Source organism: Carassius carassius, chromosome 27, assembly GCF_963082965.1.
Source record: "Carassius carassius chromosome 27, fCarCar2.1, whole genome shotgun sequence".
In the NCBI taxonomy this organism is placed as follows: Eukaryota; Metazoa; Chordata; class Actinopteri; order Cypriniformes; family Cyprinidae; genus Carassius; species Carassius carassius.
Window position 1 is genome coordinate 19929583 of NC_081781.1, and position 267454 is coordinate 20197036.

Here is a 267454-nt window from a genome sequence, read left to right on the forward strand (position 1 = left end):
ATACGTTTTTATAATAGCAATTTGCATATACTCCAGAATGTTATGAAGAGTGATCAGATGAATAGCATAGTCCTTCTTTGCCATGAAAATTAACTTAATCCCCAAAAAACCTTTCCACTGCATTTCATTGCTGTCATTAAAGGACCTGCTGAGATCATTTCAGTAATCGTCTTGTTAACTAAGGTGAGAATGTGGACGAGCACAAGGCTGGAGATCATTATGTCAGGCTGATTGGGTTAGAATGGCAGACTTGACATGTTAAAAGGAGGGTGATGCTTGAAATCATTGTTCTTCCATTGTTAACCATGGTGACCTGCAAAGAAACGTGTGCAGCCATCATTGCGTTGCATAAAAATGGCTTTACAGGCAAGGATATTGTGGCTACTAAGATTGCACCTAAATCAACAATTTATAGGATCATCAAGAACTTCAAGGAAAGAGGTTCAATTCTTGTAAAGAAGGCTTCAGGGCGTCCAAGAAAGTCCAGCAAGCGCCAGGATCGTCTCCTAAAGAGGATTCAGCTGCGGGATCGGAGTGCCACCAGTGCAGAGCTTGCTCAGGAATGGCAGCAGGCAGGTGTGAGCGCATCCGCACGCACAGTGAGGGTAAGACTTTTGGAAGATGGCCTGGTGTCAAGAAGGGTAGCAAAGAAGCCACTTCTCTCCAAAAAAAACATCAGGGACAGATTGATCTTCTGCAGAAAGTATAGTGAATGGACTGCTGAGGACTGGGTCAAAGTCATATTCTCCGATGAAGCCCCTTTCCGATTGTTTGGGGCATCTGGAAAAAGGCTTGTCCGGAGAAGAAAAGGTGAGCGCTACCATCAGTCCTGTGTCATGCCAACAGTAAAGCATCCTGACACCATTCATGTGTGGGGTTGCTTCTCATCCAAGGGAGTGGGCTCACTCACAATTCTGCCCAAAAACACAGCCATGAATAAAGAATGGTACCAAAACACCCTCCAACAGCAACTTCTTCCAACAATCCAACAACAGTTTGGTGAAGAACAATGCATTTTCCAGCACGATGGAGCACCGTGCCATAAGGCAAAAGTGATAACTAAGTGGCTCGGGGGCCAGAATGTTGAAATTTTGGTTCCATGGCCTGGAAACTCCCCAGATCTTAATCCCATTGAGAACTTGTGGTCCATCCTCAAGAGGCAGGTGGACAAACAAAAACCCACTAATTCTGACAAACTCCAAGAAGTGATTATGAAAGAATGGGTTGCTATCAGTCAGGATTTGGCCCAGAAGTTAATTGAGAGCATGCCCAGTCGAATTGCAGAGGTCCTGAAAAAGAAGGGCCAACACTGCAAATACTGACTCTGAATAAATGTCATGTAATTGTAGATAAAAGCCTTTGAAACGTATGAAGTTTTTGCAATTATATTTCAGTACATCACAGAAACAACTGAAACAAAGATCTAAAAGCAGCTTAGCAGCAAACTTTTTGAAAACTAATATTTATGTAATTCTCAAAACTTTTGGCCACGACTGTACAGAGGCTTAAATGGAGCAGAAAGGTTGTGGTTGTGGTTTTGATTTTGATTTTTTTTTGGTTTTGTGGTCAATTTTTAGATTGTCCATTTCACATTACTTCAGCGTTGTCCTAAAGTGATGGGTTTTTAGTTTATTACCATTTGTCTGTTATTATTTAGTTAGTTAGGGACTGGAATCACATTAAATCTAAAGGATATGAAATCTAAAGGACAGGGAAAAGGCTGCAAAAGAAGCAGTCATTAAATATGGAAGCATGGTAGAAGTTAATCTTTTTTTGCAGGACAATGATCCCACCCATAAAGATTAAATTAACATTTGACTAGCAACAGAATAATGAGACGAAAATGGCATACATCCCATCTAACATAAGCCACACATGTATCTTCTAATACAACATGTAAAATCCAATGAACTATAATTTTTTTTTTTTTTTGGATACGGATGCCGATATGTAAGAGATAACTGGAACGAGGCATAACTTCAGCACCGATGAAGCACTTCCATCTAGTGGGGAAGAGCATGTAATACACTTGAACTAGACTAATAATTTCCAACCAAATTGGTCTCCTTAATCGCACAGCTGATTCAGGTCAGCAGCTCATTAGTAGAGACCAGAAATAAGTGTGTCAGACCAAGGAGACATGCAAAATGTGCAGTATTGTTTATTATATAGTGCAGATGCAAAAGCCTCTTAAGTGCCTTCTGAAATTCTCTTCTAAAATGAGTGTTTTTTTTTAATCTGCTCCTATTTTTTAGTTAATGAACTTTAATGGCAAAGAAAAGAACCCCTTCATTGCCATTAAAGCGAAATTACTAAATAGGAGCCTGATAAAAATGCTCATTTTAGAAGAAAATTGCAAACAGCACTTAGAGGCTTTTGCATCAATTTGTGATGACTTTTATTTTTATATTAATTTTGGTCTGTGAAGTGGCTTCCTGTTTTAAGGGAATACTTTCAGATGAATCTGTTCAATTGATTTTGATTCAACACGTTTTCTTACTAATAGCTATTAACTAACTAATAAAACACGAATAAAATGAATACTGGTATTACCTATATTAACTCAAGATGAAGACTGACCTTGATTTTGTCTGATTTTATGAAGGTTTTCATAAATGTATTACAACGAAATGTAACATTCCCTTCTGTCATTACGGTATATGTTTTTTGTTAAGACATATATCATATTTTTATTTTTAAAGGCATATATTATATTATTTTACTCAATGAAGTAATGTGTTCTTGTGGTTATAAATGGTCATAAATTTCCAGTAAATGTAATGTCATTATTTTTATAAAATAAAAATAAAATGAAATGGTATGTTGTTTCCTATGTGTTTTATAAAATGTTTAGTTAGGGTTATCACATTTAAAAAGAAGAAGAAGAAAAAGGTTTTAGTTACTTGGCATTAACTCAAATTAAACAAAGGAATGAATAAAATATATATATATATAAAAAGAATACAAGCTAAGTAGCTGATATAAAATTTTATATATATATATATATATATATATATATATATATATATATATATATATATATATATATATCTTATGTCATTACTGCTAGTGCTAACTGCCAAATAAACATTTCTCAATTTCATTTAACTTTAACTAAAATAACTACATTAAATTAACAAACATGACGAGAAAACGCAAAACAAATAAAAAATAAAAGAAAATAATTGAAAACATCAATAAAACAGTAAGCTAAAAAAACAGCGATAATGTGGATATGTTGCTATATTTAGTAGGCTCGTATGTGAGGTCTCGTGCTTATTCACCACAGTCTATGTTATCCACTCGCTATAGTGCTTAGAAGCAGTGAGGGGAATAGGCTGCCTACTTGTTTACCTAAACCGCCCCTTTGCCACCAGTTAACGCCTTATCAGAGAGCTGTCTGTTTGTGTACAGTTTACAGAGTCCCCTGAAGCTGAATTCAGATCAGCACTTAGAGGGGTTTAAAGCTCTCTCTGCCTCATGTGTTCAATCCCGCCTCCTGTAAGGATCTCACATAGTAAAATGGCTGAAAAGCAGAAACACGAAGGCAGGGTAAAGATAGGACACTACATCCTCGGAGACACGCTGGGAGTCGGGACATTTGGAAAAGTGAAGAGTTAAGTCTATTCTTTTAATATACGTGTTTGAATGTTGCGTGGAATGGAAGCACGATCGTATGTTATCGGGGTTGTTAGTGCTGAACTTGCCGGCGGACGTTGTGCGCAATTTACGTAGCATAGATTGCGTACGAAGCTCATCTGCTAACGTCCTCCAGCCGCACAGAGTGCGTATGCTGTTAGTGAATACGACGCAGAGCTGAAAATTATTTCAGCACCACAGTAGACGCTACACTTGCAGTCTTGTTTGTGTAAATGTTTAGTATAACAGCATTAGGGAAACAATGTCGTATTTTGGTATTATTTAGGGCTCATGTACTTACGCCTTCTCAATATTTGGTATTTTACCAATTTTTATGCATTGTCATCCTCCATGAAGTGCGATCAGTCATTGAGCTGCGCTCTAGCTTTAACGTGTTATTTGCATACATTTCCAGCACCCAATCTTTAAAACGATGTTCAAACATATATTGTTCTGATTATTGTAAAAGCAGTACAGTGATACATGTTGTTGTTAGTATATTTTACCTGCAGTGCCGCTTTGACCTTGCAGTCATTTTCTATTCTAAGCGCGTGTGGGAATGACCTTTCGCGGGTAAAACCCGGTGTTTGAGCTTTTCTGGGCATTATTAAAGTAAAACTTTATTTTATAAAACGTTACGTGTCGCTTTAAAATACATACTGGCGTTAATAATGTATTATAGTCTGTACACATAAAACTACTGATACCTTGTGTGCATCGGTGCTATGTTTTCAACCCTACTAAGATGCCTAACGTTAAGCTACTTATACCAATGTTTCTCAACCACCGTGTGACATGGTGGAAAATTGTCAAAAACACACACACACACACACACACACACACACACACACACACACACACACACACACACACACACACACACATATATATATATATATATATATATATATATATATATATATATATATATAGCATTATCGTAATAATGCAATTGCAAAATTGTCTCGATATTATCGTAGTCACACATATGAAACGATAGGTCTAAATTAATAGCAAAATAATTTACCTATGAAATATTAATTTTCATTTATTTTTGAGTGAAATTGTTTTACAATACAGTATATAGCTATTATTGCCATTGCTGTTATTATTATTAGTCTACTATATTTTTACTTTAAAATGTAAATTGTGATGACAAAAATGTAAAAAAAAAAAATTCAAATTCTTCATTTAACTTTTTTAAATATTGCAATAAATATTGTATCGTGGACTTCATATTTTTTATGTTTATTTTTGCAAAAATATTGTAATATTTCGTCATTTGCAGTGCATCATGGGAGTTGGTAGCCACTATTTTTTTATTATTTGTAATTTTTTGGTGCAGTTTGTCTTCAATTGTCTTTTTTTAAATAGTACAATAAATATTGTATCGTGGACTTCATATTGTGATATTATTGTATCGTGTGATGTTGATATCGCTACACCCCTAATATAATTGTTTTATTAGTTTTTTTTTTTTGCAAAAATATTGTAAAAGTTCTTCATTTGCAGTGCATCATGGGAGTTGGTGGGCACAAATTTGTATTTATTTTTTTAGCGCAGTTTGTCTTGATTCGTCTTTTTTTATATTGCAATAAATATTGTATCATCGATTTCTTATTGTGATATTATTATATCATGAGATGTTGATATCATTACACCCCTGATATAATTGTTTTATTATTTTTTTTTGGCAAAAATATTGTAAAAGTTTGTCATGTGAGTTAGTGGGCACTAACTATTATTATTTATTTATTTATTTATTAGTTTGCTTGTTACACTTCTCTGATTGGTGAAAAATTCTCTGCAGAATCATCATGGGTAATGCAGATTTTCACCAGACATGGACCCTTTTTACATGTTTCATGACTCTCAGAAGCAAAAGTTATCTTGAGTAATTTTCTATAGTGATAAATGGAAACTATAAAATATATTTTTTTATTTTGCCATTTGCTCCAGTTGCAACAGAATAAAAAAAAAACTGTCACTCCCTCATTAGAAATACTATAAGGCACACTAGTTTTCTGTACTATAATGCCAAAGTAATAAAACGGAAAAAAATAGAATAGTGTTATAAATGTACATTAATACAAAAAAGTTACTAACAGGACAAGTGCTATCAAAGTCTGAAAAGGGTATATTCAGCTGTTAAACATTTAAAAAATACGTTTAGATATGCGGCCTAAAGAACTCTCAGTTGGCACTTTCTGTGTTTTATTGGAAATCCTGTCACATTTGTTTATATGGCATTTTACTATGGAAACATGTATTTTAAAACATGTTACATCATATTATATTCAGCTATAAATGATCAAATTTGCATTCATTATTTTTCAGTTAGCTTAAAACTAACCTATTAGCATTATATCTTGCTTGTGGGTGTCCAACCCTGCTCCTGAAGGGCCAGCGTCCTGCTCAGTTTAGCTCCAACAAACTTGTCTGGAAGTTTCTGCTAATCCTTAAGTCTTTGATTAGCTGGTTCAAGTGTGTTTAATTAGGATGGGAGCTAAACATCGCAGGATAGCTGCCATCCATGAGCAGGATTGGACACCCCTGCTTCTAACTGATTAACCTTCCTAGGATAGTAAATGCTTAAGTGCTTACACTACCTCTATATGCAATATCTGTACTATATATTGAGGGAACTATCGAGGTCTCTTTTGATTAAGGAGAAAAATATATCATAAAAAAACAATGCATTCTTGAACAGGTATAATAAACAGCAAGATAACCTTTTTAAGACCAAGTTGAGAGGTCAGCTTTTTTCTTTCAAATACACAGATGTTTTTGTATGGCTAGCTACCAATGGAGAAAGATGCTCCTTGCATTCAGGTAATTAAGATACAATGTCTAGTACTGTTGTCTAGGTAGACAGCACGCTTTTTGAATTTTGAGACAAATCCAAAATCTAACGTTTGCAAAAACAGATTGATCAGTTTGCATTATTCATCAAGCACCAGTGAAGCAAGTGCTCTTGAAGAGAATAAAACAGTTTCTTCCATGTCCTTAAAGACTGAGGGCCCTGCAGCTATGAATATAGCCACCTAAACTCCCTCCATACTGCATGCTTAGGGTGTCAGTGTACTTAAATATCCACAGGGGAAGCAGATTTGTTTGCAAGAGACCCTCCAACTGTTAGTAGACGTAGACTGTGGGTGCAAGTCTATCAACTGACTTCTCATTCATTATTTTATTCATGCAGTTAAGGCAGGGAATGTAGTATCTGAAATGACACCTAAAACATCTTAACCTAAAATTATAGTTGTTAATAAGGTGTGGCATATTATTTAATATGATAGAATCAACCGGACTACATAAGGTTATACCAATCACAGTCATTTTAAAGGTCAGAATATGGAAAAATATCTCCTACAAACCTGTAGGCTATTTGTACTTTAAAAATTTTTTTTTTTTTCTTCAATAAATATGACTATATATAATAATGATTATTTAAAAAAAGGCATATTCACACAACACCTATTAATGTCTGACAATAATGACATGTACTTCTATTTCAAATAAATTATGTTCTTTTGAATTTTCTACTCATCAATGAAACCTAAAAAAAATGCAAATGCTTCCACAAAAATTTTAAGCAGCACAACTGTTTTAACATTGATAATTATCAAAAAAAACTTCTTAAGCACTGATATTATATGGATGCATATTTTATTCATATTCGAACAGTTTTTGAAGGATGTGCCACTGATGACTGGACTTGGCTGCTGAAAATTACATTTTAAATATAATAGATATTTTAAATTACTTTAGATATAAGAAACAGTTGTTTTAAATTGTAGCACTTTTTCCACATTACTGTTTTAACTGTATTTAATATCAAATAAATCCGGTCTTTGTAAGCATAAAATAATTAGTTTAAAGACATAAAAAAAAGAAAATCTACCAATCTCAAACTTTTAAGTTTAGTGTAATTTTTAAGTTAACTTTTAAGTAAAATATATCTACAAATGTTTATTAAATATTAAATATATTAAAGGTTATTAAATATATTAAACCAGCAATTATTTTTAACAAATATATGTAGCTTTGTGAGCATATAGAGAGAAGTTGTAAGGTGTTGGTCAGAGTGTAGTTATTATAATTAAAGAAAAATAAAAGTTTATGGGAGGTCTTCACAATTATGTTGACAAGTGTGTGTGTGTGTGTGTGTGTGTTTGTTTTGGATCCCCACCTTTTGCATTTTGTAAAAATATATTGGTTGTTACAATAATGTGCAGGACTGATAATATATCATATCAAACAAATGTGGGGATTTGTTTTCATAATGTTCACTGAGCAGTATCTAATACAATAAAAACAATTGTCTTAAGGCCTGTATAGGAACGTCCAAACTCCGAGTAGATCAGGTTTTGTTTGTTTGAATGGATGGCTCAGACCTGAAATGAAAGTCTCCTCTCTTTCTTTGTTTTCTTAGAAGGTTTGTGTTGGAGGTCGCAGGCCCACAGCGCTGATGCTTGCTTTCTTTGGAATAAAACTTATCTTTCATCGGCTGTGTTTACAACACTGAACTGCTGGTGATGGTATTTCAGCTGAGTCTTCACTGATGTGTGTATGTTTGGCCAACAGTTGGAGAGCACCAGCTAACAGGACATAAAGTTGCCGTGAAGATCCTCAACAGGCAGAGGATCCGCAGTCTCGATGTCGTGGGGAAAATCAAAAGAGAGATTCAGAACCTTAAGCTCTTCAGACATCCACACATCATCAAGCTGTGAGTCAATCACACATAAACGCAATCAATAGAAACACAATCAACTAATGAGTAGGTTTGAAAGAAAAATAATTGTTTACACCAAGGTAACTGACGATTTTAAGAAGCTTTGTGTTTTATAACTGCAATTTCAGGAGACTTTGTTCCAGTGCAGTTACAACTTTAGGAGTATTACAAGAATCATTACACACACTGACATTATGTACTTGATGTGTGTCACTTTAATCTGCGTCATCTTATTGAGAAGTCACAGAACAGTGTTGACAATACATTTCTGTGCTGAATGATTCTGTGTGTTCGCTATTGCTTAATAGCGATAATAATAATAGCGATGTGTGAGCTATCATCTGTAGCCAACTGTATGTGTTTGCGTTACTGTGGAGCAGCGCATTAGATTAGAACGGCGATTAAAATGGTTTAAAACGTGCATTCTCCCACTCAATTTCAAGCATCCCATAATATAATCACACATGACTTGTAGAGCGCTTTCAGAGTATGTATTTATTTGTCATTTTAACTGTTAGGAAACTGTGAATGTGGAAGTCCTTCAAAGATTTCTTATCCTGTTGCGCCCTCTATAGGACCAGCGACTTGTCGACATGGCATAGTAGTCATGGCAGAGCATTGAAGTCGACTAGTGCAAACCCTATTTAGCCTATATATACATAATACATATACACAGTACACACACATATATTATGTCAACAAAAAAATATTTTGGATGTGATTAATAAAAAAAAACTAATTAAAATAGGAAACAGTAATTTTAAATTGTACAATATTACTGTATTTTATCAAGTAAATTCAGTCATGGTGAGCATAAGATCTAAGAAAAGGAGAGCATTCAAAAAAAGTATATATATACTGTGTGTGTATATATATATATATATATATATATATATATATATATATATATATGTGTGTGTATATATAAAATTATCAATTCCAAACTGTATATGTATGTATGTATGTATATGCAAATAACACTGAACATGAAACTATGGGTTGTGAAAATGTCACTCTTTAAGAGAGGGTGGAAAACGGCTATATAAAAAGTAAAATATATGTTCTACATCCAGTAGTGTTACTAATATTAGTGCATGTCTGCACAAACTCAAGTAAAAATGTATAACCTCTTTTAAGTATTGATGGGCATATTTTAAATTATAGCATTTTTGTCCACAATATTGCTGTTTTTACTTTTATTTTTGATCAAATAAATAGAAGTTTTGGTGAGCATAAAATACTTATTTTAAAACATTAATAAATCTTATTAGATATAGTGTGTAGTCAGATTTTGGATTGCATAAAATAAGAAATGTAGTAGTTAATTGCCTCTTATTTGTCAGATTAGGATTGAATTGATTATACATTTAAGAAAGGATCTGTAATTGGTTTGTAAAAAGTGTGTTTTATGCATGTTTGAGCAGAGTTAATCATTTCCGCCAAGCAGTTGGTTCAGACTACTCAGAATTTTTCAAAAAGCTCTTTTCTCCCATCACTACTTTAAAGATTGTTTTTTGAGTCCAGCAAGATACTGACATAGAGCTAGAAAGACACAAGAGCAAATTGGATAATAAGGCACAGGTGAATGCAGAGGAAACAGGAACAAGACAGAACTACAAACTAAAAGTCACAACAAAGTGTAAAGACAATCAAATACATTAAAATTTTACAATGTACAATTAAATGTATAGAATGACTCAGCTACATTTTATGTGTTACATTTCTTGTTCAGCACATTGGCTCATTTCAGGGCTGTTCTGATCAGGAGTTAAGGAGATAGTGACAGAATAATCCTTTTTATCTACTCCGTCTCAGTCTCTCACTCTACTTCTTCTCCACTCTCACTTATTCCCCCAGTTTCTAATCATAATGCAATCAGTGTGTTATAGACTAGTGTATTATAGACACATTCCACGTCGAGCCCCTGTTGTGCTTCTGTGCTGTGTGTCTCTGTGTATTTGCTCTGTTTTATTGCAACACGTTCTGTTCTCTCCTTTTATCATTCTAATTCGATGATTGGATTCTGTAAAATGAAATTATGTTTATTTAAAATCACATCAGGTATCCCAGACTCTTTGAGTATTCTCCATATTAAACCCCTCTGAGGAATACAGGCCCTGTCCTTCTCTACTGCTGGTTGAAAGGCTGTCTCTGATTATAAGGGCTCTTCTGTTGAATATAAACAGGAACAACAACAAAGCAGACTCCCTGCTGAAATTATGATCAACATTTCTGACCTTTATCACCATTTCTGTTTCTAAGAGATGCAGCGTAATACTCCTGCTGATAGTAATGCTTATGGTCTTGTGCTGTTATCCAGTATATTTGAGTCATAAAGAGATGTTTTCATAGAGTAAGCCTGGTCTTATTATTATTATTATTATTATTATTATTATTATTACAAATGCTGTTAAATATATACACATAATTTTACAGATTTTCAAAATTATAATTTTGATTATAAGCAACATATTGGAACTTATTTGTTTCGTGTCAACATTAAATGAAATGAATTATTAATTATTGAAATAATTATAACTTAAAAATGTATTATATATATATATATATATGTGTGTGTGTATGTATATAGAATTGTTTTATTATTATTATTAGCAACAAATTTGTCGTATGCCAGTAAATTAAATTAAATTAAATTAAATTAAATTAAATTAAATTAAATTAAATTAAATTAAATTAAATTAAATTAAATTAAATTAAATTAAATTAACAAATAAGTTATTAGGTTTTTAAATAATAGCTGGAAATTATATTGACTATAATGTTCAACTCCATGACAGCTTTAAAATGTACAATAAAAACATAAAAAATTAAATAAAGAAGTGCATATGATCAAGACAGTGTCCTTTCAGCTTATTGTTGAGCTCGATTACTGCTGTAAGTTGAAAGCACCAGCATTAAAGCCTCTTGTTGAGTCTCTGTGGATCTTTTCTCTGGTGTGTTGCAGGTATCAGGTGATCAGCACTCCCACAGACTTCTTCATGGTGATGGAGTATGTGTCTGGAGGGGAACTCTTTGACTATATTTGTAAGCATGGAAGGGTAAGAATCATTTGTCAAGCTTTTACAGATAAAGTCAGCTGCAGGCTAACAGGCTCTTAGATTCAGGGAAAGGACAGTCACTTTTTCACATTGTGTACAACGTTACATGCCATAATTCCTTTAGAAAATGACTGAACATCACAGTTCTCAAACTTGCATTCTAACATCATATTCAATTATGCAAACATGACAAAATATGGCTTATTATTTTTGTGTTAGTCACCTAATAGCCCAAAGCTGCTTTATGAGCCTCGGGACTTTTTACTTGCTTTTGTGGCTCTGGTCTGGATTTGAGCATGGATTAACCTTTAAGTCTTCCAAACCTGTTGGGGCTATGGGGATCCAGCTTATCCAAACAGCAGCTGATCCAGTGAAGTGTTTGTGGGAAGGGTCAGGGAGTTCATCCATAGGGCTCAGTCTTTCTGTTGTCTGGGTTGACGGTTCATATAGCAGGACTTGTTTAGTGTACACACACAAACACACTGCTGACTATGGTGAAATTTGATCGGAGGCTTTTTATTTTTAGAGTATTCATCAACACGTAACAAACATTTTGAAATATGTTTTGATGACACGATGTTCTTGGATATAGGAATAATTCAGGTAAATTGGGTCAGTTTTTTTACTGCCTTATAAAAAGCAATCCAGTTTACCTGAATGTGACTGAAGAATATGAGTTATGCATATTTTAGCATCATCACGTGAAAATTAAAGGGTTAGTTTACCCAAATATTAAAATAACCCTCATGTTGTTCCAAACCAGTTGACCTCCGTTCATCTCCGGAACACAGTTTAAGATATTTTAGATTTAGTTTGAGAGCTGTCTGTCCCTCCATTGAAAATGTATCTGTGGTATACTGTCCAGAAAGGTGATAAATACATCATCAAAGTAGTCCATGTGACATCAGAGGGTCAGTTAGAATTTTTTGAAGCATCGAAAATACATTTTGGTCCAAAAATAGCAAAAACTACGAATTTATTCATCATTGTCTTCTCTTCCGTGTCTGTTGTGTGAGAGAGTTCAAAACAAAGCAGTTTGTGATATCCGGTTCGCGAATGAATCGTTCGATGTAACCGGATCCTTTTGAACCAGTTCGTTTGATATCTGGCTCGGCTCGGCTTCTTCAGTTCTCTCTTCACAGCAGTTCAGTCAGTGTACTGTTGGAGTACATGAATTACTCCGGGATATTGGTTTGTTTGAACTCAGAGGGAGTGTCAGCCACATTAAAAAAGTTAACAGCTTAAGTCATTTGTGGATTAATGCGTATTGGAGACGCGAACTGTTTAAAACGATTCAGTTCGATTTGGTGAACTGGTTCAAGAAGATCCGATTACATCGAATGATTCGTTCGCGAACCGGATATCATACACTGCAGTGAACGCACTCACAACAGACACGGACGAGAAGACAATGCTGAATAAAGTCGTAGTTTTTGCTATTTTTGGACCAAAATGTATTTTCGATGCTTCAAAAAATTCTAACTGACCCTCTGATGTCACATGGACTACTTTGATGATGTTTTTCTTACCTTTCTGGACATGGACAGTATACCGTACACACAGCTTCAATGGAGGGACTGAGAGCTCTCGGACTAAATCTAAAATATCTTAAACTGTGTTCCAAAGATAAACGGAGGTCAACGGGTTTGGAACGACATGAGGGTGAGTTATTAATGAAATAATTTTAATATTTGGGTGAACTAACCCTTTAAATATGAATAGTGATAAGTAGTATTTTAACAATTCAAGTTATTTATAACGAGTTACAAACCGGACATATGAAATAATAAAATATTTTGTTAAGATCAAAATGTCTACCTGTATTGAGATATTTATAGAGTATTTATATATATATACACACACACATGTATTTTGTATTTATGAAAATATGTGACATTTAAAAAATTATACAGGCTGTGTATTTAATATAAATATCCCACTCTAAGTACATCAAGAATGTAATTTTTACTTTTATTATTTTACAAATATATTTAATTTATTTTAATTTAATTGCTGCTACAGTATATCATATTCAACAGATTTTCAACATAATAGTTGTAGACATAATATATGAATTATTAAGTGAGCACAAGTTCAGTAGATTGTCATTTTGAAATATTATTAACAATATAAGTGTTATTCTTGCTATTACTTTAAGAAAGTTATCAGGAAAGTACTGCTCTAGACCCTTGCCATGTTTCAAATAGAATACATACAGCTTGTGTTTTTAGGATAATGTTTTATATTGTAATCTCTCTGTTGTGTCTCTCATGTGCAGGTGGAGGACACAGAGGTCAGACGTCTTTTCCAGCAGATCATCTCAGCGGTAGATTACTGCCACAGACACATGGTGGTGCACAGAGACCTCAAGCCTGAAAATGTTCTGCTGGATGGCAACATGAATGCCAAGATTGCTGACTTTGGTACACACACACACACACACACACACACACACACACACACACACGGAAAGCCAATGTTGTGCAGACTGTGAGGGATAGTTGCCAAGCAACCGGCTGCAGTTTTGCTGCACGTCCACTCATGTGGTTTTTATGAGGCATGGTGTTTGATTGTCCACAGAAGAGCACAGACAGAAAAGAGGCAAAAAGTAAGATACATTAATCCGCCCTGCAGCCAAATGTGTTGGGCTATATACAGTAAGGTCCAAATATTTGAGACCACTAGTGAAAATGCTTCAATTTTGAAATCTCCATCCAATGTAATGCATTTTTATTCAATTACTTTTTATTACGATTCCCAGATTGTCAAATATTGTTTGGGTTTTACTGAATTTATACCCGCCTTGAAATACATCTTATTTACGTGTATGAGTAGTTTTGGCCAATCAAACTGTCTGTGTTAAGTATGTTTGTGTGGCATTGCTTGTCAGGTCTGTCAAACATGATGTCAGATGGAGAGTTCCTGAGAACGAGCTGCGGATCACCAAACTACGCTGCACCAGAGGTCATCTCAGGAAGGTGAGATTTCATTAGAGATTTCATTTTTGTACATACAAAAAGTGTTGAGATGTGCTATACTTAAAGGAACAGCCCACCCATAAAAGAAAAACAGATTTGGGCCATATCTTTTTAATTACTTGGATGACTTGCTCACAAAATGGATCATCTGCAGTGAACGATTGCTGTCAGAATAAGGTGATAAAAAACAATTCGCAACTCACAAGTAATTCACACGGCTCCAGTCCATCAATGTATGTGTTATGAAGTAAAAAGCTGTGTGTTTGTGATAATCGATCAACTATTTAACTTTAAACCGTTGCTTCCGGCCTAACTACATATCCTCTATCCATAATATTGGTTTCTCGTCTGAGTCAGGAGAGAAATATGCACAGATCAAGAACTGTTTACAAGCAAAAACAGTCCAAAACACTTCTAAACACATATGTTTGTGGATTTTGATGTGAGAGAACAACAGGGGATGGAATTTTCACCAGTGAAGTGTTATTATGGATTAGTATTTTGACCAGAAGCGAAGGTGTCAAGTTTAAACACCATGATAATGGATTTGTTTCTCACAAAAGCTTTTCGCTTCACAAGATGTTAATTGATGGACTGGAGTGGTGTGGAATATTGTGATGTTTTTATCAGCTGTTTGGACTGTTTCGGCACCCATTCACTGCGGAGGATCTAGTGTTGAGAAAGTGATATAATGCTTAAAATTCTCCAAATCTGTTAAGATGAAGAAAAAAACTCCTCTACTTATTAGATGGCCTGCTGTTAGGTCAGTTTTAATAAATGTACATTCTTTATACTATTCTTTTAATTCTGATATTCAGTGGTCTGGCTTGTAGGACCAGCAGTCAAGCAACCATAGCTAGCTGTGTGCTTTGTAGTATGAGCTGCATGGATACACTGCACATAAATATTATATCAGGCCTTCATTATTTTTTTATGTAATACTGATTATCGTCTTGTTCTTTTCATTGCTGGAAACATCAGCTTGTTTTTTCGACGGATAGACATGTAGAGACAATGTAGAAGCAAACATACTCATTCAGTAACGTATATGTCGTGTTTTAGGCTGTATGCTGGTCCAGAGGTGGACATCTGGAGCTGTGGTGTCATTCTCTATGCACTGCTCTGTGGGACTCTGCCGTTTGATGACGAGCACGTGCCCACACTCTTCAAAAAGATCCGTGGAGGGGTCTTCTACATCCCAGAATACCTCAATCGCTCCGTGGCCAGTCTACTTATGCTCATGTTGCAAGTGGACCCACTAAAGAGAGCTACTATCAAAGACATCAGGTTGTTAGTTATTATTTTTTAAGGTGTCATAAGCTGCTTTTTTTATTATTTTGTACTTTTCTTGGAGGTCTCCTTATAATGTTATCGAGATTTTTACATCAAAAAAACAAAGTGAAGTGACATACAGCCAAGTATGGTGACCCATACTCAGAATTGATGCTCTGCATTTAACCTGTCCAAAGTGCACACACACAGCAGTGAACACACACACACACCCAGAGCAGTGGGCAGCCATTTTTGCTGCGGCACCCAGGGAGCAGTTGGGGGTTCAGTGCCTTGCTCAAGGGCACCTCATGCGTGGTACTGACAGCCCAAGACTCGAACCCAAAACCTTAGGATAAGGAGTTAAACTCTTTAACCATTATGCCATGACTTCCCAGCAATTTAGAAGTAATAGGCTTTATTACTGCAATATGTGCAGTAAATTAATGCAAGTAAATACAAAATGCTGTGATCTAAAGAAATTCAAGAACACATGAGAAATAAAATAGTTGACATGTATCAGTCTGAAAAGGGTTATAAAGTAATTTCTAAGGCTTTGGGACTCAAACCACGGTCAGAGCCATTATACACAAATGGAGAAAACTAGGAACAGTGGTGAACCTTCCCAGGAGTGACCGGCCTACCGAAATTACTCCAAGAGCACAACGACGAATCATCCAGGAGGTCATAAAAGAACCCAGAACAACATCTAGAGAACTACAACCCTCACTTTCCTCAACTAAGGTCAGTGTTCATGATTCAACAATAAGAAAGAGACTGGGCAAAAACAGCATCCATGGAAGAGATCCAAGACAAAAGCCACTGCTGACCAAAAAGAACACAAAGTCTCGTCTCACATTTGCCAAAAGATATTTTGATCTTTGAGTTTTGGGCAAATATTCTGTAGACTGATGAGACAAAACTTTTTGGAAGGTGTGTGTCCCGTTACATCTGGAATAAAACCAACACAGCATTTCATAAAAAGAAGATCATAGCAACAGTCAAACGTGGTGGTGGTAGTGTGACGGTCTGGGGCTGCTTTACAGCTTCAGGACCTGGACGTCTTGCCATAATCGAAGGAAGCATGAATTCTGCAGTCTATCAGAAAATCCTGGAGGAGAATGTCCAGACGTCAGTTTGTGACCTCAAGCTCAAGCGCACTTGGGTTACGCAGCAGGACAATGATCCCAAACACACCAGCAAGTCCAGCTCTGAATGGCTCAAGAAATACTAAATGAAGGTTTTGGAGTGGCCAAGTCAAAGTCCAGACTTAAATCTGATTGAGATGCTGTGGCATGACCTTAAACAGTCCTTTCATGCTCGAAAACCCCCCAATGTGGCTGAATTAAACCAATTCTGAGAAGAAGAGTGGGACAAAATTAATTCACAGCGATGTGAAAGACTCATTGCCAGTTATCTCAAACGCTTGAATTAGACAGCTTTTCCCCTTAATTAATGAAATAATTATTTCAAAACTGCATTTTGTATTTACACAGGCTATCTTTATTAATATTATTAATATGTAATATTATTATTATTTTTTTTTGATGATCTGAATCTTTTAAGTGCAACAAATAAAAATAAAAAACAGGAAGGGGACAAAAATGAAATAAAAATATGTATTTTAAGTTTAATTGCAGTCTTGACTTGAACTAACCCTTAAAAATGATATAAAAATTATAACCAATATAAAACAAAAATAATACTTAATAAATGTTGTGCGAAAAATAGTGTAATAAAAACAGTACTATTTTATAGTATTTTACAGTTCTTTTGTTTTCTTCCCTCCTGTAAAACAGAGAGCATGAGTGGTTTAAGCAGGACCTTCCTTGCTACCTCTTCCCTGAGGACTCCTCGTACGACGCCACAGTGGTGGACGAGGAGGCCGTGCGCGAGGTGTGTGAGAAGTTTGAGTGCACTGAAGCTGAAGTAATGAGCAGCCTCTACAGCGGAGACCCTCAGGACCAGCTGGCCGTGGCGTACCACCTCATCATCGACAACCGCCGCATCATGAACCAGGCCAGCGAGTTCTACCTGGCCTCCAGTCCCCCAACCAGCTCCTTCATGGAGGAGGGCATGCCTCTGCCGCCAGGGGTCAAAGCTCACCCCGAACGGATGCCCCCGCTCCTGGCCGACAGCCCAAAGGCACGGTGTCCTCTGGACGCCCTCAACACCACCCGACCCAAACCTCTGGCGGTAAAGAAAGCAAAATGGCACTTGGGCATTCGGAGCCAGAGCAAACCCTACGACATCATGGCTGAGGTTTATCGTGCCATGAAACAGCTGGAGTACGAATGGAAAGTGAGTGGCTCAGAAACACACAGGCACACACATGTTTTCTTGTTGGACTAGTGAGAATATAGATGTGTTATTGTATCGGTTGTGGTGGGATTTAGGTGGTGAACCCCTATCACCTGAGATTGCGCCAGAAGAATCCTGTCACTGGGAATTTTGTGAAGATGAGTCTGCAGCTGTACCAGGTGGACAATCGGAGCTACCTGCTCGACTTCAAGAGCATTGATGGTGAGCATCAATCAGACTTTTTAATGCCAAGAACCCGCCAAAATGATGACGAACTTGCTGAAATAAAATTGCAGCTATTTTTTTTTCCTGTACAGAGATCTAATTTTACTGTACAAGAAAAATAGTATGATATTATAAAAGTATAGTTGTATTGAATAATAATATTGTTAAGTTATGCTCCAAAATAATAGACTTTTAGTAAAACAGTAATATTGTGAAATATGAATACAATTTAAATCAACTGTTTAAATACATTCCCAGTAATGACATTGTGTAATGACTCCATCAGTCATTTACATTGTCTATCAGAAATCATTCTAATATAATGATTTTCTGCTCAAGAAACTTTTCCTTATTATTTTCAATATTGAAAACAGTAGTGCTGAGTAATATTTTTGTGTAAACAGAGATGAAGAGATTATTTCATTTTAATGATTAGAAAGAAAAGAATAGCATTAATACTCTTTAATTGCAACATTATAAATGTCTTTGCTAGTACTTATTGGCGATTGAATGTGTCCTTGCTGAATAAAAGTACTGATTTCTTTCAATAAACATCATTTTGCTGACACCAAGCTTTAGAAAGACAGTAGATTTTACAAAGAAACATAAATAATACTCCTATTTTGTAAAAATAGACTTGTTGTTGTAATGCGAACAAATGCTTCCATTATTTGACAATTTCACACATAAAAAAAAAAACCTACAAAAAAACATTTGCATTATATATATCCATATTAAAATGCACTAGAGACAAATCATTGGCATTTGGTATTTCAGTAAAAGATCTGCTTATTGTCTCTTTTGTCGCCTGTATAAAACTCTTAGTTGCTCCTCTATCCTAGATGCATTGAACTCATGTGGGCGATGTAGGGTTAATCCAGCCTGTTATTCCCCACAATATCACTCTCTAATAAAATTGAAAAAGTCTTTTGCTCACTTTCAGATGATGTGATCGAGCACAAGTCAGGGTCGTCGACTCCCCAGCGCTCTGGCTCTACGGCTGGCCTCCATCGACCGCGCCTCAGCATCGACTCTGCGAGCGTTTCTGTTGAGATGCCCCAGCTGAGCAGCTCTCTGCCGGGCTCTCTGACCGGGAGCACACCTCTGCTGGCTCCACGGCAGGGCAGCCACACCATGGACTTCTTCGAAATGTGTGCCAGTCTCATCACTACGCTGGCTCGCTGAGACCCTCGCACACCATCATCTGATGGTCTTCACCTCTTTACAGTCAAAAGGTCAAGGGTTAAGGGTTGTGATTTTTTTGGAGTTGGGGTGCTTTTAGGTCAGTCCTACAGTAGCGACACAAACATATGGTACCTAAAGAGTTTTTGGACTGACCTACAAATGTATGAAAGTCATTGCATTAGTTAACCTATGATAATATCAAAGTTATCAGCAAACAAGTAATCACTTAAATGGTTAGTTCACCCAAAAATGAAAATAGGCTCTTCCAAGCTTTATAATGGCAGTGGGCGGGAGTTTCTGTTCAACAGTCCACAAGATGTCAAATAAAGCGTGTGCATCCGTACTAAAACATGCCTCACATGGCTCTACGGGGTGAATAGCGAATCCATGCGTCTTTGTGAGAATTTACTAAATATCTTTATGGAATATGATCAACTTATGACATATTTAAAAATAATGTAAGACATTGCTTAGGTTTTCAGTGAAATAATGACAAATTATTAATTTTATTATTAATTTGAATGATTAATAAGTTATAAATGATAAATTCTGATTATATTCGATTGATGTTTGATGATCAGATACATTTTTTTTTTTTTTTTTAACAGTGCATTGTTTTGTGATTTTAAACCCTCTTTGGATTTTTTTTTTTTTTTAATCTAATGCAATGACATTAATTTGTTCCAAAACCTTTTTAGGGCCGCTTTAACCAGAAGTTCTCCTCAACATCATTAGTTTAAATAATTGGAAATCTATAAACATACTGCTGATTTTATATACACTTTTTTTTGTTTGTTTTTACAATATGTATTTTACAGTATATTTGTATTCTCATATCAATCACTTGAGCTGTATAGTTTAGTTGAATAGCTATTGATTGCAATGACATACCAAAAATAGGTTTATGCATAAAGCGCAAAGATCATTATTTAATTATATTAGAGATTCTTGCTTATTTTACAAAGAATTCATATCTATCATTTTATTTAAGTGGTAATTTATGGAGTGAAGAACTTGAGTGTTCTGGGTTTGGCTTGCAGTCTCCAGAGAGCGTTTATCAAAGAGCAGTGTAACTGCTGTTGCTGTATGTCACAGTGGATCTCTAATGATACACGCCATCTGCAGTGGAAAAGCCTGACCTCGACCTATCTGTGTCTGTCTCAGAGGCCTTGCTTACATCATGTGCTGTACTGCTGCCATAGAAAGACAGATATGCTGGATGAAGGCAGACCGACCAGCCAAAAAGCTTCAATGTTGTGCCTTGATATGGCTAAAATGCAAACAGAGAAGAATAGAGACAGATGAAGCAGAGAATGTGCCAGTCATTTTGTTGATACGAGTGAGCCTTTAATTAGACAGCCTTAAAATATTCCCAATGCTTGAGATTACAGACAGCCAGGAAGACCTTATTGAAGCATTCATCCTGAATGACACATTCAGCTTTATTCAATTAATTTATGCTTTTAGAACCTAGATTTTAATACTATATTTAAAATTATTTTATGAATCATCAGACAAAATTGTTTATGTATTAAAATACATATTTTAGCAATCAAAATGTAATATATGCATTATGCATTATTAAAGGATTTCGCTGTTTATATCAATTTCATTCATATAGCTGATACACAAAAAAATATATAAAATTTGGGGTAGGTAGGAAAGATTTTTTTTAATGTTTTGAAAGTTTCTCCTGCTTATCAAGGCTGCATTTATTTGATCAAAAATACGGTAAAAATTGTGAAATATTATTACAAATTAAAATAACTGTTGTCTATGTGAATATATATATAGAATTTTTTAGTTTTTAGGATGCATTAAATTGATCAAAAGTGACATTTATCATCTTACTAAAGATTTCTATTTCCAATAAATACTGCTCTTTTGAACTTTATATCCATCAAAGAATCCTGCAAAATAAAATATCAGTTTCTCTAAAATAAACATAAAGATTTCTGAAGGATCATGTGACACTAGAGACTGGATCATCACAGAAATAAATGACATTTTACACTATATTCTCATAGAAAATAATATTTTACAATTTGTACTGTATTTAGGATCAAATAAATGCAGCCATTCTAAGAGAAGAGACATTGAAAAACATTAATCAATCTGTATCAATCCCAAACCTTTGACTGGTAGCATACTGAAGCAGACTTGCTCAAACACAATATAAAGGTGGTGTGTATCTGATGAGGACATATAAAGTGACCCCAGCCAAGATCGTTTAGATTAGTGACCCCCTTCCCTGGGATGCCTTAAATAGGTTCAGAACTTTATTGTTTCTAATTGAATATGCTTTAACATATGTTAATGCGTGCGGTTGTTTGTATGGAGTAGATACAATGTATTTATTAGTTACACATATTTATTCTTTATTTAAGCTCACCTCTGAAGTGTTACTTGTGAACAAACAACATAACAGAAAGTGTATTTGTTGAAGTTGTCTTTGTGCCAACGTGTATTAATGGACAGCTACAACCCAGCCAGGCAGAAAATAGCACTGGAAGATGACTGAATATGAGAGGAATGAACACTATATGCAGATTATACACTATGAGAAATCATTCAATCAAACACAGCAGCCAAAAAAAGCTAGAAACAAGCTAGATCTCACTCCTTTTCATATTCAGTCCTGCTGGTTCATAATTCATATGGACAAACTTGATCACAAATTGTGTTTGAATAGATGTGGTGGTCTTGCTGAATCAACCCCTCTGTCTTGTACTGTAAAGAATGGTTGAACGGCTCACGTTGTGTGCATGAGAAGAGCGTTTATGTGTTTTGTATAAGTATGCTGGATTTTTATTATACACTGCTGCTGTTGTACCATTTTAACTGAATGTAAACCAGAAAGATAGAAAGTTCTCGCAGAAATCGCTTCATATAATTTAGAAGAAGTGCAATAAATGTGATGCCTCTAAATAGTTTAACGGTTAAGCGGAAACCACACTGCTGGGGGACGGGTTTTTTCTGATTTCCGGAGAAGATTAGACTGGATTATGGGGTTGTTTTCTGAAGTGTCTGAAATTCCTCAGAGAAGTTAAAGCCTTTACGCATTCTTCATATTTTCCACACAAATCCCAAGTTCACTCCAGGTCATTTTGAGGATCAGTGCGACTTTTTGGAGCGGAGGGTGGGGGATGTAAAGCTGGAGAAAATGGGCTGGTTTAGGGAGTTTATTGCCTCCTGCTGCTGGACTTTGCTTTTTACATTAAAGGAATAGATAACCCCAAAATCGTTTAACTCATTCATGTCGGTCTAAACGTGTAGGAATTTCTTTCTTCTGTTGAACACAAAAGAAGATATTTTGAATAATGCTGCTGGTAACTACACAGTTGGTGGTAGCCATCAACTTCTATATTATTTTTAACCATACAATGGAAGTTAATGGCTACCGGCAACTATTTGGTAGCCAGCATTCTTCTTTTGTGTTCAACAGAAAGAAGGAAACTCATACAGGTTTGGAAAAAGTGAAGAGTGAGTAAAGTTTGGATGGGAATGGCAGGAATGTGTGCTTCATGCAGGTGTGGTTAGTATTTGTCATATTTAGAGGTCAGATACTAAAAGTCTCTCATGACAGTTTAATGTCTGTTATATCAGCATTATTGCTGTGTTTTGTGGAAACTGGTCAGAAACTTTACGGCCCCCAGTAGAGTGACAGTCACAGGGCCATGGCTTCAGCTCATGTTCAGTGTTTTTGTCTGTGTTGAGGCGTTTGTGCTGGATATTATACCCTCCCTCTCTCTCTCCAGTGTAGTGTTGAGAATTGTGTGTCTTCTGCCTGTTCCCGAGCCCTGCTGGGAGATGACCTCTGTCTGTCAGTGTCTACATATCTGTTCTGTACATGTGTGCGTGTCACTTCCTGTCTGTTTGTGCGGTTTGAATTTTAAAAGTTATGCACTGCATGGTGTTCCTGTTCTGATTTGCACTTTAATTTTTATTGTTAAAAAGAAAAAATGGGAAAATAAAGCGGTATATGCAATTTGTAGTTTGTGTCGTTATTCTGATTTAATAAAAAAAAGTATATATATATATAAATATGCACACATACACACACACACACATATAACTGTTAAACAACAGCAGATGAACAACTTGTGTATGATAACTTTTTTTTTTTTTTAATATTTGCACAACTATTTAAACATAAATATTAAGTTAATAGTATATTAGTGACACTGACGACACTACTCTGCTGAAAATTCAGCTTTGCCATCACAAACATTTTGAGATATATTAAAACAGCAAAGCTATTTACTTATATTATATCAAAATATTACTGCTTTTACTGTATTTTTATTAAATAAACGAAACTTTTGGTGAGTAAAATAGCATTTCAAAAACAAAAAATCCTGCTGATCAACACTTCTGAATGACTAGCTTTTATAATTATTTAAAACATTTTAAAATACTTAATAATTTATTATTAAGCACTATATTTTTTTATTGATTATTAATATTTATTTTTCTTCCTTAACATAAACAGAACAACAACTTTGTGAATATATGAATATGAACGTTAAATGCATGTGTAATTATCTATATTTTCATTATATACTTATTCATTTAATTATTTTTACATTACTGTTTAAAAGTTTGAGGTCAGTAAGACTTTTTTTAAAGAATTTTATACTTTTATGTGGCTAGTATCCAATAAATTGATTAAAAGTTATAGTAAAGATATTTATAATAATAATAAATAAAAAAAACAAGATACACATCTGTGTCATTTATTGTCTTCACCAGAAAACTTAGTATGTGCAGTAGAATTACAAAAGAAACAACACTTAAACTTGCACTACAAGCATCAGCATATTTTCCCTCATGTAGAGTAACCCTGAAGACTGGGAATACTTAAACATGCTTATCAAATATAAAACTAATAATATAATACTAATTAATCTAATACAAATACATGGTTATAAAAACCTTTAAATTGCAATTCTAAACTTCTAAGTAAATGATACCACAAAAATAATGATGACTCAGGAACTGCATTTTAATGCTGACGTTGCGATAAACTGTTAAAACCGAACCCAGATGTGAAGCTGTTTTCACCTGCACAAGCTGTCACTTTGATCTGTCAGCTTTTAAACTCAATTTCTTAATTATAGATTTTAAAATGATCAGACAACCTCAGACTAGATAGACTGTCTTTGCCATAGAACTCACAGCTAACACTTAGATGAAATGGCTTAAATAACCTGAAGAGCTTCTCACCACACCATACATTTGACTTTTTTTTTTTTTTTTTTACAGAATGAACATATTATACATGAATATAGAAGAACTCGCCCGCAGCCACTTACAGACTGATGCACAATCACAAACATAATTCTCCCCACTTGACAGACACATCTCCGCTTGAGCTTGTGTGGGTGACATTTACTGTGGTGCTCATCAAAACACAGCCCACAGGAGGGTTATGAACTCAGCAACAGTGAAGATCCAGTGCAGTCCGTCTTTCCCTCTCGCAGCCGGAGTCATTCGACTATTTTAAGACGGGTTTGATTGGCCTAGAATATAGACAAACATGTTCTCTAAAAATGTCAGTAAACATCATCATAGCCTAAAAAGGTCAGAGGTTAGGAATGACGGGGGTAAAATTTAAAGCCAGCACTGAATGTTAAAAGTCGAGGAGGAAGTAAAAATAGATTGAGAATAATCTTTGAGTATGAGAAATGTTTCTTGAGCAGAAAATTAGAATGATTTCTGAAGGATCATGTGACGCTGAATGTCTGAAGTAATGATGCTGAAAATTCTGCTTTGCATCAGGGGAATAAATTACATGTTAAAATATATTAAAATAGAGAACAGTTTTATGAAATTGTAATAATATTTCACAACATTAACGTTTTTACTGAATTTTTTATCAAATAAATGCAGCCTTGGTGAGTATAAGATACTTTTTTCAAAAACAAAAATGTGAACCCTAGTGTATATTTTTCACATTTCTGATTCAAAACAGTAGTTTTTTAATTTTATTTTTATTTCATTTTATTTTTCCTGTTCTGTTTGATGAATAGAAACATTTCAGAAATGTTGCCTATACTTCAATAATAAGCTGTTTAATGTCTGGATCCCTGTGACAACTTACCCCATACAGTGCAACAACATGATCTGCTATTGGGGCATGTTGTCACAGAAGCTCAAAATGTTTAATGTACGTACGTAGTTGCTGTAAATAGGCATGTGGTCTCCAACTATGATGTCGGCGTACAGGTCCGGAGGAGGAAGAATCTGGAGGTCTGAGATTTCTAAATCTTCTTCCTCTTTATTTCTGAAGGAAATATACAATGACAACCCAATCTAGTTAGCAGTTAGCCACCGACTGCACAGGTTGAAGGAATGAGACATGGTTTCGGAAAAACCATCACGGACATTCACGTAAAACCAGTCTGACCACATACTCCCACGGGGAAAAGAGATCTCATGAATTATTATACACATAGTGTTATCTGTGAGAACATGCACATATTTTGTGAGCACTTACAAGCTGTTAGGATCCTCTTCAAGTGCTAACAGATGAAACCAGAAGTGGAAAGAAGGAAAAAATGAGCGTGGGTAGATGCGACTGTTTATGTAATTTAGGTTTAGAAAGTCGAAACATACCTGGTGTGAGCTCTGGCATTCTTGCACACAAACAGACAAATAAGGAAACAGGAAGTAGAGATTAGTTGCTATCCTGTAATGCTATCGTTTACAGTAAGCGATCTTTAGTGAATTCAAAGGAAGTAGACGGTAACTAAAGCGATGGCCTACATTGGGCTGTTGTTTCGTGGTAGATACTGAGAGGACGTCTTGGGTTGCATAAAGAATGAGGAGAGTTTTTGAATCGCTTCCTGATTTCTTCTGCAACACAGTAAACAAATGCTTATTCTTGGGTTCTTAATGTGAAACGGTTTATTACAGAGCAAAGTTAGTATAGAAGTATGTGTCATTTTAGTGAATAGAACAGAATAGAACTTACGGCACATGCATATTACTTGAATCACTGTGAACTGGAACTGAAAAAAGGAAATTTATGCAGGGACAAAAAACAAACAAACAAACAAAAAACAACAACATCAATCAACAAGTTAATAATAATAATAATAATAATAATGTATTATTATTATTATTATAATTAGAATCTCATAATTTTGATTATGTCATAATTAAGAGTTTCCTTAGCTCATAATTTAGAATTAATGTTATAATTTGGACTTTTATGTCATTATAATGACTGTTTATGTAAATTTTAACTGTATGTCAATTTAGACTTTTCATCTCATAATTAGGACTGTTCATGTCATAATTACAACTTTTGATGTCATAATTATGAATGTTCATGTCAGAATTATGACTGATCATGTCATAATTTCCATTTATGGCATAATTTAGACGTTTTATGTCAGAATTCAAAATTTTATGTCAGAATTCTGACATTTTTCATAATTTCAACCTTTAATGTCAGAATTGTTTTGGTCATAATTCTGATTATGTCATGATTTCAACAAAATTTTAACTTTTTATGTCATAACTATGTTTTTGTTATGTTTGTGTGTGTGTGTGTGTGTGTCATAACAGTTTTTATTACCTCATGACTTTAGCTTATGTCATTTCTGACTTTTAATGTAACAATAATCATTTACATAGACTTTTTTGCTTATGTGCTGGAAATAGGCCAATAAGTGTATGATATATTTTAGCTATAATGACTCATATAGTAAATATAGTCTTAGATGTTCCCAGTTGGTAGTGTTCCTGTGAACATTTTTGAACATCAGTGACTCACCTTGTGCTGGTGTGGCTTGTGATTGATTCAGCGCTCTGAAAGATTGAACATACACCCCTCATAAACAATACAACAGCTTAACAGCCAAGCTTTGTAACAAAAGAAGGCGAATGTACACACAAGGTAACACTCACATGTGTGCTGTTTCATCAGCAGAGCAAAACACAGGGTCGTCCTCATCACATGTCCACTCGTCACTGTCTTCTGAGACTGATAGAATAAATCAATAAATTAGTGCTGTCAAACGATTAATCGTGATTAATCGCATTCAAATGAAAAGTTTTTGTTTAATTAATATATTTGTGTGTACTGTGTATATTTATTATGTATACATAAATACACACATATACAGTATATATTTTGAAAATACATGTATATATTTATATTCATATAATTTATATTATATATAAATATATTCCAAATATAAACATAACATATTTTTTCTTAAATATATACCTGCACGTGTGTGTATTTATATACACATAATAAATATACACAGTACACACATATACTGTATATTTTGTAATCAAAAACTTTTATTTGGTATGCGATTATTCGCCATTAATCGTTTGACAGCAATGAAATAAATAAATAAATAAAAACGTCATCACATTTCTATAGCTTAAATATTTCGATATACTAAAAAAGAGTTTATGTCTTGAGTAGGATTTGTATTCTGTATTATAAAACACCAAATACCGCAAAGACATTACCCTCATGAAAATATGCTGTACTGATACCATGGTTTACTTAAAGGGTTATTTCACCCAAAAATCTAAATTATGTTATTAATGACTCATGTTGTTCCAAACCCGTAAGACCTCCATTTATCTTCGGAACACAGTTTAAGATATTTTAGATTTAGTCCTAAAGCTCTCAGTCCCTCCATTGAAGCTGTGTGTACGGTATACTGTCCATGTCCAGAAAGATAAGAAAAACATCATAAAAATTAGTCCATGTGACATCAGAGGGTCAGTTAGAATTTGTTGAAGCATCAAAAATGTATTTTGGTCCAAAAATAGCAAAAACAACAACTTTATCCCGGAATAATTCATTTACTCAAACAGTACACTGACTGAACTGCTCTGAAGAGAGAACTGAAGATGAACACCGAGCCGAGCAAGATAACGAACAAAAGATTGACTCTTTCACGAGTCAAGAACCGTTTCTGTCAGACGGGTCCGATTCTTGAACCGAGGAGCTGATGATACCGCGCATGTGTGATTCAGCGTGAAGCAGACCGACACACAGAGCGTCTGAACTGAACTGATTCTTTTGGTGATTGATTCTGAACTGATTCTGTGCTAATGTTATGAGCGCGGGTAAACCGAAGGCTTGAATCAAGGGCAATCATCGCAAATTATGTCATAGCGTCGAGCACAAAAGAACCGGTGGACCGTTTTCTTCAACTGGTTTATTGAATCGAACTGTCCGGAAGAACCGGTTCGCAGAAAAGAGCCGAACTTCCCATCACTACTGGTGATCTGAAAACCGATGCAACCGGTTCTTGACTCGAGAACGAGTCAGTCTTTTGTTCGATATCTGGCTCGGCTCGGTGTTCTTCTTCAGTTCTCTCTTCACAGCAGTTCAGTCAGTGTACTGTTTGAGTAAATGAATTACTCCGGAATATTGGTTTATTTTAACTCAGAGGGAGTGTCAGCCACATTAAAAAAGTTAACAGCTTAAGTCATTTGTGGATTAATGCGTATTGGAGACGCGAACCATTTCAAACGATTCAGTTCGATTTGGTGAACTGGTTCAAGAAGATCCGGTTACATCAAATGATTCGTTCGCAAACTGGATATCATACACTGCAGTGAACGCACTCACAACAGACACGGACGAGAAGACAATGCTGAATAAAGCATTCGTAGTTTTTGCTATTTTTGGAACAAAATGTATTTCCGATGCCTCAAAAAATTCTAACTGACCCTCTGATGTCACATGGACTACTTTGATGATGTTTTTCTTACCTTTCTGTACATGGACAGTATACCGTACACACAGCTTCAATGGAAGGACTGAGAGCTCTCAGACTAAATCTAAAATATCTTAAACTGTGTTCCAAAGATAAACGGAGGTCTCATAGGTTTGGAACGACATGAGGGTGAGTTATTAATGACATAATTTTGAATTTTGGCTGAACTAACTCTTTAAGGTACTGTATCAGATAAAATACAATAGTATTTTTACTATGGTATTTACCTGAAATATATACAATGGTAATTCATGATGGTATTCCAAAGTATTTCAATAATAGAATATTTGTAGCATAATGTTGGGTTGGGATTTTGAACCAAGTGAGATTTCACAGTGGGCAGGGCTAGTTAGTGCAATGCAGCAGAAAAGTAATCAACAAAATATTCTGTTGCATTTTGTGATCATTGCTGGATAACACCATTTAAAAAAAAAAAAAATAAAAAAAAAAAAAATAAAATAAATAAATAAATAAATAAAAAAAAGTGAAAAAAAAAAAAAAAAAAAAGTGTGAAGTGACATTCAGCCAAGTATGGTGACCCATACTCAGAATTTGTGCTCTGCATTTAACCCATCCGAAATGCACACACACAGAGCAGTGAACACACACACACACTGTGAGCACACACCTGGAGCAGTGGGCAGCCATTTATGCTGCGGCGCCCGGGGAGCAGTTGGGGGTTCGATGCCTTGCTCAAGGGTACCTAAGTCGTGGTATTGAAGGTGGAGAGAGAACTGTACATGCACTCCCCCCACCTACAATTCCTGCCGGCCCGAGACTCGAACTCACAACCTTTCGATTGGGAGTCCGACTCTCTAACCATTAGGCCACGAAAAATTATAAATTTTTCTTCCCCACGACTTTAAAACACGCAAAACATATTATAAATAAATATTAGAAGTAAAATAAATGAAAATGAGTAAAAGAAGGTCCTTACAGCTATCATGGTTCATGCCGTAATGCTCAGAGGTCCTAAAACACACACATGGAAAAAAAGAACAATTCCATATGTAAACTATAGATCAAGATTATTTTTGACCCTGGAACACAAATCCAGTCTTTAGTCATTGGAGTATATTTGTAGCAGTAGCCAAAAAAAAAAAACCATTGTATTGGTCAAAATTATAAATTTTTCTTTTATGCCAAAAATCTGTAGGATATTAAGTAAAGATCATGTTCCATGAAGATATTTTGTAAATTTGCTTCTGTAAATATATACAAACTTAATTTTAGATTATAAATATACATGGCTAAGAACTTCATTTGGACATCTTTAAAGGTGATTTTCTAATTTTTTTTTTTTTTTTGCACCCTCAGATTCCAGATTTTCAAATAGGTGTATCTCGGCCAGATATTGTCCTATCCTAAAAAAAAACATACATCAATGGAAATCTTATTTATTCAGCTTTCATATGATGTGTAAATCTCAATTTCGAAAAAAAAAAAAATACAAAAAATTTACAGTTAAGACTGGTTTTGTGGTCCATGGTCACATTTTAGCATGTAATGCTAACATGAGCCTGATCATTTCTATGGCTACCTGCTGCCTGTACTGGTGACCTCTGGGTCTCTGAGTCCATTGCTGTTGGGTCTGTTAGATGCCGTTGTCATCTTCCCCAGCTCCATAATGCCACTGATGTTCAAATCAACACTTTCCACCGGGACGTAGCCATCTGAAAAACAACACACAGCACATTGCCAATCTGCATTCCAGCAGAAGCATCTGAAAAATGAGATAAGCACTTACATACACAGTCTAACAGATAAGTCAGAGCTCAAGGACTCCTTCAGGTCCTTGCTCAGGAACAGATCTATTTAGGCATTTAGTCCTTATCAGGGTAAATTCATAACAATGCTCATTTTCCGCACCTCATTTATCAGTAAACTAATTTAGCGTGATGCTAAGTATTTGCGACTTGCGAAAGATAATGGCGCTAAATTAATTTGTGTGTGTGTGTGTGTGTAAATTGTGTATTTGTTGTGTTGAGCTCACATTTGTTGTTGCTGTCCTTTGCCAGCCATTTTCCTTTAGGGCAGTTGTTGGTACGGATGATGCTCACGGTGTCTCCAACCTTCACCGGCAGGTCGTGTTTACGGCCCTTACAGTCCTCGATCACTTTAACATGATAAATGGGCTCTTCCTGGCCTGTGATCTACATTCAACATCAATACACACACAGACAGTTACATTACCACGCGCTCATCACTTAACTGACCTAAAAATGAATTCTTGCTGTTAGCGAGAAATTGAAATATACGGCTCATTTCACGTTTGATTAAAACTATTGGGTTTTAGTGATGGTAAGTGCACCTTTTGATTTTCTTGAGGAGTGGGATGTGGATTGTAATACGTAATGGATTTTGAGAATGTAATAAGCAATAGTTATTCACAATTATTGGTGCATACACACCAATACTGACTTGTAAAAGAAATTCAAAAAATTAAAATAAAATAATAATAATTACCTTAAATTTTTTCCTCATTTCATTTTCTTTCTTTTCCTTTTCTTTCTGCTCCTTCTTTTCCCTCTCCTTCTCTTTCTCTTTTTCCTTTTCTCGCTGTTTCTCTTTTTTCTTTAGTTCTTTGTCATCTGCTGCTTTTCCTGAGTTCTTCCTGTGGATGGAATGCTTTCATCATTACATTCAAATAGGATGTTTTGGGAATGTAGACGTACTGTAGTTTACATTAATAGCACGAATTAAGAATTAAAAAAAATATGCTGCTACAAACCTGGAGAACATGCTTTTCTTGGGAGCCTCCACCTAATAAGGTTGGGTGATTAAAGGCAACATGTTTCAACAAATCATTACAAAAACAGAACATGCAATAAGAAGACATAAAAATAGGTTATGATGCTCCAAATGCTGCAATCATAATTTACTGACATTAACCTTAAGACTTTAACTAGTTATTCTAAAACAATTTTAAACAATAACTGTAAAACTTACCGCAGCCAGAGCATCAGCATATGGATCTAAGTTTCAAATAATAGGAAACATACATCAGTGAGATAAAAGAGAATCTAAAATAAACTAATGACATGACTATTTCCTGTGTGTTTATCGTTTTTGTGGATCAGAAGGCCATCAGAGATGAGATTACTGGGAACATAAATAACTAGACTGCAAAAAAAAAAAAAAAAACCAACAAAAAATAGTTTGTGTCCTGGTTTCCAGTTAAACATCCATACATTCCTAAAAATAGGAATTTTTCTTGAGAAGCAAAATTATGTTAGAACATAAGAGTTGATTTTTTAAGAACCTAATGAAAACTAGAAAAAAAGTAGTTTAGTGAAGACTTCTCGCACTTACTCTTTGGAGGTCCTTTCTGTTTCTTAGTCTTTGTTGTTTTGCTTTTTTTACTGTCTACTTGATCATCAAAGACATTGTCACCTCTTTCAAGAGTCCTGGAGGCAAGTCAGAAACAAAAATGTCATTCAGTGTCCAAATCTGATAACGTATACTTTTTAAACACTCTTAAAAATAAAGGTGTTCTTCACAGCGATGCCATAGAAGAACCATTTTTGGTTCCACAAAGAACCATTCAGTCAAAGATTCTTTAAAGAACCATCTCTTCCTTACCTTTTTAGAATCTGAAGAACCTTCTTTTTCCACAAAGAGAATTTTGTGAAACAGAAAGGTTCTTCAGATGTTAAAGGTTCTTAATGGAACATTTTAGACAAAAAGGTTATTCTATGGCATCGTGAAGCACCTTTATTTTTTTAAAGTGTAGTCACAGTAAAAGATCATAAATTTAATGGCTAACCCTGATGGAGTCAAGGCAGGAGAGCTTCGTACTGAGTCCTGATTTACAGCAGCTTGAGTTTCTGGATATGGAGAGCTTATAGATCCACAATCCACATCTCTATCATCCATGTTTGGAAACATGTCCTCTTTCAACTGCTGTTTTGGGCTCAACTGTCTCGGGAAGGCTCCCTCATGAACTGAAACTGGCCTTTTGGTACTAGAAACTGATGGCCTAAAGGTTGAAAGTGCTGGAGCCTTAGGTTCCTCAACATCTTCATAAAACTCAAATGAGTTGTCATATAGTGACTCTTCTGTTGAAGAAAAAAAAAGGTCATTTATCACTTAGGTAGACAAACACTTAGCATAGAGTTTCAGAATTTTGGGGTAATTTTGTCACCATGTGTTTCTAGAGGTTCTGATGGTGTTGTGGGAATCTGGAGGTCTCTGGCAGGAGACTGAGTTCGTTTCTCAAGTGGGGGATCCACAGTGGGTGTGGATGGCAGAGCCTTCCTAGCCGGTGGGGGAGGAGGATTCACTGATTTGACCACTGTCACCACCCCTGCAGAAACAAGACAATACAGATTAGAATGGATAACCAATGGACCACCACCACCAAGCCATGCATACACTTTTTAAAGAAAAGTTTACATTTTACCTGCATTAATTGCATTCTGAAACTAACAAGAAAAAAGACTAAATTCATGCGCCTCAAGAAGAAGCATGAGGATTAGATAGGGAACTGAGAAAGTTATGTCTGCAAAGCCGATTGAAATGGTGTGGCCAAGGAAACACAGCAGGTAGAACAGGATTATGGAATGAAAATGGAGGAAGCATGATGTTTATACTCAAGCCTAATCAAATACACAAAACTAAAGTGTATTTACCAAGCAGATTGAATTATCTCTTTTCACAATTTGAAGTGATGAAATCACGTTTAATACCACACAATTGACAGTAGAGGTTATTTTAATTTCAGGCTGTAATGAAAACAATTATTTTCTCGGTAAAGATGTTTCTAAACTATCAGCAATATGGTCTAATTACAGCAACTGCTTATGAGCATACACTGTATGTAAGCCTAATTAGCATTTAGTTCAACTGAAAACTGAAATGTCTGTTTTAGATATTTCCTTCAGACAGAATATTCTTTGTCATTCATTTTATGAAAGATATGTTGCAAAACATAGCTACAATAGACTTACATATCTTGCATACCGACACTCCCTGAAACAAGAAACTCCTGTCACACAGTTATTTAAACACTGCTTTCCAAAGCTAAAAGATATTTATAATGGTGAAGAATTGGCAAAAATGATTTGTTTTGACTAACTTTTGGACTCTCAGGAACAGCAACACTCTTAAAAAATTTCTGAAACTACCAGAACTTCATCTGAGGCTTTTTTTGCAAAGTCATTTAAGCATCCATCTGTGCAAATGTCAAACTTATTCATACATGACTGGCCTACAACAAGAGAAGCCTTTTACAATGGATGAAATTTTTCTCAGACCACAAAACCGTGGATATAAGATTGTACAGTGTGAACCCTGCTTTAAACATATACTTACTGTGATCAAAGCCATTGACTTCGGCAGTTTCAGGTGGGTAAGTTTTAGGTGGCAACCGAGCATGATCCACATAGTCAACAGGAGGGAGTTTAGGGATATCAAACACTTCAGGTACAGGTTGGGCTTCCCCAGGCAGTGTTTCTACAGTTGTGACGAGCTGTGGTAAAGTTTTTTCAGGTGGAGCTAGATAAGGTTGGGTCACCTGAGCTGTGGCAGTCTTAGGCAGAGGTGTGGGAGTTTCAGGCAGAGGTATCTTGGGTGTAACTGTCTCAACTAGGGTTGTATTTTCAGGTATAGATGTATTTTCAGGTGTGGTAGCCAGTGGACTCACTGTTGACTTTCTCTTGGCCTTTTCCAGAAGGTTAAATACACGGCTATCATTTGGTGACCGTTTTACAGAGGCCATCTCCTCTGCTCTCGCCAAGGCTGAGAGGGCTGAAAGCGGCCTGGTTGAGGGCTGGTCCTCATTAGACCTCTCTGGGTTAATAGTTGCCTTGTCAGTTAGAGCTTTTACATTCTCCAGTAACACGTCTAGAGGTGCAGCAGGAGTATAAACTTCTGGAGGAGGGCTTGAGACAGGAGCAGGTGTATATTCTTTGGGATTCACCAAAGGCTCTGGAGATTCCACTGGAGGGGTGGATGGGGCAGGGGATCTGGAGACAACTTGACTCCTAGGAACTGGGGCAATAGATGTACGTATTGGTGGAGTGGATATGGTTTGCTCAGAAAAACCTCCATCTGAAAAGTCTTCATCAAAAACAGGGGGAGGAATATCAGTGAATTCTGAAGGTGGACTTCCTTCAGGAGGAGGAAATACTTCTGATAAACTGAGCATATGTATATTTGGTTTAGAAGGTTCAGTGTAAGGAGGAGATGAAATATAGGTTTCTGGTTTTGATTTAGGAATAGCTTGAGACAGTGTTGGAATCGCTGGTTCAGGAATCTTTGGCTCAGGGCTGGTAAAGGTTGAACTGCCTTGAGCTGGAATACTTGGGGTAGGAATGTTGGGGACAGAAGGTATTCCAGTTGAAGTCTGAGAATGTACAACAGCCTTAGGAACAACAGGTACACTTTGAGTAGGGGGAGTAGCTGTTACATTTGTGCCAGCAGGAGCAGGGTGACTTGGAGCAGGGGTACGACAAGCTGGTTTTGGTCTTTCCACTGTGTTTGCCTCATTCTCATCTTTTCTAGTTTGTTGAGTGGGAAACACAAAATTATTGGGTGTGGAATTCCAGGATGTATAGGGGCTGGATTCAGGCTCTGGGGTATCAGCTTTTATTGGAGCCACTGGCAGAACCAGTGGAAGATTACAGTCTTCCAGAGACTTTTTGGCAGTGGCAACCTCTTTTACTGTGTCTGCTTTCTCATTCTCACCTTGACTCGTTTTTTGAGGAGTAAATACAAAACTCTTGGGTGTGGACATTTTGGCTGGAGGAACAGATGCAGGCGTAAGTGGGCTGGGTTCAGGTTCTGGGCTTTCAGCTTTTTTTGGAGCCACTGGCAGAACCAATGGAAGATTCCTGTCCTTCAGAGACTTTTTGGTAGTGTTCACCTCCTTCACAGGGTCTTTTTTCTCATATTCATCTTTGTTAGTTTTTTGAGGGGTAAATACAAACGTTTTGGGTGTTGTCACTCTGAATGGTGAAGCAGACACAGGAGTATGTGGACTAGAACTGGGCTCTGGAGTTTTGGTTCTTGGAGCCACAGGCAGAACCAGTGGAAGATTCTTGTCTTTCAGATTTTGCTTAAAAGTGTTGACCTGCTTATTATCCAGCAGTTCATCATCATTTATCGGTTGATTCTCTCTGGTCTTTAATCCCCAAGGTGGAGAGAGCTGGCGATTGAGATTTTTGTCCTCTTTGAAGACTACACGTGGTGCGTAAATTGACCTTTTTTGCACAGCAGCATTGATGGATGAGATAAAAGGATTGCTGACTTTTGTCGATGGAGAAACGATTTGGGGTTTCTCTGGGAGGGAAGGCTTAGTCTGGATCTTCAGACCATTTTCACCCTGGAACCGTGCCTTCAGGCTTTTAAAGTCTCTTGATTCATCCTGAGTATAAAATGTAGTAGATATTAAACATTGCTAAGCATTAAACTATGGAATGCATATGAAAGGTTAGTATTTTCAGCAAAATCTTAGAACTTAATAAATAAACAACGCAACAATTTTAATGTGTTTACAAGAATCAGAATGCCATGTGATGACACACTACTATTGTTAGATCAAATTCCATACATTTTCATAGTCAAAACCACACCAGTTGATGTCAAAATGCACAGTAATATTCACAAAAAAATTAACAAGCTGAGGTGAAAGAGTCATGTTAAGAAAATTTTGGTTAGCAATAGTATGACATCTGAATTGGCAATAAGCTAGTTTCAGTAAATCAATAAATAGATTTTTGGTATAGGAAACTCTTACAAAATAGATCACAATACCATGGTACTTAACAAGAACCATATTTATTGTATTTAAATGATATTTCAAAGAATAGCATGGTACTACCCAAATGAGGTATTTACAAAAACATTATTGTTGTAAATGTACTTCAACTCAACTTTCTTCACAATAGCCCAATATTACATTTAAATTGATGCATTAATTTGTGTTTGTGAACCCATACAGTATAGTAAAAATTAAGCCTAGCTCATACTCAGAAGTTGCCAAAAGAATAAAATTCATGTCAAGGTTTCTCACCTGTTCCATCATTCTGAATCAAGTCTTTCAGCAGTTCGTCAAAATAAAAAAAGGCTACTTCGCTCTCCTCAGCCCCTCATAATTAATAATCCATTGAGTTATTCCTTTATGATTCGAAGAGATCCAGCATGTACAACTAAAATGGTGTTGTGTCGCAGTTGTTAGAGGATAAATAGCACGTAGAGTGAGAACTTGCCCAATGGCCCTGAAACTGGAATGAGGTTGGATGAGTGTGTTCATGTGTTAATGACGAGATAAAGGAATGTATCGTCAAATGAGCCACTTCACTGAATGCCAAAACTGTTTTCATTCTTAAAGAATGCAGTCAGTCAAGAACAACAGAAATCCATGAAGGCAAAGCTTCTATTGTCAAACAGCTGCAATCAAACTCTCATTACGTCTTTACTCTAGGTATCCTAGAAATAACACAAAAAACACTGGTCAATATTGTTCACACCTCTTGTGATTACGTTCACAGAGCATGTGTTTTAGTCTCAGGAGGAGATGTGTCTCTCCCAAAAAAGCTTAGTTTAAATTGCATTTAAAGACATGTTCCTTATCCTTACCTCTAAGGAAATTAAGTTCTATAGTATGCTCCTTTTTCATTTAACCCATATATAAAGACCGGGGCTAGTTGTCACACTTTTCACTGAAGTGAAAATTTCTTCTGGTGGCTTTATTTTTGAAAGCCAATTTCTGAATAGATATCTTCTAGTTTTCACAGGGGGAAAATTACTAATTGAACCTATATTGGTGCAATATTATCACACTATAAGAGCTAGAATTTCAATGTGGGATTATTAACACTTCTTTGAGAAAAATAAAATAAATTACAGACAAAACAATTCAACCTCATTTTGGCCAATGGAATTTACAATGAAAGCACTCTTGACTCAGGTCCTTGTGAAAACATTCCCACATGACAGTTTTTGACTTCCTTATACATGCAGTCAAAACAGTCAGTGCTCAGGATAAGTAATTTACTCAAAGAGAAAGTAGTTACTAACCTAGGTAGTAAATCGCTTTCATTCCTGCAAAATGAGGGTATCTGAAAACTCTAAGAACGAAAATATGCATTTGACCTCTGACCCACAAATTTTCAGTGATATTTATTGATAACAACACATTTGCAGTTATGATTGACACAGGGGTTAGTAATATGTTAAAAATGATCATAAAACTGCTCTTGAAACAAGTTTCTGTGGAACAAAGCAGGCCTAATGTAGAAATTTCCCTTTGAAGCGTGTGAGAGTGAATTTAAATATGTTGTGTTGAATGAAATGTGCTTATTTATCTGGCAAAGTTCCAGTTCAGTGATTCAATTCACATACTGAATCTAATTTAGATTGTGTGGTAAGATAATTCAACCTCTAAAACAGCATTTCAACTTTTCTCTTTCAAATCTAGTAGGCCTATGATTGTAGGTAGAAAAATGTACACTCAGTAAAATAGTTTGTCCTTCACTGGTAGATACAACCGTTGTACTGAACTTTGTCCTGCCACCTAGTGGTATGGATGCAATACTGCGTAAAAGCAAAAGTTATTAATGCCATTCTAGACACATCCTGTCCTTGCACATTTTTTTCCCCTTTAACCTATAATGTGGGATACGAAGCATGACATTGGGTCATGTGATCTCAATAAGCATGAACCACCCTTGTGTAGAGTAAAACAGCTTTTTTTACTGCACCCGTTCAAATATAAGACATTGCTAAGGCAATGAGGCAGAGCAACATTTTGGGATGTGTTTATTGGTAACAGTATTACATGGTGGGATACATAAATCAAGAGAAAAAAAAATGCTCTAAAAATCCACTGTAGAATATCATTATCATCAAGATAAAAATAACGTGTCATTTTAAATTACCAAACCATTAGCTGAGGTAAAGGCAAAATAGAAACATACTGAAATTGGACTCCCATTCACCTTGATTTTCACCTTCATAATCTTAATCCTCAAAATGTCGATCTTGACGGTCCAATACGGCTTTTATTTGAAATTAAAATGGGACTCTGGCCATAAAATAGGAGGAAGTTGTCGTCACAGTAATGGAATGCTCTGGGCTTTTCAGATGCAATGAAAACAGATGTAATTCATGCTGATTTTCTCTGATTGGAGGTTGGATTACAGACAGATATTCTGGTGTGTTTTAATGCGATCAGATGGCCCAAAAGTCAACATGAAATGGCCTTCGCAACCCATTTTAGTCTTAATGTGACATATTCAACTGGATACATCAGGGCAGGACTTCACATTGGGAGTGAATTGTGAAAAGTGGGCGTTACATATCAGATTGGAGCTAGATTTCTCACATTTCAGGTTATGTTAATCAAAATGGAAGTTTCTTTGGACTAGAAAGGTGTATTAAAAAGGAAACCGGTCCCATTTTGATATCATATTGACTGTGTGTCTGCATGAATATGTATGTGTATGTGATCATGTAGATGCGTAATTGTGATCGCTGCATTAACACACACACACACACACACACACACACACACACACACACACACACACACACACACACACACACACACACACACACACACGTTGAGAAGCTCTGGTCTTCCTCCATCACAGTTACCACCTTCATCATCTTGACAACAAACCAAAAGAGATCACACAAATTTGACACCAACTATTTACCAATGGACCCTCTCAGCCATTAAAAAACATAATAACAGTCTCTCGGGTTTGTTTCAGGCCACTTAAAAACACACATCCTGCTGAAATCAAAAGACTGACGACAAGCTTTGACTGCGCTGGGAGTTTGGGGACACATGTTAATATTGCTTGGGTTTCATGAGATGTTTGCATCACTAAGGCCAGCCTATTTTATGGCACGGAAGTCCACAGGATGGAATGAACACTGTTATAACTGGAACCTTTATTATTATCATCATTATTATTTGTCATCATCATCGTCATTGTCGTCATTATTATTATGAATAATAATAATAATTATTATTATTTACAAAATGAGTTTGGCAAACCAGCGATCAGATTTTAAAGCCATGTTTACCCCTAAAACACATCTAAAGTTGATTTCGAGGGACCACTTGACTTATAAAATAAAAATCCCATCTCAACGTCATGTTGTTGTTGTTTTTTTCTCATTAGTATTGTACAAAAGCTATAGAGAAGGAACTGTTTGATCACATGTTTCTGCAACGTTCGTACCCTCGAGTCCTCCAGTCAGATTCAGCTGCTCCGAAATCTTAAGATTTGGCAAAAGTCGCTCCTCGTGTCAGTTCTCCATGTGTCCACGGAGAGAGAAAGTGTTGTTTTTTTAGCTCTGCATAGCTTTCTAGCAGCAGAATCTCAAATACGTGGGAGAGGAAAAACCAAACGAACCCAAATGGATGAATCGCATGAGTCACAGATTGATCTGGCAGTCTGATGGTGCTCGGTCGGATGCGTGATCGGGGGTCCGACAGTTTCCTGTAATGTGGTCTCTATAGAGAGTCAGAAACTGGAAGTAGGAAGAAGAGAATGAATGAAGCTGCAGAGCTGGGCTCATAAGGCTTGATATCACTCACAATGCCCCGCTGTCATGTGCAGAAAACACAGTGAGAAAGAAACAAAATGGTATGGAGAGAGTCTGTCTTTCTCGTTTCTTGAGGAGGGGAGTAACAGAGGAAGTTGTGAGGGCGACGGGACTGACTCTTGAGGGATGGCTGCTTGGAGAAGTGGACCATTGAGGCTGGAGTGACCGCATTCATACAATCACACAGGCACACAATCTCACTACGCATACACATGGATGAATGCACACTCACTCACACACTCACACACACACACACACACCCACACACACAGGGCAGGAAAATTGATCTCCAGTATTTTGGTCTCCTGCTCCCCCCAGCGCTGATCACATCTGTGCAGAGTTCCCATGATCCTTCACTTCTTCCCCTTGTTGATCTGGGCATAAAGAGGGTCTTTCCCCTGAACACAAACAGAGAGAGGTTATTTAGATATTTCGAAATAACAAAACTTTATGTCTGTTTCAGATGGAAGGTTTGACCTGTTTGCTCCTCCGTGTAGAAGCTAGTTGTATTTATTCGTAATTGTAGTAGTAATTTGTAAATGTTGTCATAATTATTTATTGCTAATAGTCAATTAAATTAAAATTGTTGCCAGTGACCGTTTTTTGAGGGCTTTTTCAAAATTGTACATTTTATTATTCACAGATCCATATTTTAATGGGTTCTGGCATCTGAAACACAAATAACAATAAACTGGATACTTATCATATTTGAAAACTTATATATGGATTTTATATAGATTTTTTTGAACATATATATATATATATATATATATATATTATATATATATAAGTAAACCAGATCACAATTGAAAATTTCAGTCACTATTATACACCAGCTGGACACAAAAAGCATAGGTCTATTTTTGTGCATTTTGACTATGTATATATATATATATATATATATATTCCAACTACATATTTAGCAGTAATCTTTAATTATATTAATTGTTATTTATTACATTTATTTAACCTTTTGCAGGGGTTTTTATTATTATTCTTTTATTGTTCATAGGTCATTTGTTAAAAAGCTATTATATTTTATGTAAACATATCCTATATATTTATAAACTGGATACTTATCAGAGGGTTTAATACATACATATATATTTGAAAATGTGATTTGTACTGGTCACAGTGTCACCTAAAAAGCAGATCTGTCTCACATGCGAGGGAGGAAAAATAATATTTGGGCCACATAGATGTGATTTGTCAAATATGCCATTCCTCCTAATCAGCAGCAGGTGGCAACAGAGGCCTTTCTGAGCAATACTACTGTTCGCATTCACAAACTTGCTCCATTAAACCAAAGGCTACATCCTAAACCTCTTCCCCTATCTCAAATATTTGTAATCTTATATTCAATAATAGCAGACTAGCTGCATCAGAACTACCCACTTCATGGGCCTGAAATCTTGTCAATCCTCTTTTCGTTAAAAAAACAACAACAAAAATAACCCTCTAAACAATCTGAGCAGCAAGAAGCAGAGGAAGTCGTAGATAAGGTACCATAGAGCTGCCAGTCAGTGTGTGTGTCCAGCCTGCGGCCTGAAGAACCCTACAGTCTAAAATCAGAAGCTGTGAATCAGAATGCATTGCAATTATCACTCACTTACAGACCTTTCTGCTCACCGCGGGCGCTCGAACGGACACACGGAGCGAGAGATGACAGGATAAGTGTTTTAGAGAGCAGGAATGAGATTGAGAGAAACAGTCAGAGGATAAAATGAATGGACCGGAGGAAAAAAAGAGGAAAGTGAAAAGGAGTGGTGGGAGGAGGTATAAAGAGGGGACGGAAGAAATGGATGACTAAGCAGGTGAGAGGTAGAGAAAGGGAAATAGATTAGTCAACCCTGCTGAGTGAAAGTGGTAGAGGAAATGAAAGAAATTGAAGAGAGGCTATTGCCATGTCCACTTTTTATAAGCAATGCCTCTGTAAGGTAAGTTATCTCACTCGGCGGCCATTTTGGTTACGTCTCACCCTGTTGAAAAAAACAGCATATGCTGGTTAGGTATGTTTTGAAGCAGGGAAGCTCAATTGTGCTGGTTTAAGCTGGTCCTTTGCTGGTTTATGATGGTCCTTTGCTGGTTTATGCTGGTCCTTAGTTGGTCATGTGTTGGTCTTAAACTGGTCCGACCAGCTAAGGACCAGCAAAAACAAGCAAAGGACCAGCTCAAACCAGCATCCCAGCTTCAAAACACACCTAACCAGCATATGCTTTTTTTTCAACAGGCAGGCAGCTATTTCCAGTCATGCCAGCATAACTGCTATCTCTAAACACATAGGCTACATATCTAAACCAAATTTTTAAATGGCAGCATATACATCTCCCATATTGCATATCCCCCTCATAAAGTCATAAGTTGAACTTTTTCAATTTACTTCCAGTTTGTCTATTTCAGCTACAGCACAACAAAGTTTGATGGACAACTAATTGCAGTTGTCAAATCCCTCCACATACCTGCACAGTTCAAAGCACGCTTGTTTTCTGACATAATGTCATTAATAATCGCTGTAATAGGGTTCACTTTTAATTATTATTTTTTTCCATAGATGTATGTGCGTGAGAGCACGAGAGTTTTATTCATTGACATTTTACTTATTTTTTTAAAGGTATAATTATTAAAAACACTATCTTTGTAGAAAAATGCAATTTCAACTGGTCTACTGTATATTTTAAGCCATTATTTTCAGGTTGTTTGTTGTTTTAGTAGGATCTGGCAACACTGCTATTGGCTCATATGCCAACAGAAGGTCACTGTCAGTGAGCATGCATATGTTCCTGAACACCAGCATACAGACAGCATAGACCATGGCAACAACATCCTCAGTCAACCTGTATTACAATCCTACAGTGGCAATGACGGCCAACCGCACAGTATACATACAGCCATACTGCTTCAAGCACAGTAAACACACTATTCTTATGGACAACTGAGACATCATCTTAACAGGACCATACGCAGGACAAATCAAAACTATTTATTATATGGAAGTCTGAAAACATACCGACTATGTTTACATACACATCATAGATTTCTGTTCTGAAAAAGACATTTATATCTTTTACAACTATTGGAATATTCCTATATACATGTGATCAATGTATTCCAAACTCTTTTTCTTTTCTGGGAATAATAGAGAAGCTCTTGCCAATTATTATGCTGCATTTGAGAATTTTTGGACAATAATTAAATCAACTCATTAGTTCTAATTCATGCCTTTTCAGTGGCACAATGATTTGCAAAATGTTGGGAATGAGACTCTTGTAATGTAAGCCATGATATTTATTTTATTGTTTGTAAAATGTTAGTCAAAAAAAAAAAAAAAAAAAAAAAACACAGGCAAGCAGCCAGACATAAATTAATATTCAGTTGAGGTGGATATTCTAAATCTAAATGATGATTTATATAGGAATATGCCAGCTGCCTTATTCAGATTATTAAAGCCAGAATATTGGCTTAATGTTGTTATAGCACTCAGGTAAATGCATTTTTTAACACAACTGGATTATGAATAACATGAGAATATTCTTGTGCATGTAAATTCAAATATACAGTAAATGTTCAGTTATGGTGGACATTCTGAATAAGGTGTTTGCATGACCTACAAATTCTGATTAAGGAATATGCCAGCTATTTTATTCAGATTACTTTAAACCTGAATACTGGCTTTATATTGTTAACAATCAGGTTAATAAGTTTAATTGACGCTTGCACAACCGGAATATGATTAGCATCAGCAACGTCTGTTACTTTCTACATGTTTTGGTTGTAAAAAAATTAATAAAAAAGTGCACTCACAAAGTCACAACGACAGGTTCCCCTGAGAAAACTTCTGTAAGATCTCCTAAATCACCTCCAAATTGATAAGTTGCTAAAATGTTACCCCATACACAAACCTACGAAGCTGTTTTTCTTTATTCTAGTAACGTACAGCCACATCTGCCGTACAGTCTGTGTGTCTATAGGGCTGTATGTAGGTGTGTTAATATTTCAGTGGGGATCAGAGCTTCATTCATCATTAGGCAGGTACAGATGAGGCTGCTCCATCAGTCAGAGAAACAAGCCTCTGGCTCCCAGAGCCCTTCATTAATGATTTATCCTGATGAGCTCATGTCTCCTCCAGACAGGTACCATAGAGCCATCACTTTCTTTCCCTCAACCGCGCAGAGGCCTTTTTGATTTTGGATGTCCAAATCTAAAAAGAAATCATGGTGCCACTTTGTTTCATTCTATGGTATCCTTAAAAAGTACATAGACACTGCACTGTAAAAATACACTGTTTTTTAAAAAGCTTGGGGTAATTAAGTAATTAATCAATAAATAATATTTATACTTTTATTCAGCAAGAATGCATTCAATAATAAAAATAAATAAAAACTGACAGTAAAGACATCTATAATGGTACAAAATATTTCTGCTTCAAATAAATGCGTTTTTTTTTTTTATTATTATTCATCAAATAATCCTGATTCTTAAGCAGCACAGCTGTTTCTAATATTGATAATAATAATAAATGTGTCCTGAGTAGCAAATCAATATTGTAGAATGAGTTCGGAAGGATCTTGTGACACTGAAGGAATAAATGACACTTTAAAATATATATTTAAAAATAAAACAGGTAAAATATTTCATAATATTACTGTTTTGTATCATTATCAAATAAATGCAGCTTTGGTGAAAATAAGAGACTTTTTAAATTATTACTATTATTTTTATTTTACATTTCCATACACTTTAGAGAGAACACATCTTATTTTATTTTAGTATTCTTGTCTTTTATTTGAATATCTTTTTTTAATGCAAGTTGCTTATGTTATCATCATTGGACTATCATTTGTAGTTTAATTTAATGAATGTATTATGTTGCATTTCCCAGTAAAGTCATCGGCCAACTGGCTTAGTGGTAATTTAGGCTTGTATAACCTGTAGACAGACGAACACAAATAGAAAAGGGTGTGTGATTTTTGCAGTGACAGACGTCAGAGATAAAAAAAAGACCCTATTTGTAGCAGTTTGCAGATCAGTTCATTATGTTGTGTGCTTTGTTGTGATGAGTGACAATATGAAAAACATTCATGACCTCATTTTGTATATCAGAAAATGACACGCCACAGATACTTAGATGAAGAGCATTCATGCTGTTCATGGGTATATCATGCTACACTCCTGTGTAAAAAATCAGTTCAAAAGCACTGATACTCACACACATCAGGAGGCTTTATGGGATTAAAGGGACACACGCACACACTCACTCATTCTCTGTCATAAACAAAACAAAATTACACCATAAAGCATATAAACCATATTCCCATGAGATGCATACCAGCATAAGAGTGATTGCAGCAGCAGGCAGGGACGGCAAGATGAGATACGGAGAGAGAGAGAGAGAGAGAGAGAGAGAGAGAGAGAGAGAGAGAGAGAGAGCAGAGAATAAGGTCATGTTCACACAGTAGCACAATATAGTTGTCAGTTTAGTTTGGAGTATTAAATACAGTTATGCTGATAAGATAATTTGACAGAAAAAATGATTATTTTTAGGGCTGTCAATGTTACCATTTTAATTTAATGCCAATTTTCGTTTTGTTCTGATTTCTAAAGTACAGAAGAGGGTTGGGGCCAAGCAATAAAAAATTATAATAATAAATTCTCGTTAATAAACATTTTAAATTATATGAAAAATTTTGAAATACAATTTTGAGAAAAAAAAAAACATTACATTTTGACAAAATAGCGGTTTCGAGAATTATAAAAATAAAATAAATGTTGAGGATAAATGTATTAAATTACGAATAAAAGTTGTTTCAAGAAAAACTAACACTATTTTGAGAAAATTAAACTAAATGTAAAGATTTATTCTCAAAATTTTATTTCACCATTGTTGTCTTGAAATTTAACAAGTTTAATCTCACATTATAATGGCTTTAATCTCGAGATGCTTTTATTTATTTATTTTCTAAATATTGCCTGGCCCTTATCCTCTTCCGTATGTAACAGAAACAAAAACAGACATTTCCATGGTCAAAAATCTTTTTTTTTCTACTGACAGTTATATTTTTTCAAATTTAAGAAAAATTAAATAAAATAAATAAATAAAAAATATAATATATTTGAGTATATTATTATTTTTTTAAGTTGTCTTATCCTCTTGATTGTAACAATGCTAAAGTCTTTTTAAAATGCATTTGATGCATTCATGTTTAACAAAATTATTCATTTATTTAAAAAAATAAAACACTACAAAAAGGCACTATTATCCGTAACAATTTTTGTGATTATTAGTGATTACTGTTCACATGAAATAAACTATATAGATAATATTTTAATCATTTGATTTGACTTTATAAAAGACTGTTATTAATTATTTGGAAATATTTTTAATATCGTTTGTGTTACTTCCCTTTATATGCATCATCATTCTCATAAAATGGTAGAATTCATAAAAAAAAGAATAAAAATAAACAAAACTAAAAAACACTAAAGACACAATACAAAGTCCTAATGTTTACTCTCGTTGCACTATGGTTATCATATCATTACATGCATTAATCAAGATCTCTCAGGTAACAGAGTATTGATTTCAGATCTATGATTATATTAACAGGACATATCAGGAGTCACACCTGTTAGTGCACTGACTGTGTGAATGCAGCCTAAGAGAGTTAGAGAGCAGAACAAGTACAGATGTATAAGATAAAAGAGAGAAAGAAGAAAGAAAGAGCACCACGACACACGACCACAATGTGTGGGTCTATGTAATGGTGGTGAGGACGGGTGAAGGCGTGCTGATGTGACGTCATGGTGGTTGGAGCAGGCTGACACGCAGAAGAGAAGAAAAAAGAGGACAGATACCTACCCTGACCTGCCGCTATCTAGCTACCGACCTGAGGACTGTCCGTCTCTGAGCTCTCAGGTTCTGCTTGAGGCTCACTCGCACCCGGAGACTGCTGGGAGTCCCCAGCCTGGACAAAGAAAGAGAGCGGAGAAGAATGGGGCGGGAAAGGAAAAAGAAATAGAGAGAGGAAAAGAAGAAAAGGACAAGAAAATAAACGGCAGGAAAAGGAAATCCAATAGTTTACAAGCTTTTTCCTGCAACGGTAAGAATACAGAAGCATAGGCAATGCTGTAAATACACAAAAAAGAGAAAGCATCCATCCATCTATTCATTCATACATTTATTAATCTACCTTCGTCCACCCACACTCTGATGTATTCATAAGCTCCCGCAAACACACCGTCATTACCGGAGCTGTGAAAACCCCTCGGTTAGAAAAGGCTCCTGTATTGTGCTCCTGCATGAAAGGCTTTGGACTAAAGCATTTTGGATTTTTATGAATATTCCCTCAGGAGCTGCACTCGTAACACCTCATCACAGTCTGTGTGGGTGTGCAGTGACTGACTGAGTGAGTGAGTGTGGAGCCCAATGCCATTACAATTAAAGTGGGGAGACACACACACACACACACACACACACACACACACACACAAGGGACTAATTCATCACTACTGAACATTTTGGTCAGTTTAAAACACAAATCTAACATATAGTTTTTAAAGACCAAGAATACTAACCATATAACCACTTTTATGTGATTTTGAATGCTTTTTGAACCTTAAAATCTGTAGCCCGTATTCATTGTACTGAAAAGATTAACTGAACTGTTTTCCCTTTGCATTCTAGAGAAGAAAGTAAGTTGTTCAAAGTTGAAACAACATGAGAGTGACTTAATCATGTCAGATTTTTTTTTTCTCTTATGCATTTCGTCTAAAAACTAGTGAATAATATATATTTAAGTGCTACATTCTTTATGATGTGATAATTCATATGATGAAATATAAATATTAAAAGCACTAGGTAAGAATCAGGTTCACTTTTAATACTTCAGTTTTCAGCAGGTTATGTAATATGTATTTATATTTGAACAATATTAATCAAGTAAGTCTGCAATCTCTATGATCTTTGAGAAGTATCTCTGTGATTAATAAGGTCGTAATGATTGTCTTGAGTTATGCAAGTTCATTTAACACCTTCATGGGCCAACAGTGGCTCAGACAGGATAGAGAATCCAGCCTCTCATTTTTATGGTGATACATCAGAAGGCATTTTATGCTCTTTTTTTGTGCTGTACTCTCAAAAAAGCCAGTGATGTTGAAAGAAACTAATCTTAAACCTCAAGTTTTTTATTCTGACAGTATGGTGTGTAATAATAAAGCATATGTGGGATCAGAAATGTGTATATTGGGGATTTTGGAAATTGGAATTTTGATACCCACAACAATACTTTAAAAATAGTGATCTAAAATATTAATTTTGCCATAAACAGTACATGCATATAAATCCTAATTTAAATTTTTGAAAATTCATGTACATACAGTAGTCTATGTCAAGTACTCAAGTTAAAATGGATGTTGAAACCTTTAAAACTACATTTCCCACAATCCCATTCAATGGCACTTACAGCATCCTCCTCTCCGCTCCGACTAGGGCTGCCCTCGACCTCACCAAAAGAGTCATCGGTTGGCGGGTCACTGGCGTGGGATGAGGACTTTGATGGAGAACTCTGCCGGGGGGCCGGGGTGGGTGCTGTACAGAAGCAGAATTATGGTTAGCACTGGGCCAAACAGAGTCAATCTTACACTTGTTTATTGCAGTATCTGATTTAGGCTTCTGCTATGTTATCGGGTGACGCTAAGAATGTACAAACAAATGGGAAATATCTGTTACTGTCTTATAGGAAGTGCACTGATATTTTCACACTTACATTAAAGACGAGGCTCGATTTTGATCAATTATACATGAAAACAATGTTCCTTGTTCCTGGGCTCATGCAACCTTAAACTGCTTCAGGAAACCATTTGCTGTCAGCACAGCATTAAGTCAAGGAAACAGCTGTTGACAATGAGTCTTTTTCTGGGTCTCAAGGGCCCATGTTGAGGCAGGTTTATGGTTAAAAGCTGAAATACAATACTTTTAAAACTGATTTTAAGGTTTAGGTTTTAAAACACCAGCCATCAAACACATGCTGACTTTGTAAATGGAATGGGCATCACAGACTAAACGACTGTGGATTGCACACTTTCAAGTCATTTTAGGCTTTCAAGTCATTCTGAAGACAAGAAACTCAAGCAGAAACAAACACAAACATGAATAATATTCTCTGATTCAGTGGAGTCTGTTCGCAACATAAAATTTCTATGAGTAAAAGTTACTTTCTGTTGGTTTGGATTAGTTGATGTGATTAAAATCACAATAAAAATTTAAATAAGACAATTATTATTTTTTAAAGCAATACTGAATTGTTTCATATAAATGATTCATCCGTAAACAATCATATATCACTTCCCAGTGTACAAAATCCAGTCCTGCTCTACATGTTTGTCTCATTCAAGAAGCAGATTTTCTCAGATAAACATCACAATAGGGAAAAAAGGGCTGTCGCAACTTCCGTTTTATGCCAAATCTAAACCTCTTCAAATAAAAAAAATCACTTCTATCACCATTCAGTAGCTATTTTGTCACAAATCTGGAGCGAGCTTTACTCGCTGTACTCCTAGGGGAATATATTTTGGGTTTTTTGTACACTAGTCATGATCAGTGTAAACTTACGCATTTAAGCCCAAAACCTGTTAGAAAGTGTCTTGTGTGGACCGAAATCCCTTATTGACACCTAATAAATGAGTATGTCTGTCACTGAGCGACTGCTTGTATGCAAACGTGCGACGGTGTGGCGTTCCGTCGCAGCAATAATTAGCACCACAGGAGCGAGAGGATCCAAACAGGCCCAACACACAGCACAGGACTCCCTAGAGATCAGTGATAATTACACCGCTCGCCAGAAGCACAGCTGGGCCTGGGACTGACTCTCTCTTTCCCCCCGTAACTGTTCCCCACCGCAGTACTAATTGTCATTTTCACGCTGACTAAAGACAATGCCTTCTGGGCAACAGCATCAAAGCCCACCTTTCAACCTCTGAGTGAAAACGGATGTGTTGATGAAAGATGGGATGAGGTGCGAGTTTGAAGTTCTGTAGTGGGAAACGGATAAAGCCTGGCTAGCTGTGTCAGCACTCTTAAAGGCTTGCGATGCCAGAGGCGAAAGAAAGAAAGGCATGCGGTGGGATACTAAGTTCTTCTATGTGGGATTTGTTTTCTTTGTTGTTGTACTGTATTTAAGGTCTATGGAGCTTTAGGGTAATGTGATTCTGTTGGTCCTGAACAACATTTCGTAGATAAAACTACATTCCTAAACTGATCCCTGAGCCTAACTTGACCATTACCAACCTCTAAAATCATTTTATAAACATATATTCTGGTCATCTTGCAAAATCTAACGTGTGTATCTCTGACCTGAAAATTGCAGCTTTCTAAAGATAATTATGTTTCCAAACCTAGATATAATCATTTAAATGTTGGCTGTTATAAACTCTAGCTGATGAAAGAAATAAATGGAAGTCGCCAACCATTTCAGACATTATCTGATAGATTTATTCAAACATGTATTAAATAATTAAGACATCAGTGAAAGGTTAATAGAGGTTCCCATGGCCGCGGAGGCATTCCTGTAGCTAACAATGCTAAAAGACATATGTTTAAGGCATGCATGAAGTAACAAAATGTAACTGAATGCAGTGAAACACATTTTTGATAAACTACCAAATGCATATAAAATATAAAAATGTAAAATATAGTTAATGCACACACACACACACACACACACACACACACACACACACACACACACACACACACACACACACACACACACAGTATATATATAAGGTGTGTGTGTGTATACTGTATGCATATAGGTGATTTTTTTTAAATGTAATCAATATGGTAATGAAAACAAAAGGTATCATTAGAAGAAGTAGACACCCACAGACCACCATAAATACGCAGGGAAAAAAACATTGTTATCATACAGCCCTCATAATTATGTGTCAAGATCCTTTTATGACAAGGCAAAGAAGTCCAGGTTGTAAAATATCATGTGGTGCAGCTCTTCAAAATTATAATATTAATTTATTGATTGATTGAAAAATAATGATCATGCTAATATGTTCACTCATGTGTATTCAAGAAAAAATGACTTTTTAGTTGACGGTTAAACCACATGCAATTTTGAACTGACCAGAACTGACCTGAAACTTTTCCTGAAAATGGTTTAAAAGTTTCACAAAACCATATGAAACCAACATAAATATGAGGATTTTATTTCTTAAGAACTTCAAAATGTTTTAAAATCAGGTTATTTAAACTCCAAACCCCCATTTCTACATAAACAGCCACAACTTCTGCGTCAAAATCATAGAATGCATTCCATTTCATATGTCTGAAACATCCTACTCACGTGAGTTGGTGGAGGGCGTGGTGGAAGTGACGGGCGTGAGGTTCATCTGCGAGATGTCAAAGTCGTCGCAGTCATCCATATCCTGTGCCATTCCCACTTTGCTGAAGTAGCTGGTGAAAGCGTCTGTGGTGCAGGACAGGCTAGGCTGCTCACTCTTCCTGGCAGGCATGGTGGGCGGCTTTGCCATCTGGAAGTCCTTAAACATCTCCTTGCTCATCTTTGCCTGTCTCTGCAGCGTGCGTTCTCCGTGCTGTGGACTGGAGGCTGTGGAGGCTGAGGTTCCCGCCACGGCTCCACCCATGGCCGCCGCTGGCGTCTCACAGGACGAGGGCATTGCCATGGGAGCCAGTGTCTGAAACATGGCAGCAGGAAGCGGCCCTACTGTCTGGGCAGGCATGAAAGCGGCAGGCGAAAAGTGAGCCCCTGCCATCGCAGCCCACTGTTGCTGGGTGGCAGAGAAAAGGTTGGCTTGACCCCAGATCAGAGGCTGAGCGCCCGGTAAGACCTGAGCGACGGGGACTGGGGATTGGACGCCAAACGCTAATGGAGCCTGAGCGGCGAACTGTTGCTGCGCCCAAGCAGGCGGCACGGCTCCCATCGTCACGTAACCTAAAGGACAGAGACAGGGAAACTTTTAGGGTGTGTTAACACAACAACAATTGTACTAAAACTGAAAAAGTTTTGCTTTCATTAACATGGATCCACAAAAATGACTGGGCATAAAATGCTGTATTATGCATGCCAGGCCAGTAGTGGGCGATGTTACTTTGAAAAGAAGCACTAAGTCTGAGCACATACGCATTAACACTGACTTTGAAACCCATTTTAAAAAAAATTGTGTTTTCACGATTATGTGTCAATGTCTTTTTATGACCCTTTTTCGACAAGGCAAAGAAGTCCAGGTTTTAAAATGTCATGTGGTGCGACTCTTCAAAAACATAATATTTATAAGGGTGACAATACGGGTCATTTTTACAGGACGTACCCTTGCCAGGATTTCTGTATTGCCTTAAATATCTAGGTTTTGGATATTTGCACTTTATGACATTATTTCATGAGAGCTATTAGAGCAGACGGCTTCTTATGCTTTCAGATCGCTCTTGCGGTACTTTGGTTGTCATACAATGATCGCTGAGCAGCTCCAAGTAGAGCGAATGACGAAAAAACTAACAAACATGTGCATGTAATTGCATCACTTTGATCGCTCTCACCTTCTCATGTGCAACGATTGGTCGATTTTGTACAACACCTGCATGTTATTAGTCACTACTTTGGAAATTTTAGGCAATATAAAAATCATTGCCAGGACATGTCCTGTGTAAATGGCACATATGTCCACCATAATTTATTTATTGATCGATTGAAAATAATGATCCTGCTGATATGTTCACTTATGTGTATTCAAGATGTAAGGAAAATTACTTTTTTTTGATGATTAAACCAATTAAAAGCAATTTTAAAAAAACAGAAAAGCATTTGCTTTTATTCACATGGATCCACAAAAATGACTTAAACGCTGTATTATGCATGCCAGACCAGTAGTTGGTGATGTCTCTTTGTAAAAAAGCACTACGTCTAGGCACATATGCTTTCCTATAGACTGAATGCATAATGCACATGCACACGACTTAACAGTTTTTGCATTTTCGTAGTTTACGCAGAGACGATAATGGTAATGTTTTTGAAACCTGTTCATAAACACCCACTTTGAAACCCGTTTTCAAAAGTTAGCATTTTCAGGTTCTCAAAACGCCATGGTTGTTAAAATGAACAGCCATAAAAAGTTTTTCGTTTTTAGTTGAAAATGGCGTTACGTAAACACCCCCTTAGTTCACAAAGCTCCATCAAATGAGATTTTCCACCAAAATGCTCTGGAAATGATGTACACCCCATTAAAAGTTGTGCTATAACCTTTAGCATTCACTAAATGACTTTCAGGCTGCCGCCACAGATCTCTCGATGACTGGGGTAAGATGACCTAGATTTTCATAATGAAAAAGGTCTTTATGGCTCAGATGAACTATTGTAATTACTGCTCACAATAGGCCCGGGCTTAATGAATAGCAACGCCCTTTAAAAGAGGCCATTACGACAGTCTCACTCATTTCACATTGAGGCTTATTTCATTACACATCTTGCTCTTTCTTTGCAATGAGTAACGCTGATTCAAATAATAAAACCCCAAATCGTATCTTATCTCTATGACATGCCACACGTACTGCGGGAGCGTGTCCGGAATATTCCACTGTGTGGCAGAGAGGTGTAATATCAACTGCAGCTGGGCTTTTCAAACAATGGGACATTGTGATGTTCTTTTATTGTTAAATGATCCGGAAATGGTCACAGATTCTCTGTGTACTGTAGGTGTTGCCATTAGCAAGTTAAGAGAAGAATCTGCTCTATTTTCCAGAATACAATGCAAATCACAGTTTTTAGCATCTGAAACGTGCTGTTACTTATATTCTAAAGGGTTTTATACAATGCATTAACGTCAAACATGCAAAAAAAGGGCGAGACACATTTCCCAGACTATTTGAATAAATTTGTTTAGGCTTGCTGTTTATAATAAATGTTGTTTATATAATTGATGTTGCTTTTATACTTATATTTCTCATGCTCTGTTTGTTGAAAATACATGTGTATAGTGTGCGATGTTTGTAAATGTATGGTATTTCAAACAATTTCTGAAGTTAATAATACAATTTGACAGGTTTATTTACACTAAATATCATTTAATTAGAAAAATAATATTGAACTAAACATGACATTATTTTCTAAATAAATGTAATAAATAGTGCAACTCTCACGTTTTCATTATATGTTTGGACTATTTATGCTGTAGTTCTTTCCTCTGACTTTACCATCTCCTGTGTGGGTTTGTAGCTCTTTTTAGTTTCTATGATCATCGGTTCCTCTGATTGTTTCCCCAGGTGGGTTTTATTTCCTCATTAGCCCCTGTCTGTAGGCTATATACAGCCCTACAGTATGTATGTTTTTGAAGTATATGTGTTTTTTGTTCTCATGGATTCTGTTCCTGGTTTGGTTTCATTGAAACTGCTGCATTTAGGTCCATGTTTCCTCTTGCTTGTCTGGATCTCCTTGTTACAATAATAAAATTTTGAGCATGATTATTTCTGCACATGCAGTACATACAAGAAACAGCTATTTAGCATTTTCTTGCTACTCCACTAATAGTGCAGCTTGTTATCGTCACTAAAGTTAACAGCATTTTTACTTTTTTACTCTTCAATTGATGATGCTAACACCATGTCACTGAGCTGTGCACCTCATGTAGGGATGGGAACAGTTGACACAAGGTAACATGATGGATCTGATGGCTTCTGGTTGAAGGAGACAGACCAGCACTGGATCCACCCTGTCAACTGTGAAGTGTTCCCATGGAATTGCAGTAACGGTTTTTGGGTTTCTCAAGGACCAGAGTGTGGGATGCCTGGATAAGTACTATATGTGAATTTAAGAAATGCCATCATTCACTCAGGTAGCAATGGACCGTCTCATCATAGCAGCACATCCCCGTGATGGCCCTTGGCTGTCATTTTGAGCTATGGATCCACCATTTACAAATAGGATGGAAATATGGACTGCCAATCAGGATGCATGGACAGCAAATCCTGGAGCACATCTCTGGAATCCCGTGGATATGTGAGGATTGGACTACACTAAATGAATTCTTATTAATAAATACATTTCTAATAAAATAAAAACTTTTTTAAAAGTTTAAATTCATACCCTATTGTAAATATTGAATAGAAATAGTCACTATATAGTGATTATGTTCACATACAGCACAGCTTCTTATACAGTAGGTTTTTAAATAATATCATAATTAAGCAGTGTGCATTCGTTCAGATGATTTATGTTCCATTAGACATGCCATTTAACACACACGTTTCATCCAAAGTGACTTAAAATATACTGCCAGCAGGGCCAGACCTTCTAAAACACTCTGGGGGAAAACTCTGACTTGAAAAAATCCAGAATGATTCCACGAGGGTGAAGAATATGCTCATGCTATCATAACTGAACTGTGAGAATCCCATCAGGACAGGTGTGGTAGAGTCAAGCCTGGTGTTTATGAATTTACAACACAGAGGGGAGTTTGACTGAGGGAAGGAATTGAAGACAGATGGGACAGATGATACACTACTTGATTCCAAACAAATCAATGTTGTAGTGTTAACTGTTTCAGAGGAAGTCAATCTGGCTGGAACAGATGTCCCAGGAAGAGCAAAATCACTGCACAGGGGCTATTTGTTTTTTTAATAACTGGTTCAAATATCGTGACGTGAGTGTTCTTGTCGAATTTAAAGTGGTTGCACCTGATCAGATCAGAATTTTACCAGTAAGTGATTGTAAAAATGCTTTGGTAAAAACTTGTTAAGATTTAAATAAATGTCTTAGATTTAACTGAATCCAAATTTAGTGTAATGTAAAAAATATTGTAAAATGTACACTTTTTGAAAGTGAAAAGGATTTAGTGGCATTTTACGTTGATAAATTTAAATTTATTGCAGTATTTTATGTTTGTTAGCATGATGGTGTTTTGTATTTGTGTGCATATTGAAAAAATAAATAAAATAAATGAATTAAAAACATATACATATATATATATATATATATATATATTTTATATATTTATTATTTCAGTAAACTCACCATTATGTTCCAAACCTGTATAAACTTCTTTCTTCTGCAAATCACGTGTAAAAGAAGATATTTTGAAGCTGTTTTCGTTCATGTAATTAAAATCAGTGTCGCCTCAAACAACATTTGGCACCAATTCGGACAAAATCATTTAGACACAAAAAGGAAGTCATACAACTTTGAAAAGACATGGGGGTGAGTAAATAAGATAAATACAATTTCCCCTTACATAATGTACTGTATATAGATTAAAAAAGTTTAATTCAATTATGCTATATATATATATATATATATATATATATATATATATATATATATATATATATATATATAATTATTTTTTTTTATAAAAAGTTATGCTTAATAAATTGATAGAAGCATACATACTAATTTTATCATGTAGCCCTATCCAAACTGAACCAACACTGCACTGATGTTTGTAAAATACACAATCTGTATTGTACAAAGCAGAATAAAGTTAAAGGTGACTTAATATGTAATTTAATTCAAAAGTGAAATTGGTGATGAAAAACTAAACTCTGTCCATTTGTGGTGCAAAAAACCTTGACTAAGTGGACATAAGGGAAAATATAGCATAATAAAAATGTATGATATGACCCCAGAACAGATGTGAGTGTTAAAAAGACATCATGCACTTACAAATACACACACAAACACAGGTTGGGTAATGCTGTGTCCTCTACAAGGCATTTATCATGCAGATCAGTACAGCAGCCAGTAATGAGAGCATTCATATTCTACAGCAGGAGGACAGGACACCTTATTTACCCAGAACTAGACAGACACATTATTTCATTTGCATTCGCCCCGTTCCATGTCTCCTTTATTTGTTTTCTTGGTATTATTTTCTCCTGTACACAAACCCATTGTCTGAAAGAGAAATCTGTCCTACCTGAGGGCACAGAGGTGGGGTTGAAGGGGGTGAACAGTTCGGATGGAGTCTGGTGGGCCAGCGTGGGGTCCAGAGTATTAGCCGGAGATGCTGGGGTCTGTAGAAGAGGAAAACCATAGCAGTCTAAAGGGAAGCTTTAAAAGAAACTACATTTCCTCAATAACTTGCTTAACTGTAAAGTCAAAGTATGTTTGAAAGGGCTTAAAATTCTGTCATCATTTACTCAACCTCAAGTAGTTCCAACCCAGTATGAGTTTCTTTCTTCTGTTCAACACAAAAGAAGATATTTTGAATAATATGGGTAACCAAGCAGTTGATGGTGCCCACTGGCTTCCACAATATGGAAGAACATTTTTAAAATACTATCAAAGTAAATGGGGACCATCAACTGTTTGGTAACACACAGTCTTCAAAATATCTTCTTTTGTGCTCGGCAGAATAAAGATGTCCATACAGGCTTGGAATGATGGGAGAAGTTATGTTTCTGAAAATATTTTAGCATCTAGAGTCACTCACCGAGGGAGACGTGATATCAGGAGGGGTGGACATGTCTCCAAAAAGCTCTAACTGGTTGATATTCTGCAGATGAAAAAGAGGAACATTTAACAGCTTAAAATGAGATGTGCTTCCCCTCAGCACTCATTGCCATGTCAGTCTAACCTTTACCACAGAATAGTGGACCTACCTTGGGCAAACAGTGGTTTGAACAGACAGGTGACTTGAATAATAAATCATAGTGAGTTGTGAAATAAATGACAGCAGTTACATAAATGATAGTGGGTTGCTATAAAATGACGCAAAAACACAAAGGATGATAATGATGATTCCTGTACCTACCACAAACCATTTCAGGTGATTTTATTCACGTACAATCATAATCATTCAATATTTTATGTTATTTGTTGCTGCTTTCTTGGCCAGGAAGCTCTTGTAAAAGAGATTTTAATCTCAATGAGTTTTATTTTTACTTTTAACCTGGTTAAATAAAGAAATTAAATGAAATTTCATGCCTTTCCATACAAGACCATGGATTTGCATAAAATCACATGATGAGCTTATTTCTAGAAAGCTAATGAATTAATTTCCTTGGGATATATTCTGTATTCAGGGTTATTTCTGAACAGGGGCATATCAATCCCACCAGGATTTCACAGGACAATTTCAGATTTGTGTGGCCCAAAATGTCAGAATTTGCTGCACCCGCAAAGATTGTGGTAATATTTGCACATTATTTACAGTATTTTGCAGCAAAAAACTAAACTAATCATGATATATACTGATGTAACCAGTGGGCAGAGGATTCTTCTTGTTCTTAAAGGCGGTCATTTCAAACAAAATCAGGCCAAAACAAAGTCAGTTAGTAGTTTGTTCCTGTTGTTACGGTAACACTTTATAATAACTTTCATTAATAAATCATTAACAAACTAGCTAGCTAGAAACATGAGATAATATGCTTATTAATTTATTATCATTTATTTCTTATGTATCATTATTAAAAAAAATACCAGATCATTATTTAATGTAAATTGAAATGATTACAAATGTCATTCAAGTTTTGATTCAAATGATGCACTTAAAAAAAACAAAAAAAAAAACAATGGCCAGTAAACCTGTTTCTGAACATTTGTGGTTACTGTGTACTTGTTGAGTGTGCCTATCAGAAAACAGAAGAGAAATTTTGATGCTAGCGGGGAGCAGCTGAGCATTTTCTGAGCTGTTTAAAGTGACTGGCGCATGACAGAAAAGCTTTTCTACACTGCTTCTAAAAAGCATTTCGTACATCCATTCGCTTGAGGCCAGACCACAGGGATCTTTCCTAAAATGCAGCACTCTTTTTTCACACCCACATCTACAAAAGGGGTAAAGCACATTCTTTATGAAAGAATAATTGCGCTTTCTCCTTTGACGTTATGCTGGCATTTACAGTCTCGGCTTGTCTGTCTCTAATGATCTAAAAATTAAAAAACAGCACACGCAAGATCACGACTATGTGCGTGACCTTTCAAAGCACTGTAAAGTTGTGCGCACATGGTCACACGGGGAGAAGGGCAAGAGGACGTTTTACCGGTTTATTTATGAACCGCACGGTTACCATGAGAACACAATACCCGACCTATTCAACAGGGTCAGACTGGGGTCACCTCATAAGAGCTCTGTCATTTGACTATGAAAAAGAAAGGTCAGGTATGAGTAAGTAGACTACTTCCAGGAGACTAGCAGAAAAGGTACAAAGCATGAGATGAGGGATTTAGCAGGGCTATAAACTGTTCTTAGCGGGTAGTATGACATTTAATTTCCTGTACTGGGACTCTACTGGAGTCTAGAATGGGCCACAGTGCATTACGTATTACTTTATAGCTAGATTACAGCTAGAGGAGTTTTTTAGGACATGTATAATCAAAACAGCAGATCATGACTAGGCCGAGGGCGGGAGTGGAGAAACTTCAGCCAATCATTGTCCACCTTACCTGGGTGACCAGCAACAGGTCAGTGTCTAAATCCAAGAGATCGACTTGTTCTTTATGTTTGTTCTGCAATGATAACATGGTGTTAGATGAAAGATGAGACGGCACACAGAAAATACGTTGAAATGAGGTCTGTTTTGGGACGGTGAATGTGAGTAGATGGGATGGATGGTACTTTACCTGTGCAAGTGAGGTTATACCTCACTATTAATTCATGGTTTTTTGCATTTTACCAAATTATCTTTCAAGCGTGCAACAGGTTTGAGCCAAACGCAATGCAAAAACTAACTGTATTTATCTTTGCCAACTCGCATCCCACCCCATAGTCCCAAACTGTAATTGGTGCAAGGCGGAATGAAACTAAAAAATATTTTTAACCAGCTGCCAGCAGGCTTTAATGGGAAAATAATGTGCTCAAATGGGCGTCTCTTGAGATAACATGGGAAGAGCAAAAGACCATGAACAACAGCTGCTCCCGTCTTATTCTGTGGTGCCGAAAAAGCAACACAGGTGAGGATAGGATCTTATATGAAAGGAGAGGATGGGTAGACCATGAAATTGAAAAGAAAACCAAGACCCCTTTGTTCGAACTTGGTTTACTTGGTTAACCGGATAAAGTGGTTTCATGCATTTCGACAATTATACTTTCGACTCAGTTTTTCTTATAAATTTGTATTGTTTATTGATCAATCACAATGAACACAATAGTTAATGCATTAACTAACATTAACTAATGGGATCTTGTGTTCTTTTTTTAAGGTGCAAAACATTATACAATATAAATGTCATTAATGGGGGCGCATTTTAAAATCCCAATTAAATATAATAATAGTATAGTAAATAATAAGTACTGTAAGAAATATTACAACCCTAATAATAAATAAATAAAAATAAACAAATAATATCATTTTCAGTTTAAAGTGCATGATCTGCAGAAGGTTTGACTTGAATGGCAGACATTCACATTGATTTATGCCACAAAAGATATCACTCAGGCTTCTCATGTTATGCAAAAGTTATCCGGCTAACCAATTATACCAGAATTAACACTGACAACAAGATATACACAGACAATAACTAGACTAACAGAAAAACAAACACATACATGAAAAACATGCAATACAATCAAGCAAAAGTTGACTCCAGGTTAGTGCATTCGGTTGCAGAAGCAGGTTACACCTGAGATGGTTAAGTCTGAAAGCCTCTCTGAGTTAGCGCTTGCTGTTCTGTGTTAGCACTTAGCTTTAAGAATGAAAGGATGAAACAGGAGTCATCTGAGAAAGTTAAGCAGAAATAATCCACTGCTAGTGACAAGTTATATCTGCTTATGTTGTGGGAATGACTGAATGGACAAACATTAAGGACAGCAGATGTGATGTAAAAGAGAGAGAGACCAGTTTTGGATTGTGTAGCGTTCTTCACTTAAAGACCACGACGATCAGTTCAGCTGAAAAACTATTAAATACCTCATGCTTAAAACATGAGCAGAACTAATTTCAGTTTTCAGAATTATGCAACTATCTACATTTACAAACAATTTGGACTCAAATTCGTTCTGCTTGTGTTTCATGAATAAAGGGAACAAAACTAAAATTTTGATTTGCTCCCATCATATTTTCAGGGTGATGGTGTTTGTCTCACTCTGTTTGATTTTGAAGGTTATTGAGCTGGAACAGCCGTTCTACGTATTCTGCGGCCACTAGCTGAATTAAACGGCTGTTATATTACTGGCCCAAGAGATGCCATCAAATCAATCTCTTTACACACCCTTGGGGATCACCATTGAGGATTATGGGAAAGATGACAGTGATGAACTGTGTCAGTCAAAGCACCCTGCATGCTGCTGACACCTTATTACTGATGGATATCATGAGTGCTGATAACCACCTTCGTATCTGTTATTATAACAAGCTGCCTCTCCTGTGGAAGTGTGACTCACATGATGTATTGCAATTCCATAACTGAAATTACAGTATTTACATTAAACTGTCTCCATGGTAACATTTAGAACAGTGCTGAGGGTAAACATTAGTATTTTATGCAACCGTATGAGTATCTCGCTGATTTTGCCACAATCCATCAGCCTACTTTTCTATCATCGTTATAACTTCAAATGACTATCAATTAACCGTCCCCTCAGAGATAATAATTATCTTCACAGTGTCCTGTGCACTTTTAGTGCTGCCCATTTCATTATGGACAGAGTGTTAATGTCTTGCGCTCTGACTGATCATATAGCCACAGGCATGAGACCAACTGGGAAGCACAGCTATGAAATTAAATAATACATGGAGAGGTAGAAGAAAAAAGAACAGCACTAATGAGTTATTTAAAGCAATGCTTCAGCATAAATATCATCAACAAATCACATCTTAAGTATCCAGAAATGTAATTGGGGAATTCAATAAGAATAAATTGCTTCCACTGATAATGTTGTTTATTTGCACATGCTTTGTTTCAGTGCAAAGGAAATATACAAATTAATGAGCAAACATGGCCAAAATTTATTCTTAATGTAGTCTGCATGATAGTTTTGCAAATTTCTGTTGTGTAGGATGCAAAACAAAACAAAACAAAACAAAACAAAAAAAACAACAACAACAAAGACAACCTAGAAGACAACAAAAGATATCAAACGGATAAAACAGAATAATAAAAAAAACTCAACATTATCAAAAACCAAACAGTATAAAAACTGAATAAAACAAAACAACACAAAAAACACGACAAGACAAAACAAAACAAAACAAAACAAAACATCGAAAACAAACAGAATAAGACAAAAAAAACAACAACAGAAAAACACGACATAAACCAAACAGAACAAAACAAAACAAAAAACAAGACAAAACAAAGAAATCAAGCAGAATAAAATAAACCAAAAAACAAACAAAAAACCAACACAAAACAAGACAAAACAGAATAAAACAAAAATCACAAAACAAAACATAATTAAAACAAACTAACAAAAAATTCTATGCAAAACATATGCAGAAAATTTAATTCAAATGTTTGTGCAGATGCACAATACAAAACACATTTACAACGGTTCAAAAGCCAATTCTGTAGAGCTGAGGGTGTTATTTTATGAGTTGAAGCTGCGTAGATTTTGCTTAAGACAGGAATGAAAAAGCTAGGAAAGGCAGGATCAAGAGGCCAGACGACTTCGATTGAAATAGGAGAGAGGAAGGCGGCTGAAAATGTGAGCGAGGAAGAGAGAAAAGATTGAGTAGGTGTTTAAAAACATGATGGAAGAGGCCAGAGGAAGAGATGCCAGACAATGGCACAAGGTGATATGAGGGCTGAGATGAGGAAAATCCAACTGAAACATTGTTTTCCAGGCCTGGAGAGACCTAAACAACTGAATACTGTGGACAGACTCAACCGACTTCAGGGACTTTACCAGGGTTGTATGTGTTGTGATGGTGGCTGTGGGGGGTTTTGGCATTTAGCTAAGACTGAATGAACAGAGCAGCTATAACACAAGAGAGGTACAGAAAGCAGAAACACTGGCCAGCACATGAAAAGATCAGCCATTATTACATATCAGAGTGTAAATACTGAGCACTAAAGGCCTGACAAAGAAACATCCACCATTTAAAGAGAGAGAGCTAAATTCCATGCATGAGATTCATAAGAATTTTTTTGCCATCTCTTCATTTAAATGACTTTATCAGTCAACCCATTTAAACTACACAGACTTAAAATTAAAAAAAAAAAAAAACATTGTAGATCATGCATGATTAATATGCATTCATGGTATGGCATTGAAGGAAAAGTTCACCAAAAAAAGTTATAAAGCTCTGTCCAGTTTTCTCAAACTTCTATGACTTTAATTCTTCAATGGGACAATATATATATATATATATATATATATATATATATATATATATATATATATATATATATATATATATATATATATATGAGGCTGTTCTAGTAGCTCTTTTCAATATAAATATCTTATTGAAGTACATATTGCAAGAAAATACTATTCTAGTTTTTCTACTTCAAAATACTTCTATTTGCAGTTTCTTTTTAATTCTTGTTTACAAGCAATTTCTGAGGGAAAATTGATTCTGTACAATTTTTTTTTTCACTGTTTGCCTTGTGTTTCATATCCAGGGCTTTTAGTAAATAATGACTTACATTATTGCCTGTTTGCCACATAAAACTATCATGTGATATTGAGTGTGAATCATATGAACCATTTCAGGGTGCTTTTATGTTGTTTTCAATGCTTGAAAGCATCAGACTCATTGACAGTCATTGCTATTGCATGAAAAAGAGTGAGTATATTCTTTAAAATCTCAGTATTTCATGGAAGAAATACCATTATACAGTTCTAGAATAATATAAAGGTAAGTATGAGTTTTCAGTTTAGGTGAACTATCCCTATCCCCTCATGAATGCACCAGTTGTCCTTATCATGGGGTGAAGACAAGCGTACATCATGCAAAACTGACCAATCACGTAATATCCACCACCCAAACTATATTCACAAAGAAAAAGATCAGCCATAAAGAATCAAACAAACATATACACAACCAGCCAAAAACACACAAACACCAGAAGAAAATTAAGAGTGCACAGTCTATGTGATTTACTGTAAGCTGGGGTATGAGTGCTGCTGAACTCCTCACAAGACTCGAGACAGGGAGAGGGACATGCTTAATGCGTGTGGTTTACATACTGTATTGAAAGGTTTGCCAGACAGAGGCACAGGAGAGTCACATAAACAAACACACACAGTTCCACTCACTGGATGTCGCTTTGGGACGTCATAAACTCCCTCCTTTTGTTGGCTGGTAGGGACCTGGTGTGGACAGGGAGCCCAGCCAAATGCATAGTTAACATGACAAGTTACCATTAGTTCAGATTTCAGCAGGATATTTAACAAGGTCAGTGCAGAATGTAAATTTTATGCTTCCTGGGGAGCAAAATGAGTCAATGTCTATGTTCGATATAATGCATTTTAATTACTGTAATAATGACATGGAAGATGCAGAATAATAGAGTTTGAATTTTGCTTGAATAATTTATTAATAATAAATATTTTATTTATAACAAAAAATATTAATTATAATAAATATTTTAGATGGTAAAAAAAACTATATTTTATTTTATTTTATTTTATTTTATTTTATGATTTCTCAATGTATATAACATAAGATACATTGAGAAATATAAGAATGTACCATAATCTTCATCTTCACAATACACGGTTAGTAAAGATGCAGATCCTTTCATTCTCTGTTATTTCCATGTCTTCTCTTTCTCTAATTTGCCTTTGTTCTTAATTTCCTTCTTGCTGAGAGACTGATTGCCGCTGTGTTTTTATTTGATCGTACACTTGAAGTGATCTTTCCATTTCTTTTATTCAAAGATCACACAGTGACAGCAATGATTAATCATTCTCACTCTTTCATTTGGAGAAAGGGCAGAGAAGAGACCTGCTGCTTCCTTTCACAGCAGCATACTTTCTCTATGCAGACCTTGGAAAGCTCCCTACACCCAGCATCAATCCCTCAGTCATGCTATGCAAACTTTGCTAGAGCCAAAACCACTCGGGATCCAAGGGACCCGCTGGAGGTCAAGGTTACTTTCGCTGCATACTGTTAGCTTTGGTTAAGGAACTTATCTAGCTAAAATATGCTGTATTGTGTTGTTTTATGAGGTTGGATAGAGATTATTATTATAATTTTTTTTTACCCTATATCTTCTAATCCATAATTTATTGCTTCAATTTATGCTATTTATATACATTTAGTCTTAAGTGTGGAAATCTACAGAACACACATCTTCTTGTGTTCATTTAGGTTTTCCTATTCCTATCTTTTCTGTTAGCAAAGATCAGAAGTGATGTTCACGCAGATTCAATCTGACTGGGCCAATCTGTTTTTTGATGCGATCAGGTGTTACCTGATCCTTTTTTTAATGATGTGACAGCAAGCAGATGTCTCTTTCATGCTCGCGAGTTTCCAATGTCTGTCCTGATGTCAGCAACAAGTGCAGGAGTTAGTGAAGTGTCAGGTTAGTGCTCGAGAGCCGTGCACGCATTTGAATAGTTAGAAGGTATAATCGATCCCTAATGGTGTTTCAAGCTTTCAAAGAGCTCCTAAACTGACAGTGACGTTAAGTCAGATATGTATAAAGTTGTGGAGGAGACAGACTGGCAAAGTGTTGGGGGCACTGATGTGTTTATTGTTTTGCTTGGCAGTGTTTCTTTTTGACTCAAGCCACAGGTGACAAAACAAAGCAGCACCTGAGGATATGACACCTGCTGTTGTCTTGGTCATGGCGCTCGGAGCACGAAACATTGCTGGGTGTAAATCTTTGAAAGGGCCGTCACGCTGAATTAGTGTGGCTTGGCGTAGCACTCTGTTCTAATTCACAGGTGGGACTCTGGCAGCTACACAGTGGAGCTGTCAGCAGCTGCACCATCAAAACCTGGGATTCTTCTAAAGAAGAATGGCGGTTTATTTAGAGGCTCCCTATTGGCTGTTTGGCACAAAAACCTCGTTTGATCCTTGAGAGCTTTTAATGATAAGTCTATGCTTGATGTAGTAGGTTTATCAAATTGATAGATTGTATTGTGTAGTGGACAACAACAAATTTCAATGCTCTCTAAATAAATTAAAACTATTTCAGTCTTTCTGCCTCAAAATTTGAAGTTAAATTCAATGTGTTGCTTGCTTGGTTTATTTGTTTATTTATTTTTTTTATATATTTTCTAGCTATCTCTGTGTTAAAGTTGTCCAAGAAAATCCTACACCTGCACTTTTATATATATATATATATATATATATATGTTCCTTTCAAGGAAGGGACTGATCTGAAAAACACAATTGACACAATTTAACACAATTTAAAATATTAATAAGATGACAATCCTTTTTTTAGAATAATAATAAAAAAGTATTTATGAGTTTAATTTGAGAGTGAACTTCTTGAATGAAATTTCATTCATTCATCCATTCATTCTTTGTTTCTTTCTTTATTTAGTTTTGTTTGTTTACTTGCTTGCTTGTTTGTTTATGCAGTTTGGGCAGAACTTTTAAAATAAATATTTGACTATATTAATATATTATATTACCATATATTATATTGAAATATTATATACTATATTATAACATCATTATAACATTATAGTAGTTTATTAATTTATTGTTATCTTTTTTTATTTAATTAGACAATTTCCATACATACTTCTTTTCAACATTTTTTATGTATATTTCAAACCTGAAAATAATAAATCGCTCTTTTAGAGCTTAGAAACTTCCAGAAATGCTGTCACATTTTGAAATACCCCATTCTAAATACTTTTATCTAGACATTTGCTACTCTGAACTGTTTATTTTGTTCTCTACTATATTAATAAAAAGCAAAATAGCTTTTAGTGTTGAATGTGTATTGTAGTTTTCATTACACATGAATATTGAAATGTCCGATTAAGTGATTATCAGTTAAAAGGCACCATTTTTCAGAACATTATTATGATTTGGTAGTGTACCTGATATATGCTCTCCTCTGATTGGTCACGGATGGGCTCGTGTCCCGCCTCAAATACAATGTACTACAACATCGGCAGCAGAGGAAGATAAAAAGGCAAAGGGACAGGGAAAAGGTGAGTGTGAAAAGAGAAAAGGAAGAAGACTGATTGATCACACAGAATCAACAGCGGCCCCAGGAGCAGCGCAGTGACCCTCGCAACAATGAGGGACTAAACCAAGCTGTGACATGCTTACCATCTTGACCTTTAGCAACATGCACTGGCCTAGCAAAGCGTTCCGATCGCTTTAGTTTATCTTTCACTGCAACTACAACTTCAGTGCAGTGAATAGCATTCGCTCTCCACAGCTTAGTATCAAATAAGAATCTTTTCGGAGAGAAGAATTACAAGATGTTCTTTCTGACCTACGCCTCATGCATATATACTAGCCTTTAAAATTTTGATCATCCAAATTTTTTTCCCTCTAAATCCGTACCCGTTTCTGTACCTGCAAACGAGGTGATGCGATGGATTTTACAACATTAAAGTGAAATAAATCACAGTGTATAACACAATGCTGCATGCCTCTTTAATGAGGCGTGCTAATGTTAGCTTAGCACGGGAAAAACAAAACTTTCCCAGCTGAGCCACTGAGCTTTCAAGGCTATTTTTGAATCTATTCTGGAAACCTATATCTGTGATTTATTCCTCAGTAACCTATTGACAAAAGGGATTTTGTTGAGTAGCATTCAAGCTATTCGCTAACTCCTGTCCTTTCAAGACCGCATCTATGTTAATGGGAGAATTGTGTCCATTTTCTGTGACATTAGATCTAATGGCTTAGCCATTCCCATTTACAAGCTACTGTCGCCATTGGCTAATTCATTTTGTTACACAGTTAGCCACTGGCTAATTCTTCTCCTCTCTAGCCCTCTTAACAGCAAATTGATAATGCTTATCAGGTCTGCACTCCTCCTAGTAATGATTTAATCTTAAGTTAACTGCTAGGCCTAGGAGCAACGTTTCTCATTTCTCTGCTACTAATGGCTAATGGACATCCAGTCTTGCTATTTAAAGATACACTCCAATCATACACATTGTCTTCCATAGGATACAAGGCTATTTCATTCACATTATGATGCACAACGGACAATATGGAAAGGCAATTTAATGCATGTAAACACACACACACACACACACACACACACACACACACACACACACACACACACACACACACACACACACAGACACACACACACAGCCCAGATGTGTTAAAGCTGTCTGTTTTCAGTGCAAGATTAAAGAGGCTCCCAGAAATGCTACTCCTTCACCCAGTTTATGAAAAGCAAAAGTTAACAACACATTACAGCAATGATTCACAGTTTTTTACTATATCCAAATGATGAAATCCCAGTCTTATTAATACAGGAGGAGTGAGAGAAGAGCAGAGAAAATGGAGTGGAATTATTTATTTCTGTAAATGAGATTAAACGTATACTACTGAGCAATGAGTAACGATTTATTTCAATTGATTTATTACCTGATACACAGGATCCTCCACATCTTCCTCCAAAATGGTCTGCAGGAGCGATTGCACAGAGAGGGGGTGATTGGAGGAAGGAGAGTAGAGATAGAGGGAAACAGGACAGAATATGACGGCGAGAAAAAGCGGCCAATTTTTGGTCATTCATGTAAAAACAGATCAAAAGCATTTTTGACATCAGGCAGTGAAAATAGGAACAGAAGTGTAGCCAGCACAGGCCAAAAGCTATGATTTTGTCTGTATTGAAAAAGCAGTGTGAAGGAAATCACCCCGCAGATATGTACCTGAGATTCAATGGACAGAAAAGGAAGGGGAAAGAGCTGCCAAGCACTTGGTGCGCAATGTACAATTTTGCCTTAGTTTTTCTCTCTGAAATAAATTTCGGCAATCTGAAAAGATTTGTTGCATTGTTACTGGTCCTACAATGCCTATTAAATGTATGTATGTATATATATATATATATATATATATATATATATATATATATATATTAATGTTTGTTCTGAATAAATAAATCAGTGTTTAGATTTTTTTAAATAACAAAATTCATAAATACAGGCAAAAACAAATGAATAAATACACAATATAATACATACGTTAACACAAACTAATATAATACAATTAAACATTTATAATATAATATAATACTACTTGATCTAACAAATTATACATATATTTTATATATATATATATATAATATATATATATATATATATATATATTAAATTAAAATTAAAATTAAAATTAAAATTAAAATTAAATTAAATTTATGCATTTATGCACAGACGCACGACTTACAGTGCATTCAGACTATCAATTTTTACCTATCATGTGTTCCCGGGGAATCGAACCCCCAACCTTGCGCTTGATAGTGCGGTGCTCTACCAATTGAGCTACAGGAACACTATATATATATATAGCAACAGCTGTAAAAAAAAAAAAAAAAAAAAAAAAAAAAAAAAAAAAGAAAAAAAGGAAAGAAAAAACACCTTCCTACATCAGGCCTCATATAAATGTAATTACGCTATTCTCTGAGATAAATAATAAATAAGCCCTCACAGAAATGTGTTGTTTTCGCATATTTCATCATTCCCTTTTGAGCTTGTTGTTGTTTTCTTTTACACCGCTCTCATTCGCCCGATGACGTATATGCGGTCGTATTTATGACCGAGTATTAGAAACTGTAAATTCTCTTTGGGGTTTTGAGTATATCTGAGTGTGAAGGTTTTGTGCGTGTGTGTTACCTGATAAACAGCTTGTTCGCACTGCTTGTCCTTCTGAGCTTTCTTCTCGATTTCTTCCCTCTGCTTTATCTCATAAATCAACTGGAAAAGGTCACGGAGGTCAAGGATCACAGGCTCAGCCTGGGAACACATGCAGAAACACAGGCAGAGAGACACAGATTTATAGAGATAAAGAGGAAGAAGTGACATGATCTTCTCAATAAGGGTCCATTCTGAAGAGCCACTGCATTGTCTGCACATTTCTTCAAGCAATTCAGAGCAAAAGTATCTTGGAAAAGACATAACGAGGACCTCTTAACCTCTGCTTCGGCTGCTCTTAAATCTGCCAAATGAGAGGTGACAGAACAAAGTGCTTTCCATTTGAAAGGGCTTGGTCAGATCAAACCTTACTCTTTGTAGTTAGCATCAAAGCTCCATGTTAGCATTAAAAATGCATCTCCTGCCTAGCACAGTCTAAATGTCAATAATATCTCAATAAATACATGGATGACAATCTGAAGCTAATGAAAAGCATTGTAAGCAGAAAGAAAGAAAGAAAGAAAGAAAGAAAGAAAGAAAGAAAGATTGTGGAAATAACTCAATAAATAAATTTTATTTATTTTTTTTATTATTATTTAAATTTATATTTTATTCAATAAAATAAAATAAAATAAAATAAAATAAAATAATCTGTTAGTTTGAATTAACCCCTGTAACATAAACCATTAATTGAGGGACAACAGAAATAAAATAAAATAAAATAATAAAATAAAATAAAATAAAATAAAATAAAATAAAATAAAATAAAATAAAATAAAATAAAATAAAATAAAATAAAATAAAATAATCTGTTTGTTTGAATTAACCCCTGTAACATAAACCATTAATTGATGGACAACAGAAATAAAATAAAATAAAATAATCAGTTTGTTTTAATTAGCCCCTGTAACCTAAAACATTCATTGCGGAACAGCAGAAAAGAACAAAAAAAAGTGAAAGCAATTTTTTTGGTGGGATGGAGCACAAGCGCAGGAGCATGCTCCCATTCCTTTATCTTTATGTGTTTACTGAGTCACTTGAAGTTCAGAGCAAGACAGCGATGGATGTGGGCAGAGTGGACAGCAGATACTCATCGACCCGGTATGGAAATCGATTGAGCAACTGCCACAGGCCTGCAGCACTGCAGACTAGAGCAATGCAACAACAAAGAACAGCAGCAGAAACAAATACAGAAACATACTCAAGACAGAGACACAGAGATCAAGCCTTTCCAGAGGAGCAGAATCTGTCATAGTAAAAAATCTACTCGCAGTTCTGAAATATACTTGTGGATGTATAGTGTACAATCAACAGACACATACACAGTTTAATTTTAAGGTGTGAGTACTTACAGACTGAGCCGTTTTGATGGCCACAAACCGATGGTTTCCCTCTTTCCCACATACATAACCAAAGGCTCGATGGTCTGTGATATCCTTTGCAATGTAGGAAATCTCATGAACTGCATGGTGGTGCTGAAGAACCTGTGGATAAAAACAAAGCACATGTGAGTAACTCTTCACTACACAAGAAAGTCAGATTGCTTGGTGGCAATCTTGGAAACACAACCAGGCTGTTGTTTTCTTTGTAGGCAACTGGCATGTAAGTATAGCTCCTATGTACTTCAATGAGGAGAGACTGTAATAAAGAAAAGGGCAACAAAATACAGTAAGCCAATCTGAAAATAATAGCATTTTTACTAAAACATATGGAGGAAAAAACCTGCAAAAACAGTAAATTAGTAAATACACATTATAAATAAATAAATGTGTGTATAAATACACTTAATCTTGTTTAAATGCGTATATAAAAGATTAAACATGATGAAAGTAGCCAAATAAATGAAATTAATTGGTTGGCAAATTCAAAATGTTTATGGAAATCTTTTAATCACTAATTTATTTCTGAATGTAGTTTCACATTTACTTTTGCTATGCACAATATGCTAATGAGAGGGTGTCAATCATGGACTTGGTCGGTCATGTCATAGCTAGGGGCATAGCCTTCCCTCTGACAGGAAATGCATGTAAATCCATATAAAAACATATATATGTATATACGTGTGTGTGTATGTATGGGAGGTCATATATATATATATATATATATATATATATATATATATATATATATATATATATATATATATATAATTTAAAGCAATTGGCTATTTAAACTGCATGGTGAGACTTACATTCAATCACACTTAATTTAGTCATTTTTGCCCTTTTATTTTACATTTACATTACATTTAATCATTTAGCAGACGCTTTTATCCACAGTGACTTACAAATGAGAACAATAGAAGCAATCAGACCAACAAGAGAACAGCAACAGTATACAAGTGCCATGACAAGTCTCAGTTAGTCTAGTACAGAACGCATAGCCAGGTTTTTTTTTTTTATTATATATGAAAGACAAGAAAAGAAAGAAAATTGCTAGTATTTGTTGGTTAAGTGCTGGTGAAAAGGTGAGTCTTTAGATGTTTATTGAAAATGAGTAAAGATTCAGCTGTACGAATTGAGATTGGGAGATCATTCCACCAGCTAGGCACAGTCCAGGAAAAGGTCCATGAGAGTGATTTTGAACTTCTTTGGGATGGCACCACAAGGCGTCATTCACTTGCAGAGCGCAAACTTCTGGAGGGCACATAAGATTGAACTGGTGAGTTAAGGTATGTTGGTGCCGTGCCAGTGGTCGTCTTGTAGGCAAGCATCAGTACCTTGAATTTGATGCGAGCGGCAACTGGTAACCAGTGTAACCTGATGAGGAGAGGAGTAACGTGAGCTTTTTTTTTGGCTCATTGAAGACAGCCCTCACTGCTGCATTCTGGACCAGATGCAGAGGCTTGATAGTACATGCAGGAAGGCCCGCCAAGAGAGCATTACAATAGTCCAGTCTAGAGAGAACGAGAGCTTGGACAAGAAGTTGGGTGGCTTGCTCTGACAGGAAGGATTTAATCTTCCTAATATTGTATAAGGCAAATCTGCAGGACCGGGTCGTTGTAGCAATATGGTCTGTGAAGCTTAACTGATGATCCATCACAACTCCTAGGTTTCTGGCTGTCCTGGAAGGAGTTATTGTTGACGAACCCAGCTGTATAGAGAAGTTGTGATGAAACGATGGATTAGCTGGAACCACCAGGAGTTCTGTCTTAGTAAGGTTGAGCTGAAGGTGATGGTCATTCATCCAGCTAGAAATGTCAATCAGAAAGGCTGAAATGCGAGCAGCTACTGTCGGGTCATCTGGTTGGAATGAGAATTAGAAGTGGGTGTCATCAGCGTAAGAAAAAGCCATGCTTCTGAATGACAGATCCTAATGATGTCATGTAGATGGAGAAGAGAAGTGGTCCAAGTACTGAGCCTTGAGGAACCCCAGTAGCAAGTTGTTGTGACTAAGAAACATCACCCCCCCAAGACACACTGAAGGATATATCGGAGAGGTAGGACTTAAACCACAGGAGTGCGGTTCCAGAGATGCCCATCTTTCGGAGGGTGGACAGGAGAATCTGGTGATTAATGGTGTCAAAAGCAGCAGACAGGTCCAGTAAGATGAGTAATGAGGATTTTGAAGCTGCTCTTGCCAGTCGCAGGGCTTCAGTAAACGAGAGCAGGGCAGTCTCAGTTGAGTGGCCACTTTTGAAGCCAGATTGGTTCCTGTTCAGGAGGTTGTTCTGTACAAGGAACATAGAGAGCTGGTTGAACACAGCTCGCTCAAGTGTCTTTGCAATGAAAGAAAGTATGGAAGTAATTGTATGGAATGGAAGAAGGGATACCGGTCTGTAGTTTTCTAGAAGCGCTAGATTTAGAGATGGTTTCTTAAGCAGTGGGCTTACCCGAGCCTGCTTAAATGCTCAGGAAAATGTTCCAGAGTGAAGAGAGGAATTGATAATGTGAGTAAGTTTATTTTAGCTTACATTTTTATTTTATTCTATTCCATCTTGCGCTTACATTTTATTTTACTTTTAATTTATTTTATTCTGTTTTCATTATTTTATTTAATATTTGATTTTATCTTACGGTTTAAAAATTATTTTAGCTTACATTAAAAAAAATTATTTATATAATTGTATGGAATGGAAGAAGGGATACCGGTCTGTAGTTTTCTAGAAGCGCTAGATTTAGAGATGGTTTCTTAAGCAGTGGGCTTACCCGAGCCTGCTTAAATGCTCAGGAAAATGTTCCAGAGTGAAGAGAGGAATTGATAATGTGAGTAAGTGAAGGTATGACTGAAGAAGAGATCGCTTGAAGGAGGTGAGTGAGGATCAGATCAAGTGGACAAGTAGTAGGATGATTTGACAGGATACGTTTAGAAACGTCCATCTCTGAGAGTGGAGAGAAGGAGGACAGAGAGTGTGCATTGGTCATTGTGAAGTTATCCTCAGTCTGTGGTGTGGAGAATTGGTCACTGATGGTTCTTGTCTTATTTGTGAAGAAAACTGCAATGTCGTCAGCTGTAAGAGTCGATGGAGGAGGAGGTGGAGACGGATTAAGAAGAGAAGTGAAAGTTTTGAAGAGTGTCCGAGCATCACAACAGCTGTTAATTTTGTTGTGGTAGCAGGATGTTTTAGCAGTGAAAACATTTGCAGAGAAGGAAGAGAGGAGAGACTGATACACACTGAGGTCGGTAGAGTTTCTTGATTTATGCCATTTCCTCTCTGCAGCCCTGAGTTTAGAGTGATGTTCACGGACAACCTCGGACAGCCAGGGGGCAGATGGGGTGGTGCGTGCTGGTCTAGACGACATTGGGCAAAAGTTGTCCAAGCAAGAGTTTAGAGTGGAGCAAAGAGTGTCCGTAGCACTGTTCGTGTCCAGAGCTGAAAACAGAGAGTGAAGGAAGTGAGGATGAAACCACAGAAGATAGGCGAGATGGAGAGAGTGAGCGTAGGTTCCGTCGAAAGGTGACCTGCGTTGGAGTGTGTGCCGCTTCAGGAGTAAGTGCTAGGTTAGCAGTAATGAGGAAGTGGTCTGAGGTGTGCAGTGGAACAACTGAAGAGTTGTCCACGGAGCAACAGCGCGTGTAGATGAGGTCCAGTTGGTTGCCTGATTTGTGAGTCGCTGTAGTATACACTCGCTTGAGATCAAATGAGGCGAGCAGAGTGTTGAAGTCAGCAGCCTGGGGTTTATCTAGGTGGATGTTGAATCCACCATGCAGTACCAGAGGAGTACCATCTTCAGGAAAGTTTTATAGCAGCACATCCAACTCCTCCAAGAAAATTCCCAATTGACCTGGGGGATGATAAATGACCCCAAAGTGGATTTTAACAGGGTGGGTTACAGTAATGGAATGTGATTCAAATGAACTGTTACCTGTAGGTGATGGTTGAAGATCAAATTTCCATTCTTTTGATATAAGGAGACCAGTACCTCCACCCCTCCCAGTCATACAAGGAGTGTGGGAACAAGTGAAATTAGTGAAGAGGGCTGCGGGAGTGGTAGTGTCTTCAGGTTTATTACAAATGGACCTATTTTTCTTTGTTTTGTATTTTATTTTATCTTACTGTTTAAAATTTATTTTAGCTTACATTTTTATTTTATTCTATTCCATCTTGCGCTTACATTTTATTTTACTTTTAATTTATTTTATTCTGTTTTCTTTATTTTATTTAATATTCAATTTTATCTTACGGTTTAAAAATAATTTTATCTTACATAAAAAAAAATATATAATTGTATTTTTTATTTTCGAGTATTTACATTTAAACTCCACACACCCCTTTACTCAAGCACAATTTGTTTTGGAGTTTTGCAACTGACATTAATCAAACAAACTTAACTTTATGGTCAACTGGAACCCAGGTGTGTCCAAAACCTCTAGTGTGACAGCAACAAAGTTATGTTTAGAGACTGATTTTTGTAATTTTTAGTTCAAACTCCATGCCAACCCTTTTTTAAAAAGTCTCAAGCTTGATTTTTGGTGCCTACCTGAGTTTTGCAGCTGACATCAATCAAACCAACCAAACAGTCAACTGAACCCAGCTGTGTACCAAAACCTCTAGTTTGAAAGCAGTTACATCCAAACCAATTTAAACCTCCAAATCCAAGCACAGGTACAAAGACCTTCAAAAATGGCATTCAAACACTGAACAGACATTTAAATGAAGGGGGACATTTACCCAGAGAGGGGACCGGAGGACAGAAAATAGGTCAAAAGCTCAGAGCAATTCGTCCTCCAGGATGATGGCTGAAACACTGGGGTCTCGGCACTAGTGTCAGCCTCCTGCCGCTGAAGAGCAATCATCTGCTGAAATCTACTGCAAGTGGCAATCTTCCCCTCACCACCACTTCATCTAGAGTCATTAAAACATCACTAACACAATACACACGCCGCTCGCACAGGGAGAAGGAGAGATGCACCCCCATGGGTTCAGCAGTTAACTCCAGAGTTGCAACAGTGGATGACATCTTATGACAACCCGTCTGACTGTGAGGTGCTATTTTCCCTGCTGAAATATCAAGCGTTGTCAGTGACGTGTTAAACAAACTTTGAGAAGGAGGGTTCCTTTGTTAAAAACTTCTGAATGAGGTTAATGTGCAGCTTTCATTATCAAACTAATCATGTCATGTGCCCACGCAAAACTGAATGATGTCACACTTACAAGATGATTTTCATTTCAGAGGTGTGACATCCCTTGTGAAAACGAAGTACAGTATACTTTTAAAAAAGAGCATTTACTGCAGAAAGAATATACGGAATGAAATATTTCTGGACCCTTAATTGACCCTTCGCAAAAAACATAATTGGTCGGATTGCCTGTCAGTCAAACTCCCGGTGAAGGGTCGATTGCATGTTACATAAAATCACAGCAAATGAAAATGCATTATAATTTAAATTTATAATAAATGTAATTTGTTGAAATTAAGTAGGATCTAATTACATGTGTGATTTCATAATTACTCTTATTGATATATACTGTCCAATGTACCACAAGCATTTATGGTAAAGTAAAATATATTTATTGCAATTTTTTGGTTACAATTAGGTATTTACATATATTTGTAATTACACAACTGTAATGAAGTTGCAATTTAAATATCACATAACACTAGCGTTAAAATAATAAAGTATTAGTCAACACATAAAAGTATGTGTACTATAAAGTATGACAAAAGATGATAAAAACAATGATTTAAAATATATTTAAGGGTAAAACTTTAATTGGACAGTGTAATGTACGTGTTTGTGTTGAGAAACAGACGTAAAAGTGTACTCTCTTTACATAGTGGCCTTTTATTTACATATTATTATATGATCTGCAAATGCAGGTTTTTAAATATGTTTTAAAATTTGAAGTACACTAAAAGTGCACATTCAATCATTTAAGTTAGCTACTTCTTTCACAGGGGAGTAGCTTAGCTTTTTTAAAGTAGCATAGCTTCTTATTTCCTAGCAGCATTTCGTTGATTTTAGAAGATTTGTTTGCACGCTGGAATGAATTGGCTGGAAAAAAAAAAAAAAAAACCCTGCTAGACTATCTGACTTTATTTATTTATTTATTTTGCTGTATCTCCATCTCTGGTTTCATCAACACCGTCTCACACTTTTTAGCTTTTTGATTTCAGATACACTTATTTTACACAAAAAGATATTCCCTTTCATTCATAATGTAACTTGAAAGAAAATTTCCTGCTTCCCAGTGAATAAATTGCTTGTTTTCCAAGAATCCTGCTTGTAATAGAAAATGAAACAGTCCCACTAACTGCAGACGTTAATCTTTCAAGTGCTTTTCTGGGTTTTAGAGGCAAAATCTTCAGCACATAAATGCATTTTCATTCCTTCTGGGCAGTTTAAAATTGGAAGCATAGCAAATCCTTGAAAGATTAATTACTTGTGTGCCTGTTCAATGCCAGCCTTCCTCTAACTAGTTCACAGAATGGAATGTTTGCCGCGAGCTGGCGTAGCGAGTCCTGTGTTATCGCAGCACACGAGCCGCTTTTCATCATAATGACCCATAATCTGCAGGTCATTCGCACACGTAAGAACTGGCGCTCAATAATACACGCGGCACCGCACGGTGAAGCTTAATCAGACCTGCATGTTTCAGATTGGTTCCTTTTGTGGCTTCCATTCATTCCTTTTCTTTCATTCAAATCATCACAGCGGCCCAATGACCTCTGAAGGCACGCCGGTGCACTGATAATAACACTGTTACCACGGTGATGATACACTGAGCATCACACTTCAAGACCTTTGAGCTACCGAGGTCAGAAAGAGGACACTGTTCTAAAACCTAATGAGCTGTCTACTTAGTTATTAGCATTTTAAGACATCATGTACATGCTCTTTATGTGAAGGCTGTTAGCTGTTATGTTGCCTTTCAAGGTACAACATTCTGGACAAAGCATTAGCTCTAATAAAGTACATTAGTGGCCACTCACTTTTTTAGTGGCAATGGTTCTGGATAAATTTATGTTTTTTCTTTTTAATTATTATTGTTTTTCCCCAAAGGTGACTTTTTAAAAATCTTTGTTAAAAGCCATGAACAAAGCCAACATTACTGTAAAACATTACTGTATTAACGTGTCACTTTTATGAAAAAAAAAAAAAAAAAAAAACCTATTTAATAATAAAATACTATTGCGTTACTTCATTGGAGTGAGCGGAGCTAAAGAGCTAATTTGGGGCACTTTGCGAATGATTGGTGGAAATTTCTGTACATTATCATGGTTAATGTAGTTTTTCTCCAAAAATGTTGCTGTTAAACATCTATTTTAAAAAATAAATATAGTTATTTTGAAATGATGGCTTTAAAAAAGCATATAAAATTGATTAAGAACCTCAGAGATCACAGAAGTTCTGTCTTAAAAGCGTTAAACATGATGACAGTTTCAACAAAAGCACATTGTCAATTAATAACCTTACAGCTTACAAGTCTGTCCTTAAGAGTTGTTAGCTTAGCAACATGCTAAAGCCACTGACTTAATAAAACCTTCCAGTGCTATTTATGTGGCCTAAATGAGCTGCTGTTCATGTAGAGTGTTCCAATGCTACCTCTGTCAGTTTTGGAAAAAACCAGCCTATGACCAATACGATTTAAAGGCACAGAGTTCAGGTTATTCACGGCTGTCAAAGAATTATAAACACAAAGGCCTAAAACAAAAGCCCTGCCCTGTTTAATCGCTCCCCAAGGGAACACACACACAACTTAATGACAATACACAAACAGAGCTCATAATGAGGTTTTAGCGACTGGGGACATGTCCAACACTGGTGATGAGTGTGTGTGTGTGTGTGTTTGTTTGCTTATCTCTGGTTGCTGCTGAATAACACGGGTATGAGGAGAGGGGAGACAGCGGAAAGGGAACGCTGGTGTTACAGAGATAATGAGGATCTGGAGTCCGACGCTAAGCCCTTCAAAACCACACATTCACTGCTAATTAACCAGCCGCTTGACTCCCGTACACATTCGCACACACACGCGTACACACATTAGCCACGGCTTTATTAGGTCCTTGTGTAGCTACGGGCCAATAGTTAGAGATAAAGTGCACGTTTTAGCCCTTATTTCATATCGTTTTAGAGCCTCAACGCGTAAGCTTTGCCGTTGGCCTACGCCGACTGAACTTATAGATGTGAAGTCAAGGGAAAAAAAGGGATAACGTGTCCCAAAACGGGACAGTTTTTTCTAAATCGGCACAGATGAGGGACAGCAGGCCCAGAATCCCTTCAGAGCTTGGTGCCAACCATTGTTTGCCATACAACGAGGGAGGATTACAAAAGGACTATCTGGGTTTTGCAAATGAGTCTGCCTAGTAGAACAATTCTTTCAATTTCCTATCCCGTTCTTGTTCGACATGCTATGCCATTATCTACTTGCAGAGCTCCTCAAATGGAGGCTCTTTCTGTTCAGTAGTATCTTCTCCCGGAGCGCAGGAGATCATGACTGTGTGTTAGTGTGTGTGTGTGTGTGTGTGCAGGTGTTAACAGGGAGGACTATCGATACACCATCCTGCCAGAGGGAAGCCAGCCAGTGCAACTGTAACAATCCTCCACCGTGAGGAACAGACTCTGTTTGAGGATGATAAGAGCCTCTTAATGACATCACTTCAAAATGATAGGCCACTTCAGATCCACATCTAAGCACACATCTGAACAAAATGCATTCTTTTGAATGGTTTTCTGGGGTTTTGTACTGCTCTGTGCATGACACTGGTTCGTCCCTGACCTCCAGTTACTATGCTGAATGAAATCAAAAACATAGTTAGAGGCATTAACATTGATAAATTGTGTTGAAGAATATTGCTTCTAAAAATACTACTATTACATTTTTTTATTTAAATTTTTTTTTTAATGAAAAATAAATTTTCTATTTTATTTTATATACAGTATATATATATATATATTAGTGCTGTGAAAATATTAATCGTGACTTATCACATCCAAAATAAAAGTTTATGTTTACATTATGTATGTGTACTGAGTATATTTACTATGTATATATAAATACACACACATATTTTGAAAATATTTACGTTTATACATTCATATATTCATATAAACATAACATATGAAGAGTTTGGTTCAAAAACGCTATAAATTCATTTAGAATAATTTGAGTAAAAATGTGTTTTCTTTACCAAGTAAGTGGCAAAATGAAAAACCACTATTTTCTGTTTCAAACTTTCACATAGCATCTTTAGGTTATAATAACATAAAAAATTCTTGTTTTTTTCCAAAATGAAATAAATCTATGTTTTTTTTAATTTTTTTTAATTTTTTAAATGCAATAAATCCATTGAATCAATATGAAAGTTATTTTTCATATTGAAACTGTGGAAAATGCACAACATAAACTTGGTCAATACTAATCTTATATACAGGCACTGGACTTAATCAGTCATCGCAACAGGTCATCTTGTTAATGCTATAAATTAATTACAACCATAAAAGTAAATTTTATCATGAACAAGAACACGAACAACATCACATTAGACAACAGAAATTCCAAAATGACTTTTCCCTTACATTCAACCAGTGTTTGGAATAACGCCGTTTAAAAGAACAGCGTTAGGTAACAACATTATTTTTTCAGTAGCGGGGTAATCTAACTAATTACTTTTCCCATCGTTACAACGCCGTTAACATTACTGGACGTTAAATGCGGTGCGTTACTATGCATTGATTTAATAAACTATGCAATCCGAACGGACCCCTGTCTGTTCTACTCATTTCAAATGACTTGTGAAAACTGCTAAAAAAAAAAAAAACAAAAAAAACAAATTCTTTGACATATAGCAATTTTTTTTACAGTAATGCAAATAGTTACTTTCCCTGGTAACGAGTTACTTTTATTATAGAGTAATTCAGTTACTAACTCAGTTACTTTTTTGAACAAGTAGTGAGTAACTAACTAATTACTTTTTAAAGTAACGTTCCCAACAGTGCATTCAACTTCCAAAAGTGCATTCATCTTTGCCATGTTACATTCAATTAGTTGACTAGTGCTATATTCTGTATTAACAAAAATATAAATTACATTAATAAAAACACTAACAATGACAAGCTACGCAATATAGCATTCATAATCTAATGTGATTCATTTAATGAACACGATATTGCGTAGCTTGAAAGGAGACTGTCGCGGTTTGTAAAAAAAGGGAGAAAACATGGCAGAAAAACTAGAAAAGTAAGTATTGCATTTTGCGTAAAATTCACTGACTTTTCAATACCAACTAGATACAATACTGATTTTGGCATAAATTTATCTTAAACATTTTTTTTTTGCCTTTATCGTGTTTTGGAATCTTCATATTTCATTTTTTTTTTTTTAAATATGCACATGCTGTTACGGATCACTCGGGAAGCTGAGGAGTAACAGATGAAGATGTTTATTTTTAAAGACACACACACGCACATGCACACTTCGGGGAACTGGGTCCTTCGGAGAGAATCTCTGGAGAGAGTAGAAGAGGAGTTAGTCCTAATAGTAAGCATACAGGAATGATCTTGTCGCGAACGTGACCGGACAAAGACTGGGTGCGTGTGTGGCTTTTGTAGTGCAGCGTTGATGAGTGGGTGATGAGGAACAGGTGGAGGTGATCTAATACTCAGGTGGGGGTGTGCGCTGAGATTGTGTGGAGGTGGAATCTGGTGTGTTTGTAACACATGCATGTGTTTGACAAAAACAAAAATCTTTATTTTGGATGCAATATATATATATATATATATATATATATATATACAGTATACAGCAATCAAAATTATTCAACCCCCTTGACCTGCAAGACATTTTGCTGTGGAGAACGACATTTTATGAATTCAGTTCAACAAAGGCATCAGTTAAGTATTAGAGAAAGTTTGTTAATACACTTTTGAGTGATTCTGAGAATGGAACACTGATGAATCATGATGAAATTCAAATTGGCTCTAAACATTCATGTTCAAAATTATTCAACCCCCCTTTTGCAGAATCTTTTATTCTTTAAAATCACCAATAAACACTGTCTGTAAGTGCTTAGAAGCTTCTGTCACCTCTCTACTACAGTCTTCGCCCATTCCTCGCCTGAAAGAGCTTCCAGATCACTGATAATCTTTGGTTTTCACATTGCCACTGCTTTCTTTAAATTCAACCAGATATTTGCAATGGGAATTAAGCCTGGAGACTGAACAGGTCACTCAAGTACATTCTATGACTGATCCCTGAACCAAGCAGAAGTAGATTTGGATGTGTACTTTGGGATGACTGTCCTGCAGGAAAGTCCACTGATCATCAACGTCTTTGCACCAAAGGCACCAAAATTTTGTCAAAATGGCCTGATACTTCAAAGAATCCATGATGTCCTTCATACAGTCATGATTTCCACTTCCTTCTACAGTAAAGAAACCCCATAACAAGACTGATCCACCTCCAAGTTTGATGATGGAGATGGTATTCTTCTGCTTATGAGCTTTGCCTTTTTTGCAGCAGACATACCGCTGATCCATGGGTCCAAAAAGTTCCAGTTTGGTCACATCACTCCATAAAACATTCCTCCAGAGCTCCACAGGTCTACACAAATGATCATAAATCAAGTTCAAGTCTGTCTTTTGTTCTTCTTGATCAAGAGTGGTATTCTGCAAGATGTCTCAACATGAAGGCCATACTTGTCTAATATATTAAATATATATAAATATAAATATATTACATTATATATTGACAATATCACTTTTAATATGCCAGTGAACTGTTATAGATGCAATTTTTATTTTATCCTGGATCTTCAGAAAAGCTTGTATTTGTAAAGTGCTGCAGTCTCTGAGGGGTTGAGTAATTTTGATTGCAACTGTATGTTAAAATTAAAGTTTATTTTGTACTCTGCATGTAATGAGTTATGAGAGAGAAGAGAGAAAGGTGAGAAGAACCTGAGCGCACTTACAAAGTGACAGCGGTTGGATTAGAAATGTAGCGATGCACTAATTATTCAATATTTCATTCTCTAAACACAAACTCACATCTGTTGCCTTGAAGCCTGTCCAAAAAGTCAAACCGGAGAAAAGCGGCTCATCATCCATTTATCATAAATGAGGGGAGGGAAGGAGGAGGAAAAACACATTTTTCTGTCTCCTTTACTTGTTTAGAGGTGAAAACAGACATAAGTCAGAGAAGAAGTATTACAGATTGAATAACCAACCTTGCAATGTCTCTTGTGACTTGTGAAGGTAATTTTTCAGAGACAGAAATTATAGAATATGCCATAAAGAAATGTATGATCATCCCTCCACCCTCATGGCCTTATAAGTCAAAGATTTTTTTATTTAGGAGAATCTATAAGCAGCCTGTTTTTATCTAAACTGCTTTCCTGTGATGTAATATGAAGTTTCATAATCTATCTCTTTACTGTGAAGTTTCTTGCTTTTTGACTGTTTGATCCAAAATCTCCACCCTTCAAATCTGGAAAGCACTTCCTGGATCTGGCAAGCTTAATTCTTGTTGGCTGACTCGACACAACCACCAGCAATAAGGGCACACAGGTGTTTTATCAGTCCACCTAGAAATCAAGTCGTGTTTACAGAAGTACCAGAGTTTTCGAGCATAAAATAATCAAGAGATAATGGGAAATCTCTGCAGGATATTTATAGTTTGTTTGAAGAACTTGTTTGAGTAGCTAGTAACCAGATGTCTATGAGAAAAAACTGTGCATTTTTGTTTTCTGTTAAATATATTCTACTCATGACAGCCCCACAGATGTGGTGTCATTTTCATCACACCAGACTATCTTGACTATGAGAAGAATATGTGAAGTGATGTGTGGCAAAAACAAAAATCAAGGTAAATTTCATTGTCACTTCCAATCAATCAATCAATAAGAAACAACAAATAGATAACTACAAAATAATCTGTAATAATCTGTTTTTATCTGTAATAATTTTGACAATATTACGGTTTTACTGTATTTTTAATCAATGCAATGAAAAAAAATGATGAGAGTCTGGACAATTTACAGTAAAAATGGCTAAAATGTGTGAAATCTAGAAAGATTAAAACTCAGCAAAGCACAAAACAGTAAAGGACGCTAGAGAACAAAGGACACAACTGCCCAACCAACACTGTCACTGAATGGAAGCTGAATCGAGTGTAAATTTAAAGAGAGATCAGTTTATAGCTTTACTGCAGTAAAATACCCCACTGCTTTTGAAGTCTACAGATCTGTTCTTTCAAGCCAGCCACAAGCACATCCTTTACAGTATCTTAAGTTAATACTCAACCATATGAACCTGAACCATGAGAGAATTTGTAAGTTAATGTGTCTGTGTTTTGTTGTAAATCACATAGAGCTCCATTTCTAGTGTGTCACCATGAGGTGGATTGATGTCAAAAGAGCAGAGAAGCAGCTGAACTCAACATCAGACACACACACAGTAAATCATAAATGCAGACTGGACCGATCCTCAACAATTCTGATCGACAAACCGTCCATTGGTCACTTCCGTTGTGCTGTGCATGTCTGAATAGATGCATGTGTGAATGACTGCAGTGGCCATGGCAGGAAATAACTCTCAACCCTTTAACCTTCATATTCCTCAGCCACCGTTATCTCATTAATGAGTTTAGCATGATTTATCACCCTTCCTCCACACATCTCTCTCTGTCTTTCTCCTTTCAACACTCTCATCTCATGCATCCTGTCCACCTCTCAACCATGCTATCATGTTCTCTCTTTTTAGCTTTTCTGTTCCATAATCTCTCATTTAGTCTTTGTGATTCCCATTCGTTTACTTCCTCTACATAGAAGTAGAGATGCATTTCAAAATAAAATACTCGGTGAGTTGTATGAATGACTATAGTCAAATGATCAGAAAGAAAGAAAAAAATTAAACATTTAAGTAAAAATGTTTTATTGTTACACATTTATTCATATTATTTTATACATGTGTGTATATGTTTGTGGTCTTTCAATATTATGCAGAGAGAGGGGGGAAAACAGTAATGCTTTGAAATTTGCATATTACAATGGTTTCTGAAGGATCACGTGACACCGAAGACTGAAGTAATGATGCTGAAAATTCAGTTATGCCATAATAGGAATAAACTACATTTTCAAATATATTTAAAAAAGCTAATAAAATATAAATTACTATTTTAAATTGTGATAATATTTTATGATATTACTGTTTCGACTGTGTTTTTGTTCAAATAAATTCAGCAATGGTAAACATAAGAGACTTCTTCCAGAAAAACAAAACAAAAACTGAATGATCAATTATTAAAAATCTTGATTTATTTACTATCCTCACACATGCTTAAAACACACCTGCTAAAATGATATAATTTATTTATTATATTAATACATAGCGCATTTACTGCAACAAGCAATTATTTATAACAATCTACCACCATCAAGGTTTTTTTTTTTTGCTTTTCATCTAGGCAATATGTTTGGGTTATTTGCAGTGCTAATGTGCCAGACAAACAGTGCTGTGGGACTTTCTAGTCAGAGCATTCCTAAAAACCTTCAGGTAGTTCCACACTCACGCAGATACTCACACACTCACATAACTCTACAACAAATGTCATACTCGCTAATAGTCACAAGTACTAATTACGCTAACAGGTCAATTAAGTTAGTACCCCATACTACCAGTACTATAGATAAAATGGTAGCACTTTATTTTACAGTCCTGGGGCCGGTTGCACCAGCTGTGCGTAAGTTATAACTTAGCCTAGTTTTGACGTAAATGGACACTAAGTTACGACTTACGGACTACTAAATATTTTTGCGTTGCACCATTAAACTTAGTTTAAACGTAACTATACGTTGTAACTAAATATTTACGGAAGCCTCTGTCCATGAATAACGGTCGGAATAAGATGTCAGCCAGATTAGATCACATTGATGAGCTCGTAATTGATCATGAAGAGCCGCAAGTTCGTCAACGAGTTTTACGAGACAGACATCATCCATTGGATATTTATGATGATGTCGACATATATGCTCGTTTGCGCTTTAAAAGAGAGGGCATAATGCGGATAACGGACATGATAGAGTCTGATATTCAGCACGAGACAGACAGAAACGGCGCTCTCTCCCCAAGCCTTCAAGTGTGTGCCGCCTTACGTTTTTTTGCAACTGGATCAATGCAAAATGTAATCGGCGATTGCATACAGATTCATAAATCTACAGTATGTAGAGTGATCCGAATTTCTTCATGACTGAAATTTTTCTTCCTGTTTCTTTTCTCCTCCATGTGTGGGATAAATATTTTCAATTAAAAGTGTAATGTTTTGAGTTCGATAACGTGTGCTTTAATGTCTTTTTTAACTTTCAGTTTAGGCCAGTCAAGAATGAGTTTCAAATTACGCGCTGTTCAGACTATTTCCTATTTACCTATTAGAAGGCTTGTGATTGGGTTAAGAAAAATAGACGTCATTCTTACGACCTACTAGCTACGTTCTGCCTTAAGAATAAATGGTGCAACCGAATAAAGTACAGCGTTAGTTATAAACTAGCTAGTAGTTACTAAGCCTCTAGTTTGGACTTTACGTTCCAGTTTAAGTAAGAACTTACGAACGGCTGGTGCAACCCTACCCTGTTCCTCATGTACATACTATGCACTTATTATAGTAATTACAATAACTATGTAATAACTACATACTAACCCTGAACCCACCCCTAAACCTAACCCTACACCATGTAGTTACCATGTATTACCAGAACTTTCTTAGATAAATACACTGTAAGTACACTATAAATACATGTAATTACACGTACTGTAAAATAAAGTGCAACCGATAAAATGATATTGTTGTAATTTTAGTATTAATACAGTTATACAACATGAAATAGCATGATTAAAGATATTATACATGTTCCATGTCACCACGTTCCATGTGTAGTCCAATCGAGTCCAATCGTTACATTAAAACACACACTTGGCGGTGGAGTGTTTGTCCGTATTTAATCATCTCAGTGTGGGAACTAGACAAGGAGACGAGGTGTCATTATTCCCATCAACCAGCCCTGACTCGCCACCCCCACCAACAACCTGCTGTTGCCACGGCGCCAGGTATCCACTAATTAGCAGCTGCCATAGCAATGATGAGTGTTCCAGGTCTTTGATTAGACAGAAAGTGCGAGAGAAACTACACAACTATATAGCAACTGGCCCTGAGAGAGGGGTAATTAGTAAGGAGAGAACTGAGTTTAATCAAAAATGCCACCGGTGCCAGCACACACACATACAAACCCACACAGACAGTCGATCAAGGGTGGACAAGCTAGCGGGTGGGCAGCCAAAACGACTCCTCTGAGAGCGGGATTGGAAAGGAACTTCAGAAATGAGCCGCCCATAGACGCCTCTGGGAAAACGTAGCATATGGGCAGGAAAAGAGAGAGAGAGAGAGAGAGAGAGAGAAAGAGAGAGAGAGAGAGAGAGAGAGAGAGAGAGAGAGAGAGACAGTAGGTGCAGAGACTAATAACTCTTGACAGCGCGAAACGGAATTGAAATGCCATGCGGATAAAGAATTTTATCGCATGCTATTAGTACCAACTTACTGTACTTTAACAGCAGGAGATCTGGGACTCTTCTTAGTGAAATATATTATCAAAATATAACAAATGTGTATCTTTTAGTCTGTTAATCCATTCAAACAAATTACAAATAGTATGATTGCTAAATTAATTTCATTATTCTAATTAACTAATTAATCATGTATATATCTACACTGCAGATACATATATAAATTATTTTAACAAGACTAATGTATTGTGTGTGTGTGTGTGTGTGTGTGTGTCTGTGTGTGTGTCATATATATTAGGGATGCACCGATACTGATATTGATACTGGTATCGGTATCGGGCCAGATACTGTGCTTCTGTATTGGACTCGTACTCATACACGTAAAAATGCCCCGATACCAAAAGCCGATACCCACACAGCGTGTGAACAGAGCTGTGTCCAGAAAAAGAAACACTAACAACAGAACAACAGAGTAGAATGGAGTTATTGGAGATTAAGGATGTCTATGAAGTACATGCAAGTAATTAATATAATGTTAAACATTAAATACCCACGCCTGTATAGCAGATGTGTGTGAGCTGATAAACAGAGCGTGCTGAGTGGATTGAGCGTGCGGCTGCACAGACACAAAATCTTGTTGAATATCTCACAGACATCACTGGAAAGTTTGTAGTTTGGTCGCATATGTAAAAAGCAAGCAAGCAAAACACTAGTTACTAAGTTATTTGATGGTGAGGAGAGTGAAAGATGCATAAGAAAGTGAGTGAGAGAGAGAGAGAGAGAGAGAGAGAGAGAGAGAGAGAGAGAGAGAGAGAGAGAGAGAGAGAGAGAGAGAGATAGAGTCAGAGAGTGCTCACTTCTGTTGCATGATTGTGATTGCTGTTCACTCCATTAGCGCATGCATTTGGATTAAATTTCGTAAATATAAAACAAACAAAAATTATAAGGGCATTCACTGTAAACAACATTTATTTTAAACGTCAAGAATACACAATTAAAGCAAAAGTTAAACTAGCAGACTGTGTGAAATGCACTAGGCTAGAAGTGTCTCTCTCATTCTGCACCAATTCAAACGTGTTTAGCTTTCTTTAAAATTATGGTTTTTATTTGTACGCGAGGGTCCGTGTGCAGTGAGCGTGACACAAATTAAATCACCAAAATAGTACTATGTACTCATATAATGTAATTTCTGCTAAATGCATACATTTTATTTAAATTTTATTTAATTTTTAAAATTTAAACAGTTAAAACATTTTAAACAATTTAATATAAATTTAATTTACTCATATAATGTATAACGAGTGGTTGCCTGCATTATTTTAGGAAAATGATTTGTGATTACAGTATCATTGAGCTTCTGCAATGGAGCAGCTCTAATGCAGCTCTAATGCACCATTAAAATGAACAGTGAAAGTAACAAAAGCTTATACAATACATTTTAACAGGTATTATTAAGTGTGGAAATAACTGAAGGAAACACTGTTTGCTAAATGAAACCAACTAACATGATTCGTTCTTCTTCTTCTTAGTATTATTATTTTCTCTTAGGCCAACCTTTGTAAAAAAATGGCAAATGCTGTGAAAATACAGGTATCGGTATCAATAAGTACCAAAAATGAAAGTATCGGTATCAGACTTGTTCTGAAAAAAGCTTATATATGCATATATTGTATAACTCAGAAAACACAGGATATTGTTTTAATTTAACTTAATTTAATTTAATTTAATTTAATTTAATTTAATTTAATTTAATTTAATTTATTTAATTTAATTTAATTTAATTTAATTTAATTTAATTTAATTTAATTTAATTTAATTTAATTATTTTATGAGCCACTCCAGATTAATGCTTTTATGTCACCTGGCCCTACTTTTTTATTATTATTCTTTTGATAAAGAACACTTAGCTCATTTTACTAACCCTCACTTTAAGTTCTCTCTCTCTCCACACACACACATAAGCTCACTTATTTTGTCTAATGATATTCGAGTAAGTGGAACAGATATAGTCATTTACATCACCACTTTATTGGATGGGTCAGATCTCATCTCCATGCAAATCAGTGGCACAGAAATCAAAGATGACTCTCCCTGCATACTATTTGTGACTAATGAAACTATATATGAAGACTGAATCTGGAAACCAAATTGGATATCTTAGGCACATTAGATACGAGAGAGGCTGGAGTCATTCAGCAAAATCAGTGTTCTGTGGATTCGCAAATCATACAGTATATAAGTATATTCGCAAAATTAGTTTTGAGGGTAAGAGGACATACAGCAGGCATGTTATTTCTAGAATACATTCACTCACTGAAAGTATTAGCCAGCATTACGTGTTTCATTTGTGAAGAAAACAATCTTAAAAAGCATAGTGACATGATCTGTGGGAAAAAAAAAATCCATAAATCTTTCCAAGATGGTATATGAAGCTGGAAAGATGTTGAAAATATAGACTACTTGCAATTCATTTAACACTGAAAAAAGCTAAATGGCAAAAAATTGTTTGTAATGGTTAACAAGTGGGAAGTACGCATATTAGGATGCAGCCAATCAAATCAAATGTTGAGTTGTTTGCTAAAGTAGGGCATACCAAATATTTCACTAAGGAATTTCCAGTTCAGTCAGGACACTTCCTCTGCAGGTGGTTGCTCATGTAGGCAGTAGATAGCAAGACGGCTCACTTGGTTTTGAAACCGAGCCGAGCAACTGTCACTGATATGAATGGGAATGCTAATGAATAGATTTCTTTAGGTATTATAGGCTTTCCTGGTGTAAACAGGCCTGCATTTCTAACTGAGGAGGAGTTTGGAGGTGGCAGTGGGCTGGAGGCCTCCCTGTTTTCTGCTTCCGCTCTGGTCTCCATCTTTGTGGGAAAGTTAATAATACGAGTGGCTGGTCTTGGCAGGCCTTCAGACAGCAGGACAAGAATACGATTAGCCGAGTCACAGTACTGCACACAGCCGTCCACTGAGTGACCATAATGAAATCAGGAAGCAGCTCCTCTTCATCAGAGGAGGGCCTGGAGGGGAGAGCCAATGCCAAGCAGGAAAGAGTGAAGGAGGGAGCGGAGGACAGGCAGATGAAGCTGGAACAACCACAGAAAGAGGACAGCGGAATCCTAAAGAGGCTGTCCAGTGCTTTCTGTCTCACTTTCTTCTTCTGTCCCTATCTTTCAATTTCTGGTTTGCGCATCCTTTTGTCTTTAAAGTAAAATTTTCTGTTGTACATTCACAGTCTTCACTTATAAGGTATAAGCATGCAATCAAATATATACAGCCAGGCCCATATATATTTGGACACAGAGGTGTCAAGTAACGAAGTACAAATACTTCGCTACATTACTTAAGTATAAATTTTGGGTATCTATACTTTACTTGAGTAATTATTTTTCAGCCGACTTTTTACTTCTACTCCTTACATTTTCACGCAAGTATCTGTACTTTCTACTCCTTACATTTTAAAAATAGGTTCGTTACTGCTATTGTTACTGCAAAAGTCTTAGGCACGTTAGTATTTTCACTTAAAAGAATGGTGTTCGGCCAGTTATTTATATATTTTGCTGTAGTGTGTCAGTATAAAATATCAGTTTACATTAACAAACATTCATTTTGCCATTGTCAGACTGATTGTGCATTGAAAATCGCACTAGATTATTATTAAAATTAATGGCAAAATTTTTCCAAATTAATGGCAAAAAAAATATTTCCTACTGACACACTACAGCAAAAGATATAAATAACTGGCTTAAAACCCTTTTTTGGGGTGAAAATACTAATGTGCCTAAGACTTTTGCACAGTACTGAATTTTAAAAACGACATTGTTGCTACTTTATAAAGACTGAGCATACAGTAATTCACAGAACTGATTAAAGACAGTGACAGACAGCACTCATCTTAACTAAATATCAGAGTGAGTGACAGAGATGCAGTAGAAACATTATGTGTGGTTTTGTGTTAAATAATGACCCAGATTGTGAAATACATTTATTAACCTTAGATTAAGGGAAGCACAACTTGGGAAATGAGAGCATCCAAGGGAAAAGCTATGGATTTATTTTAAATATCTGTAATGTTCTTTAATATTATCCATAGTTTTTTTTTGTGGACCTTTTTTTTAAAGTATCGGTTCAGCTACTGTTTAGGCGCCGGTACCATTTTAAAAGTGTCGAAAAGGCACTGGACCCTACTTAAAAGTTATTATTTCTCAATGGCTCATTTACCAAATGGGTGCTTTCTCTTCATCCTCCACAAATTAAGCTACTGTAGGTAGTTCCGTAGCGAGACGTTTCAATAAATTATCGTTTGCGATTGACGACGCGATTGACAATCTTGTGATAAGTAGGCTATACCAACTTTGTAACTAGTTACTCCCCGAACACTGGACATAGCAGACGTATGTAGCGAATACAGGAAGCTATCAATCAAGAAGGTATCAGGATTATGAGTTATTTTTCATTTTTAGTTTTTTATTAATCACTTGTATTAATCATTCATTTTGAAAGCACTATAATGTTTATTGTATATAGACAACCATACAAGGCTTATTGTTACTAAGCCTGCCCTGGGTACACCAATGTTCTTGTCCATTGCCCTCGCAGATTCCTGCAGCTAAGCTTGGATGTACATTTACATTCCATTAAAGGTTATTGATGACATGCCTCTGAAGTTTGACCTTTTGCACCATAACAATACTTATAGGCAACTAGTCATCATATCTAGTTCTTTAATATATCTGCATTATACTAAAGTGCGTTCATTTTCAATGGGCATATATGCGGCTGAAAGAGGTAGCCTAGTGCATCCCATATGTTTCAACATGAACATTTGAATATAACATTATAGTCATTATGGCCTATGGCCTTTAGAAAAATGTTTTTTTTGAGGAGGTGGGTAGAGCACAATTGGCCCCTGTGGCGCGGCCTAAGCTTTTGTTCTAAATTGAATTTTTTTTCCTTACATTACTTTTACTTTTATACTTTAAGTAGTTTTTTAAACCAGTACTTTTACACTTTTACTTGAGTAAAAAGCTTGAGTTGAAACTTCAACTTCTACAAAAGTCTTTTTAAACCCTAGTATCTATACTTCTACTTGAGTAATGAATGCCAATACTTTTGACACCACTATTTGGTCACTGACACTGACAATTTTCATAATATTCTGTATGCCACCAGAATATAATTAAAATGAAACAATCAAGGTGAAATTAATGTGCAGACTTTAAACTTTAATTCAAGGGGTTGAACAAAAATCTAACATAAAAACCTAGGAGTTATAGCCATTTTAACACAGTCCCACCATTTTCAGGGGCTCAAAAGTCATTAGACAAATAAATACAGTATAATCATAAATCAAATGTTTATCTTTGATATTTTGTTTAGAATCCTTTGCAGGCAATGACTGCTTTAAGTCTGGAACTCATCACCAGAGACTTTCTTCCTTTGTGATGCTTTACCAGGCCTTTACTGCAGCTGACTTCAGTTGTTGTTTGTTTGTGGGTCTTTCTGTCTTTAGTTTTGTCTTCAGTGAGTGAAATGCATGCTCAACTGGGTTGAGATCTGGAGATTGACTTGGTCATTTTAGAATAATCAACTTTTTTTATTTTCAAAAACTCCTGGGTTGCTTTTGCTGTATGTTTTGGGTCATTGTCCATTTATAAAGCACCGTCCAATCAACTTTGCTGCATTTTATTAACCGAGATTATTAGCTGTATTATTAACTGTAATTATATAACTGTAACTTGAATATGTTTTGGTCAACAGCTAAAATAAAAAAAAAAAATTGTGCATGTGTCCAAATATATATGGACTTAACTTCATATAGGTAGGTCCATATGTACCTATTCAGTATACAGTGTTAAAGAGAGAAAACGTCCAGGCCCTGATGGTATTGGAGACCATGGTACAGGAAAATTTAGATCCATTTCAGTTTGCCTATAGGTCTGGTAGGGGTGTTGATGATGCGATAAGTACTCTATTAAACATGATTTTAGCACATGACGGTGCAAATACTTTTGTGCGACTAGTTTTTATAGATTTTTAAATATAAAAATATAAAAAAAGCCCCATATCTGAGTAGAAAGGTTAAATAGGGTTTATAATATTGATTCTGGGCTGATATGTTGGCTGATACATTTTTTAACTGATAAGTCTCAATGTGTGAAAGTAAACAGGGTTTTATCTGATGTACTTTTTTCTTTGACTGTCACCACAAAGATGTGTTCTCTCACCTCTTTTATTTGTGATTTATACTAATCAGTGTCAAACACAACTAGAGAGGCGTCATATTATCAAGTTAGTGGATGATGCATTGATCGTTTCCCTTTTAAATAGTGAGGATGTTGATCATGGTCCTGTACTGACAGATTTTATTGACTGGTTTAAATTGTCCTTTCTAGACATTAATGTACTAAAGACATGATTATAGATTTGAGGAAGAATCGTGCAGTCATCTCTTTTGTGGCCATTAATGATCAGGTTGTTGCGGTTGTACATCAATTAAATACTGTAATAGATGAAAAATAGACATTTGAGGCTCATGTGGATGCTGTGTGTAAGAAATCCCGCCAATGTGTTTTAATTATGAATGATCCCAGCCATCCCTTGCGTAAATGTTTTTAAGTTGCTTCCTTCTACTCGCAGATATTATTTGCCTTTACCTGTATGTAGGATCAATAGATTAAAAAAATATTTTATACCAGCTGCCACTGTTTTTATTTTATTATTATTTACAAATAATTTTATGTATATTATTAATGGAAGTCATTGTTTTTGTGTGTTCTGGAGCTTGTTGTTGGCATATGATTTACTGCTGGCTGTAAAACAAATTGCCCTTCTGGGATAATAAAGTTGACTTTGACCTTGACCTATATTAGGTCATATTATATATAATAATAATAATAATAATAATAAAACATGTTTTAAAAATATTTATACTCAAATTGTTATTTCAAAACTATTGATCCCTGCACATAACAAAGAAATAAATGTCATTGCCACAAACTAAGAATATAGTACCACAAATAATTGGTTTGTGGCTACGTTTTATTTATTCATTCTCTCTCTCATTTTATACAAGTTAAATTGTGGCCTTTTTTTCCTGCCTACATGTCATGTGTCATAGATATGCGAATGAAAACGTAAAAATAGTTTATAAAAAATGCAAAACAGATGCACTTCCACAGGAGCTCATTTGTACCGCATTATATGTCTTATGTAAATGAGATGAAGATAGAGAGATAAAGGAAGGCAAAAATAAATAAATAATAATAATCTTTTTGAAGTCCTTTCCACCCCATCACACTGTAATGATCTATGATTTTATTACTGTTGTTTTATTTGGAGGTTAGGCTGACTTTTTAAATTGCTCTGATGGCATCCAAACTTTTATTTGCGCAATTGCTGAAAGATCAGCTTTGGCCAGAATAAAAGAAGACAGAAAAGTGGAAGTGGAATAAAATCAGCTACAGAAAGAAAGAGAGAAAAAGAAAGAGGTAAGGATATGAAGTATAGCTTTGTCTGAAGCAGTAGACAGCACATCTAATGACTTCCAGCACAGGCACTATATGACATGGTCAAGTCATCTTACCTTATAAACCATCAATGTGATCAACAACCAAGAGTGCAGTCTCTCTCTCTCTCTCTCTCTCTCTCTCTCACACACACACACACACACACACACACACACACACACACACACACACACACACACACACACACACACACACACACACACACACACACACACACAACCCTCTATTACTCCATAACATCTCTAAACCCTGTGAGAACCACTGCAAACAGTAGTGGAGAGTACAGAGCATCAATCCGACTTACTGCATTGGTTCAGTCTCAGGGTATAAATAAAACACCAGAGTAAGAATTAAAGAATGATAGTGTGACCCTCAGATTTAAAGGGACAGTTCACTCAAAATGTAAAGTTCTGTCACCATTTACCCTTATGTTTTACCTTTTCATCATTTACCCTTATTCTGAAACTGTAGGAATTTTTCTCTTCTTTAGACTATAAAAGATTGAGAAATGCTAAAGGTGTTTAAAAGTTCTTCACAGCGATGCCATAAAAGAACCATTTTTGGTTCCACAAAGAACCATTCAGTCAAAGGTTCTTTAAAGAACCATCTCTTTCTTACCTTTCTATAATTTGATGTATACCTTTATAATTGGAATTCAAAGTTATTTGGTTACTAGTCTCAGCCTCAGATGTCATGCCTACGGACCATTGGCTAAACGTCTGATGCAGATGGGACACAAAAGTGGAAAAACTTCAGGAATGTTGAAGTCGTTATTGGATTGGTTGAATTCTACAGGATTTCCGCGAGATGTCTGTGTTGCATTCATTAACATTGGAAACAAAAATATCGTGGCGCCAATCCCCCTCACGAAAGTAGAAAGCCGTCGTGCTTACAACTGTGATGAACAGCGCTTATCAGGATCAATTAAATGCTGGATTTTCAAAAGTATGTGAAATATTTAAAGTTTGCAGCATAGAATCTTTCAAATACGTCTGAGAGTTTTACACACTGTTATTGTGGCGACGTTTCCACTCTGTGAAACGTGACGATGAACGAAACAATCTGTGATTGGTTGTTGGACATGTCAGTCAAACGACCTCGTGGGTGGGCCTTGGCCAACGAAAGCTGCCATGAAATCCAGACCTTTAGCCTGGAGGTCTGGCTACGCGAGACTATTTGGTTACCAACATCATTCAAAAAAACAAAACAAAAAAAAAACAATTATATATTTATATATATATATTTTTTTTTTTCTCTGAAGAAAACAACAAAAGGATGAGTAAATGATTATTTTTTTTTTTGTGAACTATTCCATTAACCCTATTATTAAAATCCTGAAAATTAAGGAAAATGAATTAACCATCTAAGAGCTCATTTGCAACCAAAATTAAATTCAGTTTCACAGCTGGTAACAAATATACAGTACAGACTAGGGCTAGGCGATATAGCCTCAAAATTATATAATATTTGTGATAACGATATAGAAAAAAAAATATGGAACAATGATTTATTGGTGACTGCAGATGGCAGGCAGCAACATTTATTAGTGCAAACAAAATGAAGACCATTTTCCATCCTTTTCCAAAGAGCTACTGTCATCGTTGACAGACTACCTAATTCAAAGTGTAAATCTATTTTCATTAGGTGGCAACAGCAGCTGTATGTTCGACTTATATCAGTATATAACATAAAAATACCACGTGAGTGACCACTTATTTACGTCCGTCAAAAATAGGCCTTCTGAAATATGGCGCGGCTGGTGTAAACACAAGCATCGATTACAGAAGCCATGATCAGGAGCACTAACGCACCACTTTTATTTTTATTTTATTTAACCTTTATTTAACCAGGAGAGTCCCATTGAGATTAAAAACCTCTTTTTCAAGGGAGTCCTGGCCAAGAAGCAACAACATTTACACAATTATAAACATACAAAGAAACATTAAAATAACACAGGTTATGAAAAACAATTGCACATTATTGAGGCAGCCTCCATTGCTTTCATCTTAGTTTTAAAAGTGTTTAAGGACAAGAGCTCAGTCAGTTTCCAGTCCTTCTGCAGCATATTCCAAGCAAAAGGAGCCGAGTGGACAAAAGCTTACTTCCTCAACTCAGTGCGGGCAAAAGGAACATAGAGCAACAGCTGATCATTTGATCGCAGGGTGTAAGAGTCAACACTTCTCTGTGTGATTAAAGTACAAATGTATGGAGGCAGTAATCCAAGCATAGCTTTGAAAATAAAAGTGTACCAATGTCCCTGCCTCCTAGTGGCCAGAGAGGGCCATCCCACTCGTGAATACAATTCACAGTGATGCGTCATGGCTCTACAGTTAGTAATGAACCTCAAAGAAGCATGATAAACCGTGTCCACCATTTGAAGACATGAAGAAGAAGCATTCATATAAAAAAGATCACCATAATCTAGCACAGATAAAAAAGTTGCAGTGACAAGGCGCTTTTTTACTTCAAAAGAAAAACACAATTTATTACGGAAGAAAAACCCCAGTTTGAGTTTTAATTTCTAAGTTGTTCTATGTGTGGTTTAAAAGTAAGGGAGTTATCAATCAACACACCAAGGTATTTATACTGTATCATCAGCATAAAAATGCATATTAGCATCAGAAACATTTTGACCCAAATCATTGATATACAAGATAAATAAGAGGGGCCCCAAAACTGAGCCCTGTGGCACCCCCTTATGTACAACAATAAAATCAGAACAGTGTCCCTCATATTTAATGCATTGAGTCCTGCTATTCAGATAATTTGAGAACCATGCAACTGCATGCTCTGACAGTCCTGAGCAAATTAATCTGTTCTTTAAAACAGCATGGTCGACAGTGTCAAAAGCTTTTGACAGATCTAAAAAAAGTGAAGTACAGAACTGTTTCTTATCAAGTGCCACAATAATATCATTTATCACCTTCATAGTAGCGGTGATAGTACTGTGCTTTTTTCTGAAGCCTGATTAAAATTGAGAGAGGATGTCATTTGAATACAGGAACGCTTTCAGCTGATCACAAACAAGAGATTCCAGAATTTTCGATAAAAAACATAAGTTTGATATTGGCCTATAATCACCTCCTTTTAATGAAGGTAGAACAAAAGCTGATTTCCAAACTGATGGAATTTCTTTGGTTTTGATTGAAAGATTAAAAAGAACTCAAAGTGGCTCTGCTATAAAATTTGCTGCCAACTTCAAAAAGTAAGGCTCCATCATGTCTGGTCCAGGGGGTTTTCTGTGATCAGATGTGATGTTTTTAGAGCCTTATGCACTTCAAGGACAGTAAAAGGTGCAAATTTAAAAGGGTCTCCAGAAAACATTGGGGATTCTGTGCAAGGATTCATCAAGGAAGTTCCTGCAGTATCAAACAAGGAACCAGATGATATAAAGTGTTCATTAAAACAACTGAAGCGTGCAGTGTAAATAAGGGGTAAAAGTGTGCGCTCAAACATGCTCTAGAACCACTCTTGCGATACTATGAGGTCACATACCTCATAGTATCGCTATGGTTCAAACCGAACACAGTGTGTGGTGCTGTTGTTGTGTGCTCTAGGGAACGTAAACGCACCATACGTCATAGTGTTGCTATATCACTGATATCACAATATGACACTTTTTTATCATGTAAAAATCTATACCAGTATTATCGTGGATGGTATGATATGGCACACCCCTAGTACAGATGTCTGATATGTGATAAAATGTCACTGCTGTAGTATATTCAGAGCTAAACCAACAGCAGCACAACATGATAAATGTTGTAGTGATGCCATTGTTGTCTGATAATTAAACATACACACTCAGACAGATACACACACATAAAAGAGAGTAAAAGGTCATGGTGCTAATAGATCAGACGCATCAATGACAGATTAAAACCTTGTCATGTAGGTCACCTCCTGGGGCCATGACAACACAGCACACTGTGGTCACATAGTAACCTCTCATTTATCACCGGCACTCATCAGTAAAACACAGAACCCTGAACAGAGACTGAGCAACCACACTGGCAACATGTATTTGCTTCTATATAATCAGCTGAAATGTCACACCTGGGACTCGTTGCATAAACTGTTTAACTGTCATCTATTTTTTCTCTTTAAAGGTCCCCTTTTTTGCGCTTTTTTGAAGCTTTGATTGTGTTTACAGTGTGCAATATAACGTATTCATGTTTCGCGTGTAAAAAAAAACAGTATTTTTGACACAATTCACCTATCTGTATACCGCTGTTTTCACTGTCATAAAAACGGGCTGATGACTTCCTTGTTCTATGAAGTCCCTCCTTCAGAAATACGTTACGAATTCTGATTGTGCCAGGGGTTCCTGTGTTGTGATTCGACAGCAGCTGAGCGCACGATGCCCAGCGTTGCTAAACAGTGTTGCCCTTTGTGTAATAAGTTACAGAAACTGTTAAACGCACCAACTTAAATAATAAAAAACCTAAACAGTCTCAATTATAAAGCCATTTTGATTTGATTTTCTTGTTTTCTCCACACTTGAGCGCCTATAGCAACAAAAATGGCAATGCAGGTGTTTTGTAGTTGGATGTAAAGGTGAACATAAGATTCTTCAATTTCTCTTGACATCAGAACCACTGAGGATGCAGTGGATTCATTTAGTTTTTAATGATAATGCGCCACCGAATATACTTAAATTGGTTTATTTCTGTGCAAAACATTTTACTCCAGACTGCTTTCTAAGTGAGGGCCAATTTAAGGCAGGTTTTGGTAAAATGTTCAAACTCAAGGATGGATCAGTACCCACTGCTCCTTAAAAAACAAATCTCACACAGTAGAGAGAGGTGGGGTATTTAAAAAGACATGCACCAAAACGGCTCGCTGTGTACAGAGCTGTTTTTGACAAGGTTTAACATGACCATTGTAGAATTTTAACCAAAGAATGATGCAGACATTTCATAAAGACCCTAAAGAATCATACCAACTTGTGGAAAATGGACAGCCGATGTCCCATTAAGTAAGTGTAAAAAAGGACAAAAACATGACAATATCATCAAAAAGAAATAATTACAACTGAATTAAAATGATACATTATGCTATTTACATTTCTGTGAAATGCTGTATATATAAAAAAATAATAATAAAAAACACAGTGGGATTTGCTTCATCTTTTTTAAAAATAAGGTCCAAGCTGGTTTCAAACCAAAAGAGCTCAATGGCACTTCACAACAAGAAAGAAGCAAATCAATAACTCAAAAAGTGAACTCCTCTTTCAAACTCTCCTTCTGCGGAACAGCACTTAGGCGTACGTGATCTGGTCTGATACTTCATAAATAAGCATCATTCCCTACGTTTATAACCAGCTCAGGTATATTTCACTAGCTGTTATTGCCATTTACTCTCCATCAAGTTGGTGCAAGGCCCTGCAGATGGGTCTTGTAAAGCTACGGTCGTTCTATTCTAAGAAGTCTGTTCAATTAGGCTTCTCTGATTTCCCCGGAGATCGCTCCTCTCTTTAAAACGCATCATTAACACAGGCTTACCTCTCCCAAAGGATGGCCGCACCCCCACCCGATGCAGAGCAGACTCAAGGCTGCTTACAGCAACCGCACGCTAAAACACACAAACCATCTTTTGCCATCGACCCAAACTTTTCAGACCTAGAGGATAAGGTCCTCTTGAAGAGAATATAAACTAGATATCCACAAACAGAATTGTATATTCCACTTTGATTTCTGAGTTATGTCTGTGAAATAACTGATACTTATTATTTTTGTGCAGACAGAAATATTAAGGCCTGTACACATTTCATCCACTCCCAAACAGATGATGTGGTGCAATTACATAAAAGCTTTTTTAACATTGGTTTATTGTGGTATATATTACTATATTTCACACTGATGTACAGTCTAGTAATTCTAACTGTATTTTTTGCCATATAAATATTTTTCAATATTTTAAAAAAGAATATGCCTGTTTAGTTCCAAACAAACTTGAAATGAAATGAAAGGTCAATATTTTGGTTTTAAGAATTCCCAACAAGAGACTGACATGCAAGCTAGGTCAAAAAACACTTCCATTCTCTTATAATGTGCATTTATTTCTACCTTACTTGCTCAACGACTCCTGATCGATTCGCTTAACAATTCCTTTTCCAAACCTTTCCTTTGCCTGATGCTAATCTGTGGTGATTGGTCTGATTGGTTTCATTTTTATTTCATCATGAGCCTGTAATGCCTGATAAAGCAGCGTTTGTGAGCGCAGTGCTGAATTGTGTACAGCGTTACCGGGGAAACCGCTATTTTTATTGCTCCAAAAGCATCACCTAGTGGCAAAGAATGGATTTGCATTTTCATGACCAACAGGTGGGTGGGCAATATGCTATCTTTCATTTTGACCTCAACATTAAACGGCTTGGGATTCGTTTTAGAAACTAATCGTTTCAATGATTCAGAGTCAATTCTTTCTTTTGAGCGACAATAACTTTATACACAGTGCACTTTCAGATTTAAAACTTTGCAGGATGTTTTTCATTCACTTAGAGCTGCGTTACACACTGCATGGAAGGCAATTTTCTAAAATTCATAGTAGGGACACTTTAAAACTGTACTTCTTACCCTAAACAATAAGCAATAATATTTTTTTGCAATATATTTGAATGCTTAGCTAGAATACCATTTATCATTGAGAATATGCATTTTTAATAACACATTGTGTTGGGAAATTACACACCACAATAACGATACAGATGAACAATATTGTCGGAATCTCTTTCAAAATAATTTTTCCATCTTATAAACAATACAAACATTGACATCCAATCAGAATCTAACTTTTTTAATGCTGCTAGAGCATTTAAAGCGACAGTACAACATGAGTTTTTAATAAACTGAATGTTAGCATCCATTTGGTGTGAACGCTAATATCATTAGTTATAATTTTAGATGATATCTCATAGTTATAGTTATTAGTTTGAAAAGGCCTTTAGTCTGATTCCCATCACTAACTCACAAGCTAATTCAAGATCATCATGTATAATGAATCCTTTAGACTGACTCATTAAAAATATATTTTTTTTTTAAAGAATCACCTGTGTTAGTTGTAGCAATTAGCTCTCCCACTGAAGTTTTTACTTATGCCAACTGCTTTATAGAACTTGCCGCTGATCATTGATGAAAGAAAAAGTGAAAAATGTCAACTAGGTATTAGCTACAACATATCTCCAAAGTAATGAAAAACCCAAAATGTCCTTTTTGTAGATAAAACAAACAGAAACCAGGTTAGGCATCTGAGGATTTGTATTTGTGGCTCAGACACTTGCTTCAAAGGATCATGGGTAGTGACAGGACACAATTCCCCGCCCACCCCCGACTCTCAAACACTCCCCCGACTCACCCCTGACTTCTCATCGAAGATCTTGATCCCTCCAAAGGACACAGTGAGAAAAACTTTCTGTTTGTGTTCTCCTTTAGACCGCGCAGAGGCTGCGATTCCCTGCAGACAAGAAGATGAAAGCAGAAACATGAAGAAAAAAAAAAAGAAATGAAATGAAGATAAAACAGAAACAGAGCAGAGAACGTCAGCTTTCGCTGCTTGCTGCAATCCTTGGGGAGAATTAGCTGTTATGTAAAGAAATTGATTCATTTTCTCTCTGTTTTCAACAATTTCGGGCTTGGAGGTTCTGATATGAGCTGGTTCGAAGTGACTTAATAATTAATTTATTTAGCCTGTTACATACACATCATCCAAAACATTGCTTCAAATAATGTATCCCCATTGTTTTGAGAACAAAGAGCAAGAAAACAGCAAATTAAACTTGCTTCACCGTTTTAACCACACACATAAAAAATTGCTCAACACTCCAAAGTTTTGTCCTTGTTTTGGAGTGTCTGGCTTTGTAATAGGATGCAGTAGATGCAAGGAATATAAAACACATAAATAATATTCATTTCTTTGGTATTATCGCTCACATGCCAGCCAATAACTTTAAGTTGTTATGTACAGTTGTCAAATAAAATACAAATTAAAAAAAGGTCACTCAAAACAAAATAAAATTAAAAAATGAATAAAGATCCCATATGTGCTTTTGTTTTTTACACTTTTCAAAATGCCACATATTAGAGGAAAAGTATGAATTGTTTGACAATGTAAATGCACCTTATTCATCTGTGCAAGAGAAAGACAAACGAGAGAGAATAATAGAAAGAAATTATTTTCTCTTGAACATTTAAATCTATTGAATTATCAGCCAGAGACTGAAATGCTGACTGTTTACTTTTTAATTTAACACTTAAAAGCCCAATGTGGACACAGCCCTTGAAACACGAAAACAAAAGATCATTATTAAACTACAAATGAATGAAGGTGACTTTTAGTTCTTAGTATATTCACACATTTTTCAATGTATGAGTACATTTTGCACTTTTAATAAACCAAATAGCAATGCATTTTATTGTGTAATACACAGACATGCTTTATCTGTACTGTTCACCCACACACAATTCACACGGGACACAGTTCATTTTCAACAAGAGGGGTAGAATGAATGGAAAGCACCATCCTTTTTTGAAAAACTGCTGCGAATGAGTGATAGAGAAGCTGAGAGCGGTATGGAGAAAAAGTGCCACCCCAGATGGTGGTGCACCGCCTTTGCCAGAATCAGTCACTGTGATGAGAAGATATCACACTTCGGACCAAAATCAACTTAAAAAATGTTCTCACTTGTTTTGTACATTTTCATAAAACACTTGTCAAGTCATATTTGCAAAATGCAAAACTGCAATTAAGATCAATCAAAAGCCAAAACTTGTTCTTATATAAAGCTTGCTTTGTACTGTATATCCAAACCATTCCAAGGTGTGTGTTTGGGCATTTCTCCAAACAGCTGGAGCCCTCAAGTCTTCCAGGACCAATCAGATGAGCCTATTTCTTGATCTTCCTTCCGACTGCGCAGGGAGCATCATCCGTCAGTCATATGATGTATGTTAGCACACCATTAGCACATCCATATGTGCTGGCGGGATGATGAATGAGCCGTTCTAATGCCGGTAGCTGGAAGATCACAGCGAAAAGAGCACCAGCTCTGACATTTCAAACTCAGAAGAGGAAGTTTGTGTATAAGTGGTGCTGAAGTGAAGAAAGATGCAGACGTGAAATATAAGGTGTGAATCTCCTTTTGCAGTCCGGCGCGCCTAGGGAAGGCCAGAGCAGAGCTTCCTCTGTAGGAGAAGCTGGACAGATGCTTAAGGAAGTTTTTATAGTGCTACGTGGGCTGATTATCAAGGGAGGATGGGGATTACAAGAAAAGACTCAAGTCTAACTGTTGTTTAAAATCCTCTTACCTTCAACTGATGAAAAGAGAGACATAAAAAGTGTTAGAGAGGAATACGAGATTAAAAATGACACTATGGGACTCATTTGTTTGATAAGGAGTGGACGACTGTGGGAATATGAGTATAGATTATGTGTCTGGATGAGTGAGGGGTAAACAGCTTTGATCAATAACAGTCTGAACATTCCAATCAGACCAACATGCAAATCAGATGGCAAAATCACCCTATCTATCCAACACATTAAGAAACCAATATAAACGCTGGTGAAAAGGGTGCGATTTATAGCGAACATACAATAAGACACTCTTTTTCGGAGGCATCACAACGATGTGTATCAATGTCTACTTATGTGTATCAGGGGCATACATGTATGCACAAACAGAGGAACCCACGTACACATGGTAGTGTGACCCCTGGTGTTCACATGGCTCATTACCCAATCTAATGGATGTGGCTTATTCATTCATTATGTAGATAATTAAATAAGGATTGTCAAAAAATCTTTATCACATTGTTTTTAAATAAAGTTAATTATAAATATATCTGGAATTTAAACCCTAAAACTAAATCTAAAAGAAAAAAAACATTAGCATTTTAAAAATATGAATTATTTTATGTTTATATTTTTTTCCTGCATTTTTTCCAAAGATGTGCCTTGACTTCCCAGAAGGAAAGATTTAATATTGATCTAAACCAATATTTTCAATCAAAGTGTGAAATGCATAAACAATTAAGCAATAAATAACTAAATATACACCCTGCCATATATTCATCATAATTATTTCAATCATAATATTTTTTTTTTTTTTTTTTTTTTTTTTTATAATTACAATCTGGAGTACGTAATCAGATTACAAAAACTACTACAGTTAAAGTTTTATTGATTACATAATTACCTATTCAAAAAATAACAGTAACATATTGTAAAAAAAATTCAATAAAAAGAGAAATAGATTATCCCTAATTCTTCTTTCCCCTTTTACATTTCCCTTCTTTAAATTCACATTTTATTTTCATTTGTAATGCAGGAATTCCCAAACTCTTCTTTTTCAGCCAAACCTCTTTCACATAATATATTTACTTGAAGTATCCTTATGATTTTAAGGCAATAAGTTAAGTAACGCATTTGCATGTATGCAGTTGTCTGAAATTAATTAATTGTCACATTATGCAGTTAAAATTAATATTACATTTGTTTGATTTAATGAATTATTAGCTTTTCATTAAACTCATGAACCTCAGTTTGGAAAGCCTTGACATAATGTTTAATGCACCTTATGTTGTTAATAACCCTGAATGGAATATATTTTCTTTATCTTGGTATTTTTATATCAATATGGTACAATATGATTCTATTTAAGTCAATGCTTTAAACAACTTAGTAACCTAAAAGTAATCAATAAGTAGTTTGATTATATTACTGAAAATATGTAATGCAATGGATTACGTTACTAAAAATTTTTCATGTAATCTGGAATAATTAACAGTAACCATATAAAAAAGCAACCAACGCACACACACCTTGAGTTTCATCATTGAGTCCTGACAGAGTTTGTCCCCTCTTGCGGCAGTGACCTCATCTATCCCGATGAGCTTGGCCTTATAGCGAACACCATCCCCCTTAAAACGCTTTATCAGAGCTGCTTCACTGCGGTCCTGCCCTGAAGAAAGAAAAAAAGAGAGGGAGACAGATGAAGCATACAGTCATTTGATGAATTTTGCATATCTGCAGCACATCTCCTCCTCCCTCTATCCACTATCATCTCAAAATGCCATTACTTTTCCCACGATCAGCACAATCTGGACCTTGCAGCTGACAAAAATACCAAGCTATATTCTAATAACCTGTATTTATCCCAGCCCACATCCTCATATTTCTAACACTGTGTTATGTTTGAGCAGTTAGCTCTTTAATCTCAGTCTCAGTCCAGCTGGAGTTTGTCTGTAGGATCCTGTGAGGTTGTGCAAAGCCAGGGGGTTTAAAATCAACCTGGAGCTTTGAAAACCCTCCCTAACCCCCAGCTGCCTTACATTTGGTGCCATATTCACAGCTCAGAATGAAGGTCAAGACTGCTGCATGTGTGTGGCTGTAATTGCAGGTATGTCAGGCCCGAGGCATGATGGGGAATGGTTGGTTTCTATGTAACAACGCTGTGTCCAAGTCTGGTGTGAGGTGATAGGAGGGATGAAAGCTGAATATTTTTTTGAGCTCTCACATCAAAGTGGATGTCTATCAGCCAATCATGGCTTAGAAAGTTCAAGTGGTTCCTCCCACACCTTCACTACAAAGCCTATAACTGGATAACTGGACTGACCAATCGATGAGCCTCCAAGGATGTAGACCAATTAACTGGCTAACGCTCAGTGAAGCAGAGACAAGGAGACCCAATTAGGTTTGAGCCTTCAGTTTGATCACTGGACAAATGCAAACAGACACTTGCCAGAAAACACATACACTTACTTAGGCTTAATTGATAGCATATAAAAGATGAAGGGTGAAAGAGTGTTTCTGAGCTGCAAAAGCGATATTTCAGTTAAGCAATATATTGTGAGAGGGCCGTGAGTCACCATGTCCCAAATGACTCAAAATAATAAACCACAAAGTTAGCAATATGAACGAGAACACTTGGTTACTTAAAAACAGTCACATCATAATTCATAATAACTTATGCTGGCTTCACATGCTATTGGAAACTTCCTATTCCCCACTTCGAGTTTGTCGCATTTAAGTGATTTGTTGTTGAAATTTTGATTTTGAAATTTCAGACAAATACATGATTATTTCACTCTTTATAATACATACAATATGCTCAAAATGACAATTGCACTCGGGCTCGGTACAATGCAACTGTGCCTAGTGTGAGTACACCCCAAGATGTGAGCATTCTGAACCTGATTCATTGCACTTTAATGTCTTTGTTAGCACACCCACCTCCAATGCCAGATTATGCTGATTCTAAAGGCCTCTTGAAGCTGAGAGAGTAGGACCAGTTACACATGTGCCGTGACCTGAATGGGGGATGGTTTAGGTGGGTGAGTGTAACAGAGGCCAAATGAGACTTTTGCAGGTAAACCTTACTCTCAGGACCTCAAGAGGCACACTAGAAATTGATGCTGTGGCCTTTAACATCCTTGTTAGCGCGCCAGCCTCCAATACCAGTTGACATTGGTTTAAATCGTGCTTGGAGTGATGAGAGTAGGTCCCTTTACATTGGTGTTGTGATACGAATGAATGTGATCTTTAAGGGGGCAATTGTAATAGAGGCCAGACAAGACCTGTGCAGGTAAACCTCAAGTTTGGGTCCTAAAGCAGAGCACTAGAACCTGATACCCTGGTTTTTAACATCCTTGTTAGTGCACACACCTCCCATGCCAAGTGATGCTGATTCAAATACTCCTTGGAGCAGAAAGAGTAGGACCAGTTATGTTGGTGCCATGACCCGGATGGGGGAAAGGTTCAGGTAGGTGAGTGAAGTGGAGGCCGGATGAGACATCTGCAGGCTAACCTTGCTGTCACAGTATCAAGAAGTACACTAAAAACTGTCACTGGAGGCTTTGGTCTTTTGTGTCCTTGTTTGCACATCTGCCTCCCATGCCATATGATGCTAATTTGAAGCCTGTTTGGTGGTGCGAAGATCTCTTCCACAAGGCTTGTAGCAACGTAGAGACATTTGAGATTTTAAGAGACAACTCTGGCCAAAACCTGAGGTAATTTAGACAAGACAAACATGTGGTGAGGGACTCAGCAATTTGTGTATAACATACCAAATATGCACATACAGTATGAGATGCCCTAGATTCCTCCAATATGTGGTATACTATGGGCTGTCCTGCTAGTCACCAAGCAACTGCACAATCATTAATCTATAGGAGTGGTGAAGAAAATTGCTCTGGGCTTCTAGTGCAACATATATCAATAACACTGACACAATGTGACATGCTAAAGTAAGAGATGAGCTATAATGAATATCAGTCTATGTCCTTAACATGCATAACACATACATTAGGCAGCTGATGAACAGGAGAGTGTGATTCATGAAAGATGATGAATTAACAACTCCTTGAAGGTCACCGCACACATGTTGGGTGGAACTAACTCATCTATTTTTTAATTCAACGAACAGCCTCCAGAGTTGTTCTGAAGCCCACTAACTTTCATTATATGGTTAAAAACATTCTTCAAAAATATTATCTTTTGTGCTCTACAAAATAAAGAATGTTATATGGGTTTGGATCAACATGAAGTGGACTAGTACTTTAGCCCATGCTCTGACAGCTTGTGGAGAGCTCTGGAAAGCTGATAACTTTCAGCTGTCCCTCAGCAGCAGGAATGGAAAGAATAAACACTCATTTATTTCCCCCAGTTCAGACCGCTGCACCTGCAATGCCGCTTATTATTACTGCCTACCTCAGGGACTGAACTTTGGCAGTAAAGAACTGACCATATGAGTGTGTGGGTGGGGTATATCTGTGTCCGAAGGCTGACAACTAAACTGTCCAAGAAGAGATGTCTTCAAATGAGCTCCAGCTCTCTACCCTGCAGGGCTCCAAAGTCCTCATTCATGCTGAGGACAGCTCGTGGTTTCTTGGAGAGAAGTCTGGATATCACCCACTTCCATGGCTCTTCAAACTGAGGGAACTCTGACTGCTACAGTGAGCTGTTGACATTAGGTCTAATGGAAGGATGGCACAGGAGCTTTGACTGCTATCTGCAGTTGCAACTGTAATCCCCACAACTAGGAATCCCAGAACTAGGAATTCCAGAGTCTGCACAATTTCAAAGAGAATAATTTCTGGAAACACATCAAATTCGAAAAGAAGCATCAATGATTAGAAAATAAATTAATAAGAATATATAAGATAAGAAATAAAAGTAATGTAATATGTGTGTGTGTGTGTGTGTGTGTGTGTGTGTGTGTGTGTGTGTGTGTGTGTGTGTGTGTGTGTGTGTGCGTGCGTGTGTGCGTGCGTGTGTGGTCAAGCGATTAATCGCATCCAAAATAAAAGTTCTTCATATAGGATAATGAAGATGTTTTTTATTATTATTATTTTCTGTACATATTTTATTGTGTATGCTTTTTTCACTGAAATGGTCTATACACTGACAAAGGGTCACCAGGGGAGGCGAGGGGAAGGGAAGGGAAGGGAAGGGAGGGGAGGGGAGGGGAGGGGAGGGGAGGGGAGGGGAGGGGAGGGAAGGGAAGGGAAGGGAAGGGAAGGGAAGGGAAGGGAAGGGAAGGGAAGGGAAGGGAAGGGAAGGGAAGGGAAGGGAAGGGAAGGGAAGGGAAGGGAAGGGAAGGGAAGGGAAGGGAAGGGAAGGGAGTACATGTGTACATACACAGCAGTGAGTAGCAAAAACAACACACACACACACACACACACACACACACACACACACACACACACTAAACCAAATCCAATAAGCTAAGATATAATAAATAAGCTTAATGTATATATATATTCTGATTTGTTATAAGGTTAAACTAATGTAAAACTAATTTTACCAAACAAATCTGAAATGATACAAAGAAAAAAAAATGGTTTAATTTCAGAAAGAGATAGAAAGATATCCCCCCTCCCCCACCCATACACACACACACACACACTTTATTACTACTGGGCTGGCATCTCCCTGTGGCATTGTGTCAATGCCAGAATCCACACATTGCCTAATGACTCCCTACAAGACTTTTCATTTTCTCACAACACAGCTCCAGTCTATATTGAATTAAAGCTGCTGCTGCCGACTTTAAAGTCCCTCTCTGTCTTCTCTCTCTCTCTCCGCATCTTCCTATTATTTTCTTCATGCTCTCTGTTTCTCAAGCCTTTTATCTCTCTGTTTTCTTTCTCCGTTTCATTTCTTCTGCGTCAAACAGAGATCAATATAAATTCATACAAAGTACTGGTTCTTCAGGACTTAAGTCAATGCTAAAACAAAATTAAATATAAATATTGTAACTTTACCACTTTCCATGATATTGTTAGAATTGAGTAAGAAATTAAGTTGATAAGAAGTAACTTGAAGAAGTAAGTTGATTAGAAAAACATATATAAAATAATAAGCCCTCCATGGCTAAATATGCACACAAATTTAGGCCTGAATATATAAATGATGTACAAAAATGATTAATATATTTATGCAGTGACAATATAATTTAAATTTAAAGCTAAATTTTATTGCTTTTTTATTTCCATGTATTTTAAATAATGGATTTTTTTAATGCATTAATTGATGTATTTATTTGAACCCTGCACTGTAATTAATAAGTATAGCTTCTGTCAAATCAGGTTTTATCACATTGGGATAAATGCTATGGTGCTAGTAGGATTCAGTCTGTTTGGTGTTGGTGTTGTAAACCTCTTTTTGTGTGATTTATTTATCCTTCAAGATGAAAATGGAAATTAATTGAGGTTCCTTCTGAGACCAGAAGCTATAGTCCCATTGTCGTTTGAAGTTGCTTAAAAATGTTGAGTTCATTAGACTTCAAAGAATCGCACAGTTTCAAGTCTCAGTCGAATTTAAATCTGATAGATCTTAAATCCCCTCAAGTGAGATGCAGTCAAGAGACAACACCAGAAGCTGTGTGTGTGGATACACACGTGCACTTACAACATGTCTAAAAATGTTGTTGATGTAGGTCACTGCTGACAAAAGCACTAAAACAGACACTTTAAGCACACAGAGTTAATTTACTGTTCTCTCAACACACATGACATACATCTGACTTAACCGAACATAAAACTGACTGCAGCTTCATCTACAGATCCACCCTAAAGACGAAGTTCATTCGCTGTCTTCTTAAGAGTGAGAAGAAAGGCAGAAATAAAGGCAGAAGCTTCTGCTAATCTCATTAGATTGATGGGTAAGAAAACATCAAAGTGTGTGAGATATCCATCAGCGAGCATGTGAGTGCATCTAATCAGCCTTCTGTAGAATGGACAAAATGGGCCAGTTCTCCACAGGGCGCACAGACAAGCACCAAATTTAGAGGTTCAGTGTGCATGCGTGTGCTTGTTTGTGCTATACATGTGGCAGCCTGGTTTCTGAAAATATCACCAAGATATAAACTGTTTTATAAGTCGCTGTTAAGATATAACTAGATATAACTAAATTAAGAGACTAAAAAAATGCCACATAATGTCTTAATTTAAACAAGCCCTGTACTGTAATGATCAAATTATTCAAATTTTAAATGCAGGGCGCAAGAATATCATTTTCATTTACCATGGTATTTACACACGTATGTAATCTTGAATATTATTTAATTAATGCAGAATGTATTGAATAATACATATATTTATTCATTTATTTTCTCACAAATTTTTCACTTCAATGTATGGCAACGTGGTCTGGTAAAACTTGAGAAATATATGTAGAATACCAAATTATTCTGTAATTGACCATTTTTAAAATGTTCTTCATTCAAAATGTAGAGAAGTACTATCATTATCCCCTTTGTGCCCCGAACATACATTAGCTTTATATGGTAACTTTAACAGGCAAAAATATTTGCAATTACACAAATGTCAAAATCAAGTAAACCTGGGGCGTTTTGCATCAGCATTACAATCTAACCACGTTCCCCAAGTATCCAATTCCTTGACATGCCACATATTTATTTCAGCAGGGAACATATAATGTAGTCCTTACATTGTTTTGTTTATTATTTTTCTTTTGTTAATGCAAATACAACTAATTCGAATTTTGCCAGGTGTACAAGTTTGCGTGTGTGAGATTATATGGCAGTCTGATTCATTTGTCATTTTATTCAGTCATATGTTTCTTTGCAGTGTTCCTGACCCCTGTGGGGAGAATCCACACAAATCAATTGAGAAGGACAGACGGGAGAAACAGAGAGGCCTCATAAACCCCAGATTGTCAGATCACATCCACTGAAAACTATCATCAGTCCTGAACGATAAACGTTTCATCGTACATCTCTAAAAGACAACTAACAGCAAATATCAGGCCTTGACCTGAGCTAACTTAATACACATCAGCAGTACAGAGATATATGCTCACTGCACACAGAGACATAAAGTAAAAGACAGATAGGACAGAGAGAGAAAATTATTTTTTAAGCCTTTTTTCTTTTACTGTTCTTTCACAATCTTCTTTATTTATGCCCTAGCAATTTATTATTATTACTTTTTTTCTTAAACAGGATGCAAGTAATTTACCTGTGATGTTAGACTAGTGATCTTACGTCCATGAAGGAATCATTATTTAAAGTGCACCTATTATGGATTTTTGAAACTGACCTTTCATGCAGTGTGTCACACGGCACTAAGTGAATGAAAACATCCTGCAAAGTTTTAAATCTGAAAGTGCAACGTGTAAAAAGTTATTGTCTCTCAAATAAAAGAATCGACTCTGAATCATTGAAACGGGTCGTTTCTAAAACTAATCACAAGCCTTACTGTATGTTGACATCATGCATCATATGACATCATACGTCAACATGAAACATTAGCATATTGCCCGCCCACTTGGTCTGAAGGAAAATGCAGATTCATTCTTTGCAACTAGGTGCCACTTTTGGAGCGGTTAAAAAAGCGGTTTCTCTAGAAAAACTGTACACAAAGCGGCACTGCACTCACTAATGCTGCTTTATCAGGCATTACAGGCATGATGAAATGAAACCAATCTGACCAAATTACTGCAGATTAGCGTCACGCAATGGAGGGGTTTAGAAAAATTAATCATTGAGCGAATAGTTTGGGAGTCACTGAGCAAGTAAGGTAAAAATAAATGCATATTATTAAAGTGTTTTTTGACCTTGCATGCATGTCAACTTTTTGTTGGGGACTCCCAAAACTAAAATATTAACCTTTCATTACCCATAATAGGGGCACTTTAAAGCCAGTTATTTTAGTAAACTGGATAAACTAGTTCATTAAAACTGACTGAAATCTCTGAAATAGCTCATGGCTCAGATCTACAAACTACTCAATTGACGTATCTGCAGTTACTCCAACTCGAAAGGAGTATGTGCTTCCACAAAGCTAGTTTTTGCCATCTCATTTAGCGCTCCAGTTACTCCAACAGAACACTGAACTGAGAACAGTAGTTTTTCTGCAGTTTGCGTAAAATAATCACTTTCCATTACTACTACTGACCTCAATCAGCAGAATCTAAAAGTACTGTTTTCAAACAGGTTTCCTGAACATTCTCCTCATCTGCTGTTGGTCAGACAAACAGAAAGCCATGCCCCTAACTCATCTTATTAAAGTTTTTTTTAAAGGATTAATTCACTTCCAGAAGGAAAAATACAATCCTGATAATTTACTCACCACCATGTCATCCAAGAAATTATGGTTTTTGAGAAAACCTTCCATGATTTTTCTCCATATAGTGGATTTCATTGGGAAACTTGAATTGGGAAACTTGGGTTGAATGCAGTAAGGAATAAGGGTCTTTTCTAATATATATATATATATATATATATATATATATATATATATATATATATATATATATATATATATATACACACTTTTTAACCACAAATGTTTGTCTTGCACTAGCTTGACCTTACACATTACGTAATCACACACACATTAGATAGGCAGAAGTACCGAATATTTACAAAAAAATTCAAAAGCCCTTTACAAATAGGTAAAACAACAATCAAAATGTTGGACAATTTTGAAGTTGAAGGGGAAAATAGGACTTTTTCACCCTGCCCTAGCTTTTTGAAATGGACGAAGAACTAACCATGTTTACTTTTCCAATGTGATTACGCAATACTCAATCATAAAGTTCAAAAGTTCATTTTTTTTTAAATGAACAATCGTTTCACTAGATAAGACCCTTATTCCTCAGCTAGGACAGTGAAGAGCTCTTTGAAGATGCATTGTAACTTCAAATTGGATCTTCAACCCATTGGCCGCCATCGAATTGGAATGTTCTCCTCAAAAACCTTAATTTCGTTTCACCTGAGGAAAGAGAGACATGAACATTTTGGATGCCATGGGGGTGAGTGAATTATCAGGAAATCTTTATCCTTAAAGTGAACTAATCCTTTAAGAAAATCTATCAATCCATCAGTGTGTAAGGAGGAAAAATAAGACAGAACGAAAATAAAATTTCTGTGTACATTATTATTTGCTTTTCCTTCTATGCAACTAAACTGCAAACATTTTAGCTATATAATTATCCAAATCATTTGTCATCCCAATAAGGCACATTAAACCAGAAGCTGAGAGTCTGAATGAGATGTTGCTGTGAGCCTGAAGGAATTAAATGACAATTATGCAAGCTCTGCTAGATACTGAGCTTTATATGCATCATTTCAAAGCCCCCATCCCTCATACACATTCACAGTTCAGTGTTCAGCCGAGGATGGGAAGGCAAATTCCCACTGAGTGTTTAATGTTACTTCTCTGTTTGGGATCAAGTTCACATTTATATGCCTCATCAAATGGCTTCTCTGTCTCAGGCAAAATTCAGAAGTGTGAGAGAAACATTCATCCTTCAGTAATTAGAACCCTGCTGTTACCATAACCCTACTCACACACGTCATATTTGCAGTCAACATTAACTATTTTATTAGCTAATTTGATGTATTTTGGAATGAAAATTATATCTAATAAAAGAAATGTTGGGGAGGACTTGATTTTATCCTCATATATGAGGATTGTGCAAAGTGGGTTTTAGAGTACATACTGTAACAGCGTAACTAAACAGCTACTATTTAGCACTAATGCTAAAAGAATCAAATGTTAATAAGCATTACTCTGTGTGTGTGTTCATGGAGTTGACTAAAACATGTACGTAACAGGTGATCCGTCAATGACTGTGGCAACCCTGAGGCATCGCCTGTGGCAGCCATGACCCCTGTGCTCCCACAATGCCCTGTTCTTCTGTTCCCTCCAAATCCCCTTTACCTCCCTCCCTGCTGTCACTTTCAATTGAAGCAGTCATTCAGTAAGACATCATGCCCTATACCTCAGTCTCTCGGCTACCTGATCCAGCTATTCCGCCTATAGATGACTGACTCTCCTCTGATATCTGAGTACAGTTATTTTAACTCTTGATTTCCTCTCATAAACTGTGCTTAGATTAAATCTGATTAGCAAACTGATTTAGAATTTATGAAATGGCTTGGCATTTTCCTACTTGTTAAATATTTCAGAATATTTAAATAAACTGCTCATTGTAATGACTTAATGCCTTGTAAACATGGCATCTGATACATAATCTGTGCACTTAAATATTGTTTGTAATATATATATATATATATATATATTCTTTACATCTTTTCTTAGTGAGTATACGAATCTTAGTCTTTTTTTTCTCAGAGGTAAAAAAGTACTGTGTGTAAATTTAATGTTATTATATAATATAATTAATGTTAAATTGTCACTTTGATCTGTCAGAAAAGGGAAAAGAAAATTGTCAAAAAACAATAATACCATTTTTTCCACTTTAAAAATATATAATTATTTATACAATTAAAAAATTAATTATACAAATAATTGATTGTTTGTGTAGAATGCATTTGTAGAATGCATGTTTAAATCCATATATATATTCATTACTATTATTATTATTAATAGTCATTATATAATTATCAATATGCAGTACTGTGCAAAATACACTTTTTATTATAAATATATTCTGCGTAGTTATTAAGTCATGTACAAGCTTATGTACAAATTAAATCCTCTTGACTTGAAAATAAAGTTATATGCTTTTACTGCTACTACAGCAGCACTCGTCTGTTATTTTAGAAAAACTGGACACTCTGCACCCAAGGCCGTGTATCAATTTCTCTACACAAAATGGCTCCACAGTTGAGCTACAGGGCCTATAACTCAGCACTAAACACCCTCCCACTGGTGTGCCTCTCTCTCCCAGTACTCATCATTTACTATATGAAACACTGAACCACAGGAAAATAAAAAGCTACTTTATCACTGCAAAACAATAACATCAGGTAAACACAGTGAGAGCCGAGTGGCAATAATGCTACCACAATAAAGCAATATATCAAGGATATTCTTTTCCTCTTCTTCTCCTTTATTCTGGCTTCAAATGCACATTTGGAGACAAGATGATTGCCAATGTGCAGTGAAGGGAAATAGTATGCTGCTTTGGAAGGGCTATTTGAGTGAGATTGGAGCGAGCTGAGACTGTAAGTACGTTTGGGTCCTGTCTTGATGGAAAAGCACATTTTAATAACAGCCAACAAGGCCTGAGGGAGAAGCAGCACATATAGCAGGAAGATTAGATGTGCCTCAACACAACCAGCCCCTTCATTCAATTGTCTGCCATATCTGAGAAAAAGGCTAATTTATCAGATGGAAAATGCAGATGTGCATGTTTTACTCGAACACAGAAAGGAACCCAGAGTGGAACAATTCCATCTTCATCTTTCACATTTGATTTGTTAAGCCTAGCATAGCTAGCACAAATTAGGGCACACTTTTATTAGAGTAAACTAGTCATTTGAGGAGAATGTGCTTTTACATTTAGAGCGCAATTTCATTTTAATCAGCCTAAACTGATTCTAAACTCATTTGTTTACATGAGTCTGGCAAACTTGGCCCATATCAAATTATGCAAATTAGCTCTAATGCTGTTCAGCTACCTATACATATTGAGCCAAACACAATCTTCTCAATGAAATACGTTTGCTGCTCTTAGTTTAAGCTACTAGTCTTGCTGCTTTTCCAGCCTCCCTTATGAAAATTTACCATGGTTTTACTACAATTTCAACCAAAAATTAAAATTAAATTAAAAAAAAAAATTGTCCGGAGATCAGGTAAGACCAGCACACTAAGAGTGGTTTTAGCAGGGATATTACACTTCAAGGTATGTTATGCTAAACTATGCTAAGCTATTTTAGCATTTTTAGCCAAATAAGAGTACCCAGCCATTAATAGAGCAAAATGACTAGCCTGATCACAATAAAAACCCTGTTGAAAAAACCTGCATATGCCAGTTAGGCATGTTTTGAAGCTGGGATGCTGGTTTGAGCTGGTCTAATCTGGTCCTTTGCTGGTTTATGCTGGTCCTTTGCTTGTTTAAGCTAGTCCTTAACTTGTCATGTGCTGGTCTTAAACTGGTCCGACCAGCTTAAGACCAGCACATGACCAGCTAAGGACAATCATAAACCAGCAAAGGGCCATCTTAAACCAGCAAAGGACCAGCTCAAAACAGCATCCCAACTTCAAAACATAGCTGTGACGAGTGGGGCGGGGCCGAGGGACGTGGGAGCGAGGCCGGTGGAGTGATTGGAGATGAGCTACACCTGTTCGACCCGCCGGTCTCGAGGCCCACGGAGGAGATGGAAGGATATAAAACTAGAGCGACGACAGTGAAGGACGAGAGAGGACCAGGCCTGGGCTTTGTTTTAGATTTTGGTTTTATTTTGTGCGCATCAGTCGTCCGTGAGGGGCTGGTGCGCTGTTTTGTGTTTATTTTTGTAATTAAAGTTTAATTTGATTGTCCGCCGGTTCCCGCCTCCTTCTTCCCGATGATTACGAAGCTTAATTCATTACAGTGGTGCCGAAGCCCGGGAGAAGGAGGGACGTGCTGCTGAAGATCCCTCGCCGCTGTGGTGAATCCGTGGTGCCAACGAGCAGGCGAGGAGTGTGCCGCCATGGACGCTCGAGGTGGTGGGCTGGAGTGAGTTGCCGAGGACGGGCGAGCTCGCTGCCGGCCACCCACGATATGGAGGGGCGGCTGCCGTCCGTGAGGGAGCGGAGGAGTCAGCGCCGTTCGCCAGGTGGCCGGAGCCTGCTGCCATCCGCCGGAACGGGGAGGAGCAGGGAACGGGGGACTCCTGCCGGCTGCCCAAAACCGGAGGAGCCGTCGCCGTCCACCGGGCGGCGGAGGAGTGTCGTGCCGTCCGCCGAGGGCCGTCCAGGCACCGCGGAGGAGATCACCCAGCTAGTGGAGGGCCGAGCAGCAGTGCGTCTGGGTACCGGAATTTATTATTATTTTTTCCTCTCTCCCCTCTCTAGTCTCTGTCGCTCCTCCTTCTATCTCCTTTTCCTTTCGCCTTGTCTGTCCTACCCCCAGGTTCCCGCAGGTCCCCGTGAGCGGGGGGGGGGGAGTAGAGCGCAGTCTCATGAGTACCCCCAGCCTGCGAGGGGCGATGGGGGTATGTGATGAGTGGGGCGGGGCCGAGGGACGTGGGAGCGAGGCCGGTGGAGTGATTGGAGATGAGCTACACCTGTTCGACCCGCCGGTCTCGAGGCCCACGGAGGAGATGGAAGGATATAAAACTGGAGCGACGACAGTGAAGGACGAGAGAGGACCAGGCCTGGGCTTTATTTTATGTTTTGGTTTTATTTTGTGCGCATCAGTCGTCCGTTAGGGGCTGGTGCGCTGTTTTGTGTTTATTTTGGATAATTAAAGTTTCATTTTGATTGTCCGCCAGTTCCCGCCTCCTTCTTCCCGATGATTATTAAGGTTTAATTCATTACAATAGCTAACCAGCATATGCAGTTTTTTTTCCAACAGGGAATAACAACTGAATTCTCAGATACGATTGAAGGTGGATTCAGTTCCCTTTAAAATACTTCCATTCTCATTAGCATTCATTTGAAACATTCACATACTATATAAACCAAATTATTAGTGTCGTTCTGGCCCTGCAGAGACTAACTATTCTTGCTTGACTGCTTTTGTGATTAAGTACTGCTGGAAACTTTAACAATCTGCTTTAAAATTCCAGTGGCAACTTTTTTTTATTATTTTTTTATTTCCTTTTTGTTCTAGGAAAAGTGCTCAGTTACCGCAGGTGAAAGCACAACAGGGTTCTACATCATTAGCCAACAACTTACACAAACACACACAGAAAATCAGACCAAAGAGTTTTTTTCCATATTATAAAATCTCAATTCAGTTTAGAGAACACTGCCGCATGCTGTGGGTTCAGAAACACCTGCAGCGGGTTGTTTGGGTAATAACATGTTTGTCTTCTCATTGCTAGCATGTGTTTCGCTAAGCTAAATCTCTTTAAAAGCATGTTGTCAGACAGGCCTGTCACCAGTACATGGGGATCAATTCTGCTCTAAATGTGAAGAGGAGCCTCTCTTCTCGGCTGAGGAACTTATGTATTATCTTTCTCATCTCTCTGATTGAAGAGTTACTGAATCTGACATGACTCATAGTAATCTTTATCATAGTATTGGATCCACTTTAACTTGCACCTCTCAGTTCAGTCTAGACAGTTTTGTTCATGCATCAGACAAATGAAGTCAGGGATCATTTAAAGTTTCAACAAAATCAATAGAAAAGCAAGTTTTGAAAAAAGAAATCACTCAGTGGGGTGAAAGGACGGTCAATATTCCACCTAAAAAGAGGTCTCTATTAAAGTAAACATGAATATCATTTACAACCCATTTTATGTCCATAATAGTACATATGTCATTGTCAAAAAACTAATATTTCACTTTCCACAAATGTCGGACAGGGCTTGATTTTATTGTAATTAACTGGATTGTAAACTTGAATTGAATCAAAACTTGAGCTGAATAATGAAACTATTATCTTTTAGAGTTGCTTTACGGCACTAATCAAATTTGTCTCATATTTAAAAAAGATTGCATAATTCTGTTATTTCCTTGTTTGTTACTGTGAAGCTGCTTTAAACAAACTGTATTGTGTAAAAATCTACAGAAAAATTAAATAAAAGGTGAATTTGGGAAAAAAATATAAAATAAAAGATTTCAAGCTTTCATTTATTTATTTTTCTATTTAATAAAATTTTATTTTAGTAATGTTGACTGTTGAATACAAGTTGCAGCATAAAACCAAAAAAATGAATAAAAGAAAAAATCTATAATTTGGACCCCTACAATGTTTTTTTTTTGGCTATTGCTACAAATATACCCCAGCAAGTCCAGGGTCACATATTTACTTCAGATTAGTAATCTCTGCTTTAAGACATCAAATATTGTCTTATAATTACAGAAGAAAATTACATTTGACTGTTGTCTTTGGATATTTATATTTTAATTCTTAATTTGAATAGTAAATGAATTAAATTAAAGAAATAAATTAATGCATTTAGCAGACGCTTTTATCCAAAGTGACTTACAGTGCATTCAGACTAACAGTTTTTACTTAACATGTGTCGAACCCATACACCCTGCACTGCTAACGCAATGCTCTACCACTTGAACCAGTATTTGATGAGCATAAAGATGACTAGAAGCTCAGAAGTTTCCAGTTAAAGTAAGACAACTAAAAGAACCAGGAGATATAGCAATCTGAAATTAAACTAGAGGACGATTCAGCAAGAATAATGTTTTTGGATTGCAGATATCAAAGTCTTTCCTTCAGAATCTAATACAATTCCAGCTGATCTCACTCTATATTATTTCCCACTGAATATACTATTCAATTTTGAAATTTTGTATACCATTATGGAATTGAATTGTGTTATGAATGTGGTTTCATGTTGACTTAAAGTCTGAGAAGTCACCGGGGTGCAGTGCTGCAGTAATGTAAGCGGTGCTGATGCAGAGTTCTCCTGTCCTGCCATCGTGACCTCCTGACTATCAGTGTGGTGCAGATCTAACCTGAGACTGAGCTGAGGTCATTGAGTCCTGACAGACTACACCTGACAAATTAGTGTGTTTAAGCACTGAAGGGGCTGCAAGGAGACACATATCCAGCATCAAGGTCAGTCTGCAGAGTTAGTAGAGAGGTACCGCGAAAAAGTTTTGCAGACTGTCAAAGAAAGTCCAAAAGGGGAGATTAGACTATATGGAGGCGACTCAGGCGAGGAATTAAAGTTTACAGGCAGACACAAAGACCTTTACGCCTCAGCAGGAGACGAATGCAAATAAAAGATGCATTTAGAATGTGTATACATTTGTATGTGTAGGCCTGTGTGTATATTCATGCTACCGTGGGAGTGTGTCTTCTGAGTCAAGTTCCACAGGGAATTGGGGATTTATAAAGATGCAGCCTTGGGTGGTTTGTGGGAAACTTCTAGGATTGTTCTAGAGCTTTATTTGCATTTCTTGTCCTTGTTCATCACTTTGAAAAACATTTTGTGAGACACACAAGCTGCAGCACCTGCAGGTTCTAACTGTGACTCAGCAAGCACACACACACACACACACACACACACACACACAAATCAACACATAACTAGAAATTCACAAGACAAAGTAATTAGGCAAAAAGAAATAATAAAGAAATATACTTTCAGAAATAAGTTAACTAAATTAATAAAAATAAATATAAAATGGAAAAATAAAAACTTATAAAAAATAGAAACCCACATTTCAAACAGCTAGAAATTAACAAGCCAAAGTAACCAGACAAAAAGCAATAAGTAAATAATCCATATTACAAAGCATATTTCAGAAAACTAGAAATATAAAAAGCAAAATAAAGACAGACAAACAGACAGACAGACAGACAGACAGACAGACAGACAGACAGATAGATAGATAGATAGATAGATACAATATAGTAAATAGGATGTTTTCTACACCATTTTCTATTTATTAATTCATATAATACATATTTCTGTGCTGTTGTGATGCAGAAGTCATTTCACTGTGTATAATGATGTGATTAAAATGACCAGGTTTGCAAATGGGTAGCCTATTTTTAACTTCATGTTTGCTATGCAATGAACCTTGTGTAGGTTGAGCGAGTTCACCTTCTCACATCACATATTCATGAAAGACTGATATTGAAATGAGCGTGAAGCTCCTTCGCATCCATGAACTCCCTCAGCCTGCGGCAGCCATGTTTCGATGTAGCTTTTGCTCGTCTGCTCAATTCCTGACCCTGTACATGTCCGTAAAACTCCAGTCCTGTTTGGCTGTGCAGAATTCACAAGACATAGCCATCAATCTCTCTCTATCTCTTTTACTCGCTCACACACTCTGAGACTCTTTATTCTGATTCCCTCTCTGACAGAAAAAGGAAAGAGATTTCTAAAGGCATACTGCACCAAAAAAAATTGTATTGTCATGTTGTTCCAAACAATATTGAATTTACTCCTGCACAGAAGAATTGTACAAGTCATTTTCCATGCAGTAGAGTTTCAAGCTTAAAAAGGACATTTTGCATCAAATTCATTGTAATTTTCTACCTTTCATTGTATTTTCATTGTAAATTCATTGCATGGCAAAGAGTGTTCCGTACATTCTTTAAAATATCTGTTGATGACAGATCCTTTAAAGAAGATTTTCTTCTCTCACATAACGACATCCCAGACTACACGAAGAACAACACGGATAAAGCTAACGCACATGTGACTCACTTAGTGGGGTGTCTACCCCGCTATACAGCAACAGCAGAATTTGACAGCTGCTCTGCACCCGTGAGCACAGAAATGCACTTTAGGGGGCCTTTGATTTGCTTGCCATCCAATGTACAGCAAAATCAATGGCGGGTTATTCAAGTTTACCAGGTATGACTAGCACCCACTCGCTGACCTTTTCCCACAGTGCATGAGCTGTCTACAAATCAATGGCCTTTTGTCCCAAGCCTAAATAGATGTTCACCGTGCATTCAGCCTGCAAAAATAAGAGATCCCAGCTTTTATTGACATCACAGCGACTTAAATGTTACCTGATGGGCCGAATCGATGCGCTGGTCTGAAATTCATTGCTGTGGAAAGTTGAAGTGGGATGTACAGGTAAAGCTGTTTAAAGCAAAACCAAAGCGAATAGTTGTTCGAGTTAAAGATTTGTTGACAAGGTGCACTAAAATGGCTGGAATTAAAATATGAACATTTTAAAACACTAGGCATAATACAATTGACAATTTTGTAAACAATTTGTACAACCCGAATTCCGGAAAAGTTGGGACGTTTTTTAAATTTTAATAAAATGAAAACTAAAGGAATTTCAAATCACATGAGCCAATATTTTATTCACAATAGAACATAGATAACGTAGCAAATGTTTAAACTGAGAAATGTTACACTTTTATCCACTTAATTAGCTCATTTAAAATTTAATGCCTGCTACAGGTCTCAAAAAAGTTGGCACGGGGGCAACAAATGGCTAAAAAAGCAAGCAGTTTTGAAAAGATTCAGCTGGGAGAACATCTAGTGATTAATTAAGTTAATTGATATCAGGTCTGTAACATGATTAGCTATAAAAGCTTTGTCTTAGAGAAGCAGAGTCTCTCAGAAGTAAAGATGGGCAGAGGCTCTTCAATCTGTGAAAGACTGCGTAAAAAAATTGTGGAAAACTTTAAAAACAATGTTCCTCAACGTCAAATTGCAAAGGCTTTGCAAATCTCATCATCTACAGTGCATAACATCATCAAAAGATTCAGAGAAACTGGAGAAATCTCTGTGCGTAAGGGACAAGGCCGGAGACCTTTATTGGATGCCCGTGGTCTTCGGGCTCTCAGACGACACTGCATCACTCATCGGCATGATTGTGTCAATGACATTACTAAATGGGCCCAGGAATACTTTCAGAAACCACTGTCGGTAAACACAATCCGCCGTGCCATCAGCAGATGCCAACTAAAGCTCTATCATGCAAAAAGGAAGCCATATGTGAACATGGTCCAGAAGCGCCGTCGTGTCCTGTGGGCCAAGGCTCATTTAAAATGGACTATTTCAAAGTGGAATAGTGTTTTATGGTCAGACGAGTCCAAGTTTGACATTCTTGTTGGAAATCACGGACGCCGTGTCCTCCGGGCTAAAGAGGAGGGAGACCTTCCAGCATGTTATCAGCGTTCAGTTCAAAAGCCAGCATCTCTGATGGTATGGGGGTGCATAAGTGCATACGGTATGGGCAGCTTGCATGTTTTGGAAGGCTCTGTGAATGCTGAAAGGTATATAAAGGTTTTAGAGCAACATATGCTTCCCTCCAAACAACGTCTATTTCAGGGAAGGCCTTGTTTATTTCAGCAGGACAATGCAAACCACATACTGCAGCTATAACAACAGCATGGCTTCGTCGTAGAAGAGTCCGGGTGCTAACCTGGCCTGCCTGCAGTCCAGATCTTTCACCTATAGAGAACATTTGGCGCATCATTAAACGAAAAATACGTCAAAGACGACCACGAACTCTTCAGCAGCTGGAAATCTATATAAGGCAAGAATGGGACCAAATTCCAACAGCAAAACTCCAGCAACTCATAGCCTCAATGCCCAGACGTCTTCAACTATTTTGAGACCTGTAGCAGAAATCAAAATTGAAATGAGCTCATTTTGTGCATAAAATTGTAAACTTTCTCAGTTTAAACATTTGCTATGTTATCTATGTTCTATTGTGAATAAAATATTGGCTCATGTGATTTGAAAGTCTTTTAGTTTTCATTTTATTAAAATTTAAAAAACGTCCCAACTTTTCCGGAATTCGGGTTGTAAGTAATCTACCCAACTCTACCTTTCTGAAGAAAAATACCAATAATTGTCTTAGCAGATTTTATTGGTATATCTGGTATTCCAGCCTGGCTTAGCTTGTTTAGACTTTTGGCTCAGTAAGGAAAATCTAGCATCTGCAATTATAAGAAGACTACTGGTTTCCTGGTCTATGGAAGGCTAACTCCCTTGACAATACACAATGATTACTATCATAGTGAGAATGACCTTTTCTTGGCTGGTCAGCTATAAGCATAAAGTTAGCATAACAATGATGACAGCTGGAGCACTGTACATTAGGCCATTTTAATGTGTCTCTGCAGTACCGAGGGCTAAAGGCAAGTTGTTAATGAGGGTCTTTTGAGGGTCACACTCATGTCCAATGGACAGAAAGGTTCAGACAGGCTCCTACACTGCAAACAAACGATGCCCGTACCATAGTAAAATGATGGTATGAGATACCATGTATGGTTGTGGTCTTGTGGATGCTTACAATGTTGAGAAGCTACTTAGTAACATTAGCGATGATGCTAACGCAACTAGATTTTTCAGTAAGCTAAGCTTTTTAAAAATTAGTGTAGCTTTTCAGTAACAAGTTATTTTTTCTAGCGATTAGTGGTGTAGCATGACAAACTGTCACATCACTGATTTTAAGTCTCATTATATTGTGAAACCAAGCAAGCTGACGCAATAAACAACATGTTCCTTACTCTTTCTCTCAAATAGCACTAGAAAAACTGATTCATTTGACTTCAATCAGCTTTGAATTTCATTTAAATTTGAATGAACTGGTTCAAATAAACGTTCACTAATCCATTTCAATCATGACCACTCAGTTTTGTTTCTCTAAATATACATGTACAGGCTAGTCAGAGCTATAGTTTAGCGGTTAGCAAACCTGCATGTTAAGTTGTGATGCTAATGTTTTGAAAAAAGATTTCAATCTGAGAAACATTTATGTTTATGTTCCTTATAAATATGAACAAACTATAGCTAGTAAGAGCTATAGCTTAGCGGTGAGCAAACATTAACATGTGGTGTTCATAGGATTAAATTAATTTTAAAATGTTTTCACTGTTTATCTCTGAAATTGTTTTCAAAAATAAGTGGCAAACAGGCTAAAAACACAAAGTAAACACAGATTACCATCTAAGATAAGATATTAAACTTTTAGATTATATTTCACAGTGACAACAGCTCTTCTATGAATGTGTCCAAAATCCACTTTTTTTCTACAAGGCAACATTTGGAAAAGTTCCTGAGAGAAATGCTGACAGTTTGTCATTACACACATCCTCCAAATGTGTGTCAAGAAGTGCCAGTCATCGATATGTCATGTTTTCACCATCAATGGGTCTGTTCTGAGGTTGTGAGAAGGTTTTCAACAGAATTTTTAAGTCTGTTCTACACAACTGCCTTCACAGTGAACTCTATTGTCAACCTGCCAGTCTCTTCCAATGAAAGCAGCAGACGCTCAGGTCAAAGTGAATGCTTCACTTCTGTCCTCACTGTGTATTGTCATAGTCTTCCCTGTCATACTGCTTCTACTCACCGCCAGCTCATCTCTCAAACCACATGGCCAGTGTGTTAGCACATTAACCTCTGCCAAGAGTCACACACACTTGCACACACATCTACTGTAAGCTCAAGGCACCGACAGACTTCTGTTAAGGAGACAGTTCAGCTAAACATTTTATTAGCACCATGTTGTTCAAAACCCATGTGACTTTCTTTTTTCAGTGGAACACCAAATACAAAGTTAGGCATAATCAGGAACCCCTGGACATATGGGCCCCAAGAAATTGTCCCACAATTCACCCACAGTTCATTAGTGAATTCCTCAAGCAGAATGTCCTATCTGCTCTTTTCCATCCAAGGAATTGTGTCTGATTTTAACAGATTCATGATATACCTGATAATCGAATATATATATTTGTCGATTCTGATGATTTGTAAAATAATAAAAATAAATAAATAAATAAATAAAAATAAAAAAATAATAATTATATCTGTGGCCAACAAAAATCTTGTAAATACAACTGTCTGAAATTACAATCCTAATCTATTCTAAACTAAAATTCTACACTTGTCTAAGAAAATAAATAACATGAATAATTGTAAAAACAATTGTTAAAATAAATTGTTAACAGTATAAAACATGCATATTCATTTTGAGATTTGCAGATTAACAGTATTATTAAATAATTAGTATTTAATATTAAGCACTGGATAATTAGAATACATATTTATGTAAGAACAGGGGAAATGAGCATGCAGAATATATACATTATTATATACCGTATTTTTCCGGAGTATAAGTCGCACCTGAGTATAAGTCGCATCAGTCCAAAAATACATAATGACGAGGAAAAAACATATATAAGTCGCACTGGACTATAAGTCGCATTTATTTAGAACCAAGAGAAAACATTACCGTCTACAGCCGCGAGAGGGCGCTATATGCTGCTCAGTGGTAGACTACAGGAGCACTGAGCAGCATAGAGCGCCCTCTTGCGGCTGTAGACGGTAATGTTTTCTCTTGGTTCATTTCTCTTAGTTCATTTTTATTGGTTAATGTCAAATTAATTTTGATAAATAAGTCGCACTTGACTATAAGTCGCAGGACCAGCCAAACTATGAAAAAAAGTGTGACTTATAGTCCGGAAAATACGGTACATATGGTCACTGTGATTTTGCCAAATAAGACATGTTGCTAGATCAACATCTTCTAATGATCCTGGATCAACATTATTGTCCAAAAATATAAACTTAATCCAATCCCTACCTCTAAACGTAACCCTACCTAGGGCTGGGTATTGTTCAAAATCTTTCGATCCGGTGCCAATTTCGATACCTCAGTTTTGATACCGGTTCCTAACGATACTTTTTCCGATAACCATTTTATGAAACCCATTTTAACAAGATTACAGAACACATTACCTCAGAAAAACTTTGGTTTTATTTTTTCAGTTTGACTCATGCTCCTTAGCCAATGCACAAAGAAAGCACAAAGGAACAAAATAGTGTCAATAGTATCGAGGCAATTCGGTCGGGAACCTAAAAAGTATCGAACTCGGTACCCAGCCCTAACCCTACCCATAATTTATTCCTAAAATCAGTGGGAAATGATAGCTGATTAACATGGGTGTAGAAGCACCTAACGCTGGTTGTAAGCCTAAAACAGATATTTCCTGAAAAGTTATATCTCAATTCTGATTGGTTGATTGGAATGTTGTTCCAGGATTCAACGAGGATGTTGATCCAGGAACATACTGTACTTGGTGAAATCAGACTCGCCATATACATATACATCATACGACATCAACCAATAAATTAAAGGAAATGTCACTCAACAAACCTTAAAGGACATGTAACCAATACAGTGCATTTTAAGGTGTCCATTTTTAAGTTTCACAGACAAAATAACATAAAAAATGTAGTAATTAATTCACTCTTTTTTTAAATTCCATTTATATATGATTTTGCACACCAGCAGTGGTTTAAGTTTAATACGTGCATCTGTCAAGGCCATGAATAACCTATCTTGACCTTGTGCATTTGTGTGTGTTTTCCTGTGATATTAGACAGGCCATGATCTGACCTCTGTCCTGTCTGTCTGCATGCCTATTCACAATGGACACAGAGACTGCAGCCATTCTTTGATGGTGTGTAATTACTCAGTCTTTGTGTGTGGCACAATGACAGCTTTACAGCTAAAATCAGTTTCCGAGTTTCAACACCACTATTTTTTAGTCTGTTAGACCCTGTGAGATGAATAGGAATGGTAACGGCTATAGTTTCTTTCAGGTATTACAGAGCACACACTTCATTATTCTGACTATATCTGCAGGCGGACACAGACTACGCACAGTCCTACATAGTCTGTTAACTCCTGACCCCTCAATTAACATTCAACGTCTCCATACGACACTGAATGGAGCTCTGACCTCTTCTGATAACAGCCTTCAGAGAACACTCTGAATAGACAGACAGTGCCCTAAGAGATGCTACTGAACAAATTGCTTTGTGGGAAGTGTAGGCAATCAATATGAGGTGCCTAACAAGGAGACACTGCTACAGCTTCAGGCTGCAACCATGAAAAAGAGATAAGTTGAGGTGTCTCTGGGGATGCCACATAGAAAGAGCAGCTCTGTCATACTGAAAGTGGTTATTGGCTGATTGACAGGACTGTAGAGAAGAGGGCTAGACTGCTTAATTGATACAAGAGAGTTTCTAGGATCAATGAATTTTATGTTCTCAATGAATGTGAAATATTGGCTTGATATGAAGAACTGCAGCCAGTTAGACATATGCGATGTTATATTTGTTGTACATCTTGTACACCTATTTTTATGCCTTGTAAACTTAAAACATCTGGTGTACTCTTATTCTATTTTATTGTTGCAGATTCTGATGATTTGCCACCAAAACAAAGTTATCTAGCTGGTTAACATGCAGTAAACAATGTTTTGTCGCAGCAGCAAAATTACTTCTCGTATTTTATCTATTGTTTATTTTGTTCTATATATGTCCAGGCATATGTCCTGGAGAATTTGGGGTTTTGGAGGGATCTACATTATATTTTGTACTGTATATGTATGTAAATGTGTTATGCCTGGACATTTTTTTAAACTAAATTGTAAACAAACATGACCAAAAAACAAAAACAAAGCTTATAATATTATAGCAGAATAATTACAAGCTTGTTGCAAATGTAGTAATAATACTGTGTAAATGTATCACGTATATATGAAGAGTTTGGTTCCAAAATACAATAAATGCCATTTTAAAATAAATAAATAAATAAATAGATGAATAATAAGTTTCCACCAAAATCAGTATTGTATCTGTTTGGTATTGAAAAGTCAATTTAAAATTTTACGCAAAATGTGAAATTCACAAAGTTATTAGGTCATGTTTTCTCCTTTTTTTTCAAACTGCGACAAATGCCAGTCTCCCTTTTTTGCAAAATGTGATATATGTTCTCAACTAATCACAGCGCATTATACCATGCACTGTAAACAGAAACAGGCTGAACGATAAATCGCATGTGACTGTCATGCGCATCTCGTCAGTAAAGCCGATTCTGTGATTAATAGTACCAGTAAATCTACCAGTAAAATGCACTTTTGGAAGTTGAATGTAAGGGAAATGTAATTTTGGAATTTCTGGGGTCTAATGTGATGTTGTTCATGTTCTTGTTCATGATAATTTTTTATTTTTTTTAATTGCTGTAATTAATTTACAGCATTAATAAGATGACCCATTGGGCCCTATTTTAATGAACTAAACGCAAAGTTTAAAGCGGCGCAGGTGCACATAGGGCATGTCCAAATCCACTTTTGCTATATTAAAAACGTCCATTTTTAGAATGGTTTGTCCCTATTCTCTTAATAAATAATGGGCGTAACATTCAATAAACCAAACAGAGTATCATCTCCCATTCCCTTTAAGAGCGAGATGTGCTCACGCCATGGCGGATCGCTATTTACATGGCAGAATTTGTTGGCAGAAAAAGCAAGCAGGAATCCACCAAAGCTTCCCGAGGTGAAGAAGGCATGGGATTAAGTAGAATTTCATTCATCATTATAAGTATTAATAGGCTGAATTGCAAATAGGTAGCCTAATTCTAATACACGTAATGGCTATCCATCATTACATTTGCATATTTATTTAACCTACACAATAATATTCTTTTACACTGTAATCCTTTTGTTTTTAATATTTGGCATGTTTGTGTGATGCGCATCCCTGTTTGTAATAAGCAAAGTCAACGTGCACTGTGGACCGCCCAGAGTCATATAGAGAGAGAGTTGCGACAACGGAAGTTAGAAATGTTTGGTTGTCACATGATTCGTGTCGACTTCAAATAGTTCCAGGAAGTGCGTTAGCGGCCATTCAAACTGATAAGAGTAGAGTGAAAGAACTGCGATTTCTGGTAACAAGGAGTCAATAAATGCATTTATTTTATATATTTATTCAACACACCAACATGTGTATGTAGCATGAGTATGTAGTTACAGCGATGTTGTTTTTAAAATATCAAATCAGGTAATTTTTAAGGATTAGTGTTCAATTACCGTTATTTTAAAAACAACTTTCAGGCTAACGTTAAGTTGTATAAACACGGGTTTCTGTTGCCTTTTTACGTTACATATTGTTCTATTTTTCACTGATCTCATGTTAACTGATGTCATATTGATGACTTTCAGGTAGTACAGAGACAGGCTGGTGACAGGTGATTTTCAGCTCGCACCGCACTATGGGTCAATTAACTGTTAGCAGCAATAATTAGCATGTTAAATAAATGTAAAATGAAGCTTACTGTTTATAATTCTTACAATTACATATAGTAATATAATTATGTATTATAGATAATATATCTATTATATCTAGTATAATTCTTACAATACATATTCATATACACAATATATTCAGGTTTAAAACAACTTGAGCATACTCATAAGCATACTCATATATAAACATGTACACTGCCATTCATAAGTAATGATGCTGAAAATTCAGCTTGGCATCACAGGAGTATGTTACATTTTAAAATAGAAAACAGTTATTTTAAACTGTAATTATATATTACAAGATTACTTTGTATTTTTATTCAAATAAATGCAATTAACTATTTACAGCAATTCATGAATACATTTCTAATAAATTGAATAGCATGCCAAGCATTTTGTATGTGTCCTTTCTTTCATGTTGTCCTTGCATAGTATCCACCATGGTTTGCTGTGCTGCATGGGGATGCTCCACTCGGTCAGAGAAAGGTGTGCGAATCTATGGCTTCCCCGCTGACGTGGAGAGGAGAAAATAATGGTTGGCTCAAGTCAGCAGGAGCAATTTACAACCCGAATTACGGAAAAGTTGGGACGTTTTTTAAATTTTAATAAAATGAAAACTAAAAGACTTTCAAATCACATGAGCCAATATTTTATTCACAATAGAACATAGATAACATAGCAAATGTTTAAACTGAGAAAGTTTACAATTTTATGCACAAAATGAGCTCATTTCAATTTTGATTTCTGCTACAGGTCTCAAAATAGTTGGGACGGGGCATGTTTACCATGGTGTAGCATCTCCTTTTCTTTTCAAAACAGTTTGAAGACGTCTGGGCATTGAGGCTATGAGTTGCTGGAGTTTTGCTGTTTGAATTTGGTCCCATTCTTTTCTTTATATAGATTTCCAGCTGCTGAAGAGTTCGTGGTCGTCTTTGACGTATTTTTCGTTTAATGATGCGCCAAATGTTCTCTATAGGTGAAAGATCTGGACTGCAGGCAGGCCAGGTTAGCACCCGGACTCTTCTACGACGAAGCCATGCTGTTATAGCTGCAGTATGTGGTTTTGCATTGTCCTGCTGAAATAAACAAGGCCTTCCCTGAAATAGACGTTGTTTGGAGGGAAGCACATGTTGCTCTAAAACCTTTATATACCTTTCAGCATTCACAGAGCCTTCCAAAACATGCAAGCTGCCCATACCGTATGCACTTATGCACCCCCATACCATCAGAGATGCTGGCTTTTGAACTGAACGCTGATAACATGCTGGAAGTTCTCCCTCCTCTTTAGCCCGGAGGACACGGCGTCCGTGATTTCCAACAAGAATGTCAAATTTGGACTCGTCTGACCATAAAACACTATTCTACTTTGAAATAGTCCATTTTAAATGAGCCTTGGCCCACAGGACACGACGGCGCTTCTGGACCATGTTCACATATGGCTTCCTTTTTGCATGATAGAGCTTTAGTTGGCATCTGCTGATGGCACGGCGGATTGTGTTTACCGACAGTGGTTTCTGAAAGTATTCCTGGGCCCATTTAGTAATGTCATTGACACAATCATGCCGATGAGTGATGCAGTGTCGTCTGAGAGCCCGAAGACCACGGGCATCCAATAAAGGTCTCCGGACTTGTCCCTTACGCACAGAGATTTCTCCAGTTTCTCTGAATCTTTTGATGATGTTATGCACTGTAGATGATGAGATTTGCAAAGCCTTTGCAATTTGACGTTGAGGAACATTGTTTTTAAAGTTTTCCACGATTTTCTTTATGCAGTCTTTCACAGATTGGAGAGCCTCTGCCCATCTTTACTTCTGAGAGACTCTGCTTCTCTAAGACAAAGCTTTTATAGCTAATCATGTTACAGACCTGATATCAATTAACTTAATTAATCACTAGATGTTCTCCCAGCTGAATCTTTTCAAAACTGCTTGCTTTTTTAGCCTATTATTGCCCCCGTGCCAACTTTTTTGAGACCTGTAGCAGGCATTAAATTTTAAATGAGCTAATTAAGTGGATAAAAGTGTAACATTTCTCAGTTTAAACATTTGCTACGTTATCTATGTTCTATTGTGAATAAAATATTGGCTCATGTGATTTGAAATTCCTTTAGTTTTCATTTTATTAAAATTTAAAAAACCTCCCAACTTTTCCGGAATTCGGGTTGTAAATATAAATAAAAATTACAACAACAAAAAATTGTTACGTAATTATACTTAAATTTATTTGCATTTATGATTTACTAGAAATAAGGAACAAGCAAAGCCTTGCAAAACCCAGGGAGCTGAGATTCATGGCGAGACATTGCAAGGATTCATCAGTGTTACCTATGCATTTAACCACCATGTGATATGTAGCGTATGTGGGTGGACAAAAAAAGTTGTGTGTGGAAACTAAACTCAAGTCACTCTGCAGGCACATTTTGAGGCAAACCAATTTGTCATAACCAAACAATTAAAGAGTAGGCTGAGACCAGATGCTATTGCCACAATCTTTGTACATCGTCCTGTGGTCAAAAAGAAGAGGGCCCTGCTCCACAATGCACCCCTAGACCTGTTAACATACAGCAAATGTCTTATTTCAGGTGATACATATATAATAAGTACAAACTCGTACTAGTTGAAGTAATATTTCTAATTTTGAAGTGATGTGATATTTTCAATATTTAAAATAAGCAATACCATGTATTCTGCTTCTATCAGTTACAAAGGTTGAGGAAAAAAAGAATGAGGCCTCTGTCAGAATGAGTGACAGTGAAGAAATAGAGGACATGGCTAGAGGGGAGAGACAGGGACAGGTGACACTGCCGAGTCAACCAGCAGCAAGTCAGTCAGCAGTCAGTCAGCATTCCAGTGAACCATAAGCCAGTTACCTGGGTCTATTAAAAAAATTAAAGAGAAAAGAAAAAAATATCAAACAATGCACAGACAGCACTAAGAAAAATAAAGAATGAAAATGCAGCTCTCAAAAAAAAGGTCCCCTCAGCACTCCTGACCTGCATCATCACTGATGCTCCATCACAGAACAGTCCAGTGGCAGCACTAATCCTCCACCTACCAGCACCCACAGAATGTTACAGTATGTTACTTTTATACACTAACAAGTTTAAGTACATAATACAGTAGTATTATGTAGTAGTCAATGAATCACAATGACTAAAAACACTCCACCCATGTTTTTGCAAACTCAATTCATTCTAAATTTATATCAATAGGGTGCGTTTTATTATTAAGGAATTTAATTATTTAATACGTGAAATAAGGAACAACTTTATAACCTCATTTTTACCACTTCCCCTCACTGCTGTCACACGTGATCAAACTTTATATTAAACTAACGTAATAGGCTATGTAAAGTTAGCTAACTTTCCCCACCCTGCAAAAAAATATGTTAAGACTCCTTTTTTCTAATTCCAAACATGATGGATGAAACTGAATTAAGAGAACAGATTTTACAATTAATAGGGTGTTCGTTACTATCTTTATTCAGCTCCAATCCTAGCCTAATCTGTTAGTTATCTGATAACCTTAACCTTGATCCCTTAAATCTATTCATTTAATGAGTAATAATCTACTAGAAGGTTTTAATTTACAATTTATTGTTATTAAGATGTACTGATAATATACAATCTTATTATTTAAACGTCTTACCTTTTAAAAGTGCGTCGCAAACGGTTTGTTCTGCTGCATCTCTACGGTGCTGCATCAGTTTACTGCTACTTCCGGGAACTATTTAGAGGCTCCACGAGCCGCCATTGCTGTAAAAAAAGCGTTCCATTGGAGTCAATGGAGTTGTCGCAACTCTCTCTCTCTATGGCTCTGGGACCGCCCAGAGGCACATTTTCTACCAACGCGCTCTTTAAATAACAAAAAAATATTGCGTCATTGACACTAGACTTTAGACCAGGTTTGAGTTGGTCTAAGGCGCAGTTCTAATGCGCCTGAAAACACCTCTTTTTTAGACCAGCATGTCCATGGGCGCACAAATGGGGGCAAATGCATTTGCTTATTAAACAACGTGGCCTGGGCGGGAAAATGCGAACGGCGCCAGAATTAAACTAGCAAACACACTTGTGCTGCACCTTGCGTCGCATTGCGCCAGATGTATGATAGGGCCCAATGACTTTATCACACCTGATCACTAGTGTGATTTATCCTAGTACAGGTGTGACCTCAGCATCCTGGCTAAATTCGCCCATTGACCTCTGACCATCATGGCCTCCTAACAATCCCCATATCTGCTGATTGGCTTCATGATGTGCTGCTCAACGAAAAATATTTTATTAAAATCTAAAATAATATAAACATAAAACAACATTTTTGTATACTGTCATGCCTATGGACTGTTTTGTGTTTGTTTTCCTTCCTTCCTGTTCTTGTTCCTAATTGTGTTTATTGATTCCAGGTGTGTCTTGTTAATACCCTCCTTTAGTTCCTGTATTTAAGCCCGTGTTTCCTGAATCATGTGTCCAGTCTTAAACATTTATGCTGAGTGCTAAGTGTGTTCCCTGTCATTTGGTGTCATTGAAGACTTTTATTGTTCTGGATATCTTCCATCTCCTTACAGTAGTGCAGCGTGACATATATAACATTTAAATGAAGAACATAAAGGAAAAATTTTAATTCAATCATTTGAAATGATTAATTGAGAATTGTTATTATTCAACTTTAATGTTGGGGCTATTAACTAACTAACTAAATAAATACATAAATTACTTCTTGTGGCTGTTTATGAGAAAATCTTGGAAGATTAACAGAAAATATGTGATTTATGGTTTTACGCTTCATTGTGTCCAGTCTGGTTAGGACAGACTTTGCAAGAATAAATGCCAAACAAGATGCTGATCCAGATTCTCCTACTAGCCAAAATCACACTCATCCACCAGATCCTGTCTGAAAGAAGCAAAATAAACAAAGAATGGAAACAGGTGGGAGGAAAGCAAGGAGAAAGAAGTACCCACCTTTTCTGTCTTGAGAAGGACAGATAGCAGCAGATGGGGTGAAGAATGGCCACTACTTATGAGTCAGCAGAGGAGAACTTTCAAAGTTTGTGTGTCCGTGGGTGTGAATGTGTGTGTGTGTCAGGGGCATTTATCCCCTGCTCGCTTTCCTTTAGCCTTCTCATGTCCTCTAACGTCACTCTCTATGCAGCGAGCCGCTGAATCACACCAGTGATCTGACATGCTGTCCAGATTGTGACGTGTCCTGAGGTCCACTCATAAACACAGCTCTCATGGGAAAACAGAGGTGTGAGTAGGCTGGCTTTGACTCACTAAGAAGTGCACAGAAGGTACAACACTGAATTCCCACAATGCACCAGTACAGGGCACATATGTCGAACAAGTTTTGATTTGAAGTTCACGATGTGTTGGTCCATTAGCTAGACCAGCCCCAAACCTGCATCACCATGGACCAGCATGGAAACTCATTCTGGTGTTTTCCACAAAGATCTAATACTGTAAAATTGTGTTGGTATGGTATGATAGTATGGTAGTAGCACCAAGAGACACACAACACTGTCTTTTTATAATTGCTGTTGTAATTATAAATTTTTATTTTGAGAGTGTGTTCTGTTTTATAAAGAAGCCTAAGCTGGTTTGCTGGTCTTAACTGTTTAAGATGGTCTTCTGATCTGTCCAAGCTAGCATTTAAGTGGATAAGCTGGTGTTTAACTGGTTTTACTGGGTGGCCAAACTGAAAATTGCCCAGCAAACTGACCAAGGTGGAAGACCAGATAAAACAAGCAGACCAGATTATTTTATTTTATTAACAAAAAAAAAATAAAAATAAAGAACACCTAGAAACAAGTTAGCACTTTGGCATTTCCACTTCCATTGTCCTGAAGTCAATAGGATTTTGAATGAATTTCTGGTTAAATGCATGTCTATGGTACACACAAGCTCAAGATAATTGATCAGTTTTTACATTTTCATCCCTAAGATTTTTCTTTTTTTTTTACTTGTCTGACAAGTGCTGAAAAGGGCTACAGAGATTGTCTGGGACCTTAAACATCATCACACCAAACAGGTAAACTCATCTACTCACTAGTCCACTTTGACAGTCTCAATGTGTTTACAATTGCATTCTTGCAAACTATTCTAACTCATTCTCTAACTCATTAGGCTTAAAAATTCATAAAAGTTGTGATAATTATTAACAGTTATAATAATGAACAAAACATGTAAGAATCATAAACCTTTGCTGGTCACAAAGCTTATTTTCTGCAGAAATCCAAAAGCCAGTGGAAAATTCAATTGGGTTTTTGCCAGAGGAACCAGGATGATGCTATTGTAACTTTGGGTTATCAGTTGGCACAAACACGTCTTCATGGTGAGAATGAAGATAATATCTTCAGCCAACATGAGAGAAAGAGAGAGAGAGAGAGAGAGAGAGAGAGAGAGAGAGAGAGAGAGAGAGAGAGAGAGAGAGAGAGAGAGAGAGAGAGAGAGAGACAGAGAGTGATTTCAACACTACTACACGACACTGTACCCATGCTGCTCCTCCTCTCTTACCCCCCTCTGAAGTTCAATCAGCAAACTCCATCACTCAAATTCCAGTCCAGTGCTGCATGACTAACTGCCAGCCATCCTCACATGCACTTGCCGTATCTGTCTGACTGGCAGAAGATAAATGAATCTGCAATTCACTCCTCTCTCTTCCACCTTCACATTTAATTACACTCACAGCCAACTGCTGCTGCTGCTGCATCACACGCACACACACATACACACTCACAGGGCAGATATCTTTACCCTTCTACATCAACTGTCCCTCAGAAGCCAGGAGAAAGACAAACCAGAGAGTGAGAGAAAGATTTAGAAGCAGAGAGAGAAAGAGAGAGGAGAAGAGATAAACATGAGCAGACTTATTCTTCACATCTCAGCATCATTTTAATTACAAGGCAATTAGTTTCACAAATAGAGTGGAGCAGAACCCATACCGTGAGGCGGAAAGATCCCTCACATTCTTCACAAACTTCCTCCAAATCTCCTTGACAACACACATATCGTGCATAACACATGTAAATGTAATTTAGTAACACATGGGAAAAGAAAAAACACATTGTACTACTAGCATTAGAATGCATCGCATGTTCTTATTTTCTACTGTTCAAATGTTTGGAGTCAGTTTCTTTGTAATACTAAATCAATATATAGCAAGAGTGCATTAAATTGAAAGTATCCAGTATCCAGTGAAAGAATGGAGGTTACCAGTGAAAAATTATGCAGCACAACTGTTTTCAACATTGATATATGATATATATATGTGTGTGTGTGTTTGTGTGTGTGTGTGTGTTTCTTGAACTGCAATCAGATTGATTCTGAAGGACAATGAAGACTGGAATAACAATGCTGAAAATTCAGCTTTGCCGTCATAGGAATAAATGAATAAATATATTTGAAAATATATTCAAATAGAAAACTTGTAATAATATTACAATAATTCACAATATTACCGTTTTACTGTATTTTTAACAAATAAATGCAGCCTTGGTGAGCATAAATTGTTTCTTTAAAAAAAAACAAGCAAACAAAAAAATCTTACCTCAACTCCAAACTGTTGAATGGTTGTGTAATTATATGGAACTTCCATACCTAACTAACTTACTAACTAACTAATTAAATGAGCACACTTCTTGTTTTAAAATATTAATGAGTTTGTAACAGTCTATATATATGTGTATCTGACCACACTGTGCAGAGTCGAAGGTGCTACACACAGTCAATAACAGCACAATGTTTTGAAGACTTTTCTTCTTTCTTTTACTTCTATAATTTTAGTTCTTGTGACACTTAGGACCAATACTATCTGTCCTACCTACTCTGTATAGACCTTAGTCAGGTTTGCACCATATTTATTTTGTGATATTTGTGACAGAAATGAAAACAAGGCTGTGAGGGATAGAAGTAGAGTGCATTTGATGGACTGGACTATTGCTTAAAGGGTTAGTTCACCCAAAAATCTAAATTATGTCATTAATAACTTACCCTCATGTCGTTCCAAACCCATGAGACCTCCTTTCATCTTCGGAACACAGTTTAAGATATTTTAGATTTAGTCCGAGAGCTTTCTGTCTCTCCATTGAAACTGTATGTATGCTGTCCATGTCCAGAAAGGTAAGAAAAGCATCATCAAAGTAGTCCATGTGACATCAGAGGGTCAGTTAGAATTTTTTGAAGCATCAAAAATACATTTTGGTCCAAAAATAGCAAAAACTATGACTTTATTCATCATTGTCTTCTCTTCCGGGTCTGTTGTGAGCGCGTTCACTGCAGTGTATGATATCCGGTTCGCGAACGAATCATTCGATGTAACCAAATCGAACTGAATCGTGTTCGTGTCTCCAATTAGCATTAATCCACAATTGACATAAGCTGTTAACTTTTTTTTAATGTGGCTGACACTCCCTCTGAGTTCAAACAAACCAATATCCTGGAGTAATTCATGTTCTCAAACAGTACACTGACTGAACTGCTGTGAAGAGAGAACTGAAGAAGAACACCGAGCCGAGCCAGATAACGAACAAAAGATTGACTCGTTCACGAGTTAAGAACCGGTTGCATCGGTTTTTGCGAACCGGATAACATACACTGCAGTAAACGCGCTCACAACAGACACGGAAGAGAAGACAATGCTGAATAAAATCGTAGTTTTACAATGCTTCAAAAAAATCTAACTGACCCTCTGATGTCACATGGACTACTTTGATGATGTTTTTCTTACCTTGCTGGACATGGACAGTATACCATGCACACAGTTTCAATGGAGGGACTGGGAGCTCTCGGACTAAATCTAAAATATCTTAAACTGTGTTTCAAAGATAAACAGAGGTCTCATGGGTTTGGAATGACATGAGGGTGAGTTATTAATGACATAATTTTGATTTTTTGGGTGAACTAACCCTTTAACAATGTACAGATCTAGGATCTTTATACAGTATCTGCCATTGTAAAGACTGCAGATCTATCCCTCACAGCCTTATTCTTCCACATTAAATTCAGTATGGCTTCTTACCTGACTTTTACTATCTATTATGTCTATTATGTCACAATGACTTGCCAGGAGGAGTTACTGAACACCAAATAGTGTGCAGCCACAGCCTGCTCATCCGATTTCAAATGCGAAGTGTTTTTAATAGGAGATTGCATAGCAGTGTTGCAGCCACAGCGGATCTAATCACTGCACCAATTATTGTACATGTTCCCTTAGCAAGGGAAAACACAATTACTGCTATCCGATTAGGCTGCCACCAAATAAATGCATCACACACATCAAGCATGTCCACAGGGTCACACATTCACACACCATCTCACTGACATGAACATATCAGTCAGACAGGTTTGTAAATGACAGTGAAGTTTATTAAAACATATCAAAGAATGGGGCTAATGAGAGAATACAGAGAGGGAAGCAGAATCATTTCATTATGAAGAGCAGCGGTTTTATTTAATCTGTCAGAGAGCTGAATGGGTTAGACAAAAATGACTGCAGTCAGAGGCACTGAATGATGCCTGATTCGAAAGATGTACAATCGGAGATGGCAACTGGACAACTCAATATGTTATTTCAATGCTGATTTCTAAACGCATTTCATAGCTGTCAGAGAAGGACTGCCCAAATAAATAAATAAATAAATAAAACATTCCAAAGACCACTGAAACTTTAAAGGCAAACTCTTTAATTAATGTATTAATTAAAATAGTAATATAGAAATGTAACTGAAATTATGCACATTAACATGAGATGAAGACTGAAATCATGATTAATAAAGGGGGGGGGGGGGGGGGTATTTTAATCTAGATGTAGTGGTCACCCCCTCATTCATGCCACTATTTTGAGATCACATAGCCCATATCAGTCATGTAATGGAATTAAATATTATTACTACTAATAAAAACAATTTATATCAATATTCTGGTTAATACTGCTATACTTATCTATATACTAATATATACTATATACTAAGTAAATGAAAAACTAAAGCTAAGAAAAAAAAATAAGTTGCAGTTGAAGTACTAAAGTTACGAACACCAACACTAAAAATAAAATAAAAATAAATTAAAGAACATAAAACCAATAAAACCAAACTAAAATTAAATGAAAAGAGAAAATATAAAAATGTAAACTAATTCAAAATATTAACAAATACTCTTAAGAGTATAAAGAATATTAAAATAATGTATGGGTTATTCATATAGTGGTCACCAATACTGGGATGTTTGCCTTTATATATACTGTCAAAGTGAGGTGCGCTCCTGACTGAATGTGTGTTCTTACTGACCAGTCAATGTATCCATGGCAACATGGAGTTACCAAGTCAGAATCAGAATAAATAAATTAAAAGTTGTAGCTGCAGGTTGAAGGATACATTTATGAAGAAAGCCAAAGGTTTTTTTCTGTTTATATGACACATTCACCTACTGCACTCTTTGAGGTAGTGGGTGGATATGGATGGATGTTGCTATTAGATATTCTTTATGTTCTGTGTTCAGATGTATGTAGCAGTAGTATGTCAAGCTCTTACTGAGGATATACAGTATACACATGCTTGGATATGCTCTTTTTATCTAACTTTCACACACTTGTTCTTTGACTATGTCCTCCCATGGCCTTTCCATCTTGCCTTATAAAAGAATCAAATGAACACACAAGTGTATAAAAGCAATACGAGCTGAATTTTAACAGGGTTGTTATCAGAGGTGTAGTTGTAAAAAAAAAGAGGTGGGTAACCTATAAATTCTGGGTGACCACACCGTGGTCACGGTAAGGTGGGCCACTGCCTACACGTGATGGTCCTCAAATGTCTCATTTGGTCCACAACTCAAAGATATTCAGTTTACTGTCACAAAGGAGAAAAGACACTAGAACATATTCACATTTAACCGCTGGAATCAAATAATATTTTACTTTTGTCTTAACATTTTTTGTCCTCTCTCTGTCTCTCCTCTCTCTTGTTTCTTCTCCCTCGAATTGTCCTGTCTCTGTTCCTTCATTTTCTGTTTGTCTTACCTCTTTTCCTCCTCTTTCCTCATCTCCTCTCTCTATCTCTCTCCTCTCTATATCTCCTCTCTCTGTGCTCTCTGCATAATTGTCTGTCTCACCTCTGTCTGTAAAATTAAGTTAAAATGGAGAAAAAAACAGCTTAGCACACCACATCCTGTCAAGTAGCTGGAAACATTATAAGGCCTATAGACTAACACTTTCAGACAAACCTTTAAAATCAATTATTAAGTATGCATTCAATGTTTAGGTACCCAGTCTGAATGCTATAGCAAAACAAAAACAACAAATATTAAGAATATATTTATTAAATGTATAAAATATTTTTTTGAATGTAGGATATCAACTACACACTATCCACAACTAAAGTGTAGCTACAAGTGTGGTCATGCTTCATTTCAAATCTGAGGATGATATCTCTAAAATTACACATTTTAGAATTGTAAGACCATACCATGGGAGGCTCTGGAGAAGTTTTAGAAAAGGCTGATAAGATGCTTTCATATATTTTATCAATGACACAGACTGCAATGACACAGACAGCGTCATTGCAGAAGGACATACTTTTGGTCACCTGGTTCACGTGAGATGATTGACAGCTTTACAAACTAATGATATCTCACCCATGTCATAGCTGACGCAATCAATAAGAGGAGAGTAATCACTAGCTCTGTTAGCTGTTTGAACTCTTCAGATCGCATAAATCAGTGCAAAATGAATAGAAATGTTATTCTGTATGACGAAATATTTTACAAACATGTCATAAAAGTATTATTTCTCCAAATGTGTGCACCATTGGACTATATAGCCTTTGCGGATTGTGGATATTGTATGTATATGAACCCAAAAAAAAAACAGAGATGAGATGAATGGCTGCTGTATTTCTATTCAAAATAATGAACCTTATTTTTATTATTATTATTATTAACGGATGTTTACCGTACCCGCGGAACCATGAACGGCTAGTGATAACATTAACTAGCTAGGTAGAGGTGACTTGAGTCAGTGGCATGAATCTACCATGAACCAAATTAACCTCAAAAACATGAAGTTTAGTACTGTTTTCGGAGCTCATTCACTTTGGGCTTGTAGCCGAGGCCGTTTGCTGGCATCAGGAGGAGGGCTGCTGTCTTGACGGCGCTTAAAAAATTGCCGGATATCCATTTTTGAATCTTGATGCAGTCTGTTGCATGTCGTTCATGAACCATTCATTAATTTTGAACGAATCTTAAATATGACTTGGGACTACCGAGTTGTCTCAGAGAGTGATTCGTTCATTTTGTGTTGACCACACATGCGCATTACGCAACATATGGGTTCTGAATCGACAGGTGAGGTCCGAGTCTTTTATTCTTCCTGTCAGTCCCATAGAGACGGAAAGAGAAAACATTAGTTCATTTTGCTGAACGAGACTCAAAGATCCGAGTCAGTAAAATGATCCGAACTTCCCACTACTACTGGCAACTCTGCGAGCAATTGGTCAACACTGACAGTTGCAGCGCAATATGAAAGACTTCGTCTTAGGTTTAACAACAAACAACCTATGAAACTAATAATGAACAATATGAAACTAAAATGAAAAACGCTAAATTTAAAATGGCTTAGGAACAGTAGGCTATTTAGAGGTGGATAAACTCAATTTAGAGGTGGATAAATGCACTTTGGAGGTGGGTAAATGCTGGGTAAGTAAAAAAAAAAAAAAAAAAAAATATATATATATATAGTTATTAGACTTAACTATTTTAATCAAGATTTTTTTTATACTGAATTAAAAATTTCGCTGTTGAGCAAATTCTTAAACACAGCTGATTGGCCACTGTCTGCACATGCTCAACAGATATGACTGTGATTGACTACAATGATCATCTTTACACTCTTCACAATAGTCAATCAGTGGTGTTTAAGAATCCGTTTAACAGCGCTCGAATGTTAGCAGGAAATGAACGTTTTTAAAATTGCATTACCAACTAGAACCGAAGTCGGTACTTTTGACAACACTACTATACAGTGTATAAAACTTACTCAAGTTACCACTAGCGGAGGTAAAACACCAACAACTTTTATTCCTTTTTACATAAAATATGATTACAATGCAGATTATCGATCAATAAATACTTATTTTTGTGCAGTTTCTTGCAAAATACGATATTATGGCACTTTTACCATAGCGTTTAATTTATAAACTAATATATTTTGATGTTTGCAACACATAACTAGCTCTATTTGTATGGCTTTTCTAACATGGTAAACTTGCTTGATGGCGTACCTGGTACAGCACTGCACTTACAATGCTATGTGCTCATGTGTCCCCGTAAACATGAATCATGATAAAGAGTTCAAAGAGTTGTAGATGAAAGTTAAAATGTTGTGGTTAACACTATCAGTTAGAGTTTAAACATGACAGAACATTGACTTTTCATGCCACTCACTGGATACATTCATTTCTGATATGCCATAATATACACTCAACATAAAAAAAGAATACAAAATAAATAAATTATGTTTCAAATGTTTCAAATTAAACTGAATGCACTTTCAACAACACTCACTGGACATGTCACGTTGAAAGCGTCACCAAACATGCAAGAAACAAAATCATATCATTTTTGCAGAAATGTCGCCCCAGGGATGTATCTCCAAGGAGTCTGCATTGATTTATAATCTGCAATCTTGGATTTTATTTATTTATTTATTTTCTCGGCTGAACTTGTTGCACATGAAATGCTACCTTAGAATTTGGAAAAAAGTTTGAAAAATGTTCTTTATGTTGGGACCATGTGTGATGCCTAAACATTTTTTCTAGATAGTGTGCATAATATCTTCTCGTTTTCTGACTCTCTTGCTCTGTGGGATTGTGTGCTATGAACAAATACCCAGAGGGTATCTCGCCTCTGGTCATGGACAGCTCCAGGGTTTATCATGTGTATGTGAAATTGTATGTAAGAGGGTGAGTGACCTAGATTTTGGAGGTACTCTAGCCGGTTCTCGGTTATCTTCAGCCAGATTTGTGTTACAACACTCATCCACACAAACATAACACAAGCCGTGTTTTCATCCAGTAATCATTGCTCTCCAAACAACACAATGTCCCCCTTCAACATTCATTCGGTATCTTACAAACCTCACACACTAAAAGCAGCTCACTGGTCAATTGATAAAGATCTTATCAGTAAAACCCATCCACAGCAGCTTCACTGTGAGGATGAACCATGAGGTACAGTAAACCACCAAGGTATTCAGTCGTTCTCTTCAAACTGGAGATTCAGTCTGATGAATTAGCCAGACATAAAGCGTAAAGCTTTAGCTGTTTCTCAGCCCAGAATCAAGTTCATCTGAAACACAGACAGTGTCACTGTGATATGCCGCCGGCGCAAGTTGAAGCGACCCCAATAACATGATATTTAGCACCTGGAATGTGAATTTTAACGGGGGATCCCCCCTTGAAACGCAACTGGGCTAGTTTTGAGAAGCAACCCTGCTACCAGGCCTTCAGCTTGCTGTTTCAACAGGAAATGCATCAACACTGGAAAGTAAACTCCTCATCATGGGGTCTGTAGTCTGAGAGATGGCAAATTGTGCATGTAATAATGAGTCTAAATGCTTTTTGCTTCACAGGATCAATATTAAACACATATACACACCCAAATAAATAAAACATATATTAACTCTAACTACTAAACACATAACGGCAGTCTAATGCACCAATTGCTCAGATTAAAAGACACAGAAACACACACAGTCTTTCTGTCGCGCATTGTTTGCTTACCCATCTCAGCAGGCTGTGTTGTAATATGCTGTGATTATCCCTGATCGTCAGACGGAAAAATCACACATAAATTTTCACTTAATTACAGCAGTGAAGGAGAGACGGCAAGAGAAAGAGAGAAACCTGAGGGTGAAAGCGAATGGGGCGTGAGGATCCCCACAAGAAAATGCACGCTGTCTGACTTTGCCTCTGAGGGAAATATTTTTTGAAAATATATGCCTGTTTCTGTGTCATCATATCAGTTATACAACCATAGTGCCAAAGGTCTCATTAAATTGCGGCGAATGGTTACACATTAGTGCACAAAGGTTAGAGAGAATGAGGAAATGACACTTAACGAGTGTAGTGCTGTTGTCATATTTTAGGCGTTCTGGAAATTTCTGTTGTGCTTTTAAATTCTAATCACATCATTCTATATATATTCATTCGAGAAGGGTCGTTCAAGACAATCTCGGGAAATCAAAACAAACATCAAGGTTATGTAATAAGACAAAAAACATTACGGAATTAAATTGTTTCCCATGCTTCCTCAAGGTCGAGAGTAATCAGAATGTTGACGGCACATAAATGAAATGGCATTTTGATTAGAGAGAGACGTAAACAGGGCAAACAAGTGACCTCGGCAGCGGCCGTTTTGTGGGTGGAAACAAATCAGATGCTTGGAGTTGAAAAAGGCTCTCTGAAGGATAATTAAAGACCATTAAATACAGTGAGTTATCTAAGAAATCTAAACTTTTAGAGCTAAAATAAATTAAGTAATTAAAATTAAATTAAACAGTAAAATCTGTCGCTGTGTTTCACAGAAATGTCATACAAATGTTTCACTTTTTTAAACGCATTAAAAAATGGACTTAAAAAGCTCTCTGAATTGTATTAAATACAATATGTCAATGTCACCTTTATTTATATAGCGCTTTAAACAAAATACATTGCGTCAAAGCAACTGAACAACATTCATTAGGAAAACAGTGTCAATAATGCAAAAATGATAGTTAAAGGCAGTTCATCATTGGATTCAGTTTTGTCATCTCTGTTCAGTTAAATAGTGTCTGTACAATAAGATAAATAATCAATAAAAATAAATACATACATAAATGGGTTTGAAATAAATGTTTGACATTTTAAGCGCATTTCTGAGATTTTGTCTAAAAAAAAAGAATGTGAAGTACTCAATTTGCTACGGTATGCATTATCTTGAGTTGAATGGCCTTCTTGCTTTGGGTAGATACTGTATACTGTAGCAATTATACATATTACATGCAGTCAGAAGACTCAGCAGAATAACTGCAATAACACACATAATTGGAGAGACAGAACAGGGCAAAATGTGACCTCAGATGCACCTGCTTACTGGTAAAAAAAGAGATTTTTAAAATGCTAATAGAAAAATAAAAAAAATAAAAAAAAAATAAAATAAAATAATAAAAATACAGTACAGACCAAAGGTTTGGACACACCTTCTCATTCAAAGAGTTTTCTTTATTTTCATGACTATGAAAATTGTAGAGTCACACTGAAGGCATCAAGGGCTATTTGACCAAGAAGGAGAGTGATGGGGTGCTGCGCCAGATGACCTGGCCTCCACAGTCACCGGACCTGAACCCAATCGAGATGGTTTAGGGGTGAGCTGGACCGCAGACAGAAGGCAAAAGGGCCAACAAGTGCTAAGCATCTCTCGGGGAACTCCTTCAAGACTGTTGGAAGACCATTTCAGGTGACTACCTCTTGAAGCTCATCAAGAGAATGCCAAGAGTGTGCAAAGCAGTAATCAAAGCAAAAGGTGGCTACTTTGAAGAACCTAGAATATGACATATTTTCAGTTGTTTCACACTTTTTTGTTATGTATATAATTCCATATATAATTCCACATGTGTTAAGTCATAGTTTTGATGCCTTCAGTGTGAATCTACAATTTTCATAGTCATGAAAATAAAGAAAACGTCTCTAGGTTACGTATGTAACCCTAGTTCCTCGAGGGAACGAGACGCTGCGTCGAAGCGCTTTGGGGAACGCGTTCAGCGTACGCGACTCTGAATATCGTGTGTAATCAGTCCAATGGAAGGGCGTGACGTCACCGACGTGGTGACGTAAGCGACCAGGAAGCTATAAAAGCACGTGCCACGCAGCTGGCGTCAGCTTCGAGTACCAGCAAGCGCCGGCAGGGGTGCCGGGGGTATGGCTCCGAGACGCAGCGTCTTGTTCCCTCGAGGAACTAGGGTTACATACGTAACCTAGAGACGTTCCTCTTCAGGAACTCGAGCTGCGTCGAAGCGCTTTGGGGAACGAGTCCTAACGCCGCCAGACTACCAAACCCCTGCCTGGTGTGTATCCGAAGAGCACAGCTCAGGACAGGAGGACAGAAGCGCCTGGAGTGACTGGCATATCTAGGCCATAGAACCTAACAAATGTAGAGGGCCTGGACCAGCCCGCAGCGTTGCAGATGTCCAGCATGGATACACCTGCTAAGAAGGCCTTAGAGGCCGCCATACCCCGAGTAGAGTGAGCCTTGGCTCCCGACAGCGGGGGACGACCAGAGGACTCATAGGTGACGTTGATAGCCTCGACTATCCAACGACTAATAGTCTGCTTAGAAGCAGGAGAACCCCTCTTGGGGGGACCGTAGCACACAAGCAATTGGTCAGTTTTTCTCCACAGGGCAGCTCTGTGGACGTATGCGTCCAGTGCTCGAACCGGACACATACAGTTTAGCTTCACCTGGTCGGGCTCCCGAAAGGGAGGAGGACAGAAGGCCTGCAGCACTACAGGTCGTGGTGTAACAGAGGGAACCTTGGGAACATATCCCGCTCGAGGGTATATGAACGCTTTAGTCATGCCTGGTGTAAACTCAAGATAAGAAGGGGCCATCGAGAGGGCCTGAAGATCTCCTACTCTCCGCAGAGAGGTAATAGCCAACAGAAAAGAGGTTTTAAGTGTGAGATGTCTGTCTGAGATATCTTGAATAGGTTCAAACGGGGGTTTGCACATAGCCTCTAACACCACAACCAAGTCCCACGGGGGAATACGGGACCGTACTGGAGGTCTCAGCCTCAGTGCACCGCGGAGGAAACGTGTAACTAGGGGGTGTCTTCCCAGAGACTGACCGTCGAGAAGGGTGTGGTAGGCCGCAATGGCCGCCACGTAGACCTTCAGAGTAGAGTGGGTCAACCCTGCAGAGAGCCTAGCCTGTAGAAACTCCAGAACTGTACCAACTGGGCAGTTTGCTGGGTCTAGCTGGCGGTCTCTGCACCATGAAGTGAAAAGCTTCCACTTCAGGGCGTACAGTTTCCTCGTAGAGGGAGCTCTGGATTGGAGTAGGGTCTCCACAACCTCAGTTGAGAGACCAGCTGCTACCAGTTGTGCCCCCTCAGGGGCCACACCCACAGCTTCCACAACTCCGGGCGAGGGTGAATTATCGTGCCCTGCGCCTGTGAGAGTAGGTCTGTCCTGATCGGTATCTCCCACGGAGAGCCGTCGAGGAGCGAGACTAGATCTGAGAACCATACTCAGCCCGGCCAGAACGGGGCTACTAATAACAGACGGACCCCGTCCCGGCGTACTCTCGCCAGAACCCCCGGAAGCAGAGCGATAGGGGGAAAAGCGTACAGACGAAGCCTCGGCCAGGTCTGTACCATAGCGTCCAGTCCCAGAGGAGCTGGATGAACTAGAGAGAACCAGAGGGGACATTGTGACGTCTCCTGAGTCGCAAAAAGGTCTACTTGAGCCCTGCCAAACACTCTCCATATCTGATCTACCACCCGTGGGTGAAGTCTCCATTCCCCGGGCCTCGGCCCCTGCCTCGACAGTATGTCTGCTCCCATATTTAACTTCCCAGGAATATATACTGCTCTTAATGAGAGGAGTTTGTTCTGGGACCACACCAGGATCTGGTGCGCCAGCTTGTACAAAGGGCTCGCTCCACAGACCACGGGCAGGGTGGCCACTCATGACCGCACCCAAGCCGGTGAGGGACGCGTCCGTCGCTAGTGTCACACGGCGACAAGGAGCTCCCAGCACCGGGCCCTGATTCAAGAACCAAGGTTTCTTCCACATGTCTAAGGCACAGAGGCAGCGCCGCGTGACCTTGATAGTGCGAAGCGGATTGCCCCTCGGGGAAAATCCCTTGGTCTTGAGCCACCACTGTAGGGGTCTCATGTACAGCAGGCCAAGAGGTATCACGTTGGACGCAGCTGCCATCAGACCATGACAGTTGACAGTGAGTGACTGGCCTTCTCTGACTCTCTTGACTGAGATGAGGATCGACTCGATACGAGCAGGGGACAATCGTGCCTGCATCGCGGTCGAATCCCATACTACGCCTAGATAGGTGGTTCTCTGAGCCGGAGAAAGTACACTCTTCTTGGCGTTCAGTCTCAAACCCAGCTCCCCCATATGTGCGAGAACGACATCTCGATGTCGAACCGCAATCTGCTCTGACTGAGCTAAAATCAACCAATCGTCGATATAATTGAGAATGCGGATGCCCTGCGTGCGCAGGGGGGCCAGAGCCGCATCTACACACTTTGTGAACGTGCGGGGTGAGAGTGCGAGGCCAAAGGGAAGTACTCGATATGGCTAGGCTTCGCCCCCGAAAGCGAACCTCAGAAACTTCCTGTGTTGAGGAAGGATGGAGATATGAAAATATGCGTCTTTGAGATCTATCGTGACAAACCAGTCCTCGGACCTGATCTGAGCTACAACATGCTTGATTGTGAGCATTCTGAACTTCAGTCTCATAACTGAACGATTTAAGACCCTCAAGTCTATAATCGGACGCAGCCCCCCATCCTTCTTTGGAACTATGAAATACCGGCTGTAAAATCCGGACTCCCTGTCCTGAGGAGGGACCACCTCGATGCCCCCCTTCTCTAATAGGGTTTCCACTTCCTGTTCCATAACCAGACCCTGCCCGGGGCCCACTATCGTGTGAACGACCCCGTTGAATATGGAGCCAAACTGAATGCGGTAGCCTTTTTCTACTATATGCAGGACCCAACGAGATACATTTGGCAGAAGTTTCCACGCTGCTAAATAATCTACTAAGGGAATCAGTCTCTCGAGACTGACCTCTGGTGTAAGAGACCCCCGCAGGGGCGGCGAGCGTCCCAGCCCCGCTACGCGCACGGGCGGAGGATACTGAGAACGATGCTCGCCCGGGGCCGCTGCGCCCTGGAGCACTGGCAGGGTTGGCAGAACGACCCCTAGAGGGCACTGAGGTGGGACGGGCACCGTGGACTGCGGTGTGTACCGTTCTACCCCAGCAGAGGCTGCCCTCTGAAACCCGGGCCATTGGCGTCAGGGTTTCTTGGCCGAGGACTTCTTAGCTTCGATAACCGCCCTTAAATCTAATTTGGGCTTAGAAGACCTCGGCCTAGAGCGTCGCTGAGACTCTCGTTCCCGACGCGGAGGAGCACGAGAGGCGACGGTCTGCTTCTGGGCCTCGCGGTGTGAGGAGCTAGGGTGCGGCTGGGGCATCTCTTTCCCAGATGCCCCGAGGGAGCGACGAGGGAGGAACTTATGGAACGCCGCCGCCTGTTTGCGGGCCTCCTGGAACCTGTCGACGACAGAATTAACTGCGTCGCCGAACAGGCCAGTCGGCTGGATCGGGGCGTCCATGAGGCAGACCCTGTCCCGTTCTTTCATATCGGACAGGGTCAACCATAAGTGCCTCTCCGCGGCCACCATAGCTGCCATGGACCGCCCAATCGCTCGGGCGGTCTCCTTGGTGGCGCGGAGGGAGAGATCAGCGGTCCTTCTTAATTCAGAAATATCATGGGACTTGATCTCCTCTCCCTCATCTAGCTTCTTGAGCAGGTCGGCCTGGTACGCCTGTAACACCGCCATGGTGTGCAGACACGCACCAGCCTGACCTGCAGCCACATACCCTTTGCCCACCAAAGCCGAAGTTGTTCTTAGTGGCTTTGAGGGCAATGCCGGGGCCTTCAGAGACGATGCCGCGCCAGGGGACAGATAGCTCGCAAGCGTCTGTTCCACCCGGGGCATCGCTCTATAACCGTGCTCTCCCATCCCCACTACATTTCCGTAGTAATCAGACGAGGGGATGTAGAGGCGGGCCGAGAATGGATGTTTCCACGACCTGGCGATCTCATCATGCAGGTCGGGAAAGAATGGAAGGCCCCGGCTGGGAGGTGGCTGACTCGCGCGCAGGAAGCGTTCATCCAGCTTGCTTCTCTGCGGTTCGGTAGACTTTTCGGCGGGCCAATCGATACTTAATTTGGCCACCGCGCGAGTAATCACCTCTAAGAGCTCCTCATACTGTAGCGAGTGGGGTGGCGAATCCCTATCGAGCGACTCCACATCGACCTCCTCGGAGGAAGAGAGGCGGAGCGTCGATCCCTCACCCTGAGTGGAAGGAACCGCTGTGCGTGCTTCCGACTCTAGGGATTGGGTGCCGGATCTGGCAGAAGTGGAAGGAGATAGGGACTGGCCCGTCTCCATTCCCTCTACCAGATCGACTTGCGAACCCCACGAGTGCAGCCGCCGTTCTGCCTCGGCAGAAGCGGGACCAGCACCGCGGGGAACGCTGGCGAAGGCCCCCTCCTCGAAGAGGGCCCTCCGGGAACGAAGCAGCCGCACCGACATTCGCTCACAGTGCGGGCAGTCGGCCCCCTCGAGAGCCGACTCAGCGTGCTTCGAACCCAGGCAAACCATGCACAGGTTGTGTGTATCCCCACCCGTTATATATCTCGGGCAGGGAGGAACACACAGCCTATAACGCGATTTGGAATCGCCATCTGAGTGCTTAACTTTCGCCTTGCTTTTTGGCATGTCTAGGAGCTCTTTTAACTGGACAGACAACAGTAAATAAGACTCACAAGACGGACAAATGACATTCACACACAGAGCGCTTGCTGAAAGACGCGAAGCTGACGCCAGCTGCGTGGCACGTGCTTTTATAGCTTCCTGGTCGCTTACGTCACCACGTCGGTGACGTCACGCCCTTCCATTGGACTGATTACACACGATATTCAGAGTCGCGTACGCTGAACGCGTTCCCCAAAGCGCTTCGACGCAGCTCGAGTTCCTGAAGAGGAACTCTTTGAATGAGAATGTGTGATGCTTTGAAGTAAAAAAACATTATTATATACAAAGATCTAGTTGTTTCAAACAAATGTTTCCCATTTTTTGCCATAATGTAGCAATTATACATATTGTTACTAAATGCTACCAGGTGACACAGCAGAATAACTGCAATAACTTACATAATGAGGGCTGAGAGTCTTTTGCCCAGGGAGGTGCTGGCAGACTATGGCATTGCGTTGTTGTTTTCTGTCTAATATAGCATTAATATTAAGTGTGAAAAAGCTGTCATCTCTTTGTTAATTCATAGTCAATACTGAATGGAAACACCTGACCTAATAATCAAAACAGCATCGCCTATCAGCCTTTTCCAGTCATGTTTTTCTAAGTGTGAATTCTTGTGAATTTGCATTAGCAAAATTATTAGTATTAAAACCCAGCATGATTCCAGTTAATTACGCCCACTTTTTGCTCCACTGTCACTCTGTATGAGGCCTAAGCAGGACTGCTATGGTAATCCACAAATTAAAAGTGAAAACTTCCTAAAATTGTGAAGGACTGTAAACTTTACCTAGGTCACAGACAACTTGACATAATATTTCATTAGTGTTTCATCAGCCTTGTGTCTTCCTCTTTGCCCTTAGGCTCAGGGATGTCTGTCTCTGAAGCATATCACAGAGCATCTGTATGAATTACTAATATAAGATCTTTATTTGGGTCTAGATCTTCATCTGTGTCATGGTGACAAAAGGCCCCAAATCACTCCTCATCGTTTAATCACCGCACACCATATGCTCCCTCCTGAGATCTGTCAGAACTTCACGTCTCTCCTCAGCCTTTCTGTTTTACGAACATCATATTTTTAACCATATGTGATGATATTACAGATGAGAAAAGGAAGCATAGATGGCAAAAAAGCTGAATTCTGAATGGTGCACATCAATGAGCATAATAAATCACCAGTCACATGCATTGTGCCAATGAGCACAGAGAGACGATCTGCTTTGGTTTCATTCCAATTCTATTCTTATTCATTTAAACATCCTTTCCATGTTTATTCTTAGACCATATGTTAAATGAAATGCTGTTGTCACAGCCCTCCCACTGGCAATGAGCCTCCATCTAAATCTGTCAGTCACTGATTTGTGTCAAAAAAAAACAAAAAACCCTTGGATGGAAATATGGAATGAGTGATTTAATATGGAAGAGAGACCAAGATCTGGACAGCTTAATGATCAGTCTCAGAGCTTAATAAACCCCTGCATGTCAACTCTGACGGTGAGCCACATCTTCAACAAAAGACCAGTCCAAGAAAACACAGCACGATTCAGAATCAAATCAATTAAGCACTCGGTTCTGGTGATTACGGTATCTCTATCGAACAATACCACAACACTTACTGACACTCCATACACGATATAGTTAATAGTCCTGCTCTTACGTGTATGTCTACCACTAAAGCTTTTGTTTGACAAGAGGTGCAGTGTGCATCTGACAACTTCTCTAAAAATATAATGCAGAAAACATACCGCCCTCCGCTCCGTTCTCGCTAACAATGTTGCGTCTTATTATGGAGACAGGGTCCAATACAGGCATGTATGTGAAATTGCAGTTTGCTTTCATACACACAAATAGCTTCAAACAAGACAAGATCATGAACACAACATTAGCAATCATCACGTTATGGAAGCAGCCTCTTTTTTCCCCTCCTTTTTGCTAATTTTCACATAGATTTCAGCTTTCCTATGCTGTATTTACTGGCATTATTGCATATTCCTGCTGTACTCTTGGTGCAATTTTTTAGTTTAGTAGCTCTAAAGTTCATTAGAATTAAATGTAAATGGTATACTGTGATATTAAGAGCAGAAAAAGACTGATGTATTACAGTAATTTATTGTATATTTACTGATTAACTGTAATAGCGTGATCTCCACAGTAATGCTCAAGTGTTTCGTTTTTCTCAGCATGTTTTGCAGCGTGAATAAACTACAGTCGGATTTCATGAAAAAAATGTGACTATTTATTGATTTCTGGAAATATTTTTTGCTGCATTTTACAGTAGTTTCCATGTGAAATGTTTAATGTTCCATTCACATGCTCATAAATGTAAACTGCAAATTGCAAAATGATCTCTAAACGAGTTATTTTTATTTTTTTGTGATTTTTACTGTACTTTTTCCAGTGGCTTGAAATACACAAACACACACACACACACACACACACACACACAAAGAAGCTTCACAATAGCTGCTTGTCACTTCCTCAATAGTCGAGGTTAAATAAAGGGCTTAATTCACTCCTATTTGTGTTATTAATTGGAAAAATAAGAAGAGGAGGGATTGGGGGAGAAAGGGGGCTAATGCAGCTGGGATGAGCTCATCAACACTGCAGTGAATGCTTTATTTATTAGTTGCGGTGTTCTAATGTGCCCTAATGACATTCATATTCATTACACCTTGCCCCAAGAGCACTTACTCTCACATGTGTTTGTGTGTGTGTGTGTGTGAGAGAGAGCGCAACACAAAGAAAGAGAGTAAAACGTAAGTTATTAGGGTGTGTGTTTGTGTGTGTGTGTGTGTGTGTGTGTTCTTGCTCCTTCTTATTATGCTCTCCCTCTTTGGACCTGTGGGATCCAGCTGCACATAAAACCCTGGTTCATTATTCCTCAATTAATTTAGCGGCATGTTTAAAACCTCAGTGTGTGTGTACCAATGTCATTACGCCGATGTAATGTTTTCAGTGTCCTGATGACTATGATGGTGGGTGGCCTTTATTGTCTAAAGCTTTGCTTTTTTCAACTGATTGTTCTTTAAAAAACACAGTTTACATTGAATATTAAGTGGACACCCAACACAGCATAAAAAAAGTAGTACAAAATTGAATTTACATAGTTGCAACAGTTTTTAAGGATGTTAAACAACCAGACAGACTTTGTCTAATTTGGCTGTTAGAGATGGATTTGCGTAGATGGATTTTGTACATTGACAATTAACATACAGAATATGTTTTTTCTTTGCTTGATTTGTCTGATAATTAACAGGATAGTTGGCCAGAAAAAAATTACTATTATGTCATTCCAAACATTTATGACTTTCTTTCTAAATGTTGTTTTCCAAACAGTCTTGGTTCCCATTAAATACTACTATGGACAAAAAATGCAATGGAAGTCAGTGGGAACCAAAATGGTTTGTTTAGCAACATTCTTAAAAATATCATACTGTATGTCATGTTCCATGTACAGGTTTAGAACAACAACAACAACAACAACATAATAATAATAATAATAATAATAAAAACTATGTTAAAACATTGACCATTTAAAAATAGAAATGTTCTTCCCACTGGTCCAACATTGTGGTGGTATTCATGTGCACTTATCTTGTATGTATGACCATTTCAATACTTCAAGGCAGTAATAGGCACATTCTCCACTTTTAGTCACTGTTGCATTCTGGGTAAGGCATGGACAGTATGGACAGAGCAGCTCATAGGAGGATCGGCTCATTTCTTTAAATGAGGAGAAAGCTGTCATTAACCGCATGCTGTAGGTCATATTAAACTGGTTCCACAGGGGTGGAAGGTCGTTGTCATTAGCAACCGATTAGTGGTGTTTTGTGGTCATAAACAGACGGATTCGAGATAGTTTGTTGCGCTCAAATGGTTTCTAGGGGAAAAGACAGCAGGTGCAATGACATCCATTCCCCAAGGAACAGAGATGCAGGTCAGGCTTGTTATGAAGATGGTGAAGAGACAGGTGGATGTTGTTTGTTACTGTTGACTGGTTAAGAATAAGCACTATTTAGTGCTTAAATATTCAACTGACAGAAGCATATTTATGTGCATGTGTCCCCTTTAGGTGGATAACTGCATCTGTTTTTGTTTGCTATAGGTTAAAAAAGAAAGGTTAACAATTAAGGATTTGTAGAGCTTATCTGACGATAAACCATGACATTTCTTGAAAAACTGAAGACTGTTTGAAGCAATGAAAAGGGTGGGAGGAATCAGATGATCCTCCTGTTGCACTCACAGAAATATTTCACCCAAAATTTAAGATTTATGTAATTTTATTACATAACAAATTCCCATTTATATTTTTTTCATAATTTTAACACAAATCTACCAAATAAACTTTATACGATTTATTTTCATTAGGATAATAAAACATATTTATTTTAAATGCATAATCCTCAGGTTTATGTAATTAGTTTATGTAAAGTGTAATTATTCTTAATTAATAATAAAAAGTTTATTTATTTAAAATACATAAAGTTTATTGTATAAATTGCATAATAATTAAGAGAACTAAATCAGGATAATTAAAAAAGTTAAATAACATTTATTTGAATCATGTTTAATGTATGCTTAAATACTAAACCAAATTACATTTATACACTTAGCTAACGCTTTTATCCAAAGCAACTTACAATTGCCACATATGTCAGAGGTCGCACACCTCTGGAGCAACTAGGGGTTAAGTGTCTAGCTCAGGGACACATTGGTGTCTCACAGTGGATTCAAACCCGGGTCTCTCACACCAAAGACATGTGTCTTATCCACTGTGCTAGCACCACCCCATCTCCAAATTAAACAATGCATCACATTTATGCAATTTTTTTCCCATCTTATAAAATAAATAGAATTAGACAAACACAAAAACAACTCTATTAGGTTATTTGTGAACTTACCCACTGTGCAAAGTTATGTCCAGTGGACGTCTTTTTATGTCTTTGCAGACGTTGAAAAGACGTCCACTGAGGAGCCAGAATGAAAGTTTTTATGACGTCTTTTTTTGACGTCTTCTGTACGTCTGATTTAGACGTTCACAGAACCTCCTTACAAGGTTCAAAACTAGTTCAAAAGTGGTCAGCGGAAATATTTCAACATCATTTAAGGTTCATTTAGACATCATTTATACTGTTTCTGGACCAAATCAACACTCTCAGGATGCATTAGATTTAGACTCGTGTTATTTCAATGTAATTTCCAGACACTGTGTTTGTCCTAAAATCAAGAAAATAAAATAATCTTCATGAAATAATGAAATAACTGATGATTGAGACATTAAATCTCTGAAGATCTCAGCAGAGGAGGATCAATTTACATCTTTTACATCAACATCATTTGACGTCACCATTGTGGTGGACAGTGTTTGGTTTAGTTGGGATCTTGGTCCTCATACTTCTTGTGTTAGCTTGTCTCTGGCTGTTATAACTGTGTGTTATAAAACACTCTTATTGTGGCAGAGAGCAGTAAGCTCAAGTGCTAACATCTTTCTTTTAATGGTGATTAAACTATAGCACAATAAGTATTAATGTTTTGTTGCAACTATGTATTTATTTTCATGGAAAGACACTTTGTAGAAATAAAGAATGTACCTATTTTTAAAAATCACATCATGTAGTCACACACAGACATCAAGATTGTGGATATGCATCACATCAATGGTGACAATTAAAACTAAAAAGGCTAGAAAATAAGGATGAGTTTGTGCTATGAAGCCGTTTTGATTGTCACCGTTGTTGTGATGCATATGCTAAATCTAGAAGTCTGTGTGTGTGAGTACATGATGCTTTTGCTCAAAATATTTCAAACGCATGCATTTTGTCCAACTTCACAATAAGTATTTTGCTCTTGGTGCCTGTACTGTAGAGTCAAAAGGTTTAGGAGATATATACAAACAAAACAACACTTATTTCATGACCTCAGATACTTGTAATATGATGACTTTATCATCACCAACAAAGAGCTGATAACACCTGAGCTCTCTCAAATTGGTCTTTCTTTGCTACAACAACAGTGTTTCACAAACACACAGTTATAACAGCCAGAGACAAGCTAACACAAGAAGAATGAGGACCAAGATCCCAACTAAACCAAACACTGTCCACCACAATGGTGACTTCAAATGAATCAAATATCAACATTTAAACCTCTGTTAATTCTCAATAAGAGCTTCTCTAGATGTCTGACAGAAATAAAGTCAATAAAATGATTCCATGTTTGTGGAGATGTTTGATCCTCCTCTGCTGAGATCTTCAGAGATTTAATGTCTTTGATTTGCAGTTGATTTTACCACATGCTCAATCATCAGTTATTCCATTATTTCATGAAGATTATTTTATTTTCTTGACTTTAGGACAAACACAGTGTCTGGAAATTACATTGAAATAACACGAGTCTAAATCTAATGCATCCTGAGAGTGTTGATTTGGTCCAGAAACAGTATAAATGATGTCTAAATGAACCTTAAATGATGTTGAAATATTTCCACTGACCACTTTTGAACTAGTTTTTAACCTTGTAAGGAGGTTCTGTGAACGTCTAAATCAGACGTACAGAAGACGTCCTAAAAACTTTCATTCCTGCTCCTCAGTGGACGTCTTTTCAAAGTCTGCAAAGACATAAAAAGACGTCCACTGGACGTAACTTTGCACAGTGGGTAAGTTCACAAATAACCTAATAGAGTTGTTTTTGTGTTTGTCTAATTCTATTTTTTTTATAAGATGGGGAAACAATTGCATAAATGTGATGCACTGTTTAATCTGGAGATGGGGTGGTGTTAGTGCAGTGGATAAGACACATGTCTTTGGTGTGAGAGACCCGGGTTTGAATCCACTGTGACACACCAATGTGTTCCTGAGCAAGACACTTAACCCCTAGTTGCTCCAGAGGTGTGTGACCTCTGACATATGTGGCAATTGTAAGTCGCTTTGGATAAAAGCGTTAGCTAAGTGAATAAATGTATAAATGTAATTTGGTTTAGTATTTAAGCATACATTAAACATGATTCAAATAAATGTTATTTAACTTTTTTAATTATCCTGATTTAGTTCTCTTAATTATTATGCAATTTATACAATAAACTTTATGAATTTGAAATACATAAACTTTTTATTATTAATTAAGAATAATTACACTTTACATAAACTAATTACATAAACCTGAGGATTATGCATTTAAAATAAATAGGTTTTATTATCCTAATGAAAATAAATCGTATAAAGTTTATTTGGTAGATTTGTGTTAAAATTATGAAAAAAATATAAATGGGAATTTGTTATGTAATAAAATTACATAAATCTTAAATTTTGGGTGAAATATTTCTGTGAGTGTGACTTCCCTTGTATTATTTCTTTATCTGTGATACTTAGAAGCAAAATGATCTCACACTAAAAGTTATATAAGAAATTATGCAACAATGAAACAATACAGACATTATATTGCACATTTAATATTTATGTGAACATCTGGCTGACAGTTTTGCTCATTAGAAAAGTCTTAAAGTGCTCTTATTTGTGAATATTCCAATCAGATCATTACAGAATTATGTTTCAGTGTATTTTCAAACAAATACAATTCTTGATGTTTTTGTGAATGTTTCAATTTATTGTCAAATTCACATAATTAAATAAATAAATAAACTAAATAATTTATAAACACCCGCTTTGTAAATCATTGAATCTATGTCCACAATCATGTTGTAAATAAATAAATAAATAAATAAATAAGGTAGTTTTGTGTATTTCTATTTATTGTCACATTCACATAATTAAAAAAAAAAAATTAATAATAAATTATAAAGACTCGCTTTGTGAATCACTGAATTTATGTCCACAATCATGTAATGAATAAACAAACAAATAAAGTAGTTCTGTTCATTTCATGTTCATGTCACATTCAAATAATAAATATATAAATGAACAGTTTGTGAATGTTTCTTTTTGTTGAAATTAATTAATGAAAAAAATTATCTTAATAAATTTATTTATTTATTTTTTTTCAAATGCAATGGAACCTATTATGACACCCCCTAAGAAAAATGAATAATTAAAAATGTTAAAATATAAGTATTGAATGTCCATAAAGTTTGTAGACTTGTTCTTAGACATACAACTATATGTAGAAGTCAGAGACTTCTAGACAGACAGAGCTCTCACTGTATGAGCTCTATGGGACATCTGGTGTGGCGCTACGGTCTCATGGGCTCATAGCCTGGCACTAAATGCCATTGTGTGGCCAGTAAGGAACAGGTGGTGCATCACAAGAGTGCAGTGCAACAAGACTCATTATAACAAGAGAGGCAACAGTCTGTCCCCTCTGTGCAGTGCCATACAATGACCGACAGGCCCCTTGGCACTGGTCCCACACCAAACATCTGTCTGAGTACCCATTAAGAGTGTGACCCACAGCAAAGACGAGGGTGCTGACAGGGAAAATATGGTAAATGATCATTCTGAGCATAAAAATACAAAGCAGTGGGCATATAAGACATACTGTACAGTACACATATAGAAAATCAATAAATGTCATACTGCATCCACCAGGGAACTGTCTCTAACACTTTAACTTTATGGAAGAACAGTCGTCCCTAGCTAAAGAATTATAGTGCTGTACAATAGATTAGACACCAGAGGTATCATAGTTAAATAAAAGTAAAGCAAAACCAACTTTTATATATTTCAGCAATTCTCAATTTTATTCAGTATACCTTGTACTAAAATAACTGAAACTAAAACTGATATAAAATTAAGAATGAATAAAAACTATATAGACATATAAAAAAATGTATATATATATATATATATATATATACAACATAATTAATAAACTTTACCTAAAATTAAAACTAATATAAAACTGAAATAAAAATAAATATAAATGAAATAGATTTAACTAAATTACTAACACTTTAACCTTACATGAAAATGAAAAATACAATAATAAAATCTGATTCAAAATATTAATAAAACCTATATAGACAATTCAATGTGTTATATAATTAAAATGAATATAAAACTGAAATAAAAATAAAAATGTGACAGACATATTAAAAGTAATAGTAATAATAATAATGGCAAAAAAATAAATAAAAATACACAACAGAATTACTAAAACTTTAACTAAAAGGAAAATAAAAAATACAATAATAAAAATTCTAAATATTAATACAAACTATTATAGTTTCTCAATGATATCAACATAACACTATCAACATAACACTGACTCCTACTCATAAGTAAGCAAGCAAGTAATTAACTAAATAAATAAATGAATGATATAGATAAATAAAAAACTGTTCACCAAAAAAATCTTGAAGAAAAACAAACAAACAAAATAACATGCCACACTTGCATCTGAGAAACATTAGCATAAACAATAATTCATTCAGTTCTGTCCAAACGTTTCAAATAACAAGATTCAGTTCTATCTTCCAGCCCTATGGCGCTGTGGGTTTGAGTGTGTGTGTGGTATCTTCACAGTATGCCTGTGATTTTAAAGCTGACCCCCGCAGACTGAACAAGCCCCCGGGGGTGAGTGTGTGTTTGTCTGTTTACACAAGTGTCTGTATGAGGGCTCGTACCTCTCTTCTTGGAGTCCTTTCTTACGCTGGGTCTGGCAGCAGGCTGGAGCTCGGCCTCTGTTGACATATTAAATCCTTATTCCTTTACCGTGCAGCTGGGTGGCTGTGACTGGCTCATCTAGAGGGGCTTTCCACTGACTCGGGAACAGTCCACCGTTGCCTCTAGCCTCGACACGGCGTCTCATTCACTCCCAGCAAGGGCTACAAAACAACAGATTGAAGACATTTTGAATGCTTTCAGCCAAAGTGTTACCATATAATGTTAATACCCATTGATTGTCTCATTACATGAAAACACACAAATGCAATTCATACATATAATGACTTGAATACGCCAATTCTATAAGCATCATTTTTATTTAGATAGATGGATGGATGTATGGATGGATGAATGGAGGGATATATACTGTACTGTACTGTTTACACAATATATAAAAGCCTGGAATACACTAAAATACAAAAGTTCAGAAGGCCAAATGTCTTCTGAAAGCCCTGCAGATGACAACTTGCAGAACATGTAAATAATTGTTAATACTGTTGATGTTAATAATGTTGGTCAGTGTGACATCGCTCTTTCTGAAGGAGGTTTTGCCTTGTTTTCTCACAGTGTTTCCACTCCCTGCAGCTGGAAAGAGACGAGAGGAAGCACTGAATTGTTTCATCAGCTCTCTCTCGCCTCTCACCTTGTCATCGCACGAGCAAACGGCGCCAGCTTCCTTTCCTGTGCACCTCCACCATCGCCTCCTTCGCTTCCTTCACCAGCCCTCTCCTCTGGCGCTGCCAGTTGGATGGTGGGAAGCACCTTTCATGTGTTAATTGGCCTCAGTGGCACTGTAGCATCACTGCAGGTGCCAGAGCCATCAGCAGATCAACCCTGCTCCACCTCACAACAGCAATCAGACCGCAGGGACCGGCGCTAACTGCTCAGGCGGGCCAGCCGAACAACATGGCATCACTTAGAAATCCATACACCTCAAGATGTATCGACTGGGATGAGTCATACAGCACAACACAAGTTTATGGAGCGTCATGATAGAATCTACAAACAACAAACTAAATCTACATTTTAAATTCCCTCATTATTAAATCACAAACCTGTATGACTTCCCTTTTTCTGTGGAACATAAAAGATATAAAAAAATTATATATATATAATTATATATATATATATATATATATATATATATAGTCAATATAGTGTAGGGTTATTATTGTAATAGGTTATTATAAGGTACAAAAAAAAACATTACTTAAAATAATTTATTATTTCATCTAGGTGTCAAGGCAATATTTCTCGAATTTGTTCAGTGAAGTACTAAAATAATTAAAACATGAATGAATGAATGAATGAATGAATCAATCAATCAATCAATCAATCAATCAATCAATCAATCAATCAATACTTACTATAAGTGCATACATATTCTATTACAATAAAATGATAAAGACTATATAAAAATAATGCTTAAATAAACGTTCAATTATTTTATTTATGCATACTGCCATTGCAATATTTTTTAGTTTGTTTGTTTAACAGGTTAAATCTAATCTTGACAAACTATATATCGTTGGAAAGGTCTAAGACTCCCAAATATATATTTTACCAATATTTTTTGTTAAAAATTATGTAGGAAAAGTAATAGATTAATTTATGACAAGAGTGCACCCTCAGAAATTTACATTACAAAAGGAGTTTTGACCTTTGTTTAAAAAAAAAGACTTCCTCGTTTCCTTTTTCTCCATCACATTTTAGAAATCATCAGAAGTTATATATCACTTGAAAACATAAAATCTCAAAATTCATCCTTTAAAACCCATTTTAAAATCAGACTTTGCATTACCATGTAAATGGCACATCAAAATCATGTTACAAAATGTTTTCAGTCATGAATTATAAAAATTTAGGTTTGTATCATGCACATTCAAGTCTATCTTCAAAAACGTGAGTGACAGTTAAGAGGTTAACTGACTAAAATAACTAAACTAAACTTTTTAACAATTAAATAAAATATTCTATATAATTATAAATATTATAAATATATTTTTAAATGTCTAAATATACAAATTACACAAAAAAAATTAAACCTTGAAATGAAAAAAAAAAAAATACAAATAATAATAATAATTAGTTTGTGCTTTTGTTTTTGCTGTGTGGACATTTAGTTTGTAGTTTTGTCTAGTTCCTGTCTTCTTCATATATACAGCATTTGTTAATCTTGTTAACCCTTGTGTTTCCTGTGTTTGTAGTCGGGTCTTGTTCATTTATGGCTATTTGTTTGGGTTGCCCTTTTTTGTTCACTTTATTATACTTTTGATATTATTTAATAATAAATTCACAACATTTGGATTCTGCTCTCTGTTCACCTTTAAGATGACAATATCAATGATACTAAAATAACACTGATATGGGGTCCAGAATTCAATGTTTTGGAATTCCATTGACTTTTAATTGTACGGACAAAAACTTGTTTATTTTCTTTTTGTGAAGGAAGAAAGAAAGTCATAAAGGATTGGAAAGTCACTGGGACAAAATTGTAATTTTAGGGGGAACTATCCTTTTAAATATATTTGGTAGTATCAGATTTACTTGTACTCCATATCAGTATTTTAGATAAGATTTAGATGCTCAGTTCCAAGCCCACATCCGAAATGTAAAGCCTTAATACCAGTAAATCAGGAGAATTAGTCTGCCCCACAAAAAACTAAATGTATTGCAAAGTTAAAGCCCAAACACATCAGTTCTGAGTGCAGCAGCTTTGAGAGGCTAGTCTGCGAAAGCCTCTAAAGTCCAGGGCTCCGCTCAGCAGGCCGGGGTAGCGGCCACTGTAAGCTGCTGCCGAGGGATTTAAACAGCCATTTCATTTGGAGCTCCAACCACTGCCTGGCCACGCGCCGCACATTGTGTGCAGAACATTTAATTCCGAATGGAGAGAGCATGTCGCAGAGCAGCGGAGATTCACACGGCGCTCTTTATCTGAGAGAAACACACAGAGAGGAGCCGTGAGTCAGTCCAATTACTGCCATTATCTCGCGAAGAGAGGGAGACCGAAATCCCCGCTAAGCATTTTCCCATTCTAGCCATTTTCTTTCCATTTTCATTAGCTTCTCACTTCACCTTCGCTCAATGCATCTGGAATTGTGTAATCCTTGATACTATTCAGGCCAGCTGGCTCGCTGTCCTGCAATGAAAATCTCTGAATGTCGTATTGTCACTTTCAGGGAAAAATACCATTGTTTGCTTCACCTTTTGTATCCAACATGAACAAAAACATAGAAAATAGAATGGAAATTGTGGCACGGCAGTCAATGCATGACCTTGGTGCTCATATGGGTTAAGCAAATTTGAGTCGGAACTGCAACGTCTCATTTTTGGCCCGTTCTTTCCCTATGCTCTCATGAAGCAAAAATGTATGTTAACTACACATTTCCTGCCAGAAGCATATATTATTTTTCTGTTTGAAGAAGAAGACCAAGTATTTTTCTCTTATTTACCCTCCTCTCTTCCTCCACGAGACATAAGGCGAGGTCTGGCACATCATTCTCATGAGGCATGAGAGATATTTCTAATATCTAGGTTAAGGTCTCCTCTGGGACATGCCACACATTCAGAGCATCTGAGGGAAGTGGGTGAGCTGGAGAAGTTCACTGCGCATGAAAAGTGGTGACTAAGCCACCAGACATAGGAGTGTATCATTTGTGGTTGGCTTTCATGTTTTTCTTTATCTGTTATTTTCAGATGTCGTGAAATGTTTGGCAAGATAAACATGACTCTACAGGACTCCAAATATTTTAGATGTGCTAACTAAACCAAACCCCATGCAAGAATTAAGCTCATATCCTCATTTCTGTCATATCTATTCTATTCACTTGTCCAGTATGGATTCCAACGGGTACAGTATGAATCCAACTTGATTTGCTAAAGTGAGTCACAATTGAGGACATTCATTACGCTTGAAGGGTAATTATACATTTAAGTACTGAGTAATATTAATTAACTACATGCACTTACTATATGTTTAGGGTTAGGGATATTTGCATGTAATTATGCATTATTAACAGTTATTATAAAAGTACACCTTACAATAAACTGTTAACTAAAATACTTTTATAATGTTACGAAAGATTTCCATAAAATTGTTGGAATGATGATTTTAGGAGACACCTGAGGTTGAGTCAATTAACAGCAAATTGTAATTTTTGAGTGTAGCATTCTTGGTGTCATAGTTTTTTTTTTTCCACTGTGAAGAACCTTTTGTGCAATGGAATGTTAAAGGTTCTTCTTGGAACCATCAATGCCAATAAAGGGCTTTTGTTTTTAACAGTGTATCAGCATGCTAAAACCATTTGAAAAGGATTCTTTTGTGAATATAAATTAATGCCCTGTGAAAAATAATATAGCTGAAACAAAACATTTGAAAACAAAATCCTAGACACCAATTGACTAGTCGGTTGAATTACTGCTTGACTTACTACTTACTTGTCATCACCAAGTGAAAACTGGAAAATAACTATCACTACAATACCCATGAAGGTACAGTACTCACTTTCATGCATTTGTAGGCATATCCTGGTTAAATGCTAAGGAGAAGGAGCCCTACTGGAAGAAGAGGCTGGACTCAAATTTAGATTTAGACCAGTCAATCAAATCAAATGTGAAAACTGATTAAAAGGGGGTCAAAGAACAAGAAACATTTTAATGAAACAATGTCAGGTTTGTATGCACTGCCAGCAGCTGATAACACAAATTAAAAGACTGATGTCCTTCACCAAGGTCATGCTATTTAACCTCCTATGTCCTCTTGATATTACTTCAGCTTCCATTTTTGAATAGATCAGTAGTAAAGCTGCATAGCTGGGATGGACTGGCAGGCAAAATTATGGCAACCACAAAACTACTCCTTCAGGTTCTGGATGCACTTCTTCAGCTTTGTTGAACACCGCAATCAACATGGTGGAGGACTTTTCCATGCCTCCCACTTCTACTGGGACAACTGCTGCCACTACAAATCGATCCGGAATACTCCTTCACGCTTTACAAGACTAATTGACACTCTATAAAAAGCTCCTGAAAGAATGGTGTATCCAACTACGTCTAAAGGATCATCCTCCATGCCAGGGACTTCAGCATCCACGGATCTATGGAAGAGTAAGGAGGGCAAGAGGAGGAGGAGAAGGAAACAGGCAGTAAATTGGATGCCCATAAGTAGCACGTTGCCAACAAGCCCGCTTAATCCTCATAAATCACCCACCACTAACAGGTACATGGTGCCAGGCGCTGCGGCAGGCTGCGGGCGTCTGGGCTAGTGCACACTTCTCTGACCACATCTGGCCGGTCTTACAGAAACCCTGCCGACTCTGCCGTTTACAGACCAGCTGGGGTCAAACAGTCAGCGCAAACACTGAGGCTTTACTACTGTAGTGGTGTTTGCTAAAGCACTGGACCTAGGGAAGAGTTAAGGGTGGGATATTTTGACCTGGGACAGTAAGAAACTCAAGCAAAGAGACAAAACATCCACACAGAAACGGCTCAGACTTAAAGAAATCAAAATAAATGTAAAAAAATAAATGGGAAACTTAAATGAATAAAAAAATATATAAGAATTGAAATAAATAAATAAATGGAAAAATAAAATAAATTAATAAATACATAAGAAACATAAATAAATAAATAAATGAACAAAAAAATAAGAAACGTAAATAAATAAGTAAATAAGAAACTGAAATAAATAAATAGGAAATGTAAATAAATAAGTAAATAAGAAACTGAAATAAATAAATAGGAAATGTAAATAAATAAGTAAATAAGAAACTTAAAATAAATATGTGCTAACCAATAAGCCACAGTTCCATCCATACTCTTTTTTGATGGAAATCAATGGAGATCAATGGAGATGTGGGTAGATAAATGTGTCATTACTAGCCTCTCTTCAGCTGACAGCATGTGACAACTATTCTCCGACATAAAATCCAGATAACCACACTCACTTACACACGCGTACATACCGTCTGGGTAAATGACAGGACACGTCAGGTTCTGCTCTCTTTTCCCTTGCCATATGTACTGAGTCCCAATTCACCTTCCTGTATTCGGGACATGCCCTGAATATGAAAGGAGTATCCAAGTCCCTCCCTGCTATCGAAATAAAAACTCATACCAGCACATTTACCACTTATATATTTAGATAAAGACAACAATTCATAACAAGCTACAAGAAATGTCCTTTTATAGTATGTCAAAGCATGAGATAAATGCTGAACAAGTTCTAGTCTGAATATTTGAATATAGCAGATAACACTTATACATGTGCTGTCACTCAACAGCACACCTGACAAAACAGCAGCCACATTACAGCGAATCAGACCTGTCAGTCAAAAACACATATCTACATACTAAACAAATGCTCATACCCACAATCCTCCATCCTGACAGGTGCTGTCTTGGTGATCTAGTAGTCAGTGCAAGCAAATTTCAACCTCATCCTACTTGAATTTGGAGGAAAAAAAAAATAAAACAATACTATATAATTAATACAATTAATATAATTATAAAATGAATACATAAACTAACCTGAGATATCTAACACAGCGACTGTCTTTAGCTAATGTAAAGAGAGATAATCACATTTAATTAATTTAATAATTAAGAGTTAATTGTGATTTTTAGGGGTGCTGAGATGAAAGTCTAGTGACGCCCATGCTCTGTATTATTTATTTATTTTTCAGACAAGGTCTTTCTGAGGGAAAGAGGGAAAGTGAGAGTCTTACACACAAAAATTATCAAAATCTGGGTCACGGTAGCTCTCAGTCTGTTCCTGTCGTTTCCTGTCTCATCTTATTTGGACCACAGCTAATAAAGCCTCTCTCTGAACTCTAACCAGCACCGTTCAGCCTATTACTGAGAGAGAGAGGGGGGGGGGGGGGGTGGAGAAGGAGAGAGACTGGGAGCAAGAACGAGGGCTAGGATACGCTAACAGACAGTGGATTGCTGATGATGAAATAAAATATTAGAACACAGTGCTGAACTGGATTTCCTTTAGATTTTACATTGAACATCAAGTTCTGACCCAAGACAAAGTAGTTCATTGTAAAAATCCAACAATATGCAGCATTGTTAATATGACACTGACATATTCAATAGGGAACACTGTAAATGAACAAACATCAGCAAAAGTGTGATTTACCAAACTAACACATGAATCAAACACTGGGGCAAATATTATATTAGCCTTATTTCTTAGCACCTGACAGATGAACTCCCAAAAGTTTTACATTTTGGGGTCAGTAATGCATTATTATTATTATTTTTTTTTTTTAAAGAAATCTCCTATCCTCATTAAGGCTGAATTTATTTGATCAAAAATACAATTTAAATAGTAATATTGTGAAACCTACAATTACAATTTAAAATATCTGTTTTCTATTTTATTAATTTAAAATACAATTTTCAGAAATCATGATCCTTCAGAAATAATTCTAATGTGCTTATTTGCTGCTCTTATTATATCAATGTGGAAAATAGTTGTGTTGCTTAATAATTCTGTGGAATTTGTGGTATATTTTACTCCTGGATTTTTTGATGAGTAGAAAGCTCAAAAGCATTCATTTGAAATATAAATCTTTGTAACATTATTAATCTCTTTACTGTCACTTCTTATTAAATTAATACATCAATGCTGAATGTTATTCACTTAAAAATATAATAAAATATACTGCTCAAAAAATAAAGGGAACACTTGTGGGTTACATTGTGTGTTTAAGTATTCCCTTTATTTTTTTGAGCAGTATAAAATAAAATAAAATGTGATTTTATAATTTCCAATTGTGAGTTCATATCACGCAATCCTGATTTTTTCATTCAGCCTCTTTTCAGCTCAGTATCTGTCTTTCTCTCAGACAGTAGATAAGTTCTCCTGCACATCTGATTTTCCACTATGACTCAGAAGACCCTGAATAACGAGTCGCCTGATAAAGCGCCCATCTCCTTTCTATACTTGCACACTTGGTGATTCCACTCTTTGACTCACTGGTGTGTTTCTGCAGTGGCCTTTACAAAACCTTGAGCATTAACATGGTTTTGGGTCTCCAGGTCAGAAGAAAAGATGACAAATCTTCATGTTCCCTGAAGAATATGACTCAAGACCCAAAGAACATCACTCAACGGGGGGTGTACTTTGCTGTCTGTGAGATGGACTGAAGGTTCGGTCTGGCTTGAAGTCAGTCAGTATGTTGTTTTGTGTGGCCTGCCCCTATTTGACTGTTCTGTGAGCAGATGTCCTTCTCTTTTTTTGATTGACAGTTGATTAACCCTAAAACGACCCAAACCCACAGGATCCCAGTGGCCCACTGTGTGACACAAAATAAATACCATCCTTTGTTTCCCTGTCTAAAGGGTTTGTGTGTTTAATGAGTGACAGGGCGCTAGATTCATTACTTGTGGTGGTTGTACAGGGTATGTACAGGCCTTGGCATGACATGATCGGGACAGGTTGGCAACTGGCACCCGTTGCACAGATGGCACTGTCAGAGCACATGGTATCTTACAGCCCAATGAGAACAGCTGCCATTGGGACACACCTCAGCACAGGTACGAGCCAAGAGCACAGACATTTGCACACACACACACACACACACACACACACACACACACACACACACACACACACACACACATACATACAAAGAAAGTGAACAGATGTAGTGTCAAAAAACAGTGCGGTTTAAAATGGTTTGAATAAATGTATTCAGAACTGGTTCCATTTGTATAAAAATAACAAATTAATGGCATTACGTTTAGATTCATTTACAGTTCTCACATGTGTTATCAAATGCATAAATACTGCAAAACTAAAATACTAAAATACTCCAAAAGAGTTGCCTGTGTTTAGTGAAGTCTGATTCTAAAGTGAATTACTTTAATGAGCTGATTCTTTTTAGTGAATCAAAAATATACAACACAAAGACTGAAGTCTAATACCCAAGCTAATGGTTATTATTATTTTTTTTGGTTGTTGATGAATCAGTAATGCACAATGCGAACATTGAAGCCTGATTCCCAAGCTGTTGACTCTTATGATCCAGTTCTTTTTAAACACAGAAGTAGAACACTTACGCTTGTGACTCTTATAAGCTGGTACTTCTCAGTGAATCAAAAACATTCAACATGAACACTGAAGTCTGATTCCCAAGCTAATGACTTGTTTGATCTGTTTCTTTTTAGCGACTCAAAAACAAATAACACAAACACAAAGTCTGATCCCCAAACTAATGACTCTTATGATCCAATTATTTTTAGTAAATCAAAACCATACAATAAAAAAAACTAAAGTCTGATAGTCAATCTAATGACTCTTACAAGCTAGTTGTTTTTAGTGAATCAAAAACTGAACAGCAAACACTGAAGCCTGAACCAAGAGCTAATAATGCTAATAAGTTTGTTCTGTTTTAGTGAATCAAACACAAACACCAAAGCATGATACGCAAGCTAATGATTATTATGAAATTATTCTTATTAGTGAATCAGAAAATCTGATTCTTGAGTAAGTGACTCTTATGTTCCGTTTTAGTGAAGGAATGCCTGCAGAGCAACCAGGAACTCCAGATCAATGACTCTTATGAGCTGGCTCTTGTTAGTGAATCTCAATTAAGAATCACTTGGAGAAGTTTCTAATGTTTGGTGAAATAACCTTTTAAGTAGAGATCACATATTATGAGTTTCCGAACTACTGAAATTATCCCAATATTTGGTAACAGCTAATTTTTTCTTCCAAAAATGTCTTCCACAAATTTAAAACAATTCCTGTTAAGGAACCTGAATTATTAAAAGGAAATGGAAATTGGAACCAGAATTCCTTGGAATTCTCATCCCTAGCCTCCACCCACTTCCATCCTTTAAGACACCCACGTGTATCTCACTATCTCGGCATAAAAATGAAGAAGAGTACAAATATATAAGGAGATATATAGCTTTTTATTTGGCTACAGTGGGCTCAGTTAATTATGCGTCTGACTGCAGATGACTGCCCATATTTCCTCACAACACTCACAAATTGAAAAAGTGCTACATATCTGCTTAAACGTTTAGGAAGTCTGGGAGTCACAGAGTAGGTAGTACTTAACACAGTACACTTATCAGCATGGCACAAAGCACTCATTCTTTTGTAGTAGAAAAGGAAGAGGGAAGAAAAAAGAGAGGTTTCCTGACTCTGAATAAAATTTTTAAGGAATGTGTGGGTTCTCCTGCTGTCTGATCCAAGGCATCCAGCTAAAGTGTCATTCCAGGCTCATTATTCCCAACCGGAGTGACAATCCACTTAACATACACACTCCTTTCTTATGCCGCGGCCTGCCAATCATCTCTCCGGTTGCCCTTTTAGATATCAGAAACACATCCCAGCTGTCTCATCATGAGCCGCCCATCACTGAGGCATCATGGGTAGTAACCGATAAGACCACTTTACCTCCCCCCCTGCTCCTGCTCCGCTATTTTGTTTTCCCCTGCCTCTCTCGCCCTTTCGTTTCCTCTATTGCTTTCCATTTGGCTTTAATTGTTCCAGACCCGGTGGACGTGTTCCGTTTCAGAGCGTGATGTTCAGAGTGCTTGGCGTGCCCTGAGCGTTCCTCAACGGAGCTCTTATTGATCTGTGTTTGGTTGAACATATTCCAGATGAGTAAAGCCAGCCGGCGTGTGTTGCTGAGCCGTTTTCATTAGCCACAGGAAAGAGGCTGATTAAGTGGTTTTGACATTTGCGCTACCTCAAACGCTGGTGGATCACTGTTGATGCTCCCCAATGTGAGAGAGCTGGTGCCAAGCTATCAAACTTCACTCTGAACCCAAAGCAAGAGGAAATTAAATGCCATCAGGTAGATGCCTTCAAAAACATGAACACACAACTCAATTGGACATGTTGGGGAAATGAGGTGTCAGGCATCTTGATTTAGTGGTGTGTTAGCAGCAATCTAAATCCAGCCCAAGCTATTTGAATATTACTATATACACACTATTTGACAAACTCTTTAAATATAGATCTAAAAACTCAACATGACCCAATTTTGAATGCTCAAATAAGAGTAGAGTTATGAGTCAGTTTGAAAGTCAAACAGAAGTAGATATCTCTCATTATACACAAACCAGGTGTGTTTGTCAAAACATACAGATCTGTTAGTATTGTAGATTTTTCAATACAGTGTAAAAGTGTCATTTTAAAATAGACAGACCTATTCAACAAATGAAAAAATCCATCTGAATTCAAATGAATGAACGCACAATAATTAAAATATAGAATTATAAAAAATATATACAAATAATTAAATTAATGAGAAAAAGACAAACTAACAAACAAAAATAAATAAGCAATTGGCTAATTGATCTATTTATTGGTACTCTGGCTGATCAATCAATTGATCAATAAACCAAGTAACACCAACTGATGAAATGAATAAGCCAACCAACCAAATCATTGAAAGAATGAATAAATGAACGAACAAACTAATGAATGAAAGGTAAACTGACCAGCTGTCCAACTGAACAGATGAGCAAACGTACCAAGAAACTAACAAAAAAAAAATGAATTGAACAAACAGATTATAAATCAAATGAATGAAGAAATAACTGAATAAACCAATAACAAAAAGCACTAACAAACAAACAAGTGACTGAATGTCTGATTGAACGATTGGATGATTGATGGATTCATTCATACATACATTAGTTGACCAATCAATTAATCAATTAACAAGCTAACTAACCAAATCATTGAATGAATGAATTAATGAATGAATGAACGAGGGATTTAACAAATGGTTAGTAGATTAAACTACAAATGAAAAACAAACAGATGACATGAAAGTCAAAGAAAGAATAGATGGGTGAAAGAAAGAAAAAGAAAGAAAATGAATGAATGAATGTTTGAGTGAGTGAGTGTAGGTTGTGTGATGTTCTTCCTGTCTGCTGCTGTTGTTTTCTCAGACTGCAGCTAGTAACATGGATTAGAGCAAAGCTTCAGCTTATTCAGAACAGCCAACATATGTCATAACACATCTTATGAAAAAACAACTCTTAATCACCAGACGGTTTTGCAGCCTGCCACAGCACCATGTGTGGCGGTGTGTGTGTGACTCTTTGTGTCAAAGTCTCACCTAAACATTCTGTAAAAAAACACTACAAAGCAGCTGAATTATGAATATTGATAAAACCAAAGAGAGATCAACGTTTAAACTCTATATGAATCTCCAGTGACCTCCACAATGAACCAATCCTCTCAGACTGGACCTGGGTGGGATTACATGTTCTGTGCTGGAGATTTAGAGCAGGGAGCAGGGGGCTTGTTTTGTTTTTAACTAAATTCTCCTGTAATTATTTTGGGATTCTTTCCCACTAGACTGTTCCAAAAGAAATAAGGCATCAAAATTAATTTAAGACCTGACAATGAACTGTCAGAGTAGTTGAATACATACAGCTAGGGCGTGTGAACGAGAGATGAAATCAGCTCATACGCAGCGTGATCATTAAACGTGGAGAATAAACAAACTCAGATCATTATTCCAAATCGTCAGAGAAACAATCCTGAAATAGAGCCTCACATCTCTCTGTAGCGTTCCTCTCGCTCCTTCTCTCTCATCCCTCTTCTGGTTTTATTTACAGAAACACGGCCGCGGCAGATATCAAACGTTACCCAATTCGACTCGCGGGAATTCCGCACGCTTCATGTTTTAGACGGGAATGAGGGAAGAGGGAAGCGAGGGATCTCTCTCTCTGGTGAGATGGCTATGGCTGCTTCCTCAGATGTAAATCACAGTTTCTCACTCCTCACACAAACGTGTCCCCTGAATGTAATGGGAAAACAGAGGCCATTTTTGAAAGCCAACCAGCTTTAATTAGCGTTATCTGCACTCTTTTATTCAGTTTTCCACTACATACACTCGCTCGCGGGTCTTGTGCACTGCCACCAAACCCTTCGTGTAAGAAAACAGAAACACTTGACGTCAAATTAATCTCATTCTTTGTGTTTTTAAGCGGTTTATTTCTGATATTGATTGGAAGTCTTACTTATTTTTATGAATTAGTTCTTTTAACCGTATTGATTCAAAAACTGAATCAACAATTCAGTGGCTCTTTTACATCCTCTCATAATTTTGTTCTGCTTGTTATCGCAACATGGCATATAACATGCTCTGAAAAAAGTCATAAATAGGCACAAACTGCTGTTTTTCCCAATTTTAGCACATTAATTAGCATGTTTATTGTAATTTCATGTGTCCCGGTTCAGTTTCTTGCTCCCACACTAATTGAGATTAATGTTCTCAATAGGCTATTCCAACTCATTTACATTTCTCAGCTGAGTTTTTGCATGTTTTAGTAAAATTTTACCTCACAAGAATGATTTGTTTATGATTGCTAATGGTTTTGGAGTTGGACGGCTTTATCATACTCACTTGTCACCATAAATGTCACTTCCCTGATGTATAGATCTAGTATCATCATAGTGCAGTATATTGATGCCGACTTGAAACACTTCTATCTGTCATTTGGGCACAAAATGTGTATTTTCCCACTGCACACATTTTATCATTACCTGAATTTATATAGATTTTCCTGTCATGTTCGGTTTCATTTTACAGTCAACTATAAGTATTGCGAAATCAATAGCGAGTCCTAAAATACAGTTTATTGATATGTAAACTGCTGGTACTGAAATGTACTTTGACATTTCATTACTTTCTTTTGAACGGCTGAAATGGGTCATGCACCTCAATAAATGAAAGGTGTTTTGTGATGAAGTGTAGGTGGATCATTAAACCTGATTCATCCAGAGTGCATATATACAGTATGTTCATATATTCATGTTTTTTTTATATACAGATTGGTGCACAAAATTTATATTAGGTGTATTAACTTTTATTACTAAATAACAATTTTATTTTGAAGCAAAAAATCTTTATTTAAAAAGTTTTTTTAAAACAATGTAATGTAACATTTTGAGTTAACGTACAGTAACTGTATTGTATAATTTATTATAAATTAATTCAAAAGATTGGGGTCAGATTGGGGTCAAATATTACTTTTATTTAGCAAAGATGCATTAAATTGATCAAAAGTGACAGAAGGCATTTAATGTGTCAAAAAAAAAATCTAATAAATGCTGCTCTTTTGAACTTTATGTTCATTTGGAAGCCAAGAATAATGAAAAGAATATCACAGTTTCCACAAAAATATACTGTTTTCAACATTGATAATATTAAGTAACGGTAGTTGAGCACCAAATAAGCATGTAAGAATGATTTCTGAAGGATCATGTGACACTGAAGACTGGAGTAATGATGCTTTTGGCTTTCTACAGTGATTATTTATTATAAATAATATATAGAGCTTCTGTACTACTGTACATTTTGATCTCTCTGTGACACCAATACATGAGCTACAGCATGAAGTCACAATAACTGACAGCCCTCTTTGTCCACTTTCAGCAGGGTCAATTGTGCTTGAGATAAAGAGGGTCCTGTTATATGGGATCATAAAAATCTAAAGGGTAGAGTTAGCAGTCCATCAAAACGAGCTGAGAAAAGAGAAAAACAATCAATGAGTATTAAGAGAAAAAAACCCCCAGAAACAACCGACACATGTTTTGCAATGCAATGCGATGGGCGACTGAACTCCATCTTCTGTATCCTCCAAAGCTGAAAAATTGTGGATTTAATGGAGGATGGCTTCATCAGTCATTCACAACACTTAATCTTGTTGTCACATACTGAAATCCAATAAACAAATGCTCTCACCGAGTATGTTCTTCAGGGCTCGGGTCCCAAGGGGTTTCACAGGAAATGTCCTTTACGCCACAGGTTTCCACACCATTTCCTAAACATTCGGCTCTAACTGAAGCAGTGAAAACACTAACACAACAGCTGCCCATCTCTGTCAGGCTGCATCTCGTCTGCATCAGCGAATCCGTTAAATAATGGAGACATCTGCAATAGGCTGTCTGCGAGTCTATGGAAAATAAAACATCCCAAGTAACTACACTAGGGGGATCGACTGAACGTTTGAGGTGTTAAGGACGTGCTAATCATCTGATGAAAAAAGGCAGATGCATCAGCCGCTTAGAGATAAAGCATTAGCATGAAGTGCTTTTTGGAAGTTAGCCCAACAAATTATCCTATAATTCCATAAACACGTACTCTCAGTGGAGTTTTAGAAGATATCTAATGCAATATCTAGCGCAATATAGTGCTTAGGATATGACCTACAACAAATAACAACAAATATCTACTAAATTCAGATACTGTTTAAAGCTGGCTGTTCACTTTAGTTAAGCGAAATTAGTTTCCCCAACAGTTTTATCACTTAAAAAGACTTCATTTCAACTTCAGGAAGTTGACTTGATTCATTGCCATTGGAACTACATTAACAATAATAATAAAAACAAATATTGAGAAATGTTGCCCATGTACTGTACAAAATGATAGGATTTTTATTATTATTGTATTATTTTCATTTAGTACTCAACAAAAAAGGTTTCATTTAATTGAATGAACAGTTATTCCTCCGTTTAATTAAGTTCACTGCATCTTTTTATTTCTTGAGTGTTTAGCCACATTAATTTGTAGTCCTAATTTCATTAAACTAAGAGAAAAACAAATACGAGACGAGTGGAAGAGCAAAATAAAAAAGGAAACTCAAAATTTGATGACTGCGACAAAGTTCAGTCTCTCTGATTAAAAAATAAGCATTCAATGAGTAAAAAGTACATCTGTGGCAACAAATGTGGCCTTCTGAGGAAGCTGTCATTGCCCTCTAATCTGAAGTCGATAACAGATGGTTAAATATTTTATGGGGCGCCAAGTGCAGATAATTAGTTAGCTTAAAGAACACTTTATCACTCCTAGTGGTGGAGCGTTTAACCTTTGCCTCAGAGCAAGCTGCTAATCATTAAAGATCCTGCTTTTGACTGGGATCAATCACCTGACTCTTGACTGCCACTTTCACATTCATTTCCAAATTTCACGCTCACCCTCACAAAGTGACTTGCGTTAGAGGGACAGAAGGACCAAATAAGGAGAAGAACTATGTGAAAAGTGACACAGAGGGAGGTTACGCTTGTTTTTTAAGAGTGTGTATTACCTGAAAGCAATAATTTAACTTCAAAACCATTCCTATTGTTCATATTCACTTGGTATTCTATGCAATGCACATTGATTTCTGGAAGTACTACACCTTACATGGAAAATTTAGGCTCCCAGACACTTCTCTAACCCACCTTGAGGCGATTCACGGTGAGAGAGAGACTGTTCATTTGAAGCATAGAGTGCAAGAACTAGGCCGAATATATAAAACTGAGCAGCATGTGAAGGCTCTGTGATAAAATGAATCATGTACGACAAAATGAATTAGAGAAATGTTGTGAAACAAGGTCAGCTCTATGCTGCCTTATGAATAACCGTAATGCTGGAGAGAACAATTGCTTAAAAGCATAACATCTCTCAATGATCGAGAAAATGTGTGTGAATTTGCGAGTGGTGTATTATTTCAAAATTCAACCAAATTAGGAGATGCTCCAGAACACATTCAACAATCATCCATGCAATATATTTGTATTTATATACATGCAAATTCTGCTAATTATTTTCTTCTGGTCTTGCGCTGGCCTGGGATCAGTGTTTGTTTTACATATCCTATTAATCAACTATTAATGTAAAAAAAAAAAAAAGGTTGCATAAGTCAAATTTCTGTAATTTCTGTCAAATGTATTTCAAAAATTCAAATACATTAAAGGTGTACACATTGACTTTGATTTCTTTGATAATGAATTAAAAAGTCCAATAAAAAAATTTATTTGCAGTAAATTCATATTTCATAATCCAAAAAAACCTTTATTTAATAAAAAAAGTAATTTAATGTAATTTAATGATGTATTTTAGACAAATTGTGATTTAATATATTGCAAAAAAAAAAGCACCTGAAAAAATGCAAACACATAAACACATAAAACATTTCTTTAATAATTATGGAATTTAACAAATGAAAAAGTATGTATTTTAATGTATTATTTATGATATTTAAAAAATTCTAATGTATTCAAAATGACTTAATCATTTGAAAATAAATCAAATACATCCAAAAATGTATTTAAATAAAATATTTAAATAAATGCATTTAAAAAAAGATGGCAGCAAGCAGCTCACATTCTTTACTTTAGCCTGTCTTGTGCCAGAATTAGACATTGACAAAAAATGTACAAACCAGCCTGCAAACTCTTCCTTCTAACCATGACATGTAATACCAATAGTATCACTTCAAATGCTGTTTTGTTTGTTTTAATGAAAGCTATGGTTTATTATTATTATTCAACAAGCTTTGCAGAGCTGCCAAGCAAGAGTGAGTGCCTGAGGACAGAAGGCTGCATTTGCAGCACCCCTGGAGCAACACATTCAGAAATCATCTTGCTCAAGGACACAGCAGCTGTAGGTGATGTAATGACAGGTATCCCAGAATCCACGGCAGACATATACACCTGCAACATTCAGTCAAGCCCCTCCACACTCCTTCACCCTTCAAAGCGATTATAATAACCTTTTCATCTCTTCAAAATAATAATTAGGAATTATAAAAAACCAAGACCAAATATCATAATAGCCAGGCATTATGGTGGGACCTTAACCCACCTGACAAACAGAGAGCCCATTAGGAATGTTTGTGACAGTGAGCTTCATTAAGTCAAAGTGCAGCATACTAAAGAGCATTTCCCACTAAGCAGCTCACCCTCTCTTTGCCCTCCAGATCACTTCTAACGCTGTTTGTGTACAGGAATACACTCGTAGCACAAGAGCCACTCAGACCACTTAACGTTTCTCTTGTTAACATTGTAAACGATTAGCGTTCTTCATCTAGTAGCTACTACTGGAACAGCATCTAAACCAAAAGCTATTCTGAGCGTCAGCCAAACTCTGAAATATTTCACAGGGAATCTAAAACAACAAAGCCAGCTGGAGGTACAGGCATCGCCGGTGAACAGGTATCTCTGGAGATTATGCAATAGAAAGAGTTTATGGTTTTATTATGATCCATAATTGTTCAAATAGTGCTTGAACACTAGAAAGAGCTTCTGTATTTGGATTATTTACTCAAGTCAAGTCACCTTTATTTCTAGAGCACCTTATCCAATTCAGGTTGTGTCAAAGCAGCTTCACCACTGATAAATATGATCAATTACAGGAACTCAACTATAAAGACAGTACCGATTCTGCTGTAAATCAGATTTTTCTGTACATCGTATTTTAATTGTGAATAGGATTAGTATAAGTATAATTGTCTGTGATATTTGGCCGTTATTTATTCCGAAAATTATTCAAAAAGGTTGAAAACCACTAGCATACAGATATGTGAAAATTACCAGTACTTTTTAACACAAAAATGCAAAGGAAAAAAGGTAATTTAATTAAAGGCAATTTATTATAAGTGTCATTTATTTCCTGTTCGCTGCTGCATTAACATATATAACCTAATTATGAAGAGTTAGAAAAAAATATCTGTGGTCACTAGTACCAAATCATATTGAAATTGATGTGCACCTATTATGAAAATGACATTAATCTTCATAGAGCAAAAAACTAATGAATTTTATATCCCAAAAGTTGCGTGCTAATTTATAAGCTTTAAAAATGAGATGTGAGGAAAAATTATATTTCAATGCTTTTGGGTTCTCTTAAAATAGAGTTGCGTTTCCGCATGAAACTTTGCATTTATTTGCAAAGCTTTGTGGTGGAAATAAACTATTCAAATTAATTTATATTTCAGTGTTTTTTGTCAGTTTCTTTTGGGGAAACACAATTGTTTTGAGAGTTAACAATTTACCTTTACTTAATTTTTTATTTTTTGTTAATATGCCCATTATTACGAAGTCTTCATTTCATACTGAAACTGGTGTGGAAGAAACAATGTCTCTTCACCAAATAATTTTTTCACCATTTTTCTTTGTCTTCTCTAGCTCAGCTCAACCTATGCTCAAACAGTAACACTACACACTAATTAGTTGATTATAAGTTTAATATCAAATACTGCAATTTTGTCACTGTGACAAGCCTATATGGAGGTAATCTGATCAGAGACCTGACATATGGAGACAGTTAATGAAGTGTCAAAAGTGTTTGTGGCAGACACTGTTTCCATTAACCTGTACAGCAGCACACCTCAGGTCACACAATGCAGAGACAAAGCTAGAAAGAGAAAGTGAGAGACGGGACAGCACGGTGAACAAGGAAACAGAGAACTAGGAGCAGGATTATGCACTACATATTTGGGAATTTCTCTCTTTCAAATCACATGGCGATTCAGAATTGTTTTACTGGCAATATGAGAGCAGAGGATGATAAAGCTCACCAGGACATCAGAATATAAAGCAGCATGCTCACAGTGTCTAACAGCCAGAGGTGGGTAGTAACGAGTTACATTTACTTCGTTACATTTACTTGAGTAATTTTTTGGGGTAACGAATACTTTTCGGAGTATATTTAAAGATGGGTACTTTATACTCTTACTTGAGTAAATTTTGGGGGAAAAATCTGTACTTTTACTTCGTTACTGTGGGCGACGCTCCTCTCGTTACTTTATCTTAATGCAATAAATGTTATAATGCTTCAGTTTATTCCAAACGCGTCGTCTACTTTTCTCTGGACAATGAGCGATGCCCATTCGCGAATGATTCATCCTTTTGAGTCAATTCTGTTCAAAGGCTTGATCAAACCAATTGGCAAACGAGTGAATTGGTTCATGAATCAGTTTGAATGAGTCGTTCAGTTCCCTGCCGCACGCGCTGAGTTGTAACGTTTAAGAACAGAAAGAGCGTTGAAAACGTGGCTGGAACTGCACTGAATTGAAATCTGCAAAGGTTATTATTTGCTAGCGATGGAGATCCTTATTAGATGAACACCGCGTGTGCTGTCTACTGTTTAACAGGTAATAACTTGGGCTACATTCGATTACAGTACACGATACCACTGTGACATTAGTTTGTTGTACGTGTGTGGCTTATAAGAGGGGAGTCAAGTTGAATGCAGCTTCCAAAAGACAAAAAATAGCCGATTAAGATTTTATTAATTTTAATACAATCACACTGGTGCAAGTACGTTCAGCGAGTCATATTATCAGCTGCTAAATTCAGATCTGTGATTGCTTGCTGGCGCTTAGCCAGAGATAGATGCGTTTATACAGCGCTGCGCATTATAACTAATCACACATGATTCTTTTGAGCGTATTAAAGCATTGGCCAATCAGAGGCGTTCAGATGAGTCAACGCTAAAATACCGGTGCTTCCTTCACTCGCTCACTGACTGAATACCTCTTTCTGGCGAATTCTCTCGCAGGAACAACAAAGTGCAGATGTGTGTACGAATCTTTAATTAAGATATTGATTTCACAGTGTTAACAGTTTCAGTGATTTTAATGGGAGTTTCTGAGAGTGATTGAAATCTAGACTGTCAGTGAAAATTATCTTTAATAATATAAATGTTATTTGCTCTCTTTCTGAACAATGAAAGATTAGTAGCAATATTTATATCACATTAACGTTCAATGTTAAATTCACATTTAATATAAAGTCAGTCGTATTAAAAATATGTTATGGCATGACACCTATATCTGTTACTTAAGTAAACAGACAGGGTTTTATAATAAATTACATAAATTGGAGTAAAGGCTGATGAAATATATACATTTATACACGCACACATACATTACATACATTTTATCTATATATCTAAATAAAAATAGGCTCAGTATATATGACCCAAAGTAACTAGTAACTAACTACTTGAGTAGATTTTTTATCCGATACTCTTTACTCGTACTCAAGTAACTATTCAAGACTAGTACTTTTACTTTTACTTGAGTAAATATTTCTAGAAGTACTTTTACTTTTACTTGAGTACAGTTTTTGGGTACTCTACCCACCTCTGCTAACAGCACAGCTCTGAGCTTTTCTGCCACCATGATGTATTGATGAGCAATGCTGGCAAAAACTAGAGTATATCAGTGACATACAGTATTACTAAAACAACTAATAATGTGGCACATGCCTTTTGAATACATTTTAAAAGGATTTTTTCCTTTATTGTGGGCACTCTTTTTTTGTCATTGACCCAAATCCAGTCGTAATATCATAACAGTGTTAGAGGATGCGGGGGTGTCCCATATGCCAGCTGATTATGACGCACAAAGCTTTCCTTTCAGTCCTTAACATTCTGAATTGATCAAGGAAAATGGATATGCATGTTGGCATAGAGTAGAAATAATGCATTCCTTCATGAAGACACATTTTGGCTTTGTAGTGAAAGAGAATGCAAAGCCTAATAACAGCATCTGACATGATTCCTGTCAGATCCTCTCTCCTCGTCTCTTTTTCACAGTCAGTCCAAAACAGATTATCACTGTCCGTGGGGAATCACACTGAAAACAATCCACAGGAAGAATTTATAAAATAAACCAACTTGGTGTCACACCGTGTAAAGGTCCTTGTCAGCTCAGAGGAAGATTACAATTTAGAAGATGCTTTTATTGTCTTTGCTGCATCTCGGTGACTCTCACTGTGAGGGATGGTTTATATATATATATATATATATTTATATATATATATATATATATATATATATATATATATTATTACAAATTACAAATATTCATTTGGAGATTTTCTAAAGATGTGCACAAATATTGCATTTAATAGTGTTAGTAAAATATTACTTCATTGAAGATTAAGCATTACATGATGGAAAAGGTTCGAAATTACATGAGTACAAGTAAAATGATTTTTTTTGTGTGTACTGTCCCTTTAAACATGACTGTAAACACACACTATAAAAAAAATCTAAAGCTGTGAAAACGTGAACGTTTAAGGCAACCAGCTTCAGGAGATTTTTGAGTTGTTTCAACTTGTTTTCAGTTTATACAACAAAAAGATCAAAGAAAAATCTCCCACAAAAACAATTTGAGAAAACTCAAGAAACTCCTGAAGCTGGTTGCCTTAAACTTAAGTTTTCTCAACTTTAGTTTTTTTGTTTTTTTTTTACAGTGCAGTCACAAAAAGAGGTTATATGTGCATTTTACAGTAGATATGGACTTTAAATAAATGTACTTCTTTCAGCGGCTCAATCGAATGCTATTTTTATTCTTTCCAGAAACAGTCAAGCACAAGCTGAGGATAGTGGGATAAATGAAAACTATGCTGTGCTTGCATCCCAATTTGAAGGTGCCGAAGTTAAAACTTTCTATATTATTGCCTGAAATTTTGCTCTTCTTCTAAAAACGAATAGCTTCAGATTTTTGCTTTTTTATTTATTTATCAACATTATGGAAACTTTATTTACATTTATCAGAGAAACACCAACGTTAAAAATTAAAGCATTATATGATGGAAAAGGTTTAAACTACACGAAGACATAATTTTCTTTTTTTGGTGCTGTCCCTTTAAGCATGGCTGTAAACACACAAACTTGTATTAGATGTGGTAAAATATTCCTCTGTGGTCTGTAATGAGGTTGTTAGGGAGTGAGCCTTGCTAGCACTCTCTCTCTCTGTCTTTCTTGCCCAGTGGCACTGCAGTCTAGGTTATCAATCCTGCTTTGTGTGCTAATGATGGTGCCGCGCATAGCAGCCAGTGCACAGGCAATGAGAGGCAGCAGGTATGAAAAGGGGAGAATCTACTGCTGGCAGCCACAGCACAGTGCAGGGATGAGATGTGACTGGAATAAACAAAAAGCAGCCCCGTTTAGTTGGCACGAACACACACGTACACACGCACTGCTGTAGTTTCACTACAAGTGAATGCACACAGACGGTGTTTTACTGCAGGTAACAAACAGAAGTGCACACACACACACATTATGCCCTCAGGCCTGAATTTGTTCACAGCACTTTGGAGGTTTCAGATTTGCATCCCATGAATCAGACAGCACAATTTTCTGAAAAGAAGAATGTATGTATGTAACATTTGGTGCAGTGGATTCAAACCTTCAAACCTGAGGATCGAGCTTCACAAGACAAGCAGTTTAATTAACTTACCCAAACATTTCCTATCAGAGATAATCACATATGTACATAGTAAAAACATAATATTATACAAAATTAGGCCATCCTTAGAAATGTTTTGGTTTGCAGTAACAGTAAAAAAATGTAATTAAAAATGCTAATTAACAGTGAGCAGTGGTTTCAGACATTACAGTGCCGCACTCGCACTGACTCTTGTTCTGTCTGAAAGAATGAAAAGACCAAGCTGGAGGTGGAGTGATTCGACCAATCAGATGAAAGCAGCGTTTCAGCTACGCCCACAAATGTGAATGAAATATTGAAGCCATAAACCGAAATGATCAAAACGTACACGGGACCAACTGTCTTGTCCATGTTCTCTCACCTGAATCCTCTTGAGTCTTGAAAAACAATAAGCAGAGTGGACTGCCATAACAATGCAAAACATTTACTGCAGGCTTCAACATGGCTGTGTTTACGATTAGAAATTTCAACAACAACAAAAAAATTGCATATGTAGGCGATTCTAGCCCGAATCTGTATCTGTATGCATGACACTGTCTGAATACCGGCAGAATTCACATTTCTGTTGTAAAAAGAGAAACATTGTGCAGAAGTATTATTTGCTGTTATGTGCGTGTGTCCGAAGCTGCAGTTGCTGTGTGACGTGTGCTAAAAAAAAAAAAAACTCGACGTGCTCCAAAAAAAAAAAAACCTGGATGCGCTCTGAGAGAAGGTTGTTAAAATCAATTTCCTATTTTTGTTTTTGAAACTTGTGTTGATTGGTCCAATCAATTCGTGCAATAGATTTTCAAACATAAAGTGACAGTCGACACGGTCACAGTTTTAGACTAGATGGGAGAAGGGATGGGAAAAGATCTGGGCAGTTTTTCCAGAACTTCATGCCAAGTTAAAGCGGTGTCGAGCTGTTTTATGGATTTTTTTAGATGTATTATGGTGCCCGAACCCGTATGACTTTGAACAGTGACGACGAACATTTTGTTTACTGCAGCCGCAGCCATCATTACCAAGCGCAAACCATTGACTCTGACAGTGAATGAGAGGAGACGAAGTGAACGCGCAGGCCATAGTGTGACATCCGTGTAAACACAGATGATGTCACAGCATTTTTTTTAAAGAAAGAACGTAGTCTTCATTTATGGGAGGCTGTTTGATGCAAAACCCTTTGAAAACTTGTGATACACACTGAAACACTTGCGATACTCACTGAAACACTTGCGATACTCACTGAAACACTTGCGATACTCACTGAAACACTTGCGATACTCACTGAAACACTTGCGATACACACTGAAACACTTGCGATACACACTGAAACACTTGCGATACACACTGAAACACTTGCGATACACATTGAAACACTTGCGATACTCACTGAAACACTTACGATACGCACTGAAACACTTCCGATACACACTGAAACACTTGCGATACACACTGAAACACTTGCGATACACACTGAAACACTTGCGATACTCACTGAAACACTTGTGCGTATAAGTGAAACACTATATATCTGTGCAAATATATAAAAACTTTGAAACATTCTTGCATGTGAGAGAGCATTAACATTTTCAGTGTGTCCGGAAGTAATTTCATTGCAACCTGAAGTTATACTACTACTTCTTCGGTTTTATGGCGGGTAGCACCAAAGTTAGGTGCATTATCGCCACCTACTGTATTGGAGTGTGAACCAGAGTTTACCCTTTCAAAACGTGAGAAAAAAAGTAATTATAATATAAAAAAAATATATATATATTTTTTTTTTTTTACATAAATACAATTAAACCCACTAACCGGAAGTTATAGCTCAAATATACTCATATATTCGGACTAAATGAACCGAAGGACACGGGAAAGAAAAAAAAAAAAATCAGAATTGCCAATAACACATGAGTGATCACATACGAAAAAGCCTAGTGTAAAGAACAAGTTTGGAAGGAGCCATATACGTGGAGAATATTTGAGCTATAACTTCCTGTTGCAATGAAACGACTTCCGGACACACTGAAAATGTTTATGCTCACGCGAGAATGTTTGAAAGTGCAGTCTTTGTGCAGGCACAACAGTAAGTGGTCGATTACAGGGCATATGCAAAGAGTTTCTATGTAACCGCATGTCTTTCATATATTTGCAATGATATATAGTGTTTCACATGTATGCGCAAGTAATTCACTTGTACGCACAAGTGTTTCAGTGTGTATCGCAAGTGTTTCAGTGTGTATCGCAAGTGTTTCAGTGTATATCGCAAGTGTTTCAGTGTGTATCGCAAGTGATTCACTTGTACACGCAACTGTTTCAGTGTGTATCGCAAGTGATTCATTTGTACACGCAAGTTTTTCAGTGTGTATCGCAAGTGAATCATTTGTACACGCAAGTGTTTCAGTGTGTATCGCAAGTGATTCACTTTTACGACAAGTGTTTCAGTGTGTATCACAAGTGTTTCAGTGTGTATCGCAAGTGATTCACTTTTACGACAAGTGTTTCAGTGTGTATCACAAGTTTTCAATGGGTTTCGCCTCAAACGGCCTCCCATATTCATTTCTATGTAGGCCTAGGCAATTTATATATTTACAATACTTACTAAAATATCATTAATATTATTTTATTGCTTTTGTATTAGTTGTTTGAAGAGTAAAAAAAAATTGGTCGGTCTTAACGCAAATTTACAACCGGCAAGTCGGTCGGACTAAAAGCAAAAAATATATATATATTTGAGTCGGTCCTAAATTGACAGGGTCAGTCAGGTTATGACAAACAAGAATATTTTTAAGGATAGCCTTATGCAAAAGTTATGTTTATGTGTCTACACTCCTCCAGGGACAACTCGCTAGAACAAGTGTAAACTAAAATTATATATCGATTGAAATTAGATTTAATTTCAGTGAGAGCAAAATTGACTAAAATAATAAATAAAGCTTAATTATATTTAAGTGGAATACAATGTTATTAAAGAAATATAATTTACATTTAATATAATTACATTTTGGATTTTCTCTTTAAAATATTTTCATTCAAATTTGCTTTTTATTTTCCAAGTAAAATTACTAAATATTATTTGACAAAAATACAGAAAAATATGAAGATACCTTAAAAAAATATAGATACCTTAGTCATAAAGCATAAAAACTATATTTGTCAGAAAAGTTATAAACTTGCTAAAAAGGTGAAAATTAACATTTGATACTAGCATTTACTGTTATTTATACGTTAATTTAAATAAACCTTAAATAAAACTAAAAATTAAAAAATAAATAAATAAATAAATGAAAACCATTTTTGCCTTGCCAACTAACTGAAAATAAAACGAACTTGAAGTATGAATATTACTAAAACTAAACAAATACATATCAATTAAAGCTAAATTTTGTAGAAACTATAAAAATAAAACGAATAAAATAACAAAAGCACATAGATTTGCTCAAATTTAAATGGAATTAAAATGAAACTGAAAATATAAAAATAAAACCTAATTGGAAATATAAAGAAATACTATAACAATATATACAAATACTTAAAAAGTAACACCGAACACAACCCAAGCTGGATTTAAACCTCAGTCCCCACATTGTAAATTAGTGAACAACCCTCTGTGCCACAGTTCCAGCTAAATCTAGATGTTATTCTTGTCACTGATGTGCACAGCGCCCACATTTCTCTGCATGTAACCCGCGCCACCCAGGTGCTAGAGAGAATCCACAAATGAAAGTGTGGCCGGTCGCCAGCCAGCAGCAGGGAACGTTCATACGGCTAATATCTCTCTCCATGCTGGTTTAATTAAAGCCAACAATATCTTGTTTAAAGCATGGGTCATGAGTTGCTCACTGCTCACTGCTGTGGTACAAAAAGACCAGCATGATTTCGCAGAACCTGATTTTACCAAGTGAGACATGTTCCTGGGACAACATCGTGATTAACCAATCAGATTTGAAGAACAAGTTTATAGATTTTGTGAAGTTTACGCTTACAATCACTGTTAGGTGCTTGTACATCAGTGTCATTCATCTATCATTTCCTCTGATTTTAAGGATCACTCATGGTTAAGGTTAGGTTTAGGTGTAGGGATATGGTCAAGACTAAATTTTTTGAGTAAAATGTTGTTCCTAGGAACACATCTAACTCAGCAATATCAGGACGTGCCATGATTTCCTCTCTCGTGGAACCAGCAAACTAGGCCAGAGGAGAAAGCAAAGCTGCGGTTTCCTGCAGAGAAGAATGCAGCGCTCACACCCACGGATCCTGTTAATATCGGATAAGACATAACAGGTTGCACACCGTGTTGTCAGAAGGCCAAACAAGGATGCGAGAGCAATAGTGTGTTTAATTAGAAGCCGGTCGGTGCTATTTTCAAAACCCAGTGGGTTCCTTTGTGAGGTTTGATGGAACAGCCTCTCCAGGTGAAATTTAGCACTGTTGCAGTGATTTTGGGTTTCTGCCCTCTCTGTGTGTTTTGATTGCTTTTCACATTCAACCACATACTGAGTTGCTTTAGAATTTACCATAAGGTAACGGCTCACTGAACGAAGGCAAGCTTGTTTAAATATTGTAATTATATGCAGGATCTCAGTGGAGACCACCACCAAGTTGTGCGCAAACAAATGTGTCTACTTCATCACTGATAACCTTACCAAATAAAAGGATTTTATTTTTATTTTTTAATTGTTTTTACGTATCCCAATTATACACAAATAAGTATTGTTGTAACTTTAGTTACACTATAAAAACTTGTAAAAAGTTTTTTTTTTTCACATCACATGTCTAACACTGTTCCTCTTCAGGAACTCGAGCTGCGTCGAAGCACTTTGGGGAACGCGTTCAGCGTACGCGACTCTGAATATCGTGTGTAATCAGTCCAATGGAAGGGCGTGACATCACCGACGTGGTGACGTAAGCGACCAGGAAGCTATAAAAGCACGTGCCACGCAGCTGGCGTCAGCTTCGCATCTTTCAGCAAGCGCTCTGTGTGTGAATGTCATTTGTCCGTCTTGTGAGTCTTATTTACTGTTGTCTGTCCAGTTAAAAGAGCTCCTAGACATGCCAAAAAGCAAGGCGAAAGTTAAGCACTCAGATGGCGATTCCAAATCGCGTTATAGGCTGTGTGTTCCTCCCTGCCCGAGATATATAACGGGTGGGGATAGACACAACCTGTGCGTGGTTTGCCTGGGTTCGAAGCATGCTGAGTCGGCTCTCGAGGGGGCCGACTGCCCGCACTGTGAGCGAATGTCGGTGCGGCTGCTTCGTTCCCGGAGGGCCCTCTTCGAGGAGGGGGCCTTCGCCAGCGTTCCCCGCGGTGCTGGTCCCGCTTCTGCCGAGGCAGAACGGCGGCTGCACTCGTGGGGTTCGCAAGTCGATCTGGTAGAGGGAATGGAGACGGGCCAGTCCCTATCTCCTTCCACTTCTGCCAGATCCGGCACCCAATCCCTAGAGTCGGAAGCACGCACAGCGGTTCCTTCCACTCAGGGTGAGGGATCGACGCTCCGCCTCTCTTCCTCCGAGGAGGTCGATGTGGAGTCGCTGGATAGGGATTCGCCACCCCACTCGCTACAGTATGAGGAGCTCTTAGAGGTGGTTACTCGCGCGGTGGCCAAATTAAGTATCGATTGGCCCGCCGAAAAGTCTACCGAACCGCAGAGAAGCAAGCTGGATGAACGCTTCCTGCGCGCGAGTCAGCCACCTCCCAGCCGGGGCCTTCCATTCTTTCCCGACCTGCATGATGAGATCGCCAGGTCGTGGAAACGTCCATTCTCGGCCCGCCTCTACATCCCCTCGTCTGATTACTACGGAAATGTAGTGGGGATGGGAGAGCACGGTTATAGAGCGATGCCCCGGGTGGAACAGACGCTTGCGAGCTATCTGTCCCCTGGCGCGGCATCGTCTCTGAAGGCCCCGGCATTGCCCTCAAAGCCACTAAGAACAACTTCGGCTCTGGTGGGCAAAGGGTATGCGGCTGCAGGTCAGGCTGGTGCGTGTCTGCACACCATGGCGGTGTTACAGCCGTACCAGGCCGACCTGCTTAAGGAGCTAGACGAGGGAGAGGAGATCAAGTCCCATGATATTTCTGAGTTAAGAAGGACCGCTGATCTCTCCCCCCGCGCCACCAAGGAGACCGCCCGAGCGATTGGGCGGTCCATGGCAGCTATGGTGGCCGCGGAGAGGCACTTATGGTTGACCCTGTCCGATATGAAAGAACGGGACAGGGTCTGCCTCATGGACGCCCCGATCCAGCCGACTGGCCTGTTCGGCGACGCAGTTAATTCTGTCGTCGACAGGTTCCAGGAGGCCCGCAAACAGGCGGCAGCGTTCCATAAGTTCCTCCCTCGTCGCTCCCTCGGGGCATCTGGGAAGGAGATGCCCCAGCGGCACCCTAGCTCCTCACACCGTGAGGCCCAGAAACAGAGCGTCACCTCTCGTGCTCCTCCGCGTCAGGAACGAGAGTCTCAGCGACGCTCTAGGCCGAGGTCTTCTTAGCCCAAATTAGATTTAAGGGTGGTTATCGAAGCTAAGAAGTCCTCGGCCAAGAAACCCTGACGCCAATGGCCCGGGGTTTCAGAGGGCAGCCTCAGCTGGGGTAGAACGGTACACACCGCAGTCCACGGTGCCCGTCCCACCTCAGTGCCCTCTAGGGGTCGTTCTGCCAACCCTGCCAGTGCTCCAGGGTGCAGCGGCCCCAGGCGAGCATCGTTCTCAGTATCCTCCGCCCGTGCGCGTAGCGGGGCTGGGACGCTCGCCGCCCCTGCGGGGGTATCTTACACCAGAGGTCAGTCTCGAGAGACTGATTCCCTTAGTAGATTATTTAGCAGCGTGAAAACTACTGCCAAATGTATCTCGTTGGGTCCTGCATATAGTAGAAAAAGGCTACCGCATTCAGTTCGGCTCCGTGCCGCCTATATTCAACGGGGTCGTTCACACGATAGTGGGCCCCGGGCAGGGTCTGGTTATGGAACAGGAAGTGAAAACCCTATTAGAGAAGGGGGCCATCGAGGTGGTCCCTCCTCAGGACAGGGAGTCCGGATTTTACAGCCGGTATTTCATAGTTCCAAAGAAGGATGGGGGGCTGCGTCCGATTATAGACTTGAGGGTCTTAAATCGTTCAGTTATGAGACTGAAGTTCAGAATGCTCACAATCAAGCATGTTGTAGCTCAGATCAGGTCCAAGGACTGGTTTGTCACGATAGATCTCAAAGACGCATATTTTCATATCTCCATCCTTCCTCAACACAGGAAGTTTCTGAGGTTCGCTTTCGGGGGCGAAGCCTACCAATATCGAGTACTTCCCTTTGGCCTCGCACTCTCACCCCGCACGTTCACAAAGTGTGTAGATGCGGCTCTGGCCCCCCTGCGCATGCAGGGCATCCGCATTCTCAATTATATCGACGATTGGTTGATTTTAGCTCAGTCAGAGCAGATTGCGGTTCGACATCGAGATGTCGTTCTCGCACATATGGGGGAGCTGGGTTTGAGACTGAACGCCAAGAAGAGTGTACTTTCTCCGGTTCAGAGAACCACCTATCTAGGCGTAGTATTGGATTCGACCGCGATGCAGGCATGATTGCTCGTATCGAGTCGATCTTCATTTCAGTCAAGAGAGTCAGAGAAGGCCAGTCACTCACTGTCAAACAATTTCAGAGATTATTGGGTCTGATGGCAGCTGCGTCCAACGTGATACCTCTTGGCCTGCTGTACATGAGACCCTTACAGTGGTGGCTCAAGACCAAGGGATTTTCCCCGAGGGGCAATCCACTTCGCACTATCAAGGTCACGCGGCGCTGCCTCCGTGCCTTAGACATGTGGAAGAAACCTTGGTTCTTGAATCAGGGCCCGGTGCTGGGAGCTCAGAGACAGACCTACTCTCACAGGCGCAGGGCACGATAATTCACCCTCGCCCGGAGTTGTGGAAGCTGTGGGTGTGGCCCCTGAGGGGGCACAACTGGTAGCAGCTGGTCTCTCAACTGAGGTTGTGGAGACCCTACTCCAATCCAGAGCTCCCTCTACAAGGAAACTGTACGCCCTGAAGTGGAAGCTTTTCACTTCATGGTGCAGAGACCGCCAGCTAGACCCAGCAAATTGCCCAGTTGGTACAGTTCTGGAGTTTCTACAGGCTAGGCTCTCTGCAGGGTTGACCCACTCTACTCTGAAGGTCTACGTGGCGGCCATTGCGGCCTACCACACCCTTCTCGACGGTCAGTCTCTGGGAAGACACCCCCTAGTTAAACGTTTCCTCCGCGGTGCACTGAGGCTGAGACCTCCAGTACGGTCCCGTATTCCCCCGTGGGACTTGGTTGTGGTGTTAGAGGCTATGTGCAAACCCCCCTTTGAACCTATTCAAGATATCTCAGACAGACATCTCACACTTAAAACCTCTTTTCTGTTGGCTATTACCTCTCTGCGGAGAGTAGGAGATCTTCAGGCCCTCTCGGTGGCCCCTTGTTATCTTGAGTTTGCACCAGGCATGACTAAAGCGTTCATATACCCTCGAGCGGGATATGTTCCCAAGGTTCCCTCTGTTACACCACGACCTGTAGTGCTGCAGGCCTTCTGTCCTCCTCCCTTTCGGGAGCCCGACCAGGCGAAGCTAAACTGTATGTGTCCGGTTCGAGCACTGGACGCATACGTCCACAGAGCTGCCCTGTGGAGAAAAACTGACCAATTGCTTGTGTGCTACGGTCCCCCCAAGAGGGGTTCTCCTGCTTCTAAGCAGACTATTAGTCGTTGGATAGTCGAGGCTATCAACGTCACCTATGAGTCCTCTGGTCGTCCCCCGCTGTCGGGAGCCAAGGCTCACTCTACTCGGGGTATGGCGGCCTCTAAGGCCTTCTTAGCAGGTGTATCCATGCTGGACATCTGCAACGCTGCGGGGTGGTCCACGCCCTCTACATTTGTTAGGTTCTATGGCCTAGATATGCCAGTCACTCCAGGCGCTTCTGTCCTCCTGTCCTGAGCTGTGCTCTTAGGATACACACCAGGCAGGGGTTTGGTAGTCTGGCGGCGTTAGGACTCGTTCCCCAAAGCGCTTCGACGCAGCTCGAGTTCCTGAAGAGGAACGTCTCTAGGTTACGTATGTAACCCTAGTTCCTCGAGGGAACGAGACGCTGCGTCTCGGAGCCATACCCCCGGCACCCCTGCCGGCGCTTGCTGGTACTCGAAGCTGATGCCAGCTGCGTGGCACGTGCTTTTATAGCTTCCTGGTCGCTTACGTCACCACGCCGGTGACGTCACGCCCTTCCATTGGACTGATTACACACGATATTCAGAGTCGCGTACGCTGAACGCGTTCCCCAAAGCGCTTCGACGCAGCGTCTCGTTCCCTCGAGGAACTAGGGTTACATACGTAACCTAGAGACGTTTTCTGCTATTAAAAAAATAAAGGTTCTTTATTTGTATTGATGGTTTTATGAAGAACCGTTAAGAACCTTTCTATTGGACAAAAGGGTCTTCAGATTAATAGTAAGTAGTAAGAAAAAATTGTGTTTTTAAGAACTGTTAAATGGATAGGTCACTCAAGAAATTTTTCTTTTGTCATAATTTACTCACTATCAGCATAAAGGAAGATATTTTGAAGAATGCTGGTTATCAAACAGATGATGGTCCTCATTGACTTCCATAGTATTTCTTTCCCCTTTGGAAGTCAAAGGGGACCAACAACTCGTTGGTTCTTCAAAATTCCTCAAAATATCTTCTTTTATCTTCAGCATAAACTCATACAGGTTTAGAACCACATGTGGATGAATAAAAGGTTTTTTGGTGAACCCAAAAATGGTTCTTCTATTACACTACTAAGAAAAACCTCCTTTAGGAACCTTTATTTTTAAGAGCATAGCCAAGCTAAATCTGTTTATCTTTAGCATGTGCACACTTGTATGCATACTAATACTAATACAATGACATTCCTATATATTTAAGTGTAACATATGTGTTTTAATTTTTTGGTGTCACAGTGTATAGCCAGTAAACTTGTGAAAACCTTCATATGGTCTCATAAAACCCTTCATGCGGAGATGCAGAGCGACCATTCAATGGGCACTGGCAGGTAAACTGGAGCTCAGGTGCTGTGGGATAAAGTCAATTGGATTTCTATCTGTATTTCTGGAGATACAAAATGATGAAGGCAAGAAGCAAATAGGCAAAACATATGAAAATGTGAAAATGGATAAACAAATAAAAAAGAATGAGTGAATATCTTACCCATTACAGTCATCATGCAATAAAATACATTTCATTATGGCCAAAAAAAAAAAAGGAAAACAGAAGGAAAAAAGGAAATTATATAATTCTTAACTCAAGTATTACCCTAATATAAACCCCCACAGTAGGAGCAGGAATAGTCATAAAAAAAGAAAAAAAAAGATCACATCGATGTCTCATGACACCCATTACCTCAAATGTGTCTGTGAAAGTGTTTCTAGAGAGTAAAGGGAAGACCTCAGGGTCCAATGAAACGCTCCGATAGCAGATCAAAGTTTTTGGCCGTATTAAGTTTTGTTCTGATATGATTGTAAAACTTTAGAGAGAGACTGAGATGAAGCCCTCGGAGGCATGTGCTGATAAGGTGCCTCATGTGCATTAAGACCAATTAAAGAGTTAAATGTATTCCAGTCCCGGCTTCCTGCTCCTCCTCCTCCTCCTCCTCCTCCTCGTCCTCCTCAACCAGAGGGTTTTCTTTCTGGTGAGAGAGATTATAGAGAAATTTATGTTGCCCTCAGGTTAAAGTTTGACTGGCTTGCTGTTCTTGCTGTTTTATTCAGACATAAGCTCTCATTCTTAACGTTAAAATAATTTTTTAAGGGCGGTTCTAGAGTAAATCTCTAAGCCATTAATGTGTCTGGGGAAATTCTTTGATAGGATACTGGAATATGATACATTTAAATATATTGTGGAACACCATTGTGAAGGAAAAAAAAAAGATGTTGGCCCATTTGCCATTCCATATCACTTATACTTTTGTCAAAAATGAGAAAAAAAAAATCAATTGATTCTTCTTACCCAAAGTGACAAATTTTACACTAACATCCGAGTCTGGAGCTGGAAAAGATAATTTGATAATTTCTTTATGTCAGGACTGAAGTAGTAACCCTTTCACTGCCTGCCCATTATGGGCTCTTTCAAAACGCAAATGAAGTTTCACACTACACGCTGCCCACAGAAACTGACATCTGCGATGCTATGTGCTTCTGTTTGTTCTGGCTGCTGGATTAGGCATCAGATGAACAGAGAGAAACTGCCAAGTGTGTCACGAGGTTTGTGAAAAGAGGGGAGTTTAGGGAAGAGATGAAAGTATGAGGACAGTGAGGCCCTCATTTGAACTGTTTTGACACTGAACAAAAACACTGCTTATAGATCAGAGCTGGCTTCCTATTTCAATTACCATACTAGTTTTACTAGTACCTCAGTATAAAGACCAAATTAAACATGTATAACATAATATTTTGCTGCAATAAGTCGATGATTTTACTTGCGGGTGTCTGTGGGAAAATGGAAATTCCTCCTTAAGTTCCTGCTTAAGAGTTTGGAAATCTTAATTACAATATGACATGATGTGTGTTCAAGGAATTTTAGTAAAAAAAAAAATACTGCAACTAAATAAAGGGCAAATGGTGCACATTTGGTGTTTAACTGAATATATTTTATCACTCTTGAACTGCCACAGAGAATGATGGGAAATGTAGTTCATACAATTCTTCTTTAAAAACTCAATAAGTGTTTCCTGGCAAGCTTTGTTGCTATTCTACAGTCAAAGACTTAGAGTGAGTTATAACGTCTAAATGTAGGTATAAACTTATTTAGTAGTGGTTCATTTATATCTTCAGCTGAAAAAGATTTAGAATTCTAAGACATGGATGGGTTTGGATGCAAACGCTAGAAATACTGCTAAGAGAGATCTCTTTAGTGGTTCACTTGTTCAAAAAAACATTTACAGACAGCAACTGAAGGAAGAACTTCCTGTCTTTTTATTCTACTCTGTCTCTTTGTTCACATTTCCTGTTCATGAGATGGCAGAGAGCTTTGTGTGAGTTCTGTCCCTGAAAAAGTTCTGAATGCCCATTCATTCCCCTCATTAACAAACCAACATAGCCAAATTCAAACCTCACAGACAGAGAGAGAGAGAGAGAGAGAGAGAGAGAGAGAGAGAGAGAGAGAGAGAATGTTTTTGTGTCTCAATTCCAATGTCCATCTTTCTCTTTGGCCTCTAAAATATGCTTCACATTTAGACTGAACATAAGCAGGTCCATCAATCAATCAATCAATCAATCAATCAATCAATCAATCTATCTATCTATCTATCTATCTATCTATCTATCTATCTATCTATCTATCTATCTATCTATCTATCTATCTATCTATCTATCTATCTATCTATCTATCTTTACTCTATCTATCATTACTAGTGTTTTGGCTTGTTTTCCAGTAAAAATAAAAAATAAAAAAAAAACTTTATAAAAATATTAAATACTATAAATTAACAATCCAATTACATGAATTAATTACGCTTTCATGTTTCCCCTTGTTTTAAGGATTGTTTCATTTTTACTTGTTTTCCAGAAAAAAAAATACAAGACAATACAAAAAACAGACAAATAGTATCTGAAGTTCTATTACCTTATGTGATTTTGTTTCTCAAATAATACTTTTCTAATTAAAGTTACGAATTTTGTCTTATTTTCCAGTAAAATAAAAAACATAAAACTTAAAAAAAGCTGAAATAATACAACAAACAATTCACAATATTGTCTCTGAAGCTTAGTCATATTACTTGCACATCCATGCATATTTGTTTTTTTTAAAAGCAAATATTCAAATTGTTCAAATACAGCATAAAGAAAAAATAAAATAAAATAAGATTAAAAAAATATATATATATATAAAATCATATTATATAATAGAAAGTACAGGACAGGACAAGACAAGACAAGATAAAAATAAAAATTATATATATAAAAAAAAAAAAAGTTTTACTTCTCATACAATCTTGTTTTCAGGATTTTAACATTTTTTTTGGGGGGGGGGGGGGGGGGGGCTGACAATAAATAAGACTTTCTTTCACAATAAGGAATATTCAGAAGGTTTCCTGGCTTTTGGGCATTAAAAAAGTAGCGGGCAGGTCTTGAGGCCTTTGGAGAAAATATGTCCACTGTCCCAGCCCACAGAGAGTTGAGACCAGTGTGAGAAAGCCACTGAGGTGCCAGAATACTTGACTTAATGAGGCTTTTCTCTGTACCTCCTGAATCACTTTACTTTTTACAGTAGTCTTTTCAAACACACACACACACACACACACATACACAGAATCAGAGATCTCCTCCTCATTCCCAAGTCCCTGCTTTGCCATATGGATGAAATCATTTGTGTTTTGAACTCAAGCTGCTGTCGTCGCCACCGTTACCTCTAGCGGTGCCTGCAGACAGCCGTTCTGGGGGTGAGGACTATCTCTATCAGTATGCGTGTGAGCGCCCACGTTTGGGGAGAAGGGAAAAAAAGAAACGTGGAGAACTGGCTCGGCTGGATGAAAGTGCAGACCGGTGTTCTGCTTTCACTGCTAATGAAGTCGCTCTATTGTGTTGATGAATGTAAGAGCTAGTGCAAGAGCAGGGTAATATAATGTTCCCCTCTATTTATTCATTATGACTGTTTGTCTGTCCTTATGAGGCAATAAGTCGGGGTTGCCATGATAGTGTGAATCTGAGTGTATTTGAAAGTTGCTAGTGGTAAAAATGCAACACCTACGCTATTCGAGTGTGTGTTTGCACGCGTTACGCTAGCTTTGCAGTAGATTCTCAGTGCTGAAAGGTAATTAGTCCCGTATGAGTGTGAGTTTGTGTGTGTGTGAGTGCGGGAAGCGGTTTGTCTCGTTAATCTGCCATGAGAGTAATTAAACGCACTGTAACACCTGGAGCCAGGCAAATACACCTCCAATCGTCTGTCCTGTCATCTCTATTGTGCACACACACACACATGATAAATAATACCAGTCCCTGTCTGACGGCATCTCTGTGCTTCTGCTTCGGCTTAAAACAGCTCAGACAAAGTTTTCTGTGTTTGTGTGTGTGTCTGGCAGCAGTTTTTTTGTGTGAAATCACTGCAGAGAATAATGCAGAATGCTGTTTGCAAATATATATGTATTTAGAGGGCCGTTCACACTACAAAACTTTTCTTAATTAATATCTTTGTCATGTTTGGTGTAAAAAATATATGTAAATATATTTAAACATTTAAAGCAAGACACATTTACTTTAGAAGACTGTGTTAGATAACATGGCTGCGAAAGATCTGAGGATTTTGTATTTAGGTTATTTTTTCTAAGTTATGCTTAAAGTTTTAGTTTAAGGAAATAAAATGTTTACGAGACTACTGGGATACAAATATAAACCTAACTGAAAATATATTAATTGAAAAGAAGAAATATCTTATGCAGGTTTGGTTTTTTAAATAAATAAATATTGTTTGAGGATATTCAGATATACTGCCATTCAAAGTTTAGTGTAAGGAAGATTTTTCAATGTTTCTGAAAAATCCTCTCTACAAAAATATTGGCTCATTTTCTGTCGAATCAACCAAATTTCAGAAACTTCTTATTAATCCACAACATTTCATATTTTGGCATTCATCACTAAACATGTTTATCTTTCTTCAGAAAAAATATTAGCAAAATCTAAAATTTGAGCTGGGAACCTCTGGTTGATGTGATATAGAATGACCCTATTGTGTTATTTTATTGCAATTTAAAATAGCTGTTTTCTATTTTAATTAATGCTGTCAAAATTAGCACGTTAACACAGGTCATAATTTTTCCAGTTTAATGGCGCTGAAAATATAGTTAACGCAGGGCAGGGCAATGGTTGGCCACCCCACTCACAACTGCTGCTTCTATCTTTTTTTCATGACAAGAATTGCCTAGACGCAAAACATCTTTACGACAACATCAAATGGGAGACTTTTCAGATGCACACTCCAACATTGTCCTAGTGCAAAGCACAAGTGAAACAAGCGTGAAAACGGTTCAGGTGACAAGGAGCTTCAGTAGAACATCAGAGTACTGCAGTCAGATGAGTTGCTGTCAGGCCATATGTCTGGCCAAAAAGATTTTCCTCTTCTGTCTGCCATTGTAACACGTGCATGCAATATGCCCGCACACTGTGTATCATTTCATATTAAAGCACAATAATATATAAAAGACTCTGAGAAAATACAATGTGTCTGACACATCATCTTAAGAATCAGCAGCTCTTAAGGTAATAGCAGCCAACCCTATACCCCCCCCCCACCCCCCCAAAAAAACAGGAAATCAATTACTTTTCTAGCTTTAAGGATTCATCTATATTTAATACAGAATTTAGTGTTTAATAACTTCTTTTTTTATATAATTTCTTTATATTTCTTACTTCCTGAAGGGCACAGGTAAATATGAATATTATAATGGGTTTATGTGAATATTGCATTAAGGTAAATTAAATGTTGTTCTTTTTTTCAAAGTATAATAAAATTGATAGCTATCATTTATACTGTGATGTTGAATGGCTATAATCAATCGTTAAATATTAGGTGGGAAATTTATTTCATAAAGACATCATAGTAGTATTGGTATCAGTGATACTAGCCTTCAGTCATAAAAAAGATGCCACTAAACAAATATATATATATATATATATTTATATACATGTATATGTATATGTATATATATATATATACATATACATATATATATATATATATATATATATGTATGTATATATATATATATATATGTATGTATATATATATATATATATATATATATATATATATATATATATATATGTATGTATATATATATATATATATATATATACATATACATATATATAATTTATTCCTGTGATGCAAAGATGAATTTTCAGCATAATTACTCCAGCCTGCAATGTCATATGATCTTTCAGGAATCTATCCAACATGCTGTTTCCGTGCTGAAGAAACAATTCTTCTTATTATTTATGATGAAAATGGTGAATACTTTACACAGTAAACTTTGTTACTGTCGCTTGTGATTGGTTAATTTACCTGACTAGTCAGCAATAATCCTTGTTCAACCTACAATGTAATTCCTGGCAGTTATCATCAGTTTTTGATCTTTAAGTTTAATCTTGCTGTTGTTTATCTATTTAACTCAAAAGTCACAAAACCGTTACATTTCCAATGCTTTTAAATGCTAATATGTCATATAACAGTATATATCCAATCTACAGATTTTAAAATGAAAAATTTTCTTTTGTAGTTTTTGAGTTTGCTTACGTTTTGTAAACTAACCAGCTTACTAGCGTACCTCAGCAAGCCAGCTTATTATAATGTACATCAAGCCGATTAGCCAGCTAGCTTAGCCTATACACTATGCTTATAATCAGGCTTTCTAAATGACTATCCTCAGCTTTAGCATGCAATGCTACACACTAATACAGTGATGTATGTAGTCTGAAAATCAAAAATGATGACATCCCCTCAACAGGAGGTCACAGGAGATGAATTTAGTGACACATGGCAAGTGCTTGAAAATAGCTTACTAGTACTCAGCCGATCTTGGAAGACACTTCACTAAAGAATCAAATAGCCCTTTAACACTCAAAGAGACCCCTGCAAGGGCAAAACATGGTAGTGGTCTCTCCTTCACCACTGTATTTATCATGCAAATGGACAGAGAGATAAATGTGATGATGAGGTCCTCTCTTCTCGCTGATTCTCTGAGGATGTGTGCTGTCACTCCAGCCCTTCAAGAGCTCATTTAGCAGTCAGAATCAATCCAATCTCTTCAGCTCTTTATGAAATAGGCAAGCTCTGCTCTTCTTTTCATCTCTCACTCCACAGGACGCTCACAGTTTCTCCATCATTTCTCCTCTACCTTCCATACATCGCTCTGTTCTCTCAGTGTGAACAGCGGTTCTCTCTCCACGCTCATTTCTTTCTGAGGCTTACAGTATAAAAAGGAATACTAACCTATGAGCAAGGCACAACAAGGAAATGTAGTAAAGAAAAAGAATGAAATTATTTTTTTCAGTTTGCTGTGTCTTTTAAGCTGTGAGGTTGTTGCTTGTTTTAGTCTGAGACACATCTGGATCGTGATGCAGGTAGAGCTGCGAGTCATTAATCCTCATTCATTTTAAAGGCTTTGACTGCCGTTTTATTCAGGACAGTTTAGCAAAGCCGCACCAGGGAGCTTGAGGCAATCTAAACCACAAACTCCTGGGCCTCTTCACATCCCTAACAGATTCTTTCAAAACACCTCCAGAAAAACAATACCTTCATATGGGATGAAAAAATGAATGTGGTCTGAGCTGGCCAAAATTCTTTCACAGCAACTGTAATCTATAAGATGAAAATTTGTGGTGGTCCAGAGTACAGGTCTAAAGACGTTCACAAAGCAAAAAAATTTAACTCCATGACTGAGGAAAAAGAGAAAAGAATGAAAAAATTTGTATAAGAAAAGCACAGCAAGTGTATTGAAATATGCGCTTAAAAAATGTTTAGGTGGAAACAATTTCAAATATTTACAAAGAAATGACAAGTAAATGTAGAATTGTAAAGTAGTAAGGCTTGAAATAGTCTTTTGTTGTAAAACATGTTCCAGTAATATTTGTTTTATTAATAACTTTTTTATTTATTAAAACACACACACACACACACACACACATATATATATATATATATATATATATATATATATATATATATATATATATATATATATATATATATATATATATATATATTATTTTTTTATTTTTTGATAACATCACATAAGACAAGCATATTAAATATTAAATAATATTAAAAAGAAAATGATATTAAAGGTGAAATAATAGCAATACTGCTAATGTCGACAAACATAACTGCAACAATAATGACCAATCTTGAATACTCGCCCCATCTGTAAAGGTCAGAAATGTGGCTTAATAGTGGTGCCCATGTGGCTAAATACACAGAAAAAACAAAAAAACAAAACAAAAAAGAGGGTAGTGATTCATATCTATATTGTTTAACTTGAGCCAATGAAAAATAGATAACTTGCCCTAAGATTAAGTTATTTATTTCATAGATGTGTTTTTAATTGGATTAAAAAAAAAATTCAGTGTAGCATTTGAATCCTTGAATCTGCTTTTGTCTTTTTCCAAACCTGTTTCTGTCATCTCTTCATCCTCCTTAGGAATTACAGTAACAAAAATGTCAAAAATCTAAATTAAAATGATGCAGAATGCTGCTTTTTCTTTAATAATGCCAAATGGACAATCTAGTCTTACAGCCCCAGCAAAAAATACAGGTGTGGAATTGCAGAAATAACACTCTTAGGCTACAAGATGGGCATCTAATACAGGTGCTTCTGTAACAGATCAGCACACACTTCAAAAACAACATAGGCCTACATACAGTGCTGATATTCCTCCTGCGGCTGCAGCAGGGACGATACTATTAGTATTCCACACACTGTTATTTTAATATATCGCCACATTAAATGGCATTTCCCTTAGAGCCAGAGAGAAAGCAAGAGAAAAGGGGGTTGTATAATGGCAGGGCAGACCTCTTTCTTTTTCATGTGTGGCATACATCACCATCACCACAGTGTCAGGCAAATCAGATTCATTTAAAGAGCATTCCTACCTGCAGGCCTCAAACCCGATCACATACAATAACCTCCTCCCTCTCCCTCCCCATCCGCACTCAGCCTGGAGAGTCTATTGATTTCTCTGAAACTCAGCAGTGACCCCCAGACCAGCCACCTGCTTCAGGCTCAAATCACTTTGTGGCTTCTATTATTGCTCCTGGTGGCCTACGTGCCAGCGGTTCTGCTCGCTCTCTCCCTCTCTGTGCACCACAAGATTTTTTTTTTTTTTTTTTAAGTACAAATACGGAAATCATTTAAACAAAATACATTTTCCTGAGTAGCAGCACAGCATGAGATTTAAAACTAATTTATTTCCTGAATTTTGCATTAAATAAATACCATATTATAATTAAAAGATAAGGTAAGATGAAAAATAAATTCATTAAAATAACATTGAAAACTGTTTTATTTCAAATTCATTGTACAAATTCTGTGTGTATCTGTTTGTATTAATTGTAAAATCAGGAATGATTAACTCTCTATTACTGACTCTCACAACAAGAAAATGTTGCCAGTGTATCTTTGTATGAACAAATGCAGTAAACATAAAAAACAGCTTCACAGAGCACTGAAAATGGCAGTGGTTAAACAGCAGAGTGGTGACTTAACAAGTAATGCACTTAAACTCGCTGCAATATTGGAGCAATGGACCCTGAACTGTTTCCATCACGGGCGAATTATAAAGCTTATATGAGTATCTGGGGCAATAGGGTCAAATAATTCAATGCCTCAATCATGGCGGGCTTGACTAGTAATTCAGCTGAATCTAATGTGGCAGTCGATGCATTTTTCACTTCATTTCTCTCTCTCTCTCTCTCTCTCTGGATTGTCTATAATAGCACGCAGATGCACTCTGTGAAACAGAAACACTTTATACATCTGAAACTTGTGCTGTGATTGTGGCTATGGAAATAACGAAAGAGGACAGATGATGATATTTCTTGGTCTTTTGATATAAAAAACTGATCAATTGTGTAAAAACTTATGCATTATGTGGAAATAGTATAATGTTCACAATGCAAAGCTGGTCCATCCAAACACCTTATGGAAAAAATGGAGCTGCAGAAACAGGTAATTTTTACATATTAATGACTAATTTGTTCTAAAATATAGATTAATTTATGAATAAAGCAAGTGACTTTATAACTGAAGCATTGATTCATTCGGTAATGACACAAGTGTCACTGCTTTTGAGTGAATCATTGAATTTTTGACTTTTGACTCTACTGATTTATTAAAAACACTGATTCACCCAGGAATAAAACAATGAGTGAAGCACTAAATCATTGACTAAACTAATTCGTTCAATACATTGATTCATTCAGGAACAAAACAAGTGACTGTCTTTGTAAAATAATCATTAAAGGATTCACTTAACTGTTTTTCTTTTTCTTTTTTATAAATAAAAATTGATTTAGGAACAAAACATTTGACTGAATAAGTCATTAAATCATTCACTCAATCAATTCATTTTAACAGTTTAGATGCTCATTCAGATGCTAAACGGGTAAAGGTTTTTATAAGTGAGTCATTGATTCGTTAAGGAATGAAACAAGTAACTTTATATGTGACTGATTGAATAATTTACTTCACGGGTTTGTTCAAAAAACTTCAGAAACAAAACAAATGAATGTGTTCACAAGTGAGTCACTAAATTATTTTCCTGATTTGTTTAAAACAAAGATTTATTTAGAAAAAAAACACTCATGAGTTGATCTCAAAACGAATGTGACTATCAAAATTGTGTATAAAATATAAGCTACTCACTATTGACTTTTATTGAGTTTATTTATGACACTGACACTGAACTGATCTGAATCAACAATGAACTGACATGAGCTGAATAAAGACACACACAATATTCCTAAATGCCGTGATGGTTTGCTGAGGTGTTGAAACAGGCTGAAAAAAAACAGGAAGGGCAGAGTCCATGTGAAGGGTAAAGACCCCCTGCTGTAAATTCCCTCCACAGAGGACACAGCTGTCCACCGAATAACCCACACCAGGCATCCATGCCAGGGCAAATCACTCTGCCCACACGCGCTATAATTACAGCTGCGTTCTAATGCGCTTCTCATCCACTCAAACACACTGGAGCAGACAGACGTCAACACATTTAAAATGTGGGTTATCGCCACGGTTAACCTTACATGATTCTATGTCTCCTCCTCCCCCACTAGCCATTCCACTCCATTTCTCAACTAGCCTCACACACACACACACACACAAACACACACACACACACACACACACAGTCTCTAAATGATCACGCCACCCAGGGCAGCCATTTCTGTTCATCATGCAATAAGGGGAGGGAATTTTATTCCTCTCTCTCTCTCTCTATTCCCCCAAATCATTTCACTCCAATTTAATCCTGATGGTCTTTGGAATTGCCCTGTTCCATTAAACCCACTTTGTGCCACTTTGCTATCAGCAGCGTGGCGATTCAGCGGCTGTCATTAAACTGGGGAGGGGCTTAGCTAAATCTGCCGGGGCTCATCCAAGTAGCTCACTGTCAAGTGGCTCTGTACGAGCATCTCTGTGTGTGTGTGTGTGTGCGTGTGTGTGTGTGCGCAAGTTAAATCTTAGTCTTCTCCGTGTGAGGGCATCTCATTTAAAGACACTGGATTATTAAGCCACCACCTACTAATCGGACCCCATCAATTCCGAGAGGACCATCTCACCCGGCTCTTATCTGCCACAGTCTAATGTCATTAACACGTTGAGCTAATTGAAGACTTGCTATCTTAATGGTTTCACACACGCATAATGTGGATAGGGAGTCTATGCTTTGTTTTTCAATCTTGGGAAGTCTGTGGAGCTGAGAAACACACAGAGGGGTCTGCTGGACATGCTACCTGAGTCTAGAATAAAAAGAATCTAATGGTACTAGAGAAAGATTAGTAAAGTGTGAAATTCCAAAATGGTACAAATTATCAAGAACGGAGAGCCAGAGAACAACAGATCTGAAGAGAACAAGAAAAAATAAAAATAAATGACTATTCAGGTTGCAAGGGAGATAGTTTAAAAACTAAAGAAGTAATGACCAAAATAAAGAGGTTGATGGGAAGTGAGTAGAGGTGTAACGGTACGCAAAAATCACGGTTCGGTACATACCTCGGTTTTAAAGTCACGGTTCGGTTCAATTTCGGTACAGTAAGGGAAAGAAATGCAAACATTAAACTGCAGGTTGTTTATTACTATAAACTTTTTTTAACAATTTGTTTACAAATTCTTTTTTTTATACTTTTTAATAAAATATATATAAAATAAAAAAAGAATAAGAAATAAAATATTGCTGCAAAGTTCTCCACTAAATAAAATACTCTCAGTCTCAAACCAATATCATATAATAAAATATAATGAAAAATATTTAAAAAATATATATAACTTTTCCAAAGTGTAAAGTGCAGCATGAACAGTTTCAGTTTTTAGACCTGCTCAGATTTCGTTATAGCGTTGGGCCGATCGGAATTAAAGGGATACTCCACCGTGTTTTCATATTAAACTATGTTTTTCCCTTAACTAAGACGAGTTGATACATACCTCTCTCGTCTCAGTGCATGCACTCAATGGCTTTGGCTATCGGTGACACTTTGAAAGCACTTAGCTTAGCCCATTCATTCAATATGGGCCAAGCAGAGAAGCTACCAAGCACCTCCATGTTTTCCCTATTTAAATACAGTTACTCGCGTAGTGTAACTCGACCTAGGACGGTAACACAAAACAAAACGTTGCGCTTTTCTAAGCGTGTAAAATGGATAACTATATTGTATGGCGGAATACCATGACAAGTGCTTGTAAGCACTTCGTCTTGACTTCATCGTTTTTCTAGGGAAAACGTGGAGGTGTTCAACGCGAAGCAGGTGTCACGCAACTGACAAACAGCAGAAACGCCACGCTCACGCCACGCAGCCAGTGTGTCACCGGCCTTAGAATCAGCTGCAGGGCGGGATTTGCGCTGAACGTGAAGACTTCCGCAACTTAATATGTTCGTTTGGAAACACGAAAATGTACCTATGTTCCGCAAACAAAATATTGCATTCAGTCATTGCATTCAGTACCGAAAGTCCTGTACCGAAACGGTCCGGTACGAATACTTGTACCGTTACACCCCTAGAAGTGAGTGATCTTTAGACCTGAGGAAGAGAAATCACAAATGATACTGACAAGCTACAGCAACAGATCTGCAAACAAACGATTGAGATTTCAGTACGGACTCAAGAAAAGAATGACTTTCTTTGGTTGAGCATAAAAGATGATATTTTGAGAAATATCTCAAGGTTTTTTGTCCATACAATGAAAGTCAATGGTAACCAAAATTGTCTGGTTATCAACAGTGTTAAAAATATCTTTCACAAAAGAAAGAAATTCATTAAGGTTTGAAACAAAAGAGTGTGAGTAAATTAAACAAATTAAATTTTTGAGTGAACTATCCTTTTCTCATCAAATTCTTCCACAATCATATTGTATAATCCACACATTCTGGAGTTCTAAACTGTTTCTTTGAGTCAAAAAAAATTAAATTTAGGAGTTAGGCCTATATCTCAATGTTTATTAGTGGTCGACTGACATATATCTCCATCGGCCAATAATTTTTTCTGCTTAGCTGATGTGTTCGAGACAGGATTTTTAATTTGACATCGCTGACAGCGGCAGCGCCTCAGCGCACACAGCTCACATTCGTCATCGTTAACAATTCTGTCTAATATGGATAGAAATATGCCTAATAATCAGATAGAACGGTTAAACAAAGGAATTAATGTATAAAAAAAGTATTTTTATATAGTATAACGATTGCTCTTATATTATTAGTAACAGAAAGAGAATCATATGCACGAGTCAACATTTATTAAAAACTTTTACAACTACACAGCCTCAGCATGATTATGACCATTATTTTGTTTTACTAAGTGTTTCGTATTGAATCTAAGGGGTAATCTAGGTGTGTTAACAAAGAGAGACATACAAAAGGTGCAGAGCAGGGGGTCGCGAGGATTGGAACTGAGAAAAGCTAATCTAAAGTATAAGTATGTTAATTTTACACATTCATTTTTGGATCCATTGTCAAATTATTTAAAATTTCTTAAATATTATAATAATAATAATAATAATAATAATAATTATATCGGCTTCATATCAGCCCCCCTGCTTTCTATGATATTGGCATTGGTCGACCACTAAAGTTAATACAGCCCTTTGCCACCCAAAATTGACATGCTTTACCCCAGATTATATCATTAGCCGACATGTTCTTTTTATATAAAAACCACCATAAGAGTACTCCATATGCTATATTCCAACTCTAAGTAGCAAGTGTGTAAAAAAACATTTTTCAGAGATAACTTTCCCAAAATTACTGAAATCTTTAATGCATCTAAGAGTTGGTGTATGCACACAGATTATTAAATGGATTTAGAAGACTTGCAATATAGTGTACAAATAACTTTTATTTTACTGTTGTTGTTTTTTTTTTTTAACTTGACAGCCATGGTCACAATGATTTTTCACTGAATCATCAGAAAATTCTCCATAGAAGGAAAAAAAACTCACAACATGAGGGTCACAAAATGAAGACAGAATTTCAATTTTTAATGAACTCTCTTCTTAAATGAACAAATCCGAGAACTTAAGGTAAGAACAACGTATGAAAAAGCGAATTTTCCTCTGGGACCCCATAAAATACCAATTGTCGTATAAATGATGTACTTCTTTGTACATCCATGCACAGTTGCCTAACCAATACTGATGACATTCACCACCTTATGCCATTTTACAGTTTCTCCATACATCCATAGAATCCCTCCCTCTCTCATTCTCCACATATCTCTCCATCTTTCTCTGGTGCATGTTTCAGCCATTTATCCAGTGGTTTCAGCATGACACCCTGCGATTCCAGAATGGTAGTTTAATATGGCCCTGCTCAAACACATGCGCACACATGCACACAAGCGCTCCGCGATGACACGCACGGGTGCAATAGAGTGTCTGCGCATTAGACCCTGACTGCGCTCCAGAGATGGAGAAGCTGAGTGTTATCACAAGCAAAAGAGCCCTTGCTTTTATATCAAACACAAAAATGGGAAAAATACTTCTTTCATCTCTTTTTCGGCACAGATATGTACACGCAACTCTGAATCCTTCCCTGCACACAGAGATAAGAGAAGGGAAAAACTGATTCGTAGATGGAATTCCCCATATAAGCAAGAGAGAGAGAGAGAAAGAGATAGATGGTGAAGTGCAGTTATTTCTAGCAGAACATGCAGCAGAGGAGAAGAGAAAAGCAATCGCTCTAGAGAGATGTATGTTTTTATCGAGCAAAGCCGGAGAGTAGATTTCCCAGGCAACTATTCAAAAAACAGAATCAGTTTCCTGCAGTACAAGGGCAGAAGGCTTTGCTGGCAACTTGAGAGCGAAATCTCTCCCAGCCAGGGCAATAACGCCAGGAGACCGCCTGAGATGTTGCACCGTAGCTCTTTGACATGTAATCATTATGGAAACACCCCGTCTCCAGAGCTCAAGGCTGGTCTTCTGTCTGTCCAGATGCATTTGCTCTGTTGATTCTCATGAATAAACACATATACACACATTCCTGGATAGAGAATAGAGTGAGAAAACTGACACAGAGAGAGAGAGAGAGAGAGAGAGAGAGAGAGAGAGAGAGAGAGATAGTAGAAAGGAGGTGGCAGGTTGCAATGGTAGGTGTTGGATGTTTATGATTGGGACATCTGGATCTGGCGCTGGTGTGATTTCTCTGGTCCAAAAGAGCTGTGATCCAGCTGACACACCTTGGACAAACTCTCACACCACAGATGTGGCCTTATTGATCAAAGAAACGAACACCACACACCCCTTAAAATCATGCTGTACAACCCCTTGTGAAACATTTAGCATTCTTTTAAAGGAATCTGGAGTGCACACTGAATCTAATGGTTTATGGATACATTTGTAATGATGAAGTTGCAATTTATTACATTGTACTAAAATGTAATATAATTATAATCAATTACTTAACACATATCAAGTGCTTTTAACCTGAAAGTATTACAGCGGGTACTTAAATGTGTTAAGAAATATAGTCATGAAAACGAAACCTCTTTAAGTAAACATAAGTGGACTTAATTTAATTTGCATTGTATTATATCCAAGTAAACACACATCAGACAGTATGCAATTTTAGGACGCACCTTTGAGGCCATTTAGAGTGCACTATTATAAAAATATTGACAAAATAGGAAAAAAAAATGACTCATCTTGTTTGCAGGTGCATGTCAATATTAGTCCAATTAAATTTTCTATAGTATCCATCTAATATCACCTGTCGTCATTTAGGAATGGCAAAATGGTTTTGTTGGGCTGTAAAATCAACAAAGGCAATAGCCTGTTTTAGGCATTCACACTTAAGTGTGACTGATTTCAAAACAGAATCAAATCAAATCAATTTGATATTCATTTTGATTCATTATACAGAATTTCCGTATTTAACATCCATTCTTTCTCTCTCTCTCTCTCTCTGACAATGCTTTAAATTAGAGTTGTTCCGATTCCGATACTAGTATCGGAAATATCTCCGATACCACAACAAATTCTGGCATCGGCATCGGCGAGTACATGAACCCATATACCGATCCGATACCATTTTCAAGACCTAGTTATGAACGCTAGCTTTGCCTAACCGCTGCACGGTTCTTCTTCGCTGCTCAGAATGCATTGCAAACACAGGACGTTGTGCTGTAATGCCACAAGCAACCCCTGTTTAGAGCAGCGAAGAAGAAATGAAAACGCGTTAGCAGCACTGATCTATATATGACTGGATCGCTCATCGCGTTCTAAACTGCCAACAGAGAGTGAAGCCGCTTCTATATTATAGATCAGTGGTTATGTCCGCTGTTTAGCAGTATTTCAGACTGGACCAACCAGACAGTAAAACGGCGACTAGGGACCAAGACGGTGCTGAAAATTTTAAAATGTGATGATACCAGCGTCTCTGTAGAACCGGTATTAAGTTTGAGTATATTCGTTACCCGCAGCTGCGTTCAGTCGCTTCCGTGTTAGTCTAAGCGCAGGGCTCCAGACTGTAGCCGAATATATATACTAGTGTCTGTGAATATTAAACTGCAAAATACTATTTAAATATTACTCCTGCAAAGTCTACATCTCTGTAGGAGACGGGCGCAGATGCACGGGAGCTCGCTGTTTTGTGGCCTCTGCCGTGTGTCACTATATGAGGACATGAACGCATAAACCGTCACTTCATGAGAATTTAACGTTTCATTTGAGAAAACTGTCATATCATAAACACAGACACTCAAAGATCTTCATGGCGAGTAAATTGACAATATATTAAGCTACTGTTGTAGCATACAGTAGATTTAGCTACGTCTCTATGTAGTAATAATACGTCTCTATTAATAATAATAATTATGCATAGACGGTTGCTTGTTTTGTTGTAAAGAGATTATCTGATTAATATAGAATTTTTTATATTCCTAGACTTATTTGTTGCAGTTTTTTATACACTAATATTGTAAAACTAAAATACTAAAATACCTTTTTTAGTTTGCGGTGTTAGATTTTTGGCTGCATTTGAAGTTCTTTTTCGCTTAAGAAATTAAATAATATTACTGTCAAATTCATGTCAGATAATAAAAATACTGTAATAAATACAGTAGTTAACCATGTATTTGTTCACGTTTTATCAAGGGATAAGTCTGGAGCACACCATAAAATAATTCTAGAAATTTACACAGGGCTTGTAGTATATACAGCTGTATATACAGATACACACCCAGGTATCGGATCAGTACTCGGTATCGGCCGATACCCTGAGCCCAGGTATCGGAATCGGTATCGGGAAGAGAAAAAGGGTATCGGAACATCTCTACTTTAAATACAGCATTGCAGACTGATTTCAGACTGATTCCAAGTGGTAACTCTCTTTTTTTTATTTTTTTATTTTTTACTATTCAATAAAAAATCTGATGGAGTCATTTGTCTCCGGAACTGGGCTATTTTGGTCACACTGCATGTTTTTGATTCACTAAAAGGAACTTGTTCATAAGAGTCATTTATTCATGAATCAGACTACACAAGTCATGTTGTATGTTTGTTTTCTGTGTATCTCACAGGTCAAAAGAATGACATTATTTGCCATCATTTATTACACAGTGCTTTTACTGCATCACATTCAAAACTGACTACATTCTCACAAATGATTTCTTCTGCAGCTGCACTGAAGTTTCAACAGTGGAAGAGAACTAAAGAGTAATGCAGTTAACCTTCTAACTCAAAACAGTAAGAAAATATTAATTAAAAAAAAAAAACGCGCTCAGATGAGTGAATTAGTTCAGCAGACCACAGTGACCCCATCAAATCCTTTTGACAGGAAATGCATCAGCACACAAAATTCTTCAACTCATTTCATGGGTTCACTCTTAAAAATAAAGGTGCTTCACGATGTCATAGAAGAACCTTTTCATCTAAATGGTTCCACAAAGAACCCTTTAACATCTTTAGATCCATTCTGTTTCACAAAAGTTTCTTTGTGGTGAAAGAAAGTTTTTCAGATTATAAAAAGGTAAGGAAGAGCTGGCTCTTTAAAGAGCCTTTGACTGAATGGTTCTTTCTGGAACCAAAAATGCATGGTTCTTCAATGGCTTCGCTGTGGAGAACCTTTTAAGCTCTTTTATTTTTCAAGAGTGTTTTTTGATAAAAGAACACGCACAGAGTTTGAGAGTGTGAACGGTGAGAATTCTGAAACTACAATACAAAATATTCAGAGGTTTCTGTGCTGATTTTATACATGCCTGGCCCTAAAACACTATTTATTGACATCTTCATGAATTCTGGTCTTGAACAAGATAAAGTATGACATGGATTAAATTAAATGACAGATTCCAGAAATTCATTTGTTCACTGAGACAAAACCAAGTTAGCCATTTTGTGCGTCTCATTAGGCAGCCAGAGTGTCGTTATTCCCTAGTGTGTGACTATAGACCTGGCTTGTCTTGCCCTCGGGCCAACATCTGACAGAGAAAACCACCAGCTGGCAGCATATGCACACCATCATATTCCTGACAAATCTACATTGACATTAGTAGAGCAAACCTCACGTCTTTGATTCTGCCTGTGTCTCCGTCCTTATTCAACTGCACCCTCTCTCTCCAAGAGTGCCTTACAGCTCCAGCGCTCCAGCTCTGTGCAGCTCACCACTCTGTCCACCACAGAGAAATACAGGCTTTTCATTTCAGCTTGATAATGCTGCACAGGGAGGCCTGCGCATACTAAAGAGCTGAAGCCCACTCTAATACACAAGCAGTCCGGGGCCCCACTGTGCGGGTCATGCCGAATCTTTTCTCTCCCTCTCTCTCTAGTGGATGAGAGACAACTGATTAAACTGGATGAAAAGACAGTGAGAGCAGAATTAATCTAATACAATTTGTTGTCAGAAAAAAAGCAATTCGGTCCTTAGGTCTAGGGACCTCAGGGAGCCATTTTGTTCCTTTTGATTTTCCAGCTAACTCTTAAAGGGATAGTTTACAAGAATATAAAAATTCTGTGATCATTTACAAACATTAATGGCGTTCCAAATTCGGCAGAACACAGAGAAGATATTTAGAAGAATGCTTCAACTGAATGTTTATTTTGTTTTTTGTAAAAAGCAAGTGTATTCACCTTTCAACATTTTCTTTTGCATTTCACAAAAGATCCACAGTCTTAGAGGTTTGGCAACATGTAGGTTGGATAACTAATGACAGAACCAACATTTATGGTTGAACTATCCCTTTAAGAAACAGAAGTGGGTGGTTTTCTTTGCACTGGAAACAGAAGTAGCACTCAGCAGGGATAAAATAAGGTCTCCCTGATGCCATGTGGACAACAGCCATTTGCTCAACAACTGTTCGTCTGTGTCGACAGAACAAAATCTTAGCATGTTAGAATGATCAAATTGATCAGAATTTGTATTGTGCAATTTCCTATTTCAAATAAATGTTTGTTTGTTTTTTTTAACATAAAAGAATTCTGAAAAAACAAAACAAAAAAAAAACACTGACCATAATAAAAGTTTCTTGAGCAACAAATCAGCATTTTATTAGAATGATTTCTGAAAGATGAAGACCGGAGTAATGATGCAGAAAATTCCACTTGGCCATCACAGGAATAAATAATAAATATATTATAATAGTAAAATATTTTAAAATAGAAATTAAAATAGAAACCAGTTATTTTAAACTGAAAGTATTTCACAGTTTTACGGTCTCTTTTACTGTATTTTTTATCAAATAAATGCAGACATGGTGAGCATAAGTGATTTCTTTGAAAAACATTTTTAAAATGTTCCTGATCCCAAACTTGTGAATGGTCATACAAAAGACAACAGATAAGAAAAACAAGGCTGAAAATGTCATTCATTTACTTTCTTTTTTTCCTGCTTCTTTGACTTTCTCTAAATGTCAGAGGAGAGAAGAGGTACAAAACCACCGGGCTCTAAAGATGCAGAGCATAAAACACTGTAAATGAGCGGCAAGCAGCGCCTCAAATAAAGAATCAGTCCCAGGAGAGTAGTCGTCGAAGTGTGAGCGCAAGTAAATGAGAATGTAGAAAGAATAGATTTAATTGAAGTGTTAATGTACTGAGACTGTTGCATGGCCTGCATTTCTGAGTTTCTCCCAGTCTTTGTTCGCAATGCAGCATATCAAACTCGCTTTGGAACGAGGCTCTTGTGGGACTAAATTATCAACCATTGACTTTTTGTCTGCCTTTTTTCACAATTTTGTTTCTAAGGGTAGGCTGGAGTCAGTGGAGCGTTGCATACCTTTACACCGCAGTGAGAGATGGGACTGAATGTCCATTGAGGGTGAGTTAATTTGGTAGTTTAAGTTTGAATAAAATAAATAAATAAGCATGGTTCTTTATTCATAGCTCAAAGAGAAGATTTTGATTGAAATAGTCAGAGGAGGAACTAGAGACCATGTGGTAAATGAAAAGCAGATATATGGCCAAGACTTCAGACCCTAAAACCGAAGTCCCCTGTGGTCAATTGTGCAACTGCTTTTGCTAATTGTTAGTTATGTACTGGAAGGCAGGTTCAATAAGAACAGAAGGCCAGAGAATGAAAATGTGCTTGAATTATACATCAGCAAAAGACAAAGAAAATATGAAACGAAAATATGAAACGACAATACATCTAAAGCAATACAAAATTTGTAACAGAATTCATGTAAGCTGCTTTTATAAAATGATAAGCTTCATATTTCTGAAAAAAAGGCCTTATTCAGAGAAAATGAGGAATGATTTGAAATTCATCTTAGAATTCATTTTTAAGAATGTGTGTTTCAGAATAGAGCAACAGTGGCCTGGTTTTATTTTATAAATGTAGATTAAAAAAATAAAAATAAAAATTGGTAAATTACAATGTTTTCATTAACTAATGTTACGCGACTGAAACATCATTGTTTTCCTCTAACAATAAGATGGAAGTTGGAAGGTTTATGAATATCGCAGTCTCCACACTAGCCATTATTTTTAATTGAAGGAGACTATCTATAAGGTGTTTCTTGAACGTTATAGTACATTTAAAGAATGATCATGTGAATTTTACGCACACCAGGTGACCTGTAAATGTGGAAAAACTCTTTCAATTGCAGTTTTGTGAAATATTCCTTTTTTGAATTGCCTGAAAAATCACCTCTTGCGCATAAACTTTTTTTGCGATATACAGTATGGGAGTTTTTGCAAAATTGACATGTTTCCATTGGGAGTATGTCCAATTTGCATTTTCAATTTCTGTCACACATGAGATCTACACAGAAACGTACCTACATTAAACAGAGCCCTAATGACATCATAGCACAGCATGACAAAATAGAACACCAATATGCAAAGCACCCAGCAAATTCTCTTAATTAAATTATCACTTTTACTGCTACATTTTGAGTTGAAAGTTTCTGATGGACCAAAACTGCGACAGCTGTGCCCTCAGGCTCATTGTCATGTCCTCAGCCAGATGCCATCCGATGGGTGAAGCCAATCAGGAGCTCTAATTAGCAGGAGCAGATAATGTCACACAGAACAGACAGATCGATACCGAGGACGAGGAACAGCAGTTGATGCCTCCCTCTCTATGCTGGACAGATTTCCGAGAAGGGACATCCCCCACGGAACAGCTCTACTTCAGAAATTCCCAGCACCTTCTGCTTTGATGAAGATACCAGAGGTGACATGTTGCTCTGAGGACCTCGGTTCTCCATTTCATGCTATGCCATCAACTCAATACATTCCTATAACAACCACCACACAATCGAAAGTGCAACTAAGAGTTAAAATGTATAGTTGCTCTCAAACAATCATCAATTCTGGTCATTCTTTCCTTTACAAATCAGTACGTGGAACTGGTTTCAAACAGAAAAGTACCTAGAACAGCAAGCTTGGCTTGCCATTGAGTTCATACAGGTCAAACCAACAGGCATTAGTGTTAGTTTAGTTTGAACATGCTGTAGCCCAGGAGATAGGCTATGTCTCGATATGAACCCTACCTCTACATTACCTCAAAACAAACCCAGCTCATAGAATGAATAAATGAACACAGCGGAGAGAGAAAAACAATGTTGGCTTTGAGGGTTCCCACACTCTGTGTTCCGTCTCCATGGAGATGCATGTTGCCTGCTGGGCCCATTCAGGCAGAAGAGGAAGGCTTAACTGCCGATACACACAGAAAAGTCCAGAACAGACCAGAATAGGGCATCTTTACCACAGCAATAGTAACTTTTAAGCAGAACGGTGACATAATATGAGGGGATGGGAGAGTGTGCCATCTGGCACAGATTAGCATAGTGACTCTGACCCGATTATGGCAACAACAAAAAAATCACCTTGTTCCTTTTTATGTATTCTCATTTGATCTACGCTATCTATCTATCTATCTATCTATCTATCTATCTATCTATCTATCTATCTATCTATCTATCTACCTACAATGTTGAAAAGCTTGATATATATATACAATAGATAGGGCTGGCTAAAAACACAAAAAAATCATTTGAAATAGCATCCTTCTAGAAAACAATTGCAAATTGATGGCTGAACCATACAAAAGATTACTGACCTAAAAACGAGGCTGTCAATGAACACCTGACACCTGAATCAGTTCAAAGTCAAACACACAAAAAAGGGGGGAAATACCATTTGTGACTGAGATTTGTCTACCAACAACACTAACGTGTAAACACACTTGTTTTCTATCATAACAGGGACTTTCAATTGACTTCTGTTGTTTTTATATTAAGGTAATGCTGTTCTCTACCCTCTTCACCCTAAAGATAGCTAACCCTCACACAAACGGTTCTACGTATAAATAAACACATGACTTGGTATGTTTACTAAGCAGTTTTCCTCTCGGAGACGTTGCTTGGTCACCATAATGTAGGTTGTTTTAGGTTTTACTCTAGAGTCTTCTTTACCGGACACTCCAGTCAATGGCGCTTTTGTCCTTCGGACGGAGCGCGCGGGCCACGGAACCGCACAGCAAGGAAACACGATGAGAGTCGGTGTCTTTTGGAGAGTTTTGTGCTTGGCAAACGTCAAGGTGTCCGTTTCTCGTTTTAAAACTACCCCTCAACCGGCGGTCCAGAAACGGACTGAAGAGGATATTCTGTGTCATAGCACATCATCCTCACGCGCTCCCGTTTGTACCGCTTCAAACGCTGTGGGAACACACTCATGCAGAGCAACCGTTCAGTAGACGCCACGCAGACGCATTAAACGCGGTCGCCGGTGCCCCAAGTCAGTTGTCAAATTCTAAGAGAGCGAGTAAAGGAATTCTCGCCGCCCGGTGGTTCCCTGTCACACACTCACTCACGCACGCACGCGCACACACACACACACACACGAGCAGATTAATGCGGGCTTCTGCTGCTGCGCGAAACCCCTGCGGACCGATCAGCCTGCTTGAACCACACAAACAAAATCTTCACGTTTTTCACGTTCTAATATATGGAAAGCTCACGCTACCGTGCACTGAATTTGTATTTGTGCGTTTTAACACTAGAGGGAATACCGAACATCTCTTTCCACTGCAGTTTCTGATGAATATAGCCTACTCATATCACTAATTGAGTATATATTAGACCTCTGTTCGGCGGTGAATGGAAAAGCTGTTAAATACGCAAGGTTGTAGTAAATCTCAATTGATCAGTCGCTCTCACGCAGGTCAGAACATGGATGTCAATGCAGCAAACGCTGCTCCTCTCCATACGCGCGCGGACGCGTGATCACCGTCAACTGGTGGCAGTTGGTTCGGCTCAATTTCTCGCAAATCAAATGTGTGATAAGTGTTTAATAATGTCTCTCCGATTGCTTTAGATGCGTGAATTAAATCAACCGACACAACTCCATCACCGAAGCACAGGGAGCTGTCCTCACGTTCCACATGGACAAGTTTCATTGCAACAGCACCGACGCCGTTTTTCTTTCCATATGTCATCGCAAACCACATCCTTAAGACAAACCCTCTTACCTTTAAACTGGTGCGTTCAGATCCCATACTTCTCATGATAAAAATCCACGCGCAATCACTCCTTGTCCAGTCTCTGCCGTCTGTAGAAGAGCAGTAATCCACTTTCCCATGCCGGGGACTGACAGCCACAGACCTGGACTACATCCTTTCTATCGCACACCAAAACTGATGGGATTTTTGCGCTTCTTTTCCCTTTACCCTGTTCTTTCTCTCCGATGCTCCAGCTGAAGTTGCCTGGTTACCTCTCTCTAAAAGCGCCGCTCCCGCAGCCAATCACGAGCTTGAGTGCGCATTAACCCGTTGTGCGCCGAGCTGTCCTGGTTTCTCGGTTTCATGGGAAAACGCAAGGAGTGGGGAGGGGTGAGCGAGAGTTTTCAATGCCAAAAAGCTAAGATGTGCAAAAGAATATAAAGACAGAAAGGGATGCGTTGGGGGATGGATGGATGGATGGATGATGGCACAGAAATGAAGAGCATCTGATTTGCTGAGACTTACACGAACGCTTAATTTGCGTATCAGCAAGCGCGTGTAATATACAGGTGCATGAGGGGCAAGAAAAAACTCTCAAACTGAACTAGATCCGGCGACGCAGGTTTGGATATAAAGTTGATAAGACTATCGCGACAAAACAGATGTATTTTAAACAAAGCGCGATTAAAGCAATGACTCATACTAAATTCTTACGCTGAAAATGGAACTGCATGAAAGTAAGTCTGATATAAGGCTACAGGTGGAGAAAACATTATTTGAACAACTGCTGGCGCAACAAAAGGGCTGTTTCATTGTTTACAAACAATATTAGATATTTGCGAGTTTTTATTTCTACAATGGATTGTACGTAAAGTAGAAAAAAAAACTAAATCTATTACTGTTACTTATATACATTTATTTACTACATTTATTATCAGTTTATTTTAAACAGTGTTCAGAAGATTTTGTTCAAAAAAATTCTTAGAATCAACCCTGCATCTGCTCTGTTTTCTCACTTGATTTCAAAATGAATGGCAATCGGACAGTTGCGAGTTTTAACCTTCTGAGTCACCTCATCATGCAGAGTATTGATTTTAATTCCATCCTCTTCTCAGTTAGGGGCTGCCAAGTGCACTACGCCCTTTTCACTCTAAATCACTGTAAACGGGACCAGGCAGCATTCGGCTCAGCACTTATTATATTTCCATACATGACTACAAAACCATGGTCATTCCAAGACTTTAATAACAAACTCTGTAAATGTTCACAGCACTGTTTCGGAAGAATTTGCAACCTCCATACCATTTCTTCACCAAGCACTGCAGCTTATTAATATTAGCATATTATTTGCAATGCTAGAATTAAAATAAATAAAATAAAGCATTTTACTTGTTTAAACCGAATTAAACCCAGTGGGAGAACTTATGTGCTTTTCTACTTTCTACTGTAATCCCACCCATTGGTTATAAGCGAAGATAAAAATGCAATAAAAATGTAGTGTTATCACTAAAATACATTCCCTCACAAATCTTTCCATTTTTGTCTTCTCATTCGCCGGTGGGATGTTTATTTTATTGCCTGTGTTTTTTAATTCGGATGTTTTCAACCAAGATTTTAATCCACCCCAAACCCTCCCCCTCTCCACCATCCAAGCATATAGCAGCCCATCCTCCCATATTCTTCCCTCCATCCCTCCCTAAATGTATAAGAGATAAGGAATAAAATCAGGCCATCGTATTAAAAGCACCAGAGAAGGTCCTACAGGCTGTGACAGATATACACCAACCAGACCAGCTTCAAGAAAACAGCTTAAGCTCAGAAAGGCAATAAAAGAATCAATATAAGCACAATCCTAAAATTCGATCAGCCAGGCAATACACATCACTTCATGCGATACTAGCCAGTCAACTCTCCTTGAGCTAAACAACTTGGCAGGCATAAACAAACAAGATTTGTTTTCAAGGTTAATGATCTTATTTGGCACCCTCACATGGAACATTTCAAGACAAATATGGTCGTTTCTCCAGAAGACTCAACTTGAGCTCTTAGTCTAATAGTGTACTCTTGAAAAAAATCCAGTTTTGGTTGGAAAGCATGTCAATGAGCACATTCTGACACATACATCTTTAGCAGTGCATTCCCATCAGACGTGATATGAGAGGGACGAGTGAAGCCAAACTTATCTTAACCTTCCCGCTCCCCTCCTCTGCGCTTTATTACAGCGAAACGCACCAAAGGACACGTATCGATCTGCCATCTAGAGGTGAATTTCTTCAGTAGGCCCATTCTTTTCTCAGCAAAGGGGATTATTTTACCCTTGACCAGCTAGTGGCTTGTTTAAAAGCATGTGTATGCATGCACGGGCTAACCTTCCTGTACTGGAAAGCTAATTTGTCATAGTAAATCAGTCTGTGAAGGTGTGGAGAGCTTTGAACAGTGGTCAAGGAGGAGTTTTGAGACTTCTCTATGATGGATGGATGAATTGAATGATGGGATGCAGGATGGCACATACTATCACACACCTACGCTTCACTTTTTATGGCACTCTTGGTCTGTTTTTAGCTCTGGCCGGGATGCTGAAGGTTACATGTGTTATGCATTGATCAGTTATGATGTCTGGACTACTTTTCACTTGTTTCCAGGATGTATGTGTGCAGGGTGGCGGAACTATAGGGATGATATAATGGAGAGGGGGTTGACAGCTAAGGGGCTCTCTGCCTTACTGAAGAGAGATGAAAGAGAGGACAAACCTATCAGCAACTCCTAGCACAGGAGTACAATGCTGGACACACACACACTGAAAAATGTCAGTGATACATGGCAAAAAGTAATCAGAAACTATACATTTTATTTTGAAAATATCATTATGTTTTGGGGGAGTCAGATCAAGTGCAACTTACAATGTTAACCAAACCTGCCTTATCACAAAAAAAAAATGTTTTGCAACAATTTTATAATAATATGCATTATAATTTATATATATATAAATATAATAAAATAATAATATTTAATTATGAATATAGTAAGGAATAACAATATAAAATAAAAAATCTAAATATATAATAATAATAAAAAAAAAAATGTCTCGGTTATGTATGGTAACCCTCGTTCCCTGAAGGAGGGAACGGAGACACCACGTCGGTGACCGACGAATATGGGATATCGCTTCGATAGACCAATCTACTTTGAGTGTAAACTAAACGAGCCAATGCACATTGGCATGCAATTATTGCATCCAGCTGCCGCTGATCACTGCGTGAGTATAAGAAGGCAGCAGGTGCAATGCATTCCAGTTTTTCGCTGAGGAGCCGAGCCGGGGACCCGGCAGCTCAGCGGCGGTACAGCAACCATGGCGACGGGACGCCATGTCGGTGACCGACGAATATGGGATCCCTATCAAAGCGCCATGGGTGCTGCCCCTTCCAGTGCCCTGTGCGAGCCGCCTGCGCCCCTATTAGGTGTAGGCCGGGGCTCAGAACAAGTAGCTCCACTCACCGTTGTCAAAGCACTTCCTCACTGGCTGAGATTGGATAACACTGGGAAAACGGAAGCCCCATCCTTTCGGAAGGAGGTCTCGGAGGCAAATACACATATAGCATCCGTTTAGGAGTATACAGAAAAATTTGAGGTGATTAAAAACCCTCTTGGGAAGGCAGAAGTCTGCCGGGGAAACACGGGCTCTAAGGCTATACCGTGGACTACACATACGAGTACTGCTTAGGTCTCAATATGGAACCCACCCTTCCATGGTTCTCACGGATACATCATGAAGGCCTGGCGCCGGACGTTCCGCCGCGTCCAGCTGCTTAGGGTGATGGAGTATCTCAACAGGGTCTACAGTACAGACACTCTGGAGCAGTTTAAGCAAGCCGACACTAACCGGGGCCTCTCAGTGCCACTACCGGTTTGAGGTGAGAACACAGGAGGATACCGGCTCTACATGAAGGCTATAGAACCTAGCGAACGTGTTAGGGGTCACCCAGCTCTACAAATATCTGTCAGCGAGGCGCCACGAGTCAGTGCCCAGGAGGAAGCAACAATTCTAGTTGAGTGAGCTCGCAACCTGAACGGGCAAGGCACATCCTGAGCCTGATAAGCCAGGGTTATGCCATCCACAATCCAGTGGGCCATCCTCTGCTTAGAGACGGCACTCCCCTTCTGCCGGCCTCCGTAACAGACAAAGAGCGTGCATCTAGGTCCCCTACCCTCTTGATGGAGGCCAGTGCAAGCAGGAGCAGAGTTTTCAATGAAAGAAACTTTAGCTCAACTGAATGCAAAGGCTCGAATGGGCCCTGCTGTAGTGATTTAAGCAATAGAGACAGGTCCCAAGAGGGTATACAGGGGGGCCGGGATGGATTTAACCTCCTGGCCCCTCTAAGGAACCTGACGATGAGGTCATGCTTTCCCAAAGACTTCCCATTCACGGGGTCATGGTACACAGCAATAGCAGCAACCTGGACTTTGAGGGTGGAGGGAGACAGCTTTTGCTCCAGCCCTTGCTGCAGAAAGGACAGCACGACCGCAATCGGGCATCTTCGGGGGTCTTCTAAGTGAGAAGAACATCACTCGGTGAACAGGTTCCACTTCAAGGCGTAAGCTTGTCTCGTAGACAGTGCTCTTGCCGAAGTGATGGTGTTTGCTACCTCTTGGGGTAGGTCTCCTAGAACCTCCGCGTCCCGTCCAGGGACCAGACATGGAGTTTCCAAAGGTCTGGACGCGGGTGCCAAATGGTGCCCCATCTCTGAGTCAGTAGATCCTTCGTCAGAGGAATTAGCCAAGGAGGGGCTGTCGAAAGGAGCACTGGTTCGGGGAACCAGGTCCGCGTGGGCCAATACGGCGCTACTAGCAAGACTTGCTCCTCGTCCTCTGGGACTTTGCACAGTGTCTGTGCGAGAAGGCTCACTGGGGAAAATGCATACTTGCGTAGGTCCCGCGGCCAGCTGTGTGCCAGTACGTCCGTGCCGAGAGTTCCCTCGGTCAGGGAGTAGAACAACTGGCAGTGAGAGGTCTCTGGAGAAGCAAACAGGTCTACCTCAGCGGCTCTGAACCGCTTCCAAATCAGCTGGACCGTAAGGGGATGGAGTCGCCATTCTCCTGGGAGCATTGCTCAAGACACCTCGTCGCCTGTACGACTGAGCAGGCCTGGAATGTGAACGGCATGAAGTGACCTCAGAAACCTCTGACTCCAAAGGAGGAGGTGGCGGGCGAGTTGCGACATGCAACGAGAGCACAGACCACCTTGTCACTTGATGTATGCAACAGTCGCAGTGTTGTCCATTCAGACCAGCACATGCTTGCCTCGTAAGAGACCTTTGAGACGGTTCAAGGCAAGGTGCGCTGCTAACAACTCTAGGCAATTGATGTGCCACTGCAGCTGCGGGCCTGTCCAAACCCCTGAGACTGCATGCCCGTTGAACATGCCCCCCCCCAGCCGGTGGTGAAGGCATCCGTGTAAACCACAGCATGCCTGGAGATCTGCTCTAGGGGCACCCCTGCCCAGAGAAATGCAAGATCTGACCACGGAGTGAAGGTTTGGTGACAGGCAGGTGTAACTTGGACCCGGTGAGTGCTGCACTTCCACGCCCACCTCGGGACTCTGCCATAAAGCCAGTGCTGGAGCGGTCTCATATGTAATAGGCCGAGCGGTCTAAGTGCCGCCGCGGCCGCCATATGCCCCGGGAGCCTCTGAAAGAGTTTCAGTTGGAACACTGTCCTGCTCTTGAACGTATTCAAGCAGGCTAGCACCGACCGCGCACGTTCCTCTGGGAGGCGTGCTGTCTGTTCGACCGAATCCAACTCCATATCGAGAAAAGAGATCCTCTGCCACGGGGAGAGTTCGCTCTTTTCCCAGCTGACCTGAAGGCCCAACAGGCTCAGGTGCCGGAGCACCACATCCCTGTGCTCGCACAACTGATCTCGAGACTGTGCTAGTATCAGCCAGTCGTCTAAGTAGTTGAGAATGCGAACACCCTGCTCTCTGAGAGGAATGAGAGCTGCCTCCATGACTTTCGTGAAGACACGGGGAGACCGGGACAGCCCGCAGGGCAGGACCTTGTACTGATATGCCAGTCCTTCGAATGCAAACCACAGAAAAGGTCTGTGGCCCGGAAGGATGGACACATGAAAGTACACGTCCTTCAGGTCGATCGCTGCAAACCAATCTTGGAGACGGACGCACCCGAAAATGCGTTTCTGTGTCAACATTTTGAACCGTAGCCGATGGAGGCCCCGATTCAAAACTCGCAGATCCAAGATCGGTCGTAACCCACTGCCTTTCTTCAGAAACGCATGGGTGAAACGGCGTCCTTATAAGGACGATCCATCGTCTTTACAAAGACGCACCCGTGAAGCTCTTTAGAGAAATTTCCTCTTTAGGAAATGCTCTTTTAGTGCTGAGGTGCACAGGGGAATTGGCCGCTTGCAACACGACAGGGGTAGTGCAGCCTGAAGTGTGCAATCCACTCGACACAGGAACGACCGCCGCTGAAGTGCCATCTCGCCAACACTAGAAGCTTCCGAGAGTGTGATGAACTCGTAGTTTACAGCAGACACAGTTGAGCAGAGCGATACTAACGCTCGGCTCCGAAGCGAAAGGCTGGAATGCATTGCACCTGCTGCCTTCTTATACTCACGCAGTGATCAGCGGCAGCTGGATGCAATAATTGCATGCCAATGTGCATTGGCTCGTTTAGTTTACACTCGAAGTAGATTGGTCTATCGAAGCGATATCCCATGTTCGTTGGTCACCGACGTGGCGTCGAGAGTGACCGACTGAAAGGGAACTCTGAACAGTAGTGTACTTTTTCAGAAATGAAAAAAAAAAACACATTTATTTACATTTACATTTATTCATTTAGCAGACGCTTTTATCCAAAGCGACTTACAGATGAGGACAGTGGAAGCAATCAAAAACAACAAAAAAAGCAATGATATATAAGTGCTATAACAAGTCTCAGTTAGGTTAACACAGTACACGTAGCATGGGATTTTAAATAATATAATAAATAAAAAGAAAACAGAGAATTGAAAAAGAATAGAGCAAGCTAGTGTTAGAGGTCGTAAAGTTTTAAAGATTAGAAAGGTAGTTAGATTTTTAGTTAGAAGAATAGAATTAGAAAAGTTAGTGCTAAAGTTAGAGGGTCAAATAAAGATGGAAAGAGATGTTTTTTAAGCCGATTCTTGAAGATGGCTAAGGACTCGGAATGAAAAATTTAAAAAGAAAAACATCATATTAGAGGTGTAGTTAATCATTGTGTGTATGAACTGAACAAATGTGCACAAACCAACACACAAAAAACAAGCCTCCCACATGAACATAAATGTACATCCACAGAATTGAATCAGTACATGCGGGCAATAAATTCTAATTCCTTCCGGCATGAAGTTTAATCACTTGAGAAACTAGAAAAAGCACATTAAAGCAGCTCAGCATTACATGACAGCAGACAGGTTGTTCTGTATATATGGGGAGGAGGAGAATCTGGTTTTAACTTCCTATGCTTATGTTTTTTTCTCTCTCTCTCTCTTTAAGTCACATTACTATATGGAGGAAGACCCTGGAGACTCTTCATCTCCTCTAAAATACAATATATAGACATATCTTACAGCAGTCAGACATATTTTATTGTCTCAGCTACAAAGTGCACCTTAACTCACAGGTTCACCTCTTTTATAAATACTGTCAGCTAGTTTGAAATTCCTATATCTACATTTTTTGACAGCATGATGAATAGACCGAGGCACAGATTCTTTTCATAAACCTCTTAACTTACAAGGCTCTCTATTAAAAGAAAATGTCTTAGATCAAGCCAAGTGATAGCACAGAAAACAAAATGTCAACACTGAATAAACTACTTTTTTTTCTTTTTCTTTTTTTTAAGAATCAAGTTATGCAACTTAATTGAAACAATTGTTCCATATGTATCTAGAGTGCAAACTTGAAAGTAAAAAATCCAAGTAATTCTGACATTTGGTAGCTATTTCCAAGTTCTATCATAAACAGCTCATGTTTGGTGTTCTGGTTCCACGACATCCACTGGAGACACAAGAGACTAACAAGCATGTCACATGCCATAGGAGTGTGTGGGTGAGAAGAGGACTGCATACTGGAGGAAAAAGAACATGCTGGAAAATTCAAGTATCAGAGAAATTCCCCAAATCAAAGTTTTCAGCTTCTACATCCACCGGTCTACAAGATGCAATCCCTCCTTCTAACAGCTTAAAGTTAAAATAGATTTATTAAAAATTCATACAGCTGCCAGTATTTGGTAGACCTTTTCTCAATAAAAAATAAAAAAAAGTGTCAAGACGCGATTAAATAGTAGAAATTTGTCAGACAGTAAAGATTTTGGCCTATCATCTCTAGCTTGGTTACAAGGTCATGTGACGTTGCTGTGCTTTGTGGTCAAAAAACGTATTGTTTTCATGCATTTTTTAAGCATTGTGGTTTAAAAACGTGAGTTTAAGACATTGAAATGCAATCAGCAGTGAAAGAACGAATTTTGCTATATGTGCATGCTGTCTGAGAGACGGGGAGTTATTTCTACCACTTTATAGACCTTGAACATTTACAAACTTTTATGTGTCAAAATGGCCATATCCTTTTAAAAAAAGTAATTTAAGTCATAAGTGAAAGTAAACAGCTGAGAAAGAAAACACATGTGACAGTATACTAGATGTCTGTCATTCATGTTAATCAAACATCAAAAAAGAGAAAATCTCTCACTACTATTGACTAAATCACTTTTGTAACTTTAACAAGAAGAAATAAAGTAAATTTACACAGTGAAGAATATGTAGTGTTTTTATTTTTTCTACATTTGATGACTGATCAAATAATGTCTGTATTGTTTTTTTATTTATTTGTTTACGGTAGTTTTTGGTTTTTATAAATATTCACAAAAGTTTATATATATATATATACATATATATATATATACATATATATATATATATATATATATATATATATATATATATATATATATATATATATATATATATATATATATATATATATATATAAAGTTTGGACACACCTTCTCATTCAAAGAGTTTTCTTTATTTTCATGACTATGAAAATTGTAGATTCACACTGAAGGCAACAAAACTATGAATTAACACATGTGGAATTAAATATGGAATTATATACATAACAAAAAAGTGTGGAACAACTGAAAATATGTCATATTCTAGGTTCTTCAAAGTTGCCACCTTTTGCTTTGATTAATGCTTTGCACACTCTTGGCATTCTCTTGATGAGCTTCAGGAGGTAGTCACCTGAAATTGTCTTCCAACAGTCTTGAAGGAGTTCCGCGAGAGATGCTTAGCACTTGTTGGCCCTTTTGCCTTCTGTCACAGTCCGGTGACTGTGGAGGCCAGGTCATCTGGAGCAGCACCCCATTACTCTCCTTCTTGGTCAAATAGACGTTGATGCCTTCAGTGTGACTCTACAATTTTCATAGTCATGAAAATAAAGAAAACTCTTTGAATGAGAAGGTGTGTCCAAACTTTTGGTCTGTACTGTATATATATACAACCCGATTTACGGAAAAGTTGGGACGTTTTTTAAATTTTAATAAAATGAAAACTAAAAGACTTTTAAATCACATGAGCCAATATTTTATTCACAATAGAACATAGATAACATAGCAAATGTTTAAACTGAGAAAGTTTACAATTTTATGCACAAAATGAGCTCATTTCAATTTTGATTTCTGCTACAGGTTTCAAAATAGTTGGGACGGGGCATGTTTACCATGGTGTAGCATCTCCTTTTCTTTTCAAAAGAGTTTGAAGACATCTGGGCATTGAGGCTATGAGTTGCTGGAGTTTTGCTGTTGGAATTTGGTCCCATTCTTGCCTTATATAGATTTCCAGCTGCTGAAGAGTTCGTGGTCATCTTTGACGGATTTTTCGTTTATTGATGCGCCAAATGTTCTCTATAGGTGAAAGATCTGGACTGCAGGCAGGCCAGGTTAGCACCCGGACTCTTCTACGACGAAGCCATGCTGTTGTTATAGCTGCAGTATGTGGTTTTGCATTGTCCTGCTGAAATAAACAAGGCCTTCCCTGAAATAGACGTTGTTTGGAGGGAAGCATATGTTGCTCTTAAACCTTTATATACCTTTCAGCATTCACAGAGCCTTCCAAAACATGCAAGCTGCCCATAACGTATGCACTTATGCACCCCCATACCATCAGAGATGCTGGCTTTTGAACTGAACGCTGATAACATGCTGGAAGGTCTCCCTCCTCTTTAGCCCGGAGGACACGGCGTCCGTGATTTCCAACAAGAATGTCAAATTTGGAATCGTCTGACCATAAAACACTATTCCACTTTGAAATAGTCCATTATAAATGAGCCTTGGCCCACAGGACACGACGGCGCTTCTGGACCATGTTCACATATGGCTTCCTTTTTGCATGATAGAGCTTTAGTTGGCATCTGCTGATGGCACGGCGGATTGTGTTTACCGACAGTGGTTTCTGAAAGTATTCCTGGGCCGATTTAGTAATGTCATTGACACAATCATGCCGATGAGTGATGCAGTGTCGTCTGAGAGCCCGAAGACCACGGGCATCCAATAAAGGTCTCCGGCCTTGTCCCTTACGCACAGAGATTTCTCCAGTTTCTCTGAATCTTTTGATGATGTTATGCACTGTAGATGATGAGATTTGCAAAGCCTTTGCAATTTGACGTTGAGGAACATTGTTTTTAAAGTTTTCCACAATTTTTTTACGCACTCTTTCACAGATTGGAGAGCCTCTGCCCATCTTTACTTCTGAGAGACTCTGCTTCTCTAAGACAAAGCTTTTATAGCTAATCATGCTACAGACCTGATATCAATTAACTTAATTAATCACTAGATGTTCTCCCAGCTGAATCTTTTCAAAACTGTTTGCTTTTTTAGCCATTTGTTGCCCCCGTGCCAACTTTTTTGAGACCTGTAGCAGGCATTAAATTTTAAATGAGCTAATTAAGTGGATAAAAGTGTAAAATTTCTCAGTTTAAACATTTGCTACGTTATCTATGTTCTATTGTGAATAAAATATTGGCTCCGGAATAACTTTTCCGGAATTCGGGTTGTAAAAGTAATATATTTTATTATATATATATATATATATATATATAATAAGAAACATTACAACTTCAACTGTTCTGCTCAATATATAATTTGTAATAAAATTAAATAAAAACTGTCTGATAAGAAACAAATGGACAACAGAAGAATTTTCTTTGTTAGTCTCAGTCTTGTGGACTCCACTGTATATCTGAGGTATGATTTGCAGTACCCCCAAAATTATCTCAAATGAGTCCACACTGTTCTATGAGCGCAGTTACCCTTGTCATTTCTGCACTTATGATGGCTACTATTACACTGTAAGTGCAGTGACATGTAATTCAGGGGACAAAATATTCTTTGTGTAAGGAAACAAACATTTAGCTTACTTGACCTTATGTGCTTCAGTCTAGAGACCACAAACATAAATATCCCCTAAGACAAACAACACACCACTGAGCCAACATTTTATCTGAGATCTCAAACACACAAAGATGTGAGGTGGTTTCATCCAACTATCAATTAGATTCAGTTTTATTTGGCATGTGTAATACAGAACAAATACAGTCTAAGCAAGTGCAAATAAAATGACACAGCAGACGACAGTATCAAAATGTAAGCATGCACTCGAAGAAAGATGATCTTTTTGATGTTCTTTTAGATTCACAGAGCCAGCATGGGTAAAGTTAATGATTGGTTACTGAGTTGAGAAGGGTGTTTAAAGGGTTTTAAAACTCACCACTGCTTCTCCACATCTGGTTTCCATAACAAAGCTTAACAGTGGTGGGTAAATACCTGCGAGAAACAGAGAGAAAAATAAAGAAAATAAATAGTGCTGTCAAAAGATTAATCGCATCCAAAATAAAGGTTTTTGTTTACATAATATATGTGTGTGTATGATGTACATTTATTATGTATGTATAAATCCACAAACATGCATGCATATATTTAAGACAAATATATTGTTTATATATTAAACATTTATATATGATATAATTTATATGAAAATAAATATGTACACATAAAAACATGCAAATATTTCAACATATAAATGCTGTATGTGTCACGATCATTAGATGGAGTGCCCATGAACTTCAGTAGAGGGCACTCCACTCAGGACCATTCCACCCATCAACCACTAGATGTCACTTGGACACTAGCACCTCTCATACTGTTGCACCACATCCGAACTACATTCCCCATGAGTCACTGCATCACAATCACCTTGCCACACCTGCACCTCATTCATCAGCCAATTTCCTTGCCACACCTGCACCTCATTTACACACACATAAAAGCAGCACAATCACTCTCACTCACTGCGAAGTCTTGTTTAGCCTGTCTAGCATTTCTGAGCGTTTTCCCTTGTGTTTGTTTTTCACCGTGTCTGATCTTGGATTGTGTAACCGACTCTAAATCTCTGCTGTCTGCCCCGATCTCTGCTTGTTACCGTTAATGATTCTGAATATCCCTAACACACCTGACGCCGTTCCTGATTTACAATGTTCCCCCTTAATTTGAAGAAATCAAACAAAAGCCTCCATTACTTCAAAACTACTACATTCAAAATTGCCACTTTAGAACTAGTAACGAAGGAACATTAAGTTGCTTAGTTGAAATCTTATTGTATTACTGTAATAACAGCTCACTGTAATATTAGTTGAATGTCCACTGAGGAAAGCAATATCTTTTTTTGTACTATCCTTTCATCTGTTAAGGGTGAATTCCGATGACAACATACAATGTCTATTAGTTAATTTTTAAATAGACATTATCTTCATTAACAAACATCATATTTAAAGCCTAAACAAGTACATTCTAGACTAAAAAAACTTTTAAAACTACATTTCGTGACACAAAAACAGTATTATTTTTAAAATGATAGTGGATTTCAGTGTTCACTATGACACTCCCTGTGAGAAATACCAGAAGTGGAGCAATACAAATGGTGAAACGGTTAAGAGTTCTGTTAGCACTAGAATATCACACTCTTATCAGCCAATTAAATTTGAGTACCAAAAAGAACTGCTGTATGAAAAAAATAAACAAACTACTATATTTTACATATTTTATTTTTTAACAAAGAAATAGTCATTACAGAAGTAAGGAATTGAGACGTTTTCTCTGCGACATACTACTACTACTACTAAAAAAAACAACAACAACACAATGCAAAACACTAAACAATATACAAAACAAAAACCACAACACACACAAACAAAAACAGGTGTCTCCTTCTCTCTAGTAAAGAAATTTTGGATTTTAGGTGAAGAAACTGATCCTGATCCAGCAGATAAAGTCAGTGTGTTTCTACAACTGCAATCAGAATTCGCTATCTTTTCATACTCCTTATGAACCTTTTATTCGTATCACATCATATCACAAGAATAAGCTTTCCCCAACCCAACACACTCCAACTATGAGTTTTACATAGAGAGCCTGTCAAGTCACCTATTACTCCAGCCCTTGAGAAATTCTCCCGGCCTTCCATTAGGATTCTATATCAGCCCTGATCACACCCATATGCTGCTGTAAAATCATTATTAAGCCAAAGCTAGGAGTCATGGGACAGGAGGACAGTATGGTGAGCTAGAGGCAGGATTGGACGTTACCTCATTGGTCTGCCAAAGTCTTTGTGACAGATCACAGTGAGTTCTTTAACCATTCAAGGAGAATGTTATGACCCAGGTTGACCACTGTTATTGTTCTCACTGCATTATGACCTCCATTTGGTGCAGCAAAGCCTTATTATAAACGCATTCTCACATTTCTCTGGATGAAAAGCAGAGAAATCAAACCTGAGTTGTGACGTTTATAAGAATGAATGAGCACACAAAAGGAAGAAATTTCCTTTTCATCACGACACAGTCAGAATCATCTGAAAATAATCATGCAACCATTTCATAGCATGAAGTATGCTCATTAACCATCAGAGTGAAGAGAGAGACGGGAAGAGGGAGAAAGAGAGGGAGGTAGGAGGAGAGAGAAGGAAAGAGAATTGGGTCAGAGAAGGCAGAATGCAATCTGCTCGCTCTCTAATTAACTCTTCAGCATTGTTTCTATGACGTCTAAATACAATTGCAACTATGAGGCACATGAGGGTTAGTGCTAACAGATATAGGTTAATCTCCCCAGGTCACATCCATCAGCTGGCTGAAACCTATATGCAGCAGGAGGCTCCTGCTCCAAATGGCACTAGACAGCACGTGTCACATTATGTGGGGGAAAAAAAATCCTTATGCCACTCATGGACATGGACTTGATGCAGTTATATAAAATTTGGGTTACTAGAATAGGTGTCCTGCAGTTGTATTGTATTGTATTGTTTTGTTTTGTCCATGCCCTAGGTGAGACAACAATGACCAAAAATAAACACATACATACATGTAAACGATAAATAAATACATAAAATAAACAAATAATATTTATTTCTTTTTTAAAATGACAAATTATATAGGAGATATTTGACATTCACATTCAAAAGTTTGGTGTCTGAAAGACTTGTTTAATGTTTTCGTAGAATATTGTAGAATGTTATTACTATTTAAAGTAACTGTTTTCTATTTGAAAATATTTTAAAATGTTATTTGTTCCTATGATGGCAAAGCAGAATTTCAGTCTTCAGTGTCACATGATCTTTCAGAAATAATTATAATATGCTGGGTCTGTGATATTGATTGTTATTATCAGTGTTGAAAACAGTATTTATTGCTTAATAACTTGAGGAAACAGTAATACATGTTTTTCAGGATTCTTTCAAAAGAGCAGCATTTATTTGACTTATTTTTGTAACATTAAATGCATTACCTGTCAATTTAAATTGAACTAATGCATCCTTGCTAAATAAAAGAATGGTTTAAATTTATAAAGGCACAAATAAATAAATATTTCTTACTTTAAAATGGTAGCATATAAAAATGCACGAGAGTGAGAGAGTGTATTCTCTCAGTTTGAATGCTGGTTAATAGATCTAAACAGACATAAAATAAGTTTTCAATTAGGCATGAGAGAACTGCCCCAAGCTTGATTTTGAACATGAAAATTATTATTATTATTATAATTATTTTGCTTTCATGAGTTATTAAATTTTTTGTGTGTGTTTTGATTCTAATAAGCAGTCTCCCCTTATTTCCAGGGGGAGTATGCGCCGTCTTGAGTCTGCTATACCACTTTCTCACATGTAAATAGAAAACAATGAAACACCCTCTATTCTAGATCAAAGCATAGCATAGTGCATTAAACTGAACCAAAAATCTGGTCTAGTTATCATCCAACGAGGACACTAAAAGAACTAGGAAAACACCAACTAATCATGATTTAAAAATCAGCAGGACACTTAATTATTATTAACACATCCTCCAGAGAAGGCCCATAATCATCTTTTTACTGCAAAAATCCATCTTTTACACATCCATGGCACTTCTCTATGTTCCTGGCATGTGCATAGGCATGACAAATTAAATATTAAGAGGTTCTTCATTCCAGCTCTGACAGAACATGAAATTAATAAATCATCAATTACAACCCAATGGGATTGCATTTTCACGAAACCCTCATCTTATACGAGTAGCGCTGAAGAGGAATATCAATTTGTGCGAAATTAGAACACAATATCAAAGACAGCACCAAGTGGTCCCAAAGTTGGGGCCATTTTCCAGGCTTTTCGAGATTGACTTTTAATGGCCATCTGAAGTGTGAATAATGAATGGTGATTATCACCCTGTGGAGAGAATCTATTTAAGCACCAAAGGGGAGAAAAACAAAGACATTACCGATCCCGGACAGGGTTTTGTCTTCCTATCATCAGATTAGAGCAGTATCGCTCAACTTCCTGTTCTCCACAAAACTACCGTTAGAATTCCCGCCCCTCCCTCTGCAACACTCCACCACATCACTCTTCCTGCTCCCGTTTATGTTCTTTCTTCAAGGACATGAGAGGGAAAGCCAGGCCCCCTGCTTGGCCCTAATTGCCCATGATGAGTGCTCCACACATGAGTAGACAGACATCAGACTCCTGCTGACAGGGCCCATGCCATGGGCCTCTCTCACACACACACACACACACACATGAGCACAGAGCCTAGTCCAGGGTCTTTGCCCGCTCTTACACCTCATCCAGTGTCTCGTCTCACCTTCACCTGTCCATACAGTATATCACACACAATGAGATACAGTGTGCACACATGCTTTTCACACATACAAACAAAAAAGGCCATGCAAACACAACACTGAAGGTTGGATGGGTCTAAAATCTGCAGTTAGTGACAGATGTGATTAAAAAAACAAAGTCCTGTGTTAACAGAGTGTGAGTTTCAGCCAAAATATGGAGTCAAGTACAGGGTTCCAATTCCGATTAACAAGCACTTGATTTGAATCCAGTTTGATTTCAATTCATTTACACACACACACAGACACACACACACACACACACACACACACACACACACACACACACACGCACGCACGTTTGTTTTTGTGAAAAGAGGGCATAATGGTTTTTATACTGTACAAACTGTATATTCTATGGCCCTACACCAACCCTACATCTAACCCTAACCCTTACAGGAGACTTTGTGCATTTTTACTTTCTCAAAGAAAAACTAATTTTGTATGATTTATAAGCGTTTTGAAAAATGGGGACATGGGTTATGTCCTCATAAGTCACCCTCTCCTTGTAATGCCTGTGTCATACCCATGTCATTATACAGAGTTGTGTCCTGATATGTCACAAAAACAAGAGCACAACAGACGGACGGACGGACGGACGGACGGACGGACAGACAGACAGACAGACAGACAGACAGACAGACAGACAGACAGACAGACAGACAGATAGATAGATAGATAGATAGATAGATAGATGTGATAGGTTGCGCTAAATGTTTTTGATCCATTAAAAAGTATGGGTTTCATAAAAGTTTTTAATTTGTGAATTCAAAGAGAACCAGTCCATAAATGTCATTTGGTTTTGAGTCAGACTGCACAGGCTGTGCTGAATCTTTTGCAACAGAGGCTCATTGGAAATATGGAAATATGCTCTACCTATATTTCTGCGAAACTCAAAAAAAACGTACCTATACACACACAAATCGATGCATTTCCTAGTTGAAATGAATATTAGAGGCAGTAAAACTCAGACAACTTTTATTCCTTTTCACACAAAATATGATTTCCAGGTCCACAGTTTCGATTAATAAAGCTTAACTTTTGCATAATTAAATGAAGAATATTATGTTATGAATTCAAAACAATTAAAACGTGCTGCAAGATTTGAAAACTGATACTTTTGAACGTGTCCGTCACATATACAGCCTCATATGCATGAGTTTTCTAATTCAGTAGGTTTGTTCAGTAGCTCACACGATATGGTGCTGCACTTGAGTGATGAAAAGCTCCGGTATGAACCCTGTGGAACTATGATTCAATAAAACAACATATGGAAGTTAAAATAGACATGCTGCATCAACAAATACTTTTTAAAATCACTTTTGCATTTGTTAACACCACTGTTGGGAACGTTACTTTAAAAAAGTAATTAGTTATAGTTACTCACTACTTGTTCCAAAAAGTTAGTAACTGAATTACTCTATAATAAAAGTAACTAGTTACCAGGGAAAGTAACTATTTGCGTTACTGTAAAAAAAAATATATTGCTATATGTCAAAGAATTTGTTTTGTTTTTTTTAGCAGTTTTCACAAGTCAGTTGAAATAAGTAGAACAGAAAGATGTTCGTACATAACTTTCGAGATTTATTGCACGTCAACAGACAGCAAGAGTTTTATCCTGCACTCTTTGTAAGAAAAGTGTTTTTGGCCACTAGCTTTGTAGATGCGTGTGTCACACATTACATGCACGTTCTTGCCTTTGACTACAATGAATTTGAAGTAGTGCTTATATCTCCACCTTAAAAATGCCAACTTTTCATCGGATTGCTCCTGACTCGCCACTTTCTTCAGCTGCTGTGAATCTCTATGTAGCTGTTGCGTGTGTGTGACTGTGTGTGTTTGGCACCGCTGGCGCGTGTTTGTAAAAACACGGGCTCTGATTGGCTACCATGAAACACATGACTCTGCCTTAGCCAATCATAATCGCTTATCTCGTTATTAACCCACCTGCTCACTCGCTGTGTGAGCCAGGGGTGCGTTCGGATTGCATATTAAATCAATGCATAGTAACGCACCGCATTTAACGTTCAGCAACGTTAACGGCGTTGTAACGACGGGAAAAGTAATTAGTTAGATTACCCTGTTACTGAAAAAATAACGTCGTTAGCTAACGCCGTTCTTTTAAACGCCGTTATTCCAAACACTGGTTAACACTAACGGGTAGGTTAGGTAATCGGGTTGGGTTTGCTGTAGACACTGGTTAATCTGAATTTTAAAAATCAGTAACATCACCTATATTATTCCCTAGCCCTATACGAGAACTAAAAAAAAAAAAAAAAAAAAACTAACTGATCGAGTAGAAGCGTTTTTAATCTCTGAAGCCATAAAAACCCATAAAGTCAAAGCAGTTATAAGCGCCACAGCTAACACATCTACAGAGATGAGAGGAAACTCTATTATCTATATGTCCCTCATACTTGAAATCCCATATATCCTGGGTCTTTGCCGGGGGCAGATTTTATCCGAGTACTTATCTCTTGAAAAATCTGCTCAGAGCCAAAAACATTCACATTTGTGAATACAGTTTGTTAAAGGGATTACTTAGAATGCTTTGGAGAACAGCAACTCTCAGGATTGCTTTGACACTGGATGCCGGCCAAGGGAAAAAGGTCCAGGGATGGAGAGGGAGAGAAAATGCTCTAAAACTTTCATGATGCCTGACAGTGTGAGGCAGTTTCCAGAACTGTTACTGCACAAGCTGATTATGAAGTAATGATTATTTGTCTGTGCTCGTCTTTGATATCTAATTGAAATAATTGTTGCTAATTAGCTCAAAAGACTGGCAGGAGGCTGGCTGACATGATGCCTTATAGCGATGCAGTAGAATTCGAAGTCTTTTTCAGATGTAGCCACATCTCTGAACAAAACCATCACAACACCTCCAGGATTCAAAAAACACAACAACTAATTTGCCATTTAAATGCCGTAATGAAATATTATGTCTGCAGCCAGCTGAGTGTTGCACTTTTTAAGGAGAGCTTTATTTATTTATTTAAAAAAAATGTTGTTGTTTTGTTAAATTAGTAATAGCTCTGCAAGCAAGCTCCATTTAATAGCATTTAACAGAGCCGACAATTTCATTTTAGAAGGTTAAGTAGGTGCAGACAAACTGCTTTTTTTATATTATTTCAGAGGATTTAAACTTAAACAAGTGTCAATTATTTGCCTCACAATTTGCATATTCAAAAGCAAAGCGCCTGAATCCACCAACTTTTCCCTTTAATTAGTTAAGCAGAAGAAAGCACAATGACCTTTGTGTGACCCTTTCACAGTTATGCATTTAAAGTCAGAGGTCTTCAGAGAAGCCAACCAGAGCACTATTAGCATAGCCTAACTGCATAATCAGGGCCTTTGGTGAGACTCAACACCGCTCAACGAGCGGTTCAAATACTCAAGATACACTGGCTAAAACTTCCCACAGCTGAGAGTTACACTTCATCAAGAAATAATGTTCATCTGCAGCAGGTACTGCATATATTGGGCATTAAAGCTGAAGTGTGTCATTTCTGCGCCACTAGCTTCAGCAAACAGAACTTGTAAAAAATAATGATGGTTTCCCAACTCCTACAGCCTCACCCCTCGTCCAAAACTAGTCAATTTCCTAGTGCCAAGCCGCTGGACATGTGGCAAAGAATTGCCCACAGAAGCAGAGCTCTAGAGCTGTGAAACCTGCATCTTCTGGCCAGCAGGGAAACGAGAACCCCCAGTTGTTGTGAGTCGGGCAATTTGGGGGGGCCAGACAGACTCAAAAGATGCACCTCCGACCTGTGACCAGTTGTTCCAACGTGCTGTGGGTACATGTCCTGTGGTAGAGCTTTCAATTTGTGGTGTCACCACTAAAGGTTTATTGGACACAGGCAGTCAGGTGAGCACAATAACAGAGCAGTTCTTCAGAGACCATTTGTGTGGTAAAGATGCTGACATCCTCTCCATGGCAGGTTGGCTAAAGCTCACAGCGGCCAACGGGCTTGACATACCCTATCTGGGTTACTTAAAGCTTGAGGCGGAGGCCGTGGGAATTAAGATGCCGGATTGTGGTTTCCTAGTAGTCAAAGACGTTTCTAGCCCTGAAATCACAGTGCCATGCATCCTAGGAATGAATATAATCAGCCGATGTAGACAGCTAGTCAAGGCAGAATTTGATACCACCTTAGGAGGAAAATTAGATTCTGATTGGAGACATGTTTTCCAAAAAGTACAGACATGTACTGTGAACAAAAAATCCATGGTGCGTCTAGCTGGAAAATGGTCAGAGCACATACCTGCGGAATCAGTTGTGACAATTACAGCGACAGACTTCAATAGGGGTGTCGGGGAAGGAAGTCCTATGCTGTTAGAACCTCTTAGTACTCCGTTGCCAGGAGGTTTGGTAGTTATCCCCACCATCGTTGACTCCCATTGTCCCTGCATACCTGTTAAAATTATAAATTTTTCTCAGGAGGACATGTGGTTTTTGTCACCCAGGACCCAGCTGGGTATCCTGTCAAAGGTGGAATGTGTGGACAGCTCACAGAAGTGTGAAGTAAGGTTTTAACGGATTTCAGCAGACCTTGAACAGGTGACTTTAAATATGAAGGATGGGCAAAGCAGAGACCGTGTGCAGGAAATCTTGGATAAGATTGAAGTTGAGATAAGATTGAGGAAGTGAGTATGAGCAAGCTCAGCTTAGGTCATTGTTGAAGAAGTACATTGATGTTTTTGCGCTAGAGGATGAGGACCTAGGCTACACAGACAAAATCACACATGAAATTCACTTAACTGATGATGAGCCTATCACACTGCCTTATCGTCGAGTTCCTCCTACCCAGTATAGAGAAGTGAAGGATCACATCTCACGATTGGTAAGGAAAGGAGTCATACAGGAAAGTAATAGTGCCTACGCATACCCAATTGTGCTGGTACGTAAAGCAGATGGCAGTATCAGGCTATGTGTAGATTACCGCAAACTTAATCAGAAGACCAAAAAAGATGCATTTCCCTTACCTCGAATAGATGAGAGATTTGATGCTCTGCGGGGTGCGTGTTACTTCTCGACAATTGATTTAGCAAGCGGCTATCATCAGGTGGCAATGGCGGAAGGAGACCGGCACAAAACCACTTTCTCGACCCCTTTTGGCCTCTATGAATTCTTGCGGATGCCGTTCGGGGTGTGCAATGGACCTGCAACCTTCCAAAGACTGATGCAGGACACCATTAATGATCTTGTTTTCCAGATTTTGTTAGTCTACCTGGATGATATCTTGGTGTATTCCTCAACATTCCAGGAACACTTAGTTAGGCTTGAAACAGTACTGAGGAGGCTGCAGGACACTGGTCTCAAGATAAAGTTAGAAAAATGCCACCTTCTTCAGTCAGAGGTTGTGTTTCTGGGACATCAGATATCAGCCGATGGTATTGGCACAGACCCTCAGAAAGTGGAAGTTATAAGACAGTGGCCAGTTCCATCTACAGTAAAGGAATTGAGGTCCTTCCTTGGACTCTGTAGTTAATACAGACGGTTTATACAGGGATTCTCAAAGATAGCTGGCCCACTTCATGACATGGTGGATTCATGCCTGACCCCTGAAAGCTCCAGCAGAACTAATGTCCTTTTAGGGAGTCTGTGGACTGAAAAATGTCAAACCGCTTTTGACACACTCAAAGATAAGCTTACTAGTGCACCTGTCTTAGGGGTGGCGGACTATTCAAAACCCTTTATCGTGGAGACAGATGCAAGCAGTCACAGACTGGGTGCTGTTTTATATCAGCAACAGGGAAATGTAAAATGTGCCATTGCCTTTGCAAGTAGACGGCTGAGAGATGCGGAGAGAAATGATAGAAATTACAGCAGCATGAAGCTTGAGCTCCTTGCTCTAAAGTGGGCAGTTGTAGAGAAGTTTCGAGGGTATTTGTTGGGGTCCAAATTTACTGTGATAACTGACAATAATCCTCTTTGCCACTTGAATTCAGCAAAGTTTGGAGCAATTGAACAAAGGTGGCTTTCGCAGTTGTCCGTCTTTGATTTCGATGTTCAGTACCGTACAGGGTATCGAAACACAGTAGCTGACACACTATCTAGACAGCCGTTCACAGGGGAGCCTGAGCTGGTTTCGGAGGATGCGGAGTATGATGGATGTGTGGCCGTCTGTGATTGGATTCACCTTGGTACAGACCTTGACCCTGCACTTGTAGCTGATGGGACATACAGCTGTAAAGTGAGGCATATGCGAGCTGTACTGTCAAACACCCTGGATGCTGGCAATGGATGGGGTCAGGGAAATACTCCAACCTTTCCAGGCTATACAGCTGATGAATTAATTGGCTTCCATCAGCAAGATTTTGTAATTAGTGGATTCAGAAAGTTTTGGGATCAAAAGAGAAGGCCCCATGGGAAGGAGCTAAAAGCTCTGTCAAAACCTGTTCGGTCAATGTTGAAGCACTGGAACAGCATCAGGGAGCGCCAAGGTCTACTGTACCATGTCTTTGAGGATGTCAGATATGGGGAATCTTATCAGCTATTGTTACCTCTCAGCTTGAAGAAGCCTGTCTTGGAGTATGTGCACAACTCTATGGGGCACCAAGGTGTCGAGCGTACCCTCCACTTGTTGAGGTGCAGGTGCTTTTGGATAGGGATGCACAATGATGTGGAAGAGTGGATAAAAGATTGTCAGTGATGTGTGATGGCTAAGCTGCCACAGCCAAAGGTCCACCCTCCTATGAAATCATTCCTGGCTTCTAGGCCTCTTTAGGTAATCGCTGTGGACTTCACTGTCCTGGAACCCGCGTCTGACGGTCGGGAAAATGTTCTTGTAATCACCGATATCTTTACAAATTTCACTCAGGCCTTCCCAACCCGAGATCAAAAAGCAGACACCACTTCCAAGGTGTTGCTTAGGGAGTGGTTCATGAAGTATGGTATTCCAACACGTCTGCATTCCGAACAGGGCCGTAATTTCGAGAGTGAGGTGGTGGCTGAACTTTGTAAGCTTTATGGGGTGAAAAAGAGCCGCACCACGCCATACCACCCCACTCAGTGTGAGCGGTTCAACAGGACGCTACATGACCTGTTGAAAACGCTGCCACCTGAAAAGAAACGCAGATGGCCCAAATACCTACCGGAGCTGGTTTATGCATATAATGCGACACCCCATGCGACTACTGGCTATTCTCCATATTATTTGTTGTTTGGAGTTGATCCTTATCTGCCAGTGGATTCCCTGCTTGGTCAAGAGCAAGTTGTAAACCATAAACACGACTGGCTGTTGGTCCACCAAAGGCGTCTGAATGATGCACATGCCAGGGCAAGGGAATATTCTGAACAAATGGCTGCTGAGCGCATTTCATTGGAAAAGGATCGAGTATATTGCCCGAAGATTGAGATCGGGGCACTGGTGTACCTGAGGAACAGACCAGTAGGTCGTCACAAAATACAGGATGCCTGGGGGCCAATCATATACAAGGTAGTAGGGATCTTGGACAACACATACACAGTGGAGCCGTTGGAAGGAGGGCCTGCAAAGAGAGTTAACATAGTTGACATCAGGCCTTGTGTGAATCATCCTACTCATGCCCCTAGGAGAGTGCGGAAAGCACAGGAGGAGAAGTCTGAGCCCCTTAGTAAAGAGGAGTCTGAGGATTCAGAAGAGGGTGTGGTTTTAAGGGAGGAGAGACCTCATGCACCCGTAGTAAAAGATCTTAGTACCCAGTCTTTTGGCCAACAGGGTGAAGAGCATGAACCCAAGATATTACTCAGCAGAGAATTGGTTGATTCTGCCCATGCCGATGTTTTAGCAGAGCCTGCCGAAGCCTTGGAGACTGAGGAAAGGCTGGATGCATGAGCCAAGGTCGGTCCTGGACTTTTTGCCTCTATAAGTCCAGCAGCAGTTTTACAGATATTAGCTGACTTAAAGGAACACTCCGACTTTTTGGGACTTTAGCTTATTCACAGTATCCCCCAGAGTTAGATAAGTCCATACATACCTTTTTTATTTCTGTGCGTTCTGTAAGTGTTATTTGACGCACCCACCGCTAGCCTAGCTTAGCACAAAGACTGGATTTATATGGATACTGGTAGCATAGTAATCCCAATAAGTGACAAAATAATGCAAACATTTTCCTATTTACATGTTGTGATCTGTATAGTCACAGCGTGTACAAATAAGGCTATATGAGACAGGGACCATTTTTAATCGTATGAATACTGGGAACTATATTCTCACTAGGCGTAGGAGCACAGATAACGTTACTTGGGCGGAGTGGCTACTTGGCCGGAGTGATTAGCGCAGCGCACGAAACCGTAAACAAAACAAACGTGACTAACTAGCTAGACGTGACTCGTGATCATGGCTTACTTTGAGGAACTGGCAGACTCAGAGGAATTTTACTGTGTATCAAACCAAGATCCAGAACCATATAGTTTTGAGCCAGAACCCACAGACGAGGAGTTACAAACTTTGGAAGCTGTAAGACGAAGGGAGAATCAGAAAGAACGCGGACTGGTGGTGTAAATGTGGAACATGCCAACCTATGCCGACAGAAACCGAGTGCCTTTGTTGTAATGAATGGGACCGGGTATTGCCATCAATGTCAAGGCTTGATGACAATCAAAATATTTGCGTCACTACCACGGGAGATTTCTCTGCCCTAGTAATACACCCGGCAGTTGTCTTTTTTTTCCCATTGTGACAAGATCAACTGGAAGAAACGCCCCATGCCGAGTGAACCTAATGGTCAGCTGGCCACCACGTAAGTGATTTTGTTATAATGATCATTCATAGTTCAATGAAATTGTAGTATAGCCATTGCATACAGTGTGTCACAATAATAACAATAAAGGGGATACACGGACCCCCTATTCACGTAATAGTGTCACTACTAAGGTTATATTACATTAGCATGGCACTGTTACAGTATGGCTAATGTTAGTCATCTCAAAACATAACGGAACACTTACCGCAGCAACAGGTGATCCAATTTGTCCTGTCTTTATTATCGATGGGATGGCTGTATCCTTTAGCACACGTTTCATGGTCCGTGTGGCAACTTGCATTTTTTCAAAATAGTTGTCTACAGTAAAATGTTCAGAGCAAACAAAATACTTTGTGATGGTGTTTACAGGTGTGTTTGGATCTATTTCCAGAGCAAGTAACTTAGCCATCGATTCATCAGGTCAGCGTTTGTGGTTGGAATTCTATGAAACATCATATTAATACCTGGTCTCCCCTGTTTATTGTCGCAGTTCTTTACAATACAGCGAACACCCATGATTGTACACTATAAATCTACTATCTAGTAATTGCTGACTATTACTCCAACTCTGAGCGAACTCTCTTCTCCTCACCACGGCGCGTTTTGGGTGCTGCGCTAATCACTCCGCCCAAGTAGCCACTCCACCCAAGTAACGTTAGCTGTGCTCCTACGCCTAGTGAGAATATAGTTCCCAGTATTTATACGATTAAAAATGGTCTCTGTCTCATATAGCCTTGTTATTTGTACATGCTGTGACTATACAGATCACAACATGTAAATAGGAAAATGTTTGCATTATTTTGTCACTTATTGGGATTACTATGCTACCAGTATCCATTTACATCCAGTCTTTGTGCTAAGCTAGGCTAGCGGTGGGTGCATCAAATAACACTTACAGAACGCACAGAAATAAAAAAGGTATGTATGGACTTATCTAACTCTGGGGGATACTGTGAATAAGCTAAAGTCCCAAAAAGTCGGAGTGTTCCTTGAAGTTCTGTTCTGTTTAGGGAAGCAGTGAGAGAGATCAGGAGTATGCTGGTTGTAAATGAGTAATCGAGGACGCTTACCCTGACGCAGGGGAGAATGTAACCAGGTGATGGTTGAGGTGATTTAAATACTTAAATTCGCGAAGTATATATTTGCGGAGAATGTAATGAGAGGTTCCTTTAAGAAATGTCAGGTGACGTCATTGCGCATCTGGATGAGCGTGTGAGCATGCGCGCAATGAGGAAGTCACAGAGTTATGCTGTGCGTGTCCGCGATTGCTGTTAGTGTGTAATTTAAATAGCATCCAGGTATGGATATCTTTGTATAACGCTTTTATAAAAGTGTATAATTGCTGTCGACTGGAAGATTGCCTCGAATGTCGATTTATATTCACAGGGAGTTGGGTGTTAACGCAGGATTGCGTGGATGTGTGAGGGTGGCTGAGCTACCACACCACATGTATAGACGAGGCCTGTTCACGTGGAAGAAGTGTTATATCACTGTGTAATATCAGAAACACAAGGAAAAGTGAGTAATATATGCACTATGTCATTTCAGGTGTATTTAGTGAGTGTTATTGTAGTCTAAATGTCTGTGCAGTTTTAAGATGTTATGTTTTCTTTATAGATTGCCACTACCGTATTATTGTTGCTGGTGTTTTATTTTGACATTTTTGTTTATTATTGCACACAAGAAGAGATGACAAGTTGTTATATTATCTTTATTTTGGGGTGAACAATTTGATCCTGTGTATCATTTTCCTGTGGCCACATTATTTTTATGGAAAGTAATGTGTAACTTTTTTTTTTTTTTTTTTTAAACAAGAACAACCTATTTCAGCAATGAAATCACACGGGATGTTTAACTGAAGTCATTATTGCTTATTCGTATGATTGAATTGGACTATCAAATGTCAGCAGCATGATAAAAACTTTTACCAAATTTTATTATTGCAGGTTTACGTATTCTGAATTTGCATTTTACTGTTTTTATTTATTTATAGGAATACTGAATCTGTTTTTGAGGACGTGAGATGAATAAATGCATGTTCAAATTTGGACTAGAACTACTGTACAATAATCCTCATGTTTATTTGTTTTGTGCTTCTGTTCATATTCATTTACATTGTACGGAAAAGAGCAGCCTGAATATTCCCCTAAACATCTTTTATTGTGTTCCGCACAAGGAAATGATGGCCACATTTCACATATGGGTAAACTGTTCCTTTAACATTGTAAAAATTACACTTCACCTTTAAAAAATGACTGTTATTTAATGGCGGTCAAAATCATTACAGCCTATGAATGAATGAACACGTTATTGAATATAGTATATGAAGATGATCCCATAGGGAAACAACTAAACTGTCGTCTGCCCGCCCGCAATCAATCCGTCCTACCCTTGTCCTTGAAGGAATGCACAGCACGAAAGCAAGTGAGAAGCATCTCAGTAAGAAGCACAGAGTTGTGGATCCATTAAAGTAAAGCCAGGCAGGCAGGGCTGTAATTTATGAGCTCTGCAGACATTGCTTCCTCTGGCTCCCGTTCCTCAGGCTTACTGGCCCACCGCCACAAGACAGCCGCCTCTTCCCACAGGCCCTCTGAAAACAGCTCAACCCCACACATCAAGTAAGACAGGCTGCCACATGTCTTGCTCTCTGTTCTTGGCCTTTGCGATTGCCATTTTTTTCTTCGCATGTAATGCTTTTTTATTCTGCCAATTCTCATTCATCTTTCTTAAAATATTTTTTCTTTCTTTGCCTTTATTATGACAGGACAGTGTAGAGATAACAGGAAACAAAATGGGTGGGCGGGGCGGAAGGGTTCGGGAAAGGTTCTCAAGCCAGGATTCTAACTCGGGACACCCATAGCGCAATGGGGTTATATGTCAATGCGCTGCCCACAAGGCTATTGGCACAAACTAAAACATGATTTCCTAATCATTTGTCTTAATAATCAACAGATTTAACACAGCAAAAATCTGATGCATTCTCTAAAACAAGCACTAAAGGTGCACGCTGAAGGTCATTGCACATTCATTGAGTCTGTTTGCACAAGTTAAAAAATAAATTCGGCCTCGAGTTGTCAATCAAGTTTTACACACTTCCTCCAAAATATTTGTCCATCATAAAAAAAATTCTGATTGATTCGATTTTTTTTTTTTTTTTTTTCACATCCGTAGCAAGCATTTTGAGAGGTGTTTTGAAGGTCAAATCCATCCACTTCGTCTCGTGGCACAAAGTACTGTAAAGATCCTTGCACACTGAGTACACAGAAACTGGTGGTCTTTGTAATATGTGGCTCTAGTATCACTAGCAAAGCATCAAACTGAGCCACTGACATTATGTGACATCCTGAAGCAAACTTTGAATCACCCGGGATAATCCCGGTGCTCGAGGTGGTCCATACTCTCAATATTTTAAGATTAGATGGACCCAATATTTCCTCTCTTTTTCTCTTTTTAAGAAGCTAGAAGACAACAAAATCATCCTCGCTGCTTGAAGACTGAGCAGAGACCTTGACTCTGAAATTTTCATATTAGTTATTTCATATTCATCATCCTAAAAATGTGTTATGCGCAGAAACCTTGCACACTGAGTCCAATGTTTATTAATTAATAGGTTGTGAAAAAATTCCCATAACTATATTAAATGGAGTCTTTAAACAGTGAAGATGATTTTGTTGTTCTCTCACTTCTTAAAAAGAGAAAAAAGAAAAGAAATATTGGGTCCATCCAATCCTGAAATATAGACAGGAAGGAGAGTTCCCCCTCCACACCTTGATTAGCGGGATTTTCCCGGGCAATTTAAAGTTTACTTTTGAATGTTTGTGGCTCAGTTTGATGCTTTGCTAGCGATACTAGAGCCACATATTACAAAGAAGACTACCAGTTTCTGTGAATTTAGTGTGCAAGGATCTTTACAGTGCTTTGTGCTGTGAGATGAATTGGATGAACTTGACAATCCCCATTCTGGATTTTGGCGTTCGCTTGTATGGTGGCTCTGAATTTTCTCTTAAAATGCTTAAAATGCTTGCTTCAGATGCGAAAAATGCGGAAAATCGAACCTGATCCAAATTTTTGTTATGACATTATTGAGTTTCAGAGGCAGTGAGTAAACGTGATTGACGCAATGTGAGGTAGTATTTATTTTTCAACGTGAACAACATGGACAACAATAAGGCCATAAATTTGATTCCCTGAGAATGCTTTAAATCTACTTTGGATAAATGCATCTGCCAAAATTCATTATTATAAAATACATAAACATAATGAATACACTAAAGCAGTAGTCTCAAACTCAATTCCTGGAGGGCCACAGCTCTGCAGAGTTTAGCTCCAACCAGCTCCAAATCACACCTGCTTGGAAGTTTCTAGTAATCCTGAAGACCTTGATTAGCTGGATCAGGTGTGTTTGATTAGGGTTGGAGCAAAAATGTGCAGAGGTGTGGCCCTCCAGGAATTGAGTTTGAGACCAATGCACTACAGTGACATGAAATGGAACCGCAAACACGTATTATTATTGATTCCAAACATGTTTCAGACTCTTCCTCTTCCAACCACTGGCCAGACAAAACAAATAGTCCTGCCATAAAGTCACTCGATTGGTCAATGTTAATGTTTTGCCCTGTCATTCTGCTAAAAAAAATAATAAAATAAAGAAATTGCCAGTAGTGTTGCAAAAATTATACATTTCACTTCAATTTCCCAGAATGCATCAAGAACAAATCAAATAACTTAAATATCTTCTTACTTTGTAAAAATTCTCACTATAAAATACTGCTTGTCAGTGTTATCACCACATCCTGACCTATACTTTAAGTGCAATTAAACTTAAATATTCAGCTTCCTAAACAACTCAAAATAAAATAAACCAGAATGTGTGATGACTAGAAGGACTGCTAGAGGTAGTTTAACAAGATGTGAAGGACTTTTAATACAGTACAGTATTTTGCATGAATCTATCTTGATCTTATCGCTTGCATGACAATCATTACTCATTTGAGCATCAATTGTAGTACCCTTGTCTAAAATTTTCATCCCCTGCCCTTCTCTTTTTCTTATAAAAACCTCTCCACTATTGTGTGGTGGTTACAGGCCTGATGAGACGTCTAACTGAGAGTGACTGGCTGCCCCAGCTAATTTTCCAGACGGCTTATTTACAAACAAAGCGGCTGGGCAGACGGCGCACAAAGACAACCCACGGAGGACTCCAGAGATCCTGCGGAAGTGTGAGGGAGATTTGGCAGACGAGGAAGCTCTCTCTCCCTCTTTTTTCCCTGCAGGCTAATTGAGCTGAGCCATGCCAGCGTAGAGAGGGTGCCCTCATGACCGCGGCGTGTTTGAGTGTATGTGTGTCTGTGTTTCTGCGAGAGACAGAGGGAGGAAGAGTGTGATGGAAAGAAGAGAGATGTAAGCCTGCTTGCCAGACTGGATCTACCAGAGCTTGCAAGCAAGGATTGAACAGATGTGCCTGCTGTAACTTTAGACAGATAAAGAGATGTTTGGTGCAGAGAGGAAATTATGCGCCAAACTATGCTACAAAAACAGCTGGGCTGAGAGTTGAAGGGCTATGTGTTCTAAGGAAATGGAGATAAAAAAAAAAAAAAAATTAAAATTGTGCAAGATTGTAATATTATATTATATTATATTATATTATATTAAACATAATAAGCATTTTAAAACTTAAATTAATCCCACGTGTGTGTGTGTGTGTGTGTTTAAATTTACATACATTTTAAGTTTCATATGTTGTAATAATATAATATTTTATATATACATTGTGTATATTTGATGTGCCTGAGCAAGAGAGAAAATGAAAGAATATGCAATGTACAAGATTTTTTTTTTTTCTAAACGTATAGCTTATAAAACACAAAAAATCTTATTTTCAGGTTAAGAAGGCAGGCAATATGCTTTTTTTTCATCTGAGGACTACATGTCCACTATTGATCTTTAAATTTGTGACTCTTACAGAGAGCAGTCAAACCTAGGAATACAAATCTATCAGCTTACGCTCTTACTCTCTCTCCCTCTTGCTCTGAATGTCTGATACTTTCCTATTTGATCTGAGCCATTAGCACAGCAGAAAAATACAGAGCAGCAGTTCACAGAGTTTTGAAAAGCTTAGAAACTAGATATGAGTCAGGCATGTCTGTGGCTGTGACCTGCAGGTCTCTTTTGTTCAGACTAATGAGTAAAAATGTGCAGAACCAATTGAAACCCTTTATTTTGTTCCACTGTGATTAATTGTGTATAATGCCATGGTATATAAAATGTTTAAGCTTCAATGTAGAATAATAAGTACTGCATTTTGTCTTTTTCCAATGAAAATGTCAGAATATTATTAAAACAAGAAACACTTACATTATTGCAGAGTAACATTTTACAGTAATATTCCATTAGGAAACATTAGTTACTAACAAGTTAAACATGAACAAAGAACATAACTTCTAATCCATTTATTAGTCTTAGTTTTATTTACTAATACATTATTAATATCCCAAATTGAATGTGATGCCTACTATACAATATTCATATTTTTTCATGAAACTGAGCTAAAATAAGGTAACGATGAATATTTCTTTTGTAAATTGACTTATTGGTAAAGTTTTACCACTTATTTTAATTTGATTTACAATTGACAAACTACAAGATACTAAGTCCAGTTTTCAGACAATACATCTTTTATTCATAAAATTTTTCTTATTCCATAACTTTTATTGTTGGTAAGCAAAACTCTAAATTCGCCAGGAATGAGTGTTAAAGAGATTAAAAAGCCAACATATATTCTCTAAAGTTTAATTATCCTACACTATTTCGCCTTAATGATTTAGTTTTAAATATGTTAAATATTTTGCCTAGAAAATAAGACCAGAATATAATTAGGAAAACCATTTTCTGCAGTGTATAGTTCCATTCAATTAATCAAAACAAGAGTTACATGACTGACTAATCTAAAATGCACATTCCCATGCGTTCAATTGGGTTCAGCATGGGTCTTATGGATTTAAAGCTGTTCTAAGGTCAAAGAGATGTGGATTCCATATTTACAGGAGTAGTAAATGGAGGGCTTGACTGCTGATGCATTAAAATCAATTTACAGTGATTTGTTGAGAGCTAATTACCAATGCCAGACAGTGTTTATAATGCACATGTAGCCAAAGCACATATCTATCTGAACCAGAAAAAAAAGAGAGTAAAAATAAATCAAACTAATATCGCTCTGCTCGCTACTTCAAATGAAATGGAATCAAATTAGAACTTGAATTAATTTAAACGCTACCCTTGATTAACTGGTGAAATATTTATCTGTTGATTTAAAGTGTGTTTAGAAGCCACAGCCACGGGTGCTCCGGTGAGCAGGGCATTTCGGGCTTCATTTATTCATGGAGCGCACCGCACTTGTTTCATGGTGTAAATAATTTAGCGTATGTGTACACACACACCGTAGGATAGCCTTTTAAAGGGGTCACTGGCCAATCTCTGTCAAATAATCTCATTTGAAGCAGCTCTGGTTTGTGGAATAGACTCCCGGCTGTGGGAAAGCTGAGATTGGTGGGGGTTTTACATGTCGCCGTTTGGAGAACAGCCCCTTTGGGATGCATAAGTCGGCTTTGCGGTACCATGAGCACCTCTGTGGAGGTGTAGAGTGTAGTGGTCCAAAACATTCCAGCCTTTAAAATAAAAGAAAACTGTGAACACTGAGCAGATATCGCTCAACTCCTATTGCAAATAATGGGTCGCCGAGTGTGTTTCTGTTCCACTGTGTCCCCATACATCTATATATGAAGCTGCCTCACACTGGTGTGTTAATTCATCCTTATGGCAGATAAGTAATGGATACTTTAGTGGCATGTTAGAACATAATCTATAAGCCTTAAGGGAAAGAGGGGAAAGTAAAGGCAGGAATAAGTGCAAAAGCAAGAAAGAGTGATGGAATATACAATGGTATTGCAAGAGCGAGAGGAATCGAGGAATATGGATGGCAAAGACCCCTATTAGTCAACGGCAACCCAAGGTGTGGATTCTGCAGAATGAATTTAAATATACTGAAATGTGTTTAAATGGAGTTGAGAGTACTAAAAGCTGGAGTCGCAATATAATCAAATTGTCCTACAAATTACATTTGAAAACTTATAGGATATACTGTACACTGCGAATCAAATGTTTTAAAAGAATCCTCTTATGCTGCATTCATTTGATCAAAATAATTACTCCAGTCTTTAGAGTCACATGATCCTTAAGAAATCATTCTAATATGCTGATTCGATGCTTATATATATATATATATATATATATAGTATTTATATTAAAAGCAGCTGCTTATGTATTTTTATTGTCAAAACTGTTATCTTTTTTATGATTATTCATTTATTTTAAATATAAAACTTTTGTAACAATATACATTTCTTTGTTCTCACTTTTGATCAATTTAATGCATCCTTGTAGAATAAAGTGTCAGTTCTTTCTTTCTAGATGGATGGATGGATGGATGGATGGATGGATGGATGGATGGATGGATGGATGGATGGATGGATGGATGGATGGATGGATGGATGGATGGATGGATGGATGGATGGATGGATGGATAGATAGATAGATAGATAGATAGATAGATAGATAGATAGATAGATAGATAGATAGATAGATCAGGTCCAGAACATCTCAGGTCTAACACACGTCTCTCCTCCAAACATCTGTAAAGAAATCTCAAGCACACGTACACACAGGCTGTGAATTCTGCAGCCCTACATCGTCTGTCCAGTCCTCATCTGTCTCTATGGCTCTGTTCCAAAACACAATGAGCTGGCTTGCTGTCTACTGCTTACATACAAAGCTGTCTTCAAATGCAGCATCCTAACTGAAATAGAACCTCATAAAACACTGATTTATAAAGCTCTACATAAGCTTTGTGCACTTTTTGATTGAAGCACCTCAAACAAAGCACACAGGAGTATTGCTAAGCTAACAATTTGATGCCTACTTTAAGTAATAAGCATAGAATTTCAAATCACACACAGATATTAAATCCACTGATTTCATTGGCACTAATATAGCTATTGGCTATAGAAGAGAGACTACATTTGAAAGCTGGAATTTGTTTCACACCTAAAGTAACCTGCTATGTCTTGTCTGTCTGCACGTTGTTTGTTTACTCTTTGCTCCACAATGTATTTTTCACTACTTGCGAACATGGTGTGTGGCATGAGAGCACCATGGCTTGTCGACATAGCAACAGTAAAGTGTTTCTTATAAATTTAATATAACCATATATTTCATAAATATCGATAAAAGTGTTTTTTGCATTGCATAATTCGACATGTTGGTTACTGAGCTTGGCTCAGTTTAAATTTGGGTTTTCTGCTCTGTAGGTTTTAATCTTCTGTTATGGGACACAGATTCGTTCTTAGCTATTTGTGCACCATGTGTTTAATCTATTAGGGCCATCCAGGTGTAAGGACTATCATCAGACCAGGCTGATAGCATGTGTTCTCCAATGGTTCTTTACAGCAGCCTCTTCTTATCAAGAACCTCTTTCTCTCTATAGGGTACTTGACATCTTGAGACTTTGTTGAAGCCAGCACTGCATTATTAAGTATGGACTAAAGTCACCATAGCTCAGGAAAAATGAGTCCATAGGGTCTTCCACTCAGGTTTCTCAGTTCTTATTCAGCCTGAAGCATATAATTTTGGAACCACTAATGCCACTAAACAAATTTGTAAAAAATAATGATTGTTTTAAGACTTCCTGAAAACCCTGTGGAGCTTCCCATTCCTTAAAAAGTTGCTCCAAATGCATCAGATGGTAAAATATTTTTGGTTGTAATTGGAACCTTTAAAGGCTGCATTTTAAGGAGAAAGAGAGAGAGAGAGAGAGAGAGAGAGAGAGAGAGGCAATGGCTGAACTTGCGGAGGGGGTGTTTGGGGACTCTAAGCGTGCATCTGTTCTCTTCCACTTGGCCTATGCCCAGCACATCCCGTCTCCACGGTGATGCTCAGGGGCTCATCATCAGCACCTGTGAACAATTCATTACTATAACCTAACTGCAGGGTATGAGTGTGTGTGTGTGACAGAGAGACACTGAAGGAAAGGTGGGGGTTTGGCCTGTTAGAGCCTTGTGCTGCCCCGAGGGGGTGCACTCATTTGAGAGAGTGGAACAGAGAGAGAGAGACAGATGAAGTACCCAGGAGAGCAGAGGAGAGCCCAAACCGGTCAAGCTATTCAACAGCTTGGGCAATTTAAACAGTAGTTCACATCTTGCCAGGTTTCTCTCTTGCTCTCGTTCCCTCAGAATGTGTGCCAACTTTGCATCTGTGTCAGTACTACTCACTGTTTATAAAGGGCGTTTTTGCACCTTTATTTCAGTCAAAATCTGGCTACAGGTTGCAATTGACAATTGTACCCACACACACATTCCCAGTACAGTTCTGTACTGTGATATTATTTTCAATCCGTGACATCACACTCATTTGTTTAATCTATTCATACATATAATGGCTTGTATACACTGATTATACAATGAAAATATTTTTATTACTGACTTAAAATTAATTTTATATTAATTTGGGAGCATGAAGTCAAAAATTTCAGGGTGATGTAGTTCGGTATAGAATGGTTTTATTTCTTGGTAAAAATATTAATAAACTGCTTCACTGCTTTAATATTTGACATACCAAGCCAAGTCATGTGATACAACAAACAAACAAACAAAACAAAAAGAAAATCAAAGCTTTTAATATAACTCCTTAGAAATAAATAAATAAATATATATATATATTGAACAAAATGTGATTAATAATATTTAAATATAAAAAAAGAAAGAAAGAAACCAAGTCAGGTGGTGCGACCAACATGCTGCATCTAATGATTACTTAGATAACTGATAAATATGTTGATTATTTCTTTGATTAACTGATTAATCAACAACAATCCAAACATTATTAAAAATTAATACTTTTAATACAAAAGAATGAATTATAATTGATTATTAAAAAATGTATTGCACATCCTACACAGTAGCTGTTCTGTTTAGAACAGAAGTAAAATCACTAAATTAAAAATAATAAAATTACAAAATCAAAAGCACAGACTAAAACGTTTACATGTACTCATTTGAAAAAAAAAAAAATAATAATTATTATATTTGTCTGCATTAACTCCCTTCTACATGTTCATAAAAAATGGTATTGAAAAGTTTTTCTAAAGTATGTGAACCCAACAAAAATACAAAGAATACACTTCTTAGGAACTGTGGCTCATTTGTTTTTTTTTTTTGTTTGTTTTTTAGGCACTATTATATCTTTTTTTTTATCATCATTGTTATTGAACCCAATCAGGCTGCTTGATGCAGTCTGAATAAACTGGAGATATTGAAGAAGAAAAGTAAAGGAAGAAGAAGGACAGAAAGAGGAAGAGAAAAGGAGGATGGAAAGCTTGAGGAATCAGAGAAGTGTGAAGCAGAGATTCGTTCCTTGGGTGAGAGTGAGAACTTCAGAGAAAATGCATTGAAATATGGAAAATTGCCCTACAAGGTGCCAGCAGAGAGACACTGTAAAGACAGCCTCAAGATGTAGCCAATCACATAACACATGATGTCCATGTAATGACAGATGGGCCACGTTCACACTCTCTACTTTCAATATGTCTCATATTCAGAGAACACATTATGCCCAACAGGCTGGCATTTCCTTTAGTTGAGGACACGTGTACGAAAAAATGCCTATGGCGTCTCGCAGGTGCATGATGGCTTAGGATTACTTTTCCAACACAGCCAACAGCCCAATGCAGGGGTAAACTACACACCCATGCTTTCAAAGTGAATTTTGACTACATTCATTGCTTCAGGGTGCTGTGCACTACAAAGTGCCTTAAATTTGGCACATGGTGCGGTTAAAGCTCTGATGAAAAAAAAAAAAGGTTCAAACCTAGACCAACCACAATCCATTCATTGACCATTATATGATTGACATTTGTGGTCGCTACTAAGGGATGGAGATGAAGATTGTGTTACGTGTTAGAACGTAATTGTTGTGTCACAATTGTTAACCTGTGAGTGGTGTGTATTTTCTTGTCTCTCTCTCTTTTTCGCTCCATGCTCATTAGAGCAACAGGTGCAGCTGCTAAGTGGGCGCAGTTGAAGCATCTCAACGTGTGGATATAAGCAGTGAGGATTGTCTGTTCGTCGAGCTCACTCTCCTGCTTCCTTGGTGTAGATCGTGTGTGTACGACTGCTGCTTAAAAACGGTGTTGTGTTAATCCCGAGAGCTGTGCTGTGTCCCAGTTCATGTAAAACTCCTGGTGAGGAGTTAGAACTGGTAGTGGTATTAGGCCGGTAATTGTATTGGCAAACTAATCATCATTTATTTAAAGTAACCTGTGAGAGAGGTGAAAAATGATAACTTTTATAATCATTTTATTTTTAATTATTATTATTATTTTTGTGTATTGCTAGTTTTTTTAGTCAAAGCATATTGAGAAAATGTATTTTGTGTCCCACGAAACAACAAAATATATGTTTCATGATAAGTAATGGTTAACCAATTACAGATGTTATTTATTAATTTTAAGGTTTACAACTGTAGGCTTATTTAACCCTTTGTAACATTTTTAAATATTAAAAGTTGAAGTAATACAGCACAGAATCGATTGTTATCATTTGAAATTAAGTAAATGCATCAACAACATTATACAAATGCTATTGAAAATAATCTCAATGGTCATAAATTTAACCATATCAACGGATTACTTTAGTTAATTCAGAAACCCCCGATGTCACATGGGCTATTTTAATCATGTCCTTACTACCCTTCTGGGCCTTGAAAGTGTCAGATGCTCTGCTGTCTATGCAGGGTTAGAAAGCTCTTGGACTTCATCAAAGATGAACAAAGGTCTTACGGGTTTGGAACGACATCAAGGTGAGTGATTAATGAAATAATTTTTATTTTTGGGTAAACTATCCCTTTAAATTCAATACGTAACGTGCTACATGTAACTCAATATTGCTGCAAAAATATATTTATGGAAAAGTTTGTACTATTACAAAATTAACCATCAAATACATCAAATAAAAACACATCAAATTATAGTAGAAAAACTTTACCTTAACCTTCAATTCAAAAGGATGTTTTTGACATGAATACACTGCAAAGTAGACCAGATGTAATGCCAAAAGTAAAAAATCTGGCTCTATCAAAAACTGCAAGGAGAAATTTTTCAAATCAAACCCCATAGTAATTGTCATTTAAAAAGTGTCTTCTAAATCAGCGGTCCCCAACCCCCGGGCTGCGGACCGGTACCGGTCCATGCGTCATTTGGTACCGGGCCACACAAGAAAGAATAAATAACTTACATTAAAGCTGCAGTCGGTAACTTTTGGCGCTTGCATCTGGTGGAAGAACATTGTAGCCGGAGCTACTTCTCTCTGTTTAAATCTATGGCGAGTCACGCAGGTACTGTGCTACTCTGCAGCGTTGCCGACCCCAACCAGACTAAAATAGTCCTAATATAAACACTTATTATAATGGGTACCGTAGTGATTAAGGAAAAGACAAAAAAACGGTTTGGAAAATGGATTCATGATGTATTCGCTCATTATATATATTTTTTACATTTTCGACACAAAACAACACTGTGGCACAGCCCTGCACTGATTGGACCAGTAGAGCCGGGAGCGGTGGATTTTTGCAGTCTCTTATATTTTTAAGGCATGTTTAAACGTCACCATAGCGACCAGAGTCAGTGAGCGTTAGGGGCAGAGAGGATGTTATTCATGTTATGTTGTTAACGTGATGTTATGAGGACGCTGCTAATAAAGTTGCATACGAATACACAGTGGATTCATGTTATTACTATATTTACAATATACCACAGTTTTTATGCCAATTGTATCATTTTATTTTTTTGTATTTTTCCATCACACCTTAAAGCCCGGTCCGTGAAAATATTGTCTGATATTAAACCGGTCCTTGGCACTAAAAAGGTTGGGGACCGCTGTTCTAAATGACCACCTACTTTAATTTGCGAGCATTAAAATCAAGTCCCTATACAAAACTGAGCTCAAAGTGACACTGTGGATCGAGGGCCGGGTTAGCGTAGAATCCCAAATCTATCCCAATTAAATGCAGCGTATGTACCTCCTGCCAGAGATCTGCTCGCACCCTGCATTTAAAAGTTCTGCTAAGTAAACATCTTTCCCTGAGACACATTAAACCTAGCTGTCATCACACTTAGTCAGTGCACAAACATGCTAATGCTAATTACATCGTAGGCTGTGCTTTTCCTCGCGACACTCCCTAACAGCGTAGCGGAGGTAAAGAGGCCACAGCGGGAATGCTAATGAACAGTAGCAAAACAAAGCCTTCCCTAATGACAGCTCTCAGATAACAGGGTACAGGCTGGCCAAGAAGAGAGCAGCTTTCTTTTTTTCACTCTCTTCTCAGACACTGTTAATTAGACCAGCTATATTTGGAAAGTATAAGCAAAAACTAAAAGCGTGAATGCAGCACTTCGACACAGATGTCAGCCACTATAAAGGCCTATTTATGCTTTTGTTTTACTGTAGTGCTAACATCAGGGTGATTTACTGGGTTAACCCAAACATTTGTTTGACAGAAGCATTTTTTCTTTTATCATGGCTCTCTAAATTGATTCTCGCTTGGTTTTGGATTACACTAAATGAAGTACTGTTTATGACTTGCTAACAAGATAAACTGACTGCCACTTTTACAGATACACAGATGATGCACCTGAGGCACATAAAAATTCACTGGATGAATTGGATACAAAAATGTATTATACAGAGCATGCATTTCTCAAATGATGATAGGACACATACAGTCTCAAATACATCATCACTAACGGCTCGTTTAATGGTATTTGAGCCAAAAAAAGATGACTAGAGTAAAAACAGAAGCTAAATTAGTGTTTAAAACTACTTAACATTCATGTTTTAAGGCCGATTTGAAAGCTTAAAATCATGCTTTAAATTATGCAAGACATGGCTTTCCTTGAAATGGTAACAAAATTTGCTAACATGTTTTCAAGAAATACCTCGCCCAAAAATTTGCTGAATATTTACTCACCCTCAGGCCATCCAAAATATGGATGGCTTTGTTTCTTCATCAAAACAGATTTTAGAGAAATTTAGCATTAAATCCCTTGCTCACCAATGGACCCTCTGCAGTGAATGGGTGCCATCATAATGGGTCCAAACATCTGATAAAAACAGTCCATCAATTAATCAAATCCATTGTTTTGATGTTTTAACCTTAAAGAGTCCATAATCCATAATAAAGATTCATCTAGTGAAAAAAAAAGTCCTCCCCAGTAGTCTTCTCACATTAGAATAACAGTTTTAAACTGTTTTAGCTTGTAAACAATGCTTGATCTGTGCATATTTCTCTTCTGATTGAGACAAAATGACATTTTCACTGTAGAAATACTTTTTTTTTTATCAATTAGCAATGAAAGCAATGATTAATTAGATTATTATAGACAGAGTTTGTGGATTATTTATGGAATATTATGATGTTTTTATCAGCTGTTTGGACTCTCATTGTGATGGCACTAATTCACTGCAATGGATCCATTGGTGTACAAGTGGCATCTTGCTAAATTTCTCAAAATTCTTTCTAATAAATAAACAAACAAACACAACTATATCTTGGATTACCACCGGATGAGTGCATTTTAAGTAAATTATTTACTTTTGGGTGAACTATTCCTTTAAATATCTTCATTGAAAAGGTCCATCACTTACTGTATGTCTGGGACCCCTTTTATAATAACATAAATACATTTAAGCTAAACTGACTTACAAATGAGAAAATTCCCACCCACACACACACACAAAAAAAGACATTCATCCTAAGGAGGTGCTAAAATGAGGAGATTGCCTAGACTGACTGACGCACAGTAAAGCAGTACATTAAAAACATCCCTAGGGAACACACACACTGGTTATATATATATATATATATATATATATATATATATATATATATATATATATATATATATATATATATATATATATATATATATATATATATTAGCCTGAATGCACTGTAAGTTGCTTTGGATAAATGTAAGTGTAATTTCCAATACCACAAATTTGCTGTAATACTGTATCTGCCTTCTGTGTTTTTATTTAATCAGAAGATCACATTAAAAATTTAAAAGGTGAAATAAAGGATCATTTTATAATTACTATCATTGTTGTACTCATACATTTCAGGAAGAATATTGCTTATATGCATGGCAGAAAGGGAATAAGTGAATAAATACATGAGCTCAATGGGTTTCAGCACCACGGACAGCGTTGTTGAAGGATATTTACGGTCAGGTGGGTGGGACCGAACATAGAGGACATTACATGATAGATGTGTCTGATTATGATTGAAGACGTACTAAGACAGCATTGTGGATTAACTCAAGGAGAAACAAAAGGAGTGCAACATTAACACCTTTTTCTGCCGTCCTTTGTTTCTGTAGCAGGGATGAACAAAGCTAAATATCCAAATCGACCAGTCAGTGTCTAGCATGAACCATGGGCCGCAAAATTATTTTTAAAATGTCAAGCCATGAATGAGCATGAAAAGCAGTAATGACCTCCTCCACCATCTTAGATTTTGGAATGCCACTACACGTTTAACTACCTCTAGTCTTACTTTTTTGTGAATATTTGTGTGTGTATATGGTTGTTCCATGGTTTGACTGTATGAATGGAAAAAACACAACATTTAACTACTGTTGGAATATCAAAACTAAATCAATCAATAAATAAATACAAATTAGATCATTTCAATGCACAATTAGTTAGCTGTTGGATGACTAGTTGAGCATTGAAACCTAACCCTATTCTACATTAAGAGGAAAATAGATTCTCAACAAAGAACACTAAGAACACAAGTAAATGGTTGGTAAATGAATTCATAAATGACTGAGCAAACCAAGTGACCATATGAACAGCTGATATAATGAATAGAAAAAGCAAGGTAGAATGGATAGCAGTGCAGGCCAAATGGCTCCATCTCACGTCCATTCAGGCGGCCGTGTTCTCTCTGAGATAACAATCACAAGGACATCCACCTTATGTGAGGGTTATTTAATAAGAGCCCAGTGCTTGATCGAGGCCAAACACAATTACATCTCATCTTTAACCTGATGAGGAAATTAACATCCTCACTCATGGAAAGACATCACAACAGGGGTGTCACAATTCATTTGCTGTTTGGCCACACTTTTACTTACTACCCATAATTAATTAAATAATACTGAGTAATTACAGTTATTCTCAAGCCATGGTTTCATTTGGAACTCATGATACGATTTGACCCCTTCTAACCTCTCGTATCTTCTCTCCTCCATGTCTCTCTCTCACACACTTCCTATCGCTCTCTTAATGCAGAGCACCACTGAGTATTCCTCTCAGGCAGGGTGTCTAAAGTCAGACAATTCCTTTTGACATCAATTTGGGAAACAATTTAAAGCAGGAAAGCCAAATGACATATTTGTATAACACTGCAGACTACAGATCACAAAGAGAATATACATATACACAGTGTCCTCCACTATTATTGGCACCATTGGATAACTTTGAGCAAAGACAGCTATGAAAATAAATCTGCATTGTTTTTTCCTTTTGATCTTTCATTGTAAAAATTCACAACATTCCAAACTTTCGTTAAAGTCAAACAATTGAAAGTGGGTGGATGGGTGGGTGGGGGGGGGGGGGGGGGTAATCTCATTGTGAAATAAATGTTTTCTCTTGTTCATGTTGGCCACAATTATTGCAACATCCTTTACCCAAGATAACAGCTCTGAGTTTTCTCCTATAATGCCTGAAGAGTTTGGAGAACACATGATATAAGATCAGAGTCTATTCCTTCATGCAGAAATCTCGCCAGATTCAGTTCACTCCACTCAACTCTACAGGGTTCAGGTCAGAGGATTGGGACGGCCATTGCAGAAGCTTCATTTTGTGCTCAGTGAATCATTTTTGTGTTGATTTTAATATTTGTTTTGGATTATTGTCCTGATGGAAGATCCAACCACGGCCCATTATATGATTTCTAACAGAGGAAGTCAGTTTTAGATTTTTTATCTTTTGATATCTGATTGAATACATTATGCCATGTATCTGAATACGATGTCCAGAACCTCTGGCAGTAAAACAGGCCTACAACATGGGGTTCCTTTTTATCCCTGTTTGTACTAAACACATCTGGTGGGTTTGCTGCTCAAAATCTCTTTTTTTAGTTTTGTCTGACCATAGAGGCCAGTTCAGTTTAAAGTTCCAGTCGTGTCTGACAACTGAATATGCTGGAGTTTGTTTTTGGATGAGCTAGGATAATTTTTCTTGAAACCCTCCCAAACAACATGTGGTGATGAAGGGGCTCTTTGATTATTACATTATTTTAGGCTTTCTGACCCCAAGTCTCGACTAAAATCTGCAATTCTCCAGCTGTGATCCTTGGAGAGTCTTTGGCCACTCAAACCTTCATCCTCACTGTGCATTAGGACGATATAGACACATGTCCTCTTCCATGCAGATTTGTAATATCTTTAGTTCATTGGACCCCCTTAATTATTGCCCTGATGGTGGAAATGGGAATTTTCAAAGCTTGAGCTCTTTTCTTAAAGCCACTTTCTATTTTGTGAAGCTCAACAGTCTTGTTCTGCACATCAGAACTATATTCTTTGGTTTTACTCCTTGTGATGGATGATTAAGGGGTATTTGGACTTTGTGTTCCTCATATTTATAATCCTGTGGAACAGGAATCCATGGCTGGACAATTTCATGCTCCTAGTCACCCTGGTGTGCTAAAAGATGTTAAATATCAATGGTAATATACTTCAGGGATATTTTACTCAAAATAATTTCTAGGGGTTCCAATAATTGTGGCCAACATGTGTTGGAGAAAAACAATTATTTCATAATGAGATTTTCTCCCCACTTTCATTTGTTTTACTTTAATGATACATTAGAATTTTGAGAATTTTTTGAATAAAATATCAAAAGTATAAACACTGTAAATTTATTTTCACAGCTGCCTTTGTTCATATTTACCAGGGATACATTTACATGTATTTACACATGTATTTGATTTGAATTAACTCATATTCTCCAAAATGGCACTACGGTGATGTGGAGAGACACAGAGGAGACAAATTGTTGAATAAAGTCGTTATTTTAGTTTTCTTTGTGTACAAAAAGTATTCTCATTGCTTCAAAATGTTACGGTTCAACTACTGATGGCAGATGGACTATTCTGATGACTTATTTCATACTTTTCTGGACCATGACAGTGTATTTTACTTGGCAGCCAATGGGACACTCACAAGCATCCCAGGTGTTCCAGAGATGAACAAAGCTTTTATGGGTTTGGAACGGCATGGGGGTAAAGTGATTAATGCTAAAAAATATATTTTGGGGTGGAGTATCCATATAGTGAGAAATATTTTTTTAAATGATGGTTTCCCAATTACATTAGTAAAGTTTTTTTTTTTTTTTTCCTAAATTGATTGGTCAAAAAAAATTGTGTCACATTATAAGATTCACTATACTGTGATCATTTAGATTTTTTTAATAGTCCTCACTTGTAGGATTTGGATCAACTACTAGTTTTTATGACACGCAGACACACACACACTCACATACACATTTCAGTCAGAATGAAACGTTGGAGAAGCATATCACATCGTTCACTCCGCTCAGTCAGCAATCTGCAGACCAGCCAGTCAGAAGGCTGCCATGGCAACCAATCCACAGCATGATGATTGGCCGAGGAAAAGCAGGACAATTTAATGCTTGCTCGCGATAGTGTCGTTAAATCACACACTTCCTGGAAGTAGCTTATACTATCAAATTTGCATTCAGTAATTCATCTCACAGTCTCCCACTCTCACGCTGTTTCACCCAAGAAGTCTTATCCTCGAGGGGTTATGGAAAAAAATACAAGTCTCAAAATAATGAATAAACATGTAAGTCTGTGCTGACAAGTCAAGGGCAAACATTAATTAATTAATGCCAAATTGTTGGAAGTGACAAGTTCGTTTGGATTATTCCAAAATTTCAAGGCATTTAATTAAAAATATGCTAATTTCCAAAGCGGAGTGCTCGTAGTATGAAAATAATTTTGGACTACATTTCAATTACAGTCACACTACACATTCATCTCTCGCCACAGACAGAGAGAGAGAGAAAAGAGAGAAATTTCCACTGTCCCTGCTCCAGAAAAAAGCATATGCATGGATGAAATGAAACTGTTTTTAATAATGAGTGATATTCCAACTGCAGCTCTGTGAAGTGCAGCCAATCAGAAGAGATGCTAGCCAAATGATAGACCTCAGTGACGCCATCCAAAACAAAACATCCAGTCTTTAAGTCCTTATCTTCTAACTGTGAAGTAACAATGAGGTTAATAGCAATCCCTGAAGACATGCTTTCAAGATACTACTGGAAATCATTGTTTGGACACAATGCAAGAAATACAGTTCACTATGTAAGTCTATTTCTGATTGAGAGTGTAACAAAAAATAAAAATAAAAACTTATATATACACACACACACACTCAACGGCCACTTTATTAGGTACACCTGTTAAATTGCTTGGTAACACAGATTGCTAATCAGCCAATCACATGGCAGCAACTTTCATTTAGGCATCTAGATGAGGTGAAGACGACTTGGTGAAGTTCAAACTGAGCTTCAGAATGGGGAAGAAAGGGGTTCTCAGTGACTTTGTGAACGTGGCATGGTTGTTGCTGCCAGACGGGCTGGTCTGAGTATTTCAGAAACTGCTGATCTACTGGGATTTTCACGATTTCACAACCATCTTTTTCAGAGAATGGTCCGAAAAAGAGAAAATATACCAGTGAGCGGCAGTTGTATGGACAACTGTGTGGGTTCAGGCTGGTGGTGGTGGTGTAATGGTGTGGGGGATATTTTTCTTGGCACACTTTGGGTCCCTCAGTACCAACTGAGCATAATTTAAATGCTACAGCCTACCTGAGTATTGTTGTTAACCATGTCCATCCTTTTATGACTACAGAGTACCAATTTTCTGATGGCTAATTCCAGCAGGATAATGCACCATTTCACAAAGCTCAAAGCTCAGCTGGTTTCTTGAACATGACAATGAGTTCACTTTACTCAAATGGCCTCCAGTCACCAGATCTCAATCCAATAGAGTAGCTTTGGGATGTGGTGGAATGGAAGATTCACATCATGGATGTGCAGCTGACAAATCTGCAGCAACTGTGTGATGCAATCAAGTCAATATGAACCAAAATCTCTGAGAAATGTTTCCAACAACTTGTTGAATCTATGCCATGAAGAATTAAGACAGTTCTGAAGGCAAAAGGGGGTCCAAACCAATACTAGCAAGGTGCACCAAATAAAGTGGCCTGTGTGTGTGTGTATAATATATATATATATATATATATATATATATATATATATATATATATATATATATAGTACAGACCAAAAGTTTGGAAACATTACTATTTTTAATGTTTTTGAAAGAAGTTTCTTCTACTCATCAAGCCTACATTTATTTGATCAAAAATACTGAAAAAAATGTAATATTGTAATATATTAATATAATATATAATATATATAATATAATGTAATATATAATATAATGGAATGGAATGGGGTGGGGTGGGGTGGAGTTGGCGCAGTGGATAAGACACATGCCTTTGGTGTGAGAGACCCAGGTTCGAATCCACTGTGAGACACCAATGTGTCCCTGAGCAAGACACTTAACCCCTAGTCGCTCCAGAGGCGTGCGACCTCTGACATATATAGCAATTGTAAGTCGCTTTGGATAAAAGCGTCAGCTAAACGATTAAATGTAAATGTAAATATTATTACAATTTAAAATAATTGTTTTTAAATTTATTATACTTTAAATTATCATTTATTTCTGTAATGCAAAGCTGAATTTTTAGGATCATTATCACATGATCTTTTAGAAATCATTCTAATATGATGATTCATTATCAAAGTTGGAAACAGTTCTGCTGCTTAATATTTTTTCAGAACATGTGATACTTTTTTAGGATACTTTGATGAATAAAAAGTGAAAAAGAAAAAAAAAAGAAGCTATGTTTTTAAAATATAAATATATACATATATATACATATATACATATATACATATATATATATATATATATATATATATATATATATATACAGTCGTGGCCAAAAGTTTTGAGAATTACATAAATATTGGAAATTGGAAAAGTTGCTGCTTAAGTTTTTATAATAGTATTTTGCATATTATACTCCAGAATGTTATGAAGAGTGATCAGATGAATTGCATAGTCCTTCTTTGCCATGAAAATTAACTTAATTAACCTTTCCACTGCATTTCATTGCTGTCATTAAAGGACCTGCTGAGATCATTTCAGTAATCGTCTTGTTA

General features: G+C 37.5%; 1 protein-coding gene and 1 pseudogene across 1 annotated transcript; one reads left to right on the forward strand and one right to left on the reverse strand.

Annotated features, from left to right (window-relative positions):
* Positions 1 to 3444: 3444 nt before the first annotated feature.
* LOC132106972 (5'-AMP-activated protein kinase catalytic subunit alpha-2) lies at positions 3445 to 19818 on the forward strand. The gene is made up of 9 exons (XM_059513092.1): positions 3445 to 3616; positions 8227 to 8368; positions 11340 to 11433; positions 13712 to 13856; positions 14324 to 14411; positions 15474 to 15698; positions 17480 to 17981; positions 18077 to 18203; positions 19150 to 19818. Exons 1-9 carry the CDS (start codon positions 3481 to 3483, stop codon positions 19389 to 19391), a joined length of 1701 nt encoding a protein of 566 aa, XP_059369075.1. The 5' UTR covers positions 3445 to 3480; the 3' UTR covers positions 19392 to 19818.
* Positions 19819 to 38897: 19079 nt separating this feature from the next.
* LOC132106973 (disabled homolog 1-like) lies at positions 38898 to 220366 on the reverse strand (annotated as a pseudogene).
* Positions 220367 to 267454: the final 47088 nt, after the last annotated feature.

Bases quoted from the DNA above. Each gene is read 5' to 3' on its own strand.
- LOC132106972 (XM_059513092.1), top strand. From the start codon at position 3,481: ATGTGTTCAATCCCGCCTCCTGTAAGGATCTCACATAGTAAAATGGCT. The intron at 3,617-8,226 runs GTTAAGTCTATT...TTTGGCCAACAG, and splicing joins GACATTTGGAAAAGTGAAGA to TTGGAGAGCACCAGCTAACA. The intron at 17,982-18,076 runs GTGAGTGGCTCA...GGTGGGATTTAG, and splicing joins AGCTGGAGTACGAATGGAAA to GTGGTGAACCCCTATCACCT.